Raw genomic sequence first — 244,829 nt, forward strand, 5'->3', positions numbered from 1 at the left:
ATGATCAGGGGGATTGATGGGTCTTGGCTCTTGGTGATTTCACTGGGTGGCCACCCACCTCCTTGCCCTCAACTATTCTTATGAGACAGTGAAGAAAGCTCATGCTCTCCTATTGCAGCCCTGAAATCCACTGCTGATGGTCCTGTCCATCGAGAGGCCCCATACCTGGACAGCTGTTGAGGCAGAGCAACTTATAAAGCACAGAAAGTAAACATTTAATAACTTGTTAAAAAACAAATTGCTCTAATGCCATAGGGTAGAATATTAACTAAAAGGGACAAGACAACATGAATAAACCCCAGGAGCCTTAGACTGGACAAAGCCACACACACACACACACACACACACACACACAGTATTTGTACAGGTGCTGTGCATGTGCACAAGCCAGAGGAGGACATTGGGTATCTTCTCTATCACTCTCTGTCCTACTCCCTTGAGACAGAGTCTGTTACTGAACCTGAGGCTAGCCATTTTCTAACCCCAGGGGTTCCATCATGGCTCCCCTCCCCAGGCTGAGGTTACAGGCACACATGGCCATATCCATTTTTAATTTTTTTAAACATTTCTATTTTAGTGTGTATATGTGTGTGTGCCCATGTGTATGTGTGGCAGGCAGAGGATAATTTGTGGGAGTCAGTTCTTTCCTTTCACTATGTGGATCCAAGGGATAAACTCAAGTCAACAGGCTTGCCAAGGGCACCTTCACCCACTGAATCCTCTCATTGGCCCGTGACCAGTTTTCACATGGGTCTGGAGAACCTGAACTCAAGCCTCACGCCTGCACAGCATGCATTCTTACCACTGCCATCTTTCCAGCCTGACCTTGATTTCTGAGCTAGGGTCTCTCGTTAGGACCTGGGTCTCACCAATTTGACTAGGCTGGCTGAGCGTCAGCCAGCTACCTGCCTCTGCCTCCGCAGCACTAGGAATACAAGCATGGTGCCACCACACCCTGGTTTTTCCATGGCTTCTGGGGACTGCGTTCAGGTCCTCATGATTGCTATACTGACTGGCCTTTTTTCAGGCCCCTGCTTGTATTATATGAAATCTTGAAAGACTAGCCTAGTATCTTGGTTTGTTAGTGAATGCCAAAAGCAAGTACCACAGTCCAGGTACCTTAAACGACAGAAATGTGCTTGCTCCCAATCCTGGAGGCTAAAGTCTGCCATCAGAGAGTTGGCTGACAGTTTTTGTTTTGTGTTTTGTTTTTTGTTTTTCCTGAGAGGGGAAAAAACCCATGACTTTACATGGTCTTCACTGTGCATAGCTGTGTCTTTATTTCTCTTTTAATAAAGACACAGTCACAGGGAATTAGGGCTTACCCTAAACTTCATTTTTATTGAATAGCCTGTCTTCAAGTACAACCATATTTTGAAGTCTTGGGGAGGCACTGAAGACTTCAAACATCTCAATTTGGTAAATTCTCATCTATGGTGAAAATAAGCATAGTAGTATTTGTCTCTGGGAGGGATGAGGATCCAGAATGCAGGAGGAGGGAGGCTGAGATGCTTTGTGGGTGGCTGATGGACTGATTATGAAGACAGTGTTGCATTGCACAGGTGTCTACAGCCGTCAAGCTCACTGAAACAGGGAACATAAAGCTTGTGCACTTCACTGTCTGTCAATTCCACCTCAAGGAAACCCAGAAATGGGCTGCTGAGATGGCCCAGTGGGCAAAGCGCTTGCTGTGTGAACCTGATGGTTTGAGTTTGGATCCCCTGAACCCACATCAAGCCAGACACAGCAGCACACATCTGTGATTCCAGTGTGTCCCTAAGGGGAGATGAGCAGCAGACAGAAGAATTGCTGGGAGTTTCTGGTGCATGCAGAAGTGAACAAGAGACTGTCACAAGCAAGGTGGAAGGCAAGGATCGACACTTGAGGATGTCCTCTGACCTCCACATGCTTGCCTTGGCACATGTACACTTGCATTCGCATACACACTCTCACACACACTTGCAGGCACACAGTAAAAGCCAGAAACAAGTGATATGCATGCATACTGTCAATAGCATAAAGTATGCTGATACCTACAACGTGCTTTGGAATTGTCAGAAACGCACAATCACCTCTCCACCATTGCACAGGTACCATGTACACACACTTGTTCTATGTACAAGTTGTTAAGATCTTTTTTGTAGTTTTGAACATTTTAATTATAAACTGTTGGGAAAAAAATTTAAATTAGAACTTCCATTTGGAAATGCTAGCCAGACATTTCTTTAAATTTTCTTTGGATTTATTTTATTTATATGTATGAATGTTTTGTCTGTCTGTCTGTGTGTGTGTGTGTGTGTGTGTGTGTGTGTGTGTGTGTATGTATGCATATGTATATGTATATAGACCACTTGTGTGCCTGGTATTCTCAGAGATCAGGTAAATGCATCATACCCTTGGAATGTGGGAGTTATGGATGGTTATGAGCTACCATGTAGGTGCTAGGAACCAAATCCAGGTTGTTTGCAGGAGCAGCCAGTGCTCTCAACCACTGAGCCGTCTCTCCAGCCCCTAGCTAGATGTTCTTTACTTGTTTCTTAATGTTTAGTTTTAAGACAGTCTCATCCAGTCTAGGCTGGCCTTGAACATATCAAGTAGCTGAGAATGACCTTGAACTTCTCATCCTCTGGCTTCCACCCCCACTGCCTCTCCCCAAAGGTGCACAGTGGTTTTATGTGCTGCTGGGGCCTCATGCATGCGAGTAAGCATCCTACTGATGCAGCTTCACCCTGAGTCCCAGTCAGATGTTTCTTACGGAGGTTCTTTATTGATAGATCAAAATCCTCTCAGAGCGTGCCACTTATGCCCAGGCCATTTGTGTCCCCACTAATGTGTCCAGGAAGGATGGGTAGGGAAAATGGTTTGAGAGTGGACTGAGGATGCCTGGAGTTCTATGGCTAAGGGTGACCAGGTTTGTAATCCTGGAGATTAATGTCCAGGGTGCTGCTGCTCAGAGTCAGGACAGAGGGCATCACACACACACCCTTCTGGATTCTGTGGGTACTGCATGCACATTGTACACAGATACACGTAACAATAATAAAGTAATAAAATAGTAATTCAGGCCCTCTCTTTTTCATCTTCCCCTCCTTCCCTCCCTTTCTTGGGTTTCACTGTGCTGCCCAGGATTATCCTCCCACCTCAGACTCTTGGAGTAGCTGGGAACACAGGTGCATGCCAGTATACCCAGGTTGATATTGTGTGTGTGTGTGCACGTGCACATGTGCACATGCTAGGTACATATGTGGAGGTAAGAGTACAACTTTCTGGAGTCATTTTTCTCCTTCCACCCTGACTGGAGTCAGGTCTCTGTTGTTTCTGCCATGTTGCACAGAAGACATGACGGCTTCTGGTGATTCTCACCATCCATCTACCATAAGAGCACTGGGATTACCAACTCACACCATCCATTCACCATAAGAGTACTAGGATTATGAATTCACACCATCCATCCACCATAAGAATATTAAGATTACCAATTCACACCACCCATCTACCATAAGGGCACTAGGATTACCAATTCACACCACTGTATCTGGCCTTTTAAATGTGGGTTCTGGGGATCAAACTCAGTCGGCAGGCTTGTGTGGCAAGAATGTTTACCTATGGAGCTGTCTCCTGGTCCCTGAAGCTTTGTGGAAAAAAGGCATAATGGAGAACCTAGATTTACTGGCAGGCAGTACTGGGGCTAGGCATGTGATTGATATGGAGATGGCAGCACATAATAGGTATGCAATTTTCTGGATAAATATTCAAATTAATTTGGAAAGGAAGCTTGCAAGGATGCAGCCAGTAGAAGCACTGTGTGGCAGGTGTGTGTGTGTGTGTGTGTGTGTGTGTGTGTGTGTGTGTGTTTGTGTGTGTGTGTGTGTGTGTGTGTATGTGTGCGTGTGTGTGTGTCTTTCTCTGTCTGTGCCCCAGCCTACCTCTGGCCCCTTACCTTGAGAAATAGACCCAGGAGAGGCCACTTGGTCCCTAGGTTCCTGGACAGCCAGGGGGAGGGCGCTGTGCCACATTCTTAGGAGCAAGCATATCCAAAACAATTTCTTTTTCTAAAAACTCAGTGCTAAAGGGTTCCAGATGTCCGTTTGTTATATAATGGGGTTTGTTTTAATAGCGTCAACTTCCAGATGTGCAGGCTGGAATCAAGAAGCCCATTGGCCCCCTGAGGACACTGCAGGCCAAGCTGAGTGCTGCCCAGGGGAGAAAGATGACTGTACATGCAGATCCAGGCATGGGGACAAGCCGGAGGTGCCTGTTCACTGCCCACTGGGCCACTCACTCGCCCAGCAACTGTCCCAGGACTGAAAGGTGGGGAGGGTGACACAGATTTCTATTTGTCAGTCTGACTCTGAGCAGGGACCCCAGGAGACAATCAGAATGTGGTGGTCAGCGAAGAGTCTGCTTGGACTCTAGGTCCTTGCTGGGTGCTCTTGGTAGTCACTTAGCTCACAGAGATTTTTTTTTTTGGGGGGGGGGCTTAGAATGTGAAATAGAGAAATACCATTCCACCTGAAGGAAGTCAATGTAAAAAGAGAAATGAGGTGAGAGCAATGAAGGGGGGGTGCAGGGGGAGGGGGAGGGAGAAGGGAGAGCTGGAAAGACTTAGTCTTCTCTCCTTGAGCAAAGTAAAAACACCAGGGTGCACATGTGTGTGCGTGCGTGTGCATCTCTCTCTCTCTCTCTCTCTCTCTCTCTCTCTCTGTGTGTGTGTGTGTGTGTGTGTGTGTGTGTGTGTGTGTGTGTTTCTGACCCAGCACCTTCCCCAAGTGCCTGTCACCAGCTAAGAAGCCTCTAGGCAGCGCAGACTCCATTTTTCCCCTGGAACACTGGGAAAGAGCCAGCTCTGGAGAGCTCAGAGCCTCCTCCAGAAGTTTGTTCCATGGCTGCACAGCGCCAACAGATAGAACATTCTTCTGCTTGCCGAGCCAAAGTGGCCCCTGGGTGACCCCCTGAGCTAGTCCAAGCTGTGCTCTGGAGCTCTGCTGAGTACCAACACCCTCTCCTACCTGCTGGCCATTGGGCCTCAAGCCTTCTCTTCCTCTCAGGTGGTTGTGACTGTCACATCAGGTACCTTAAGACTAAGATACTTTCAGGAGGATGCGGACGACCCATGAAAAAAGTTACAATGTCTGAACATAGTCACAGATGAGAGATACCAAAGGGGACATCCACTCCACAGATAAAATAATCTAATAATCTGTCAGAACAATTCAGTGCCAACAAAATTCCAGTCAGTGAGAAGGGGTGGGTAACATAAGGCTCCTGAGGAAAACAGCTATAGAATAGTCGTGCTGTTTCTGAAGCCAACAACAAGGCAAAGACTTGAGTGTTCAGGGGCTGAGCCGTGTGGTAAAATTCAGATATTTTCAAGTTTGTTACCGGCATGAAGATACAGTCCGCCACAGCAAACCCACGGTCCCAAAGTAGACCCTTCGCAGATGAAAGCACGGAATGGAAGAGAGACAGGCTCTTCAGACTAAAGTGAAGAGGGCATTTCAACTCTGGTTACCTTTGGGGAGAGGGCCTTGGCACAGGCAGGGCCAGTAGTGAGTGAAACAGAATGCTTGTTTTTCATTTCCCTCCTCTTTGTATATTTGTGTGTGTGTGTGTGTGTGTGTGTGTGTGTGTGTGTGTGTGTGTGCATGTAGAGGCCGTCTTCCTTGGTTGTTCTCTACCTTATTTTTTGAGGCAGAGTCTCTCCTGTGAACTGTGCAGACTCAGTTTTGCTGGCCAGCTTGCTTGGGGGAAGTCCTGCCTCCGTTTCCTGAGTGCTGGGATTACAGGTAGCCTCCTGCCACACCCAGCATTTACCAGGTGCTGGGACTGTGAACTCCAGTCTTCACAATTAAGTGGCAAGGGCTTCATTTACAGACCTACCTTCCCAGCCCTGCTTTCTTCCTTTTTATTCTTTTTAGACAGTCTTGCTATGTAGCCAACACTGGCCTTGAACTCCAGATCCTGTTGTCAGCTTCTGTTTCCAGAGTGCTGGGATTAGAAGAGTTCAACACCATGCTAACACTCTATTTCTTCTTTTGTATCTTTCAGGCTTGCTTGGCTTTTCCAACTTTATATGTGTACTGCTTCTTTTAAAAAATTAACTTTAAAATTTTACTTAAAAATTATGTTTGCATGTGTGTCTATGTAAAGGGAGGTGCACATGAGTGCAGGTACCTGAGGAGACCAGAAGATGGCATTAGATCCCTTGGAGCGAGAATTACAGTTGGTTGTAAGCTGCCTGTTGAGGGTACTGGGCCAGAAGGTGTTAGATCCGCCGGAACTGGAGTTAGACAGTTGTAAGCTACCATGTGAGTGTGGGGAACTGAACTTGGTCCTTTGGAAGAGCAGCCAGTGAACTGAACTTGGTCCTTTGGAAGAGCAGCCAATGTTCTTAACTGCTGAGCCATCTCCTCCCCATTTATGTATTTGTTAGTTTTGTCTATTTATTTATTTTTGTATGTGGGCATGCATGAGCAATGAATATGCATGGAGGTCACAGAATAACTTGCAGAAGTCAGTTCTCTTTTCCCATCATGTGGTTCATGAGGACTGAACTCAGGTCTTCAGGTTCAGTGGCCAAGCACCTTTATCCACTGAGACAACTCACCAGCCCAAGGTAATACATTTTTATGCTAATATATTACCTAGATATGATGATCCCTTTTAGATTTTTCTCCTCTCTATATATACTGAAGGGAAAACCAATTATGAGCTATAACATAATAAGTGGGCACATAATAAGCAATAAACAGCTGACATTTTCTTGGGGAGTTGGGAAGCCAGGCAGTGGTGGCACATGATTTTAATCACAGCACTCAGGAGGCAGAGGCAGACAGATCTCTGTGGATTCGAGGCCAGCCTGGTCTACAGAGCAAGATCCAGGACAGGTACCAAAACTATACAGAGAAACCCTGTATCAAAAAACCAACAAAACAAAAACCAAAACAAACAAACAAACAAAAACCAAAAACCAGTGTAGCTAAAGTTTTCCTGCCTGGCCCACAGTCAGGACAAATCTCTCTCACCTGCCAGTCCCACAGCCGCTCAGACCCAACCAAGTAAACACAGAGACTTATATTGGTTACAAACTGTATGGCCGTGGTAGGCTTCTTGCTAACTGTTCTTACAGCTTAAATTAATCCATTTCCATTAATCTATACCTTGCCACATGGCTCGTGGCTTACCGGCATCTTCACATGCTGTTTGTCATCGTGGCGGCTGGCAGTGTCTCTCTGACTCAGCCTTCCACTTCCCTGCTTTATTCTCCTCCTTGTCCTGCCTATACTTCCTGCCTGGCCACTGGCCAATCAGTGGTTTATTTATTGACTAATCAGCAACACATTTGCCATATAGACCATCCCACAGCAAACCAGTCTCTTGTGGAGGTGGGAAGAGAGGGCTCTCATTTTCCAAGACACACATTCCCATGGGAGTCCCACATTTCTTTTCTGAGTTTTTCTCATTCTTTTCTCTACATAGCAACTATACCTTTACAACTAAGCCAAAGTGGAATGACACTTTGGAAAAATATAAACAAACTATTGCAGAAATGATGGATTACTCACAAAATGGGACAGGAGAACTGGCTAAGAATTTGGAAAAAATAAAGTTAGATTCCTACCTTACACCAAAATAAACCACAGATGGCTTAAAGGTTTAAGTATTAGAAAAAATGAAATACAAAATATGATAAAAAACTCAGAAACTGCCGGGCAGTGGTGGCACATGCCTTTAATCCCAGCACTCAGGAGGCAGAGCCAGGCGGATCTCTGTGAGTTCGAGGCCAGCCTGGTCTACAAAGTGAGTTCCAGGAAAGGTGCAAAGCTACAGAGAAACCCTGTCTCAAAAAACCAAAATAACAACAACAACAACAACAACAACAACAAACTCACAAACTTACAGTGTAAGCAAAGAATATCTGAGCATGGTAATAGATTTATAAACTCACGGTGTGAAGGTTCTTCCCATTAAGATGTGTGTGTGTGAGAGAGAGAGAGAGGGGAGGGAGGGGGAGGAAAGGGGATGGAGGGAGGGAGAGAGAGGTTGATTTTAAACAGGCCCCAAGCCAAGGATCAAGGAGAGTCTGACCACAGTGGATCTGACCATGCAGCTTTCTAGGATGAACATAGGAGAGTGGATTGGAGTGCGGGCATGTTAAGTGGGGATGGCAGCTCCAGCCAGAGACAAGTGCCCTTCACGTGGCAGGGGTTCCCCAGTCTCCCTGGCAATCACACTCTCTGGTGCCAGTAGCTTCCCTGCTGAGCACAATACTCTCCACCTCCCTCTGCCCAGAACACCCCACACTTTGCCAGCCTGCCTCACACATCAGGCAGCAGGCACTTCCCTACTTCCTAGGGCTACTTCTGTTTGTGCTGGTCACTGCCTGGACAAACTCCAGCTCTCCCTCAAGGCTCAGCCCGTCTTGAAAAATCATCTTTGATCCACCTTGTCCCTCAACCCAAGGAACTCTCCAAGGGCTGTCACAGCACCAGCTTATCATCCTGTCCAGCACTTGCTGAGCCCATTGTCATTTTTTGCTCACCTGCATGGGGCCAGGACCATGCGGTAAAGACCCCACTGAAACTATGTGGAAGCATTTATAAGTCTTATGTTAATAGTATTTAGAGGTGGCTCCTATGGGAGGTAGTTAGGATCCTCATAAAAAGACTTGTGGCTTTATAGGAAGAGGACAGCAGCCCTGGGCTGACACATGCTTGCTCTGTCAGCACCATACTCTTGGCTTTCTTAGACTCCGGAACTATGAGCTAACTAAGCCTACCAAAGCCACCAGCTCCCTGCCTACCCTCCATCCTATCCCAGGTCTGACTTGACCTTCCTCCCTAGGGTGATGAACTGGCCTGGCACTTATCCTGGAAGAGGCTGCAGATGCTCCCACAGCCCTGTTCCCAGCAGACAAAACTGCTTTCTTTCCCAACACCAGGTCTTGAATGCGTGTTGTAACCCAGAATCCAAAAAACTATCGTGAAGGAAATGGTTTTCCTTGGTGTGCGTGTGCACATGTGCACACAGGTGCATATGTACATATACATACATGTGTGTCGGGTCCCATTGGGCTGGATAGACAGTAAGCTCCAGCCCTTTCTTAACCTCCTGGGTATGGCTTGGCATTATTATCTGCAGTGTGAACCTTTGTGCACATCTTTGGAGTGTTTGTGTCTGTATATAAAAGCACATTTGTGTGTGGCTCTGCAGATGCCTGGGTCATCCATGCCCCTCTCTATACATTAGCCATGCTAGTATATATTTGCAAAGTTTGTTACCTACAGTTTGTTACAGTGGGTGAGTTAATATATGTCACATGTGTGTCTACGGAGGGACACCTGGTCCTAGGCTTCATCTTTGCTACCTCTGCCCACATCTCCTCATCCTCTCCAATGGGTGGGCTGCTGCTGGGGACTCTGCAATAGGCAAGGCCTCTTTAAAGAGTCCTTTCCTTTCTTCCATCTTCTGCCTCCACCTCTGCATTTGTGAGCAATCTGGCCCTTATGGGCTCTCGGAGGAAGACAAGTTTGTATATCTTGGTCTAACCCATAGAGTTTTCAAAAGTTCCTTGGTCTCCAGACAAACTTTTTATCAAAAGCTTCCTGGAGAACAGACTAACAGAAAGGTAGGATCCTGCCTGGGAGACTTAGGACCCCTGCTCTAAGGCCCATAGATGGAATTGGAACATCAGTGCTGAACTCCATCCAGCCAGGAAAAAGGCCCTGAAACCTAAGGCCGAGCTCAGTCCAGAGACCTCCTGCCCCAACAAAGGGGGCACAGCACCCCATGGCTCTGTGAGGGGCAGCAAAGCTGGAGGGGCCTTGTTAATTGAACAGACATGGGAGAAGGGGCCCACAGAGGTTTCCCCCAGGCCATGTGGGATCCACACCCCATTCAAGCATCCTTCAGCCTCTGCAGAGGAAATCCCGGAGTTGCACTACTTGCAAGCAGCTGGTGGCCCTGCTGGCTTCCCATGGTTTCACTGTAGCAGGCTTTAGGGCCCAGCTGCCCCTTCCCCGGGCCTGAGAGGGGAAAAAGGCCTCCAGACTCCAAATAGCAAAGTCAGGGCTTTCTCAGCACTTACTTGACTTGGGTGCTGGGGGCCTTGGGCTCATTTCTCAGTCCCACTGAGGCACAGGAAGCGTTTGTCATGCTGCTGCCCACACTGTGATCAGGGTCTTCCTTGGTGTTTGTACAGGATTTTATTCTAGAGTCCCAAAAGGATAACTGTCTAGGGGGGTAGGAAAAGATCGTGAGTGGCAGTTCAGTCTGCAGTGGTAGCAAGGCCTCACTGGCCTGTTGATGGGAGCCAGTGTAAGAGTTACTGCAGCCATGTAAGAAGGTGGCTACTGGGTCCCAGGGAAGAACTGGGAAGTTGTCCTGGAGTAGGAGGGGATTCCTGGATGCTGGGACCTTGTGTTCAACCCCTGCTGCATCCCGCCGATCCCTTCTTCCCTCCCTCCTTGGCCAACCGGCTTTGCTGTCTGGAAAGTCTGGGTCAGAGAGGAGGTAGGTGTGGGGGAGGGCATGCTGGGAGTAGTGTCGAGGCAGCTATAGTTGTCTTGGCCTGTCACACCCTGGCCAGAGCCAGGAAGGAGGCGGCATGGTGGGGATCTCCCTCCATCTCACTCCAAGCACTCTGCTCCCTGCACTCAGCCATGCAGGGGACTATGGGAAGACCTTTCACTTTTTGGCAACCATAAGGATCCCGGAGGCCAGACACACTGGGAGAAAATAGAGGGTCCAGTGGTGATATGAAGGGCGCTGCCACGGTCATGCACTCCAACAGGGTCTCCTGAGTTGTGGGGTCTAATGGCAGGCTAGACCCAGGGGACTTTGTTAAGCTACTTGTCTGGCATGTGCTGCACGGAATCCTTCTGATCAGGGATATAGAGATAATGCCAGAGTTATTGTGGAGACCAAGGGCAAGCACTCGGAGTAAATCCTGGTAGTGTGTACTGAACAACCTTCCTGGCTCTACAGGGGTCTCCTCAGCCACCCAGAACACAGGTGAGGCAGAAAGCAACCTTTCTTGTGTGTGGGCCTTGGGGTTGGACCAGAAAGTGTGTTTCCTGCAGTGCTTTGAGTCCAATCCGAGGTCCCGAGCATATATGTATCGTAGGACCTGCAGCAAGTACTTCTTTGCTTTCCTTATGGTTTCTCTTCCCAGTGGAGCTGGCAATGCTCACTACTGGTCACAGAAAGAAGTAAACGACCCAGGACTTTGCTCCTTTCCATCAATCCTTCTATGGACCCTTCAGGATACAAATGATCACGGATGAGGATCCACCTTGGAGGGCAGGAGTGTAGCTCCTTCGTCTGCCAGGGACTCCACTCCTCCCTTCTCACCCAAGCGTCTGTCTTCCAGGGATCAGGCATGAAGGCTGTTTGGGTAAAACGGATCTGTCCCTGCCACTTCAGTTTCCAGTCCCATACTGACCTCACGAAATACTCTCCCATTTTATCCAGCAGATGCCTTGTGTGGGGACCACTAAAGCAGCTCCGAGTAGCATGTCCTGGGCTCTTGCTCTTCAACTCCTGAACTTCAGATGAATTTTTAGAGACGCTGGAAACACAATCAAACTCAAACCAAGTCCTTGGATTTGGTGATTCCCCATTTCTGACTCAAAGAAATTCTTTTGAGGTTTCCAGACCAAGCAAATGAACGAAGCCATGAGATTAGATGTAAAGGACTCAGGCATAAAGCTCGTCAGTGAGTGTGGCTTTGTGTCTGCCCTTTTCCCCGGTGCCAAGTTTTCAGTTGAGTTCTTCAGAGTTCTGCTCTCCAAGTTGAGAGGTCCCAGACTGGTACCACAGAAGTCAGGACTGGGGTGCTGTCTTCTGCCAGCGGGGCCATGAGCTCTAGTGTTATCTATGCCTCTTATGACTAAATCAGCTTGGCAGCTGGTTTTCATTGGGTAGGTTAGATGTAGTCTCTTCCTAACGGACACTCACAGCTTTCCAAGGACAAATGAGGTTGCTTATGAGAAATACAAAATACCATCGAAGTGTACTCAACTAACCCTTGTATTGGGGGGAGAGGTTATCTGGGACAGGGGCTGAGGCAAGGAACAAAACCAGGACCTTACTAGTGAGTTAGCTTTTCTCTATCCAGGAGAGCCCCTTAGTCTCCATTAGAGATTTAAAAGACCATTTACTGTGTGTATATGCACATGTGTGTGCAGGTGAGGGACAACTTTCAGGAGTCGGTTCTCTCCTTCCACCAGGTGGCTTCTGAAGATCAAATTTAGGTCATCATGCTTGGCAGCAGGCACCTTTACCCTCTGAGCTAATTGCTGGTCCTCCATTAGAGAGCTTAAACCGGTGATCATTCTTTCTCACTTGAAAAACAGTAGCAGAGGCCCCTGTGCCCTCAATCAGCATCCCATCCTTTCATGTACTGATGTGTAGGTGCTGGTTAGGGATTCCACCCACAGGTGAAGCTAGTTTAAGTGTCCTGCTTTGTCCTCACTGAGGCCCACTTCTTTTCCTCCAGCCTCACTGATAACCTTCTGGAGGCAAGTACTTTCCTATAGTCCAGGAAACTAGGTTCTCAAAGAGAGACCAGGTGTTCCTGTATCTCATGGATCACACAACCCACAGCAATCTATCTCTTAGAGATTTCACATTTGAGGTGAGACTTTCTGTATGGGTTTAAAGAAATCCCTTTAGGGAGAGCCTTTGGGCTGGGTCTGAAGGAGGGAGGCTATGCCGCTAACTTCTTTCCATGGCACAATTTAATCTGTGTACTGGTGGTAGGGAGGTGGGTCAGGTGAGCTCCCACGAATGATGTCCAGCAGGAATTGGGTACCTGGAAGGACTGTAGATTCCTGATACACATGATACACTCATAAAATGCCCAGATAGCCAGACATCCAAGTGCTAGTGAAATCCTCAATACAAATCTGAATTTTGAACTTTCCATTTTAAATCCAGGATCAAGACCACAGACAATTTATTATGTGAGACATGGTGAAGAATGACCAAGGGACGTTATGGCTGTGAGTGACATGGAATTAGATGAAGAGGCTCAAGTTTGCTGAAGAGAGTTTAAATTTGGCTTTTGCTCTCAGAAACGTCAAAATAATCATAAGAAGCACTTGTGCCTTACAGAGCAAATAATCCACAGTGTCAATTTCATTTTGCAAACAGTGTCACAACAGCAGTCAACAGAAGCCTAAGAACACCCGAGAGTTAACATACAGGTTTGGTAAGATAGAACAAGGGATTGTGCATGCTGGTGGTAAGTCGGGTCCACACTGAACCCGTGACCTACTTGGAGGTTGAAGTGGAAACTGGGGAGAGCAGCTTTCCACATAAAACACCACGAGACAACAGGACGAGCAGACTCTGCTGGGCGGCTGTAACGCTCATTTGCAGTAAGGCTTTCAAGATACAGGAGTTTTTATAGCATTTGTATTTTAAGGATTTAGGGCAAATACATTTTTTTTTCTACTTGATAAAAAGAAAATTAGTACTTAAAAGGTTCAAAAATATATTGATTGAGTGTTTCTTTTACATAAATAAATTATATTGATTTTTAAGATTTAACAGCTGAAAAACCCTTTCTGCTTCCACTGGAGGCAAAACTGAACAGAATGTTAGTTCAACAGCGAGCAGCATTTCTAAGAAATCTGTTGCCAGCATCACAGACCTTCTACACTACAAACACATCATTAAATAGCATTTATTCAGTTCTTGGATTCTTCCTTCTTATAGATCAGTTATAGAATTTCTAGTTTATATCTATGATTCATAAAACCGGGACTCTCCTTTTTGAAAATACACCTGATTGTTTTTTTTTCGGTCACAATTTAACAGACTTCTTTGAGATGCTCATTTTAACATTTACATAATTTATAACTCCAAATGTATAAAAGACAATGACAAAATCATCATAAATAAATAATGCAAACTGAAATAGCATGCCAAACTTTCAGACCTTCTGATAAATTAGCAAAACTGTAACAGAAACAGTTAAAAAAACAAAAAACCCACATCAATTGTGACAACGAAGTGAATCTGGTGGTTGGAACACCTGCCACCCATCCAGCCCCTGGGCCCTGGGCCGAGAACTGGGCTTGGCTGGTTCAAGTCTCAAGCATGAGCTGTCCATGAAGGAGACCATCAGGAGGGACATGATGTCAGGGGGTGGAGGGGGAAAGAAAATGGGAAGTGGAGTGCTGCTGGGTGGGCTCTTCCCTGCTCAGTTCTTCAACATGGAGACGCAGGAGAGAATGCTGCTGACTGAACAGAACCTTGCCTGACTGGCAATTTGGAATCTGGGCCCAAATCTAAGATACAGAGTAGAGAGACAATGGAGAGGGACAACTTCACAGCTGTAATGTAAAAGGTGGTATGCCTGCTTTGTCACACTACACTGATGGCGGAACCTAGCAAGTGCGGAGCGGTTACCTTCCACAGGCTCCCGAAAGCCTGGCTCTGGGAGAAAGAACACAAAGCAAAATCCAGCAGGTTTCTAACAGAGGGGAGGAGTGGCTAGAGGTCCCGGGGGATAAGGTGCCAGCAGTGCTAGTGGACAGGTGAGCAGTGCCTCCCACTCACTGCCGCGACTCAAGGTTTTGAAGCTTCTCTCTCTCATTCAGTGGGGAAGATGTGCACACTGCCTAGTCGGCCAGTATTGCCTCTTGCTGCAGGTGTCTGAACAACTATGCGGGAGAAACTGTATCACTATCAGGAAGGTTCCTGTTCTAAAGACACCATCAGTACGTGCATTTTCAACCGTTAGTTCATATACTGTAGACTACTCAGTGACCATGATCAAACAGGGACACCTGAACTAAGAAAGCCCGCACCAGCACTTCCTATCCTTGATCCGCTCGCTCTTCCTATTCAACTGCTCACAAGAGAGAGCTAGTGCTTGCTCATCTCTGCTCTTTGGCCCCACAGTGAATCCTTAGGCAGCTTTCTTCTGCCATTTTCTTCCTCAGGTAAGTGGGACTTGAAAGAGAGAGGGAAGAAGGTACGACATCAAGTACAGTATCAACTATGATTGCTGGAATGAACTGGATAAAAGAAAGAATTCTGTGCCTCCTAGACTAGGTAGATGACACTTATCTAATGAAGTGGCAAGACCCTGCAACTATTAATTAACATGTTCCCATAGTTCTCAGACAGGAGATTAGGTAGGGAATATTACTGATGGAAACACAGGTTCTTATGAAGGTGAAGTGAGGAAGTAACAAACCTTTATGGGATAAGAAACTTACAAGTCACAATAATTTCTTAAATGAAAAAGTTCTAATTGGTATCATCATTGGAGTCTTTGAGCCCCACTTCCCTGGCCTGTGCCATATGTTCTCTTTCTGGAGGCAAAGCGGTACTGGACTCAGTGCAGTTCTGATCACTGTCTGGCTCCTTCTCACACCCGGAAGCAGGCTCTGGGTTGGGGTTATCCCCCTTTGTTTTCTTCTTTTTCCTCTTCTGGCTCTCAAGGCCAACCATCTCTGAGTGTCTGCCCTGCTGCATGGCTGGCAGAGCCATGCCCATGCCAGGGGAAAGAAACATGGATGGGTAGATGAGTCCAGGAGACACTCCTGGGATGAGAAATGGGTTGAAAGCCACAGGACTACTAGTAGTTATTGTGGGTTCAGACTGATCAGAAAACGGACCAGGGCCAGGCTTATCTTCAACCAGAGTGTCTGCTTTTACATCACGGCCACTCAGCTTGTCCTCTGCAGTTTTTTCAGTGGCTGAGGTACCACTTTTTGTTGTGCTTGAGAGAGACGCTGATGCAGTGGTTGTGCAGGTGGTTGCCATGGGTGTGTTGAGGAGTCCACCAACACCAAACATTTGGGGCACTGCAGCCATGCCTGGCAGCATCATGGGTAGCATGCTCAGGGTGCTTTTAACCTCTTCACCAGTAGGCATGGTAGCAAAACCAGCTGGGAAGCCCACCAGCCCAGTGAGAGGAATGCCTGGAATATTTCTCACATTCTGCAATCCTACCAGGTCCATCCCTGCAATCAGCCCATTCATGAACAGTGGTCCCATTCCAGAGGGAGAGTCTGCCACAATGGCTGGAGCTTTTAGGAGTTCATTCCGAGGCCGCCTCCCCCTCCTGCGGGGGCCTGCATCTCGAAGCACAGGCTCCGGTAGGGTGTGATTGAATTTGCTTTCTGGGAGAAACCCCTGAAAAAGGACAAAGAAACATTGGATGCTGAATGTTACCAGATGGCAGGTGGTGGCTGCAGCTGCGTACTGGCATAGCTTATTCCCAGCTCCACACAGGGCTCTAGTGGAAAGAGTATCTCCTGTCCACAGGCCCAGAGGGGTTTGACTCTTAGAGGCTGAGAGCATTCAGTAGCAAGGAAGCAACCAGATGCCTGTGCCATCAGCCAGCGCTTTCAACACTGACTGGCAAGAGCAGTTCCTATTGTATGAAAAACCGGCAGAGCTGGGAACTGAGAGACCAGCACTGATGATGCCCCAGGTCTTGACTCTTAGGGCCATGATCCTTTCACTGGAACATAGCAGTCATCTTCCTCATCACACAAGATTGACTGAAGCAGCAAAGCAGAGTGTGCTGGGGGACGGGGAGCGGTTGGAGTCAGATGCAGTCAATTTTAAAGGCCGACTGGGCAATACTACAGCTGATGCTGTGACTCAGAATGGGTCAGCTTTGGTTAAAAAAGACAAAACAGTGACACTTAAAGTCACCAAAAGTGAAGCGTGTGACACATTGCCTCCCTCCTCCCCTGACCCAGGAAGGAGCACTTGCTGGGGACATGGTACACTAATGTTGCACGTGTCTCAATCTTTCCTGAGTCCCTGGAAGTTGTGACTTGGGATGAAAAGGGATGCATATACATAGGCTGTAGAAATGAAGGACCTTAAGCACTGCAGGGCGTGCACCACTAAGGCTCGGTTTCTCTTAAGGAAGAGCATGTATTTTTCTTCTTTCTGGGGTTCATGCCAAAAAACATTTTTTTTGAGATAGGGTCTCTCTCTATAACCCTGGCTGTTCTGGAACTTGCTAGGTAGGCCAGGCTGGCCTTAAACTCACTGAGATCCACTTGCCTCTACTTCCTGAGTGCTGGGGTTAAAGGCTCTCCAGGTTTTTAATCAGAAAAGAGCTCCACAGTTAGCACTTCTGCTCCTCAGACTCACAGTGTCATTGGGCACTATATACATGGACCACTCCCCACCAAGCCTTAGCAGGCAGGACCACACGGCCTTGATGGTGAAACTAGCAGGAGGTACAAGTGGCAAGGGAGGCAGAGGCTGCAGCAGAGCCCTGCTCCTGGGGCCCATGGTCTGCTTGTGGAGAGGAGTAACAGAAGCCTTGAAACTGTAACAGCTCCACCTCTGAATTTGTTTTGCAGGTGATGTGAATCCCTGTGAAAAGAGAAACGTGCATGTTTCCTCCACAGGAAAAGTGATCCCTCTCTCCATTTGCTGCTTGCAATCCCTGGGCCATGGACAACTGCACACACCTTTCTCTGTTCTCTACTATTCCCTGCTCTGCTGGTTTATCAAGCAATGCAGAGCCACAGGATTAAAACACCCTCGTGCTGTTGAGCATTTTTCTCATACAAAACGGTGATACAAAGAAAACTCCTTGTGTTGGTAGTTGCTCCCCACCTTCCCCGCACCTCCCCCGCAATCCCCAGGAGAGGCCCCATTGCCCTGTGTCTCCTCCTAGAGTAGTGTCACAAAGCTGGCACTCACATTACAATCTTCCTTCAAGTCTAGCAAGGATGGTCAGAGTGCTTGTGCTACTGGATGTGCACTGTGGACACAGCATCAAGGCAGTGTGGCAGAACCACTTGCACCTGTGCTGATCTGGTGCCTCATCCTGAGAATCTGGAGTGAGTGCACAGCAAGGGTCTGGCAGGGGAAGCAGGACTCCACAGCCCCCTATCTGAGAAGAGAGGCAGCCTCTGGCTGTACTCCTCAATAGAGCAGAAAAGGGTAAAAAAGAAGGCACAAGTCTTACTAACAGACATGAAAGGGCCAGGGGAATCCTATTCTTAGAGCCTGGGGCCTTAGAACATGGGCTTTGGAGCAGGTAAGGAATCTACTTACCACTTCCCAAGACTGGTGCAGGAACTCCACTCACAGCTCTGCCATGTCCTATTGCTTTCACTGCCTCTCTTCTCCCCAAACTACAAAACCTACAACCCTCACAATACTCAACAGAGCTCTGCTTAAAGGGCAGTGACGGCTGTTGGTGACACTGGTTTCAGGCTCTCAGGGAGCTGTGAGGACAGGCATAGAGGGCTGCAAGAGAAGCTCCTAGAATGCACCGATCTCCCTGCAGGGAGTGGTCAGCTCTGCAGATGGTGCCCAGAAAGAGCAGCAGAAATGCCACATGACAGTCCTCAACCCAAGGGCTCCATCATCTCATCTCAACTTACTGTCACACACTGAATCAGTATGACAGGGTCACATCCCAGAGATCTACAATTCGCAGACATGTGACTCAGATATTTCTGAATCCCCAGAGATAGATATTTTTGAAGTGCTATACCTGTCCTTCAATTTACCAAAGAATATTTCAGGGGAAACAAACAAACAAACAAACAAACAAACCAGCTATCATGGACAAAAAACTTTATGAAGGCAACTCCAAGAGAACTTTTCAAAAAGCTTTAGTTCAGTATCATAGAGCTGGAAGGAACCTCTTCAACAGCTACACCAGGAGTCTTTCCCTTTCAAAACTGAATGCCAAGGACTACTGTGGGCAGAGCTGGTAGGGACTGAGCAGGAGAAGCACTCAGGCTCTTTTCATACTACACCATGCCATGTGCCTTTATTCCCAACAGGACCAGCCACTGCAATATGCCAGGATGGTTTGTCATGGAGTGTGCTAGGCAAGTGCTCACTCTGATTTTGGGGTATTCACCAGAAATAAACTCCCGGCTATTTATTTCTAAAAAGAGACAATAAGGCCTGAAGGACGGGGCCCAGCTAAAAGGATGATTTTCTACCAGTTTGTCTTGAGCTCACCAATGCAAACCACTTTGCTCCGGGCCTCTGTCTATACCATGCCATCTTGGTCCCTTGCTGATCCATAACCTCTCTTGCTATACCTGAAGGTGTCTCTGAGGCCCTTTCTCTGCAGTCTGCCTATAGCTGAGAGCCAGGGAGAGGTCTCAGGGAGTCTTTTTCCTTTACATTATGCATACTCTCATTCTTCCCATAACTCTCTAATGTGAAGGGCACATTTCATTTCCAAGGTCTTTCTGTTGAGAAGACAGGCCCAAATAAAACCTTGTCCCATTTTCTTTCTCTCTTTCTTTCTTTCTTTCTTTCTTTTTTTCTTTCTTTATTTTTGGTTTTTTGAGACAGGGTTTCTCTGTGTAGCTTTGGAGACTGTCCTAGAACTTGCTCTGTAGACCAGGCTGGCCTCGAACTCACAGAGATCCACCTGCCTCTGCCTCCCAAGTGCTGGGATTAAAGGTGTATACCACCACCCGGCCCTTGTCCCATTTTCTAACAATCTGCTCTAAGAAAGACCTTTACCATAGTTTAAACCAGTGGTTCTCAGCCTTCCTAATGCTGTGACCCTTTAACACAGTTCCTCATGCTGTGGTGACCCCCAAGCATAAAATTATTTTTTGTTTAACTAGCTTTGCTACTGTTATGAATCATAATGTAAATCTCTGTTATTTGATCGCTGAGAAAGAGTTGTGACCCACAGGTTGAGAACCACTGATTTAAACTTAGTTCTTTGCTGGCGTCACTTATGTATGACTCTGGCCTCTCTGGTCCTGCCCTCTAGGTGCAGAGGGCTCCTCAGGCTCTAGGGCATCTAAAAACATTCTCTCCCGGCCCTTGTTGAGTCACAGATTCAGTAAAAGCACAGGGGCCTCTGAGAAATCAGAGCATGATGGGAAGGTGGAGGCTGCTCTTCGTTTCTCCTCAGGTTTGGAGAGCAAAAGAGCCCAGGGTGAAGAGAATGATTCATGTACAGTGTGGGATGCACTGATAGAGGAAGTCAACCCGGACCACTTCCTGTGGAAGAGAGCAGCTACTTCAGCCACCCAGATGCTGCCCACCACAGACAGGTGCCCCTCCCAGCAGCACTGCGACCACACACAGCAGCCAAATCGGGCTTTGGCAGTTCTCCATCCTGGTAATTGTACCCTGGGGAGCAAACCTGCTTCCTCTTCTCGAAGCAGCCTGGAGAGAACGCATGGAGAGCAAGAAGAATGCTTGTGTTCAAGCAAGAGTGGGGGCAAAGCTGCTTTCCAGATGACGGTATGGGATTCTGACCAGAGAACAGCCTCATCAGCATGTCATGGTATTTCTTCCAACAGACACTCAAACTCTTGGGTAGAAGCACTAGAAGGATGGTGACCAAATCATTCTCATCACTCTTACAAAGGCTTATCCAACAAACATTGAGTAAGAAGAGACCCAGTAACTAAATGTTTAGAAATCCCCAAAGCAAAGTAAAACAAAGCCAAAGAATGCCAGGTCTAAAGGACATTCTGGAATCACTGGTAAGATTTAAGTGTGTCTGACAGCACATTCTACCAATGCTCACAGGTGCGACAGGTGATAGGTAGGTAGTTATTTTGTATCTGTAACAAACAAATGAAGAGCTCTCTATACACTAAACATGTGTATAGAGGTAGCTGATAAGCAATCACTACCTGGGCATTATAAAGCCGAGTCTCATTGCCCTTGGTGTTATATGGACTTTACCCAGACAAACTTCAGCGCACATAGCAGGACGCTGAGCTCAAACCAAGTTCTTTATAGGTTTAAATCTATTTTTAGAAGGGGAAGGGTTTCTGCCTTGGGCTTTGTATGTTCAAATCCCAACCCCCAAAGCTGGGGGGGGGGCAGTGAGGGCTTTACAGTGATGAGATCATGGGAGCCAACTCCTTATGAATGGGATTAGTGCCCTCTAAGAGATCCCAGAAGAGCTTATTTGTCCCTCCTCCATGTGAGGGTGCAGCAAAACGGTTGTTAATATTGGGCCCTCACTAGATACTTGACTTTCAATTTCTCAGCCTTGAGAATGATGGGAAACAAGTTTCTGTTGTTTATAAGCTTTTGCTACACCCATTGAATGGTGTAAGAGATCCTTTGGGAGAGAAGAGGCAGTATGCTTTGGAAGAGCTGCGGAGAGCCACTGCCCACCTATGTGTTAGGAAGACTGAACAGCCCTGAGGGTTAGGAAGACAAAAGGCTCCTGTTCTTGCTCAGTGTAGAAAAGGGACCTCAGAGCAGGGTATGTGTTTATTTCATAAAGGAAAGAGATGCACCATAAAGAGGAGGTTGGTTTGCAAGATTAAAAATGGGTTTGCTGGCAAGAGGTCAGTGCTTGTAAAGGAGCAATGAGCATTAATTTCCAGGGAATATGAGGGAAACTGTCGGGCATGTGGAAAGAAACAAGGCCAATGGCATGTCTATAAACCAACAGCTCAGGGATTATAACAAGATAGGAACTGGAGGTCTTCCCCTGACCTTTCTCAGACACTATGTGCTGAGGTCCAAGGGGAAGACGGGGCAAGGGTAGATAGGACAGAAACAGAGGCTGGGTCAGTGGGTAACACAAGGTCCAAGAATAAGAACAACCTTCCTGAGAACAAAGCAAGGAAAGGAAAGGGGTAGGAGGGAGGACACCTTTCTAATGTGACAGGTCTGAGGGACTGACCGGGTATGCCCTGAAGTAGCTGTGGCAGCAGATACAGATGAATGAAGGCAGTTGTCTGTGGAGCTGCTGTGTGAGTGAGAAAACCAGTGACAACTGCTTTCTGCAAAGAGGACATGGCTAAGGTGGGCAGTGTTTGCAGCTAAAATAAGAAATCATACTCTGGCAATCCCACCAAAAAAGCTGATGCAGGAAATGCTGTAGCCGGCTAAAGAGCTGGAGCGTCCAGGAGAGCTTGAATTTATGGAAAAGCGGGGGAAGAGCAAATGCCTCCACAGAGATTTCCAGAAGCACCTCTCTGGGATGCACCGAGAGACAGGATGCTCCTAGTGTGCAGTAGGCCCACTGGCAAATGTTTAAGGGAAATGTCACTACCGCCCCCTAGAGGTTAGGACTTTTTTTTATCTCAAACTTGTATCCATCTGTAAACTATAATTAACTCAGATTCGTTAGACTCCAAGTATTCTGTGGATGTCTTTGAAGCTGGTTCCAGTCTTATGATTCTATAATAGGAAAAGGGTAGTGCTTAGAGTCAGCTGTTTTTCATTGCCAGCGCAGAAGCACTAGGAAGAAATGTCTTACTTAAATGGTCATTAAAAACTTAGGTAAGACATGCACGTTTCCATCATGGCATCTATTAAATTGGGAACAAAAGACTGATATCCAGGGCTAAGGTTTTATCTCTTGAATTGTACAAAAAGTAGAAAAGAATGAAAGACTTTGGAATGGTTCAACACACTGTTTAGGAGACGAAGGTGGAAAACATAAGCTCAGGAGACACGGCTGCTGGACAAGTGGCACTTCCTGTAGCTTAAGCTTTCTGCGCTGGCCTCTTGTCCTCCAGAAAAACGCCATCCAGCTACCCACTGCTCGGCAGGGCTTTCTCTCAAGTGTGCAGGGCAAGGCACAGTCAAGATGGTCCCCTTGCTCCCACACCCAGTTCCCTCTTCCTACCCTCAGTCCTGGCTCCTTGGGGACAGCAGGAACTCTCTCTTCTCCACTAAGAGAGGTGATGTCTAATTTTCCAGGTTCTTTGCAGCGTGGTCTCCTCTGCTTGGGTTTGTCTGAAAAACTCTAGGAGGTAAATGGGGAAAAAACGTTACAAACACTCTGCCACAGTCTGATATGGGTGGTTTTGTTCTTTTCCCCCTAATGGTGCTTTACACAGAACTCTACCACCAAGCCTCACCTAACCTCTCTCCTTGAGGTATTAGGACTCAGACAGCAGGCTGGAAAACAAGCTGTGGCCATGACTGACTGGGGCTGGAACTGACTCAGCAGCTTCCTGGAGCACCGCTGAAGCATAGTGTGCTTAGCCTTCTGAGTCTTTCCTCACGGTTACCTGACTAGCCAGTTCTGGGAGTCTTGTGTGTGCGCGAGTGCATCTATATTATGTGCTCCGGTCTGTGTGTGTCTTATGGATCAGATGGGGTTGGCATGAATCAAGACTGCACAGCAGTGCTTAGGAGCCCTCCTATAGGTTCCTAACTGGGAGGACACAAAGCAAAGGCATCAAGGTGACTACCAGAGCAACTGTAACAACAGAGCCTCTTGCAGAAGTACCAATAAATTAACTTGGAAAATTTTCATCAAGTGGTAAGTGTGGTGGTATTGTGTTCCCCAAAATATTGTGTACCCTAATAAACTTATCTGGGGTCAGAGACAGAACAGCCACTAGATACAAAGGCTAGAAAATGGTGGCACTCACACCTTTAATCTTAGCCTTCTGGAGGCATGGATCTCTGTGAGTTAAAGGCCACAAGGATACAGCCAAGCATGGTGACACACACCCTTAATCCCAGAAAGTGAGCCTTGAATCCCAGGGAGTGATGGCAGAAAGATACATAAGGCATGAGGACCAGAAACTAGAAGCATTTGGCTGGTTAAGCTTTTAGGCTTTTGAGCAGTAGCTCAGCTGAGAGCCATTCGGATGAGGACTCAGAAGCTTCCAGTCTGAGGAAACAGGATCAGCTGAGGAACTGGTGAGGTAAGGTAGCTGTGGCTTGTTCTGCTTCTCTGATCTTCCAGCATTCACCCCAATACCTAGCTTCAGGTCTGATTTTATTAATAAGACTCTTCAAGATTCATGCTATAGGTAACAGTTTATACAACCTAAGGCTTTGTCTGTGAACTGATGATGTGGTCACTTCTGGGGAGATACGGGGGAGAGGGTGAACTTAAGTCAAATTCTGTTCTTGTAAACCTGTTGGAATGCTCTTGCAATTTCTGTTATTGGAGAATCTAAATGTTAAAAACAAAAAGATAATCTTTAAAATGATGTTCTCAACAGGTGGTGATGGCACATGCCTTTAATCCCAGCACTCAGGAGGCAGAGGCAGGCAGTCTCTGAGTTTGAGGCCAGCCTAGTCTACACAGCAAGTTCCAGGACAGCCAAGGCTATAAAAAAGGTCTCAGTCAACACAGATTTCTTTCAAATAGTTCCCAACTTCTAGTTTCCTCCAGCAAAAAACTCCCCAAGTTTTCAGTGAGCAAACAGTAGTCTGGTGTAGTTAACAGCCAACACTTACTGCCCCAAAGCCAGGAACGTCCAAGGAGTAGTCAGCCTGCTGCCGCAGCCAGTCAAGCAGGCTCTTGCTGGGAACAGCTTTCTCAGTCTGATTGCTGGATGCTGCTGTTGGCTCAGGAGTTGAGGAAGCAGCTCCTGGTTCTTCAGGGTGTGTGGTGCTCAGGGTAGTCTGCCCTGCATCTTCATGGACTTCCTAGATTAAGAAACAAATGAGTGCATGTGGATAATCATGGCAGGATGAAATGAGTCCTGAAACACCAATCTCTACATTACCCATGCCAATCATGGCTCTACTGTAGAACATGTAGGTATTCTTTGACTTTTCCTTCTGCTCCCACCCCATCATCACCACTGGGTGCTTGAATTTTAACCAACCGAACCCCTGACTCCTCATCTTACACAGGCTAGGTGCTTACCACTGGAACGCCTTCCACCCTGTCTACTCAGCAGGCTTGACCTCCATCCTAATGTCCCATCATCATCACTCACTGTCCTAGACACTGCCTCCTTTGTCCAGTATTCTGTTCAGACTTCTTACATCTCAGAATATTCGATGCTGGGGTTTGCCCACCTTTTCCTCCTCTATGGTTTGAATGTTGAGTCTTATTCAGCTCTGAATCACCAACACCTATAATGGATCTGATAAAACCCTATAACAGTGCTAATAGTGCTTGTATCAACAAATTTAAAAACTATCCAGAGAAGAAAAAAATATTTTATTTTTTCTACCAGTCACTCCTTTAGAACACTATGAGCACTACAGGAAAATCACTTTGCATTTCTAGAAGAGAAGCACATGCCTTTAACAGTGGGAAGAGAACATACTCTCAGCATGTAGGTAGCTGGGAAGGTGGCTTTGTAAGTACAGAGCTTGGCTTATACACAAGGACCTGAGTTCAGTCCCAAGAGTCTGTGTTTTTTTTTTTTTTAAAAAAAAAAGGCCAGACTGAGCAGAAAGATGGCTCAGTGGTGAAGAGCACTGGCTATTCTTCTAGCAGCTACATGGCAGCTGACAATTATCTGTAGCTCCAGTTCCAGGAGATTCAATGTTCTGAACTCTGTGGACCAGGAATATGTGTGGTGCATATATAAACATTTAGGCAAAACACATAAAATAAGAATAAATAAACCTAAAGTCCCTCACCAAAACACAGGACTTAAAACAAACAACAAACAACAACAAATCCTAGGTGGCAGCACATGCTTTAATGCCAGAGCTGGGAAGGTGGAAATGGGTGGATCCCTGGGCCTCACTGCCCAGCCAGTCTGACCAAATTGACAAGTTTCCAGGTCAGTGAGAGACCAGTCTCAAAAAACCAAAAGGTGGATGTTGCCCGAAGAAGGACATTCAAGGCTGTCCTCTGGCCTCCACGTGTTCATGCTATTGTGCCTGCATGAGCGCGCACACACACACACACACACACACACACACACACACAAGCACGCACAAACACACACATATTCACTCACTCACATACACACAAAACAAAGAGTAAATAAAATTAGTGTGTAGAACTAGACAGGGAAAAAGATATGCCCCTTCCACCTCTCAAACTACACACAAAGCTGAGAGGAAGACACAACCCAAATGACACAGCTCACCCTTAACGTTCTCAGTATCTGGGAACAAGGACTCTGTCTGATTTCCTCCTATCATTTAGCAGCTGGACAATTGGGGGCCGTTTTCAAAAGCTTTTATGCTTCAGGCGGTATTTTTTTTTTTTTTTAAAACAGAGTTGTTGTGAGGCTCTAATTATGAAAAACCCTGAACACAGTAGGTACTCAGTAAATACTATTATTATTTAAAAAACTATGAAATAAGATACTTATTTTTAGGACTCAAGATTAAAAAAAAAAAATCAACCTCCTCATGGCTTACAGTGCTCTTCTTTGAGTTTAGAATGTACTGTCTCTCTTGTGATCTGTAGGAATCCCCACAGTGGCTGTCTACAGATGCTTTAGAGAGACCAGAATACAGCTTGGTGGTGTGCTCCACATCAGTGCAAAATTCCAAAGCCAGGATCAACCTTCCATCTCCACATTCCAATTCCTAGAGTGCCTCACTATGCCTGTCACCTGGCCTTGCTTATTCAACTGCCTGCCAGTGGCTCTATTTTGAAACACTGGAGGATTTAGGTTGCTTCTATTTGAAATAAAACCCTTTGGCTCACTTTTCCAAGCTGCATGCATATTAAGGGCCACCAATGGGTTAGTATTATCTATTCTAGAAAAGATGGAGGGCATTTCATAATGATAGAAAACAAGGACAACTTAAGTAGGTGTAAAGGTTCTGTAAATCAAATAGTTGGCGTCTGAGGAATCAATTTCTTTCTCTATGTAGAATGGTTTTTACCTAATGGACTCATATACCCACCAGAATTCCAGCCTGAAGTGTTTGCTCTTTCAAAAAGATGAGGTCCATCCCCCCGTCTATGTGTTTCCGCCTCCCCCTCCGCCTTCTCACGGCAGCATCATCTCTCCTGAGGCTTCCATTGACGATCTGTCCAGTTACTGGGTGGATTAGGCCAGCTTGCAGAATTCCAGACAAGTCCATACCGAGGGCTCCTTGAAGTGAACCGATAGCCCCAATCTTAGGGGTGCTGGTGCTCACTGGGAAAGGGGATGTGGCTCCTGGGGACCCCTCTGATGAGCAGGAGAGGTCTATAGCTGACTCCCCATGCCAGCCATTGAGGACAATGGGGGGACGCCCATGGGTGGCAGAGTATTGTTCTAGGCTCCGAGCTTTGGCATCCCTTTCCACCTCAAACTCATAGGGACGTCTGTGCTTTTGTTCATCTTTTGTGAATACTGGGGCTAAGAAGCTCTCCTGTGAACACACACGGCAAAAAGTTTGAATGTAACTTCTGTGGCCAAATACCAGCTCCTTCTCCAGGCCTCATTTCCTCAGACCCTATATTATTTCCAGTTATCTTCTCTGTGACCTCAAGGCTCCTCAAATATAGTGCTCAACCACCAGACGGCTTATTAAATCTGGAGTCTACTTTGGTGGATCTACACTTTTAACAGGCTTCAGACTATACTTGTAGTTAAAGATTAAACCCAGAGAATCTCAGCCTCAGATGCACGTCAGAATCATTTGGGAAGTTAAAACAAAAGCAACTCAATAGTCACGCTGCACCAGACCAAGTAAATTACAGCCAGCAGTTTTTTAAGGTCCATGGCCAAGTCTAACGTGCAGTCAAGTCAGACCCCGTGTGCTAACAAGCCCTAAATCACTCGCCTTCCTTCCAGACACAATTCCTTCTGTCCTGACTTCACCATGGTATCTGTTGCTGCCGTGCTCTGTCCTCGATGGGAAGGCACCTATCCTCCCTTCAAGTCATCGTTGCCAAATCTGTTCTGTTTTCTTTCTCTAACCTGTAGCCTAGAACTTTTTCTTTGCAGCATCCTTACTTGGCATGCTGCTCTTCCTTCTCTGCTCCCCCTAACAACCTGCAGGCTTTAGTTTAGTGTAAAGCCCTGCTTTTACTTCTTTCTTTCTTTCTTGTACCAAAACTCTGAACAGCTCTCCATGGTCTACAGAATGCGGTCCTGAGTTCCAATTAACACAAACTACCTGACTGAAAAACCAAACCCAAACCCCTAAATGCCTGTTGAGTAAATGACTCAATGGACAGTGGGGTGTGGCCACCATTCTTTGGCAGCCCCACCAGCTGTGATCTCACCTTCTGGATCTGGGCTGCCAATGCTGCACCATTGCTGAAGCCATGTTCTGCTGCTTCTGGCTCTGAGAGGCTGTTTCGGGAGCCTGCACTGCTGGTTAAAACTGGCGTGGGCAGTGCACCTGAGGGCTCATACTGTTGGCTGGAGGGCCACTTCCCCTTTAACACCACATGGCAAATATTATCTAGGCGGTTAATTATCACACGATCCTGGGGAAAAAATAGCAGCTCTGAGGAATAAGTTTCAAGTTACCCAAGTCTGCAAAGTCCCTGAGAGTGGGGCCAAGTTTTTCACAAGAACTGACGAGAAACGAGTGTTCAGACACACTCACTACATAAGCTATAAATGTCACGGTCTGGACAATAAAGAATAAATCTGAGGTGCTGTGACTGAGGACAACTTGACATTTTCCTCTTATGGTTTAATTAGTGTAGTGAATATCTTTTTCTTAGTGCATCATCTTCAATGTTCAAAAGTACATAGCTCAGCCTGTCTGCTGGAAGTATTTTATAAGGTTTAATGCAAAGGAATCAAAGCTGGGAATCCCTGAGTGGAGGATGAGAGGTCTGAGAGATACCTTTGGCCACTCTGAGAAGGAATAGAGGGTTTTCTCCTGCAGCAGCTGAGCAATGGTGGGAGCCCGGACTTCCTGTGCCTCTTCCCCAAGGTCTCCTGCAATGCCTGATGTTGAACTCTTACTCTCTTCCTCCGAGTACTTCCCTGGGTAGTCTGGAAAGATAGGTTAAAAAACAAACAAACGAACAAACAACTAGATATTTGGGAAATGCTAGTGATGTGAGGGTCTGGTCTTTTGAACTCGTCCTATTTTTAATTAGTTCATTCAGTGCTAATTTAATTTAAATTAACTATATATTGTCATGTCTTCTATTTCCAGGAGACCTAAATTAGTTAAATCATAGAGGCAAATCTTGCTTAGGGCCACTGAGTCATGTTGTCATCGAAGACGATCTAAACAACCCCTGCTGGTTTAGTGGACGAGATGACACTAAACACTGTAATATTTTGACAATTGAAAGGACAGTCTATAAGGTATGAAATGTGATAGACCAAGAGGATGACATCATGAACTTCCCAAAAAAGGTAAGAGTCATGATTCATTAAAAAAAAAAGCAAATGAGCCAGGAGCTTTACTATTAGTTTAAGTAAAGGGCAAAGATTTTTGTTATGGTTTTGAGACAGGGTCTCACTATGTAGCCCAGGTTGGCTCTGAACTCAAAGAGATCTGCCTGCCTCTGTCTCCCCAGTGTTTGGATTAAAAGTGTATGTCATCATGCCCAGGCAAGGTCAAAGTTAATTGTAAGTGTGGCCTGGAATCTCAAAGACCTACTAGTTAGTAATGACAGAGAATGAGCAGAGGGCAGTGAAATGTCCAAGATGGAAACTTGGACCTCTTTTCTTGTAAACTGACAAGGAATGTGTAAGTTTTACTTCTGACAGTGAAAAGAACCTCCCAGGGAGCTGCAGCAGCTCTTTCCTATGAGCAGTATGCTAGGACTGGCGGGACTTAAAAATAAACAAGACAGCCAGGGCCTGAGCCCTCAGGGTTCTCCCTATCTCACAGGGGAGACAGGAAACCACTAACTATAAAGGAACAGCCACAGACTGGCAGTGCTATACAGGGAACAACCATACAGAGTGTGGTGGCTCACAGGAGTAATCTCAATATTCCAGAGGCTGAGCAGGAAGACTGGGACTTTGAGGTCAGCCTGGGCTATACAATGAGACCCTAACCTAAGACTAAAACATCCGAAGAGAAGAAAACATGATATGATGATGGGTAACAGCAGGGAAGGCTTATCCTAAGTAGGTTAATACACAGGGAATAGCTGTGCAGGTAGGAAGCAGGAGGGGGAAGGGAAGGGCATGCTAGGTAACCAATACATCCAGGAGTAGGGATAAACATAAAGCTGGAGGCAGGAACCACCTAGGTTATTCTGAGTCCTACAAATTGTTGACATAAAACTGGATTTTGCTCTGAGTCAATGGAAGTAGCACTGAGAGGTTTGAAGCAAAGGGCAGGCCCTAGAGGTGCACCAGTACACTACTGCTCTTTCAGGACTGTGGGATTTCTAGTTTCCAGAGTGGCTAACTCCCCTGCACTACCTCTCCCACATCGCTTTGGGCAGTGCCCTCCACGGTCTGCACTGACACCAGTACTTATCCAATTATCACAAAGCTACCAGCCTCACTGCCCCTGCAGAAAGGAAGGCTGTCTCTGTTCTCTAACTCACATTTACCCTGTGCTCATCTGTCTGAATTTTCAGTACCTCATCTTTTTGGTGATCTATTTGTTTATTTACTACAACAAGGTCCAAAAAAGTGATGCAAGTCTTCTAATTTGAAACACAGCATGATCTTTGTTGGCCTGGGTGAAAAGGAAGCCTGGGGCATGGTCACAGACAGGTCCTCCTGGCCTAATTTGGCCACAAGTCCATCAAGTCATTTTCAGTTCAGTTTTAAAGTCCTTTTGTAGCTACTATGTACATTTTAACTTGGGTTCAGTACCATTAGTTACTAATCACAATCAATGATTAAAAACAAGGTGAGAGTTTGAGAAAAAACCAAACAAACAAATAAAAAACTAGCTACATGGATTGGGGAGATGGCTCAGTGGGCAAACTATGGTGCAAAGTTACTATGCAAGCATGAGGACCTGAATATGGATTCCCAGACCCCACATAAAAGCTGGGCATGGTGGCCTAACCCCAGTGGCTTACTGGGATCTAACTGAAAGGTGAGCTACAGATTCAGTGAGAGACCCTATCCCCAAAAAATAAAGTGGAAAGCAATCAACTCTGGCCTCCAAACATGAATGCACAGAAGAGTGCACCCACATACACACCTGCAGAAGCAGATATGGGGCACATATATGTAATACACATATACCAAACACACATACACAAATAAGAATTAAAAAACAAAAAGAAGCTACACAACCCAAGATGGTCAGGCTTTCTTCTTCCCCTTTAATAGAGGTCATGCATGTCTCACTCCTGGAGTACCACACTCAGACAATGGCAATAATAAATGACCTACTTCACTCACCCCTCTTATGCCCTCTTAAACCTAAGGAAGTAAGTAAAAACCACTGCTATTGTTCATCAGAGTCCCTTATCGCTATTATGTATGTTCCCACAAAGCATAAAGAATTTCAGAGTCACCCAGAATTTTTAACATTTTCAAATTCCTTTTTGAGACAGGGTCTCACTGTATTGCCTGGCTGGTTCTGAACTCAAGAGATCCACCTGCCTCTGTTTCCTGAGAGCTGAGATTTAAGGTGTATGTCACCATATCAGGCTTGAAACTGCTTCTAACTTGAGTCCCCATTTAAGATTTCCCTATTTAAAAAGATCAAACCTGTTTTCAGTTGTTTATAACTGTTATCTTTATTCGTGTTCAGTTCTAAAAGAAACCTAACACAAATGCCCTGACATAAAGCACAGGGTTTTGACGATGACACGAACAACTGCTTTCTATGCTCACCTCAACAAAGGCCAACTTGACTTGTATTTTTGGAGTTCCTGCAAATTAATGGCACCTGTATTAGTTGCAGGTCTCTGAGGTCCCAAAGCTGCTCTACTTTAGCTAGCTCAATACATCTAGTGCAGGAACAAAGCATTTCCCTGGGTGCCAGTTTACATCTTCTGCATACAAACACACAGTCCCTGCTGGGTCATACGGTTGACGCAGTAGAGGCACTGTGACTGTACAGAATCACCTCCAGTTCTCTGGGGTGACCAAGCTGAACTGCTCTGATGAATTTCCAGATCAAGACCTTGTACCTCTTGGGTTTACCCACATGGTGAGGGTGGATAGGTCCATTTTTGGAGTTAAAACTAGTGACCATGGCTCCCCCCAGAACCCCTCTGCCCATCCCATGAGTATATGGTTCTGCATACTATACCTTGACTGTGGCAGGTTCCATCTTTCTCATAATCATCTTTATTCTCAAAATCCATGTCTTCTGGTTTGGGCTCACTTCCCTCAGGAATATACATGGAGAAACTCTTGCCCCCCTCTGCACTTTCTTTCCATGGTTCTTTTAAAAGCTCATGCTTCAGTTTAAACGGCTCTGTTGGAAGAATAGCAGGCTCACCTTCCACTGCAGTATTATTGGCTTTGCTTCTGTACAGGTCTGGCTGATAAGCCTTGGGTTTCTCTACTTCAGACTCCTCACTTCCCAGGCCATGTGCCCACCTTTCCATGTGTTTGCAGTGACACTGACTGGCTGAGGGTGGAAAGGCCCTCTGTGGTCCAGGAGTCTGGCTTACCACCTCCAGGCTTCCTTTCTTGACTTCATCCTGGTGGAAGCAGAGGTTCTTCCCCCTTGGGATGTTTGCAGTGGGCTTAGTGGAGTGCAAGCCCTCCGGCTTTTCTGCGGTGCTTGCTACTCTGGCTAAAGTTTCATCTTCATTCTCTTCCTCTTCCTCATCACTCTGGTTCTGACTCAAAATCAACTTACTTTCTAAACTCCTGTTTTCTAGTAAATCAATTAATTGCTGATCTGATGAGAGTTTTCTTCTGGAGTCACAGACACTAAGGCTGCATAGGTCTACAAACCCACTTTCATGTCCGGTATCAAAGGTAGGGGAAGCTAAGCATTTGGCCTCTAGATGGCCCCTGCCTTCAGGTCTCCGTCCTGTCTCACTGCAGCAGGGTTCCCCTTCTTTTGAGATAGATATCAGCAAATGTTTTCCATTTTTAATGTTCATTTTAGCTACTCCTGCTTCTAAGCTGCTCATGAGAGAGGAGCTCGAAGTGATCTCTGCCTCAATGTCAGCAGGCTGGCAGCTCTCATCTCTGCTGGCTGAGATGGTGGCAGTATCTTTCCTGGACTGTGTGTTGGTACTTGGAGTTTCCGGAAAAGAGTGTGGCTCTCGGCTGAGTCCTGTCTTACCATACATTATGTTCTCCAAGGACTCAGGCAGCAAGCTTTCATCATTGTCGATAGAAATGACCTCTTGAACTTTGGAAATAAAATTTTCACATGTTATGTCAGATAAACTGCCCTCAGGCAGGCAGAGATGATCATCTCTGCTTTCTAATTTCACCAGATTTTCTGGCTCACTTTCCAGAGACTCTGAAGTCCTACTCATTTGGGTATAAGTAAGAGATTCATATAGTTTAGAATTGGTCTGGTAAAGGCAACAGAGACTTCCAGGTGCCTGCGTGTCAGTTCTTTTGTGTTGGGCATAGTTTCTATAGGCATCTAGGAAGGATAGCTGGGGGTCGTTCATGATATAATAGTCAGTGCGGTTGAGCCCATGTTTGGCAGTGCCGATGAGCAGGTCTCGATCATGTTTCCCACACTCCCACCAGACTGGGAGGTAGAGGCTGGGCCTGCAAAGCTGGAGGCGCTCATGCAGCTGTGGACATCTGAGCACCTGCTCACGGACTTTCCTCAATAGTTCAATGCGGTACAGAGTTTTTGCTGCCCGCTCCTCAGTGATGGGTTCAACATAGACGCTGGCATCAGGGAGACCTGGAGAGAAAGATACACAGAACTTAATACATAAGGCTGCTGAAAATACTCCCTGCACCCTCAGTACGGTGGCTTTAGATGTAAGCACCTACTAAACAGGAAGCTGAAAGACATATGGACACAGAATAAAAGGAGAAGAAAACATCAGTCCTGCAGACAAACAACAGTTCCCACTTAAGAAGCCAATGCTATGTGCTCTCACTAAGCTCGCAATGTGTTCTCTAGTTCTCAAAAAAAAAAAAAAAAAAAAAAAAAAAAGCAAAAACAAAACAAAACCCTGATCATTTGTTTTAAGGACAATGAAACAGGCTCAGAAAAGCCATTCTGCTTAAGGTAGCAAAGCAGAATTCAAATCCAGGTCTCATCAATATGACTCCAAGATCTAAATTAGCTCCTTGACTTGAATGAGCAACTTTAAACCAAGCCACACTTGGGGCAGAGGCTCAGTGCTCGTTTCTGCTTTCCTAACAGTGGCAACATGGTCCAGACACCCGAGACTAAGGGGAGGCTGGAGGGAAGCTGTGTTAAACTTCAACCAGGTGGAAACATCAGAAGGGTTGCCTATTGAATCAGATGTTTAAATGACAGCCATTTATTTTACTTGAGCCAATATACAAAAAATACTTAAGAGTTCCTAATGTCTCATTTAAAGATAGTAAAAAGGCCAGGCGGTGGTGGCGCACACCTTTAATCCCAGCATTCGGGAGGCAGAGCCAGGCGGATCTCTGTGAGTTCGAGGCCAGCCTGGGCTACTAAGTGAGTCCCAGGAAAGGCGCAAAGCTGCACAGAGAAACCCTGTCTCGAAAAACAAAAAAACAAAAACAAAAACAAAAAAATAAAGATAGTAAAAAGTGCAGAACAGAGCTTGATTTATTTTTTAAAAAGATTTATTTATTTTATGAATGTATGTAAGTATGTGCACACATGCATGCTTGGTGCCATCAGAGGTCTGAAGAAGGTGTCAGGTCTGCAACTGGAGCTACAGACAGTTGAGAGCTACTACACAGGTGCTGGGAACTGAACTCAGGTCCTCTGCAAGAGCAGTAAGTGCTCTTAATCGTTGAGCCATCATTCCAGCCCCTAGATCTTGATCTAAAAAACCTAACCCATTATTTTGGAAAGCATAGTTAATGTAAATCTCTTAGTATTTCAGTGAGGTTTTAATTGAATTTCAACTTTCACCTTTTGGGATTCGGAGATCTGAATTAGAAGCTCAGAGACCTCTGACAACCTACTCATCTTTATCTGAATTCTTCAGATAGACTCCAGTTTTGTAATTCTGCAATTTGAACCCTACCACAGTGACAAGAATTTTCTCACCGTCATCTTTCCACGTGGGAAGACGACACACATTCCGGCACATGGCTACAAAACTATAAAAATAGTGCTCCAGGCTCTCATCTGACTTCTTGTCCAATCGGGAAATGATGCGGAACTGTGTCCAGTCAAAGGCTTTCTTTTCTTGGTCATACACAACGCCAAAGGAAGACACTGCTCTATAGAAGTCGGCTTGCTCTCTTCTAGTCCACCTGAGAATTAATCAGAAGAAAAGTGAACTGTTTTTTCTACCTTTACAAACAGGGTCTTGCATTCAAGATCTGCCTGCTTCCTCTTTCTGAGTGCTGGGATTACAGGTCGGTATTACAATGCTTGGCTTATCCTTTTATTAAGAAAGCCAACAATTACTTAAAAACACTCTGTAGAAGCCTGTAAAATCCACAGTGCAGGTGAACTGGCTTGTGTATTTTACTATCTACTTTTAAGTCAAGTTGGGTAGAGAGCCTTACATCCTACTCCCAAAGAGGGAACTGCTTTCAAATCTTTAGCTCGCTCTTTTGGTATTGATCTCTCTATATCAAAGTCAAGTATGTCTTGCTATCTCTTGGGCATCAACTTTAGGAATTTTCTAGTTAAACTTTCTCTTGTAGGAGATAAAGACTAAAAATATTAATGTACTGTATTTTGTCTTTTACCCTTTCGCCCATGACAACACAGAACACAGACTCTTGGCTCTTTCTGCCCCATCACTAAGGAGACTGGAACTGAGAAGGAGAGTACTCGGACTCCCTGTTTCCCTTAGCTTTTTCCTACTATTATATGGGCAGGTGGCCTATGTCAATCACCATCTCTGGGACACAAAGGTCCTCAACAAGATTCTGACAGTGACTCAGAGGGCAGTTAAATTCCTGTCACCAGTTTTTGATAGGTTCTTGGATATGGTGCTCTAGCCTAGCTGGGAACAGAGGTCGGGACGAGAGATCAGTGAAGAATGAGAAAAAGGAAGGGTCTCTGCAGCTGTGCCAGACAGATTTCCAAATTTTATGACCTCAGAGGGAGTACAAAGAAGTAATTGAATTTGCTATCTTTTAATCTGCTGGGTGCTGCACCAGAAGAAAAACGATATAAAACTGAGAAATGCAGCTCTGCTGTGTTCATTCCTAGCCTGTACTGGCCTATGGCAGCCTTTTTAGCTTAATTCTCATGTGTCAAGTAACTCCAAGTAATAAACACTTTCTGGCTTTGTATTTTATATATATTTATTGATCTCACAATCTTGATAAAGATAAGATTATAGGAAGACAGCTTCAACAAATCTTTTGTTGTTATGAAAATCAGGGAATTTAAAATGGTTTGACTATATCAGTATGATGTTTTAAAGCCATGTTCTCAAGAATTGGGGTCTGATTTCGGGAAGAATATCAAGTTAGAAAGTTTTATGATTAGGCATTGTGCACAGAGGGTCTTAGGTCTATTATCCTCCCCACTTACCATTGGAGGTTGTGGTTAAGAAATTCTGAAGACAATCTAACTGTCACATGGGAACTAACCCACGTACCTTCAGCTATTGGCCTTTCCCCTGTCACCAATCAGTTTAACATGCTTTCTCGTCTTGGCTATTACCTTTTTTGGGCTTCCTTGTGGATGAGGTCCATTTCTGAAGTTCTCCTGAACACCTCCTCCTGAACCCAGTATCCTTGATGACCTGGGCCTAGGATTTCAGGTCGGCAGAGTTCCTTGCGATTGCAGCGCTGGTAGATAGTGACCAGACGCCGGAGTCGAGCAGTGAGAGCAGATGAAACTGGCCAGGGTGATTTGTCTGGGCTGGAGCCATCCTGGGCTTCAAACATCAGTGAGGATATTAGTATTTACAAATGCAAATACAACAAGAGGGACTGTGTTCGTTTAAATACAAAGACAACGGGCTTTAGTGACTTTAAAGCAGCTGCTTTAACATTAGCCAGGAGTGAGGCTCGTGGGAAACGCAGCAGTTTTGCTTTAGAGACAGCTTTACAGTGTGGTCAGTGCTGTTCCCGCTCAAATACATACCCCTTTCTGAATGGCAGAGCTGCTCTACAGAAAGGAAAGAGCAAAAAATTGTTGTCTTCTTCACAGAGTCATGGCTTCTATGTAGCTGACCCTTCCAACTACCAAAGCCCCACTCAAGTTGGAACTCAGATACGGAACACCCACATCAATGAAATTGGTCCTTCTTCACTATCCAGATTCCATCCTAAAAACATCACTTGTTTAACTTTTGCATTTTGATGTCAAGTAGAGGAAGTCACGAGACATGTGTCACTCTAGGGAAGCTTGATACAGGTCAACTTACTTGGAAGTCTCCTTAAAGATAACATTGACTTCATAGAAACTCCACAGTAACTATAAACTGAGACCTTACTTTTCTTTGCCTGCAGGACACAGTCTCACCTGCCTGGCTGTCATCCTTCTTTTCACCAAAAATGCCATCACTTCCATCACTGGGGCTCGCCTAGGGATAAATGAAGCCATTGCATCAGCAAAACTGCAGCCCGGAAGAAACTACCTGAGAAAGGCTCTGCTGTGAGAACTATGCATGCACAGGGGAGCCTGCGGACATCGGAAGACCCAGACAGGCCTCACACACAGCTTACTGCAGCAGTTTGTCTGCAGTGCCCTCCCCCAGGGCTTCTTCCCACAGAGAATCAGGTTAAGGGATAGCAAACTCAATTATGCTTTATAAGCACCATTTCTGTTTTAACTGTAAATATAAATATCAGCTTTACCACCATCACTCACAATTTAATGCTGCCATCTCACAAAGAACATGCCTGCATTTCTGTTTATCACTGTGAAAAAGTGTCAGGCTAACTAACATCCATTATGGAAATGGACACTATTTTTAGAAAACATGTTGCACTCCAGACATGGGCCTCGCAGTGCAACAGCCCAGGAACTTAAGATGAAGATCTGAAGCTCCAGGCCAATCTGGAGTAAGAACAGAGGCACCAATGTGTCAGGTCGGTGCGTTCATGAAGCTGCACGGACAGACTGTTTCACTAGCTCTGTCCTGTCTCAGGGGTGAAACGTCACAGAGCTTCTTCACAGATGATGAGTTGGGACTGGGAAAGGAGATGCCACTTTGGAAAATGCAGAAACGTTACTCTCTAACCACCATCTTTTGACCCAAACAATGATGCAGAATGAGCTCAGGAGTCAAGGCTGTCATGGACAACGGGGAAAAGAGAACAAGAGTGGGAAGACTGCAGCCTGCACTCATTTTTGTGCAGCCCAAGTTAAGAATGTTTTTAAAGAGGGTATGAAACAGGAAGAAGAGTGTGACAGTGAGGGAAGTGGCTTCTGGTCCGGGATGGTCACTATCTGGTGTTTATTGAAAGCACTTGCTGCCTCCTGAACAGGAGACAGGTGCTTGACACAGTGAAAGTGGATACACATACAGCTTCCAATAATTAAAACTCTTTTAGGCCCCTGAAACCATGTATGGATCTGAAAGAGAAAACTCTTGAGAAAACAAAGAGGAATAAGTCCATTTCCTGAATACATATTTCTCCTGTATAGAATAGTGGTAACAAAACCCTTTATATGGCTTGTCTGGTTATCCCAACTATCTTCACAGATAAAACTATTACTATCAGTGGGAAACAGCCCCAGGAGGCTCAAGTGAGTCGCTCAGGGTCTCAGGCTAACATACTGGTTTCAAACACAGGTAGCCTGATTTGAAGATCAAGCTATCTAAGAATGGGCACCAAAAGAGTTGCAGATAAAATCTGTTTTGGAGAGTGAAGACATTTAGAACTGGGGAGCACTAGCTAAGCTCCCTTCTAGGGTCCAGAATTGTTTCCTGCCATTTAACATGGAGTAGAAACCTGAGGGTGATCTAAGGTGCCATTCTGAATGGCATCTAACCGTGCCACCCCATATTTACTCTTTAGGCAGGTGAGCAAAACAAAAACCTCCCTACCTCATCTTGTTTATCTCCAGGCCAGAAAGAACCTTTCTAGATAATGCCCAGAAATTCTGTGAGGTACTTTGAATGCTGATATTTATAAGTAGACACTGGCAGGTGAAAAATATTCTACAGCTTATAAAACGTGGGTGGTAGGCACCAGAGGGACAGAGTTCCTTAACAAGGTATCATGACAGCCAATGAGGGCATGCCCAACAGGATCCCAGTGTGGTGTGAGGTAAGCACACAGCTTTCTCCTCCAGTCTGCCCACAGTTTTGGCTGGTAAAGTCAGTAAACACGAGTAATCCTCGAGCAAACGCTCAAGCAGTAAAGCTTTTGATATTAACAAGTGCCTTTTTCTGTAGCCTGTCTTCTCTTGTAAAGCATTTCTCCTTAACAGAATGACAGGACATGGCCAAGCAGCCACTGAATTCGAGTTTGATGCACAGGAAGCCAACAGGCCTCAGTACACAGCAGACATTACAGCTGAACTCACAGCCTAACACAGAACACTGGTTTCTGCTTACATGGGGAAAACATGTTCATCTTAGAAATATGAGTTGATTTCAGGTAAGGGGCCCCAGAGTGCTAACAACAGGGGACAGATAGAACACAATTTCTCCATCCAGAGAACAAAAGCGCTCTGTTCTTTGGCTTTGGGCAAGTTGCTTCCTTGTCTCCTTAGTGCTTTTCTTCTTTTGTATAATGGAGAAAGTAATGCTTAGCTTTTACAGGGTGCTAGGGAGTATAAATGAGTACAAGGATGTGACGTGTTTAATTACCTGCTGGCAAGAAGCCAATGCCTAGCAGTTGGTAGCTGGGAGAGAGAGTACTAACAAACAGTCTGACCACCAGACCACCACTTAGCATTTCTATCTTTTACCTAAAGTGCTCTTATGGAGACTCCAGAGAATAACCAACAGCAGTAACAGCACCACCGTTCTACTGAATCTAGGGAAACTCCCACAGACTGTAGTCAGCGCTGTATAAGCATTTTCTTTACTGTAACAACTAATTTAAACAGGAGAGAGTATGGCGTGGGGGAGCTGTGAACATTATCCAATTGCAAATAGTCATCAATGGTGATCAGAGGTGACTACTGAGGAGCTTTAATTGCTGTGCAGTCATGGTGTGGACAGATATACACTGTGATCCTCCAAAGCACTGCCAATAACTGAAAGCACACAACTACATACATGATACTTCCTCAGGAATTGGAGATGTTTCCTTACTCAAAACTAGAAGGCCTAGTCTCCTCTGCTTATGGCTGTCTCTCTAGGCCTGACTGCCTCCCAGATTTTGTCTTGGCAAGGCTGAGGTGACTGCGATGCAGACTTGGTGGGATCTGTAAACATAGGGGATTTCTTCTATTTCTTTCTTACCAAACCCCAGTATCAACAGAACAGTTAGCCAAACGACGAGTATCTTTTAACTGTCAGTAACTATGCTAGGCTCCAGGTCATAGTGAGAAAGAGAAACCGTATGCCCTAGAGCTCTGCCTGGTGGGTGTGAGGGACAAATTAAGCAGTGGTTATGCAGAACCATAGGCAATGCAGAACATTAACCAGGTGCTGCTGGTAGAGGTCCAAGAGGTGAGTCTTGAGCTAGACACTGAAGGGTATACAGGAGTCTGTAGAACACAAGGCTTCTCTATATACCGGCAATAAAAGGTCTGAAGATAGAGTCAGCAAGGCCCCACTGGGGTTTTCATTTTGCAAGAAAATCAAGCATCCTACTTTTGCATAAACTTGGTGCAAAAAGTAGATATTGAAATAAATGTCATAAAGTTGAAGTGTTTTGTTATGGAGACGGCAGGATTTAGAAAGAGGTGAGCAGGTGGGGACACTGCTCTTGTGTCCTTTGGTTGTGGACTTGTGCAGCTGAATGAGACTATGTGAGCTCTAACCCCCTACAATGGGGATAAGAATGATGCCTAACTGGAAGGGAGACATATTAGTAAGTATGAACAAAATTTATACACAAATAATACTGAGTTCAGAGTACCTTCAACTCCTTAACCACAAGAAATGGGTTCTTGTTTAGTTCCTAAAGTTTTCTCACAACAGGATTTGACCATTTAAGGCATAAAATTTTCTTACAAGTGTTTTTTTTTTTTTTTTTTTTTAGGGGGGGGCTTCTCCCTGACTTCCCATTGGCTGCCCCTTCATCCTATTACCGACTTCCTACTTTGGAAAGTCTAGGAGACCCAGCCCAGATACTTGCAGTTGGAACTGCAACACGGCACAAACACAGCAGACCTGTCACAAGGTACCGCGCTAACGAAAGCTGTGTAACAGAAATGTCACTTTACCAACACAGCATACAGGTTTGATAAAGCCTACTGAAAATTCTGGGCCTGAGACCATTCCAAACCCACATACACTTAAAACTGTGTGTGTAGGTTCATGGAACCTGGCTGCTGTAACCTTGCTGCTGGTTAAGTGTTTACTGATCACAAGTACCACAGACATTAAAACAGAGGACAGGAAGAGCATACCATATCACTCCCATAGTCCCTTCTACTCTTGCAAATCTCTGAATGGTACATTTTGAGAGAACAACTAGTGTGTGCTCTTGAGTTGTCACAGTAGCAAGGAGCTGGAGAAGATCTTTGATAAGAAATACAAAGGAACTAGGGTCTGGACACGACAGTTCTGCTGTGCCCATGAATTCAAAGCAGCTGTGGTTGCCTGAAAAGGATCAAGCCAGTCAGTGCTAACAGAGTGGGGAGGTGCTCATGCCCTACCCCTGAGGAGCAATGACAGAGGATGGTGGCGGGGGGGGGGGGGGGGGCAGTTTCCTTTAAAGGTGTGGTCTCCGGAAGGTTGATCATGCTCTAATGAGTGGCCTCACCCAGGAGTATATGTTCAGCACAAACTGGACTCATGGGTTATTTAAAAAAAAAAAAAAAAAAAAAAAAAGGACCTGAAGTTGGGAAAAGGTGGAAAGGTAGAAAGTAGATGTGTTAGGGGGAAGAATGGGGAAGCTGAATATGACCAAAATACATTGTATATTCCCAAAGAGTTAAAAAATACTATATTAAAAATATTTCCCCTGAAAAGAGACTTAAGATTAACAGAGTAGCCAATGTCAAGAATTCAAAATCTCATCAGAGAGGAAACAAAGTTTTCTGGTCTGTATAGGACAGAAAGAAACTAAATGGAATCCACAGAATCAAGTGGGAAAGACACACTGGTTCAGTGTGAGGCACTATCATCCAACAAGGAAGTGGATTTCCTTCCATAGCAGGTGGCACAGGCAGCGATCCGGCTCACTGAAAGACTGCTCGGCTATGTACTATGGCTCTCGTCAGTGTGGAGATTCTGTCATTCTTTCAGATGGCTCCCTTTATTCCCAGGTGTGCTAAACTGTCCTTGTCAACTGTCTTTTACATGACACTCTGGGCTTCTTAACTGCCAACCAGAAAGAAATGAATGCCCAGCCAGTATATTCAGGCAGAAGGTACAGGGTGAGAAGGAAGGAGAAGATGCCGGCCCTTCCCTTCTCTTCCCTGTGTAATGTCGGCATGTACACCACAAGTAAAGTCACATCTGTTTAGAATCTGTCCACCTCACAATCTCTGAGAAGTCACTGCTGGTTCTACCTGCTTTTGATTATATTGTACCACTAAGGTTTTGAGGATCTGAAAGATGAAGAAATAACATAACCACTAATTATGCAAATGAAGAGACAGGTAGTTTCAGGACGTAGTGGAACTGTAGTGGAAGGTAAGTTACTTCTCATGCCTGTGCCCCAATCTCTCCCTTCAGTGCCCTCCCTCTATCTGACAGCTATTCTGTGAACACAAGTGGACACTGTACAGAGCTAGGCCAGGCTGCAGTTGGTCAGTAGCTGTCTCCTATGAACTGCTGCTGAGAGGAAGGACTCAATGTGCGCATTTGCAATACTTTCCCTTTTCCCAATTATGAAAATTCTCAACTACTAGCTATTACAATTTGGCAGCCATTAACTCAGAGGCCAGAATTTTTTCTCAGCTGTCAAATAAAAATATAAAATTCTCCTTTACACTGCTGAGGTAGAGAAAGAGTACTTCAGACTGAGGGAAGTTCTGTATTAGATATTACTTTCCTTTCTTTGGTACTCAAATGGTTTCTGTGGGCTAACACATTCTAAATCTCAGACAAATAATTACTGGGAAAGTCAGGAACACAGAGCTAGGTTTTTGACTGTCTAGAGCAGAGCCTCAGCTTCCCTTCAGTTCAACAGTGTAAGGCACCATCCTGACTCACTTCAGTTCAGTGTCTCAAGCCTTGAAAAGTTTATTTCCCATTTGGGAAAGTGGTGTTATTACTATGAGCAGAGGAATAAAAAAGCTGATAGAAGATGTGTGCAAATGATAAAGAATAGAACAGAAATAACTGTAACTGTGTATCAGGAGAGCGGCGACGCTGGCAGTGGAATCACCTGAAGACAGTGCCTTGAAAACCTCTGCTATCAGAGTCCACGGCATTTACTAGACATATTTGCTCTACTGCTCAGAGAGTTTGCTCAAATGGTGCTGGGGCCCAGATGACGTTTCAGCCTGTTTATATGAAGTCCCAGAAATGCATTTTCAATGTAACAAAGCCTTCTGCTCCTGGGGCATGCACATGTACCTATTCACCACTCCAAGCACACTGAAACTCCTGAACACTCTGTAAAACTAACAGAAAACTGAATGGTGAAAAGTAGAATGCAGAGTAAAATACGAACAACATGGTTCTCAGTTCCCTGGGTTTCCTTTATAAATCCAAGATCTGGTAAAGAAAGAAACTATCCAAAAGTGATATAGAGTGTAGATAAAAAACAAAAAAACCAACAAAACTTGCTCTTTGTAGCAAAGGAACAAGAAAAAAGCAAGCTTGGAGCATAGAAATGTTAGGACAGTAACTGTTATGTCCATCCCAACAGAAAAAAACTGACTCACCTTATCTATGCCAGCAAAGGCTATGTGAAGGAAGAGCCTAGACAGCTACCTTCTTCAGGTGCTAATGGGTCACTCCATTTGCTTGGTGGGATGGTGCCAGAAAAAGCTAAGATGCTAAGGTTTCATCCTTAATATGCAGCAATGAGGTCTCTCACCCTTACCCATGGTATTAACAAGGACCAATGGGAAAACCTCCACTTTTGTGCAGTGATACCAAGGATACTCTCTGCCTACAGTATCAATGGGGGCAGGCCCAGAAAACGGAGGTCAGCTTCCATCTCAGAGAAACTAGGTGACCTTTAATTCCTGCTTCTTTGCCAATGATGTGTCAGAGGAAGTCAGCTACAACAAAGTTTAAATAAGATCTACAGTCTCCCCATGTAATACCCTAAAATATTCAGAATTCCCTTAAAATATGTATACCAAACATCAGGAAGATCTCAAACTTAGAGAAAAAGAAAATAAATGTCAGTATCAAGTTATCAGTGGTTTACATATCTGACATAAGAATTAAAAAAACATGAATAAACAATTTTAAACATATATATATGAAGCCAAGTTTTATCAGAGAAACAAAGAAAAAAAGGACCAAAGGGCAATTTTAAATCTGAAAAGTACAACATACAAGAGAAAAAAAATCACTCAGAAACAAACAAACAAACAAAAAGCCCTCAACAGCAGACTACAAGAAGAAAGAGACAATCAGTAAAACTAAAGATAGAATAAGAATAAGCTCATGTGAGCAAAGAAATAGATTACAATAATCAGGTCTCTGAGACCATAACCAATACTCACTTCACTTGTGTCTTGAAAAGGGAGAATTAGGGAAAGCAGAAATACACTTGAAGAAAAACACTCTCAACTTAGCAAAAGACTATCTTATAGATTCAAGAAAGCAAGTAAACTCTAAACATGATAAACTCAAAGAAACCCTGCCCAAACCATGTAGTTAAATTTCTGAAAAACTAAAAAAATAAAGGGAAAAAAGGTGTGTTGTAGTAGGACAGGCCCATAGGGTTGAGGAAATTGGCTTAAACCAGTTGCCAAGGCGTGGACGTAACATACTTCCTAATGAGTCAACCTGGGGTCTGCTTGAGGGCCTAGCAACAGGCAATGTCAAGAGTTCCTGATTGTGCCTAGCCAATGAGGGACGACCACACAATGCCACCAGATCAAGACACAGCCTGGGTGCTGGGAAGAGGGTATATAAGGCCCTCCCTGGTACTGAATAAATGGGTCTGCTGTTTGCCTTCACCTGACTCACAGTGTCTAGTGTCTGTGTCATTGACACTGTGCCTTCTCACCCCCTCCCCCGAGGGAGCCCTTAGGACCAAGCAACAGTGTGTGAAACAAAAGATACTTTATCTAGAAGGAAAAAACAAGCAAGTTGCCCGATTTCTCATGAAAAGCACAACATTCATACAAAAGAGGCACAGCATTTTTAGAGCTGAAGGAAAAGAGCCAGTAATACAAAATCTTAGATAAAGAAAAAAGAGGACTAAAGTCTGACCCTAAAGAACGACTAGAGGGATTTCTCTAAACAGAAAACAGAAGAAACATTCTAAAGCCAGGTAGAAAGAATGCTGAAACATAGAATGGCAGTAACTCCTCTACTTCAGTGTCAGACGTGGCCTTAACAGTGCGCAGAAGAAATACATAAGACAATGTAAATAGCCGGGCGGTGGTGGCGCACGCCTTTAATCCCAGCACTCGGGAGGCAGAGCCAGGCGGATCTCTGTGAGTTCGAGGCCAGCCTGGGCTACCAAGTGAGTTCCAGGAAAAGGCGCAAAGCTACACAGAGAAACCCTGTCTCGAAAAACCAAAAAAAAAAAAAAAAAAAAAAAAAAACAAAAAAAAAAAAAAAAAGACAATGTAAATAGGAAAGGGTGGGCTCCTGGGGCCCATAGGTTGGAGAGAACAGACTCCTACAAGCTGTCCTCTGACCTTTATAAGCACCCTAACACAATTATAATAAATAAGAAAGGGTAAAGGGACAAAAAGAGATCTTTATACTTCATTTGAGTTGGGAAAACTTGGTACTGCTGACTGTGATGTAACAAAATACCAACAAGGCTACAAAATCAACATGTAGTTTTAGGCTACATATGGATGTTGCAGTAAAAATGGCCTGTATCTTGGACAGTGTGCCAATAAAATTGTATTACTTATCAAAAACGTTGTTATGTGTAATGCTGTGTGATATGTGTACTCACTCAATGACACATTTCTCACAACACATCCCTGTTATTAAATGATGCTTCTTTAAAGATAAGTAAAAACTGGGATAATTAAAAAATGTTCAAGCCGGGCAGTAGTGGCACATGCCTTTAATCCCAGCAATAGGGAGGCAGAGCCAGGTGGATCTCTGTGAGTTTGAGGCCAGCCTGGGATACAGAGTGAGTTCCAGGATAGGCAACAAAACTACACAGAGAAACCCTGTCTTGAAAAACAAACCAAACCAAACAAAAAGAGGCGAAAAAATGTTCAAGAGGAAGTCAACAACAACAACAAAACAATAAAAAAAGACAAAACAAGTAATAATAGGCCCAAGATATATGTATAATCATACTATATAGAAATGGCACAAATATATCAACTAAAAGAGAAACATTGAGAAACAGTACATTAAAAACATTTAACATTAACAAAAGGTTATCCGTAGGACACTCATTTCAAGTATAAGGGCAAGTTGAAAGTAAAATAATGGTAACTTTATATCAACTTTAATCAAACATTGACCAAAATATTTATTTATGTTAATTTGTATATTTATTTATGTTAATTTATTTAGGTATTTATGTTAATATCAGATGATATACACCTAGGAACAAATAAAATTATGCAAGTCAAAGAGCAACATTACACAATAAACAAAGCCAAGTCACCAAGAACATATATTGCTAGGTATCCATGTACCAAACAACAGAACTGCAGTGTGTGGTCAGCAAAGTGGTAGGGAAACTGTGAAAGGCCATGAGTTGAATTCTAAGCACTACAGAAAACAAAACTAACAAAACCAAACCAAAAGAAACAAAAGAAGAGCAAAATGTGCAACAAAACTGACAAACCTGAAAGGAGAAATACATAAATCCACACTTTTTTTTTTTTTTTGGGTGGGGGTGTTTGAGGCAGGGTTTCTCTGTGTAACAGCCCTAGAAGACCTGATGAAATAACTAAACAGCAAATCAACAAATACATAGAAGACCTTTTGAACACTATTAATCTTCTTAATCAACATATATTCCACCAGAATAACATAGGTTCTTTTCAAGTGCCCATGGAACACATACTAAGATAAATCCTACCTTTATAAATTTAAAATAATTAAAACAACACATTATTTCCTCTTGGATCAGAGTGGAATCAAATTAGAAACAAATTAGCAAAAAGGTAATGCTCTTCCAGAAGACTCAGGGTTCAGGTTCCAGCACCCACAGAGTGGCTCACAACTATCTGTAACTTTAGTTTCAAGGGATCTGATGCCCTCTTTTGGCCTCTGTGGGCTCCAGGCATGCATGTATTACACATAAATACATGGAGGCACTCATATATACACACAACATCAACATGAATAAGTAAATCTTAAAAAAATAAAAAAGAACTGGTAATGATTCAAGACAATTGCTATTGGAAAACACAAGAAAGAAGGGAGGAAAACCCATTTCATAAAGCTTATGTGATCTGTTGGAAGACTAGACAAAGATCATCCATAAATGTTTCATGGGCACCTGTGTGAAAAGTTCTTACTAAAACACTGTTAAGAGACTGGAGAGATGGGTCAATGATTAAAGCATTTGCACAAGTGTGAAGAAACAGTGTGTATGTGGCTGCCTATTATTCCAGCCTCAAAAGAGGGGATCCCTAGAGCAAACTGGTTAGTGAGATTAGCCAGACTGGTGAGGTCTGACTTTGACTGAAGAGACCCTGAATACGGGAGAAGAGCAATTGAGAATAATTCTGGCTGGACGGTGGCAGCTCACACCTTTCATCCCAGCATTCAAGAGGTACAGGCAGGCGGATTGCTTGAGTTTGAGGCCAGCCTGGACGACAGAGTGAGTTCCAGGACAGCCAGGACTACACAGAGAAACCTTGTCTCAAAAAACCAAGAGAATGATTCTGGACATCAACCTCAGGCTCCACATACATACACACCCCTCCACACATGAAAAACATACACGCGTGCACACACAATGTAAAAAAGAAAAAATATTATCAAATAGAATTCAGTAATACATAAAAGAATTATACACTGTGATCGGAGCTCATGCTAGTGCTGCAAGGTTGGTTCAGTATTTGTCAACTAATCATGGTAATTCCCCTTATTGACAGGCCAAATAAGAAAAAACAACAACAACAACAACAACAACAAAAAAAAACCCCACCAAACATTTTTATCTATCAGTAAAAATAGCATATGACAAAATTAAACATCCATTTATGATAAAAACTCAGGAATCAGGATTATGGAAATGCCCTTTCTTTTTGATAATGAGATCTATAAAATAATCTACAATCAGTGTAGTTATTTTTTTTTAATTAGAATTAAAAATATTTACTTATGCCAGTTGGTGGTGGTGCATGCCTTTAATCCCAGTACTTGGGAGCAGAGGCAGGAGGATCTCTGAGTTTGAGACCAGTCGGGCCTACAAAGAGACTTTTGGGACAGCCAGGGCTACACAGTGAAACCCTGTTTCAACACACACACACACACACACACACACACATACACACACACACACACACATACACACACACACACACACACATACACACACACACACACACACACACACACACGCACAAAAGTAATTTGATAGAAGGAAAGAGTATTTCAAACACTTCTGGAACAATGGGATGTGAACAGGTTAAAGAAGAATCTTGACCTAATTCTCATCATTGAAATTAGAATTAACTGAAAATGGATCACAGACTTTTATGTAAAACTATAAAATGTGGGGGAGGGAAGGGGAAAAAGACTTTCTAGGCTGTCCAGTAGCAAGAGCTCTTAGACCTGGTACCATAAACACAACTCACAAAAACAAAAGTGAGAAACTCATTTCCTCAAATTAAAATTTCTTGCCATGTTAAAAATAACATAGAAAAAATAAAATGACAAAACTACCAGATGAGAGAAAATATCCGCAAACCACCTATCTGATAAAAGACTAGTATCTGGAATTTATCACCAACTCTAAAACAGAGCAATGAAAGTGGAACACAAGCAAAGGACATGAAAGAACATTTTACTGAACAAAGCACAAAGACGTAGTTAGCATCACTAGCCATTAGGTGTGGTGGTATTGTGTTCCCCAAAATATTGTACACCCTAATAAACTTATCTGGGGTCAGAGACAGAACAGCCACTAGATACAAAGGCTAGAAAATGGTGGCACTCACACCTTTAATCCTAGCACTCCAGAGGTAGAAATCTCTCTGGATCTCTGTGAGTTCAAGGCCACATTGGAAACGGCCAGGCATGGTGACACACACCTTTAATCCCAGAAAACGAGCCTTTAATCCCAGGGAGTGGTGGTAGAAAGCAGAAAGGTATATAAGATGTGAGGACCAGAAACTAGAAGCTTTTAGCTGGTTAAGCATTCAGGTTTATGAGCAGAAGTTCAGCTGAGACCTATTTTGGATGAAGACTCAGAGGCCTCCAGTCTGAGGAAACAAGACCAGCTGAGGATCCAGCGAAGTCAGGTAGTTGTGGCTTGTTCTGGTTCTCTGATCTTCCAGTTCACCCCAATACCTGGCTCAGGTTTGATTTTATTAATAAGACTCTTTAAGATTCCTGCTACAATTAGGGAAATGCACAAGGGCATTATTACTACACAAGCATCAGAATGGATCCATAAAAAAAAAAAAAAAAAAGACATCAGATGCAGGATGCAGAATGTAAAAACCAGATCACTTATTTACTGCCAGTAGGGGCAAAAAAATGGTACAGCTACTCTGAAAAAAAAAAAAACAAAAACAAAAACAACAAAACGTGGCAGCTTCTTAAACAAATATACATTCTATAAACAATGCCATATCCATGTTATAGAATAACATTCAGCAACCACCCCTGCCCCCAACCAAAAACAAAAACAAAAAAAGACTTAACTATGGTTGGAACAGACAATAAACTAGGTAAGTTTTCAGATTATAACAAATGATAAGAGCTAACTGTCAAAGGTTCATACTGCATGATTCCATTTATAGACCCTCCTTAAAATGATCAAGTTATGAAAATGATCAATAATGGTTGCCAGGGACTGAAATGTGGTGGAAGGGGAAGACAAATAATTATGAGATGGTGACAAGACTTCTGAAGTGACAGAAATGCTGTGTACCTTGGATCTATCAATGTCACCATCCTAAATATTAAAATAAACATGATCTTACAAGATATTACTATGGGGATACTGGATACAGGGCACACAGGGTTTCTCTGTACTGTATTTTACAACTGTATCTTAAATTTGCAGCTATCTGGAAAACATTTTAGAATACAATACAAATGCAGTCATGTCTGTGTGGCTGGGATTTCTGTAATCAAGCCCTGGGGTGATACAAGGCAAGTGCAGCAGTGCAATCCAACTCCCCAAACCATGAGGTACTCTCTCTCAGCATGAAAGAGCATGCAGTACCAGTACAGCAAATCTGACTCACCGTTTGCTTCTGGAGACCATCTAACTTGTCCTCAGCACTGTCTTCTTTATCTATGTTGCCTCTAAATAAAAGTAATTATATACCACTTAGGAGTTACGTTACTATCAGGATGCTTGTAAGAAAGCCCTCCAAATCACTGCTAAAGGGAAGGTTAGTAGATATCGTTCTCATAGGCACTCAAAATCTAAGATTTTTCCCTTTCTTTTCAGAGAACCTTAGAGACACTAAGAACAAGTAAGAAACAATTACCACCAAAGAATGTTATCATGTAGGTGAGCAAGGACTTCCATTCAAATGAGGGTGAAGCCTTGTGACCTACCAGGCACACTCTGAGGCTGACTGTTCAACAATGATACTATCACTGAAAAAGTAATTACAGCCCATCAAGAACTGTCTGCACATACATCTCTGAGAAAGAGAAGACTCTAGTCCAGCCCAACAGTTATGCCAAATGAGTGCCCACCCCTAAGCACAGTGGAGTGACCACTCCCACAAGGCATTTTCTGGGAAGACAACTCTCTGTACTGCTGAGAGGGAAGGGCAGTTGGTCTTCTCTGATGTCACACTTGTAACTCGGTCAGTGGCTTCATGTCTCTTGTGAGCCTCACTACTGCTGAAGTCTGCTTTCATGATCAAGGCTTGAACTGAAGAGCAGTCAGCTGCTCTGCTCCTCCTTAGGTGCTTCCCTAGGGTCACCAAATAGAACAGCTCTGAGCTACACACAGGTACCTCACCCACGGCATGCTTTTCCGGAACCAGTTATTGAATTAACGCCAGGACCAATTACACTAGGTCTTTGTCAACATCTCCCAGAATATGTTTTTATTATCCTGTCCACAGAAAATGCCTTTGGGGCAGAGAACCTCAGACAGCTAAAGTGTTCACTGGAGCTCCTGGCAGTGCTATACTCTCATGGCTAGGTCTAACCACAACTCTGGGTGATTCAAAGTATCTACACCTCATCCTTAGCAGAGGAGAGATCTGGCCAAAGCTGACAGCACACATCTAAGAGAGAAATGCTGCTTTCTAAAACTTTGTGTATCTATAAGTTTAAGCTGTTACTTTCATTTTCCTGAGAACTTACACATTTGGAGATTATGCCAACAATAAATAAGTCATCCAAAGAGAATGCTTCTATATTTTGTATACAACCCTTCACTATGTTGAATGGCCACAACCTCAAACAGTGGCTTCTGAGTCTGCCTAACCAGGGGTTATACAATCCTTGAATAATACCAGCAGTCAGCTGAGGAACTTTACAATCAGGAAGTCTGTACTTGCTGTGCCTGCATAGTTTTTGCCAGCTAGAAAAAAATATGAATTCTTCCCTGGAAGCCCTCTGGCCAGACAGGAGAAAACTGGTTAACAAGCCAGGCAGGATAATCAGCCTGGGGAATCCATGAAGGACGGGAATTGGAATTTGGTTCAAAGAGCAAGCATAAGGCATAGTAGGATGAACCAAAAGAAGCAATTTGAAGGACATGGTCACAGTACAACAAGGCTTAAGAGAGATGTCAGACAGGGAGGGAAACTTGTGGAGGTTTGAATGAGAAATGTGCCATACAAGCTCATGTCTCTGGACACTCGCTCCCCACTTTGGGAAGCTTAGGAAACTTAAGAGGTAGAGCCCTGCTGCGGAGGAAGTACATAATCGGGGATAAGCTCCATTTCCTGTACCCATGAAATGGGATCAACCAGCTTCCTGCTCCTGCTGCCGTGTCTTCCCCCTCATTACGAACTCTCTCTCTGGAATATTCAGATAAAATAAACTATTCTGTAATGCTCCTGGTCATGTATCTCATCACAGCAACAGAAAAGTAATGAATACATAAAGATACAGAGTCCTGGATATATGTGGAATAGGACACAAGCTGGTGACCGGGCATGTGACAATGGAGTAGTCTATGTGGCGTCTCACCTTTCAGGAATGTCTGAGGTTCCATCTGTAACACCCTGCTCTGCAGACAGGGACTTCTCATCAGGCATCCCAACTTTCTCTAGGAAGCAGAGTGCTGGATCAGCCCGCATGGCATTGTACCTCTCATAACCTGAGCAGGCAATGAGAAGTGTGAGCAGTTAGGTCCGAACCTACCAGCTCTGCCCCAGCCTAAGACATTCATTTTTGTCTCCTTTATTCAGTAAAAACCAAGACAAAAAAACTTAACAATGTTTATTTAGGATTAATGCTAGCTTATGAGATCTCCTAACTGGGGAAGATTCTGGAGCTACTGCAGACTTCTGAGCAGTTTCTTACTACAGCTGAAGCTTGTGTAAACATTGTGTCTGTACACAGATGTAGGGCAGGACTGTTCTCACTGGTTTGCTGCTCTGTATAGCAAAGGGAAGCAGTTGAGTTACTTTACAACCTCTTCCTCCTATTCCTCAACCCTGCCACCCTGTTATGTTCTACATGGTCTTATTTTCACATAGTCCAACTCTATCCCACAAGTTAGAAAAGGAAGTTGAACAAAATGATGGACGTAAGTGCTGAATTATGAACTGGACCATGATGACTGTTTAACTGTGTTAACAGACCTGGTCCAGTGTTACAAACCGAGTACAACAAAATCCAACACACTTGCCAGGGCTTTGAAATTGCTCCTCATCACATACTTAAAGTAAACAAAAGGAGTATTTTAACCCAGAAGATGGACTTTAATGGCAAAACAATGAAAGAAAATGCTTTATGTGTTTACAGGTGGAGGCTAGAAGTTGATGTCCAGTGTCTTTCTCTATTGTTCTCCCTGTCATTAGAGACAGGGTCTCACTGAACCCGGAGCTCACCAACTAGCTAGGGTGACCAGAGAGCTCAGGTCACTTTCCTCAACTCCCAGTGCCAAGGCTTCAGGTGCGTGCCACCATGCTGAGCTTTTCTGTGGGTGCTGGGGATCCAAATTTATGTCCCTGTGCTTGCATGCCAGGCACTTTATCCAATAAGCCACCTCTTCAGCCCCCCAAAATTGTACTTTTTGAGAAAACCCAAGCAGGAGGATGTGTGGTATTTTATTGAATCTAACAATCTTTTTGGGGGGGACAAGGGAGAGGGTTGTGGGGTTCTTCTGAAGGTGGTATATAATAAAATGTAATCTTCATAATAAGACAAGGCTTGTCCAAGTAAAAGACCTAAATCTATTGTCATATCAAACTATTTTGGGAGATACTCTTTCAGGAAAGGGAAAACTTAGACTGTTTCTCCTCACAGACGTCAGTCACTGGTTCTGTAGCATGTACTGAGACCCTGTGGTAGGTACTGGAAATGCTAATGAGAACCAGCTTAGTTGTTAAGAGGAGACTCAGCTTTGTCAGATGGGGCACTCTGCCCTGGTTTTGTGATGCACTGTATCCTTCACTAGCGTGCAACACCTAGTACTTCCCTATAAGGAACTATAGGAATTTGATCTTTTCTTCCTTTTTTTTCTTCATTTTGTAAAAATTTATCTTTTTACTTTTAATTTTGTGTCTGTATATCTGGAGCTGGAGTCACAGGCAATTGTGAGGTGTCCATACAATGTGGGTGCTGGGAGCTGAACTTAGGTCTTCTGGAAGGGCAGCCCACATTTTAACTGCTGAGCCACCTTTCCAGCCCCAAAGCACTTAATTGTTTGACATCTCAGACAGGAGCTGCTCTCATATTGTCACTGAAGCACACACCGGAAGAAACTGCACTGCTTTCTGCTTTTGGTTGTTTGTTTATTTTATCATTTATTCTTTACAATGGTGATCTGACCACTGCAAGTCTCTCTGAGGAGTCTTAGGGTTCTCTAGAAATAGAATCTTGGTCTTCCTCATCATTTTGAGTTTTGTATCTAGTACAGGGCCTGACACTATACTCACTCAATAAGCAACAAGACTAGATGAACTGGTTTTTTTTTTTTTTTTTTAGATCCTTTTTCTTCCAATTACTGGTGAAGGAAGAATAATTATTTTGCTCTATCTCTGTTGAAGCTTACATCAAAACTAAACTTTCCCCAATATGCCTGTCTTAAAGAGATTCCTGCCATGGTCTGATCCCATGAAGAGGTGATTTATCACACAGTGATATGGTGAGAACCTTCCTTTATTGTCGCATTACCATTGAGGGAGGTTAACTGTCCACAAGCATTCTGCCTCCCTGATCTCCGCATAACATGATGGCAATGAGACAGGCCAGGGTCTTCTGTGTGCCCGTCCACCTGGGTAAGTTTCTACACTGTGTATCTGGTCTTGTCATGTGTGAGTCTGACACCTAGAGCTGGGCTCTGTATTTCTTTCCTCATTAGCTACAAGGCTGAGAAGACTGATGCAGTTTCCTAGAAACCCTAACAGTGATCCTGGAAGAGAAACTGGAGTGGCAATGGCCAAAAAGACCTGCACAGCCACCTGACAGTTCATGAGAAGGTGGAGGCTGCCTACTGCATTGCCAGTAAGTTTCTAAGAATATGTTTGGAAACACCAAATCCTCATCTAGAGAAAGACTTCAGGTATCCAGGAGGTCTCAAAGGGGCAGTTATTATTTAGTGCCTATGAGAACTATCGGGAACATTATGCAGACAAGGCTTACCACAGGGAGTCCTGACTGCAGACTGGAGTCCAACTGAAGACTCAGCCTATTCTACTAGAGACGCTCTAAGACAGAATCTTCTCACCTAACTATGGCTACACAGCAGGTTGTCTGGAGACATACCCACAAAACCTTAGCAGATGAAAAATTACAGCACTACAATGCACACTCAACTAAGGCATGGAGGGAAGGTGTGCACATTTTGAGGTACATGATTTGGGGAAAGCAAACTATCTGTAATAATTACCAGTCAATGGAAAGTAAGAGCAGACTCTTAGGTGGTGTTTTACAAGTTAGGATGGGTTCTTGTTACCATTTTTCCAAGCTATTAAAAACACGTTAGTTCTCTTTAACTTCTTGGTTAATGGAAAGAATTAAAGATTGCTGAGCACATCTTTACACCAAGATGGTAGTTACACACTATGAATAGAGAGTTCTTCAAATCCCCTTAGCATTCTGCACAATGATGATCTAAAACACAGCACTTGTTCTCATTCCTTAATTCCTCTACTCATGTAACAGGGGCACCTACTATGTGCTACACACTAGGGCAGACACAGGATCATTAAGAATAAACGAGAGGAGTCTAGGAAGAAAACTCAGCTGGTGCTGTGATTTGAATATGAAACACTCTCCATGGGCTCCTGTTTGAACACTTGGGTCTCTAGCTGGTGGTACCGTTCCAGGTTACAGAACCTTTAGGAGGCAGAGCCTTGCTGAAGGAAGTATGTCATTAGGAGTGGGCTTTGACGTTTTATAGCCTAGGTCTCTACTTCCTGCTCTCTGTTTTTGCTTCCAATGTATGGATGAAATGTGATCGTTCTGCTTCCTGACTGCCAGTCCAGCCTCACACTCCAGCTGTCATGACCTACCTACCATGACGGACTGTATTCTCCAAAAAACTGTAAGCCTTTCTCCCAAGCTACTTTTTGTCAGGGTATTCTATTAGAGCAACAGAAAAGTAACTAATACAGTTGGAAAGAGTGCTTGTTGTAAGAGCACAAGGATATTGTTGTAAGAGCACAAGGATATGCATTTGGATCTCTGACATCCATGTGAAAAAACAAACATGGCTATATATGTATGCAACTATAACCTCAGTGCTGGGGTGGTGGGGAGAAAGGAAGGTTCCCCGGGGCTTGCTGGCTATCATCTAGATGAGATGTAAAAGCTGAGTGAGAGAAACTGTCTCAAGAGAATACGTATAGAGTGACAGAGAAGACACCCAACAACTTCCTCTGGCTTTGACATGTACCCAAGTGTGCATAACTGCACCCTCCACACTCGAATGAAAGGGATGGATGTAGTCCCACTTTAAGTACAAACAGCCAAGTGAAGAGGATAAAATTAAGTATATTCTTCGTGACTACAGCTACCCTTTAGAAGTTTCTCAGTAATATATTCACAATACTGTTATGAGTCACACATTCATTGGTGGGCAGCTGTGAGGTTCAGCTTTCTAAGAATTATAGGACAGAATTGTTACGAGTTTGTAGGAATACGTATAGCCTAGTCAAGATTGCTTGAATCAGCTTTCTGGGTAACTGATCTGGAAGGGGTCAATTTTCTAAAACATACCATGCTTGAACACGCCAATGAGAAGGGACTTATCAGCTTCAGCATCCCACCAATCCACTGGGATCTCCACATAGTCAATGTCGGGCAGAGGCACATCCAGCTCCCTGTGGAAAGAAAAGTGTGGTGTCAGTGTTCTTTCCACCTAGACACAACACAAAGCTACTGAACCAACCCTGGTATGAAGCCACATTCCTGACTGAATGCTTAAGTAACAATAAAGACAATCCAGAAGGCTGCAGCTCAGTATCTCTTATTGCTCACAAAGCTATTTAGGCAGAGGTTCTTGGTCCCAGACTCCACTTGAGACTCAGGAGAATCTACCATCAGCTGACTCTGGACTGTGTGTGTAAAGCAGTTCTGATAATGTATCTTTAGTTAGGAACCAGAGCAAAAAGTCTTGGATATTGTGGTCATGGAAAGGCAACATTTCCCCCAAATAATTGAATCCTTAATATTATCTAAACCATCTTGCCTCAGAGTTGACCTTGGTACAGTCTAAAGTATAAATAGGGCCTTTCAGAAAATAAGCGGTCTGTTAGGTCAAAACTGATCATGTATTGCACTGTTCTAGCCAAAAGGATGAGCATAATGTTCAGGTGCACATGCCAGGACTGGCAAGCCTGTTACCATCAGCTCCTCTGGGTTTCGGTCTATGTTCTGAGGAACACATGAACCCTGAGTTCACTGCCTTCATTCATCTGAAAAGTTTCCAGGGCTTGGATGGAGGAACATCTATCTACCTGGATAGCTCCTCCCTCCTCTTCCCACTGCCTGGGATGATTTCTCTGTAGAATTTGACAACAGTCCATTAGGATTTTTATTGTGACTGACATATAAGCCTGACTATGCCTTGACAGGCCCAACTCCCTCTATGAGGCTAGTGTTCTCTGGCCTCAGCTTCCCAGAAGCCCATAGGTCTACCTACACAGTGCCAAAGGAGGAACGACCATTCTAGGATGGGTGTTGTTTACACATTAAGCCTAAACAGGACCAATGACTGATTGAAAAGAAAGTGGAGCCCTTTCTTCTCTATCTACCTGTTTACTATCCGGGTAGCCATCTTGGGTAGGGTGGAAACATGGGTCTCCTGAAACAACCGGCTAGATCTGGCCAGTCTATAAGCAGGCAATTTACATATATTATTTAACTCTGAGAACTATGGATAATATATTACCTGGCAGGAGTTCCCTCAAATGCTTTATCAGCTGCTTCTCCCAGTATTTCAGCTTTTAGGTAGTACAGCATCCGCACTCTCAGAAGCACCCTATGAAAGATAAACACATGAATACAATTCTGAAACCTAAGACTGAGAACACATTACCAAACTAAGATAGAAAAATTAATAAGCATTTCTGAGTAGTATGAAGGGGTACACCAGAATACACAGAAGAACAAGACACCAGGCTATCAATGCCAGACGTTACTAGGATTACCCCTTTGCCATCCAAGAAGACAACCACTTTCCCAATTTCTTGCTAGACCATCCTATGAGCCATAAGTCAAGGCAGAGACAGTCAACGACACCTTCCTTATCTCCAATCTTTTGGCCACAAGGACCACAGAGGTAGAGCTGATTTACCAAGTTTACTAGTTACAAAAGAGTGAAATCTGTTTGAATGGTGGTAATTTCAGGCAATTTTACACATACACAGAGAGATAAATACTTAAAGGGCAAGTGTTTATTTTTCATGGCAGTTAAGTCTTTTCCTGAGGTCTTCATTCACTTTGACTCTGCAGAGGCTGCACTCAGGCTCCATGGCAATGTACCAGTTGTGTTTCAGACAAAGCAATTAAGTACATGTTAGTCAACTACCACTACCCTGTATCATGCTATATGTTGTAAGGTATATAGCAAGGTAAACAAGTCAATCATGCTCTACAGGCACCTAAAAGTCCACTGTGAAATGAGAACAATCACAAAGAGCCAGAAAGAGAAACTGAGGGCTGAGGCCCGGCTAATATGCACAAACACAGGATGGAAGTATGGGGAGTTGCAATGGAGAACACCACTGCTAAAGAAATGCTTCAGATTCAAGCTAAGCAGCAAAGAGGACTGCAGGGAACACTTGCACTTCACTCGTAATACCAGTCAAGAGTGAAGGTTAGCCACTGAGGGAAAAGCCTATACACAGAGGCAGTACTTAGAGAGGAACTGACTTCCAGACAACTTGTGTGACAAGAAGGATCACAAATATTGTGGACAATGTGCATCATTTTAAGGAAGAAAAAGCAGGTTATATATTTACATATGCTAGTATTACAGAGTGTCTCTGAAAAAGCAGGTTAACAGGCTGTCTCTGGGAAAGGAAATGGGGGAGCTAGAGATGGGAGGAAAAACGGTTTTTGACAAAAAAATTTTTATGTGCGTATGTGTGAACTATTCAAAAGAACGCAACTTAGAGGCTTCAAAATGAAGTATAATTCCTATTAGATCTGAGTAGAAAATGGCACTGTGGCCCAGCTCAGAAGCAGAGAGAGGATGCCCTGAGTGGTTCTTGAAAGTTGGGTTAGAAACCTCTGGGTACAGAATGTACTGTAGGAGTGAAGACTGCTGAAGGAAGTGGGGGAGGGGCATGAAGAGAATGCAGACACAGTTTATATCCCAAATTCTCTCTCCTCTTTCCAGACCTTGCATGGAGTGTGAAAGGATCTCTCCGTGGGTATCCCAGAAATCTGGGCTCTTTGAGCAGGGCTAACTTTGGGAAACAGGAGAGGCTAACTCACTTGTTGCAATGCTGTTTGAGGTGTTTCTTGTATCCATCATCATGTAAGACCACCTCAGGGTTGCAGGTGGCTAGCCAGTCTGCATTCTTCAGTTCTGGAAGCAAGAGCTGGTTTTTTGTCTTTTTTCCTTTCCTCCCTCTGGGGACTGGGGCAGACAACCCTGAAATGGAGAGATAATGACATAGGATGAGCCAAAAGGGCTTTACCATGGGCCTTAAATCTGGGCTGGGAGCAGAAAAAGCATGATGGGCCCATGGTGACAAACTCTTCCTCAAGGCCACAGAAAGTAAGGTGGTCAGGAAGATTTAATGAATGCCCTGTGAGACTCAGGGAGGAATAACCCAGCCTGTCCCTTTTGGGCTCTTGTGGTCTAGTAGGAAGAAGGAGGAGACTTGAAGGGAAGCTTTCGTTAAGGACAGAGAAATACAACACAAGACAAGTCATGCCAGACGTGACAAGTACAGAATGGTGAAATGAAAAAGGTGAGCCACAGAACGTGAGATGGGAGTTCCCAGTTCGGGGTGATACCTGATGGACTCAGGTAGGTGAGCAAGACCACATGTAGGAAATGGCAAGAGCCCAATTGCCCTTCTAACAGAACAACACAGGCAACAATAACCCAAGAGGAGAACTCACAACAGAGCTATTTCACCTCTTACCTGAGTGGTTCTGGAGGGTCTGAGCTTGTCCGTCTTTGGAAGGTGTGATTAGTTCCCAAATAAAACTCTTGATCTTTTCATCTCCTTTGTAATGCTTGACACAGTATACCAACAGGGCCCGGCAAATCATTTCCATGTCCTTCTCATTCAGGTGCCACTTGAATCGCCCATGAGTCAGGATGTCCTTCCACCGGCCCCAGCTGATGGTAAGAATACAGAAGGTGTTGGAGGAAGAGCCAGACACACCCTCCACACAGCATGAATTAAAGAGACAAGATGCTCCTCATCCTCTACCAGGTGTCATCAGTTATTTCAAAAGCTTTGTCCTGAAAGGCCTGTGACTTTGACTGCATGCCCCACTTGTCTCTAAGGTGTCCTACACAATGGATCATATGGCTGCTATTGTTAAGCTGTGATGGTCCAAATCACTGGAGGCAGAGAATAAGTTCGGAACGGAAAAAGTGCAGCTGTAGTAACCATTGCATAACCATGCCTTAACTGTAACATTTGTTGTACTGATTCCTTATAATACATTCCTGGACGGGAGAGGAAATCAGTACTTACTGGTATCAGAGATTTGCTGTGACATGTATTTGAGAGCATCACAGTATGTCTACACTATAGCAACACAGCACAGTGATGAGGGGAATTCTGGTACAAAGCACAGCTTTCTTTCGCTCCTGCAGATCTTATTAGCTGGTACCTAGAGGGAGCTAGAAGTTCACTGAACAAATCTTAGGGACTTTTTTAAAAAAAAAGAAAGTGGAGGAATAACAGCAACCCCTTCCCACTAAGTAGAGCCAGTACCTACCCAAAGATGAGCAGGTTCTTCTCTACCCGGAAGCACTCGGCACGGAGGTAGCGCCTGGCTTTGTCATTGAGGCGCCTGGATCTCGTGGGCCTTTCATCTGAGTCACTGTCTAACTCTGAGAACTCCATAAGCTCGTCCTCTTCAAACGAATTATAGTGTTTGGTCTGCTTCCTCACACGTGGCCGGTCAATCACTAGGCTTTCCTGGAAATGGAGATGACTGTGGGGAGGAGGTCCCTTTTCTCTTTACTCCTTACCATAGTGCACAGCGGCACCCTGATGCCATTCCTCAGGGCACATCTGAGGCAGAACCAGCCTATCAGCCCCTGGCAGGGAAAGGTCTTTGCAGCATACCTGCTGTCTCTAAGACCACAGACAGGACACGCATAGGGGATTCTCAGGGACTTCAAGCTGTTGCTGTCCAACACCATCTGTCATTTCTGCCAACATTCTAGCAAGCAAAGCCCCCAAGTGCCCAAAGCAGTAGTCTGCTATTTCCAAGAAAGACTGGAGTGGGGAGCCCCAGCTGTTCTGCCTGGCATGGAGAGAGCAGTCTAAGCTCTGGAGACAGGAGAGGTGAGAGGATTCCATCTGCTCAGCAACTTCCTGAAGAAAACACATCCTGCTGTTTTCATTATCCACCTCCTTTAGTGGTATCTACTAACCTTTTGCTAAAAGACAAAATTCCTCATTCAGGAATCTCATTTCAGTGGCTCCCCTGGCCATACTAATTGCTTCTTCTCTAGTCCCACTATTTTCTGTTTCTTATCCCTTCTTCCTACACTTCTTCCCAAGGCAGATGAAATCCCAACATTTCTCCACGCAGCCCAGACAGTGAATTTCTAGCAGCACCCTGCCTCAGTGACTTTGCTTCCTACTACGGAATGCTCCCATTGCTTTTGCTGCCCACAGGGTAGGAGTTTGTCCTCCCCTACCACTGTCCTGCCCACACAGCGGCTCCTTGATTAAGACACTCTTTATTGCACTTCAGTCAGGTAACTATAGGAACTTAGCATCTTCTTAAAGGAGGAAAAACAACATTTCTAGTTGAAGAAAAGAAGCCAGAATAAGCAATCACCAACAGTTATAATAACTACAAAAGAATAGTTATGCGGATTCTCATTGACTTAGCTAAATTATAAGAAACTGTCTTAGATTTGTGGGCCACAGAGGTCAACCTACACTTGAAGAAGACAGGAAGAAAGGCTATGTACTCATTGTGAAGTGAGCCAATGGGGTCAGGGACAGAGAAAGAGAAGCTAGCATTTTATGGGTATCTCACAGCTGGCCAGGCACCAGAGCCAGTCACAAAATGACTAGGACTCTGTCACTGGGCATCAACATTTCCTTTCCCACTTGTCTGGGGAAGGTCAAATGTGTTGCAGAAAGGCACAGTCTAGTTTTATTCTGGTGCCCATGGTCTCTCTCATGTACAAAATGGAAAAATCTGAGACGCTGAAAAAAAAAAAAAAACAAAAAACAAAAAACAAAAAACAAAAAACAAACAAACAAAAAAAAAAAACGGAGGTAAAGCCAGCAGGTATTCCCTTTCCTTCTTCCTTTTGATCACTAAGAGGTAAGGTTGCTTTTAGAGAGTATTGACCCTGGGATCGACCTATTTACAAGTTGCATCTCTAATTGCATTTATCTAACTTCTTGGGTGCCCAGCAGACTGTATTCCATTAGTCACTGTAAAGTTCTACCAGTTAACATTCATCAAGGGCTGTCTATGTGCCACCACTTTTTAAGTGTGTTACAACAGCATTTCCTTTAAGAATCAAGACTAAGGAGTAAATAATGACCTGAGCCATGTAGGCATGGCCCCATGCAATCCCAGTTAACTGTTCAGTGGAACAGAATAAGCAGTACCTTTTCATTATTTGCTTCAGTGTCTAATTCGGCTATTTTAGCCCATTTCTGCCAAAAATTAGGATCATCCAAGGAAATATCTGTTCTGTTTCCTGAAGCCACAAAACTAGCCTGTGAAGGAGACAAAAGTTAACAAACTGGATTTGAATAGAGTACAAACAAAACTAATTTCAAATATACCAGAAACACAAAAGCCATCCATATCAAAATTAAAAACCCTAACAGCACTTCCAAAATCTCAAAACAATTCATTTTTTCCCTCCTTTTAAAGACTGAGTAAGGAAATCAAAATTTCAATCTACAGGCTCATTTTCCTGAAACTTAAGAACTTCAAAGTAAGAAGACAACCCCTTTAGACAACAGCAATGTAGCAATGTATTACCTGGTGTCTAGTTGTCTACAGGAACAGTATTTATTTGCTCATTTAGTTTTTTGATACAAAGTATAACCAAGTACTAGACTGGCCTCAAACTTGCAATCCTCCTGCTTTATCAGCATATTGAAGGCTGGAATTACAGGTATGTACTTAAAACACACACATGCACACACTAATATATATATATATACTATATATATATACACACATATATTATATGTAAAAATATATTTAATACAGGATCTTACTATGTAGTCCAGGCTAGCCTAGAACCTATGATCCTTAGCCTTCCAAGTATTGGGATGACAGTCATGCACCATAATGCTTGACTAACAGGTTATCTTCTTTCTTTCTCCCCCGACTCCCTCCCTCCCTTTGAGACAGGACCTCATGCACCTTGGGCTGGCTTCGAACTCATTATATACCTAAGGATGACCTTGAACTTCTTACCCTCCTGCTTCTATCTCCCCCACCCCCAGTGCTGGACTGCAGATCTACCATGCTCAGTTTTATGTGATGCCAGAAATTGAACCCAGGGCTTCATCCATGCCAAGCAAGTACTCTACCAACTGAGTTACATTTCCATCCACTAGGTCTGAAAGGGTTTATTTTCAGATTTTTTTTCTTAACCTTCAGTTTTATAGTAAGCATCTACTTTAAAAATGGCACTGGTGTGTGTGTGGGTTGGGGGGGCGGGGTATAAGGGTTTGGGGGGTGGGCGGGGTATGAGGCGTAGTAGTGTACACCTTTAATCCCAGCACTTGGGAGGCAGAGTTCAAGGTCAGCTTAGTATACATAGCAAGTTCCAGACCAGCAAGGGCTATATAGAGACTATGTCTCAAAAACTTGAACACAAAACAGCAACAAAAACCCAAAGGAGGCACTGAGGCTGGGTAGAGGCTCAGTGGGTAAAGTGGTTGCTCTCTAAGTGTGGAGACTGGAATCTGCACCTGCATGTAAAAGCTGGGCAGGTGTGGCAGCCATCTATTATCCCAGCACTTGGGAGGCAAAGACAGGGCAAGACAACAGGATTAATTATCTGGAATCATCAAGTTCCAAGTTTAGGGAGAGATACAACCCCAACATAAATAAAGTAGAGAATGATCAAGGTAGACATCCATTACCAATTTTTGGTACAGAGACCTGCGCGCGCACACACACACACACTTTATGCCCCGCCCCATCTACAACCCTCCCTTTCCATTCCTCCTCCATCTCCATTCAGAAAGGGCAGGCCTCCCATGGGCTTGAGCAAAGCATGGCATATCACGTTGAGGCAGGACCAAGCTCCTCCCCTTGTGTCAAGGCTGGGCTAGGTAATCCAGCATGGGGGCTAGGTTCCCAAAGTCAGCTAAGTACCAGGGACAGGTGCTGATCTCACTGCTAGGAGCCTTACAAAGAGACCAAGGCACACAACTGTAACACACATGCAGAGGGCCTAGGTCGGTCCCATGGAGGCTCCCTAACTGTTGGTCCAGAGTCCATGAGCTCCAACGAGCTCAGGTCAGCTGTTTCTGTGGGTTCGCCCTGACATGACCCTCCTGTCTCATACAATCTCTCCTCCCTTTCTTCAGCAAGACTCCTGGAGCTCAGCCTGGTTTGGCTGCACACACACACTTTGAACATGCATGAACCATACATGTTAAAGAATGGTACTGGATTGATATGAGGTGTTGAATGAAATGCAGATTACCTATACTTCCCCTACTGTGCACAAAATGTTCTCCTGAACAAGTCTTGACGTGACATAGGAGACTGATCATAATAGGCCATAACGTTCCCATAGGAATTAGCAGAACCTGCAGCCAGAGCAACCTAAGAGTAATCTGCAGAGTTCTAAACCCAGTGACCTGAATAACAGAGGAAGGTGGTCCTGAGGTGAGAAGCTGGGAATCTTAAAAACAAAAACAAAAAACAAAAACAAAAAAACCCATTCCTGTGAAGTGAAAATACCTGCTTGAATTTGAGGAATGGAAATGCTTAAAGAAAACTTTACAAAAGCTTCAAGATGTTTTTGGGTTTTGGAGCAGATCTTGTAAAGAGCAGACACAACAAAGTACAGACTAGTGTCTCCATGCCTGTGACCACCTGCTCCTCTTTCTGACAGTCTGTGACTCTCTCTAACTGTCTACATCGTCAAGAGATTGCATTTGGAGGAACAGCAGCCTCATTGATGAGCTAAAAGAAAACACAGTGATCCCTTCCCTTCCACCCAAATGACTATGGGGAAGAGGTCATGTACCTTGGCGAAAGTGGACCCTTTCCCTTCCGACTGGATGGTGATGGTATGGGTTCTTCTTTGCAGAATCTGGTCTATGTCTTCTTCACAGAACTTAGAGCCTTCATCTTCCTCATCCATTAAAGCCCCATAAGCACCTTTCCGGAGCAAGTCCTCCACTTCCATTTTTGAGAGCTGCTGTACCTGAACAGGTCACCAAAGTGGAAAATGCACAGGAGAAAAACAGCCTCAAATGTGGCTCTCATGATTCAGGATATAGCTCGTCTACTAACTGCACACATCAAAAAGACAAACCAGAAATGACAGCTCCGATGAAGGTGCCCTGGCTACTTTGCAGGGGAGTCAGGCAGGCAACTGTCTACAAGGAGCTCTGCAGTAAATCCTAACATTCTTCAGGACACTGGTTATCATCAAATGTCATAAGCCATTAAAGCTATGCACCATTGAAGAGGATATTCTTGACATCTTATTTTAATATTTTAGTTTGAACTTATATCTTTAAAGCCTCCAGATGTACCACATAAGCTGAGAAAAAATGATTTATTCATTATTAAATAAATACATTTGTATTGGAAATGATGTCATCCCTTAACTAAAAAAAAAAAAGGATCCTGTGCCAAGTGTGATCTTTCAACCACTTGTTGAAAACAGGAAATGGAGTTCAAAACACCCTTTCCTGGTTCTAATTAACAATCTGGTTCTCTTTATTTCAATCACAAGAGGGAATTCCACAGCTCTCAGGAAGGGCAATTTGGAGTACGATGGTTAGCAACACACGCATAGCTAAGGATATAGAACATCTGGACTAAGGTTGTCACTCCATTTCTGATGCTCTAAGCCAGAGATGAAGGAGGTATGCTGCTTTGTACTTATGAAATTTAAGAATCTTAGCAGTAATTCTTAACTTTCTCAAATCCGAACTCAAAATCATGTTGCCACTGTTTTTTTTGAGACTGGGTCTTAATGTACCCAGGCTGGCCTTGAAAATTCCATGTATAGCAGAGGCTGGCCCTGATCTCCTAATCCTCTTGCCACCACTTCCCAAGTGCTGAGATTTTAAGAACGTGCTACTATGCCCAACTAGAAAAAAAGACTGTCATACTTCAAGCTAATTTGTTCATTTATCATTTACTGAGTATCACACATTGAACACTTTTAAAAAAGATATTGTGCACTGTTTGGGGTCATGGGAACACAGATAACACTGACTCCATTTCATCATCAAGAAGCTCAGTCAGTCTGGAGAGATGGCTCTGTGGTTAAAAGCACTTGCTGCTCTTACAGAGGCTTGGCTCCCTCCACCCACATGACAGCTCATAACTATTTGTAACTCCAGTTTTAGGAGATGGGACACCCTTTCCTGGACTCTGCAGCCACCAAGGTACACACATGGTATATATGCAGGCAAGTACTCATACACAGAAAATAAAAAATAAGTAAATTAAAAAAAAAAGGGCAGTGCAAAGTTAGGAGTGTGAGATAAGGTAGGATAACAAATATGTAATTAAAATGTTGGGTCTTTGGCTCATATAAATACAGTGAGAATCTTAAACCTACCAGTTCTGATGGATGTGGTTAAAATTTATTGCAATGTTATTGCATGTTGGACAGACCTACCTACCACACAACTGCTCCCAGATTGCCTTTATTCATTCAGAAAATACAGGGACTGCCTGTATTTCCCGCTATAAGAGTTACCTAACTATGCTGTGGAGGACTGAATTAAAAATGGTGAAAAGGACCCAGAAACAGCTCTCAGAGGAAAAAATGAATCCTGACAAGTGCTCCTTTTTTGTTTGTTTTTGAGACAGTCTCATTGTTCAGCCCTGACTGGTCTGGAACTCAGAGAGCCACCTGCCTGTTCTGGGACTAAAGGCACACGCTCCTCAATGCTCCAGGACAGGTACAATGTACTCACTCCATTGGTGCTGCCCTTTCTGTTGATGTCCTGAAGAATAGCCTTGTCCAGGCCTAGTTTCAGGCTGGCCTTGTCAAACATTTCCCGCTCATAGGAGTTTCGAGTGATCAGGCGATATACCTTCACAGCTTTGCTCTGGCCTATTCGATGACACCGGGCTTGAGCCTGGGAAAAAGGGTCATATACATTTTGTCACCATGTATACTCACATTCGCACACAAACACAATGACATTAGCCCATGTGTGGAGTTACTCATTTCTTTACCAGCTGACTACCATGTGATGATCCAAAGCAATGGGAAGGACACAGCTGTCCTCCCCCCGGCTTGTAGTCAGGATACAGGTGAAACTCACCCTCAGGAAATGCTACCTCTGGGAAATGCTTCAGAGGCAGCGGCACTTCCTCTATTTTAAATTTCACTACAAAAAATTTCAAACACAGACAAAACCACAGCGGACCTTTGTGGACAATCTTGCTTCTTTTCTATCACACACCTACTCTACATAATGGGCAGCAAATCTTAAGCAGAGTGCTCCTCATTTTTACATATTTTAATATGGAATTCAAAAGGTAAAACATATCACTTCACCACTGCTATACTAAACCCCCCCCCCCCCACACACACACAGCACTGGAGATTGAACAAAGGTCCAACAACACATGGCAGGCAGTGTTCTATCTCTAAGCTATATGTCTCCAAAAACAAAATAATCCCCACTATCAACCAGCCTTCTGGCCTTCCCACTCAGCTGTTAATGCAATGTGTCAATCCTCTGTTTTCCCATCTTGCTTACTCTATTTGTGCTGTGTCTCAGTGGGTGTTTTTGCCCCTGTATTTCCTCTAAACTGGAGTTCTACCTTATGATCTGATTAGGTTGTGATCTGATTAGGTTAAGATCTGAGTTTTGGCCAGGTATCTCACAGATGGGCTTTCAAATTCCGTCAAGAGGCACAGGTTTATCTGCCTGCCTCATATGGACTTAAAGACTGCTGTGTACATCCATTTCTTTATTGGGGTTACAGTCACCTTCATTAATATTTTGGTTACCCTAATATACTATTATTAAAGAAAAGTTAATCATTTGATTTTTTCTCTTCATTTAATCAATTTCCAAAACAACATCCTCTAAAGTGACTAATAAGGTTTTTATTATCAGCTCTTTAAGGAACACAATGAAGCCATATGCTTCAATACAGTTGTTAGGCTTTACTGCACTGTAGTCATATGGCCCACAGGAGCCTCTGCAGACTGATGGCTGGGCTTTTTCAACAGGGTCCAGTAGACTATGGAGATAAGACTCTACAGACTGACTCTGTGGTCTTAGAATGGAGGTGCATGTTTGTACACCTATGTTAAAAGAACACAAATAGCTGCATATTTATGCCTACACATTGTACCAAAGACCAGTGTCTTTAATAGTCCCCTTGCTTTTAACATGTTCCAGTCTTTTTAGTATTTCCTGTATAAAATTAGATTCACCTATTCTTTAAAAAGGAATCCTGTTGTTTTTTCTTCAACAAGGTTTGCTCACTCCTGCAATCAAGCAGAGAAGGGTGTCACTGACAGTGACCAGGAGGGATGGTCATGCCACGTGTAGGAAGCTAGCAGGCACCCCTGCAGACCCGAGTGCTTTTTCTGTTTTGACAGAGGTGAACTCGAGCAGTGAGGATGTGCCCTGGCTCTCAAATGAGTGAAGACAGTGGCAGAAGAAAACAGCAGCCTCAGAGTCCTGCTTCTGTCTCATGGTCTTACTGTGACCCCAGCATCTGGAACAGAATAGCAAGCAGGAGGACCGATGGCTCAAATGCCAGGCTGTTAAAGGAGGCTGTCTGGGGGAGAGGAAAAAGGGTCGAGTCTAAGTAGAGATTCTTGTTGTTTTGTTTTTGTTTTTTGAGACAGGGTCTCACTCCATAGCCCTGGATGTCCTGGAACTCACTCTGTAGACCAGGCTGGCCTCCAACTCACAGAGATCTGCCTGCCTCTGCCTCTCAAGTGCTGGGATTAAAGGTGTGTGACACAACCATCTGGCTAAGTAGAGATTCTTAAGTCTGCCTATCAGGGAATCACCCTGGTTAGAATCAGAACTTTCCCCTAATTCTATGGCTGAAAACGACACTAGAATCCTTTAGCAGTGTTCAAGTGGCAAGACAGCAGAAGCCCACCAAACACAAAGACCAGTTTCACACTGTGATGGCTAATACTGGTTGTCAATTTGATTACATCTAGAATTAACTAAAACTCAAGCTGCTAGGCATGCTTATAAAATGTTTTCTTAATTGGACCATTTGAGGTGAAAGATTCACCCTAAAACTGGGTATCCTATATAAAAGGACATGGAAGAAGAGAGCTTTTGCTCACCCCTGCTGCAAGTTAACTTCCCATGTTACTTAATACTGACTTTATTAATTCAGTTCCTTTAGAGAACACTGACTAATACGCCTGTCTATCTATTACAGTCCAGAAAAATACTACTATTACAACACACAGACAGCACTAACTATTGAAAAAGCGTGTGTTTTTAATGAGAATTTTTTTTTCAGTGGGGTGTGTGTGTGTGTGTGTGTGTGTGTGTGTGATAAATCCAAAACACACTGTGCTCCATGTAAGGAAAATAACACTTGAGCTGGGTAGTCACACATGGCTGTAATTTCAGCTACTGCAAGTTCAAGGCCAACATAGGCAACTTAGTAAGATCCTGACTTGAAATAAGAATTAAAAAGAGCTAGTGATGGATTCAGCCATAAAATGCATGCATAGCATGCATAAGGATAATATCATAGCACACACACATACACATATACACCTTGTAAGAGACTCCTACTGCGATTATAACATCATCTGAACATCAAAATGAAGATACTAATGAATTACAACCCACTGAATTAAAGAGGCCACAAGTGTATATTGACATAAATAAATCAAGAAAAAAAGGAAAAGCCTCTAGAGCAGTAAGTCAACTAACAAACATGCATAGAGTCACTGGTTCAGGTAAAGATAACTAACAGAAGCCAATACCACAAGTCAAACTTTGGCAGGAACAGGCACTGTCCCAGGGTATTTCTCTAAAATTATGTACAAATTTCAAAGAGAAAAATAGCTGCTTCTGAGTAGGGAAACCAAAGTGATCAAAGTGAACATGACCAGACAAATGAAGACCATGCTTTTGTGTTTCTGATATCTGAGAAGGATGCATCAATTCAGTAGGGGTACCAAATCTGAACTCATTCCTGGGCAGGCAGACAATCCAAATTAGAAGCAGTCTACAGACAGCTATCACACAGAAAAAACTTCAAAGAAAAAGAGAAACTTGAGGAGATAACCCAGATTAAAGGAGGCTAAAGAGTAAATGTAATTGTTGATCCTGGATTAGGAGACTGATAGTTACAGAAGAGCAGGAAAGAAATGAAATATCATTTCAATATGGACTAGATGATTAAAGAGCTCTTATTTTCTGATTCTGAGAATTACACTATGGTTATAAAACAGAAGGCCCTCGCACATATGGAATAGAGACTCAAAGTGTTAAGAAAGTAAAAGAGTCTCGGCCCCTAACTTACTATCAATTGAAATGTGTGTCTCAGAGAAAACTGAAAAACAGGCAAAAATGATAAAGTAAATGGGACAAAATGCAAACCTAGTTGTGAAATCTGAATAAAAGTCTATCAGAATTGAAAATAAAAAGTATATAAAATAAAAAATGAATAAACATATATACAGAGAATTTCTTATTGGGGGCTATGCTGTTTACCTAATACAGAGAGACCCAATTGCTCACTTTGTTTTTGAATTTTAAGAGTTGACTTTCCAGGGGCTGTGGCACCACATATATGTGAGCCAGCTCTTAAAAGGCAAAGACTGGAGGATTATGAATTCAAAGACAATCCTTGCTCCACAGAGAATCTGAAGCCAGACTGTGGTATAGGAGACTTTGTCCAACCAACTAACCAATCTGATGGGAAGGATAGAACTAAACTAAGAAACTCTGGAAAATAACATTTTTGTTTATATACTTTAACATTACAAATGAAATAACCTACTCTATATTAATAAATTTTTTGAGCAAACTTTTTTTTTTTTTTTATAAAATGTTGGTCAGTAATCCTGATACTATTTGAATTTTATGCTAGACATGAGTGAATAAATATGCTGCTGTGATGTGACCAAGATGTCTGTTTGCCGGAGAAAGAAGATAAGGCCACAAAGATCCTCACAATGGGCTGGAATCAGAAACCTCATTAAGGATGGATATCTATAGTATAAATAGTGTGTGTGGCATAAGTGCTTGTGTTTATGTATGTATCTACTTCCTAGTTCTGTCTGCCCAGAGGGTCTAGCATTGGCTATATCGAATAGCCAGATCTAGCTTTTTGTTTTTATTTATTTACATATTTGAGACAGATCTCATATAATCCAGGCTGGTGTCAAACCTGCTATGCAGTTCAAGCCCTGAACTCCCGATTTTCTGTCTCCAACTCCCAAGTGCCAAGATTATGGGTACACGGCACTATGTTTGACTTCAGATCTTGATCACTAAGCACTTTCCTCAAATAAAAAGAAAAGGGATCTGTGGAGAAATAGCCAATTCCAAAACCCTGTCAGGAAAAAATGTTAACATGAATCTGAATATCTTGTCCAAAAAAGAAAAAAGTGCTCAGATGATATGAGTGGGATAAAACAGTGAGACAAACAGTGAGAATAGCGTAGTATAAAATAAAATAGACAGGTGTATTAACACATGCCTGTAGCCCTAGCTACTCAGGAGGCTCAAACAAGATTCTCCGAGCCTAGGAGCTGTAGGTCACCTTGGCCAACGCAGCAAGACCCCAACATAAAACAAAACAAACCATCACCAACAAAATAAAAAACACAAATATCCATGAATCCTTAACTAAATAAATGGGACAAAAGTAACTATTATTCCCACTCAAAAAATACAGAAGAAATGATGGGTACAAAAATTATCATTAGTCAAAAATTATGGTAATACCGACAGAGGGTAAGTCTGTTGATGGATGTTAACATCAATGGGGAAAGTATGAGAATCAGTGTATTTGTAAGACTCCAAAATATCTACTGATGAGATAACCAACTAATCTAAGTAAGTAAAAATTATTTTATAATTGAGAGGCTTGGGAGACAGCATCTGAACCAAGTCAAAATCACAACATAAACAAAGGAACATATGACATTATGTGCTCCAACAGGATGCAGAGATAAGGACACTATCATGTCTACAATATTCTTGCCTGAAATGCATAATCTTACATCTAAGAAAAAAATGGGCAAATACAAACTGACAAACCAAGAGAAAAACTCTAAAAAGCTTGTCAGTACCTTTTAAAATGTTATGTTCATGGAAGTAAGGAAAGACAAAGGCGCTGTCATACACTGGAGGATGCTGAGTGGGCACGGCTTCTGATGGAATGTGATTCTGGACCAGAAAAAGTTTCTCTTTCATGGGAAACTGAAGGGATACAAACAGCCTGTGGATTCATTAGTAATACTGTATCTGTGTTAATCTCTTGGTTCTAATAATTCATTATACTATGGTTATGTAAGATGCTAACACCACAGGAGGTTAGGTGAAGAGTAAACTGAAACTCAGCATTTTGAGACTTTTTAAAAAGCTAAAAAATAAATCTGTACAATAATGATATAAAATATTTAAAGTGGTTCTAAAGTTATAAATTTAAGCCATGTTTGGGAAAACTGGCTTCTGACACATACATTGTTTCCTAGCTCCCTCTACAGGAACCCATTTAAAAAACTACACCGACTTGTTTTAGCTCTACCTTTCTTTGGTCAGGGAGAGGGAGAGGAAGATAGAACTAGCCCATTAAAAATAAATGCTACCATTTAAGACCAGCCTAATCTACATACTGAGTTCCAGGTCAGGCAAAGTGAACACAGTAAGATCCTGTTGTACTCCCCCAATAAATAAATAAATAAATAAATGCTAACATATACACATATATTTTCTCTTTTATTTTTTTATTCAACAATATATTGAGATAGATTCCACAGCAGTCTATACAGATATTTCCCTATTCTTTGTTCAAAGTTAAGTATACTACAATTTATTCAGTTTTCTAATGATAGATAACTGAATTGGTTGATTTTTGCTGTTCCATCCTTCAGTATATTTAGTGATAGCAAATCTTTGTTTTGCTAGACTGGGAGATTCGGTGGATAACTCTGGCAGATAAAGACAATGATCAATGGGCTGGCGAGATGGCTCAGTGGGCAAAGGCACCTGGCACCATGCCTAATGACTTTCAGGGTCCCACAGGAGAGAACCAACTCCCACAAGTGTCCTCTGACCTCCACTCTGGTGCACATCCCTGCTGTGGTGCACATCCCTCACCCCAATAAATAAAAAAATAAATAGAATGGAAGTTAATTTAAAAAATAAAGTGATTAAGGTAAATAATATGGCTTTTAGGACACAATGGTTCTCAACCCTCCTAATGCTGTGACTCTTTAATAAAAGTTCTCATGTTGTAGAGACCACCATAAAATTATTTTCAATGCTACTTCCTAACTGTAATTTTGTTACTGTTATGAATCGTAATGCAAATATCTGTGTTTTCTGATAGTCTTAGGTGATCTGTGACCAACAGCTTGAGAACTGCTGATCTAGAAGGTAAGTAACACCGCCTTTTAGTGGTAATTAAACACTGACACTATTTTTTTTTCTGGCTTATATGGGTTTGAAGGTAACTACAAAAGAAAATTAAGTATTCCAGACAAAGGTCTGCAAGAGAAATGTAACAGACATACTACATACTTTTGTAGTACACACATTCCCTTTCTTATTCATGCCTTGAATCCAACTTTTATACGGGGCAGGAATGTGCTCAACTAAAGGCACATGTGCTCATTCTCAGCAGTGGTGAGGCTGTCCAACCCAACTAGGATATGGAACAGTCTAAGAGTCATCTACAAGAGTTTTGCGAGCCTATGCAAACACATCACACTTGACTGCCTTCTTTTTCCTGCCTCAGGTTGAGACCAGGATAATATTAATCATAAACATAGAGGTTCGTACGACAAAAAGAAAGAAGGAACATGGGTCTCTGACCACAATAAAGATTGTTCTAGACTCCTCATTCTGGGCTTCTTGTTAACCAAGAAAACAAGCAGCTAAATGACATCAGCAAACAAACAATGCTCTCTCTCCCAAGACAATTTACCTGAAATGACAGCAGGGTAAGTAGCTCTTGTCACATTTAAGGGACTTGTCATTCATAGGCATACACACAGGTAAACACTCATAATAAAGTAAAAACAAATCTGAGAGACAGACAGACTGACTGACTGGTCATGATATGATCAAATCTTAAAGTATTTTCCTAATCAGAACTCACACGTACAAAAGAAAGGTAGAGAAACACTCAGAGCAGGACAGCAACCGAAGTAAGGCCCAAATGAGATGTATCAGCAAGGGTACAGAGTGGGAGCCTTAGGAGTGGGACACAGTTGGGCAGGGATGCTAAAATCTTTCACACCGGGGGGCGGGGGGGGGGGAATCACAGAGCTCTGATGCTCTGCATGATTTGTAGACTCACAATTTGTTCTTTCCTTTTTGATCCATCTGAGGTGGACAAAGGCCAGATGAAATGTTTTAAGAAAATAAAACAGCCACAGGTCACAGTGCTTTCAATGCAAACAACAGGGTACAGCTGTCACCTAGCAGTGACCGGTTATAAACTCACTCTGCCCTCAGTTTACTACTGCCAATCTCAAGTACAGAGGTCAGCGAAACCTTCCACTATGCCTTTTACAACTGTGTAAAAATGAAATGGATGGTACAGGAACAAAACAACAAACAAGAGCTCATACCTACAATCCCAGTACTCAGTTAGCTGAGGCAGAAGGATTGCGAGTTTGAGTAAGACCCTGTCTCAGAACGACTTAAAAATCTCCAATAAAAACCCAGACACAAAGCTGTTTTTTCCTTTTGCTCCCCCCCCTCTTCTGAGTCAGCAGTTCTATTACATTTTAAAAGCACATTTTCCTTAACACTTTAAATTATACTTGTTCTTTAATGAAAACTCACACAACCACAGGTTAAAAAACAACTCACAGTCCTAATTCACAACTCACAAACTTATAACTAATTCAACCACTTTTAGCACACTGTTGAATTTCCAGACCCATTTTCCAACCCTGGGTATTACACTGAGGCACTGTCATTTTCTCCTAAGGCTTTGGGAGTCTGTATTATCTACAGCTTGCTTACTTGTGAGAAGAAGCAATGAGGGTTATCTACACATTAGGGACCGGGAAGACTAGGAAGCTGCTCTTCCTCTGTCTTTGCAGGTCTACTGTTGAATCTGCATTTCCTAGATCAAGATTTATTCCTGGAGGTAAAACGTCAGTGGATCTTCCCATTGTATTTCTTGCATGACTTACTTCATCACTTTTGTGTTCCTGGGGCCTAGCAGTGTCTCCAGCTCAATAAACATGCCAGCTAAGTCTCGGAGTGCCAGCCGAGAATAGGAAGGAGTAATACATTTTTACAATAGGAAGAGTACTTTTGGGGCAGCATAAAGAGAATGAAAGAGAGGCAAGGAAACCTGACCAACTTTATTTGGAACTACAGTATGGGAACTTCCTGTCCCACTGGTATCATGTATGCTCATTCCTGCTCTACACGGTCATTCTATTGCTTTCTGTAACATGCTTCCTTAACATCTAGGCTCAAACAACACCATCTTAAAAGAATTTTTTAGACCATTCTACCTAAAGCAGGGCGCCCAACTTTCATCATATTTGTGCCCTCATCCTAATTTTCTTTATAATAAATGTTACCATATGTGATTATCTTATATTTCCTTATTTAACATTTCCCATCTCTCAGAATGAACCCTGTATGAGAAGGGCAACTAGTTTACTTCGTTGGTATCTCTAGCTCTTCAGCTAATGTCTGGCATATCCTCCAGTTGGACATCTGTTCACTGACCATTTACATAACAGCATTTAGAGGAACCAGTCTCCCCCTTCCCTGGAGTAGTGTGGAGGGCTCCTCAAGTTCTACTGATGGTGACAAAGGGGGCTGTCTTCCAAGTATGAATGTCCTTTTCTCCCTCCAAACTCCTACAGACACACACCAGCTGCATTAGTCAATGCTGTGCCCCTAGCCAGAACATCTGCTTCTATGGTTTCTCAACTATGCCTTCAGGGAAATTAAGACATGGGAAGGCCCTTGAACTGTGCTGTCCACCACTGCTAACCTGAACTCTCTTCAAAATGGGGAAGGTTGTTGAGGAGCAGCAACAAGGAAGGTATTTGTAGTATCTGTGAAGAGTGTGATACCGTACTGTTACTCCTAAGAGGTTCTTCTCCACCTCTGACAAGACTTGCTCCCCAAGAAGAAACCAAGTTTTCATTTCTCTGCTTCCTTCTTATGCTGTTGTTCCCACTGGCATTTCTTAAGCTTTTGTGTTACAGGGAACCTAGACAACGCTTGCTGCTGCTGTTGCTGCTTAAGTACTGGAGGCCCGTGCCTGTCTCTGAACACAGAAATAGTCTCTGCCACTAGCAGGCTTACCAGGGCACCTTCCACTCTACTGATGGCTGCCAACTGACTTGAGTGGGCAAGTTTAGCCAAGACATGAGGATGTGCACATGCAGGAGTTACTGAGCCTAATTCCGACTATACGTCTAGCTAGTATCTAAGTGCCTTCAAACTTTTTGAAACTAATGTTTTGATCCTCTATTGTTCACTTATATCTATTTTTGAACTGATTCCAATCAGGGAATGGGAGCAGGATATGATTTACTGGGCAAATCAGACCAACCTGATAAAGGAAATAACAGATGATATTCGGTAACAATGTCTTATGAAGATCTAATTAAAAACTATCCTTAGCCAGGCACAGTGGCACAGGACTTAAAAGGCAGAACAGGAAGATCCGAGTTCCATGGCAGCCTAGGCTATGTAGTGAGACTTGTCTCACAAACCAAAACCAAAACTAAAAACCACACCAACCAAATCACCTCTCCCTTTCTGGAAAACAATCAGAGGGTGGCAGAACGGACTCACAGTAACAATGAAAAGCCTAAAAGGAAACAGGACTATTTTCTGATGCTCAACTGATTTTCCAGAGAGTGGAGCTCTGTTCTTTAACCACAGAAGCTAATGTGTCCAGAGACTTGCCTTGAAAATGTGCTTAGCACTAGAGAAAATTATGAGAAATGGGTCCTAGCAGGAAAGGATTACATTGGGGTGGAGATGTCCTTGAAGGGGATATTGGGACCAGCTATTGATTCTCTGCTTCCCAGCTACTATGAGTTGAATAGGCTGCTCCACCAGGAGCCTGACACCATGATGTGTTGTCCTCCTGCAGGCCTGAAGACAACAGGGCTAACTGACCATGGGCTGTAATCTTTGGAACTGGGTCAAAATAAATTCTTTATGATGACCATCTTGTATTTGTTTCATTAGCAAAGCTCCCTAGTTCAGACTCAGGTGTACTTTGGCAGAGTTCAGTCTTCCTATAATCATGCTTGCTTTCAAGGCCCAACAGGGATTAGTTAAGAAATAGATTATCCCTGCAATGACAGCTTCCTGGTGTGTCCTGACTAGAAACAACTATGGATTGGTCCAGATAGTGCCATATTGATTGAGACCACAGTGAACTCACATTTCTTTCAAATGAACTGAGATCTCTGGAGCTCTGCTAAAATTTCACTATGATAGAGGTTAAAACCCGGTTCAAAGTGGGTTCTCATTTCCATGGTTTGATATTTGTATCAGGCAGTATAGACGGTATTACCTCAACCCATTCCTAGATAAATGCTTATGACTAAACCTATTTTCCAAAGGCAATAACCTTGAAGAATTGTTGATAATTCATTTATTAAAAATATTAGTGTGTGTGTGTATATATATAAACAAAATGTATGGAACAAAAATAGTACTTGGGAATGATCTAGTAGTTTTTCTTTAGTGTTAAGATCTCTCATTTTACCCATCTTCACAGGTGATTCAGCTATAGTCTTGGCAATTATAAGGTGGTTTGAAAGTCTGAGTCTTCAGATTGATTCTCCTCTGCTTTGCACTAAGCACCCGTGTGCAAGAGGAAACATTATAAGGAACCGAAGTGTATTTGTGCATATTTGGAGTGCACCATTCTGTAGGTAGACTCCAGTCCATCAAGCATGCAGGAGAACCTTGTTTCATCTCTAGACTCAGAGACTTAGTACTTGAACTGTCCCTGTACATATTATTATTGTCTTTACAAATCCATCAATCACTTCCCAATAATTATATATCCAATTCCTTGCCTTTGAATTACCCTATACCTTTTTGTTTGTTTGGTTTGGTTTCCTGAGACAGGGTTTTTTTGTGTAGTTTTTGGTGCCTGTCCTGGTTCTCGATCTATAGACCAGGCTGGCCTCGAACTCACAGAGATCTGCCTGGCTCTGCCTCCTGAGTGCTGGGATTAAAGGCGTGTGTCACCACCACCCAGCTCTTCTGTGTTTTGGTTTTTTTTTAAAGCTAGTTTCATGACACATCAAAAAGAGAAAAAAAATCTCACCAAATTATAAAACCTTTATAATAACCAATAAAACAGAAATAGGTGGACCAGAAACAGAGAAGCTAGTCTGGAGGACCAAGAGCCAAAAACTTAAAACTCTGACCCTGACCTGGGCTGTCATTATCAATGATTCCCTCACTCCTTATGTTTTGTGATGTTCTAGCCTGCAAACTGCCACCTTGGATCATCTGTAGTGTTGGTCTCTTCATTTAAGCTGAGTGTTCGAGGAAGCTCACAAACTGAAAGCACACTGAAAAACTTCAAACTCTCTCACTTCAGTGTGGACTTCACTAATATTCTTTATCTTCTAACTCCCCAGCAGTACATATTAAACACAGTCATTCCAAAGTGTCTCCTCTCTTCACAGATCTAATTCTGGACAGTTCAACCCACTTCCTTTGGTCGCTACACATATAAATCAATAATCTTAGATTATTTCACCTCTCCACTAGGTTTGGCATCCCACTTATTGCTTTTCTTGGTGTTTTACCTATTCAATTGTCAATGATTATACTCCATTAGGAGAAGTGAGATGATTCCAAAATTTTTGCCTCTGGCTTGATGCTTCCAATTTGCCTTGTGGAAATTCCTATAGGAATGTCCAAACTGACAACTCATTTTTGGTTTCTCATACTATTGTTCTCCTTGACATTTTGCCCTACAATCAATTTAATGTTGAATAAGCTTTGTAAAGGAGCCCAGAACTTCATGGCTGCCAAGGGCTCATGAAGCGATCTGTCTAGGGTTTGTGAACATTGGCAAAGTGCCTGATCCTAAATATTTTGTGGCTTTGGGGTTTCTGTTGCCAAGTTATTTATAGCCGCCACTGTAACATGAAGTTGACCAAAGATAATATACATGGGAATGCGCTGTATTCAAATAAAACTATAAAATAAATAGAAGGCAGGCATAAAGGTAATACTTTCCTAATTTTCTTATTTAAATCTTTATTTTTAGCTGCAGGGAACTAAACAGAGGGCTCTGCACATGCTAGGCAAGAGCTCTCCCATTGACCCACATCCCTAACTTCAAATTAGTTCTTGATAGATCAAATACTAGCTTTTGCCTCTTAACTTCAACGTTGAGTATGTTACTTCTTCAAAAACTATTTACCATATTTAGCAACCCATCTTTGATTCTAACATCCCTTTGCCAGGACAAAGAGCTGACAACAAATTACTTATAATCACCAGCTTTCTTTGAAGCCAGATATTGCAATAGTGCCACACAATTTACTTTGTGGTAATTTATCATGGTATTTCTCCTACATTTTAGCCAACTTTTATCAATTTAATATTTAAAGCATTGGCTTTCAACTGGTAGACTGTTTCTGTCACACACAAGATTACGAAGAGACTCATTAAATAAAAAGGACAAAGTAGAATGACTTTGTGGAAGTGGGTGGGTAGAAAAGAAGCCCTGCCCGAGTTTAATGCCCTCTCCCCTGAATCCCCTCCGTTGCTGCACTCTCCAGGGTCACTCTTAAGTTAAGGGAAACAGTAGCCTCCAACTTTGATCAACAACCTATTAGATTTTGAGCCATTTATTCACCCTTCCCACCCCTGCATACTAATAATCTTAGTATTAGGAAATGCTCCAAGATTTAGTACACATTAGGATGAGGTTAATCCTGAATAATAATGGATGTGAGTCTATTTTCTTATACTTTTTCTGGAGAAGTTGGGAGTGTTTTTGGCTGACTCACTGCATAATCTGGTAGCTGCCACTGAGTTTATTTTGAAACAGAACTGATGAACTCTAAACAGAGGCACTACTCTTTTCTTACTGCTCATTATGTTTGCTTTTATTAAGTATAGTGTGTGTGTGCCTGTGCATGCCAGTGTATGTGTACACACACGCATGCATGTATGCATAAAACACACATGTGGAGGTCAAAGGACAAACTGAGGCAGTTGGTTTTCCTCTTTTAACCATGTGGGTCCTAGGGATCAAACTCAGGTAGTCCGGCCTGGTGGCAAGCACCTTTACTTGTTGAGCTATTCACTGTTTCCTATGCTTAACATGTTTTTGCAGTAATCTTTGTAAAGTCACATGTGACTTAGTTTGGTTGCAATAGAAAAACAGACTCTACACAGCCACTAAACTGGATATATATATAATCTCCAACATCAATGGAGAGCAAACAGCCCAGTGAGAGTGCCTGTCCCTCTGCCATACTATGGAGCCTTCCCACCTTTCTGTTGTTGATTTTTTGTTAGTTCATTTACTGCAAATGACATGTGACATCTAACAAGCTGAAGGAAAAATGCCAGATACTCATGTTTGGTAATAGTTGTTCTATTCTGTGTTTGGAGGGTACCACTGGGAAACATCACTGGATTTCAACCAATGGGAGAAAACTACTCTGATTAATGGGAAGGGTCAACATCTACTTTTCAGTTAGTTTCTTCTCCTGGCCAAATCTCTAAACGCGATACCACAACACGAAGCACAGCAGACAATCTTTAACTAAGCCAGACTTTGTTATGACATTCTGGGAGTCAGGACGGCTAACATAAAGAGCAATCATCCTAATGGTTACCTGCAAGTCATTTTGTGGGTTCCAGTCTGAATCAAATATGATGCAGGTATCAGCAGCTGTGAGATTGATCCCCAGGCCTCCTGCTCTGGTGCACAGAAGAAAGACAAAGCGGTCTGAATCTGGCTTACAGAACCGGTCGATGGCTGCCTGGCGCAGGTTTCCCCGTACTCGCCCATCAATTCGCTCATAGGTGTATCTGAGGGACCCAAATGAATGAAAGCCCCGGTGTTAATCATGGTTCAAAGAACAAACAATCAGGAAGCTACTGTCCAATGGTCTCAAATCCTTCACTTCTCAATCTGGACCATATGACAATAGTCTTTAAGGAATCCCACCCCCTACAAAAGAAGCAAAGCAGATTAAAATTCATCAGAAAATGTCTTCCTTGTGAAACGATTAAAAAAACAAAATAAAAAGCCAGTCATAAATTAAGGATGACTACAAGACTTAAAATCACAAAGTACTGATCCCCAATAAGGTGTCCAAATTAACTTATTCTCACGAATTTCCCAGCTTCTACTTGCAGAGAATATCATTCTACAATTTTCCTGTCAGAAAAGCAGATGTAAGTCTCAACTATGGATGTCAGCAGTGCTCATAACTGAAGCTCAGAGTTCACTTCAGTTTCGAGGTGCTCAGGGTAACAGAAAGTGGTAAGGAGCCTGCACTACCAGACCTGGACTATGAAATGGCCATTTCCACTCTGTCAGTTTCTCAAAATGTTAGAGGCGCAAAGCAAACCTCCATGTGTACAGCCAATCTTAGAAAGGGTTTCTAAGATGTGCTAGGGATAGGAAGACAAAGAACAAGAAGAGGACAATGGAGTGAGGTGCAATGGCACCTGCTGACAGACAGGAAAGGTTTGGACAGCATGGTGGAGTAAAGAGGATAAAGAACAGGAAATGAAGACATTCAAGGGACATACTGCTACTGACCATTCAGAAAACAAAACACAGGTATATTTATGTTGGATGCTATGAAATAACAGAGCAGTAAGGCTTAATAGCAATCTTATTTCTACTGTATCCTTTTATATCCTTCCTATTTACTCCACTGACAATGGTTTCCAGTGACAAGAAGTGAATTTACAGGGACAAGTTACTCTGGCACCAAAGCTGACAAAAAATTGATAGTCAAGTAGAAAGAAGTACTAAGAACGTTCTGAGAAAAAGACCGTGCCTGGGGGCTCAGTGATTCGAGCACTAGCTGCTCATGCACATGACCCGGGTTTGATTCCTAGGACCTACATGGTGGTTCACAACCATCTGTAACTTTAGTTCTGGGGTGTCTGACATCATCTTCACACCTCCTTGGGCACCAGTCATGCAGATAGCACACAGACATGCTTGCAGGCAAAACATCCGTAGACTCTGAAGATCCAGAAAACATACCTAAGTATCAAAATGGTGTGATGAAGCAATGTTGCAATCTTTACTAGGCTATGTGTGATGGGGCAGAAGCAGCACAGGACTTAGAGTGAGAAGACAGGGTTGAGATTCTACTAAACAATAGCTTCCTTCCCTTCTATGTCAACGAGCAATGTTACAGGAACAGAGAATAGGGTCTTATGACAAGACACCCCTGAGCATCAAAGAGGAGCCAGGGGCCTGAGGAGCATAGTGAGGTTGGAATTGGCACAGCATTCGGGAAGGAAGCAATCAACAAATAGGGATGACAAAGCTTGGCCATCACCTGGGGAGGCATGGCAAGGGTGGGTCCTCTCCATAAAGTAGAAGGCATTTTGGCAGCTATAATGTAACAATAGTTTTAAGAATAGTTATGTGTGCAGAACAGCAGAGATAATGTTCTCACTCTGTCACTTGTTCAGTTCTGAGGGAGTGCTCTCAAAGAACAAACAACTAAGAATGGATTATCTGAACTCTGCTTTTTTGTTCTTTTTTGCTTTTGGTTTTTCGAGACAGGGTTTCTCTGTGTAGCTTTGGTTCCTGTCCTGGAACTCACTCTGTACACCAGGCTGGCCTCAAACTCACAGAGATACACCTGGCTCTGCCTCCTGGGTGCAGGGATTAAAGGTGTGTGCAACTGCCGCCCGGCTTATCTGAACTCTTAAATCACTCCCCATTCTCCCTTTCTTTCTGAGCCAGATCTTCTGGCTATGCCCCCACTTCTGTATGAGTCTGGCATGAAATTAAATAAAGGCAAAACCAAACCGAAGGCTGGAGCAGTGAAGACACACTCAAGAACAAAGAAAACCTTGAAGGCTAATAAGTTTGGATGAAGAAAGCAGATACCATAAAATTTTCCACACTAAACTTCAGCAATTAACCCTCTGGAACACCTGTATTTTGAATGAGATCCCTAGGAATTAATGTGGCTCATCATCAAGCTGTAATTCTAAGAAACTCATATGTCAACAAGAAGCAAGTGGCACTCTGGAAAAACCTCTAAGGCTAGGGGTGGGGATGGCATGTTTTTGGCACAAGAGTTGTTGATCTCAAAAAGCCTGAAGGGAAATGAAATGAACAATTTTCTTGTCTGCCAGCAATAAGCAGTTGGAACACACACACACACACACACACACACACACACACACACACACACACACACACAGATGAGAAAACAAAGAGTGAGAGTGCTCACATTTATAACCTCCATAAGCCCGTAACACTTTTAGTATAAAATTCAGTAAGAAATCATCAGGATTGGTCATGGGTCACTAGACTGCTGTTCTGTCCACCATGTATCTGTAACACAGGCCTCAACAAGAGGTTTAGGCCCATCAGCTTCCTCCAAGAGAATAGCAGTCTCCATAAGTCTTTCCTGTAAATTCGTACCATGGTGCTCAGAAGACTTTCCTTAGAATCATCTATGCAATATTAAATATTTTCCTTAGAGTCATCTATGCAATATTGAAAGTCAGCATGTCTACAGTTAAATCTGTCATTTCCTTTAGTATTTTTCTGTGAAGTGATATAATTTATAAGGACAAACAGAATCTTCAAAAATGGGAACATTTGCTAAGACAGCTGAGACCTACTCCGACTTAACTACTAGAGAAGATGTGTAGTGTTGATGCTACTAACTCCTATGATCTTTCGAAGTTTATCCTTACAAGTGCATTCTTAAAAATCTGTCATCATCTTCTGACCACTGGTATATCACAGCGACAGAGAATCTAAGATAGTGTGAGGGCAGCTCCTGCACAGAATCTAAATAATCCTCACAACACCAGACTTCTCACTTGCATAAGCATGGGAGTCATGCCAAGCAATCACAGGGCTAGGAATAAAGAGCTGAGTGCCAGAGTGAGTGTCACAAAGGCTTAGAGAGCCCCTGAGTGGACAAACAATTCTTTCAGAGCTGTTGGCTCAAGTACTTCAGATACTTAAGGACATGACGCCTTCAAGGATGCACGTCTATCGTATTAGACAACAAGAACGTCACTACATCATTTTCCTAGCCTTTCCCAATGCTATTGCAATTCTATTTCTTCCAACTAAAGCAAATATAAACAAGTGTGGGATTTTTCTTAAGTGAAACAGTAACTCCACATTATAAAAGTTATGAATTTACTCCAGACTACCTGGTAAACAATGGACTTCAGTCAATCTTTAAAAAGACATTCCTTTTCTCTAGTGGTGAATGTTTTGTTGTTGTTGCTACTAAAGAAATGCACTGCCTATAGTGCTGGGTGAGAGTGATGATGCAGGTCTCACCTCCTCTGAATGAGATAATCTTCGAGGATGTCGAGACAGCGCACCATCTGAGAGAAGATGAGCACTTTGTGGCCACCTGCAATTAGCTTGGGGAGCAGCTTGTCAATCAGCACCAGCTTCCCAGCCGCCTGGATCATAGCTTGCAGCTGGAAGTCAGAGGTGTCAGAGCTATGGGCTTTACGGAAATCTTCCAGAATCTTTTCCTCTGCTCCTGAAAAAGAATGAGCAAAACTTTGCTTGAATAAGATGTAATTAAAAGCTGTTCTTTGGCCGGGCGGTGGTGGCGCACGCCTTTAGTCCCAGCACTTGGGAGGCAGAGGCAGGCGGATCTCTGTGAGTTCGAGGCCAGCCTGGTCTCCAAAGCGAGTTCCAGGAAAGGCGCAAAACTACACAGAGAAACCCTGTCTCGGAAAACCAAAAAAAACAAAAAAAAAACAAAAAAAACAAAAAAAAAAAAACTGGATCAACAGTCATATTCTGGGTCTGTACCCTTAGCAGTTAGTTTGCTGACACAGGATGGCGGCTGCCTTGCTTTCCTAAGAACTTCCTCTAGGAAATTCAAAGTCTCAGATGTCATTCTAACCCAACTTACTCAGGTAAAGAAAATTATCCTGAGTTGGCAAAAGACTTCCATACCTTTTGTTATTGCAAGATTATCGAGAAAAGATAATCTTGTCTCACTACTACCAGAATTCCTTAAAAAGTTTCACTACCTCTAAAAAAAAAGACCCTGTCTCAAAAATAAGGTGCAGAGTGACTGAGGAAGATACCTATGTTGACCTCTGGCACACACAGACACACACAGAGACAGACAGACAGACAGACAGACACACACACACAAACACACCCCTTCTCCAATTAGCCAGAGTGACTAATATGACTGAACTTATATGTAAACTTTTCATCTCATTGCTGCATCATCATTGATTCAACTAAGTAACACATTTCTCTCTCCTCAGATGGGAAATCTGGGTTAAATTATGGGTTACAAGGGCAGCAAACTGATGGCTAATGCCCACTCTCTGCCAAGCAGGTCTACAGAAGCCCTGCAGAAGCAGAGCTGGCAAAAGTTACTATATTATTCAGGCAGATCCATCATTCTCTTTGATCCTGTTCTATACCGTGTAAAAAGACAAAAATATTAAGCTTTAGTGAAGTGGTTCTCAACCTGTGAGTCACAACTCTTTTGGGGTTGCATATCAGATATTCTGCACATTAGATATTTTCATAACAATTCACAATAGCATAATTAGTTATGAAGTAGCAACAAAATAATTTTATGGCTGGGGGGCACCACAACATGAGGAACTATAAAGGATCACAGCATTAGGAGGGTTGAGAACCACTGGGCTAGTGTATAAAGAGCACTTAGCACATAAGGCCTTTGCTGATCATTTGCTGTGGGATGTTCTGTATGGCAAATGTGTTGCTAATTAGTCAATAAATAAAACACTGGTTGGCCATTGGCTAGGCAGGAAGTGTAGGCAGGACAAGGAGGAGAATAAAGCTGGGAAGTGGAAGGCTGAGTCAGAGAGACACTGCCAGCTGCCACAATGACAAACAGCATGTGAAGATGCTGGTAAGCCACGAGCCATGTGGCAAGGTATAGATTAATAGATATGGATTAATTTAAGCTGTAAGAACAGTTAGCAAGAAGCCTGCCACGGCCATACAGTTTGTAAGCAATATAAGTCTCTGTGTTTACTTGGTCGGGTCTGAGTGGCTGTGGGACTGGCGGGTGACAGAGATTTGCCCTGACTGTGGGCCAGGCAGGAAAACTTTAGCTACAAATCACTGGCTTTCAGCAGAGACCCATGCCTGTCCTGAGTTACGGTTCCCTGTTGCCCTGACTCACCATTGATCAGGTAGGGGTGGTTACAGCACTTTCTCAGCTCCATCATAGTATTGATAAGATTGGGCATGTTGTGCTGATTTGCGCCTTTGGTCAGGAAAGAAAAGTTTTTCTCCAGGATGGCACGGTAGTACTTTTTCTGAATATTGGTCAGTTCTACTTCAATGATGGTCTCTTGCTTGGGAGCAAGGTTCTTTTCCACATCATCTTTCAGGCGCCGAAGCATCATTGGTTTTAGGATAGATTGCAATTTCTTTACCTGTTCAGGAAAAGGATAGCCATTTATTTGCCTCAGTCTACACTAAATGATCACTATGGAATCTCAACATTCACTATAACCTTTTCAATGTCATCATGGTATTGAGGTCATAAAAATGATATAAAATGGGGAGCTTATAATAATATCTGAAGGAAAAAGGGAGTTGGTTTCAATTCAACAATTATCAAGAACCTTTGCAGCAACCTCTTAAGATAAAAAGGGAGAGAAGGAAGACAGTACCTATTCTCTAGATGGAGGAAACAAAGCATTCTTGCTCTTTTTCTAACACACACACACAGACACACATGCACATAAGTTATATGAAGAATACTTTGTATTATTAGAAGGTACAAGTGATATGTTAAGAAAGAAGACTGAGATGCTGAAAAGGACAGAGGTAAGAACTAGAGGCAGTTTGAAATGATGTTATCCAATGCCTTTTAAGTAACAGTAGCAGTATTTGTATTTAGAAGCAGGAGTGTGTGAAGAATTAATGCTGTATAGTAACATCATGGGAGCTGTCCTATTTGGTCCATTTCAAGCCTGGCAGTGTTCTTTGATACAATCTGGCTATGTATCTAAGAGACCATACCTACACTAAGATCCCACTCACTAGACTGCACCAACAAAACCCATTCCCTCTTCCAGGAAGACAATGACAGTGTAGGTGATTCAAGGTCAAAGAACCTGAGTGTGTGATACCAGTAAGATCAACCCTGATGAGAAAATAAAATAAGGACATGAGAGCACAAAAGAAATTAAGTTCTAAAGTCAGAAAGGGCTGGCTGTTCAATGTTTCTGAAAGGGGCAGCATCTGCAGCATCACTGCTTCCTGAAGAAACATAGCACCACTTGTGGGGAGGTTAAGGAGAGATACTTACTGAAACAGGTTATAGACGATGATGAACATGCTTTATGTTGGAAATAGACACTTTTGAGAACCTATATGTATTGTGTTTTAAAATAAAACATTTCTTCTTTATAAAATAAGTAGAATGATGATTACCAGAGAGTGGCTTTGGTAGATGTTGGTCAAAGGTCATACAATTTTAGTTAGATAGAACAAAGTCAAGAGAACTATTGTACAACATGGCAACTATAATTAATAACAATGTATTCTTGAGGACTGTTGTGAGAGTGGATTTTGAGTGTTCTCACCACAAAAAAAAAAAAAGATGATCATGTACTACATAGATTAAGTAGCTTGATTCAACTATTCTACTATGTATACAGATTTCAATACTTATTGTATACAAAATACATATCCAATTTTTGTGTCAATTCGAAAGATATAATTAAAAAATACAAAATAAACCAGACAGCTAATGTATTTTTTTTTTTCTAATACCAATTTTAAACCTAACGTTTTTTAGACCTTATTTTACTATCCAAAGACATTTAGGAATGTTGTTCCCCCAATTGGGTAAAGAATTACTATGTAAGAGCCTACAGAGAAGAACAGTGGTAGCTAATTGTTAAAGGTAGGGACAAATGTCAATCTGCCACATGCTGAGTTCAGCTTTTGCCCTTCACTTGGTTCATACCTGAATCATTTAGAGTATACTATATGCCAGACACTTTGCTGGTCAATACAACAAACACAACTTTGAAGAAGATGTGGGCCTTGTCCTCAAGGAGATCATTGTCTAGGAAGAAGAAAAAATGCATACCACAAATTAAGTGCAATGGGAGAAGAGGATGCATTTCCAATGGACCAAAAATGGAGAGTGGGTTGGAGGTGGCTTTTGAAGGATCAACAGATATTGAAATGCAGAGGAGGAGAATTACATGTGATTTTTTTTCACTGTTTTCAAAGTCTGAATTGTATGACAAGTAAAAGCAACAGATTGGTACCAGAGTGTATTTACATCAGTGAGTGGTAGTCTTAAACCTTTTTGGTTCCCAAATTCTCCACACCAACACACTTTTGCACTGTTGCTAGATCAATTAGCAGAACTATGTCTTTCTTAAAATAAAAGCCTTGTAAGACTCCTCTGTTACGTCTTGCTCTTCAACCTCCATTTCAAGATCTTCCAACAACGTAACTGTAACTCTTCTGCTTTAACTGTGAACTCCAGCCATCCTGTTTCCGCCCAAGCAGATGACCTGTCACTACTGTGTGACTCTCATGGCTCTGAGTAGTCTGAGCCGCCTCCCAGGTAGTCACTCTTTTCTTCACCGTTGGAAACTCACCCTCAAAAATTCTTCAACTGTACCCTCTCCCTTGTCACTCCAGATTCTTAACAGGTATCATCTTTCCTTTTACATTCCCAACTCTATTATTTGTTCCTCTTACAGCATTTAAACTTGTCTATTTTTTTTAATTCCTAGTAGAGATTTCTATAAACAAAAGATGAATATTAATATTGTTTTAAATTGGGTCCAATAAACTAGACTGTACTAGATCTTCAAAAGCTGGAGAACTCTAGGTAATCAGGACAAAATTAGAATTATCAGTTACTCCACATATGTGACTGTCTTTTCCCCTCACATGTGTGAAGTGTAACCAAGAAGAGTGGCCCTGGAACCACGGGGCAGATTACGGAGCAGAAAGATGAAGGAATGAGGGAAGCAGAAGACAACACCATGCTCCCAAGGCCAGAGCTACAAATAATGTCACTGAATGTCAATGGCATTCAGTGACGCAGGAGGCTAGATAATTCTTATTGGCAATAAGAATTGCTAATTGTTAGCTGCCTTCCTCAACATAAACAAATATACAAAACAAAGGAGGCAATGCTCATTTTACAAGAGAGTAGAAACTTTAAAAGATCCTGTCCCCATAATGACTTGTTTTTTCCTTACTGGGAAGGGAAGCACCCTGTTGTCTCAATCCTTCAGGCCCCCAGTTACCTGTTCTTCTGTTTTGAGATCGCCAAACTCCTCTAAGAAAGCAGTCTCTGAAGGAAACTGAGAGGGCTCCAGAAAGTTGAGCAGACTGAAGAGCTCTTCCACAGAGTTCTGCAAGGGTGTTCCTGTGAGCAGCACTTTGTGTTCCTATGAAAATTAAAAACAGATTGTAAACCATGTTGGAGCCACAAAAATAGTGCATGTCTGTGGTGAAAAATTAGCCAGGGCATTTTGTGCTCAATTTGGAGGCAAATCTTTAATGAAAAGATAGAGTGCCAATGCTGCAAAGGAGTAGTCATTAACAGATCAACTCTCCTTTCACATCAACGACTCCAGCAGCAATTTCATGGTAACTAGAGCAGCCATTCGTTCACTCAGAATCATCAGGTGCCTGCCTACCCGTTCCGAGGCAGTTGTGTTAAGACTATCATCTCTAGTACCAGTTCATTCAGGAACCCAGAAACAAACTGCAAACACTTCCTATTTCCAAGTTACAAATTTCATGGAATTTTAGCACTTTCTAGGTCCTTCTGGGAATCAATCTGTGGCAAAAATGATGTGCAGAAGGCCATGGAATGCTCCCTCCACTTGGAATAGAAGGAATTCATGTTTATTTATGTAAAAAGCTAGCTAGTTCTCACCAGGGCCATGAGCTTTAGCCCCTCCAGAAGTTTGCAGTTCCTGTTCTTCAATCTGTGGGCCTCATCGATTATCACACAGCTCCAGTGAATCTTCTTCAGCTCTGGGCAATCTGCCAGGATCATCTCAAATGTTGTGATGACGACATGGAACTTGAAGACTCCTGAAAGGGGGTTTCCCTAAGGATGACAAAAACCAAAGCAGAGCTTTACACCATGGCTACTGAATTGTACCAGTAGACTTGAGAAACAGCACAGTTCAGTGACAGATGAGAAGCCAACATGCCCTGTTTTCCCTCATATGAGAAAAGTGAAAACGTAAGAATGAACCCACTATTTAGACAGGAGAACATCAGAACATCAAGGAAACAAATTTCAAGTCAGTGTCCTCATGAAGGGGAGAAAGATGAAAGGAAACAAGGGAACTTTTTGTTTCTAAATCATGATGCTAAGGAAAGCAGCCAAGACGATTCATGCATTATCTCTAGCCTGAGTCTACCTGAGCCATGCATACCTTGAACACTCAAGTAAACCCTCTGCTACTTTTCAGATTTCCATAATTTTACCCTATAACTCTGGTTCTAGCAAGACTCCAAGAGCAGTATGCATGCACTTGGTGCAAGTGCTGCTAGACAGCCTACACCTCCATCTGTTGTCTGTCTAGATGCCACCATCGCATCTCAAGAACAGAGCTGCCTAATGTTACAGCAATGTAAAATTTCTGCCAAAACATTTCTACATGATTTGAAAGCCTGGTTTTCCTCTATCGCTTGATTTTTAATTTAATTATGAAAACCAGTTACCTGGTGAAAGAACAGAACCATACTCAGTAAATTGATTACATAAACAAAAATATAGAAAATAAAGTTGCTGTGTTTTCAACATGAAACTAATTTTTATCTTTCCCTATCTAATCTGTTCTGTTCATTTCCTCTACAAACTTCCTGGGTTCAAATTCTGAACACCATATACTTTTTTTTTTTTTTTTTTTTTAAATAAAGTTTTTTTGAGACAGAGTCTCACTATATAGCCTTGGCTGGCTTAGAACTTGCTATGTAGACCAGGCCAGACTCATACTCTCTGCCTCCCAAATGATGGGATTAAAGGAGTGTTCCATCATGGCTGGCCCATGTACTTCTTGTTTTCTTTACTGAGTAGATAATAGTTAAGACAAAAATCTTCTGCACAAACAAGCAACTTCATAGGCGACCCAATAAACCAAGTTTTCAGTGTCCTAAAATAGACCTTATGTGTATCTCATAGGGATAAGAAAGCATCTCTTCAATCTGTGTTTTATCATAGTCTTACACAAAATACACACAGTAAGCAAGAAGTCAGTCTCAGCAACAGGAACCCCACAAACAAGCAAACAGCAGCTTGAGATGCAGGACTGAAACTCTTGAAGACAAGTGGCAGGAAGGCTGTTGTGAAGTCAGGAGTCTCTGGGTCTTTTGATTCAGGTGAGGCTCACCTGTGCATCTCTGTACACCATTTCATACTGCTGAATCATCTGCCTGCTGATCTGGCTGCCATGGTACACAATTGCATTCATCTCCGTCCATGTCCGGAATTCTCGCTCCCAGTTAGTGATGGTGGAAAGGGGGGCAATGATGAGAAAAGGGCCATGGATTCCCCGGACGAATATTTCTGAAAGGAATGTTATGGACTGGATGGTTTTCCCCAGGCCCATTTCATCCGCCAAAATACAGTTTTTTCTGCAGAGGGTAAGAAGTGTGAGTAATTCATTACCAATATAGGAAATTACAGAGGTTAGTTATAACTAAAACTCTGACCTTTGAGGTTAGTGAAGGCTTTATAATACTGCAGTGAAGAAACTAAGGCTAGTCTTATAATTATTCATATTTTGTCTATGCCAACTTATGAGAAAATTTATAAAGCAAAGTTATTAGAATAGAAACTACAAATAATATAAAACAATATTAAGACAGGGGGAAAATGTCTATAACCCCAGCTGGACTTTTTAAATTTTAATTTTTAAATTAATTTTTTAGGTTAGCATACACACATTTGTGTATTCTCTCATATAACAACATTACACTTGGTTCCTTCTTACCTCTGGCCCCATGCTGTTCTCCATTCTCCCTACAGAATCCTTCTGTTCTGTTCCCATGTCATACACATTCAATTGTCCTCTTATTCCTTCCTCCTTTCTCCCCTAAGACCCCATCTTACCTCTCACAGTTCCTTTTCTACATTCAGCTTACATACACACACACACACACACACACACACACACACACACGCACGTACACTCACGCACACTTGCGAGTGTAATCTTGAATCTGCCTGAGGGAAGATCTATGTTTGTCTAAGCCAGTTTTTAGAACATCAAACTTCCTAGAAATCGAGGTAAAGATGGGAGTCCCACTGTGTAGCCTTTGTATGTTATCAAAGGACAAGATTTTAACCTACATAATAAATTCCTTGTCATGAAAGAGTAAAGACATTGCTATCTGGTGATCAGAAGCAAAAGTGGTGGTCCTAGAAGAGGTGTGAGCACATCTGGTCTCACTCCCTCACTGTTCAGATGTGTGACCCAACACCCCATTCAGTTGAGTAAAGGTTACACTCTGGGTCACACAGTAAGTAGCAGAGGCTACACTACAACATTAGGACATCAGAATCCCTTCTAAAGGTGTTTTGCATTACAATTCATTGACTTAAATATATTGAATGTTATACAATGTCCAGTCTTATGAAAATCTCAATTTAGCTTTTGCAAATTTCATCTGGTTCCTCTACATTCTATTAAGAACTAGAATACAAATAATTCATAGCTGAGTGTTACTGCACAAATCCAGAACATCTAGTACACCAAATAGTGGGGTGAGTTGAGAATCTACATCTGTTCTCTTTCAAGGACTTTAAATTGAGGAGCGGCAGGTGTAAAGACTTAAGAGGCATGGTGACACATAACTATAATTCTAGTGCTTGGGAGGAAGAAGCAGGAGGTCATCAGTTCAAGGTTTTCTTAGTCTACAAACGAAATCTGGGGCCATTTGAGCCACCTAAGACCCTATATCAAAACACTAAAACCCAGACAGATAACACCCACCCTCCTAGGATCTTAGTTTTATTCCCCCTCTCCTTTGGATCAGACCATGGTTGTCTATCAACATACATTAATCGGATCGACTTACTTGTCCTTTGTTGGGGAAACGACTGATATAAAAATAAGTTTTAGAATGATTTCAAGCTGGGAGCCGCGCTGCTCTTGCCGTTCTTCTAAGTCTACTCAACATACCTCAGGTTACAGCAACAATATACCTGCAGTGTGAGCACAGGCTGGTTCAGGGTCCCTCACCTGTTGTACCAATTGAAAAGAAGCCAGTTCATCCCTTCCAGCTGGTATTCTCGCAGCCGGTTACTGTTCTTATACTCCCGAGACGTCTCCAGCTTCTGCCAGGCGTCAGAAGCAGGTCGCTCCTAGGAAGGAAACAGAGAGCAGACTATATAGAAAGGGGTTAGAAACATAACATGGAAAACCTCAGGCAAGCTAGCAAACCCCAATGCTGCTCTAAGGATGGATTCGAATTGCTGATATTTTTCTTAATGGTGCTACATTTTCTAAATTTTACCAGATTATGAATACTTCTGTAAAGTTTACAAACAATAACAGACCAACCTAGTATCTAGTGTCAGACATCTTTACTAGGCTCTTGGATGCCATTCTCATCTATACTTCAATTTCCTGACAAGCTAGTTAGTTGGGTTTCATGGTTTCTCTAACAGAATTTCATTTTTGCTTGTTTGTGTCTCCTACGTCAGCGCAGGAAAAAACAATGAGTAAAACACTGTGTTGAGTAGTCTCTGAAGTTAGCACAATAAGAAAAAAACTTTTTAAATCAAATTACAAATTCTTTAATTCCCCTTAAACAAAATACAGGCACTCCAGCGGCACCTCCCCCACCCCCACCCCCCGGGACAGGGTTTCTCTGTGTAGTCCTGGCTGTCCTGGAACTTGCTCTGAAGACCAGACTGGTTTTAAACTCACAGAGATCCATCTGCCTCTGCCTCCTGAGTGCTGGGATTAAAGACATGCACCACCATTTTCTGGTCAAGTGTTCTTACTCTTTTATTTTTCCATATGAAATACTAGTTTCTAAAACTCAGTAATCTTGTGAATATTAATGAAATGCCATATTATTATACATGAAGTTTAAAAAAAAAGATTGGTTATTTTAAAAAATGTATGTGTATATCTATCGGGTGTGGGTATGTGCCCATGGGTGTCCAGAAGGTGTCAGATCTCCTGGAGCTGGAGTTACAGGTGGCTGTGAGCTTCCAGACAAATGAACTTGAGTTCTCTAAGCAAGCAGTACATGTTCTCAACCCTTTATCCAGCCCCTTATACATTGTTTCAAGATAACCTTGCAGCTGTATCTAGACAGTTCATTCCTCTTCCATAGGCTGTTCGTCTAGTACTGCAATAAAACCACATTCTTTATAATCACTGGAGCTATGTATCTGATAGGGCATTATTTTTCACAATGGTCTTTGCCGAGGTTGTAGAATGGCTAAAGGTCGGAGTGCTTGCCATGTAAGCTTGCACATCCGAATTTGGATCTTTAGTACACCCACAAAAGCCAGGCATAGCCATGCAAAACTGTAACGCCAGTGCCTAGTGAGGAAGGGTGGGACAGAGATGGAAGGATCTTTGGAGAGAGACTGTTGGTCAGCCAGTTTAGCTAAGTAGTAAGCTCGCCCCGCTCCCATTACATGGATAAGTAAGCAAGTAAATAATGTGAAAAGCAATAGAGGAAGATACTGTGTGTTGCACATATACACATAAAATGGCTACCGGACTGTATCTTACTATTCTGTATAATTTAATATCAAGTTCTTTTAAATTACTATTAGAATTTCAATTGAAATGACTATTTGGGAGACTATTTAAATCTTTATGTATTGAACTTTTGTATCATCAAATTTTATTTATTTAGGCTTTATTTTTCTTATTTACACAACGGCACAACTTTTTAGCTTACAGACAAACTGAGTCTCTACAGTGGTATTTAAGATCTTAAAAAAATTCTTAGCTATCATTTAGAATACTGGATTTTTGCTTTTCTATTCAACAATTTATCTTTTGTAATTTTACTCTGAGTTACTACAATAAAGTTTACAGCTAAATATGTTGATAACTAATGCTAAGCCACTTGCATGTGGTATTTGAAAACTAACTTCCATTGTATCACTTAACTTGGAGTTAAGTATAAGCTATCCATGACCTTCCGGAAAAACAGATGCGACAACTCACCTAGAGATTACGTCAGCTGTGTTAGCACTTTGAAACGGGACTGTTGAACAGTGCAACATGTGTTTTTAGAAGTAAAAGAGGAAAGCTTATCATGCCAATATATCTTTCTTTTTATAGAAAAGGCTCGGAACAAAGCCATCCCTGTACCCATTAGCTGCTCTGTTCCTTTTACAGAAATCACTTCCTTAGCTTTCAGAACCATTCAGCCCAAATCCCTGAAGCCCAAGCCATCCAGCTCATTGGGTGTCCTTTACAAGGTAAGGTAAGGAGATTTTCTGGAAGCTTCTTCCCCTCTATTGATTCGATCACCTGGCTCTCAGCACTGCAGATGCCATTTGAGAGGATGTTACTGAAAACTACTTGGCTGCCATGAGAGCGCTCCAGTGTAGCAGCATCCCTCTCTGAACTACTCACCTCGCTGGATTTTCCCTTTCAGACACTGAATGTCCTATTCACCAAGACAGGTAAGGTCTAAACTTCAAAACTCAGAGCAAGAGTCCTTTAGCAGAAAGTACTATTTTTTAAGGTAATTTAACCCTCTGTTTATGTATAAAAAGACAGATTTAATTATATTTTTATTATATTTAATTATATTTCAGTTTAGAATTTTTGAGATAAAGTTTCAAACTGCACATTTTTAGTGCAAACAAATAAATTAGGAAAAAGGGACAAGTATAAAAGGATACTGTAGCTCTGAGAGAACTGTGATATAGCCTCACACATGCAAAGTAGTGAAGGAGAGCGAAATCACCTGACAACACCTGAGACTTCCTTTTCCTGCCAAAGACATAGTCAGGTTGGAGAAACTAAGCAGGAGCTGTGCTGAGAGAATGAGTTGGGATTCTGATGACTTGCAGATGGTAAATTAGCCTCAGAACGAACCTCTGTTCCCACAATGCTTTGTTTTTGTATCATGTGTCTCATCACAATTAGGGGGTGCCGTATTTCTCTATGTACATGTACTCTTTCCATTAGACTGGGCTCCTGTACATTGCTTTCTTTATGTTATCACACACACATGCTTAGTAAATGACTGGCAAATTGAAAGCAGAAAAGAGTACATATAGGAGAGAGCGGAAAGAGAGCTAATCAACCATTTAAACAACACACAGTGAGCTGTGTGAGTTTCTAATCACAAGTCTGCATCTTCAGATGTTTCTATATATTTTCATTTGCCATAACACTAAAAACAAACACTGCTCTTAAATGGACTCCGACAGGGAGCTACCCTTAATCTAGTCTTCCTAGTCCCACCAGTGACACAAAAATTAGATGCAAATTTAAGTAACTGGATATTTTTATATAAAGATTAAAACAAAACAAAACAGAAACAGATCACTAAAACCTATAGTCACCTTCTTTAATACCTTCTCCTTCAGGTTCCAGGATCTATTAAGGACCATCAAGGACTACTCTACTCACCTTAAGAATATTCTAGTGGGGGAGGTGGGGGGTGCTACAAACAAAGAAAAAAGGACCACTGAGGGAGCAAGAGATTCAAAATAGGGTATAGGAAAGACACTGTGCAGAGGTTCGACACCCATCTCTTCTGCATTCCATGTTACTGGTGCCAAAGGACAGGTGCACACCAAGAATTACAAACTCACACCCAAGCTTCTTACATGTTACACACATTAAAACAGAGTTCAGAGCAAATGCTGATCAGGATGCAGATGAAGTTTGTCAAGGGGAAGGAGCATCAAAAGTAAGATACTTCAGAAGCCAATCAAGAACCCAGTCAAACATGCATCATAGTTTCTAATTTCAAATTTACATATTACAAGAGATATCAGATACACAGATATATTACCACGTGCTTAACTTCAGGGAGAATTTGTAGAGACTCAAATTCTTTAACTTTTGCAGGATCTACATCTTCTTCTAGCTCCCATGTGCTTTCTTCATATGGCAGGGAGCACCATTTCACCAGGTAATGTGTTACCTCCTGGTAGGAAAATACAAGAAACTTGGTAAAGTAGTCAACCATTCTGTGCCAGCCCCTGAAAACTAACCCTGCATAAAAACAAATGAATGTCATTAAAACAAAGAACGTTTGTTGACAAGAAGAGACAGTGTTTTATGAAAGGCAAATGGGAACACACCTACCTCCCCTGTTTCTGCATCCTTGGTGTGAGCCACCTCTAAGATACGATCAATTTCTATATAGTCAGGGTTGAATAAATCTTCATCAGGCTGAGGCAAACAGAATACAGTTAAGATGTATAGCTTTCTCCCCTCAATTCTTAACAACCAGGTTTTTTTTTTAAGTGGCCCCTACTCTGGACTCTTATCAGAAAACACAGACAGAAGAGGAGTGCTTGAAAATAAGTCACTTCACAGACATTTCTGGAAGACTGTCCTCAAATCCTGCTTTGCATGACTAAGTTTAAAGGATCTAACCACCGGAGGGGTTGAACCACGGCCAAGTAAGTCCTTCTATAGCAATATGCAAAAGTCAGCTGAAGGGCTTTCTTTGTCTTATACCTCACTGCTCCCCTGGTGACTTGGAATGACAATTTCTTTTTCTTAACACCAATGAAGTTCTATTTCCCGATTTAGGTGGTAGTTATACATTTCATTTTATAAAAACCCACTGAGATGTATACTTTGAATTTATTTATTTACATTTATGCATATTATGCTTCCAAAAAGACTGAATTAGATCACATTTAAGACTAGTTAGTATGTCCCAAGTTCTGCAGAGTGCTTTCAGTTAATCCTTATAGAACAGGTGCTATAAGAATTTTATGCCTCCATGAGGGGAAAAGATGTTGGGCAAAGGCTATGTATGCATGTATGTATATTTGTATGTATGTAATGTATGTGTATATATTAATGTATATACTCATCAGCTACTTGTAATGAATCTTCTAGAGATGAAAGTACGAAAGAGCAGCAGCTAAAAGTACTGTTTTGGACACCATTTTAAATAGCTTAACTATATATATATATATATATATATATATATATATATATATATATATATATATACACACTCATGATCTGTACGCTCATCAAAACATTAAGTTGTACAACACCTAAAATTTCAAAAATATTGTTAATTATATCTCCATAGAGTTGAAAACCAACAACTGCTCTGTCAACTTTAAGTGTTCTTCAAGGCAGGTATTATTAAGAGTCCCTCTATGTACATATGAGCACACTGAATCAGCAGTGACTTAGGCAAGTTGTCCTAGGCTACCCTACCCTGTATGGTACACAGTCTGGGAAAAGCCCTAGCAGTTTGGCTTCAGAGTCCAAGCTCTGACTACTAGGCACTCCACTTTCAACCTTTGCACTGACTCAGCCATACTTCTGTCCCTGTATCAAAACCTCCAGGCCTCCTGCAGCAAAGCCCCTCACTAAGCACTCACATCCAAATGAACATCATCACATCACGCTGAAGAATGGAAACACCAGGCACAACAGCACTCCTCACAATGCAGCCCAGGCAGAATGACTTGGCATGCAGTAAATTTGTGGGTAATAAAACTGGCAGTCCAATCATTTTCTCTACTTGAAAATTGTAAAAATGCTGACACACTAATATAGGCCATTAGACTCACTTCTCTATTTTACTCACCCCAAAATGTCCAGACAAGCCTAAACTCTGACTTTCTCATTGCTCATCTAACACTAACGCCATAAGGAAGTTTGGTTTCCAAAGTGGATTTCAAGTCAGAAGGCACCAACCTACTTCTGTGGTATGTATCAACTCTAGAGCGGGGGGGTCTCTCTCGGCTATGCCTTGGATATCTCATAAAGCAGTTGGAAATAATGAGCATGAAAATGATCAACCCAAAATTCAGTCTCTATTCATATCACAAATTATTTATCATTTATCCAAGTTACTAATACAAATGCAAAATAGTTGAAGTCCTCTGCACTATTATTCATTCTTAATTCTTTGATGTACTCGAATCTTCTCAAAAGCCTATTCCTGGAACTAGAGATGGCTCCACATTTAAGAGCAGTGGCTGATCTTCTGGAGGTCCTAGGTTCAATTCCCAGTATCCACAACACAGTTTACAATTGTAACTCTAGTTCTGGGAGACCTGATGCCCTTTTCTGGCCTCTGAGGGAACTAGGCACACAAGCAGTGCAAACATACTCAGGCAAAACACCAATCTACAAAACAACAGCAAAAGCCTTTTCTTTTCTACCAGTACAAACTCCTGTTAATTATTCTGAGAAATACCCAACACACTTTCCTGTCTGTAACCAAGGAATAGTTACTCCCATGGGACTGTGTCAGAAAGACAGAGGACTGTGTAGGCTTCATCACTAAGTTTAGATTTTACTTTTTATTTATTGATCGACTGATTGATTAAAAAGAGTAGTTGCTGAAGGGTCTGAAGCAAGGAAGTGGTATAAAGAGCACTGACCCCATACCTAGCTCCAGTGACAAATGGACTGACTGTCTCACAGGGCTTAATATGGAAGAGCCAGACATGTAAACAAGTTACTACATTGCAAACCCTTGCTAAAATAGAAGTGTGAAAGAAATGTTCCAAGAAATACAAAGACTATCCAACGGGTTCACATGGTCCTTCTCATTTAGACAACACCTTCTTTTCCCCAACTCTCTACTCAGAGGAACAAGTTAAAATAGTTCTCAGGGGCTTTATATCCACCACAGAGAGGCTGGGCCAAACTGTAATTTTATTAGAGGGTATGTGTGTGTGATTGAACCCAGGGCACTGGGCACTGTACGAAAGTGTCATAGCACTGAGCTACATCTCCAGCACTAACTATGAGATTATATCAGAAGAACCCCAAACTGAGGTCATCCTGAAACAACTTATCAATAGCAGAAAGGACCACAATGTGAATCACAGTTGGGTAAATGGATGAGCAATTTACTATAATTGATGGCACTTGAGTGCACTCTTAGAATCTAGTTAGGTTACTTTTTTTTTTTTTTTGAGACAAGGTTCCTCTATATAGCCTTGGCTGTCCTGTAACTTGCTTTGTACACCAGACTGGACTCGAACTCAGACATTCACCTGCCTCTGTCTCCCAAGTGCTGGGGTTAAAGGCATGTGCCAGCATCACCTGGCTGTAAGACCACATTTTAAGAGTAATTTTATTGTCTCTTTCCTTCAAAAGTTATCTGTATAAAACTATACATTACACATTAAAAAGAAAGAAAGAAAGAAAGAAAGAAAGAAAGAAAGAAAGAAAGAAAGAAAGAAAGAAAGAAAGGAAAGTGTGGGGCAGGAGAGATGGCTCAGCAGTTAAGAGCATTGGCAGCTCTTTCAGAGGTTCTAAATTCAATCCCCAGCAACCACAAGATGGCTTACAGCCATCAATAATGGGATCTGATGTCCTCTTTGGGCATGCAGATAGAGCATTATATACATAAATAAATCTTTAAAAATTAAGTGTTAGAATTCCACCACCCAGAGGAAAACGGTAAGATATCCATGAATTTATTCAAGGCATTTTCTATATATTATGATGATGTTTATTTTCTCTTGCACTACAGTATGGAATTGTCCAATGTGCTGTTGGAGCCTGGCATTTTTTTTAAACTAACACCAGTTCATAACATTAAGTATATTTCCAAAGCACCAATAGTTTTCTTTAGTATTATTCTCATTAAATGTATAGTATCTTATTCTATAAAATATGTAACTTAGTAAATTACTATCTAACATTGTGTTTGCTTTTAATTAGCAGTATAAGCAACTTTTAAAATAGCTAATTCTTTGTACAAAGACTTGATGATTTCTTTAAAACACATGACAGAACTAGACTTTCTGGGGAAAACGACACACAAATTTGGGATATCTGATGAGTCAGATCTAGTCATGTTCATAGTAAGGACAAGAAAGCCAGTGTTCCTTCACTATGTTCTCATAATAGCTAGTACAGCCTTAAATGCCCTTAAAACCTTCAAATATCTGATAAGTAAAAACTGTAAGATTCTACTAGGCAGTGGTGGTGCATGCCTTTGATCCCAGAACCTGGGAGGTAGAGGCAGGTGTATCTCTGTGAGATTGAATTCAGCCTGGTCTACAAAGAGAGTTCCAGGACAGCCCAGGGCTGTTACACAGAGAAACCCTGTCTTGAAAAACCAAAAGCAAAGCAAAACAAAACAAAACAAAAGCTGTTAAGATTCCAATTTTATTTGTACTTCTTTTGGTTTCTAGTGAAGCTACACATTTTGGTATGTCTAATGACCAACATTTCCTTCTTCCAAAATTCTCTGCATATTTGTCTACTTCCATTTCAGGACTGGTACTTTCCTTGTTAAAGCTGTTTGGCATATGTCTGTGCAGACACATAACTTACGTGTATGTGTAAATACACAGTTCTCTGCTGAACAAGAATGTATGCCATGTAAGTATGCATATATGCATAATTAGGGAAGATGTATATATAAACTATACTCAATTTTCTATTTATGTGAGATGTCAGTTGTGTCTTCGGAGCCAAAGCCACCTTAGATTTAACGCTGAAACTCACTAGTCTTTTGTTTTGAAGTTCTCAAGCTCAATTATTTTCTAACATTTTTTACCTTTTCTGTTTACATTCAAACTTGAAGGGTTTTTTGGAATATCCACTGTTTGGAGGAGGGCCTAAAATTGTGTGTATAATGTTCTCACTCTATTTATTGTCCAGGGCTATGAGTGTCAGTTTACAGAGTTTAGTAAATGAGTGAATATGCTGTTCTCTTCATCAGCATCCATATCAGACTTGATCAACAGAGCTATAATAGGACTAAATAGGACTGTAGATTTAAAAACTTCAACCTAAATATTTAATGCAGAAAGAAAAATCAGCAGGAAAATGAGTCAATACACACTGCTTCACCTCAGTAAAAATGTGCTTCATCTGGGCTTGTTTGTTCCTAAATCGCTTGATCTTCTGTGCGATGCGGGGGTCCTTTTCCAGCTCTTCCATTGTGGCCCATTTACAATGTAAATAGGAACTATCCAAAGACATACAATAGTGAGAACAACAGAGCAAAATACTATTAAGGTTTCAATAAAAAGAATGGCTATCATACACAGAAGTAGCAAGTTGTGACACTGCTGGGCACCACGCTTAGAAAGACCTTTCCCTAAAGGACAATAATAGGGTTGATTTCAAACCACTAATTTCTCTGCAGGTTCCACCAGAATTGGCTCAAAGTAGACAACAGAGCAGACTTACGGGCAAATTTTATCAAGTACATATCTGTGAAAGTGGGCAGGTAGCAGAAAAAAAAGAAATGCAAAAGAAAAAAGAATATACACTACAGAATAGCCTTTCCACTTGGGTGCACAATAAGAAGAAATGTTCAGAGAGTTTTTTTTAAACACATCAGTCCTCAGGGCCCACTCTGACTATAAATCAAGTGGTCTTGGGTGGAGTAAGGGCTTTAGAAGTTTTTAAAAGCCTTCTGGGTGATTCTATGTGAAGCCCAAAATGAGTAATATTGCCTAAGGTGAACTTGAATCAGTCAAGATCATGCCTTAGGGGCCAGTTTCTGAAGTGTCATGGGAAAGGAAGTTTTATCCAAATAAAGTTCAAATAGACGTACAAATTTCTATACTTAACGTAGAACAGCTCTAGGTCAAACGGAGGTTCTCCTGGGTGAACCTGTAACCAACAGTAAACAGTTATCAGCCCATACCCCAAGAAGCTCACCCATATAAGCCAAAACAAAACAGGTGAACCAGTATCTCTGTCTCATTTTAGTAGGGATTTATGGAAAGTATTCTTACTATCCCAGGTCTTTTCTTCTAAGCTAATCCCAACTCTAAATTTTCCAAGAACCAGAGCACAGCTACTTTAGGATAGAGCAGAGGGTACCAAAAGGGACCTTTGCTGGCATCTTTCCAAGGTCCACATGGAAAAAGCTTTTAGTCCAGGCTAGCCCAGGATGCAGAAATGTGAGGACCACAGCCTGGTACAGAGGTAACTTAAGTTCATCTCTCGATGGCTTTCCCTGATTCTCTTGGCATGGAAATAACAATAAGGAAGCCTATACTGAAGTAAAGATAAGCTACATCTGCACTGGCACCAACATACTACCTCACTCATGGAACTGTTTCTCAGGAAGTCCTAAAACAGCCCAAGATGTGTAAAGAAAAGCCCCCACTGTTTCCCATTAGGATTCCTTATCCACCTCTTCTTGGCCCGGGATGACTTTTAATGGGCTACAGCAAAGGGATGAAAATACCTTTGTTAGAATCTTAATGGAGAAAACCATCAACTGAGCACTTAAGACATTTAAGAACTTAGTGTCCTAAAAACCTCCACAGGGACAATGTTCTTGACAAGCTCTCACACTAGTCAAGGATGAACAGCTGGTTCTCCAGGCAAATCCTTCTCCACAGAGGTAGTGTCTACTAGTGACAGAAAAACATGAAACAGGAGCCACCAACCTCCTGGACAGTCTTAGATGCCAGGATCTTCTCAATGATGTTTGCATCGTCTTCTGGAGGCTCCTAAAGACATCGAGATTAAAACAAAACAAAAAAAAAAAGGTTACCAAAAATAACATCTGAGAGTAACTCTAAGTGGAGGATGAGGTCACAAGTATCTCTGAGTTCAGGGATTTTTGGCTTTTGGAGTATCTGTATAGACTACCACCAGAATAGGCATAATTCAAAATCCTGAAATCGACAACTCATCTAACTTCATGTAGACACTCAAGGATTTTAGATTTGAAAACACATTGGATCAGTGACGCTGAACTTACACCACAGCTACTACTTCTTTCAAAGCTCATAGCATAGTGCTGGCAGGACAGCTCCTCTTACAACATAAGCCTAACCACCTGACTGGGATCCCCATGTCTCACAACAGAAGGAGAAGACTGACTTCTGAAAATGTGCTCTGACCTTGAGCACACCTTTAATCCAAATACCAATCATAGAGACCTGGAAGTCTGTATAGACAGGCAGTGACAAGGAAGTCATGTGCTTGGGTTTACAACCAATGAGAAGGCAGAACAGAAAGTCAATAAAAAATACAGACACACAGGAAGTCGGTCTCTTTCTCAGGGGAAGGACCACAGTGGCTGGTAGGCTAAAGGCTATTCGCTAGTGCTCTGACCTCTTGGGCTTTTAACTCTGCATTTGGCTCTGTTTCTTATTTAATAAGACTGTTCAGAATTACATCTACATTTGGCCCCCAACATAGCAAGAATTCATTAAAAATCACCTGGCTCCCTGGCTTACCAGCAGCCCAGCTCCCTGGCTTACAAGCAGCCCAGCTCCCTGCTTACCAGCAGCCCGGCTTCCTGGCTTGGCCTGGCTCGGGCCCTACTTGGCCAAAGTTTACAGGACCTAGGCCTGGAGGGAGCTACCGGTCTGGCTGCACTTGACTGTAGCTGTACTAGCTACAGCTGGAGCTGCTTATGGCCGAATCATCAACTCACGTGGTCTGAGCTTAAGGAAGCCGCAGCTCAGGCTTGAATCGGCTCAAGTGGGAGCATGTGGCTAGATTGCAGCTTTTAGCCAGGACACGTGGCTATTCTCTCTCTCTCTCTCTCTCTCTCTCTCTCCCTCCCTCCCTCCCTCCCTCCCCCTCTCTCTGTCTCTATCTATCTCTGTGGATTCCCATCTCAGACGCTAGGTAGCTGTTTTGAAATTCCCTCGGATTTCTACTGTTCTACACAGACTTGATAAGTCAATTAAGATATCAGATATTTTAAAGGGAAAAAATACTTAAAGGGGAAAATTTTTCCACATTAAAAAAAAAAAAGGGTATTATGTGTACATTAGAAGAAAATTGGTCTTTGTTTCATAAAAGTTTAGGTAGTCTGAAAATGGAACAATTGTATGAGAATATTAATGTTGACAGGATGTACAGTACATAATTACGCACATTATTACTTTCCTTATCCTTATTTTACTATTTAAAAAGATAGTCAATTTAAGTGCCAGGATAAAAGCTTTAGAAAAACATGTTTAAATGAATTATACAGAAATTCAGATTCAGACAGAAGAATTTAACGGTGAAATTATTTCAGGATTGGATTATAAGGTTACAGAAAGAAAGCCTGTTTTCACAAAATCACCCTTAATTTATCTGGTAACCATACAGCAGCTACCTGGTCAAATGAATGCACAAAATAATTGGACTCCAATTGAAATGTTAGATTTAAGAAGGTTTAAGGAGGCAATAGTATCTTATGGCATGCATTCCCCATTTGTAAAGCAAATGTTAAACTCCTGGTCAACTTGTAATAAGATTTTACCACAAAACTGAAAAGAGCAGGTAAATGCTGTCCTGGAACCCGGGACCCAACTGCAGTGGCATTTGTGGTTCAGAGATGAAGCTAAAAACATAGAAAGTCAGTGGAGGGCTAGAGGTGTGCAAATCTCCCAGGATCAGATTGTTGGAGAAGGCCAATGTGCTGAAATACAAAGACAATGTTTATATGATAACCAAACCCTAATTCTATGTCGAATGGCAGCATTGAATACATGGGACAGAATTGAGGAAGCAGGAAATAAAACTGAGTCATTTACAAAAGTTATACAGGGGCCAAAAGAATCCTTCATGGATTTCTTACAAAGACTGACTTCAGCAGTAAATAGTATGGTCCCGAATTCAGAAGCTAGCCAGATAATAATCAAATCTTTGGCCTTTGAGAATGCGAATACAGCATGCAAGAGAATAATCAGGCCGTTAAGGGCAAGATCTGCACCATTGGAAGATTGGATTAGAGACATGTTTAATGTTGAGTCTCATGGCCATGATGATATGTGGATAGGAGAAGCAATTTCAAGAGGTTTGAGGAATGTCAGATGTTTTGGATGTGAAAAGCAAGGACATTTGAAAAGGAACTGTAAACAGGGCATTCCCAGAAACAATGTTTCTTCAAGGAACAAAGGCAATGAAATGCCCCTTCCTTCTGGAGTATGCAGAAGGTGTGGTAAGGGTAAACACTGGACCAACGAATGCAAATCAACAAGGAACAGACAAGGTAATATTTTGCCTTGGTCTTTGGGAAACTCCCAGAGGAGCCTCAGGCAGGCCCCCACAGCAAATCCAGTTCAGACCTTTCCTGCAGTCGTAGAAGAAACCCCTACTCAGAGCAATTAAATAACCAAATGCCTATTGGAATAAACAAGGCTGCTCAGGATGATGAAAAGCTGAGACAGAGAGAACAGAAAATTCAGGAGAAACCATGAAGAAAATTTTTTGGCAAACTTCTATAAATGAACAAAGACCAAAATTAACAATAAGAATAAATGAAGCTCTGTTGACTGGTCTGGTAGACACAGGTGCTGACGTGATTATAATTGCATCAGAATTTTGGCATCCAACTTGTCCTCTTTAGGAGGTAAACATTCAACTGTTAGGAATTAGGACATTATCTCGAGTAAAACAGAGTGCAAGATGGCTTGAATGTATAGGTCCAGAAGGACAGACAGGAAAATTAAAACCATATGTGGCTAACACAGCTATGAACCTATGGGGTCGAGACCTGTTACAACAATGGAATTAACATCCTTCCAACCTCATAAACAAATCATAAACTAGCACATGGTTCTGAGAGAAATATTAGAAGGTATCATTTTAATGAGTGGTTACCAGCCATCCAGATTGTACAAGAACAGGGCACAGCAACTGATGATCTTCCAAAGACACCAACAGCTCTTTAAAATGGTTAGCAGACAAGCCTGTATGGGTTCAGCAATGGCCTTTAACAACAGAGAAACTCCAGGCTTTAGAAAAGCTGGTAGAAGAGCAGTTAAATGCTCAGCATATTGAAGAATCAGCTAGCCCTTGGAATTCTCCTGTACTTGTTATTAAAAAGAAATCTGGTAAATGGAGAATGGTAACAGACCTTAGAGCAATTAACAAAGTAATTCAGCCAATGGGCTCTCTACAATCTGGAATTCCTTTGCCTACTCTGTTACCTAAAGGATGGCCTCTTATAGTTATTGATTTAAAAGACTGTTTCTTTTCAATACCCTTACAAGAAAAAGACAGAGAAAGATTTGCCTTCACAGTGCTTACTTATAATAATTCTCAACCGGTTAAAAGATATCAATGGAGGGTCCTCCCACAGGGAATGTTAAATAGCCCAACCCTGAGCCAATATTTTGTACAGTAGCAAATTGGAAGTGATACGTAAAAAATTTCCTAAATCTATAATTTATCATTATATGGATGATATTTTACTAGCTGACTCAAATGCAGATACTTTAGAAAGAATGTTTAAAGAAATAAAACAATTTTTTTCTTGCTGGGGATTACAAATTGCTCCTGAAAAGATACAAAGAAGAGATTCTATTAATTATTTAGGTTATAAAATAGGTCTACAAAAAATTATTACCCAAAATGTGCAAATTAGTAGAGATCGATTACAGACTCTTAATGACTTTCAAAAATTATTTGGAGACATTTCTCATCTACGAACTATTGTTGGGGTAAAAAATGATGAACTGAATAATTTGTTCAAAACCTTAGAAGGTGACAAGGACTTAAATAGTTCGAGAGAATTATCACCTGAAGCTGAGAAAGAATTGGCACTGGTAGAAAAGAAAGCACATAAAGGACACATGGATTGTAGCGATCCAAAGCTGGATTGCATTTCGGTTATTTTACCCTCTAGGCATTCTCCTAAGGAATTTTAAAGCAGAGGGAAGATATTATATTTGAATGGATAATTTTTTAAAAAATAAACCGAATAAAAAATTAAAAACTTATCTGGAAAAAATCTCTGACTTGACTTTGAAAGGAAAACTGAGATTTCATCAATTAGCAGGAATAGAGCCAGCAGAAATTGTCGTACCTTTAACTAAGGAGGACATTGAAAAATTATGGGTAGAAAGAGAACCTTAGCAAAGAATGTGCAGTAATTTTTTTGGTAGAAATTAACAGCAAATATCCCAAAAGTGATAGAATTGATCTTATAATGAGAGCTGATTGGATTTTGCCTCAAATTGTATAGGAAACACCCATATCAGGAATTCGTACATTTTATACAGATGCAAACAAACAAGGAAAGGCAGGTTACAAATCAGAAAATTAAAGTGGTTCAACGTCCTTATAAGTCAGTTCAAAAATCGGAATTGTATGCTATTCTGTTGGTATTAATGGATTTTTCAGAACCTCTCAACATAGTAACTGACTCTCAGTATGCTGAAAGAGTGGTATTACATATTGAGACTGCAGAATGATCCCTGAGGAGTCAGAATTAACTTCACTGTTTATTCAGTTACAAGATATAATCAGGAATAAAAGTCATCCTTTATATATAACTCACATCTGATCCCAAACAGGTCTGCCAGACCCTCTAGCACAAGGTAATGATGAGATTGATAAATTATTGATAGGAAATGTGCTGGAGGCCTCAGAATTTCATAAAAAACATCATGTCAATAGTAAAGGTTTAAAAAAGGACTTTTCCATAACCTGGCAACAAACCAAGGAAATTGTTCCTTTTACAATCAGACGCCATTAACAGGAGGGTGTAACCCAAAGGGTACTCAGAGGAATGAAATCTGGTAGATGATGTGTTTCACTTTGCAGAATTTGGAAAATTGAAGTATGTACGCCACAACATTGATACTTATTCAGGATTTCAATGGGCAACTGCTTTGAGTTCTGAAAAAGCTAATTCTGTAATCACTCATTTGCTAGAAGTTATGGCCATCATGGGTATAACTGCACAAATTAAACCTGCCAATGCTCCAGCATAAGTCTCTGTTAAAATTTTTGTTAAAAAAATGAAACAGTTTTTTTGCTTATTACAATATAAAGCATATTACAGGTATACTACATAATCCTACAGGCCAAGCAGTTATAGAATGATCAAACAGAACTCTAAAGGATATGCTAAATAAACAGAAAGGGGTAACAAAAACCCCCAGAAATAGACTGCATAATGCTCTATTAACTTTGAATTTTCTCAATGCTAGTAAGAAAGAAACAACAGCTGCAGAGAGACATTGGATAATAGAAAAAAAACTACAGAATTAAATCAGCCTATATATTTTAAGGATGTGCTGACCTCAGAATGGAAACCAGGATATGTGTTATGTTAGGGATGTGGTTTTGCTTTTGTTTCTACAGGAGAAGATAAGCTGTGGATACCATCAAAATTGATAAAGGTTCGATTTGAACAAGAGAGACCTCTTAATTAGAAGAGGTGATAGTTCATCAATCTGCATCCAATTTAAACTAACTTATACCATTAACAGATGCCTTTTCATTTATTCAGATATAGCTTGCCAAAAGGGAACCTCTCCAAAGTTAGCCGTGTAGAAAGGTTTTTGATTTTGTCTTTTAGGAGAATGAAGGCTAAGGAATTGAAGAACACTGGACAAATGAGACAACTGAAGAAAAAGGACAAATCGTCTAAAAAAAAAAGTCCCAAGGAAAAGAGTAAAATGGCCTACTGGTATATCATCTATAAAATTTCATAAGTCTTCCTAAATGTTCGTTTCTGCTCTTCTCTAAAGACATTTAACACTATTGGTTTTCTTGTAGTCCCAGTTCAATTAAAATTTAAAGCTGGCTTTGGAGTTGGAGAATGGCTCTCTCCTTCTTTAAACCCAGGCATGTTGTTAAAAGGAAAATGCAAACTCCCTGTATCATGCCGGAAGAAAGAGCCATCTTCTGATATGGGACAGGAGAAAAACCAAATTAATTAAGGGACTATTCTATTACTACTAATCTCAATTCTTTGATTCTATTCTGATTCTTTAAACTTTTCTTTTCTTTATTTTTATTTTTATTTTTTTTTTGGTTTTTCGAGACAGGGTTTCTCTGTGTAGCTTTGCGCTTTTCCTGGAACTCACTTGATAGCCCAGGCTGGCCTCGAACTCACAGAGATCCGCCTGTCTCTGCCTCCCGAGTGCTGGGATTAAAGGCGTGCGCTACCACCGCCTGGCCCAAACTTTTCTTAAAGTATGACTTTATATCAAAATTCACAAGATTTATATATATATATTTTAAACTTTGTTAAGATATTAATGGTCATATAAACTACTAACTAATTCTAGCAAAGAGGCTTCAATTAGCTGCCTATACATGTCTTTGTGTTCGAGTCTTTATCAGTTTTCTGCAGAAAATCATGGCCAGGCCTAACATGAAATTTGAAGTCTCCAGGAAGAAGATGGGGCCCGACAACAACAATTCCACATGGACAATAATAATATCACTAAGCTGACAAACATCATCTACAGATCAACTATGAACTACAAACTGCTCCGAGTATTTTCGAGATGGCTGGCTGAGATGATCCAGTTTCAAAGACTACTTGAATAAGGACTTGAAATAAGCCCTGAACTTTGGCATTATGCACAGACTGGGCAACAAGGGATATAGCTACCTTTCCTAGAATTTGACAATTAACCCAAAATTTTTCTTTTCAGAATAAAGATGCCTTCGCCCATATCCAGCAGGAAGCAATTTTAAGAATACGACGCCCACATTCCCAAAAAGGTGGTGTGGGGCAGGTGGTTTTTGGTCTTTTAATGGGTTTTGGGTCTGGGATCATTTTCATTGTTTAGGAGGGTTGGTTACAAGTTGTTGTTAAGGGTTAGGAAAAGGGCTAAGCAAAGGAGATTAGATTCAAGGTTCTTGGGTTGTTTTTTCTTTTTAAAATATATATAGAAATGATAGAATAGAGGTTAGATTATTGAATCTACTCGAAAATATAGAGAAGATATAGATACAATATAGATAAAAAGATAGATTACTGAATCTACTTTTAAAAGACAATTACTAGTTTTAAATACTTTACATTGGATTGGCTTTTTGTATACTGTATACAAATTATATATATTGAGATTGATATTGTTAGAAAATGCCACACATATATTTCTAATCTTGTTCAAGATATTGTACTTATACAGTTAATTTAACAATGTAATGCAATTTGCTAATCCTTGAATGTTATTATTACCAACTATTAGGATATAAAGAAATGAAAGTTAGTAGTTAGACATTATAATCGAACTTGTAGTCATATTAGGTATGTTTTCAAGATCGAGCAGATATATATTAGATAGACAGGTCATCTTCAAACCCTTCAGAGATCTACAGAATACGGCATTTAAAATGTCTTAATAATTTAGAAATTTTTTTCTTTTTCTTTTTCTTTTTCTATGACTACGAGACATGTCGGCCCCTGGAAGTACCAATCTACTTCAGAGAAAATATGGGCATTGAAAAAACTGCATATGGAGTTAACTTTCATTGTGGCAAAAGTTAGCCCCTGGACAACAAAGTATCCTTGAATCGACTGCTGACAAACAGGACAAAATGGACAGACAGGACACGAAACAAAGGACTACCGATTCTTGCCAAGACAAGTGTGGTTGTGGCTTTAGCAACAGGCATCCTCTGAGGCCAGGACAATATGGCACCATCCCTGAAGTGGGCTTTGCAATCCGGAAAAGGCACAGTGCTCTTTTCTTCGAAGGCAGCCAAACAGGCAGTGGACTGATGGCTTATGATGTGCAGTGGAACAGTAGCTGAAACAGTTATTCTTGAAAGAGTAACTAAGCTGATGGAGTCTAACCTCTCAATGGTAGACTGGCATTTAATATAAGAGTTGAAGCCACCCACAAGCTAGGAAGAAAGGGATGCAGAGAAAAACGGGATGCCGAGATGAAGCCACACACACAAGCCAAGACGAATGGACAGCGGAATTAAAAAAAAAAATCAACAATTTCCAGAATTTAAAATCCTGACAGGACACTAGTGGAATTCAGGTGTTTCTGGTACATGGATGACTTTCACCAACTGTGAGGTCGAACTGTTGGCCTTGTGTACATCCTACTTCACAAATGTGTCTGTCAGATATACTAACCCTATAGGCTAAAGATGATGCCCCAACACTGTGGAGTAACTTCGGGTGACTGTACAGGCAGCTGGCTGTTTCTGTCAACTCACATTTTTTTGGAAGCTGCTTGTGTACACTTCCTGTTTTTATTTTTTATTTTTAGGTAATATATAAGAAATAATAATAATTATTTCCTTCTTGGGTCTCTGAGGGAGTTGAAGATTAGATAGTTATAGTTAGTTAAAGATTAGATAGTTATAGTTTTCTTTGTTACGAATTTCAGAAAAGAAACTCACTAAAGAGGTGTAAGTGTATAAATTTGAAAGACATTATAAGATAGTTCTGTCAGTAATATAAATTAGGACAGAAAGTGAATCAGGTACATTTTGGACTTACAAAATAGGATAGATAATGGAATTATTTTCTCTGAATTTGTCAAATGCAAATGGACTACACATTGTTTAAGTATTTATTGCTTGTATATATTGTATATAGTTATTGTACTTTTTGTATATAGTTTTTCTTATATTAGGTATAACTTTTTTCCTTTTTTCTTTTTATTAGAATAGAAAGGGGAAATATGGTGATATTTTATTTGTGCTGAAATGTGATTTTATTTGTATATTAATAAATAAAGTTGCCTGGGGGTCAGAGCTAATAGCAAGCCATTTAGCAGAAATCTGGCAGTGGTAGCACATGCCCTTAATCCCAATCACATGACAGGCAGATCTCTGTGTGTTCAAGGATACAGCAAGCATGGAGAAATATGCCTTTAATCTCAATACCAACCATAGAGACCTGGAGGTCTGTATAGACAGGCATTGACAAGGAAGTCATGTGCTTGGGTTTACAACCAATGAGAAGGCAGAACAGAAAGTCAATAAAAAATACAGACACACAGGAAGTAGGTCTCTTTTCTCAGGGGAAGGACGGCAGCGGCTGGTAAGTTAAAGCTATTTGCTAGTGCTCTGACCTCTTGGGCTTTTAACTCTGCATTTGGCTCTGTGTTTCTTATTTAATAAGACCGTTCAGAATTACATCTACAACCCCTAAATTAATTAATTAATTAAAAAAAGCCAAAGTCTATAAACTCTGAGTACCAAAGCCTCCCTAAGAAGTTCACAAATATTTTTCAAAGCTAAAATTCAATTAGTAGGGTTCTAAGTTCTGGGCACAGCCCTTATCGTACATGCAGAAGACGACTCTGGGCTGTAAGACTAAAGAGCCAATAAAATTGCTCTGAAGACTTCCAATTTTTGTAAAACTTACACATTTTGATGTATAAATTTTCTATAACAGAGCCCGGGGTGGTGGCACACACCTTTAATCCCAGCACTTGGGAGGCAGAGGCAGGCAAATCTCTGTGAGTTTGAGGCCAGCCTGGTCTACAGAGAGAGTTCCAGGATAGGCTCCAAAACTACAGAGAAATCCTGTCTTGAAAAAAATAAAACAGACAAAAATTCTATAATAGAAGAGAATCTCAGGGTGGGGGTGGGTACGGTGGCTAAAGCCACCTGTTACAAAACTTAATCAGAGTTTAGTACCAGGACACAGTATCAGAGAAAACTAAATTTCACAAGTTGTCCTCTGACCTCCATCCATGTACCACAACATGTGTATGCACAATACAAATAAGTAAATAATTGTGATAAAATTTAAAAAAAAAAGAAACTTAGAGCCTTACAATCCAATCAAAAGGTCCCAATTCTAATACCAGCAACTACTGACTTCAGCAAAGTTAATTACTATTTCTTGGTTTTTGAATAATAGTTGTAGAAGTGGTAGAACCAGTTTACTAGGATAAAACAGCACATGAAAATAATGTTTAAAATTGTAAAACCAAGGTGTAAATAGTTTCTATTAAAGTTCTGTTTCACTGACAATCCCAAGTGAAAATCAATTCCTTCTTTCCTACCCTAGTCACACACCAAAATTGTCAGGCGCCCAATCTCCATGAGATCTTAAAAGTATTCCTTATATAAAAACATCGGCATGAAAGCTGACAGTCTTGGGAAGGATGCCCTGAATCAGAGCTCCCTTAGGTTCAGCTTCTTTCTGGACTTTGTACAGTCTCCTTTCAGTGAATCCATGTGTTCTATGACCTTTCCAGACCTACTTCAATCTAAGACTTGAAGCTTTATCCGACCTTGGTCTCAACAATTCTCGCTCATATAAACCCTCCTCATTCTCGCTAATTGGACTCCCAGAGATCCACCCGGGGCCTAGTCATGGATCTCTGCATCCAGATCCCTCAGTAGTTGGATGAGGTTTCTAGCACGACAATTAGGGTGTTTGGCCATCCCATCACCAGAGTAGGTCAGTTCAGACTGTCTCTCGACCATTGCCAGCAGTCTGTTGTGGGGGTATCTTTGTGGATTTCTGTGGGCCTCTCTAGCACTTTGTTTCTTCCTATTCTCATGTGGTCTTCATTTACCATGGTCTCCTATTCCTTGTTCTCCCTCTCTGTTGTTGATCCAGCTGGGATCTCCCACTCACCCAAGCTCTCTTTCCCTCGACCCTCGCCCTTCACTACCCCCACACATGTCCAGGCTGTTCATGTAGATCTCATTCCATTTCTCTGTCATTGGGCGATCCCTGTGTCTTTCTAACGAACGGAAACACATGAAATATGAACCAATGGCTGAGGGGTCACCAACTGGATCAGGCCCTCTGAGTGGGTGAGACAGTTGATTGGCCTGTTCTGCTTGGGAGGCATCCAGGCAGTGGCACCGGGTCCTGTGCTCATTGCATGAGTTAGCTGTTTGAAACCTGGGGCCTATGCAGGGTCCCTTGGCTCGGCCTGGGAGGAGGGGACTGGACCTACCTGGACTGAGTCCACCAGGTTGATCTCAGTCTGTGGGGAAGGCTTTGCCCTGGAGGAGATTGGAATGGGGGGCGGGCTGGGGGGAAGGTGAGGGGGGTGGGAGGGGGGAGAACAAGGGTATCTGTGGCTGATATGTAGAACTGAGTTGTATTGCAAAATAAAAATTGAAAAAAAAAAAAAAAGAAAAAAAAAAAGACTTGAAGCAGGACAGAAAAAAATGCTCACCACAACAATCTACTTGGAACATTCCAGAAGGATGATTGTGCTGCATATCAACTTCATATTCAATTATCCCAAAGACCATACCACTATGGAAAACATATTTTTAAAACAATCTTAAATCAAGCTTTTCCTAGAAGAAATGAGTGATGGTATGGCAGTGTATTATGGAGTCCATCAAGCAGGCAGGCAAAAACTCCCAGAATCTGAGTATTTCCTTTGTGGGAGTCTTTCCCTGAACCTCAGCCTTGAGCCTTGGCTGTGCTAGATGCCAGCAAGCCCCAATCATCTGCCTGTCTCCTGTGGAGCTGAGGTTAGAGGTATTTGTGAGAGGTTCCTGGCTTATTATGCAAGTGCGGGGACCTGAACATGGGTCCTCATGATTACAGGGCAGGTTCCCTTAACTGTAGAGCCCCCTCTCCAGCCTCCAAGTAGTGTATTTTATTTAACCTCCCAAATATTTAAAGTATTACAATTTAAACATGCTGACTGAATCAATACAAAAATTAAGGAAACTTTTTTTTAATGTTCTTTTCCTCATGTTTTCAAATACAGTGTGTCCTTTATACTTCCAGCATACTTCAATCCAGTCTAGTCACATTTCCAACGCTCAATAGGCACACATGGCTGGCAATGTCCATACTGGGCAATATAGGTAATGTCTGTACCTATCTGCCTATCCTCACAGCAAAACTACTATCTTTATTCTGGTAACTTAATTACTAAGTTTTCATTGTTTTTCCTTTTTTACATTTGATAACATATTTATATACAAGGGCATTGTCTTTTCCTTACAGCAGATAAGTATGTAAAATGAAAGCAAATGGAAACAGAAATGCAGAAGAGGGATCTATGAAAAAAAGGGAGGTGGGATTATATGTTGGTTTAATGCTTATTACACTAGGAATAATAGAAAAAGAAAGTGGGGATGGGAAGGAACAGAATAACAACTTAGTGTGTGGGCTGTAGATGGGATGGTCAGGGAAGGTTTCTTGGAGAGGTGGAAGCTTCTAGGGAGTGCAGGCTCCCACACTAGTTCTTGCTGCAGGCTGACAGCAGAGTGAGCCCAGTTTGTGTGGCAGGGCTTCTGAAACTGGCTGTCCCCACTGTGGTTCTCCTGGGACACGTTTTCCACTTGAGCCTCAGCACTGGGCTCTGGTCTCTTGCTGTCCTCCTTCCACATCTTCCCAGAGACCATCCATTTTTTAGTTTTCTTCAAAAGCACATGTACTTGGTGTATTAAAACCCCAAATCTCAGGTTTCCATTCCGGGGTAGAGCATTGGCTTCTCATTACTGCCAAATGCAAGACTGTTACTTCTGATGACAGAGAGCCCCTTGGGTACAAGGGCCTGAAGTATGACATGGGACATTGAGCATGCTTAAGATCAGGAGCAGGTGAAAAACGGCCTGGCTGGCTGAGCAGGAAGAATACTGCAGTTGCACAGCTTCTGCAATAATGGAGTTTCTAAAGTTTCTACAGCATTGATAAAAACACCTTTGGAAGCCAAATGGTGATATTTCTGGAAGAGTCATCAAAGTAGTAAGTAGAAAGGCCTGGCCAAGGACCAAGGAGCTGAAATTGTCAGAACATTCCCATGTACATCTAGTGTACACCCAAGATATCTCTTGGTTATGTGTCAGCTTATCACTGGGAATGTCCATCATCATTTTAACCAGATACTGCCAGATTACATGCTTAAATATTAGAGACTTCATCCGGTTACACAATCTTCTTTAGAACAAGCCTTCAACGTAGGTCTTGCTTTTCAAGATTATTTCAGGCTATTCTAGTCTTAGTATTTCCATACAAACATCCATTCATAGGAAGTGCTGTGCTTGGATTTCCTTTTATTTAAAAAATTGTGAGGCTGGTTGTTCACTTTTTGAAAAAAACTTACTTTTACTTGCATGAGTGCTTTGCCTGCATGTGTATCTGTGTGCCATGTGCATGCCCTATATCTGGATTCTAACTAGGATTGAATCACTGTCACCTTAAATACTGAATTCGTGGATATGGTGTACTTCTACATTTGTTTAGGTTATTAGCAATTAAACTTTATTTACTTATTATGTGTATGTGTATGAACCCATGTGTGGAGGTCAGAGAAAAACCTTAAGGATTCACTTCTCCCCTTCTGATTTCATGTTACTAGTAAATCACATAAAACAGATTTTTAGATAATGCCTTGATGTTACTAAATATAGCATTTAATCAAATCCACATTTATTAATTCTTTTTTTGTTTTGTTTTTTTTCAAGACAGGATTTCTCAGTGTAGCCTTGGCTGAACCTGGATCTCTGTAGATCAGGCTGGCCTCGAACTCAGATATATGCCTGCCTCTGCCTCCCAAGTGCTGGGATTAAAGGTGAGTGCCACCACTGCCTGGTGTATTTATTAATTCTAATAGTTTCTAGATTCTTTTGAATTTTCTACAGTCATTCATCTATAACTAATATCAGTTTTATATATTCCTTTGTAATCTCTCAACTGTTTATTTATTTGGGGTATTGTGTGTCTTAGTATGTGTTTGTGTGTTTGTGTATGTATGCAAGCACATGGAGGTCAGATTGATGCTCTCGGTCTTATTTTTTTGAGACTGTCTCTTGCTGAACCTAGAGTCCACATACTAGCTAGACTGGCTAGTCAGTGCTTCCAGGATATGCTTGTCTCTGTCCCTTCCCTAGGGTTACACACCAAAAGCCACCAGCCTTTTATTTGGTTGCTGGGGATCCAAACTGAGCCTTCATGCTTGTAAGGCAAGCACTTGCCAACTAAGCTACCTCCACAGCCCCAACATTTTATTTCTTCTCTGCCTTCTGATGATGACCAGGTCCTCCAGTGTATTTGAGAATATAAATGACTATATAGAGAATCATTATCTTACTTCCAAATTCTGAGGGAATATATTAAATATTGCATAAATGTTAAATATGATATTAGCTATAAATTTTTCCCTAATAGCTCTTGAAATGTCATCTTTTGATTCCAGTGTGCAAGATAAAATCTTTTAGGTAAAATATTTCTTCATATACTTTTCCTGCTTAAGGTTCACCAGACTGTGAGTTTATTGGTTAATATTTTCATCAGTTTATTGAACTCTTAGTCATTAATTCTATCTTCAAATAATGCACTGCTCCAGTTTCTTCTCTGCCTAGGAATACAGTCAGAAATACTTCTCTCTCATGCTTTGCTCTGTTGAAGCTGTGCTGCATTTAGAAAATTCCCATTGATTCCTTCATATTCACTAATCTTATCTTCTACTGTATCTAAACTGCTTTTAAATCTGTCCACTGTATTCTGAATCTTATAGATTTTTTCCATAATTCTAGATGATTGACTTGATTGTCATTAACAGACCCATTTCTCTACTGGAAATTCATTTTGCCCATCTTTCCTATAATGTATCATCCATAGTAATTTTCAAGTTCTGTTTTGGTTACCTCAGCATCTGTGCCAAGTTTGTTTTCTAGGAACATCTAGTTATTTTTATTCTATGTTGGACACTGAGGATAAAGAATATAATAGTTCCAAATAATGGCGTCTACCACAATGTTTCCTCTTAGACAACGGAGGAAAGTAGACAGATGATCCCATCTAACCAGCTGAGTTGGGTCAGGACTGGGGACTGTTAAAATTTATTTCAAAGGAAGAAGGCAAGAGAGTAAAACAAAACAAAACAAAACCCCCAAACCTCCCCAAACTATTCAAACAGTTTTAACTGTTCCTGGGGCACAAACGTCCACGGTCATACTGAGAAAGGCTGGCAGGTCTCAAGCCCTGACACACACGCCCCACATAGAGTTTCAGTTGAGCCTTGTATTCTATAACCCTAAAGAGGTTAAAATCTAACAAATAGCTCAAGGGAAAGTCGGACACAGGTAGGCTATTCATCATTAAGACAAGAGTCTTGCTACGTAGACTAGGCTGCCCTCAGAGTTACAATCCTCCTGCTTCAGCCTCCTGAGTGCTAAGGTTAAATATACAAATGCAGGACTGGTAAAATGAAACTGAAAATGTCTATAGCAAGAGGATTTCAACCAAGTATCTTGGTGAATCTGTAGGCAGCAAAGGAAGCTGGGTACTTTGCCAGAAGACAAACTCAAATTTTACAGTTTTACAGTACTCAAGTTTCCCAAAATTTCACTAAGGTAGGGTGGCCCTTACTTTGGGACTTCCTTTAGGCCACAATTTTACTGGCTCTGTATACTCAAATCACTGTTGGCTCTGAGTACTTATCTTCAACCTAGAATACAGTCTCTCTCTGGGCCAATCCTGACCCTCAGGTCTCAGAACTAAGTGCCTTCAGAGAAGACAGTCAACAACTGTCAGCTTGCCTAAGAATTAGCTCATCGAATTCCTATGTCCACAGACATTAGATGTCTTTAAAAATATGCTTTTACAACATATCCTTTTCTACCTTACAGGTGAATGCTGGTCTGCCACAACCTATTGCACCTTACCTGGCAGGGGAAATCTTCTGATATTAACTTACATTAATAAGGTCCAGGAAGCTTCATTTTAAGGTTTCTTTCTTTCCTTTCCTCCTCCTTTTTTTTTTTGGGGGGGGGGGTCCTACACTAATTTGAAAGTGATCTCATCTAGTCTCATGATTTTAAATACTAACTGTATTGTGATGCCTGCCAAATTCACACATTCAGATCAAAACTTCTTTCCAGACTGCAGACTCACATTCTGATTATTTCTTGCATCTCTACTTAGTTATCTTAAGGTATTTTAAATTAAAATTTCTAAAAACTAACTCTTGGTCTGATACATTAACAAGTCTCCAGCTCCCAAGTCCTAATCCCTCAATCTTTAGTTCTTTCCCATCTGAGTTAAAGGAAACTCTACCTTCTCAGGTGCTCAACCCCAAAATCCTGATGTAATCTTTAACTGTTTTCTCTCCACATACCCATGTGTAATGGTTTGACCGAGAATGGCCCTCATAGGCTCATATATACACATGCTTAGTCCCTAGTTTGGATTATTTGGAAGGATTAGGAAGTGGGGTCTTGGAATAGGTATGACCTTGTTGGAGGAAGTGTCCTACTGTCTGAGGTTTCAAAAACCCATGCCAGGCTGTATCTCCCTCTCTCTGCCTGTCTGCTGCAGATCGAGATGTAAAGCTCTCAGCTACTGCTCCAGTGCCACATGTGCCATCATAGAAGTAATGGTCTAACCCTCTAAAACCGTAAACTGTTCAAGTTCTGTTTAGCCCAGATTAGTAGAAAGCATTCACTGATGTACATACATGCTGAGAAATTTTTTTTTTCTTTTTCTACTATCAACTGCATTAAATATCTTTTTTGTAACCTAACAAAAAGAAGAGGTAATGGGTTTTCTAACAAGATTATTATTATTATTATTATTATTATTATTTTGGTTTTTCAAGACAGGGTTTCTCCATGTGTAGTTTTGGTGCCTGTCCTGAATCTCACTCTGTAGACCAGGCTGGCCTCGAACTCACAGAGATCCGCCTGGTTCTGCCTCCTGAGTGCTGGGATTAAAGGTATGCACCACCACTGCCCGGCTTGACAAGATTCTTAGCAGAGTATTTTACTAAGATCAAAACTAAGGACATATTAATACATGGAGGAGGAAAGCACAGCACTTTACTCTTATGAGGCTTAAGAGGCTTAAAGTATTCATTACACAAAACTTTCAAGTTCAAAGGAGTTAGAAATTCAATTTCAATATAATTTCTTACCATTTAGGGGATCAGCACCAGAGGAATTTATGTTGTCTTTTAAAAAACACAATCATAACAAACATTTAAGACAAAACCAACATCAAGTAACAAAACAGAAGTCCTCTGGCTATGCCTTCTCTCAAGTTTCTGGCCCACCAGAATAAAATAATTACAAACTTCTCCTTTATCTAAATTTCTTCAGAATTTTGCTATCCATAAGCACCCCTAAATGACAAACTTTAAAAAAAAGTTATATAAATGGACTCGAATTGTAAAATATTAAAAAATTTTAAAAAAGAATCGTTTAATGATTATGAAAACACTAAGAACCAAGCCAAGTATGGAAGTACACACCTATAATTCCAGCCTCCTCGGGGAGGCCTGTGTTATGCAGAGACGTGTTGCAGGATAGTCTGTCACACTGTGAACCCCGAGTATGTGTTTGTGTTAATTAAATAAAATCAACCTTGAGTCAGAATGTGGAGCCAGCTGACAGAAAGTAATCAGAGAGAGTCAGAGGGAATCTGGAAGACGGACAGAGAGATGAACAGTTATTAGTAGGGAGGGATTTTGAGTGAGACGGTCTTTTTTTGTTTTTGCAGAAAGGAAGGACTCACTCTTTCTGAGACACTGGCAAAGAGGGAAGGTCAGCTAGTTCCTCCTCAACCTCTCTGAGCTAGCAGGTTTTCACCCCAGCCTCTGGCTCACGAGCTTTATTGGTAAATAGAACGATAGAGATTTAGTTAAAGACTACAATTGGCAGCAGCAGCAGGAGGCAGATCCGGTGGGACTTTTATGTCTCGCAGGTCTGCTTCCTGAGAAGCGGGACAGTAACTGTGGAGCCACAATTACTAGCTGAAACAGCAGTAGATTCAGGTGCAGCCGCTGTGCCGGCAGAAAAACAACAGAGACACTACAAGATAATAAAGAACAGGGTTTTTCTTTTTTCTTTTCTTGCACATTTTAATAAAAGGAAGAGGAATTTAAAAATGTGCATTTCTAAAATACTTATCAAAGAAAGAAGGAAACAGAATATTAGGATTTTTCCCTAAACTTAAGTTTGTGTATAAGCAAGATCACGTGTGTATAAACATTCTGTTTACACAGATACACAGATATAAACTAAATCTGCCTGCCAAACATGCCCATAAAAAACCATCTGCTCTTAAATACTTTGTTTTCTCAAACCATTCTTTTAACTCATACCCTTGTGTATTAGAGACTCATATCATTTAAAAATTTTATTCTCAAAGAAAATCTCCCATATTTAAAATCTCATTTACTCCCACCACAACTAATCATACCATGTAATTCTCTTCAGTTACCAATAAAGATCAGTCTAGCAAGAAGTAAAACTCATTTCAAATCATCGAGTCTTCACTGAATGTCACAGAGAAGGAAAAGTGGTTCTGAGCTTGGTCCCAGCTCTCCAGCAATCTCATCAAAGGAAGACATGATGAACACACTTGTCTTAGAATGTCTCAGAGCAAATGCTTACTATGCCAGTAACTATAAGACCAGTAAGAGTTTACAAAGTGAGAACAGTTTGGATTCTAGAATAGGTGAGAAAGTCAGGGCAGGAACTCAAACTGGGTAAGATCCTGGAGGCAGTTGCTGATGTAGAGACCATGGAAGGGTGCTGCTTACTGGCTTCCTCAGCCTGCTTTGTTATAGGCCCCAGGACCACCAGCCCAGAGGTAGCCCCATCCACAGTGGGTTGGGCTCTCCCCTATCTATCACTAGTTAAGAAAATGTCCTGCAGGCTTACCTACAGCCTGATCTACCGAGGCATTCTAAATTGAGACTCCCTCTTCTCTGATGACTCTAGCTTGTGTCAAGTTGGCATAAAACTAGCCAGCACACTGGCTAAGAGTGGAAAGCAGCCCAACAGTAAAGAGATCAAACCGAGGCCATGGTATGGAACCAGGTACACAGACAGGCACACCACCACCAAACAGCAAGGGACCTGACAGAAGGAGGCTGTCTGAAGGCCCAAGTAACTGTGTTATAGTAAGAAGCATAAGCACCACTAGGAAAAATAATATATCAGGAAAAGAAGAAAACACGAGCCTGGCAAACCAATATAATCTTTGTCTTTTAATGTCGGAGTCAAACAAAAACAAAAAGAAAATATAGCTGTTTACCTAATGAGTTTAAATATATTCATTCATAACATACATATATACATAAAATGAAGTTCAAGGATATATTAACTACTAACACAAAGCTGTACCTAAGTGAAAATTATAAAAAATTAAAAGCTGATTCTGTTTTGCAAAAATTTTTAATCCGATTAACAGGCCAAACAAGAGTGATACTAAAAACAGTATAGCAAAGGCAATGAAAACCCATCACAAGCTGTGAGTGGTTCAAGGGTTCCAGCTGACTCAACACTATAAATAAACAACACAATAGTAACATTACAAAATAGAAGACAGAAAGTGCTGTGAGAGGTTTCATCTAAAGAAAGCTCCTGGGGCTTCATTTAAAGATACAAACCTGTCTCTGAAGTAGCTCATGGTTTAGCGGGGGAAAAAAGTTGGCAGATATTCAAAGGACAGTGACAGGGCTACTTATACCAAAGTGTTTCTGTAGCAGAGAGCAGAGCAAGTCTCTAGTTGATGGAGAACAGGGACATCCTCAAAAGGGAAAGCAAATCCAGTCTGTCATGCACAAGAAAGGCCAGTGAAGGAGACCCCAGCCTGTCATGCATGCGGAAAGGCCAGAGAAGGAGTCTCCAGCCCACCACAAATGGCAAAGGTCAGAGGAGAGCACAGGGAGTGACATGGGCTGATGCCTTATTCAAATTAAAGCCTGTCTGCTCCAAAGTATAAAAATCACATAAACTACACAAATAGTTGGGAGGCCAAAACTGAGATAGTCTTGTAAAAATCTGCACACAGTAAGATCAAGCAAGCAGCTAGACAGATGTCATGGAATGAGAATTTTTTTTTTTTTTCCTTTTTAAAAATGTAGCCCCAGCTATTCTAAAGACCAGGCTGGCTTTTCAAGTGCTATGAGTAAAGGGGAGTACCACCAAGCCCAGCACTCAAAGGGTCTTACTGGAAGGACAGAAGAAAAGTCCCACCTTTCTTAAAATCCCACAATGACTTGTTGTGCCTTGAGAAATACCTAGAATCCTAGAGAATCCATGCATTGATGCTTTTGTTAGCTTGAGAAATTAGTTCAACTCTCACCAAGAATTCACATGTAAAAACAATGCAGAAGAAGCTGGTTTGGTTGCACAGCAGCTAGGGCTCTGATTTTGATAACCTCTCAATAAGCTGCCCTCTCAAGACCTGGGGCATGCTAGCCTTGGCCTTAACGCTTTAGATTACATATTCACAGGATTGCCACTCTGAACAGCAAAATGCATAAGAAAATACACATCAGGTTCTTTCTTGTTTAAATCTGGTGAAGTTTTGGGACATAATTAATTAATTTAAATAAGGTTAAATTCTATCTCTGTTTCTCCATATAAAACTCTTTTTACTAATATACTTCACAGGAAAAGACAGTAAATTTTGAGATCATCTGTCAGATTAGTAACTGCTACCTTCAGGTAGCTGAGAAGTCATAACTATACCTAAAGTATGATAAATGGTTTAGGATAAATTACTTCTAGTAGGAAATAAATCCCTTGTGGTTAACTACCAATTAAACCATAAAATGTCCAAGGAAAGCCCAAATAAAGCAACACATTCCTATGCCTCCAAGCAATCTTGCAAGAACTGTTTGTAACTGTTTATTTGAAAAGTACTGCAATGACAAATACATCAACGTATTATTCCTAATGATCATCATGTTCACTGGTTGGATAACCTTAGAAAAGGAATGAAATCAACTGAGTTGTCAGTCTCTACCTAACTGTGACCTGGACCATTCTGTGCCTCATTTCTTAATGGTTAAATTTGGACAATACTTTACTCATAAAGACTGAAGAAAAGGTGGCTGAAGGCTAGGCATCACTAGCCTCTGTAATCATATGAGCATCTGGGAAGGATGGGTGCCTGCCTTGCTGCTACTCTGTGTGCTCAGTAGATTCTGCCAGTCAGCACCAGAGTCTCCAGAACGATAGACAGTCTGTGTCCCAGAATGTGTTACTGGCAATGACTTCCCTCCTACACCCACAGCATGATTCTGCACTTCCCTTTCTTTTCATCTGTAAACCAGATACTTGGCACAGACCTCCTCGATTAACCCCCTTTTATTTATATGTCTGCATCAAGTCCCAGTGCCATCATTCTCCTCAACAAATGCTCCCAAAAGGAAGAGAATACAACTGAAATGCAAATAAGGTCATTTGCTCTCTGCTTTAATCCACTGATGCCTTCCATCTCTAATTCAATCCACAGTACAAAGGCCACACATGCTAGATGACCTGCAAGGCTCTGCACAGTGTGGCTCCTTCTACCTTTCAGCCCTACGTCTTATCAGTCCACAAATCACACCCAGCAGTCAGCCATGCTTATCTCCATGGTCATATCATAACCTATGGCTGACTGTTAGGAAACGTCTCTCAGGCCTTCAACTTGTGAATGAACTCTAATCTAGTCCAACTTCTGTGTGGTCACTATGCCTAGTACATACTTATAGGCTGCACTAATTGCAATGTTAGTAAAGCCATATGTCCTTCTACTAGACATAGCTCTGTAGTATGAAGAATCATCTGGATACTTAAACCTACATCCCAGACTCTGGCCTTGTAGCAGGCTCACAATATGCATCTGTCAAACCACAGTTCCAACTATAATTACGAGTTCATTTGATTCTATTATCTAGACAAGAATTTACTATGTATAAGACTTTGCTCTAAAATTTTCTATTATTATTTTATGTGTGTAAGCATTTGTCTGCATGCATGTCCGTGTACTACGTGCATGCCTGTTACCCTAGGAAGCTAGAAGAAGGTGTCAGATCCTGTGGAAGTGGAGTTACAGATGGTTGTGAACTATCATCTGGGTGCTGGGACTCAAACCCAGGTCCTCTAGGAGAGTAACCAGTGATCTTAACTATTGAGCTATCTTCCAGCCCAAGACTCTTACTTGTTAAGGAATTACAATGTATGTTAGATGACACCTGTGTGGAGGTCAGAAGGCAGCTTGTGAAAGTTTGTTCTTCCACTATGTGTGTTCTGGGGACTGAACTTAGGTTGCCAGACTCTTACCTGCTAAGTCTTTTTGGGATTGTTTTGGAGACAAGGTCTCACTCTACAGTCCAGGCTGGCCCAGAACTCACTATGTAGTCCAGGCCAGCCTCAAACTGATGATGATACTCATTCTTCAGTCTACAGAATGCCAGAGTATAGATGTGATTTACCATATCCAGCAAGAATCTTACATTCTAATGATTAAAAAAAAAATCTTAGAGGACACACATTGCAATAAAATTTTAAAGTGTGGTTATGTCATGAAGGAAATAAGCAAGAAACAATCGCTGGGATGAGAAACAGGGATCTACTTTTGATAAAAGAGGCAGGAAAGACCTTTCTACAGAGATCGCATTTTATGTGAAACTTAACTGAGGGTGGTCCACTTGTGCAAAGTGTTGGGAGAGAGCATGAAAGCAGGACAGCACAGGCCAAGGCCGTAGATGGGTAGATGAGGTGGCTAGCTTTTCGGCTGGAGAGCAACAAGAAGGAAAAATCATTTCTCCCGAATGGCTATCTGGTGAAACAGGGAGAGTGTGAACACGTGGGCACCAGTGAGAAAGAGGAGTCTGAATTTGATTCCAAGTGCGCTAAGATCATGCACAGGCTGTACCTCTGCCTGCCAGGCCAGCGTAGAAGCTGAGAGTGCAGATGTCCGGCCAGCTCCCAGAACCGCAATCGTTTCCCCATCATCATCTACCACTTTGAAATCAAGGTCTTCATTGTATTTTCTGCGCTTCACTTGCCGCCCTGAGCGCCGTTTCTGCAAAATAAACACACTTATCAGAGCAGCTGTGAGTCAAAAGTAAAATCTTTCACACAAATATCATCATCTACACTTAGTGACAGGCCAAGCACGGTATTTTCACCTTCCAAAAGGAATCTTGTACTGTTTTAAGAACTAAATTCATACAGCCTGGGATCTAGCTAAGTGAGGGAGAAGGTGATGGTATAATCTCTTAACTGCCTGATCCACTAAGAGTGCAGCCTCAGCGCCCAGGGAGATGCATTTTAGGCATCAATAGTAGTGATGTTTTTCTTCATTTCTGGGGCTTCTAGTCCCAAGCAACAGGAATGGGAGGTGACCTCTGAATTCTGTCTTTGAGGTCCACTCAGATTTTCTAGTTTTTATTTACTTTTTTCAAATTCACTTAGCCACCAACTCCTAAAAATGTAGTATGAAACATTAATACAAATTTTATTGGGACTAAGACTGAGAATCTCATACACTTAAAACAGGGAGATATCTTAAGTGTGACAAATAATAAGTCTTACGTGAGGCACCTCTAACCAAGCACTTAGAATTGCTGGGCAGTGCAATGATGCCCATCTCCACCTATCACTGGTTCCAAGCAGCAGGAACACTTTAGGGAACTACTCACAGGCAGCATGTTCCCATATACTTAAACCTTAAATACCACAAGCCAAGCAAAACAAGTAAAACCTCAGTTCCTTTTTCTTCTACAAGACATTTTGTAAGCATCTCTCCATGTTGCTATCACTTCTTCTCTATATCATGTCTATGACATCTAATGTCATTTGAGGGATTCTTTAAAAAAACAAACAACAACAAAAAAAAAAAACCTTACCCTTTTCTATTTGGAAATCATAATCCTGCAAACCTTTAACTCACAAAATGTTATCAACTCAATATGGTTGCTTTTCTGTCAGCATGGTTGCCTAACAGCCACCAGTTCTAGCTTACAGGCCATGAGATGACTTTTGTTCTGACAGTAGACACTCTTACTTACGAAGACCAGGATGTTACTAGCCAATGCCTGCCTAGAGTGAACGTCATTGAGAAACTCAAGGGGGCCCACCAGCATGGCCTCATTCTGAATGATGTCTCAGTTCAGATACACTGTTGTGGATATCAAAGAAAAAGGAACTTTAGAGAAGGTACCTCAACTTAGAAGAGAACATCCCCACCAGTGTCAAGGGCACTCTGCATTAAGAACTGAGTTAGATGGGCAGCTCCGTATTTCCATGTTTGGGAACTTCCCTTATTATTCTGGCATATACTACACCTCTGGCTTTGCCAGCACCAGGAACGAGGCTAACACTCTGAGCACCACATGCCAAAACAAGTCTTTGAACCTTACCTAGCCTGTCTCATAACTTAATTTTCCACATTAATTGCCCTTGAAGATTGATACACTACTTTATGAGACAGCAAACACATTAAACTTCAGAAAACTTATTAATGTAAATATCAGACTTAGGAAATAGCCTGTGTGTGGTCTATGTGCTCACCCACCAAGACAGTGCAAGTGCTGCTTGGGTTTGTGGATAAGGGCAGTACGCTGAGGACAGACACAGAAGAGCATGGAGTCAATGTCAAGACTGGTCCAGCAGGTCCCCAGTCACAGCTGTACCTGGCTATCTGCAGACTCGGCAGGCTCCTCAGGACTCCGCAGGGATGGGTTTAGCAGACTCTGATCCAGCTCCAAACTCTCCACAGTGGTTTCATTTTTCCTTTTTCCTTTCTTCTTTCTCTCCACTGGGGTTGGTCCTTGCTCCTTGCTACAAGACATTCAGAATTAAAACTGTTGAGCAATTTTGAAAACTCATGATTAAAGCTATGAAACCATACTGTGGAATTCTATGACCAACGTGGACTTTAGTGGAGAATCTGTACTTATTGTGCCAGAAATATGGGAAGAAACACCTGCCAGGGTTGAAGCAGAATTCACTTTATTCACCTGATGTGAGCTGTCTTTTGGTACACTGTGACTATGTGTTGTTCCCACTGGTTACTAAATAAAGCTGCTTTGGCCTATGGGCAAGGCAGGACAGAGCCAGGAGGCAAACGCAAGCAGAGATACAGAAGAAGAAGGGCAGAGTCTGGGAGATGCCATCCAGCCACTCAAGGAACAACATGCCAGCAGACCAGTAACGCCACAGCCACGGGGCAATACTTAAGATTATTAGACATAGGTTAATTTAAATTTAAGAGCTAACTAGTAACAGCCGAGTCATTGGCCAATCATTTATAATTAATATTAAGCCTCTGAATGGTTATTTGGGAACTGCCAGGCGGGAAAAAAACTTCCAATTACACTCACTCCCATGACGGCCATAGCTATGATTAACGTTATAGGACAGAATAAGAATTTGTCTAAAACTTCACTTTGAATTTAAGCCAATATCATTAACTAGTAAGTTTGATTGCTTTATAGACATTAAGAGTCCTCAAATTACAATATCCCTTTAAGGTACATGGGAAGAGCAACCTCCTTAAGCTGTCATTTTCTTCTCTTTCTTTTTTTTTTCAAGATAGAGTTTCTCTTTGTAGCCTTGGCTATCCTGGAACTCACTCTGCAGACAAGGCTGGCCTCAAATTCACAGAGATCCACCTGCCCCTACCTCACGAGTGCTGGGACTAAAGGCATGTGACACCACCGCCTGGCTCCTGTCATCCTCTTCTTTAGAGCATGTTTTCTGTTTACAGAAATGAACCAAAATGAACACTGGTTTACAGAATGGCCCAGAATGAACACTGCCCTTGCCTTTTTGGGTGCTGTAGAGTTCCCCTATACCCACAGTGTGGTTGTTTGAAAGGAAATGCTCCCCATAAGGAGTGGCACTACTAAGAGGTGTGGCTTTGTTGGAGTAGGTATAGCCTTGTTGGAGGAAGTGTGTCACTGTGTGGGTGGGCTTTGAGGTTTCCTATGCTCAAGCTACATCCAGTGTCAGAGTTTACTTCCTGTTGCCTGCTGATCAAAATGTAGAACTCTTAGCTCCTTCTACAGCACCATTTCTGCCTGCATACTGCATGTCCCACCATGATGACAGTGGACTAAATCTCTGAACTGTAAGTCACTCCAATTAAATGTTTACCTTTGTAAGAGCTGCCATGGTCATAGTGTCTCTTCACAGCAATAGGAACCCTAAGACACATAGCCCAGGGTGTTATATGGAGGATTCCTAAGAGACAGGCAGGATATCCTGCAAGGACCCACCAAGACCCTGACCTGCCTGTATGGTAAATTCTTTCTTACATTTGACAAACACGTTGGCAATGCTTTAAGTACTGAAACTCTGTTATCTCACCAAAGTCAGTCATTAATTATGACACCATGCTTAGAACTCATATACCTCATATGATGCCCAGATCCTTTGCAAATGGCTCAATAAACATTTGCTAAATAGACATTTTATACATCTCTGATCTCTCTTATCCTTCCTAGAGGATGTGATTAGGTTCTGTATTCCTCTGAGTAGTCTTATGCCTTATACAAAACAGAAAGTGTTCAATTAATATTTAAGCAAGTCTTCATTAATGAATGGATTATTTGTGGGGGCTGAAGAGATGGCTCAGCAGTTAAGAGCACTTAGGGGCTCTTCTAGAGGACCCAGGCATGGTTCCCACATGTAGGTTTCACAACCTTCTGTAACTCCAGTTGCAGGGGATCTGACACCCTCTGCTGGCCTCCAAAGGCACTGCATGAATGTGGTGCACAGACAGTACAGGTGAAACACTCTTACACATAAATGTTTTCAAAAAGATTATTTGTAATTGGGGAGATTTGGGTAAGTTTCCTTGAACAAAGACATATACAGAATTCTGAAAGATATTCGAAAGAAAAACAGTAAGAGTAACTAACAATGACTGTAGCTATACACATATAACAGTACTGAAGGCACAACTCTAAGTCCTCTATATGGATTATCTCCTTTATACCCCATAAACTATCAGGCAGATAACAGTTTATTCTCATTTTATTGTGCAGGATATGAAGTATACTGAGGCTAAGTGAAATTTCCAGAGTTTTAAGGCTAGAAAGCAGTGAAGACAGAATTTGAAGCCAGGAAAAATCTGTATATTCTTGGAGAGTCACCATGGCATTCTTGGGTAACAAACAGCTGTGCGGCTGGATGACAGTGCAAATGCACAGAAACACTACATTAAGAGAGTTGAAAGGAAAAAATTTAAAGAGCACTAGGTCAGAGAGTTTAGACTTGACCCTGTAGGAAAAGGGCCATAATGGCAAGTGCAGGCAAGAGGACAGAAACCTATGCTAGATACAGCCAATGAGGGCTTGAGGCTAAGAATGATTTGAAAGACCCAGAAGTAGTAGCAGCAGTAAGTCTCAGCAAATAAGAGGATGTGGAGGTCAAGGAAAAGAGTTAACATTACTGGTGTTTTCCATTAGGAGAACTAGTTGACACTGGGAGAGATAAGTGGGTGGAGTTTTGAGACAGGACAGAACTAAGGTGCCTGTTAATGAAGGGTAGGCCCAGAATGCTGGCCAACACAGTCTTGAATACTCTTCACTCCTCACAGACCCTGTAACCAGGCCAGTGTGAAGTCAGTCCATTTTTGAAGTCTCAATGCTGAAGACTGGTTTATCTACTGGGAAAGTTTACAACAAAAACTATTCCAATCCAAACCAAGGATGTGAATGAAACTCAATTCTTTTAGAGGATAATAGACTTTAATAAGGGATTTGTACCTTCAAATAGTAAAACAAAACACAAACAAAAGGTTCTACTTCTAAATTTTTAAGATTCTAAATTTTCATAGAACTCTTATTTCAGTTACAAGGTTTCTCATTAAAAAGTCGCACAATAATTATCTTCGCTGGTGAAAATACTCATACACTGTTCAACTCAATGAAGAGAGCCACAGCACACAATCCTCATATTCCAGACTGACCTATAAACAGAAAAGGTCCTACAGTCAGCCGTAGGACAAGGACTGACACTCAGGTCACATGAGCCAAGGTTACTGCTTTTTCAAATGATATAATATTTACTGACTCTATTTTATTCCTTCAGAAAAATATAAAAAATTTCAACTCTACTTCAACGTTACTTGAATCTTAATGACTAAAAGAATCAACAAAAACATTTTAATAAATACATAAAAATAAATCAAACCTATAGTTATTAGTGATTTTACTGCTATCTTAAAAATTTTATGCTTAATTGTTTGACACAAATTTAAAGAAAGCTGATATTCCGAAAGTCACCATTACAAGCACATACTCAGAGACCTGTTCAATATTATGTAAAATCTTTGCTCCTAACACCTGAAGTTAATTTCATTTATTAAATGCAACTTCACTAATTTAAATTTTGTCCAGATGTTTACTCTTCATTTTAAACGTGTATTTATAAAGCAATTGTGTATATACATATGTACTGGAATCTTTTTACTGTGCAAAATTATACTAAAAGCTAACAGGCTCAAATCATAATTAAAGAATAGAACCTCTTCAAAATAGAGTATCTTACCATGAGAAATGAATGCATTCGTGGAAGTCCATTGAGTGATGAAAATAGGAGAATGAGGGCATAACACTTCCAAAGTTAAGCCTGGGCACCTCTAGATTTTTTTAGCTAGAGGCTGGAGGAGGTGAAGCTGGAAGAATATCTCAGCAAACAGCAAAATGTCTCCTGACTCTGTGTGTTTACTTGGGGATTAATAAGATACTCCATCGAGAGAATATTCAACATGACTTTCCAGGTTACTTTTTGTAGCTTGAGTTTTCCTGCCTGGCCCACGGTCAGGGCAAATCTCTCTCACCTGCCAGTCCCGCAGCCGCTCAGATCCAACCAAGTAAACACAGAGACTTACATTGCTTACAAACTGTATGGCCATACCAGGCTTCTTGCTAACTGTTCTTATAGCTTAAATTAATCCATTTCCATTAATCTATACCTTGCCACATGGCTCGTGGCTTACCGGCATCTTCACATGCTGTTTGTCATCATGACAGCTGGCAGTGTCTCTCTGACTCAGCCTTCCACTTCCCAGCTTTATTCTCCTCCTTGTCCCACCTATACTTCCTGCCTGGCCACTGGCCAATCAGTGATTTATTTATTGACAAATCAGCAACACACTTGACATACAGACCATCCCACAGCAAAAAAATAATCAATTTTAAATTGTAAAAATTCTTCTTGGAGCTCTTCTGATAAAGACAAATATGAGGAAGAAAGCCCTTGTAAGCCTGAAAATGTGATTTTTTAAAAATAGGATATCAAGAAAATATCCCCTGAATTCATCTTCTAGGATGATTCTAGACAAAATGCATTTCCCCCTTTGTAGTAAGTTTTAAAAACCCAAGGCTTGGAAGTTTATTAGCAGAAACATTTTATTAATAATTCCTACTATATATAGTATATATATTATTAATTAAATAATTAAATTATATAATAATTTAATAATTATATAATTAAATTATATAATAATTTCTATTATTTCTAGATAGATTTGGTCCATGAATACTTGTTTACTCAACGGTCAGGTTCCTTAAAAACAGTGACTGATTATAGCTAATAGAATCACACAGTGTTTACTTCTGTAGCATGTATAGAAAATTAGAATGATAAAGATTAGCACAGTTCCCGTGCAAGGATGATGCACAGATTAGTGAAACACTCCATACTTTACAAAGCTAGAAAAAGATCGGTAATATTCAGCTATACCATTTCTGGGCATGTCCCCAAAGAATTCTATATTCTACCACCGAGATACTTAATTCTTCCATGTTCACTGCTGCTCTATTCACAATAGCTAAGTAATGGAAGCAGCCTAGATGACCATCTACTGAAGAATGGATAATGAAATGAGAGGAGGGGTTCACACTGAGTGAAGTCATCTAAGCCCAGAAAAACAAATACCACATATTCCATTTCATATGTGGAGCCTAGCTTTAAATTTTGTTTTGTTCATGTAGAAGTCAGGAAGCTAAAAAAGAGTCATGAGGTGGGCAACTGTGGGGAGGGGGATAGTAGAACACAAATGGTATGAATGGAAAATAATAGGGAGGCTAAATTGGGGAGAAGGATGAGAGAGGACAAAGGAGGTGAGAGATGAACAGTTAATATTAAAGATGTTTTTAAAAGGCATATGAAAACTTACACACAGTCTTTCTCTTTGTACACACACATATACACATTTTTTAAAATAAGTTTAATTGATAGGGTACCCTAATAGGAGGATAATATTCTTCCCAAAAGCAATAGATTATCAAACAAAAGGTTCAGTGCTAGCTGTGGGACAGGGTCCTTCTTGCTGTTGGTCAAGAGGAATCTCAGAGACCCCCCACTCTCCAAACAATACAGACTACTACCACTGCTCTTGGTTGCCCATCAGAACTTGATGGTAAGACTCTATTGCTGAAGACTTCACCTACTTTGGTCACAAGATATGGAAAAATCAAGCTGGTACCACCCTGAAAGCTTTTTCCCTGCTAGCTAGCTTTCACAGTTTTGGAAGGTACTATGCAGGATGCTGGGAGAGAAAAGTTATTAGCAGTCTTACCCAGCTGTAAACTCTGTGAGCTATATAATAATGACCAGCCTGGCAAGACACACCCACTTGTGCAACAGTGGCATGGATGGTATGGGGATAACCAATGACTTTCCAACTCGATTTAAGGCCTGCTTGCCAGGAGGGAATTCACGCCTGTTTCTGAAAATGGCCAAGAACCAATGGTTGGTGAGGTCATAAGCCTCAAGGGAGAACCTGCTATTATTATTTGCTAAGTGGATATAGTATCAAACTGTTTTCTAAATACCTATCCTTCTATTTATACATGAGTGTAGCTCTTACCCCTCAAAAAGAGAAGCTTCTTTTTGCAGCAGATGGCAATTAATGTAGAGATTCACCCTGGTCAAAGGGTAGAGAGCAAGTGACTGTGGTGTGCTTGGCTCTAAATGAAACATCTACATCATAGCCTCTCCCTTACTAAGGCTCAAGGAACATTGTATAAGAGGCAGGTCAAGAGGAATAATACTGTAAAATAGTGTCTTCTGGAGACCACAGGGCTGTGGCACTCATCAACTCACAAAAGCTGTGGTTGTCTGCTCTTCTGGTTAGCTTAACTGTCAACTTGATAAAGCCTAGAGTCACCTGAGAGGAGGACCTCAACTGAGTAAGTGCCTAGATCAGACCAGCTTGTAGGCTTGTCTGTGCCAGACTGTCTTAACTATGAAGTGATATAGGAGGGCTCAGGCCAATGTAGGTAGTTCTATTCCTAGGCAGATAGTCCTAAAACTGTGTAGAGTATAAGCCATCTTGTAAACCAGCTTTCAAGCTGTGTTACCCATTGCTCCTGCTGCATATCTTTGGCTGTAGGTGAGCTCCTTGGTCAGAGGCAAGGCTGTGAGGAATAGCAAGCAAGCCAATCTTCAAGTTATTACCTTGAGTTCCTACCTTGACTTCCACAAATAATGACACTTTCCTTCTCTAAGTATTTGTCAAAGTAACAGCAATGAAAATAGAACACCTTTATAAGACCTATCCAAGACCAAGCCAGAAATCATTCCAGCATGGATGGGGAGGGGCTCATCTCTACTCAAGAGCTACTAGCAGCTGATGGCGGCTGGGAGAGGAAGAGTTTGTTTTCTTCAAGGTGTAGCCCATAGTAAGGTGCTCATGCTCCAGTGGATGGCCCCACACCCATGTACATAAGGCTAACACTAATTAGGTTCTGGCTAAAAATAAAAGGATATGAACTTGAGAGGGGAGTGTAGGATGGGGATTGGAAAGAGTTGGAGGAGAAAAATGGAAGATGAATATGATCTAAAGAATACATAGAAATAAAACTATATACATATGTATGTACTCTTTGATTCAGTAGTCTACTTACAGAAATTTACTTAATGATACCTGCAACAATATAGAAACATGCATGAGGTTATTCACTGCAAGATTTGATAACTGCAAAAAAAAATGAGTATCACTTAAAACTGACAATCATCTAAATGTCTACATAAAAGAGATTGACTAAATCAGAATACACAAACTGGAATGCTATGTAGCTATAAAAACAAGTATTCTATAAACTGATAATGGAATGATTTCTATACATTAAATAGAAAATACAAAGTGTAAAATAGCATCCTTTGGTGTTAAGGGTAAAATGAAAACACATGTATATATCTAGTATCATAAGAAGCTCAAACCATAATCAGTAATTATCTATACTGGATGGGAGAGGGATAATGGAAGGAGAGAGGGTTACTGGAAAAAAGTGGCACTTTTCTTTTTTATATAGATTTGACATTCTGAGATATATTAAAATTGCACTGCTAAGAAATAAAAACCCAAAGATTTAAAAACAAGCTCAAATGAATGAATTCAAGTAATGCAACAAGTAATGTAACACCACCATATGAAAAAAACAAACAAACAACAACAACAAACCCACCTCAACCCCATGAATTAATGGGTACAGTACCTGATCATACCCCAAGGCTGGTATGCTGAATGCTTGGTCCCTGATAAGAGGCAGTCAGAAGTCAGGCTTTCAGGAAGTGACCCAATCATGAGAATTCTAACATCATCAAGGGATTCTTCCATGGCAGTTTTTTTCACCTAGCACTTTGATCTTACTGTCTCCCCCAAAGAAATGGCAGACCCCCAGGATAAAACAGAGCAGACAGAAGGAGAGCCTGAAGCATCTCACCATCAGAAAATAAAAGATGAAGATGCTAAGGTTGAAGGTGGAATGTCAAGAAATCACTGGAGACATCCTAAGGAAACCTTACTGCCCTAAACCAAGACCACATGACCACCAAAGTAACCGGGGACAGTGAAGAAATGCGTAATTGAAAATAGTGGGACTCTGTACTGACAGCAGCCAAATATAATGACTAAATAAGGGATAGGAGAGCCGCGGTTCACTACAGCTCTACGGTGAATGAAGAGGAAGTAGACTAAGAAAATCATGTTGTAACCACCACAGGAAAGAGAGGTCCAGTCTAAAATCACCAAGGGGTGATTAAGGCCAGGGGGTACAATACAAGAAGGAATGAGACTTCTGTACAATTTTCATAAGACTGCTTATTTGTTACAAAGGAATGAAAGAGTAACTAGAGGAAAGATATGTAAGAATACAACCTTACTCTTAGCAACTACACCCTGGAGTTTTTAGTAACAAAAAGGCATAGTGCATGCAATTTATCCTCAAATAGTTCAGGGGTGAAAAAAAAAAAAAGACATGTAATAGGCATTTATTGGAGTAAGCTATTTTATATAAATATGTTTATAAATTTTAAATGGCTCCTGTGTATGGTACACTTTGTGTATGTGCATGTACCCAGAGGCCAGAGCAGGACTCAGCTGTGTCTTCCTCTATTATTCTCTGCCTTATTCCCTTAAGACACTGTTACTGATCATGATGCCCACCATGTTTTTGTTTTGCTTTCTGCTAGGCTGGCTGTTCAGTAAGCTCCCAGAATCCACCTGTCTCTGTCCCCTCCCCTAACAGTGAGATAACAAGCACAAGAAGCCACGCCCAGTGCTTCACATGCATGTTAGGCATCTGAATTCAAGTCTTCATTCCTGCACAGCAAGTATCCACTAGGACCTCTTACCAGGCCCAAAATAACTTCTAAAAATTTAGTAATTCGTGTGTGTGTGTGTGTGTGTGTGTGTGTGTGTGTGTGTTGCTTGGTTTGAGTATACAGGTCAGAGAACAACTTGTGAGAGTTGGTTCTCTCCTTCCACCATATGAGCCAGGAATCTAAATCATGTTATCAAGTGTGTAGCAAGTGCCTTTACCTGCTAAGCCATCTTGTCAGGCCTCCAAACAACTTAAAATAGATACCTATTGCATTGATGAAATGGATACTATATTTCTTCTTTTTTGTGTGAAGGAGATTAGGGGATTGTATACTCAATACTGGTCCCCAGATAGGAAGAAAAAAAATATAGCTAAGGCTGTGCTATGATATTCTATTCCTTTTATAACTGACTGGTCCATAGATGACAGCTATGACAACTTGGGAGTTCTTCCTTGAAAAAGAAATAATTTGGGACTGTGGGCACCTAAACACACCACACACACACATACAGTAAAATAAATCTTAAAAATAATTTTGGAGAGGAGTAGGTAAGAAAGTTAATGTCTTTTCCTCTACAACATAAAGTTGTGGTAGTCATAACTCTAACCAGGGACATGTAGACAGCAACTAGAAACAAAAAGCCTTGGAACTCTCAATTAAACTTCTGATTCTGTTAACTGGCACATCCCCAATTATTAGTTTTTAACTTAAGCTAATTTAAATCGGATCTTCATTGCTTGTGACCAATAGTTCTGAATAATATAAAGTCCTAACATTCTCCGTTTAACAGCTTTGGAGGCTGAGCAAAACAACCTTACTTCTATAATCTTCTCTTTTTTAGCTTCCAGTTAAGAAAAAAATCTTAACTTGTATGACAGGGAGGGGAAAAGTGAGACATAAGATTTTTGTTTTTAATGTCAAAATACCTATTTTGGGCAACAAAATCCAACGATTTTATAATAAAACATGTATCTACAGATAAGAACTCATACACTATGCACTTAAAATACATAAGGAACTACCAACATACAAACTATACCAAGTTCTAAAGCTGTCTCTCTTGTATTCTACATGGCTTCACGAACTAAGATTTCTGGGAATCTTTACTTACTGTAGTTTATATTACATGGCTTTCTAAACAGAAACAAACCACAGTATCAAGCAATGGACGGACAAGATTTCTAATACTTCTCCCCCAACCCAATCTCAGCTCCCAAGTCTTTTTGAGAAGTATGTGTTTGAAATCTAGTGCTACATCTGGAGATGAGAAGATACATGATATGTCTCGGCACCATACAATTACAGGTCTTCCAACACTGTGCCCATGGATCTCAGGCACTGAAAGAGTATACCTATCAAAGCACATTATTTCAAAGTAGTTCCTCATCCCATTTTAAGAATTAAAACCTTATGGAGTGAGAATTATAGTCTTAGCAGGCAAGAATGAGTTACAATCATGACATTGAGAACAGTCATAGCATCCATTGACAAGCGGAGGCTGAGGACTCCAGTGTAGGACCACTATAATACTGGAGAAACAGTTTCTAAGAGAAGAGTTTCAGCCCAGCATCCACAGGCTTTGATATTCCCAGCAAAACGCTCCTAAAACACAGATAATACCATGAAAAGGCTCATTTGCACATTTCATTCAACTTTCATAGTACCCAATTTAATTCCTTCTATAAATAGAGAACAGATTTGGCACAAAAAATAAGGACACTGGTTAAAAGGCACTTGTTTTGGTACAGATGCAATCTGCTGTAGACAAAATGGAGCCAGATCTATGCTGCCTTGGAGGCTTTCACTGCTAAATCTGCAGCACCAAAACAAAGACCTACATACGTTGGTGACAATAAAAACTGAAAAAGAACCACAACTTCCAAGATGAAGATGTAGTGTTTTACCAATTAAAAGCAACTGAAGATACAAATTCAGACAGTTTAGGAAGGTTTCAAATGCTCAGTGCAAGCAGTTCCATGCACCACATTCTACTCCCCAAACAGGTTTTGACAACAACCTAACTAGTTGTTAACCTAGTTAACCTAACTAGAAGTCCACACTTCTCGCCAAACATTCTTGAACGTTTAAGCAATGGCTACTGAAACCCTGGTAAGAAAGTCACTGAATTCCGATTTTTATATAACTCTATTATTCCTGTCTGTACTCAACTTTTTTTTTTTTAATTTTGAGGTTTTTTTGTTTTTTAATGCTATGTCTTACTATGCAAAGCAGGCTAGCCTGGAACTGGTAATCCTCCTACTGTAGCCTCCCAAGTGGTGGGATTATAGGCATAAAAGCCACAATGCCTAGATTTAGGTGATGTTGTTATAAATTTTTCATTAATTGTTTTCTGACCATTTTTTATTTATAAACTATTCAGAGTTGGCTTTCGTTGTTTGGGGTTGTTATATGTTGTCATGTTGTGAGACATGTGGTGAGAAGTCAACATTGGGTGTATTCCACTATTGCTTTCCAACTTGTATTCTGAGACTGGGTGGTCTCTCACTGAACCTGAGGCTCACTGATTAGGTTAGGAGGGCTGCTCAATAAGTTCCAGGGATCCTTCTATGCTCACCCCTCCATGCTGGGGTTACAGACGTGTGCCATCACACTCAACTCTTTATGTAGGTACTGAAGCTCTGATGGGTCCTCAGGCCTATACAGCAGGCACCTCACTGACAAAGCTGTCTCCCAGCCCCAACCATTCTTGTCTTTTAGACAACACACCTCTTCTTGATCTGAGAGTACTAATTTACAACTAATATACAACTTCTTGATGACACATCAATACAACCTCAGACCTCCACACCTACAAGCAGGGCCTTTGAAGTGACCATCCCTTTCCTCACTTTTAGAGTACAAGCAGGAAAAGGTAGAGAAGCTATGGCTCCTCTGCTCCATTTTCCATGTCAGTAATGTGAACTCTTTCCTCCATTTCTGGATGCCTCCAGTCCTCCCAAGAGCTGCCAGCTCCACCATGAGGGAGAGGTACTTCCACTTCAGCTGCAAATGCAGTCCTAGCATGTGATCTAAGCTGGGACTTCCCCTACAGCCATTTGTGCACTAGAAAAAACAGTGCTGGTTTTTCTTGTTGAGAAAGGTAGGAACAGCTCTCACTTGTGAAGAATGTATTCCCCACTGTTCTCCTAACTGTTTGAATGGGCCATGAGAAGGGAAACTAAAGTGTTTTTGGTCTACCATCTTAACAAAGCCCCCAAAGAACAATTGTTTAAATGTCTTGGTCTTTTTACTTAAATCTCTCATCTACTAATTCCTTTAATACCTGGTTCAATACTCACCTCTTCCAAGGGACTTCCCAGGCCAGAACTTAAACACTCCTAATCTTCTAAATCTTTCCAGCTATTTTGTATACAACCGTATCAGGTGCTTTCATTTACTGATACTTCTGTCTGAATAGTAAGGCTGTCTCTGGATCACAGAGCTTTTCAGCGACAAAGTCACACAATACTTCTGTGACACCTTCTTTTCCTTTACTCATTATAATAATACTCTCAATAAAAATGCCTTTAAACACAGAAAGATGCAGCAGGCACTAAAAATACAGTAGAATAGTACATAAGTGGGCATTTATGAAGCAACACATTTAGTATTTGTTTTCTTATAGATCTGATGAACGTCTTTAAATACCAGACCCTACCTTAGATGGCTGATGGTGAGTAAGCACTACAGGTGATCTTGAAAAGAACAAACAAATAAAAAATCAGCAATGGGCCTGGTGTGGGGACCCACAACTTGGATCCCAGCACTCGGGAGGCAGAGGAAGGCAGATCTCTGAGTTCTAGGTGTTAGTTTTTCGGCTGCGTTGTGTTCTTACCCTGCAAGTAAATGCCACGAAACACGACAGAATCCGCTAACAAAGAGTTTTATTAAAGGTAAAGGGACAGAGAGTGAACAGGCCTGCGGGAAACACGTGTGTGGAGAAGAAGAAACCAGGAACATGGCGCCTGATTTTAAAGGCTGGGCGTGGACAGATCAGCGTCACTACTACACGCAAGCGCGTAGATCACATAGCCACATTGCGCGCTTACGTGGCTAGTGGGACGTCACGGATTTTGGTCACGCGAGATGCCCTGACCCGGAAATGGCTATCCTGACCTGGGCCTGGCTAGGCGGAAGTGTCCGCCAGGCATATGCGAACACGCCTGACCGTGGGGGCGTGTTGTAAACCTTTCACTAGGCAGCCTGGTTTACAAAGCTAGTTCTAGTACAACCAGAGCTATGCAGAGAAACCCTGTCTCAAAAAATAAAAACCATCGATGGAAACTGTCCAAAGCTCCAGAAGCCATTAGATTCCTTCTCTACTAACCATAAAGCCCAGTGGGTTACAAAGTCCCTACTCAGAATTCACATCATCTTTACCCATCTTTGTATTTATCTTCTATATTCTAATACACAACTGAAACTTTTAAAAACAGAAACAGGGGGATGGCTCAGTTGGTAGAACATTTGCTTTGCCAGTATGAGGATCTGAGTTTGAATCTCTAGAACTCATGTAAAGACAGGAGCAGAGTAGCACCTATAATCCCAGTGCTCCTACAGTGAGTGGAAGGAGACAGGAAAATCCTTTGAAGCTCATGAAGCAGTTAAGTTTAGCAATTACAACAACTGACTACAACAAGACTCTGCCTCAAACAAGATGGAAGGTAAGGACCAACACCACAGCTGTCCTTGGTGGGTCCCTAACACACACCATATGTGCTATGTCATTCGTGTACCCAACACACACTTCTCAACAGAAACAACTTTACTAATAGAATCTATTGAGCCTAAAACTGGCTTCAATAAGCAGGTATTTACTCTAAACAAAGAAAAAAGGCTGGCCTTCATACAGTGTCAGCTGTCCATTCTTCCTGCTCCACACTGGCAACTGATACACTAGTACTCAAGGTATCTCCAATGTCTCTATAGTCACAAGGTCTGGGGTTTAGAACTTTCTAGAAGCAACCGACACAGATGAGAAGAAGGCAGCAAAACTTTTCTTCTACAATGCTACTAAGCTTACTGGATTTGAGAGAAAAATCTGTTCCATATTGACAAAGCAAAACAAATTGGGGAGAAAGGATGAAGCAGAGAACAGGGCTGATCAAACCAACTACATTTCCTCTTTTTTGGCTTTTTATATTTAGCAGATGTTAAATACATTAACTTTAAATATGCTCCACCCCACTCCCACCCACCCTGACAAAATTTCACCTGGGACTACATTTCTCAAAGGATAGTGAAGAACCTGCTGCACTTTCACTACCAGGAGACTTCAGGACTGTAATTTTCTCAGGGCTCCACCTAAGAAATTGTCTCTGGGATGTGATCAGAGAACCTACATTTCTTACAAGCTGTCCCAGTTTTCCCTAGACACAGCAAAGTCTGAGAACAGGAGAACCAGGTAGACAGTCCTCCACTTAGGCCAGGATACTGATTAATTTCTTCCTTTTCAAAGAATATAGAGAGGCTGGAGAAGCAGCTCAGAGGGTAAGAGCACTTGTTTTCCAAGCATGAGGAATACACATAAGAGGCCAGACATGGCTGTGTATACCTTTAACTCCAGCATTTGAGGGCAGACAAAGATGGCTAGCCAAAGAGCCAGTGAGGGTTCAGTGAGAGATCCTACTTCAAAGCAATAAGGCAGAGGGTGACAGAGGAAGGCATCTGTCATTCCACTGTAGTCTTCTACATATGTGTGCACAGATATGTGTACCTATACACTCAAAGGCATACACAACATGTATACACACACACACACACACACACACACACACACAGAGAGAGAGAGAGAGAGAGAGAGAGAGAGAGAGAGAGAGAGAGAGAGAGAGAGAGAAGCTACTCTGACAGGTAGAAATTTCTAAGCTAGGCTCTCCCCTTAACCAACAACAGAGCTCCACACCCAAGTTTCTAATAGAAACCTCTAGCTCAGTCGTAATGCCTGGCCTCCTGTTCAGGAGCAGACACTCAAAAACTGCACATAAATTCCTCAGGTACTCACTTCCTCCATACTGAGTAGTAATGCCAGAAAACCACATATACAGAACACTGGCCAGGCTGTGTTTTACAGAAAGAAGCAGACTTCTGCAAAAGAAAGGCTTTTAGGAAAAAGAAAGTTCTTGGTACATGGAAATGTAAGATGAAAAAGCTGCCACTGAGAACAGCAACTATTATACCACGTACTGTTCTCTAGAGAAACTTTTCTTAATTGCTAAAATCTGGCTTCCCCAAGGAACTAGGGATCTCTTAGCAATTTCATGACTCCACAGGATACAACAGCTATTGCCATTATGTGTACATATATGTATAGCACTGTATGAAAACTTGTACACACACACCTGTATATGTTTTCTTACAAAAGTGATCCTAATCCCCTTTGGAATAAAAGTACCATAATAATAATACATCTAAGTTATATTAAGTGAAACTAAAATTTCAGAGCCAAGGAAATAATAAGGCCTAACTCAACTTTCTGGAAGTGTTTTCTTGCTTAAGCTTTATATACTTAAGGCATCAACAAGCCACTCAAAACTAATCTGGAGAAAAGAAGAAAATAATTGTTTAAATAAAGAAAGCTTTTCCTACTTTGAAGTTTTAGATTTGTATCCTGAGAGTCCTAAACACTAATCACTATTAATATCGAACTTAAAAAGGAAAATGTGCTAGATACTACAATTATTGTTTAGGTCCAGGACGTGCTCAACTTTCTGCTTGATGTGGCTCAAAGCAAATGAAATTATTTAAAAAAAGGAAAGAAAGAAAAAAAAGTTGGAGCCAGTTCAGTCCTTCCATGAATACCACTGAGTATGCGCAGTGAGAATCTGAAGGAGCCAATCCCTACAAACCTGTCTGACAAGGGATCTTCCGCTTTCATTCTTGACCTTAGTCATGCAAACCAGAAGAGTTGACAATGAAGCTCATCAGTCTGTCCTGGACAAGTCACTTATCTTTTATTATTATTTCTTAAATATTTTTACTTTTTAAATTATGTGTATGTGTGCCTGTGCACTTGAGCACAGATGCCCAAAGATGAAAGAAGAGGGAGTCAGATCCCCTGGCTGGAGTTACAAACAGGAGCTGTCTCACATGGATGCTAAGAACTGAAGTAAGGTCCTCTGCAAGAGGAGTGTGGGCTTTTAACCTCTGAGCCATCTCTTTATTTTAGAATTCCTATCTTTAATTAGAAAACAGAAACACCACCAAATATTAACGAGTTCATAAGGTATCTAACAAAAATCTTATTTTCAGGGAGAAGTATTCCTAAATGCAATCAAATTAAATATGTAGAATATTGTGCTTGTATCTGACAAATTTCTTTGGTGAACAGCCCCTGGGGAAACAAGGGACAGAGGGGGTGGTGGTCCTGATCTCAGGTACTTAACTTTTACTGAGGAAACAAGCCATACATACACCAAAACCAAAGTTACCATTGTGAGGGCCCGCTGCAGAGACAATATGTAAGACAAAGAATCAGGAGACCTGAGTTTACAATGTCTATTGGGAATGAGTTTCTCTGTAGGTCTCTTCTTCCCAGAATGCAGTATGGCAGAGTTGAACTAGATCCTTTTCAGTCTGCTGAGATCTAAAGCCCATAATTTACATTGTAATGGAGGCTCCAAGGGCTACAGAAGTTCAGAAGGGACACATTAGCACATTAATTTGGGGGAAGCTTCATGGAAGAGCTGGGTTTTGCATTCAGACTTGAAGAATGGAAAAGACTTGGGATACTAGGAGGAAAAAGGACATTATGGCTGGGAGAAACACAGTAAGAGCAATATACAAGAAAATTGAGTACCTTCAAGGGTTTATGAGAGCAATCTAGCTAGGGAGGTTGTTGCTAGAATTAAAGGTAGGAGTTAGACCTCCAAATTCTTGAGTAATCGAGAAAGGAGTAGGGTTTGCTCTGAAGGCAACTGTAACAACCAGAAGTTTCTATGCAAATATAAACTGAAGAAGAAATTCCCTTTTCTTGTTCCTGTATTTTCGTGAGGAAAAAGACGCTTTACTCATCAAAGGAGTACAATACTGGAAACATTTATCTAACTGGGGACCTACCTGCCCGGCAAGCCTCAGGACTGGGAGTATTCCTGGCTCAGTGCTACCATCCTTCTCTGCCTACAGTTATAGGAGTGTATCTAACTGAAGTACCCAACAAGAAGCCCAATTCCAGCCACACAGTGATGTGAGTTCATAATAAAGCTGACCACTGCATCTCCTGCTTTGTTGGCTATTTCTCAGCTGATTTAGAATCAAGACAGAGGGAAAAGGGTTTGATTTAACACTGACATGACTGACAACATAAATAAGACAAGGGTAATGCTTCAGAAAGACTGGGTGGTTATAGTAAGAACTGAAGGAGGAGAGGGCCAAAAGTCTATAAACCAGGGGCCATGCTCCTACAGTAATCCAGGCAACCAGTGAATCATTTATAACCATCAAGTATTACCCGGGTTTGAAATCAATAACTGCTCAAGTAAAAACAAGTACTTGAGTCAATTTACAAGAGTAAATTACACACACACACACACACACACACACACACACACACACACGAGAATTAGAACATATTTTTTAAAAGATCAATTAATACCCTTCCATATCTAAAAACTGGTTATGCTGACTGGTGGAATCATTAATTACAGGAATTGAAACAATTTTTACAAAGATGCAAAGGAAAAGAAATCAAAGGCTAAACAGTTCAAAACCCTATCTCTGGGCTACAGAGAACAGTATTACTCCAAGTTAGAGTATACAGCCCTAAAACACAGACAAAGCCTGTATAACGTGCCCACATTTCTAAAGAGATGGCCATCCTTACCTACCTATCAATCTCCAAACGATGCCTCTTGGATTTCTAAAGCTCAAGAGCTCACTGTCATTTAACAGCCTGCAAAAGGACAAGTACTTCCCCAACTCATTCATTTATTTGGTTTAATTAGATCAAAATCACACTCCTCTAATCTAATGCTGTAAGGTCTTCATCAGTCAGAATCTTGATTTTGCCTCCACATTTGATATTCAACTTTATTTCATCAAACAATTTTCTATTTTCCTGAAATGGAATCTATAACAATGTCTACATATTATTAACTTGTTCTAAATCTTATATAATGTCAGTATGAATTTCTTTGAGAAGTCAAAAACCTGTGAACATGAGAGTTTAGAACATGGGTGAGTCCAGAAACATAATCTTTCCACTGTCCTCCAAAGCATAGAGGACAGCTCCTCTGGTTACCCCAATTCTCAGGCACTTACAATTCAGTACAGTTTTCAGTAACTCCACTAGTCTGACTTTCCTTCTTCAAACATTCTTTTACCCTAAAAAACATGGAAGCATATCCTTCCTATGTTCAATGAGAAATAAAGCCTCTATAGTTTCCATTAGTCTGAATACCAACTTTACCTGGCCCTCTTGGCCTTCCAAGGTAGACATTATTTTATAGCTTTTCTCTGCCAGCTACATCCCTAGGACCCATCGACCTTCAAGCCTCTTTGATAGATAAAGATGGAATCCTCATGGGAGTGAATATTATGAAGCAACATTTAAACTTGGATTAGGAATTATCTATCTGGTCCTGACATACCATAAAGTAAACTTTAAGTTGCAGTACTCAGCACTTGAAACACTTTCTAACCACATCTTTCCTTGGGCTCTGCCCCAACATAGGTGTTTGGTGGCCTCATTATGTTATGTTCTCAACATTCACAGCAACCTCTAAGATTTCATGGTCTGATAGGACAGAAAGACAGACAAACACCTTGCCTCTGTATTTAGACTTCAGAAACTTAGTTCTTTGAGTTAAGGAGTATACTTTTTTTTGTTTTGTATTTTCTCAAAAAGTCTAAATACAATGCTATGCAGAAATAATTTGAAAAAGACATTACATTTGTATGCAGACAGCAAATACTGATTTCTCTGTGTGAAAAGTGCTGCATGTTCTCTCCCGTTACACACTATTATAATGAATCTGTACCTAGGCCTGTGATCTATACAGGTTTGTCTCTGGTTTCATTTATTCAGCATTGTCTGAGCAGCTATGGAAGGGTCAGGAACAGTGCCAGACTAAGGAACTAGATCAGAAATGATCCTGCAATAGAGCATGGAGCCTGGGGAAGAAAGTTAGTTCTCTTGTACACAGAGTTCTGTCTGCCCATGGCCCTGCCAGACTACCACTGACTCCTGCAGCTGTGCACCCTCTGCCTCTATACCACTGCTGTCTAAATATCCGTTATCAGACCCAGGATGTCCTATGCAGTATGCTTTAGATAAGTTAACATTTAAATTATTTTTTGTTTGGTTTGTTGGTTTGGTTTTTGGTTTTTTTGAGACAGGGTTTTTCTGTGTAGCCCTGGCTATCCTGGAACTTGCTCTGTAGACCAGGCTGGCCTCAAACTCAGAGATCCACCTATCTCTGCCTCCCAAGAGCTGGGACTAATGGTGTACACCACCAACCCCCAGCTTAAATTCTTTTTTAATACAAATGAATACCAAGAAATTACATGATTAGGAGGTAAGAGGAGGTTCATTTTTGGTTGAAAGCTAATAGGACATAAAGAGCACATCTACACCTGAAGTAGGACACCAGCCACCATGTAAAGAATGCTAAAAATTAGGTACAGATTAAAAGGATGGTTGGACTCTGAAGAAGGTTAGCAATTCTTAAAGTTTCCTAAAAGCAAAATGTTTTAAGTATAATTTCAGATATTAAACATCTTCCATTAATGCCAGGAGTTATCCCCCTCACTGTCTCACGTATGTGAGGTAAAAGCTTGGACCAGCAGAGGTAGAGTCAAGTCAGGCCCAGGAGCTTGGGCTAACAGCAAAGAGAAAGAGCCCCATGAAGGCAAGGGCAAGGAGGAAAGTACACACCTGGCCTTCTTGGACTTCGTCCTGGACACATAGTCAGTGCAGCTCCTCTTCTCTTTAGCCTCCTTGCTACCCAAGGCCTCCCGGGGCTTCCGGGGCTTCTTCACACCATCTTTCTGCTTTGCTTCCTTGGGCTCCTTGGCCCTCTTGGGCTCCTTGGCCCTCCTGGATTCTTTTGGCTCCTTAGGTTCTCGTTTCCTCTTTGGCTTGGGCTCCCTGTCCTTGCTTCCTTTTGTTCCCTCTTGCTCTCCTGGATCCTTTTTCTTCCGTTTCTTCTTCACTCCAGTACCTCTGCCTCCACTATCCTCAATCCCATTATGGGATATCAATTTCCTAGAGAAAAGGCTATCAGCTTCCTCTTCAGTAGTATAAAGGTCCTTCTGGGGCAGACAGTGATTGGCAACATCTTCGATTTTCTCTTCCTGATCAGTGCTGCAGTCAAATGGTGACGGTGATTTGTAGTCAAAATTAACAGAGGCATCCGACATTGGGGAGTGATTTAAAGCCTTCAACTTGGACAACTGTGAGAAAAGAAAACAAGCATATTAGTCCTTCACGGTTCCATACAAAGGCTACTATTAGGTTTGAATACATGGATTTAGTCAATATGTAGTGAGTATCTGAGTTCCTACTATGTGTTAGTCCCAGTATACTAGGCCTTGAGATACAGTAGCAAGCAGGACACAGCCGCCCGTGCCTTATGCAGCAGTGGCATGGTGTTGATATGTCACAAGTCAGTATGTGAGCCACTGAGATGGCTCAGTAGGTAAAGGTGCTTGTGTTCAAGTTGGGACCCATGTTCAAGTCCCAGAACCTTTGTAAAAGTGAAAAAAAAAGAACCAATTACCCTTTTACCTCCGTATGTGCACCATGCCATGTGCACCCACACAAACATATCACATAAATTCTTAATTTAGTATATAATTAGCATATAAAAATTATAAGGACTTTGCTCTATGAGGAAATCTAAGATTATTTTTAGCATTTTATCTAAAACAAGCATGTCAATAATACTTTTCCACAAAAACCTTCAGTGCCACCAAATTCTAGGCAAACTGCAGAGACCTGCAATGGGATTTATGCTACTCACAAACAATGCTACTATTCAAGTATGTTGAGACCTGCTGGCCATGAACTAAGGTGAGTTCCTGGAGTGAGGAGGCAAGATTCATGCACTTCTCTACCTCTCAAAACCCATTCTTATTAGTCACCAAGAAGCATCAACACTAAACTGGGCTGACTCTGAACAAGAAAAATGGGATCATTCCAAGTTTTCTTTTTTTAATGTTTACTTATTTGTGTGTGCATGCACATGTGCACACAGGTCAGAATGCAACCTGTGGGAATTGGTTCTCTTCTTTCATTATATGGGTCTTGGTAATTGAACTCAGACAGTCACAGTTGGTGGCAAATGCCTTTATCTGCTGAGGCATCTTGTTGGCCCACCAGTTTTACTTTTGGTAGTAACTAAAACTAGGCTTGTTCTGCATTTCACCGAACTTAGCCACTAGACTCAATCCCAAATACCTTTGCCCACTTGCAAAAATCAAACTACCCAAATAGAAGGAAGTTTTATTGTGACAAATGCCAGAAATATGTCACAGGTGCTAAGATAGCACTAAAAAGGAAATTTCAAAGCCACTTTTGAGTACCATTAAGTAAAAGCATTGTCCCACACCGTGAACAATTATAAGGAAATAATACTTTGGAAGTGGAAGTTTCATCTCATACTTTCAGGTCTGGTATTCTAAAAAGTACTTGCTATTCATAACCAAGGTAAGGTTGGCAATGGTCCAATAATAATGAGTGCTCGCTTCAGGGATAGCATTCTTTCCTTGACCTAGAACAAAGAAATGACTTAGGGAGAGCCCAGGAGGGGCCAGCTTTCCAGAAGATGGTAAAATTGCATTCTGGTAATAGTTTAGAAACAGCACCATTTGTGAGTGCCTGCTCTCCTATAAGAGGCCTGGCATGTTATATACCACAAACACTTGCCCAGGTAGTATGGCTTTCCTTCAGTATGTTGGTTCCCCAAAGTATATCTGTGGTGATATTTTATTTGTGTTCTAATAAATAAAGCTTGCATGGAGATCAGAGGAAAAAGCCAGCCACTATATTAAACATAGAGGCAGGCAGTGCACCTAGCATTTGGGAGGCAGGAATTCATCTGGATCTCTGTGAGTTCAAGGTCACACTGGGAACAGAACCAGGCGTGGTGGCACATGCCTTTAATTCCCAGCACTAGTTAACCATAGAGGTCTGGAGGGTCTGTACAGACAGACAGGAGGTGATAGAGCTGGGAAGAAAGAGGAAGTGATGTAGCTGGGTGGAGAGAGAGTTAATAAGATGGCAGAGACAGAAAGGATACAGGCATGAGTACACAGAAGTAGCTCTCTCTTTGGCTGAGGATTTCCTAGCAGTAAGAATGTAGCTGGCTTTTTTCTGCTTCACTAATCTCTCAGTTTTCACCCCAATATCTAGCTCCGGGTTTTTTAATTAATAAGACCTTTAAAAATTTGTCTTACATGTACCTATACTTCCTGGCCCACAGTAGGAATAAAAGCATTGCAAATTCAGCTGCATGTTACCCTGTCTCCTTTTCTAGTGCTCTTTCGGAGTCTGAGGCTCACAACACAGCACTGACATTACTGGGAGAAAAACACTGAAGAAAAGAAAGGTCTTCTTTTGGATCTTTACAGTAAGTAAAGTCCTGCTAATAATGTAGCCTAAATCATATGGGTAACAGCTGTTCTTTCAAGACTCAGCACTTTAAGAAAAAAAGGGAAGTTGCTATGTGCTCATCCTGGGAACAATAGTGAATTCTGTGCCAGGGACACCTGACACTTAGAGATCAAGTTTTCTTAGAGTGCAGGAGTGGGCAAACTGAAAGTGTTTAGTACTCAGCTCTAAACAGGACATCTATATCACCTCCTGCAAGGCTCAGGGAAGAGCTCAGAAGAAGGGCTAGAAACCATTTAAGAGTTGGAGGATGGGAAAGAATACTACAAAACACTACCTTCTGGACAGGACATGGTTGCTGCAGCCACGACTCACAGCAGTGGTGGCTACCAGCCTGCATAAGCCCTACCCTACCTCAGGACCTGTAGCGAAGAACAGTTAATGCTTGCTAGAGGGAAGCCGAGTCATACTGCTGAGTGGTACAGTCACTAGTGCACTGTCTGATCAAAGTAAGTCAACTCCTACCCATACTCATGCAGGCAATTCTAACTTAAAAAAAAAAAAAAAAAAAGACGAACACAGGAGGACTTCGGAGGAAGAAAAGACATGATGGAAGGGGGAAAGGATAAGGGAGAATAATGAAGGCGATTTTGATCAAGGAGCATTATGTATGTATGAATTAAAAACAAATTTTTAAAAAGTGAGGGGACAAATTGAAACAGTTAATTGCTTACTAAAGAGGCTTTCAAAGCCTAAAGACTGAATTCCACCAAGATAGTCTGCTCTAGGTCAGAGTGACACTGTCTCTTCCTCTGCCTCATGACAAGGTCTCATGACAAGAGTATATGTACTACTGAAGAGGAAGCTGATAACCTTGTTCCTAGGAAACTGATATCCCATAATGGAAAGGAGGACAGTGGATGTAGAGGTACTGGAGTGAAGAAGAACTAGAAGAAAAAGAAGCCAGGGGAGTAAGAGGGAAAAACAGAAAGCAAAGACCTTGGCCCCATTCTTGTCCACGGGTCCATCAACCTATACACTTCACTTGCTCTCTTGAGAGGACCATAAGTCTTCAGGGAATAGAGTGCCTTCTTCCTTCATGTACTTCACAGGCAATGAGTCCTCCTTGTCTTAGCATTCTGGCCTCAAGTGTATGTTTCAGAATACGAAACCAATCAGAATGATTGGGGGGGGGGCTGTCCTATGAAATATATGAACAGACAGGAAGAATTCAATGCTCATGTTTCTCTCTCTCTCTCTCTCTCTCTCTCTCTCTCTCTCTCTCTCTCAGGAATTGGAAAAAGTCCGTTTTAAATCCTTTTGACTAATGAAGACAATGTTTTAAACTCTTTTTTAAAAAAAAAAAGGGCAATTTAGCATCACTCTTAAATATGCTGAAAGGGGCTTCCAATGGCAAACAAACTGAAGGTCTGATTAGTGCTAGCCTGCTCTCTGTCCAGTGATGCTGAAAAGTCTCAAAATCAATTGTTTACTCATCCACATTATTATCAATGTTCTTATTCTTCGTCACTCACTATTTTCAACCAAGGCTGTGACTCTGCAATTGTTTTTGTGGTAAACACCTTCCTAGAGATCAGAGCTCTCTTTTTCCCACTACAAGACACAGATAAACTGCACTAGGAACATGGCAGCTGGCTAAATCCACCAAGCTTACTCTAGTTCGCCTTTTGCCACCACCAAAATGGAGCACTCCACCATAGGCTTTCCCTTTCTCCCTTACTACCATGTACTTCCTGAATCTACCTATAATTACTCTCTTCCTTCCTCGTTCAGTTCTTTGAAGCACACTGACTGACCTCACTCTTCCTAAAATATTACCTGTGTCCCTAACTATATTCCAATACCAGACCACACCCTTCCACCCATAATGTAAAACCCTGGTTCTTCTGGGGCATGTATCATACCCTACTTTAACTGCCTTTCTATAATCAGACTATATGCCATTTCTTCAGAAAACATTTAAGTCACTGCTGAACCTGGCCTGAGGTAGAACTTAAATATTTCTTGCATAAATAAATGTGGAAAACTCAGCAATATTTGCTTAGTGAATAATTCAGGTTCATATTCACTCCAAGGAAGAAAGTATAGTCTAACTGTCTCATCAAGGTCTGAGATTCCCACTGCTCATCTGAATTACTCTTCCCAATTCACCAGCTTTGTGTTTTCTCGAGGACCTAAAAATGAAAGCTATGTCTGCTCAACTCTTGTTCATGGAAGCAAGGGCTCCCAAAGTCACCAGGTCTATATTACCTCCTGGCTATAGCTCCAAGTTTTAATATTACCTTTTTTAAAACTGGATTCCTTGATCTAGATTACTACAGTAAACCTTTACCCTTACTATTGTATATCACATCTCATACCTGTCATATTTATAAAATAGTAGCAAACAATGAGCTGAGGTTTAAAAAAAAAAAAAAGAATCAGGATGGGTCTGTTTTCACTAAGGTAAGGTTGTGTCCACTTAAGAAGTACACTCCGTTGTAAAAGTCAGGCTTTCAACATTACAAGTCACATCTCATTTCTCTAGCTAACTTTTCCCTGCCTAGTATTGTTTGGTAATCTCACTAATTAAACTCCATACACTTCTTAGAGGAAGTTTAGTTATTTTTGTCAACACAGATAAAAAGACTGCAAGAGATTCGTTTTTCACAGTTCTGGGTTTTTTTTGCAACATTTCCTTTGGCAATACAAAGTCAAAGTCAATCTCTAAAGCCTTTGTTCTTGGCATGCCACCTGTTATGCCCCTTCTAGTTAATAAGAAGCATGATTATTTATTGCTGAATTTTGATTAACTTGTAAAAACCTGTCATCTCATTTTAATTTTTCCCGATAAAATTTTGAACAAGGAAATGAGAATTTTTAAAGATCAGAATACATTTACATGCCATTTTTCTTCAAAGAAGTGGAAAAACAAACTAGAAGAAATGAGGATTTTTTTTTTTTTTAAAGAATGGATGTTTTTAAAACAGACTTTCCCATTCCCCCTGCTTCTTTCTCCAGTGTCAACATTCTCCCCAGGACCTTGTTCATGCTGGGCAAGTGCTCCACTACTGGGCTAGAGCCTAAGCCTTTTAGTGTTGCTTCTAACATCTCAGAATTAGGGTAAAGTGAGCTTGATTGCTATCCACATTGTTACACACTAAAGATTTGCTTGCTACTGACATAACAAATACTAAGTACTTGACTGTCTCATTTAACCACTTTCCACACGTTAAAAAATGAGACTGAACTTGTTCCAAGAGCGTAAGTGATACAGCGAGAATTTCAATCCCACTCTATGAAGACTGAAGCTCTTTCTATCCAGCTCGAAACTGTGTGATACACACTCAGTCCTAGAGCCTACAGCTCTAGCATTCCACTTTCATGTACTGAATTTCTTGCAGTTCAATAGTCCATGTGACCCAGTGTCAAACACTGACAGAAGGCACAGGATCAGTTCCTCCTGTTTATTTACCCTGACCTCAACACAGCTAACAGTGATTTTCAAGTGAAATTCTCACTCTGAAGCAGGGCACAGTAGGGTAACTCTATAGTCCCAGCACTCACGAGGCTGATGCACATAGATCTCAAGCTCAACACTAGCCTTAACTACACATAAACCTCTACTTCTTTATCAAGACGATCTCAAATACAAACACAGAAACCAACAAACCAACCCAAAACAGAAAACACCACCTCAAACAACATTCTGCTCACTAACCATTACTATTAAGTTTAAAATAAAAATTCCTCTAAGGATACATAATAACTCACCTTAAAAAAATGTCTAAAAATTAAACGTGAAAATTGCCTTAAGAACTATAAGCCTGCCTGCATATCATAATTAACAACAATTTTGAGGGTTTGGGGTATATTCTACAATACATTTAAATGGTCCTTTTTTGATGAATATGTGGTCCTTTCCCATCTTCTTGATCATAAACTCAGCAGTAATTGAAGAACTTGTACACAGCTTCAGATACCTGTCAGAGTGCACCCTAGGATAAATTCCTTTTCTGTGGTGCTGACCTACAACTGCCAGTTCACTGTAGCACCAGGAAAGAGAAACTCAATGTGTAGATACAAGTACTGCTTTTCCTGTGAGTAACTCACACTGAGAAGAATAACTTCTCCAAATCAAGCTCCCCAACAAGGGCCATCCAGAGGATAATCTTGTGATACCCCACATGCCCCTGTCTCTAACTAGAGTTCCAAAGGAGGAGACTGGAAAGGAAAAGGTGGCTAGTCCCACCCAACCACCTCTCATGGGGTCTCAGTTCAAGACAGGGATTCAGACGACACCACCACCACCACCACCACCACCACCACCCCCACCATCCCCATTGCTAGATTATCATCCAATTCCATAAAAAGAAAGGCCACCCATCCGACAGACTGTCTAAGAGTCAGAGGCATAGTTCCACATCTCACTTCTCTAAGTCACACAAACTGGTATTCTCTAGGGTCCTTCCAATAAAGCCATCAGAGAAACAGAAGTAACTGAGGAGAAGAGTTATTTATACACTATATTAATGAGTCACACTGGCCACTGTTCTAAGTATTGTACAAATAAAATAGTGCTTCCGGGCAATGAGGTGTCTCTGTGGGTAAAGGCACCTGTAGAGTAAACCTGTCAACCGGAGCTCGAGTCGGAAGCCCAGACCGCTCCAGAAAGGTGGAAGAAGAGAAATGACTCTGCAAACTTGTCCTCTGACCTCCACACATAAGCTATTACATACATGCCTACATATAAACTTCATGTACATACACACACACATAAAATGTGGAGAAAATGCTTTTAGCAAACTAAATATCCAAAAATGATTAATATGTAAAAACTACAGAGAATTGGTCACATCACTCAGGAAAATCTGAAAAGCTGTTCCAAGAGAGGACGCATTTCTACAAGGCGAATTTTTAACACTCTCATTCAGTTTCACTACATTGCTCCTATATGGACATGACTGAAGCAAAAAGGAAAATTCACACATTAGTCACCCAGAGTATGGGTTACCCAGGGTCCGGGTCAGATGCTACATCCGGCGTGGGATATCTGAGGGGAAAAAAATCTACGTACACTATGCTCTTATGTCTGTTAATTTTATTCCACTAAGACAAAATTCCATCTACTCAGCTACAGCTCTGTCAGGCATTCAGGACAAGAATAAATGTAGATACACCAAATTCTTTATTTCTACTTTATTTCTCTGGGATGAAATCCTATCTCCATAGCTTCAGTTCTGTCCTGACACTCAGTTCTTTGTTCCCTCATTTACTGTCCTCTCATAGTCCTGCTAATGACTAAGCTCTTATGCTTCCAGCCTCATCTTCGTCCTCTGTTTCTTCACCCTCCATGTCTACTTGCTCTCTACTCCTGGCTCTGATGAACTCTACAAGAGTTCTGCCTTACCATCTACAAAACCTCTGTCTTCTTCCCTTCTCCCTGGCCATGCCATTCTGTCCTACAGAAAACACCTGTCCCTTCCTCCCCTGGCCACTAGGTCCTCTGCCTCCTCAGGAATCTTGCTCCACCTGACCTTCCACCTTGATATGTAAAAACCTCTTTTCTTCTCAGTCAATTGCTCTGGAGAGCCACTAGGCCTCAAGGCAAGGGGATGGTCTAAGCTTCAATAGCACAAAAAACAAAGCTATGGTTTCCGCCAGCGTGACCTTATCCAAGTACTGGCTGGAACGGTGAAGTTCACACACACTTTCTATGGGAATTGTGAGCACAAGAAATTCATAACAAGGCACAGCTGAATATTAAGCTGTGTAACACCAAATAGTTCATGCTAGATGGCTTGCCACTTGACTGACCCTTGGCCTGGTCACGATATAGCTTTGATGTACAGCTGGACTCCTTATAACATATTCTTGTGGCTCACCACACCAGAGCTCTATTACTCTGCAGAGAATGGAAAGCAGAGGCAACAGGGACTAGCAGAGGTTAAAATGTGAGCCCACACAGCTAACCTATCCTCTTCAGTAGGTGTAAGGTACAATGAACAAATAAAACACCTAAAAGAAATGGGACCACTTACCTGCTTCTCTTTCTTCTGTATTTTCATTTTCATCAATTAAGGGAAGATTTTATTTCTATAAAACACACAAAAAAAATAAAGATTATGATAAATCTCACACAAAACATTTAAAATTGCCTCCAAATAACTGTCCAACAATGCCCAGACCTCTAAGTCTACATCTAACTCTCACCAGACCCACTTTATTGTTCTAGATGGGATGAAGCAAAAGAAATACTGTTTTTGTAGATCAGGGAATTTATAAAAGATGCTGGCATATCAAAGCTACCAGGTAACTAAAAGCAGAAACAAAAATAAATGGTATAACTTTATTGATGGGAATGAAGAGGAAAGGGTACAAACAGGTAAGCTTCATTCTTTGGGGGAAATAAAAGTTCAATATATAATGTTTACCACAGAAAAATCATTCTAATAACAGAAATATAGACAATAGAAAAAGAGACCTCAATGGTTTAAAGTAACTTTGTCTAAGAGTGGGACAGGGGTTGACACAGGGTAGAGGATAGCACTCTTTCATCTCATTGTAAGTGTTCCTATGATATTGGATGATTTAAAACCATGTAAATATATTACTTGGTAAACTGCATTACAATCATTCATTGTTTAAAGGACTGTTTTCATTCTACTCATGTCTTAAGCCATCATTCTCACTCCAAGCACAATGGCCTTTGTGTTACAATTCTTCAATATGACTTGTGAGCTCCTCAAGAGTCCAGCAACTGGTTTTCTCGGACAGGAAAGATCCCTGGTCCTGCTTGCATCACTACCTACAAGTACCACCTATGGGTCTCACACACAAACTGTAGAGGGATCATAGAATCCTGGCTACTGGCTCTAGGCTAGATTTAGAGACTGCCTAACACTTTACCAGAGGCATACAATCACATCAGAATTAATCACATCCATATGAATGTGATGTGTAGGCATTAGTAGACCTTTGAAATTAATGTGAAGTAAGTATTTGAGGTGGTAGATATGTGTTTCCTAGTTCAATTTAATTATTCCATATTATACTCATAAATCCTAACACCACTTCATAGTTCATAAGTATATATAACCACAGTTGGTCAATATACCACAAAAATAATTTTTTAAAGTTAAAAGTACAACTTCTTAAGCTGTGGGCTATGATGACATAGAGAGTTACATAACTGAATGTAGTGGTCACAAAAATTTGGCAACAGTAAAAGGTTTCTGAATTGCAATTACCAGAAATTAGTCAAAATCAAATGTATAATGAAGCTAGATTTCCTAGCAGTATTTCCCTACTTCACTGCAGCCTTGGTTTGGCACACATTTGTTCTTTGCACTGTTGGGGAATATTATTTTAAGGTGTGTTACTTTTGTTTATGTTGCGTTTGTTTAACTTGGTGAAGCTGTGTTACTGTGCCTCTAAAACACCTGGTGGTCTAATAATGAATGGCCGGCCAAAAGGGAGGCAGGAAAAAGGATAGGCGGGGCTGGCAGGCAGAGAGAATATATAGAAGAAATCTGGGAGAGGAAGGAAGCAGGAGGGAGAGAAGGAGGACGACATTAGAGGCCAGCTACCCAGCTACACAACTTGCAATGGAGTAAGAAAGAAAGGTATACAGAAATAGAGAAAGGTAAAGGCCAGAGGCAAAAGACAGAGGGGTTAATATAAGTTAAGAAAGGCTGGCAAGAAACAAGCCAAGCTAAGGCCAGGCATTTATAATTAAGAATAAGCCTCTGTGTGTGATTTATTTGGGAGCTGGGTGGCAGGCCCCTCAAAAGAGTAAAAAACAAACAACATTGCACTGCACACACCATCACATTGCATGGCACTAATGAACACAACTATGATGTTATGCAGTGCAGTGCTTTCCAACTGTACAGAGTTTTATTATTATAACAAAACACAATGGCTTTATTATAGAAAACTAAAACTTCAGTATTTTTCCTATTAACCATTTTCCAGCATATAAACATCAAATTAATATATCTCTGAATTGTGTTATTATAGAATGAGTTTTTAAAATGCTGCTTGAGTTGCTGACTTGAGTTTCATAAAAAAGTGATTTAGCAAATTTTGGCTTGTGATTAGGGCAAAATTTCCAATTTCTGCAATGGCCCTAAACATTTCTGTCATGTTCTATGTACTATGTGCTTATGTGAAGCAGCATTCTCCACAATGACCCTTATAAGATCAAACTATTGCTCAAGGGGTAGGGTGATGGCTTAGTGGATGTGATGCATGTGTGCAAACTCTAGGATCTGAGTCTGAACCCCGAACTTGTGAAAGCTGGGTGCAGTAGCATGTGTTGTAACTCCAGTGCTCTTACGAAAAGATTCGAGGGAGAGAAAGGGGAATCCTCAGAAGCTCATACACAGCTAGCGTGTAGAATGCAGCACAGCAGCTAACAACAACAACAAAAAGAGACCCTGCATAGACACACAGAACCAACAAAAAGAAACCTTGTCTCAAACAAGAAAGGTGAGGACTGACATCTAAATTTGTCCTCTGACCTTGACACATGCTACGGCATGCATGTGTCCGCACACATACATACATGCATACACAGAAACATACATACAGATAAAGACGAATCACCTCTGAAAAAACACTGAAGATGCTCTATGTCTTTTAGTGCCATATATTCAGCTAGGATTTAATTCTTTATGTAAAAATAAACAAGTACAACCATCTCATTAGTACATAATCTTTTTAAGAGGTAAAATCACATGCATGACAAAAATAGTTTTAAAGTATATTCCTTGTAATATATTATCAAGTATTTATTATCAAATTTTGTGTACCTTTTTTATACACCTACATTCTGGAGTCATGCGTGGACAAAGCTAAAGATAATCTGCTCTAGTGGCTGACCTACCAGGGTGCTGCTATTTGCCAAGAGCACCAGGGACAAGGAGGTAACAAGCTGGAAAGCAGGCAAGGCAGGGAGGAAGACTGTTGGCTTAGTCGGGAAAGTGGAAGTCCCACGAGTACATGATGCTTCTAAGTAAGTCAGAGTCAGCGCTGAGGCAACAATTAGTCACCGTAAGACAACCATCAATCAAAGAGAAAGTAACAGTTCTGAATCACAGCAGGTAAAACTTAAAAGAATACTCTTTCTTATATTTCATCATAATTCTAGGTAAATCATGTTAACAGTTTTTTTCCCTTTAATTTCAACTTCAAATTATTAAACTCAGGAAAATCATCATTCTTAGCCACCACTACCATGTATTTCTTGATCATTACAGAAAAACCAATATTCTCAACCTATCTTACAAACTACCACAAATTCTGAAATTAAGTTTAGAAAGTAATTCCAGCTAATAAAAATGGTATTATCATAACTAGACATATATACTAAAACTTCTGCCCAATAAAATGGAATCATTAAAAATACAGAAAAATTCTACCAGCACCAATAAAGCCCACAAAAGAACAATTGTTACTAACATAACTGTTTACTAGACACTTCAAAACGTGTTCCTAAGCATCTCACAATTAACAGACGTCCTCTCTTAGACTACCTCACTTTTTAAAGTGTGGTATTGTATTTCCCCAAATATTGTGCATTCTAATAAACTTATCTGGGGTCAGAGACAGAGCAGCCACAATATTAAACATAAAGGATAGGCAGTGGTAGCACACACCTTTAATCCTAGCATTCCAGAGGCAGAAATCCATGTGTTCAAGGAAACGGCCAGGCATGGTGACACACGCCTTTAATCCCAGAAAGCAAGCCTTTAATCCCAGGGAGTGGTGGTAGAAAGCAGAAAGGTATATAAGGTGTGAGGACCAGAAACTAGAAGCATTTGGCTGGTTAAGCATTCAGGCTTTCGAGCAGTAGTTCAGCTGAGACCCATTCTGGATGAGGACTCAGAGGCCTCCAGTCTGAGGAAACAAGACCAGTCTGAGGAATTGGCAAGGTGAGATAGCTGTGGCTTGTTCTGTCTCTCTGATCTACCAGCATTGACCCCAATAACTGGCCTCAGGTTTGATTTTATTAATAAGAACTTTTACGATTCCTGCTACATTAAAGGCTTTCTGATGACACACATTACAACACAATCGAACACAAACAAACAAACCCCACAACTAATCTCCTGTAACGCTGAATGCCATCACTAGGAATGGTTTGTGTTTCTGCACACATTAGAAATGGCTTTTATGGCCTATGTTGCTGTGTCACCATCATTTAGATGTTGTGATTAGATCGTGACTCAATAAAGAGCAAATCAAATAGCAAATTCAGAATCTCAACACTTAATTAAAAAGCATAATATAATACATTTCTGAAGGCCCTGGGTGTGTAAACCAGGAAATCTGTCTCAGGGGAAAAACTAACTTCTAAATCACATGAAAACTGAAGGACTCTCAGGCCCTCCTCACTGTATCCCAATACTTCTAAGTACAGCATGTAATTACCTTCTCTGAACTATATATTGCTAATAACATAAAAGGCAAACAATATAAAAGTTCCCATTCCTTCCTATGCTCACCATGAAATATGCTTCTATTAAGAAAAAAAAAATGAGTGTCAGGTTCCAGTAAGAACTTTTTACATTACTCTCTCTAGTTCATGAATTCTTTTCAGTAGTGTATCTGCCATTTTCCAATTCTTCAATGTTGTACTATGCACACTTAAAAATAGAAAAACACCAGGTTCACACTATTCAACAATTAATATATAGGTATCATTTAAATATTTTAAATTTAAAAATAAATTAAGTTTTTATTTTTAAAGATAAATTTTTAAAATAAATTTATTTTGTTTTTAAAGATAGGGTCTTACCACCCCTGACACTGCCTGGACGGCCAGGACACAGAGGTGGGATGGCCTAGAAACCTAGGATAGAATCAAACACAACTGGCCAAAAAAAAAAAAAAAAAACCAGTGAAATGATTCTTAATGATATTCTACTATATTCATAGATTGGTGCCTAGCCCAATGGTCATCAGAGAGGCTTCACCCAGCAACTGATGGAAACAGATGCAGAGACCCACAGCCAAATATTAGGTGGAGCTCTAGAAATCCTGAAGAGGGGGAGGAAGAATTGTAGGAACCAAAGGGGTCAAAGATACCACAAAAAAAAACCCATAGAATCAACTAACCTGAGCTCATAGGGATTCAGAAACTAAAGCAACAACAAAACAAGGGAGCTGCACAGGACTGACCTAGGCCCTCTACACACACGTTACAGTTGTGTAGCTTGGTCTTCTTGAGGGACTCCTAACAGTGGGAGCAGGGGCTGTCTCTGACTCTGTTGACTACTTTTAAGTCCCTTTCCTCCTCCTGCATTGCCTGGTCCAGCCTTAATAGAAGAGGAGGTGCCTAGTCTCACTGCATCTTGATAGACCATGGGTGGTTGATATCCACGGGAGGCCTGCCCTTTCCTGAAGAGAAAGGGAGGAGGAAGAGTCTCTCTATACTCCATGTTGTCTATGCCCTCATTAACACCATTTTATTACTACTAAGAGTATTTTTCCCTGAAATGCTGACACATAATTCTCAATCTTAAGACTTCAACCCTTTAATACAGTTCCTCATGTTGTGATGACCAACCATAAAATCATTTTCACTGCTACTTCATAACTGTAATTTTGCTACTGTTATGAATTGTAATGTAAATATCTGATATGCAACCCCTGTGAAAGGGTCATCTGACGCAAAGGGGTTGCAACCCACAGGTTGAGAACCACTGTGCTAACAAAAGTAGATGCTCTTTGGTAGGTACTGTGATTTAAAAAAAAAAAAAAAAAAAAAAAAACCACAATACCCTTAAATGGAGAGCAGAGTCTGCATAAGCAATATGTCCCCTAGTCCATGTCTACTGATCTGGCATTATTTATTTTCCAGCATAATCCAGCAATACTGAACACCTACCTACAGGTCCTAACACTTGCCCTGGTCACTCAGGTCCTGCTCAGGCCATCTCTACCTGGAAAACTCTTCCAACACCCATCCTTATATGGTATCTTAGCCTTCAAACTTGACTCTAGGCTATGTTCTCTGACTCCTCCACATCCCATCATTTTCCCAGTAACCCCCTGGGAAACACCTGACTAGTGGTAAGTTTCTAAGACATCATGTCCTCTTGCTGTTTCACTTATTAGTGAACAACAGGCAGGAGGGCATTTTCCTTGGGCTTCAAGAGGACTGCTGCAATGTCCTTCCACCACTTCTGGTGAGAGCTAAGCCTTTCTCATTCCTGCTCATTTACAGGGGGCATTATCTTCCCTCTTGAAAGCCTGCAGAAACATTTTTTTCACAATAATATGCCTTGGAACTATTTTTCCCACAATGTTGGTACATTCTTTCACAATTTAGAAATGTAGGTCCTTTCAAATAGAAAGATCTTGTATTATTTCTTCCTAATTCCCTCCCTACTGTGTTCTTTGAATGGAATGCCTGCTCTGTATATGAATGGTGGGCCTTCAACTCAAAGGCACACTTTTAATTTATTCTCATTTATATTCATTCTTACATTTTCCTCCCTTTGTCCTGCTCCATCTCTTGCTCTACTTTCTGGGAAACCTCTTCAACTTTATTTTATAACTCTTCTTTGTTTTAAATGGCTAATTTTTAAACATTCAATAATATATTTTTGTGCTCTGGTGTTTTTATTATCTTCTAAGCTTACTGCCAGCTTAACTAACAACGGAAGGGTGTTTGTTCAAATGACAAGTAGCCATTCTTGCCTTTCAAAGACAACCACATGATCTAGTGGGCATGTTTTTGTGCAACAATAATATATATCTGGAGTGAGGAAAGGCTTTTCTGCTTTAAAGGTTTCCTTGTACTTGATCTGTGGGTGAGAAGTTGTATTTTGTATTAAAGGTAGGCCAGTTCCAAATATACTTAAGGGCTTAAACAATCCGTGAATATGCAGTGCTGGGGGATTAACTGTCTTGTACATGTTATGCAAGTATTCCACCACTGAATGACATCCCAAACCCTTGGGTTTTGATATAGAATCTCTCTATGCAGCCTAGGCTGGACCATTGCTCTCCATCCTCCTGCATCTGCATCTTGAATGCTAAGATTCTAGACCCTGTCCCACCACATTGGGCTTTCCCCTTCCGTTGATGATGGGAATGGACAATGGGTATGCTATAAGCTACATCAAGTAGCCCCACCTATTAGGATGTACAGTTCATATATTAGACCTCCTTGAGTATAACTCAGGCAGATATTTGATCTTCACTATCTGACAGAGATAAGATAAACTCATGACTACAGTCAACAATTGTTTGCATCTGTAGGACTAAAGGAGGACCAACAGGGCAAACACATCTGTTCTCACTGCTTCTGCATGTATTTAGTAAATCAATAGAACATTAACATCATACATGGATTTGTCACAAATGGATTAAAGGGAAGCTATCACTGAATGAGAAACTTTTGAAGCTTAGATTAAAAATCTACCTCTTTTACTGGATTAGTGCCTAATTAGGAACACTTGCTAAAGGTCTCAAGTGAGGAACCACTAACGCTATCCCCATTTCCAAACTTTGACAATCCTTGCAGGAAAGAATACATTATTACCAATATTAACTTAAAACTACACTCGGGGGCTGGAGAGATGGCGAAGCAATTAAGAGTACTCAGTGCTCTTGAAAAGGATCCAGTTCAGTTCCCAAGCACCTCACTGGGTGATGAAGTTGCCTGTAACTCTAGCTCCAGGGGGATCCTCTGAGGCACCTACACTCATGTGCACACACCCAAACACAGACACATACACACACAAATAATAATCTTTAAAAAAATAAATCTTTAAAAAACTACTCTTCAAAAGAAAAGTGTTCAAAACATTCCATGTTTTAAAAAAAAGCTTTGATCTCCTGAAGGTAGATAGCGTAAACACAAAGAGTCATGATTTTAATCCTTGTCTTTAAGAAGAAATAACCAGCAGTAAAGGCAATAACAGGAACCTTCCAAGGATACCTAGAAACTCTTGTTACTGGACTAAAGTACTATATAAGAGGTTTGCTGTAGACTGTGAATTGCAAGGTTTTTCTAACTGGATCAATGTCCTCAGGCTATTTAATCACTACTGACTTCCAGTGTCTTCTGTTGCTAGAATTCTTTTCTATAATCTTGACATAAGTGTATAGAAACATTTCAGTAATATCAGACATGACACATTGTATAGAGACTTCAGTAATGTCATGTGCACAGAATCAGAACTGACTGTGGCATAACTGTGCACACAGTCAAATTTTTCTTTTTTATTATGTGTGTGTACGTGCGTGTTGAGTGCAGGTACCCACAAAAGTCAGAAGAGAGTTTCAGATCCCCTAGAGCTGGAGTTACAGATTCTGACACACCAGATGTAGGTGCTGAAAACTAAACTCGGGCACAGTATGCACTTTTAATCACTAAGCCAAATCTCCAGCTCCACAGCCAATGTTTTAACGAGACCATTTGCATAATATGTGGATAAATCTCAATCTCAAATACCAGCCCATCTCTTCCATTTGAGAAAATAATTTCTTACTACTAATCTGGTGATAAAAATCCACATGCTTGGTAGATCACTACTATAGACAGCATCAGAAATGACCAGGCCCTTACAGAGCTATCAAAATCACATCAGGGCATTTAAAACCTGCCTTTGCTTCCTTCCTATATTTAGACTGTATATCATAATGCCAACAGGTGACAGCCAGGAATGAACGCATTTGTACACAGAACTGAAGAAAACAGTCCACTGACAGCCAAGCCCACTCAAGATTCAGAGTTCTGAAAATTCAAGTGATAATCCCATGTGAGGAGACAAAGGGTTTTTACCAATGACATCTACAGTCAGCCTCTGAAGGACCCACCAATTAACATGCTACCTTTGTCTCCTAACATTTTAATGCCTTCAGCAGAACAGTAACATGTATAGATTTGGAAATGAAGTTATCTAAGTTCTAAATACAAGCATACTTTGGTCAATTATCAAATCTTCCTGGGTCTGTTTCAATTACAGAACATGTATAAAAAGTACATGAATTTTAAAAAAGTTATTCTATTACATCAAAGTCAGTCACCTACACAAAGTAACTTAAACATGCCAGGGCATCAAAAATGATTTAAGATATTTTCTGTTTACCAAGAAAGCATATACAAATACAAAAGTTTCTCAACTCCAAATATAAATTCTAGAAAGCTACTGGTGACCCAAGATGACTCAGAGGGCAAAGGCATCTGTTGCCAAGCCCAATGACCTGTGTACTTGACCCCTGGATCCTCATGATGGCTAGAAAGAGAGAACCAATTCACACAAATTGTACCCTGACCTTCACTTACATGCCATATATGCACACACATTACAAAAATTATTTTAACTATTAGACATATTTTTAGAATATAGTTATAAAATAGAACTACTGATACACAGATGAACCTCAAGTGTACTATGCTGACTGAAAGAAGCAACTAAAGAGTGTATATTCAGTGATTTCATTTATATGACATCCTGAGACACAAACTGAAAGCCATGACTACCTAACTAGAAATTAAAAATACTCCTAAAAATACTCCAAGGAGTATTTTTAAATAGAAAATTGTATTTTTTTAAATTTAATATTTAAATAGTAAATAGAAAATTGCAGTTGGGACATGTGCAAAAGGTAGAACTGTGGCAGAGGATAATTTCACTCCTGACTACAAGAAACAGGAAGCAATTAAGACAGCTCGAAATAACTATCGTTCAGGAGGACACTAGAACATACCTCAGACAATATGGATGGATCTTTCCAATAACATTACACAAAAAAGAAACTTTTATATAAATTCATATAATACCTAAGCATGGATAAAGATTTAAGGGATGCAACTATAATTCTGTTCATTTAAATTCATAAAGTCTTCCATTATATCATAATTTTGAATTTTAAACCACTGTTATAGAGCAATTTATGGTAAGAAAATCTAACTGGTACTGATCCAAGACACCCAGAAACAAAGCAAATGAGTTAGCAGCAATCCTAACTAACCTGTAGACTTCTCAGCAGTAGACTGGTTTTCCCCCTAGTTCTACAACTCTGCTACATTGAAGTACAACTTCTAAAAGCTCAAGGTTTTCCCATGCTGTCTTTGTTTAAAGGAAATAGACTGTGAATCTGACACAAACTTTCTCAGTTTTACAGGTGAAATCCTGAGACCTAAATATTTTCCTATCTTTATCAAACCACCTATGCAAATCAAGGGAGATGCTTCACCCTGATGGATTTGGACATTGCAGTCTCCCATAAGCTGTTCAACCTTGGGCCTTGAGAACTGCTGTTTAACAGATAACAAGAACAATAAACTCTAAATTTTTAAAGATGAGAAACAGTTCTCAAACCTCTCTCATTCCCAATTCCTCCTTTCCTGAAACCTATAAAGAGCGTTCTGAGGTCAAGGGGCAAACATGACACAAGATGCTGCATGATGTGACGCTCTTACAAAATCAAGCAGGGTGGTGCATGACTATGATCTCAGAAAAAGCAGAAGGGGTGCCACAGATTCCAGGACAGTCTGAACTATACAGTGAGACGCCCCCACCCCCCAAAAAAAGTTATGGCAGAAGCAAATAAAGTCAGCTTTGGGAGCAAGGTGAGGGAGCAGGTAAACAGAAAACCCCCTGCTCAGTAGAAAGTTTGAAAAACAAAACATTTGTTTCTCCAAATCTAAAAGCAGAAGCTATAGGCAATAGGATACTACTTCGGATGACATTGCCTCTTTAGGTGTTACTAAGCCAAGCCACTAAAATCTCCTAATTCTACCCCTACATTATACATAATTCACTTAATTTGCATCCGTATTGGTCTAGATTGGTCACTCATTTTAATTTCATAGTATACTCGCAAATAAAATATTATTAAAACTACTGACTTCCAACACCTAAATAATTACTTACTTAGACATAGCAATCAACAAGGTTTCAGACTGACACAAAACACTATCTTTTGGGACAACTGGTCTGAGAAACAATAGAATTCATGCCAGGAGAGTCATAAAGAAAATACCAGTTACATTCTTGGCAAACTCTCAAATCAAAGGGCAGTTTAAAATATAAACTTAACTACAGTACCCTCAGCAGAAGCCCCACATTTCTGGCATCTCCAACACCCTGGGATTCCCCACTGCAATTCAGGCCTCACTTCCACAGCTTCACACATGTCTTGTCAGGGACTCCCCATGGGAATCTGACCCAGCTATACACTGCCTGGCCTCCTAGACTTTCCTTAACTATCTTGGTGTAAGCCTCTAAGACTCAGTAAGTCTTAAATTCTACATGCCTACAAACTGACCACCACATAGATGATACCAAGTCCTGACACCAGCTTGAGTGAAGTTCAGCCACTTTGGACCATGGCTGTAATAGCCTCTGATTGCCTAGACAGCTGAACCTGGGAAAACATTTCCCGAGGCTACCCTCGTGAGAACACTGACTTTTTAAAGTAAAATCTTTCAAATGAATTTGCGGTTTTCCATCCTGGGAGTCTAGATGAGTGAGGCCATACCCTATTCCTGAGGGTTTCAAAGCACCCTTCCTGCAGTCCCAGGACAGAGTGTGTGGCTTCTCTTTAAAGCCACTAATCTCTTTAGCAACTACTGTAGTCAGCAACTTTAAAGGTGCTGCTTTTCTGGCCAACTAGGCATTTTCACATCTTTCTGCATCAGTTTTCTTCCAATTCTCACTGTAAGCCTGGCTAAAAGCAGCCAATAACAACCACAACAATACCATGCTATTCTGAAATTTCTACTACCACATTAATCCTTGAATCATCCTCACTGAACATATTTCAGGGCAGGGGCAACAAAAAAAAAAAAAAATGACTAGAACTTAGCAAGAATGAACTCTAGTCCAATTCCCACCAGAATCTTTAAGAGCTAGGCCTTCACTGTCCACAGTTCTATCAGAATTCTGATTTTCTGAACTCACCAGAATCTCCCATTAAGCTCTACTGATAGCATTCTAGAACTTTTCTAGTTTGTATTTCCAAACTTTTTAAAATTCCTCTCAAAAAAACAAAAACAAAAACAAACAAACAAAAAAAAACAGTTCTGCAGGCTAAAGAACCGTATGGTCAGGTCTAGTCACAATGACCATTCCACTTTTCTGGTACCACTCTTATGTCAATCACTTTGCATCCATGTAACCACAACCTGACAGAACAACTTAAGGAATGACTTATTTGGGCTCCTGGCTTCCATCTCTGTAAGTCTCCTGAGGTTCCCATGCCAGGGAAGGCAGGTAGAGTAGAACAAAGGAGGTGGAAGTTGTGACAGAATCTTTTACAACATAGAACAGGAAGTGGAAAGAGGGAGAAATCACGGAAACATTCAAAAGCTTGCCCCATTTACTTACTTTTGCTGGCTGTTCTATCACTTCCTAAAAGTTCCACTGCTTCTCCAAGCAGCACCAAGAGCTGAGAACCAAACATTTAAAACATAAGTGTGCTGGGAACATCTGATTCAGACTGTAACAATAGCATAACTGGGTGGCTCAAAAAAAAAAAAAAAAAAAAAAAAAGACGACAGAAACAAACCCCCTCAGAAGGTGCTATTCAAGAGTTGACAGGTACAACAGTAGGGGTTGGGGAAAAGGCTCTGAGGACTTGCTGTGCAAACGTGAGGATCTGACTTCAGATGCCCAGTCTGTGCCTTGAAAATTACCTCTTAGGCAGTCATAACCAGTGAAGAGTTGGTTTCACTGGATATGTGTGATGAAAACCAAGGAGGTGCATATATGAAGAAAACCTAATTATTTTTTCATAGTTTTCAGTTTTTATAGACACACATAAACATCTTCCGTCTTTCTGAGATGTGGGTCTTGCTATACGCCTTGGTTGACTCTGAACTTGAAATCTTCCTGCCTCAGCCTCCCAAGTATGAGAATTACAGGTGTGCAATGATGCTGTCCAGATAAATATATGATTTTACTGATCATCTTTTAAAGTCTCATAGCTCTCTTAAGAGCTCACAAAATAAGTAGTCAAATCATGTAAATATTTTGGGGTCACTCTTTCCAATTTGCTGTCTCATATCTTCCTTTATACTCTCTAAAATGCCCAAAGCAACAGTGAACTGACATGAAGAACTCTGCTTCCTCAACTGTGAAATAAGGTTTAAAACTTTCTCAGGTTCCTTTCCTGAAGAGTCTACACTCTTCTAAGCCCTATAATTCTATAGCCTCAATCCTTAAAATGTATATAGAAAAAACCCTTGTAAACAAATCCTCCATGGACACAGAAACATGTTCCCTATTTAACTAAGTTCTTTCTCTGGGTAAGTAAGAAAGCTTTGATTGGTTGATCAAATGACTCATAGGTAGACAGGTAGGTAGATAAATGGATAGAGAAAGAAAAAAATAAATGGAGTGTTTTCTCCAACCAAGATTTACTAAGAAGGGAAGACTGCACGGAATTTGAAGGATGACTCAGGAAATCCACTTGTCAGAAGTAAAAACATCTTCAGCATAACATGTTAAGTACTTAAGGGCATTCTCCATATTGAGGGAAAATTAACTGAAATAATTATTATCAAAATTACAGTTTAAGTAAATTAAGAAATATATTTTAAGCCCACCCCCATGCAGCATAGCTGCAGAATCAATCCCACAAAGCCTTTCTCTTGTTAAGTGTTCCCATGCACACATGCTGTGTGGAACAGTACACAAGCCCATCTCCTTCACCATCAGACCTGAGGAGGCTTTCTCATCTTTTTTCTGTAGTTCGTATTCCTATCAATGTCTACTGTTCAAATCAACAGATTAATGTGACAGTTCCGATTTTGGGTGATCTAGCAATTTTCTTATCCACAGAGCATAACCTTTTATCAAATCAATGCAAAGCAAGCATAATTCAAACAAACTATAAAGCTTTAAAAGGCAGTAACTATTCTATAATAGAATACACCCATCCAAATTATTCACTATTCACACCCAAATTAACATTTCATAGCAATAGAGTAAAAACAGAATCACATCTAACAAAAGAGGGGAAAAGGATTACTTAAGTTTGTTAAAATATGAGAACATTACTTCAACAACAACACACACAGATAAAAACAAATCAAACAACCACTAAGTCAGGGCCAGCAAGATGTCTCAGTGGGTAGGGGTACTTCCTGTCAAGCCTGTTGACTTAAGGTAGATCCTTGGGACCCACATAAAAAAGAAAACAGACACCCACAGTTGTCCTCACCCCCATACACACATCATGACACACATGCCTGTTGGGGAATATCTGTTTACACTGTGAAGATATGTCACTGTGATTGGTTTAATAAAGAGCTGAATGGCCAATAACTAGGCAGGAGAGAACAGGCGGGACTTCCAGGGAGAGAGAGCCCTGGAAAGAAGAGAGGCAGGGATGGCAGGGACAGCAGTGAGACTCTGAAAAAGTTGGACATATGGTACAAAGCAGAGGTAACTGAGCCATGGTGACAGAATGTAGATTAATACAGACAGGTTAGTTTAAGTTTTAAGAGCTAATTGGGAAAAAGCCTAAGCTAATGCCATGCTTTCATAATTAATATTAAGTCTCCATGTCGTTATTTGGGAGCTGGCAATCCAAAGATAGTCTGACAAGAAAGCTTACTACACATGCCCACATATGCATGTGCTATGTCTGTAGCTATTAAGATACAAGGTATAGACAGTTCAGGATGGTAGCACATTGTATAATCCCAGCCCTTGGGAAACCGAGGCAACACTGGCTACATAAGCAGAGTTCCAGGCTGCTGTGGCTACTTACAGGGATTCTGTCTTGAAAAATTAAAACAAAAATAACAAGACACTAGCTGCTAAGCTGGAGAGAGGCTCATTGGTACTTAAGAGTATGTACTATTCTTCCAGAGGGCTCACAGCCACTTGTAACTCCAGATCTGGGGCATCCAAGACCTCTGGCTTCTGTGGGCATCTGCACTCCTGTGCACATACTCCCACATAAACATATATAATTAAAAGTAATAAAAAATAATAAAGATACTATCTGTGGGCCTTCTGCTACAAAGGTATGTCCTAAGATCTACTTCTGCAGTTGTATGCAGAGCAATTACTTTATGAAGATAAACAGGGTTCATTGGCCGTAGGATGTGGTGGTATTGTGTCTCCCAATATATTGTGCACCTTAATAAACTTATCTGGGGTCAGAGAACAGAACAGCCACTAAATAGACATAGAGGCCAGAAAATGGTGGCACACACACCTTTAATCTTAGCATTCTAGAGGCAGAGATCCATCTGGATCTCTGAGAGTTTAAAGCCACACTGGAAACAGCCAGGCATGGTGACACACATCTTTAATCCCAGGAAGTGATGGCAGGAAGCAGAAAGGTATATAAGGCGTGAGGACCAGGAACCAGAACCTGGTTAAGCTTTTAGGTTTTTAGCAGCAGTTCAACTGAGATTCATTCTGGATGAGGACTCAGAGGCTTCCAGTCTGAGGAAACAGGATCAGCTGAGGAATTGGCAAGGTGAGGTGGCTGTGGCTTGTTCTGCTTCTCTGATCTTCCAGCATTCACCCCAGTAACTGGCACCGGGTTTGTTTTTATTAATAAGACCACTTAAGATTCGTGCTACAGTAGGGTACAGACTCAAGCCATCTGCCAGGGTTCTCATGGCCTTTCCACATTTGAATTTTAAAAATAATGAATATAAAAATAACCCTACCTCCAAATCATCCTGTATATCAGTAATGCAGGAAAAAGTAACACTGTATAATACCAGCATACACAAGCAAAACCCACAATGTGGAGAGAAGCGGCCAGTCTCTACAACAAATAAAGTGCATTAACATCTAAATGGGGGAGGCTATCATCAATTTAAAAACAAAACAAAAAAACTAAAGAGATGTGCCAATCAATCAAATGCTTTCTGTGAACTTTATTTTGACTCAAATAATTAGCTGTAAAAAGTCACATTTAAAAAATAATAATAAAGAAAAAGATTTCGTTTTAGATAATAAGAGATTAGGGTTAATTTTGTAGGGTATGACAGTACGGTTTTCTAAAAAGTCCATACCTGACAGATGTGCACACTAAACAATTAATAGGTGAAATGACAGGTTGATGGACCCTATCATTTGAGAAGGGACAGATAAAAATAAATGGCAAGATTCATTGTACTATTCTACTTCTGTGTTGTTTAACTTTTTCTTAAAAATGTTCTTAAGGACTAAAGAAAGGACAAGAACCTAAAACCCTAAATTTGGTCACCATCCAACAGGCATGTAAAACTGTGGAGAGCCTCAGTATATAAATCAACAGGAGGCTGATGCTAATGGTCTCCATCAACTACAGGAGAGGATCTGGGCAAGCTTCTTTGTCAACAGAGAATTCATTCCAGCATGTGCCAGGAGAAGAATGCAGCCACTGAGTTTGAAGTGGAAGCCAGAAGTATTAACAACTTCCAAACTTTCCCAATCTCTATCTACCCAGAGAAATCATTCAAGGAAACTGAAATAAGACAAGACAGTTTTAAACACATCATATGTAAGTTTATTTCCAGGTCTTTAGGAGTTATCTCTGTACTGTTCAAGATTCTCCAATATTCATATAAATAAATATAATTGTATAAGTTGAAGGAATCACCTCTTGTACAGTAAAAATATCACTATGGTTAAAAAAAAAAAAAAAAAAAAGCAAACTTAAACTAATTACTACTGCTCCATGTCCATTACTCTCCACTTAGCAGAGGCTATTCAGTATGACCTCATCCTGGGTGTTGGAGGAGCTGAAGCATTAATTGACTGACTGTATTACAAACTTGCAAGTTAAATATATCACCTATTTTTCATTCAAAACTTCACATAATAGTAGTCTGCTGCACTTACATAATATTAGAGGGCACTACTCAAATGCTTTAACCACTAATAAAATACAGATTCGTTTAATAATTCAGGTACCAAAGAATCTCTCATCAGGCAAGGAAAATAATGAATCCAAAATACTTCACCTTGCAAGATTTCTGTCTGCCAAGTACTTAGAATATCTTTTATCAATTTATCCTCCCCTATTTATGGCTCTTCTCTGCTGTTTGTACCTGAACACAATTTGGTTAGTGATGGAGGTAAAAAGAGAACCTATAAAATCAAACAACACATGATGCTTAAAGTAAAGAATGACTATAGCATTAACATGTAATGGAAAATAAACTATACACTAACACGTTTGATTGTAGGGAAAGTCATCTGGGGATCAATTTCTCTTGGATATCTGTTTTGTTGTTGTTTGAGATCTTAGTCTTTTGGGAACAGGACAGATTATTCTACCCCAGAAAACAGAAAGGAACATTACCACCAGCAAGGTAGAATTAATTAGCTCAGTTCCCTCTCTGCCTTTAATATTCCAAGCAAAGGTGTTACTTCCTTAATTAATACTGAAGTAGCTATATTTACCCACACTAAGACTTAGATGGTGTTCGGTTATTAAAAGCCCTCTACTTAAAGAACTTGGCTTCTAAGAATCTGAGGTTGGATTTGCCTTTCTAACATTCACTGTTAACAGTTAAGATGCCAGAAGGCAGCAAACTTCACTGTACATAATAATCTCACAAAATAGGAACTATTAGAAGCTCAATGAGAACCAAAGAATGGAAGGACTGGAAGATCAAGCACTCCCCAACCCCCCATCAAAGATAGCTAGTCAGGGTGGCACATATCTCTAATTTCAGCACTAAGGTGTCAGAAGCAGAAGGTTCAGGAGTTCAAGGCTATCGGCTACATGGAGACTCTGGCTCAACACACACACACACTCACACACACCAAACAAATAGCTGTGATGGTTAATTTTGGTTGTGAAGTTGACTATATCTGGAATCAACTGAGATCCAAGTAGCTAGGCATACTTGTGAGGGATTTTCTTGATTAGATCATATGTGGCAGAAAGACTCACCCGAAATCTGGGGTACACCTTTAAATGGGAGCACACATAAAAAATCATGGAAGAAGGAAGCTTTTACTTTGTGTCTGCTTGATCCCACTCTTGGTGGCAAGTTCATCTATCCTGCTGCTAAAGCATTCCTTCGCTGGTGCTATATCCAGGACTTTAGCACCAGATTGGGACTGCTGAAACGTCCACAGTTGGTACAACTACAAGATCCTTGGCCTTTCTGTCAGGAGACAGCCACTGGACTACCTGGACCACATCCTATAAGCCATTCTAATAAACTGATTCATTTCTGTTCCTTTAAAGAACCCTGACTAATTCAGTACCTTAGCTAGGATATAAATAGAGGTAGTATGGCTCAAAGTCCATACTGTAACATAAGCATGTGCCTTCCATAACAGAATGTTATTATCATCACCACTAGAAGTTTTAAGAAGAAAACTGAAAAAAGTAAAACCTTTAGTAACTTACTGTATATACTAGCAAGGAAGACTCCATAAATGTTTTTAAAGTACCACTTATTACTGTACCCAAAACATACCTAAATACTTAAATAATTTTAATCATTGCCTTAAAATTGTTATAAGCGCCGGGCGGTGGTGGCGCACGCCTTTAATCCCAGCACTCGGGAGGCAGAGCCAGGTGGATCTCTGTGAGTTCGGGGCCAGCCTGGGCTACCAAGTGAGTTCCAGGAAAAGGCGCAAAGCTACACAGAGAAACCCTGTCTCGAAAAACCAAAAAAAAAAAATTAAAAAAAAAAATTGTTATAAGCAAATTTTAAGCTGTCCAGGTTCATCTATAAACTGTCACAATAAGCTGACCTGTTTTTTCCCAATTCTTTGTTTTGGGGACAAATACAGAACGTTAAGGATGAGTCAGGTTTTCTTTTTTCTAGAGGTCTCTTCTCTCAGACTTTCCTATGAAAGAGGCAGGGACTTCTTGCTAAAAGGCTGGGATTTTTGAAGAAGGAAACAACAATGGAATGCAGCCCTGAAAATTAAAAGCATGTAAAAGTAATGCTAAATAAAAGTGCTCAGCCTGGAACCTGACAAGTTTTAATGCCCAGTGTGTAGGGCACATAAAGCACTTAATGTAGAAAAGACTGTACTACCAAGCCTTCTCCATATGCATACCCTCTATATTATTGAGGGAACCACTCACAGGCACTCAAGACATCTCTCTTCTTCCAGCACACCTCTTGCTGTATCTAGTTGGACAATCACAGCAGCCAATGCCTAAACATGCTAACAACAAGAACATGACATCATTAGAGAAAGGTACCTGCTGGACAAAATATTCTCTTACATTTGAAACAGAATGTACAGAGAGAACAAAACATTAACAAGTATGAGTAGGAAGAAGAGATGTTATAAAGCTGATTTAAGCCTGGAGAAGCTATGCAGGGCCTTGTGTGCAGCATGGATAAGTAAGTTAAAAATATACAGATAAGACCAATAGATAGGATGAGGTAGCCAGTGAGTGAGAAAAGGAGGGTGGAGCCAAATCTCAGGAATCTTTGCAAATGTCAAAAGCCATCTAAGAAAATCTGCTTACTAAAGCTCTTGGATCTGTCCTGAACCCTACAGGATGATGGTATTAATTATCTATAATCAGCCGTAATAATGCTGGAAAACAGACCACAATATTTCAGTTGCATACAAGTAAAGCTTGATATTCACTTAGGTTCACTCAACTGAGTTAGATTAGTGCAGCTGAAAGCTGTCTGCCACAGTCTGTGTTCCATGGTCTCACAATGAGACCCAGGCTGAAGGAGCTGTAGCTACTGTCTTTTCATGGTAACTTCCAAGTCACGGAAGAACAAACCTATTGGACAAACACACCACACACCTCTGCCCTATCCTATCCACCAACATAGCACTGGGCCACAGTAAATCAAATGCCCAAGCCCAAAATTAAGGGACAGAATTCAATGTAGGAAACAACCCCAAAAGAATGAAGAAGAATGTGATCTACTATTTCACCCCATACCACTTTTCAAAGCTATCCAGGTTTAAGCATGTTCCTTGAAATCAAAAGAATCAAACTACATTGCAATGATTAAACACCCTGAACTAACTCCTACTTCCTGATATGACACTATCAATGGACCCTCATCTATCTTTCTCCCCTGAAAATGCAGGATACAAACTATATATACATTATCAATTTAAACAACAACAAACCAAACAAATAACAAAAACACAAAAAACATCTCATTGAAATGGTGTGGGGGTAGTGATAAACCAAGCAAGGATTTCAACCAGAAAGCTGTTCTAAACATTCTGCCAAAGAAGTCAATCCATCTCCTGTGGTGTAAAGAGTCACAGGACCCCTAAATCCAAGGCTTTTTGAGAACTCTCAGCACCTTTATGGTAAAAACAAACAAGAAGAAAGTCATGAACACCTCCCCACCCACATACACCCCCCCCAAAAAAAAAGAAGATAAAGTCAGTGAGGTGAAGGGTAGAACAAAATGGTTGAAAACGAAATAGTACAATTCAGAAAGCTAAGATAATTTTCCAGGAAGACAAGGAATGTTTACTGTCTTAAACAGAGAGACTTTTGAGAAAGACGTTTTGTTTCTTCAAAGAGAAACTATTCTGAATACATTTTGAAGTATGATCTATTCCAAACAACGAGCTTACTCCCTTCTAAAATAATTAGCAAAGACTCACTAGTGTCTGCTAAAGGAATCTTATTCCTCAATAAACTGCAAAGCAAGTTAATTAACAACACAAATATGCACATTAACACACACAGAAATTAGACCTACCTTGGACTGTTTGTTTAAGGACTTTAAAATACATCTAAACCCAGACTTGTCCAGGCAAAAATCGAACTCAGATTTAAAATTAGGCTACAATTAAGAGAACACAAAGGCAATAATAGAACAGCTTTAGCATAGGAAGGATGCAGTACTAGAACATCCACGTGCCACCATTTCCCAAGAGTACCCAATGTGAGCCAACATATCACAAAAACTCTCACAGGTTCTCTTCATCTAGAAGCTGTAAAATTCTAATTCCAGGAAGTTTTCTACCAGCACCACTAGTATAAACACATGAGAACAACTGTACAGGAAAACGAAGATTGCTTGTGACTGGGCACCTAAAGTGTCTTACCTGCTACTGGGGAACTCCATGAGTTATAAACAACTGCAACTTCTCCAAATTTACCTCATCTATGAGATTCCCTTTATCTCCAACAACTTAAGAAGTAACTACATAAAAAGCACTTTGCATACTCTTTTCTTTCTCTTCTTTTACTAAAAAAGAACTGCCTCAGAGGTGGCAGAAACCCATAAACCCTCTCACTCCTAAACCTTTCTTTGTGGCAACTAAAATCAAAATACCTTACAATCCTACAGAAAATGTGTTCTTGCCCCAAGGAGTATGCAGGCTGAGATGATCTGCTTTAAAAGCTGTGTACTCAACTGTTTTGATAAAGAGAATGCTATTAATTGTGTAACACTGCCCAAAGAAAGGGGTTTCAGTGGTGAAAGAAAGGGATTCGGTGTGCTGGCTCAAACAGACCGTTAGTTAAGTTAGGAAATTACCTCACTTACAGTACCCACCCAGCCTGATTCAGCCTTCATGGTTTTTTTTTTTTTTCTTCTCAGGGTATTGAGGGTTTGTGAGTATAGTCCTGAGCCACTAGGAACTTAACCACAAACTCAAGAGATGATGCTTAAGAGTGGGACCAACAGCCAGCCATGGTGGCTCATGCCTTTAATCCCCTCACTGGGGAGGCAGAGGCAGAAGGATCTATCTCTACAAAGCAAGTTCCAGGACAGCCAGAACTCTGTTACACAGAAAAACCCTGACTTGAAAAACCAGAAAAAAAAAAAAAAAAAAAAAAAGTGGGACCAGCACCAAAGGGGTACACAGACTGCTCTTCACAACACAGCTATCTTCCTGCCTCTCCATTAGGCTCCAACAGTCCAACTCTCCTCATGGCAGGATGGCAGGTTCTGAAAGACAGATGGTATAGGGCTAATACACTATCTTCCCCCAAATGCCTAGGTAAAAATACTAGGCCTCAGGACTTCAGTGTGACTGCATAACAATGACAGAGACATTGTTAAAGAGTGGATTATGTTAAAATGGGTCAGTAGGCCCATCCAATCTAACTGGTGTTCTTATACAAAAGAGGAGGGACAGACCATGAGAAGACAAGCAAGAAACAGCTCACTCAAGCCAAGGAGAGACTTTCTAAGAAAACAACCCTGCCAACAGACACCTTGATCTCAGACTTCAGAAACATCAGAGCTGTGAACCACCCAGCCTGTGGTATTTTGTTATGGCAACCCTGGCAAAGTGATGCAATGGAGAACATATTTTGCTACAAAATCCATGAATGAGAGAAGAAATGCTACACACAAACCCAATCTTAGAGGATTTTTAATGCCTTATGGAACATCAAGGCATGTCAGTTAGTGGAGGGGACAATGTCCTCCACAGCAGAACGGCTAGAACTTTGTCCTATGCCCCAGTGACCACCATATTCACTTCTAGTCTTTCTTTTTCCACTATGATATTTCAGGGCATATTTGAAGCTGCCTATGGCTCCAATATGGGTGAAAGACAAAGTTAAATAATGACGCTTTCTTCAAAATATCTTCCTAACGTGACATTTCTGGCATTCTTATAATTCTAGTCACTTACTACAGGTCTCTGAAGACACCGTGCTGCTCCACACATCCTACTTGAGCATGAGTGATCATCCTTGGGTGGCCTGGAAAACTCCTCATGACTCTGTGACAAGAGAAACTTCTACTTCAGAAAGTCTTCAGAAAACCACTTTTATGCCTAAAAGTTGATCGACATTTCATTATTGTAATTGTTTGTGGAAGGGTATGTCTCCTTGGTTAACACCTGCATATGGTATTAAATGGGTACTGAATACATGCCAACCCTCACCAGCATGAATGAATGTTACTACTTTGGTTCTCTTCCTAGCAGTGTGACTGGTGAGTAATCAGTGTGCCCCAATACCTCACAGACAAACCTCTGAGTAACAGAAGCAGGGTATGTAACACAGAGAACTGATCTTTGGTGAAAGACGTTAGAAATGTACAGGGGGAGTAGGGTGAGAATCTTTTTTAGGGGAGGGGCACAAGAGATCCTTATAAAGCACTGGTATGTTCTCTACTGATCCCAGGGTGGTAGTTAAACAGTGTATGTATATATATATACACTCACTCTCTCTCACTCTCTCTCTCTCTCTCTCTCTCTCTCTCTCTCTCTCTCTCTCTCTCTCTCTCTTTCATGCATGCACACACACACGCACTCTCACACATATGCATACATGCACACTCTCACACACACGCATGCATATACACTCATGCATGCACACGCACACACATGCACACACACATACTCAGCTGAAATCTTTTCCTCTGCTTCAGCTACACCTGTGGTGACATATTGTGTACCCTAATAAAATTTGCCTGATGATCAGAGAACAGAACACGCCACTAGATTAAACATAGAGCCAGGCAGTGGTGGCACACACCTTTAATCCTAGCACTGGGAGACAGAGACCCATCTGGATCTCTGTGAGTTCAAAGCCACCCTGGACTACATGAGATTGACTCAGTCTAGGAGAGAAACAGAGCCAGGCAGTGGTGGCACACACCTTTAATCCCAGTACTTGGGAATCATATGCCTTTAATCCCAGCAAGAAAAGTACGTAAGACATGAGGAGACAAGAATGAAAAGCTTTTTCAGCTGGAGCCTTTCGGGTGAGGGCTCAGAGGATTTCAGTCAGAGGATTCGTGGAATTGGTGAGATGAGATGTGGCAATTGCTTATTTGTCTCTCTGATCTCTCAGCATTTACCCCAACATTCTGGCTCGAGTTTTTATTAAAAGACCATTTAGCAATTCGTGTTACATACATCAATCTCAAAGTGTATGTCTAAGTATTCTTTACAGGAATGCATGTTATGCTATGAAATACAAGTTCTGATGCATTGTCTTCACCTAGCTTGTTCCCCACCCAAGGAATCGGTACTCAACAAACATCTGTGATTGACTATTTAAATGCCAGATGTGGTTCCAGTGAGGTAACAGCACTTGCCCTGTGGCCTGAGGACCTGAGCTCTATCTTCAGGACCCACACGGTAGAAGGTCAAAACTTACTTCCACAAGTTGTTTTCTAAGCTCCTCATATATGCTGTAGCACACATGCATATGCACACATGTGCACACAAACACACATACAAAAACTTAATTTTTCAAAGCTAGTTATGGAGGTGCACTTTGAAGACAACACAGTGAGTTCAAAGCCAGCATGGGTTACACAGTCTCATGTAAGAAAAGAAAACTCTAGTCCAGCGATATAATCAAAGACAGGCTAGATCTAAACTCCAGGGAATATCACAACCCACCACTCAAAAAAGAAACTTGCTTCACAAAGATATATTGTGGCATGGCCATTTCCTTCTCCAAACTACTTAGAAACATAATACCTAGGTATTTTAGCTCTACTACTGAGACATCGGGGTGGTATGGAACTTTAACAAATGTAAGCACTAACCATGCCAAGTATAGAGGCACACACCTATAATCCCAGCGAGTGGAAAAGTAAGACAGTGAATTAAAGGCCTGCCTGGTGACCTTGGAAAAAGGCTGTCTCAAAACACACAGCGACAACAAAATGGTCTACACATATTAGCAATAATACCAAAAGAAAGCCTCTGCCTATGATTTTGGGAATTCTCATTTTTCTGTGAATACCTGTTAAGTTCCTATCCATCCTTTAAAACTCGTGAGATGTGAGTTCTTTGGGGACGTTCTTTGTAACCTCTCTCTGTATTCCTCTACGTTCCTTTTACTCTCCTATGTATCGTTTCATCGCAATCTAAATATTAGTCATGTCCCTGTGGCGTTTGTCACCCTAGCACCAAGCACATGGCAGGAGTCTCACAGATCATGAACTGTGAGAACTGACTTGAAACATGACACCAATGGACATGCCATACCATTCAAATGTCTAGCTGGAGATTCTCAAAATAAGTGCTATTTCCCATATGAAGCAAAGTCTGCACTAAAGAAGAGCTAGTGGAAAACTTTATTTTCTAGGACGTTGTTTTGAGTGTTGTAGTCACAGTGAACTTCAGGGTGGCATCTTGAACACTAAATGACTTAAATGGTGATTATAGGATCAGTCCCAAAGGTATGGCACAGCAGACATAGCCTCTGAAGCAGCGGCTCTCTCACCTCAACAAGGTGCTCAGAACGTGGTCCTATAGAGTGTGCAGGCACGGGTCTCAACATGCAGTGAGACTGAAGGCAGAGAAATAAGCAGACTTACAGTCGTACAGAGCACGACTTTTGCTGGAGACTTACTGACAGAATTGTTGTCCTAGGTGGCATCAAGACCAGGTGGATACCCAGTTTGTGCCAAAAAGAGGGTTTGGAACAGAAGTGATTCCATTTTGGCTAGAATATACCTCAATCATCTTAAGGGAATACTGAAAAGGGCATCCATGGAGTCAGCAGCCAGCTGCAAATTTTATCTATGTATGGTACTCTGAAAAAATGCGAGAAAAACCAGTGAGGGTTACTCAGGGGCATCTGTGTCAGTCAAGGCTCAAGATGGCTGCCTTTATGGTAACTGCAACCAAAAGTAAACTATGAAACCTCCTGGTGCCTAAGCTCCTTCACGGAGAAAATGGAGGTAATAACTGAGCCTATAATCTCAGTGAGATTAACCAAGGACTAAATAAGATAGTACGTAATTAATGCTGGTATCCCCCACACACTTGAAAGTGTTTGCTCTTTATTTCACAGCTCTGGGATGGGACACGAATGCCTTGGTTTTATCTGGTTCTATGCCTGCCTTTCTGGTACAGGGACCAGACCTAGCCCCTGGCCTTTCTACTTCTGGCCTCCTTGCTATACATCTGAGTCCTCCTGGCATGCTCTAGGGAGGGTGTTTTCAATAAAACACCTCTTCTCTGGACCCACTTTTCTTCCATTCTCTTATGTGAAAACATTATTTTCCCTGTATCAGTTCCTTACTGGCCTCTCTCTTGTCAACAGACCAATGACAACAAAATCAACCTACTACACAAGTCTGTGATGGCAAATCTTGATTGTCAGCTTGACAGGTGATTGGTGCAGCACACTCTAGGTGTCTGTGAGGAGTCTCCTGAGAAGAGGAGACTCCACGAGGGCTCTGCTATACCAACTGGATTAACTCCTTGGTGGATCTGTAAAATGATGACATTACTAACAGGTGGTGGAAGGTGGAAGGTGGGAGGCAGTGGAAAGGAAGCCAGTCACTAGGAGTGTGTCCCTGCACACCCCAACCTCTCAAACTGTGAGCTAAAATAAATCCCTCCGCTTTCGCTTCTCTCGCGAATTTGTCATAGCAACAAAACACTAACTCAAACATATCTGAGAGGGCCAGGAGGTCCCTCTCGAATATTTTTATAGATAGCACTAGCTAAATAATGACAAGTTAAATATTTTAAGCTTCAATATCAAATGTGAGATTAAACTTTCCTCTCTCAATCATCTCCTCCCTTTACTGACATACCCCAACCCACTTCGTTTTCTTTTAGGGAGGAAAGGGTGTGCTGCTGGCACCAAAGTCACAGAACAAAAGCCCCCTTTTACCCTTCTGTAAGGCCAGCTCTAGTGCCTGCTAACTGGAGGAGCTTTACAAGGGGTCTTTAAAAAAACTCTCTATAGGCCTATGGAAATGGCTCAGTAAAGGACCTCCAATACCCATGTAAAAAGTTGGACATGGCAGTGTGTGCTTATAATCCCAGAACTGGGGAGCAGAAACAGAAAAATCCACGGGGCATCCTGGCCAGTCAGTCTAGCTGAGTCAGAGTATCAAGTTCTGTAAGAGACCTGTCTCAAAAATAAGGCAGAGTTATCGAGACAAACATGCAGCATTGATCTCTGGTCTCCACATGCATGTAGAAACATATGCACGCATACACACATAAACACATACACTCAACATTGATCCCTGGCCTCCACATGCAAGTGCACACACAAACACATGAGTTTCCATTCTACGCACCACATAAAAAGTGAAGCTGCCAGTTTACTCAAACTGAAGGTGTGCTGAACACCTCAGTCCACTGACAACAGTAAGCACAGTGGTTCACGGTTGGGATCTTCCCTCCCTTCTGGCAGAAAAAGGTGGTCCCTAGAGCAACTATGTCCTGACACTATTCTTGCTGGTGGTTGTCAGTTTCTGCATGAGCCACAATTAGCATTCCCACTATTTTCTTGGGGATCACTGATTATCATGGCCTATTTTATTATACATAGTTCATGAGCTTTTAGTGTTTTTGTTATTTTTAAATTATTAGGTCTCTTTTATCCCCCTTTAAATATTCCTTTGTATTACATATTTTTGTACTTGTGAGACTATTTTTTTTCTGGTTGTTTCAAAACTAATCTTAATGCTGTCTGCATTTCACTCCCAGTTTCCTCTGTGATACAAACTTAACTCCAACCACACACTGAGCAGCGTCACCCTCCTGTCCCATAAGCACAACTGAGCTGTATGCAGTTTTGAAAGTATTTTACACTGTAGAAAACTTTTATTCATTTTACATACCAACCACAGATCTCCCTCTCATCCCTCCTCCTGCTCCCCCCCTCCACCTCCCCACCCGCTCATCCCCATCTCCAAAAGGGTAAGTTCTCTCATGGGGGGACAGTTAAGACTGATACATTCAGTTGAGGCAGGACCAAGCCCCTCCCACCTGCATCAAGGGTGAACAAGTTGTCTGACCATAGGTAATAGGATCCAGAAAGCTGGCTCATGCACCAGGGATAGACCCTGATCACACTGCCAGGGCCCCTCAAACAGACCCAGCTACACAACTGTCTCCCATATGCAGAGGGTCTAGTCCAGTCCCACGCAGGTTCCACAGCTGTCAGTCTAAAGTTCGTGAGTTCCTATGAGCTTGGTTCAGTTGTCTATGTAGACTTCCCCATCATGATCTTGACCCCACCCCACCCCCTTGCTCATAGAATCCCTCTTCCCTCTCTTCAACTGTGCTCCCAGAGCTTGGCCTGGTGCTTAGTTGTGGATCTCTGCATTTGTTTCCATCAGTTACTGGATAAAGGCTCTATGATGACAGTTGGGTATTCACCAATCTGATTACCAGGGTAGGCCAGTTCAGACACCCTCTCCACTGTTGCTAGTAGTCTAATCTGGGGTCATCCTTATGGGTTCCTGAGAATTTCCCTAGCACCAGGTTTCTCCCTTACCCTATAATGTTTCCCTCTACCAAGATATCTCTTTCATTGCTTTCCCACTCCCTCTCTCCCCCGGCTCGACAATCCTGTTCCCTCATGTTCTCATCCCCCATCCCCTCCCCTCTATTGGCTCCCCTCATCCCCAGTTTACTCATGGACATCTCCTCTGTTTCCCCTTCCCAAGGTGATCCATATGTCCCTCTTAGGGTCCCCCTTGCTTCCTACCTTCTTTGAAGTTATAAGTTCTAGTCTGATTATCCTTTGCTTTACATCTAGTATCCACTTATGAGTGAGTACATACCATGTTTGTCTTTCTGAGTCTGGGTTACCTCACTCAGAATGATATTTTCTAGTTCCATCCATTTGCCTGCAAATTTCATGATGTCATTGTTTTTTACAGCTGAGTAATACTCCGTTGTGTATATGTACCACATTTTCTTTATCCATTCTTCGGTTGAGGGGCATCTAGGTTGCTTCCAGGTTCTGGCTATTACGAATAATGCTGCTATGAACATAGTTGAGCAAGTGTCTTTGTGGTATGACTGAGCATCCTTTGGGTATATGGCCAAGAGTGGTATCACTGGGTCTTGAGGTAGACTGATTCCCAATTTTCTGAGAAACCACCATTCTGATTTCCAAAGTGGCTGTACAAGGTTGCACTTCTACCAACAGTGGAAGAGTGCTCCATATCCTCTCCAACATAAGCTGTCATCAGTGTACAAAATGTATTTCAATAAGACTACTTTCCAGAGCTAGAGAGCATATAGACTAGAATGTATAGCCCAAGTAGGAGGAATAAAGAGTATAAATTTTTGCATTGGGCAGTGAGATACTCAAAATTTAAACACTTGCCACACAAGTCTGACAACCTGAGCCTGACTTCTAGAACCCATGTAAGGTGGAGGAGAGAAGTAGCCACACAGCTGTCCTCCAATCTCTACATGAGAGCCACAGCACATGTTCTTCCCTCCACAATACTAGTAAGTTTTAAAAGAAACATGGTGGCTCTAACAGTGTATTTATTACTGTAAGTATAATCAAAAGGTTACAAGCCCTAGCCTCAGTGGCCAGATGTGAAGAGCTTCTTAGTGGTGAAGACAGCAAACTCCAAGCCTGTTCAATCTCCAGCTAGTCATGGGACTCTAGCTGAAGTTTAAGCAGACATTCTCACTGAGGCAACAGCACCTCATGGAGGGAAATACCAGTTCTTAGAGGGTGAAAATATATCATCCATATGGATCAGGAAAAAGTACACACAGACACAGTATATCTACGGCATTAAATTTCAAGAGGTCACTAATGCCAAAAACATGGTCTAAAAAAGTACCTTGGGGAAGCAAATGAAGAGGAAAAGCTTTTCCAGAAACATTAAAAGAATTTTATTCCATAAAGCCTAAGGTCCACAAGGTGGGAATGGCACTGCTGTTAAGGCTGTGCCTCTTAAAGTGTGTGTGTCTATGTGCTGTGTGTGTGTGTAGGTAGGCTAAGGGGTGAGGGATGGGGAGAGCAAGGTCTTCAGGTACAGAACAGGATCCTAATGTTCCTCTTCTGGTCAAACACCATCATCTCACTTGACCTCAAGACTCACAGCCCAGCCAGCTTCTGGTTCTCATGGAAAGATGCTGACCTCAGTTGTGCTTATGGGACAGGAGGGTGAAGCTGCTCAGTGTGTGGTTGGAATTAAGTTTGTATCACAGAGGAAACTGGGAGTGAAATGCAGACAGCATTAAGATTAGTTCTGAAACAACCAGAAAAAAATAGTCTCACAAGTACAAAAATATGTAATACAAAGGAATATTTAAAGGGGGATAAAAGAGACCTAATAATTTAAAAATAACAAAAACAGTAAAAGCTCATGAATTACATATAAAAAAACAGCCATGATAATCAGTAATCCACAAGAAAATAGTAAAAAATTGGGCTGGAGAGATGGCTCAGCAGTTAAGAGCATTTGCTATTCTTGCAAAGGACTCAGGTTCAGTTCCAAACACCCACATGGTTGCTCACAATCATCTGTAACTCCAGTTTCAGGGGATCCAATGTCCTGTTCTGACCTCTGCAAGCACCAGGCACACAAGGTATACACACACATACACACACACACACACACACACACACACACACACACAGAGAGAGAGAGAGAGAGAGAGAGAGAGAGAGAGCATAAAAATAAATCTAAAAGAAAAAAAAAAGGTGGAAAACTTCTCATTCCTAATGATGACCGAATCAGCTGTGAAAATCTTTTCCCAAAATCTTGACAATACTGCATTTTTAAAGCTAAGCACACAGATAATTCAAGTTTTAATCCTAAATTGGAAAGTAACTGTTAAAACAAAGGCTCTCCCTGTCTCAGGAAGACATGAACAAACAAGTGTTATGAGATCTAAGTTTCCATTGAGAATTTTGCCTCTATCTTCCAAAGCCAATTCTTGGCCTGCAGCGGGTAGTGTGGAAGGATAAAAGCAAGGAAAGAGAAGTCTCAACCACACCATTTTCCATGACAAGTTTTTATTTCCACTTCTGAAACTCTAGGATACCAGATCAAACTAAATCCCTACTGAATGTTAAAGACACACGTTACCTCAACCAATGCAGGATACCTGACTAGATCCTAATGGGGAGTAGAAGGAGACATCATAAAAAAATACCACTATATGAAAAGTTTCAATAGGGGCTACCTATTTCCTGTCATGTTTCCTGAGTACTTACATTACAACTCTACAGGAGAAAGAGTTCTAAGACAGACATAAAACCTTTCAGTGTGAACTGTCACAGTGTATGCAAGTAACTCTCACATGGCAGAACAAAAGAAAGGCAGAAAGTTAAAAGGCAATTTAGCAAAATGTTAAAATAACTAGTGATCTAGGTACACAGAAGAGGGGTGTCTTGGATCAGGGTTCTCTAAAGGAACAGAACTGATAGAAAACACACGCACGCACACACACACACACACACACACACACACACACACACACGGGATTAGAATAGCTTACAGGCTATGTGGTCTAGATAGTCCAACAATGCCTGTCTATCAACAGAAAATCCAAGAATCCAGTAGTTTGCAAGGCTGGATGTCTCAGGTAGTTATCAGTATATACTGAAATCCCCAAGAAGTAGGCTCTAATGCCAGTGAAGGAATGAACTCACTGGCCAGAGCAAGAGTAAGCAGGCGGGGCGGGGAGCGAGCAAACTTCCTTCTTCCATGTCCTTTACAGAGGCTGCCAGCAGAAAGTATGGCCCAAATTAAAGATGGATCTCTCATCTCAAAAAAAAATTAGATTAAAAGTGGGTCTTCAAATTATTTGATTAAGGAAAAAAAATCCCTCACAGGTGTACCCAGAGGCTTGGGATTTAGTTAATTCCAGATGTAGTCAAGTTGACAACCAAGAATACTCATCACAGGTACTATTTTGTATATTTTGTATCTTTCACGACACAAATGGGGTACATAAATGCCTTCGAGTATAAACATGTTTTTAATTCTCCATGCTCCAATTCTCCATCTGAATGGACAAGACCGACTTGACCCAAATTGCTTCATTTAAATACTATCCACATCACAATTTATTTGGCAAAGAGGATATTTCACATGTAAAAACCAAGTCAACCTCTATTCTACATTTGTAAAAAAAAAAAAAAAAAAACCCAGGTACAAGATAAATTACAACTGAGGCTGTTTGGAAACTATACTTGCTACGTGTTGGATACTTATCTGGATCCTGTATTTTAGAGTGACAAGCGTGTGAGTTTTACACAAGTGCCAGGACTTCAAGGAAGACTTTCCTATCTGTGCTAACACAAAGCTAAGACAGATAAAACCTAACCATTTGAGACCATAGTTGTGGATAACCTTGAACTTCTGACCCTTCCACTTTAACCTTCCAAGTGCTAAAATTAAAAGTTTATGCCACCATATACAGTTAACTGTACATTTTAACTTTATCCAGAACTACAAGACAATAAAACTGACCAAGAAGTTTCATTTCCACCTACTCTCACCCTACAATCCTACTTAACAATAAAAAGAAGAGAAATAAGTTAAAAAAGTTCTATTCAAACAGGAGTACTTGAACAAAGGAAAATTTGCTACAAACCTACTATGTAGGCATCTCTATGAAGAATGAACTTTGTGCCCACGAGGGCCCCAATTTTGTTAGAGAAGTCAAGCACACAGGAAAATAAAGAATAGTGGCTGGCTCTGTCTCCTCCTGTGCGGCTCCTGGCTAGGCCAATCCTGATTCATTATTTATTGGCAGGACATTGGAAATCAGTATTTTCAAACTTGGGTGCACACTGTCATTGCCCAGGTAGTTACAAAAAAAAAAAAATGTAAAAGCTGGGTCCCTCTACCACCAATGTGATTTGATTCTGTGCAGTTTGTGCACCTGCATTTTTAAAAGCTCTTCAAGTGATCCTAAAGTGTACAAGGTTTGAGCACCACTGTTCTAAACCAGCCTCTACTACCCAAGCATGGAAAAAAATGCCACTGGTTAAAGCCTCTGTCACATCTCCCTGAGAGCACAAGATGAAAAGTCCTCACCATGATCTTTTAGCATCTCAACTTCCTACACCTCCCACCTACATACTCCACAACTCCCTTACCAATGTTCTAGCCACAACTCACCATGCACTTTTGATACAGGCTTTTCCCCAAGTGAAAGGTTCTTCAAACTCACAGACACTAATCCTGGGTACTAATTATCAAACTCCAAATCAACTTCCAAGAACCTATTTAAAAATGTCTGCCTTGCAAAAGCCTTAACTAACTCTAGGTTAAGCCCCACATTGATGGTTACTCTCTCCTGTTCTAACCAAACCTTGAACATAGCACTCTTTCAATTTAGTGCTTGCAACAGCTTACCTTTCTGTTTCTTCTAACATACTATGCTTCCCACAAGGACAGGAAGACCATGTGCATTTATCTTCAAATCCTCAGGGCTCAGAAATGGATGAAAACCAAAAAATTCAATAATTGTTTACTAAATAAATGAGTAGCAATATGAGAAAAGACAGGCAAGTCAATGGAAAACTCAAACTGGTTAACTAGGCAAAATACTTCTCTGTGCTTGATGAAAGAGGCTGCTTTCCAGGCAGATACAGAAAGGGAAATACAGAAAGGAAACACTGAGATTTTTTCTCAAGTCTCAAAAGAAGGAAAATACCTAGAGAAGCTGAAAAAGCAAGGGACAGAGAACTACAAATGTGGGAAACTCTATGCCTTGACCCAGGAAAAGACTATGCCTTGACCCAGGAAAAGGCTACTCAAGGATGCTGTGGGTCCCTTTAAGGTTTAAAAAAGAATTTTGAAAAATTCATTATGCTTTTTCAGTCGAATAAATCTATTCTGCTTCATTAACTTGTTTCATTTTACATTTCTATGTGTTTAGATATCACTAGGACATAGGCTCTTGAAGAGCAGAATCGTTGCTTTGTCTACTGCTACACTCCAGGTCTGCACACCACGCATTCAGATATTCAGCATACATTTACTAAATGGGTGATTGATACATTTACTACGGTTTAAGGTCCTCTAATCCCAATCTTCCTTCTGTGGCAGACAAGCAAGGACTAGAAACATCAAGATTAATGTAAGAAACAACCCAGGGGGCAGAAAAAGACTAGAATTCCTTTTCCATCTAGGCCATACACAACAAAAAGAGCATGATCATGAAAAGCCCATAATAAAGGATGATGAGGCTTGGGGCCAAGTTTTTGTTTGTAAACATGATTTTTTCTCAGCTTACTAGCACACTCCTGTTCTCAGGAGTGTTTCCATTCTGGTTTTTTGTTTTTGTTTTTGTTTTTTTGTTTGGTTTTGGTTTTGGTTTTTCAAGACAAGGTTTCTCTGTGTAGCTCTGGATACCCTGGAACTCTGCTCCGGTAAACCGGGCTGGCCTCGAACTCACAGAAATCCTCTTATCTCTGCCTCCCCAGGGCTGAAATTAAAGGCATGAGCCACCACTGCCCAGTGTTTCCCCATTCTTAATATACTTGTCTGTATTTATATTCTTAACTGTATGTCCCCAGTCCAGTTTATTGTCTTGGGACACAGAGCAGGTCTTGGGAAACTTCATCAGGTGCCCTAGGACTCAGATCTATACCTCTAACACTTCTACCTCCCTAACAGTCTGTATACACCCAATCCTGCCTGCCCAACCAGTCCCACTCAATGTCCTCATATAACTTCTCCTTTTTTTTTGAGCTCCCACAGCCCCTGTCTTATGATACTTTCCACAAGCTATACTGTAACAGCACAATGATCTATATACAGGTGTTTATATCTTGTATCTTCTTTACCCTATGAATTCTTGAAAACAAGTTCTAGGATCCTCCCACCCAGCATAAATGCCTTGTAGAATATCACCAGAAATTCCTGCGGGGGGGGGGGGGGGGGAGAGAGGGAAATTAAATAAAAAGTAACATTAAACCTTTAACTAGAAAGCTTACCAATGATTTCCCCCTGAATCTTTATAATATCCAACACACACCATGACTGCAATGCCAGGTACTGCTCCCAGGCTCTTCATATAAATTAACTAACATAATCTTCAAGCCCACCATAGGACATAGATATTACTTCCACTTTAGATGGGAAAACTGAAGCAAAGGTTCACACACAGGAAGTAAGAAGCAGAGCTTAAAAGCCAAGGTTATGGCTATAGACTCCACACCCTTAACCACCATTCAGTAATCTTTCTGACTACGGAGCAGCTATCCTATCCATAAAGTCCATCAAGGTGTTCTAAAACTCCCAAGACACAAGAAAAAAAAAAAAAGTTGAGTGGTGGTGGCACATGCCTTTAATCCCAGCACTCGGGAGGGAAAAGCAAGCAGATCTCTGTGAGTTCCAGGCCAGCCTGGGCTACAAAGTGAGTTCCAGGAAAGGCACAAAGCTACACAGAAAAACCCTGTCTCAAACAAACAAACAAACAAACAAACAAATAAATAAATAAATATAAAAATGAAACTCCCAAAATACTAGAGATTGAAGGATATAGAATTATAGCAAGGGGCTATCTTTATCATGTTAGGAAAGGCAAAGTTTCAGAAGGCAACAAAGAAGGATAACACTACAAAAAGAAAGGAGTGGAAGGTTTTGCAGCACAACACTGAATCTAGTAAGAGGTAGCCCTGGACTCAACTTTAGTCAAGGCAGGGCTCACATTCCATATGTCATAGTGGACACCAAGACCCTACAGCACAGAAAAGGGTATCACACTGCAGTACCTAAAAATGGGAGGGTTTGAAAGTTAAATCATTGGGTGCCCTGGTTTCTAGAAGAGAAAACAGAGTAAAAACCTATAAAAATAGCTCCCAGTCTCAGTGATAACATCTTCAACATTTTATTTTAAAGAGTATTTTTAACTACTTACCCCAGTCAAGATGGCTATCATCAAGAAATCTGACAAATGCTGGAGGGTATAGAGAAAGAGGAATCGTTATACACTGCTGGTGGGAGTGCAAATTAATACAGCCAGTATGGAAATCAGCAGTTTCTCAAACTATTAAAAATAGAACTATAATATGATCCAGCTATACCACTCCTAAACATTTACCCAAAGGAGTCCATAACCTACCACAGAGACATTTGTACATCCATGTTTATTGCTGCTGTGTTCACAACAGCAAGGAAATGGAACCAGCCTAGATGTCTATCAACAGATGAATGAATAATGAAAATATGGTACATATATACACAATAAACTACTCATCTGTAAAGAAAAATGAAATCATGAAACTTGCATGAAAATTGGTAGATCTGGAAAGTATAATATTTAGTGAGGCGACCTGAATTGAGAAACACAAAAATGCATGCTGCTGTGGGATATCTTTTTGTACGCTGTGAATATATGCTGTTCCCATTGGTTAGTAAATAAAGCTGTTTTGGCCTATGGCAAGAAAGCTTACAGCCAGGTGGGAAATCCAAGTAGAGATACTGAGAGAAGAAGGGCCGGGTGAGGGAGACACCAACTGCTGCTCAAGGAGCAGCAAGAGGCCAGCAGACCTGTAACGCCACAGCCACATGTCAACTTATAGATTAACAGAAATGGGTTAAGTTATAAGAGCTAGCTAGCAAGAAGCTTGAGCCATAGGCCATGCAATTAGTAATTAATATAAGCCTCTGAATAATTATTTTATAAGCAGCTGCGGGCGGAACAGGAGAAACACGGGATTGCAGGACCAGATGGGACTAGAGAAACTTCTAGCTACATTTGGCACCCAACATGGAGCAAGAATTTCTACCCAAAGCTTGAGAAAGCTTAAAAAAAAAAAAAAAAAAAAAAGATTCTAAAACGGAGCTAAAAACAACTTCCTAGTTATTGTCTCTCAGGCAAGCCATGATACAGAGATGCCATGGCATGCCAGCTTGACAGCATGGCGGATTCCTGCTGCGGTACACAAAGGTGTCTCCAAGCCTAACAGCGCACTGCATGGTGGATTTAGCTTTTGCTAATTAAAAAAAAAAAAATGGTTTCTGGGCTACACGCTGCTTGATGGAAGCATAGACCCACTGCCCAGAGCTGTTGATAAAGATACCTCCACCATGTTGGGAAGCTGAGATGGGTGGAGTCAGCAACCAAAGCCCCCACTTCAGTCCTAACCACACTGCAGTTTAAAACAATGATCAAAAAAAGGATTATAGATACACAAAAGTCAGATTCAGATGGAATAAACCTCTAAATGATTTAAAATATATGTAAAAGGTATGTAGGCTTGAGAGAGAAAAGAAAAAAGATATAGACAGTCATAAAAATAAAATATAATCTTAAAAAAATAAAATAATAAATATAAAAAAGTCATATAAAGATGGATATTATACAGAGTGTCTGGATTATGTTGTTTTTAGGGTTTTTGACTGTAAAAAGACATTTGATTGTAAAGGCTGCAAAGTTAAACCAATATATATATATATTTATATATTTTAAAGGTATCTTGACTTCAAAACTTGGATCTAAGGTTATGTTGCTTTGGAAAAGAAACTCTGCTTTTGTTTCCATAGAAAGCAAGAGGCTATAGATTTGTTCCAGGTTAAGATGGATCAGATTTGATAAAGAGAAAACTCCTAAACCTTAACAGATGGTACCTATCAACAAAGGTTATAGCCAGTCTTCCCAGGACTTAACCATTATCTCAAATTTTCTTAGGATTCCCCATAAGACTACCAGCGCCCCTATCAGCAGGAAGTAGTATGAAAAGCTACGCCCAAATTCCCAAAATATTGTTTATAAATGTTTATTTTTATTTAAAGAGAGTTGATTATAAATGCAATATCTTTCTAAAGAAAAAAAGGAGATGTAGATATGATGGGATAAAAGGGTAAATTACTGAATCTACTTTTTTTTTTTTGGTTTTTTGAGACAGAGTTTCTCTGTGTAGCTTTGGAGCCTATCCTGGATCTCACTCTGTAGACCAGGCTGGCCTCAAACTCACAGAGTTTGGCCTGCCTCTGCCTCCTGAGTGCTGGGATTAAAGGCGTGAGCCACCACTGCCTGGCTTAAGTCTACTTTTAAAAAGCAACAACTTGTTTAAAAATGTTTTACATTGCTATGGATTTTGATTTATTAATACAAATTTAAAGTTAGTTTTGTTATACTATATATATGTATGTATTTCTACTCTCGTTTAAGGTATTATGTTTATGCAACTCATCTAAATTGCAATGTATAATTAAGAAATACAGCTTAATAATTAAGTCTTCTATGATAGTCAAATTTATAGTCATGTTAGTTATGTTTTTTAGATATACAAAGATGTATTTCAATTAGGTAGGTAATCTCCAAACACTTCAAAGACCTACAGAATATGGCATCTAAAATGTTCTAAGAACTTAAGACTTTTCCAGACAATGAGACACATCTGCTCCTGGCAGCACCGATTACTTCAAAGAAGCTGATGGGCATCAGAGAAACTCATGGAGTTTGCTTTCTTTGTGGCAAAAGTTAGCCACTGGGCAAAAAAAATGTCCTTGTCTGGACTGCTTGACAAGATGTTATATAAAGTGGACATGCTGAACCCATAGGAGAATGACCACTGAATTCTGCTAAAACAAGGCGAGATTGTCCTTCAAGTTCCTGCTTTGCAGAGGAGACTGCCAGACATTCTGCAGGACACAGGGAAAAGTGACTGAGAAACTCTAGGCCTATAGGCTGAAGATGGATGCCCCAACACTGCAGAGGAACTTTGGATGACTGTCCAGGCAGCTGTCTCTGTCATTCTAGATTTTTGGAAGTTGCTTACAATGAACTTCCTATTTCCTTAGGTAATAATATATCCCTCTGGGGTCTTTGATGGAGTTGAAGACTAGATAGTTATAATTATAGCTTTCCTTAGTCATGATACAAAATAAATTAGATATAAAACTTTATAGACTCACAAAATAGGATAGAGGATAGAATATTTTCTAATTTTGCCAAATATAAATAGACTAAATATTATAACTCATTCTTGCTTGATAACTGCTTTGTTATATATAATTTTACTATGCTAAAGTTAAAACCTTCCTTTTTGATTAGACAAAAACGAGGAAGTGCTGTGGGATATCTTTCTGTACACTGTGAATATATGCTGTTCCCATTGGTTAGTAAATAAAGCTGTTTTGGCCTATGGCAAGAAAGCTTACAGCCAGGTGGGAAATCCAAGTAGAGATACAGAGAGAAGAAAGGTGGGATGAAAGAGACACCAGCCACTGCCCAAGGAGCAGCAAGATGCCAGCAGATCTGTAACGCCACAGCCACATGGCAACTTACAGATTAATAAAAATGGGTTAAGTTATAACAGCTAGCTAGCAAGAAGTTTGAGCCATAGGCCATTCCATTCATAATTAATATAAGCCTCTGAATGATTACTTTATAAGCAGCTGTGGTACTGTGGGGGCCAGATGGGACTGGAGAAACTTCTGGCTACAACATGCTATCTCTCATACGTAGATCCTAGCCTATAATGTGTGTGTATGTACACACACACACACACACACACACACACACACACACACGTAAATAGGTGTACATGTAGATAAAGTCTAGAAAAATCTAAGGAGACCAAGGAAGAGTACTATTAGGTGGTAAGGAAAGGCAGGAGCAAAAGGACACATGGTACATGAAAGAGGAAAATAATTGGGGTGGTATCTCTCAGGGTAAATGGGGAGATGAAGAAAGAAGAATCACATTTGTTTAAAAATCAGAATGGTATCTAATACATATTCTAATTAAAATTTTAATGTAAATATTATATAGTTTATAGATTTATTCATTTCAAAGCACTCCTTTCTCCCACATTCTTTCTTTTTAATCAATTTATTTTATGAATATGGGTGTTCAGCCTGCATTTATGTCTGTGCACCAAATGCACATCTGGTGCCAACACAGGCCAGAAAATAGTGTCAGATCTGCTAGGTCTGGAGTTACAGAAGATTATGAGCCACCTAGGAGCTGAGACTAGAACCCAGGTCCTCAGGAAGAGCAGCAAGTGTTCTTAACTGCTAAACCACCTCTCCAGCCCCAATTCCCCCAATTTTTTTTTTCATTTCCTATGTGAGTTTTCAGGACCCTAACCTGTTGAGATTAAGGAGGTAGTCCTATACTGTAAAAAGAGAATTAAGAACCGCCACAGACCAGTTCTACAGACTCACAAAATCCTAACACAACTAGGACCCCATTTCATTATTCATAAGACGATAAGGTTAGACCACATGTCCTCAGAAGTACATTCCAACTCTTCCACATGCTGAAAACTGAGAAACCGCTTTCTTTACTTTCTGAGAAATCTAGTTCTAATGCCAATATTTGCAATATCCGATCCTCTTAAATCACAAGTTAGAAATAACTGCCATAACCACACTAATGATGGCAGCAACAAAGCTCAGTTCAAAAGGAAACACACAGCCATGAATATCCAGGGAAGAACCCTGCTGGCATGAAACTCTACAAATAGATAGAGAGCAGGTAAGAGTAGAAAGAATAAGTATTATGGGTAAATCAGAAGACTGATATTTGTGTACAGCTTATGTAATCAGTCAGTAGCACCATCTTAACATGGGAACATACTTAAAGCAAGAAAAATTACAAATGTTTTAAGCATAGGATCTTGCAGACTATTAGATTTCAATTCTATCAATGGGCTTCCCAATTCAAGACCTCATAGTGAGCTAGGGACATAGCTCAGTTGGTAGAGTGCTTGCCTAACCTGCAAGAAAGCCTTGGGTTCAATCCCCATCATTGCATGAAAGCAAGCATGTTTGCATACGCCTGTAATTTCAGCACTCAGAAAATAGAAGAGGGGTTCAAAGTTCAAGGTCATACTCTGCACAACTAGATAAGTTTAAGGCTAATATGGGATCTCAGAGACTTTGCCAGAAGGTGGAGAGGAGAGAGAGAGAACTCCAATACATGCACAGATACCTAGAATTTCAATCCTTTTGGAAGAAAAACTACACAAAAGCCAGCCAGACATAGTGGTGCACACTTGATATAGATCAGAGAGAGAATGGCAGGGATATACAAGGAGACTGTCTTTTAAAAATGCAAATAAACAAAAAGAAAACTGAAGCAGCTTATTTCAAAATGACAAGTACCCAAATCAGTACTACTCAGGTATTCATGTCATTGTCAGTTAAACAGAAAACACATCATAACCCATTGGGCCTCAAGAGTATAAGACCCATCACTCAAAAGAATTTACACATGGGAAAAGTGACTGGATATAGCATTAACTGGTGCCATAACCACAACAGACAGTGCTGTGTTACAGTGCTCTCTATGCACAGCTCTACCCATGCTCTTGAAGGATCCTTCTGACCAGCATTCTAAGCCTAAAAACCACACAGGGCAAGGCCTTGCTGTCTCTTTCTGTAAGAATCATTACCCAAATGACCAATAATTTCCCACTTGTGAACTAAAATTTAGAAAATATGTTTAATAAAGCTGTTGTTTGATTAGACCCATTCATTATGACTAGACAGCACTTTTAAAAGATGATTTGACATGTGGATCTTCAGTCAAATTTGACTTCTATACAATCAAACTTCTATCCACTTGCCAATCACAAAATAATTTGCAACTCTGCCAGGGATACTGATCAATATACTAAAATCAATGTTATCCTTAGGTTTCCAAAGTTTAAAATTTGAAGTACAAGCACACAGGGCAGGGAGAGGTATATATATTCCTGAATAGTAAAAAGAAATTTCTTTTACCAAATTACTTTTTAAAACATGCTGCAAAGGGGACAGAGAAAAACAGTCTTTCAAAGGAGACTTGGGGAATATGATCAAAAATGGTTTCCTCTACAAACTGCAAAACCATCCTTGTACTTAGCTTATAAATAGACCAGAAATAGAAACCCTATGACCTAACAAGATGGAAACCATCATCACCAGCACTATTTCTACTAAGAACTGGAGAACTACAATACTACATTTAAAACGCTGCTTGCCTTAAATCTTATTAAGAAAACACATCAGAAGCCATGCTGAAGGGGGGCATGCATAGTAGTGACAGGCAGAAAGGTTAAGAGGTTTTGCTGGCAAATCTACTAGCCACCTTGTTGTTTCTCAAGTCTCATGAAACACATCCTATTCTCTATACTTTCAAATCAACTTTCACATAAAAACAGAAAATATAAATGGGTAAATTATGTCAATTTTAATTATATAACTTGCTTACCCTCATTAAGGATAGTCTTATCTCTTATTTGCGTTTCCAGCAAAAAGAAAAGTGCATGTATTTTTGCTACAATGGTGTGTGTGTGTGTGTGTGTGTGTGTGTGTGTGTGTGTCTAGAGACAAAGGGTGTAAAGCTGTGCTATTCTGTATCAGTGGTATTAGCCACTTAAAATTTCAATTAATATTAAATAAAATTACCGGGAGGTGGTGGTACACACCTTTAATCCCAGCACTTGGGAAGCAGAGGCAAGTGGATCTCAGTGAGTTCAAGGCCAGCCTGGTCTACAGAGCAAGTTCCAGGACAGCCAGGACTGTTGCACAGAGAAACCTTGTCTCAAAAAACCAAATAAATAAATAAATCTCTTCAGCCACATTTGAGGAATTTAAAAGTACACATGGCTAATAACTCATTTGGTATTTCCATCATAGCACAAAGTTCTAATGGGCAATGCTGTTTTAGAATAATTTCTCAAATGTCAATCTTCATAAAAATCTGCAATAAACTCCTGGTTCTCCAATACCTACTTCACTAACAAGCTTCACAGCAGTGAAGTAACTCAACATTGGCACAACTGCTCTCTACCAGTAAAGGGCTAGTTTTCATTTTTATTCTTTCCCAATTAACCATAGGCTAATACGTCTATAAAATATCAAAAAAATGGCCTTGGGGGAGGAATCACATCAAGCAGAACAATGTAAGTTAATACTTTTATTATTAGATTTAAGAGGAAAAATATATTTTCTAAGGAACTACATAAAAGTGTCTATATGATTATTACAAGTACTGTACACAACTCAACAAAAAGACGCAACAGTTCAGGCCTACACAAATCTAGGTCCTATTTTATATTTTTACAATCATCTTTGCCATTAATTTTTCATAACCTCTGTAAGTTCTTCAATGTATTTTTACAATTCAAGGCAAAACGGTTAATTTCATTAAGTAGAAAACCCTTAAATCCTTAACATGGTATCTTACCAAACTTGCTTTTAAAGGCAATCTAGAGATGGCAGGGTCAGGATGTGGACTGTCCCCATTGACCACTTGTGTAGAAAAGTTGAGTCCCAGATGGTGGCATTGCTTTGGGAGGATGAGGCACCTTTAGGGAGTGGAAACTAGCTGGAGGTGGCAGGCTGCTGTCTTGTGAGCTACTGGGTTCTGCAGAAAGATGTCTCTCTGCTTCCTAACTAACACCAACATAAATCACCTCTCACATGCCTGCTGACACAACCACAACTTGGCCACCAAGCTTCGTCAACATGCCTTCCCCTAGGTGCTGAGCCAGAATCAATCCCCCTCCCTTATTTCTGTCAGGTTTTCTGTCACAGCAACGTCAACAGAACCAACAGATGTCATCACTTACAATGTGAGCTAATTCTGTCATGTGACCAGCAAAGATGACAGCCTAATGCTTTCATGGAATTTAACAGTTGAATTTGAACTACTAACACTGCAAGAACTGTTAAGCCAAACTACACAACAAGCAATAATAAAGTGTCTGTTAAATTATGCAAAATTTCTTTCAGTAAACAAAACCTATGATCTGGACTTAGCTTATTAGGCATTATCTTTCAAAGAACTTCTGAGAACACTGACTCTATTTTCTTGAACTCAAAGCAAACAGCCCAGGAACACTTCTTCACTATGTTCACCCAGAAAGAACAAGCCCTGAGAGCAGTGGTTCTCAGCCTCCTTAATGCTGCAACCCTTTAACACAGTTCCTCATGTTGTGGTGACCCCCAAGCATAAAATTATTTTTGTTGCTATCTCATAACTAATTTTGATACTGTTATGAATAGTAATGTAAATATCAGTGATTTTCAATGGTCTTACGTGACCCCTGTGAAAGGATCCTTCGAACCCAAGAGGGTTCTCAATCTGTAACTCACAGATTGAGAACCACTGCCTGACAGGAATCAGTGACCTTTACCAAACCATCTAATCTACATATCAAGAAAAATCAACTAATTCTTCTCTTGTGTTCCAGTCCAATAAATTGATTCTATAAAAAGAAAATCCGGCCGGGCGGTGGTGGCGCATGCCTTTAATCCCAGCACTTGGGAGGCAGAGCCAGGCGGATCTCTGTGAGTTCAAGGCCAGCCTGGGCTACCAAGTGAGTTCCAGGAAAGGCGCAAAGCTACAGAGAAACCCTGTCTCGAAAAACCAAAAAAGAAAAAAAAAAAAGAAAATCCATGAAAATCCCAAATCCCAAGTTCAATGACCTGCCAGAGGTACTCTTCTGAGTCTCTTACTGCTCTAGACCTGTTTTATCAATGTTTTTAAATAAATCACACAGTAAGACCCAAGAACCTTAAAAATAAGACACTTTTCTACAGTAATAGCTGGTTTTACGGAGTCTGATATACATGCATGATCAACTAGACACATTTTCAGAGAACGCCACTTAATGTTCATAGAAGTTGTACAACACTACATAGAAGTCTTGAGATACGAAAAAGAGTATTTTGTTTAATTATAACAAGAACCTGTTTGGCTTGTTTCTTCCTTAAGTGTATGTGTATAAAGACAAGTGCCTTGGCTGTTTACTTTGGGTTCAGGAAAAAGAAAATCCGCATATATAGACTGAAGCGTTATCAAAATGACTTAAGGAATAAAGAAAAGGACAGAGTAAGAAAGTGCCATGCAGAGCCAGGCGGTGGTGGCGCACGCCTTTAATCCCAGCACTCGGGAGGCAGAGCCAGGCAGATTTCTGTGAGTTCAAGGCCAGCCTGGACTACCAAGTGAGTCCCAGAAAAGGCGCAAAGCTACACAGAGAAACCCTGTCTTGAAAAACAAAAAAACAAAAAAAAAAAAAAAAAGAAAGAAAGTGCCATGCGCTTTTTCCACAACCATCCTGCTAACCTTACTGTCTGTAGAAGCAGATGGCTGACACCAAGAAGTCCAGAACCCTCTAAGGCTGTCTTACAACTGCCCCCTTACTCCCACAACCTTAGACCCTAGGAAGGGGAACGGGCATGGAAATCTTCCAGAAGAGCACAGAGAGGGAAGAAGTGTAGGGATGACCCCTGGGAATGCTGTACAAGTACCTCCCCAGTCCAAATGGTGGAGGCCAAGGCTACACATGCAAGACAATTATTTTGGAATGACTTAAATCAATGAGTCTTAATTTAACTTTTGGTATGTGGGTAGAAAAAGTGGGGGGATAATATGAGAACCACAAATGACAATAGATCTCCATACTATTCTTTGGCCTTCAATGACAAACCAATGACTGATGAAAAAGTTACTACCAAACTAGAAAGGCCTTTTCTCCACCTGAAGACAGGTGGAGAAACAAACAATCTTACATAAACAATCTTGGGATTCAAAAAATTTATGTTTCCAGCTAGGCATGGTAGTGTGTATCTTTAATCCCAGCAATTGGGAGGCAGAGGAAGATAGATCTCTATAAGTCTGAGTCTAGCCTGGTCTACATAGTGAGTTCCAGGCCAGCCAGGGTTACATAGTGAGACCCTATCTCAAAAATAAATACATAAAAATAAAAGGAAAACCAAACAAATGTACACACACACACACACACACACACACACACTCTCACACATACATTTCCAAAAAAAAAAAAAAAGTGGTCACATAGCATATAAAAAAATCCAAAATATATTAAAAATGTAACTGTTTGATAAAAAATTTTACCTATAAAACTAGATGGATGAATGAATACTCCTTATAAAAAAAAACCTTAAAGAACACACAAGAAAAAGAAATATCCTTCCTGATTCTTTATAAAACTCAAGTACATATTCATCACTTTCCATTTGTTTGGAAACGCACCCTGAAAAGATTCTAATACTCTACTTCCTAATGCTCCCACAATTTTCAAATATCGTCTTAAGTTCTAAAGTAATGGATAACAGCACCGTGTAATTCTGCTGAAAGACCAGGGCTTTTTCCTCGTTAAAAAGCTTTAAGTCAGGAGCTGGAGAGATCGCTCAGCTGTTAAGAGTACTTGTAACTCTTGGGACAGGACCTGGATTCAATTCCCAAAGGACCTACATGTGGCTCAAAACGATCTGTAACTCCCAGGTACTCACATGGTACACACTCATACACATAAAGATTTAAAAAAAAATTAAGACATTCATGATTACAGAGGGAAAAGAAGTTCAAAGTTTTAAAAACTTCCAAAAGTAGCTTAATCATGTTACACATGCCTTACATATTCTAAAGTTCCCAGGACAGAGTAGGAACAGTAAAGGACATAAAGAATACTGAGGACACACAGACTTTACCACAAGCTATAGAAACTGACCAACATAGGTACTACAGACAAAATGTTTTTCTCTGGATTTTATCCAAACAATTTAGTTCAGGATAGGAACAGCAATGGGTATTTTAAAATAACTCTATTTTACTACCTTCAGGACTTTTATGGAAGTAGCAGAATTTCTCATGAGGGTATCAACGCCTCCACAACACAAACGAAAGGAAAGAACGTTCTGGCATGGAAAAGTGACTGCATTCTCCCTCTACACGTCATGATTACTGTGCACCAGACTATTCTTAAACTCCTAAGTGTATTACAGAGAGAAGGGCGACTGGGTCTTCACTGTGTCCCTCTCATCCCCTTTCAGTGATAAAGTTTTGAAACAGCAAAGTAAAATTGGATGTACACTTAGGAAAAGTATGTTCATTGACCTAGCACCACACGACTAAAACAAGAGGATACATTCAAGCTCCTAAAGCAATCTTTGGAGTTGCTTTGGATCTAAAGGATCTGGGTTTGAATTCTGCCTCTATCCTTTCCTAGTTTAATGGCCTTGAACATGTTACTTCGTTCTGCTGAGCTGCAGCCCAGCTTCATGAAGTGGCTATAGAGCAAGGGACCCTAACATCCTACGGCTCCAGCACCCACTAGTATTCAATCAGTCAGTGCTGGTTCTCTGTTGCTTGTCTCACAACTATGCCACATTCTATTGCAATAAATGATCTTTAAGGAGCAGATACCTTAGCCCTAGCTATTACTCTATGTATTTTGGAGTTTGTGGTATTATAATCTGGCAAAGAAGAATGCAGGCAACCCTATGAAATCTACTGTAGCTTTTTATTTGAACTAAATCACAGCTCTTAGGAGGAATGGAGGTAGAAGAAACTCACTAAATATTTATTAAGAACAAAACTATCGCAGGCTTTGCAAAAAACAATGTAACCCTTGGGGAAAGTGGAATAGAGAAAGCAATTTCTTCAGGGGATGTGAATATCGTCACTGTCCTGTACTAAAGGTATTTTTGCTGAGAGACTCTGAATCCTCTAACCTGTTCAAAGGGCACATGTGAGACCCACTGGTCCTTACCAACAGACTTCCCATGAAAGTTGGAGAGCACAGGCAATGGCAGAAGGAAGTCTGAGTTTAGAAAGCCTCATGGTTTAACACAAGAGAGCATAACCTCAAGCTAGGCTTGGGATTAAGCCATGCTTCCAAGAAAACCAAAAATGTTTTTGATATTTAAATAAACCAAAGAAATCTCCAAGATACAGTGGCCTCAGGGCATATTGTTTCTGATAAATCTTCTGCAATATCTAGCTGGCAAAATCATAAATTGGATGTATTTCCTAAAGAGATATAATCCTGCTACATATTCTCTTTGCTATTTGAGACAATTATAAGGAAAGTATACCAGTAAATACCAAAAAACCTCTAGTGGATCTTCCTGAAATGGAAGGCCTAACTGTGGTTCTCTCACTCCACTTCTAACTGGTTTTTCAACCTCTAGCCTGAAGTTACATACTGAGGAGGGACTCCTACTATGCTACTATAAAAATAATTATAAAGATATTTGAAAGTTGGGGTAAAATCATATCCAGTTTACAGTGCTATAATGAAGAAGCTAAATGGGAAAATAAAGAAAAATAAAAACTCTGACTCCAGGGAAACTGTAACATCACAGACACACAAAAGTAACTTCACTACACCAAGACAGACTACACGCACCAGGAACAGCACCTCAAACTACTTAACCATAAGTGGAGATTCCAACAACAGGGTGAGGAGAGGGATGTATGCCAGTTAGTAGCTTTCTGTGTGTGTTTGTGTATGTGTGCCTATGCAAATGGAGGCCAAAAGCCAAAGTTTCTTCCTCAATCTCACCACCTTATTTTTCCAGACAAAGTCTCTCTGGATCTTACCAGTTCAGCTAGGCTGGACAGCAAGCCCCAGAGATTACGGCCGCTAGCCACCATGCCTAACTTTTTTATGTGGATGCTGGAGATTCAAACTTAGGTCCTAATGCTAGCATCCACTCATCAAGAAAAGTTTCAATATAGAAAGACTACTAACCCATCTATGAAGGAACTCCAAATTCAGTCATACCACTCCACATTTTCCCAGGCCTTTGTGAAACCACCTGCTCTGGTTGGCATAAATCACTGCTACATGACAACTCATGCCTAATCATTTTATCATACACAGATCTGAAATCTTTCTGTTGCCAGAGAACCACAAAGTTCACAAAAACTCTCTCGGAGACTGCCAACCTGATCTTCCAACTTGGCTTCCAGCTAAACTACTGTGCCACGCACAGCCAATCGGACAGACCCACTCACCCCATCACAGTAAGTTGAGCATTCAAAGCTCTGGGAACAGAGTGGTATCTGTCCAGACTTTTCCAAAAACACCATAAGCAGATCCCCATGAAGTATGCCAATATGGGGGCCTACTGGCATGATATTCTTATATACCATTTGGGAAATAATCAAATCCTAGGCAAAATATTTCAAACACTCTGAAAACTGTCAATATTTAAAATATCTATTTTCTCTGTTCCTGAATCTGTTACAGCAGAAATGAACAGTTTTTTAAGGGGTGGAGAATAAGGAACACACAGCCCTAGAGAAAGATGCTCAGAGATGCCAGGGATTCACTAGAAACCTTGGCCAGATTACTAATGGTCTATAAAGCCTAATTTGGAGAACACGGGCCTACGAGCTCAAAATTGAATTATACTGCCTTATTAGATCCCACACTCGTGAAACCACAGTCATATTAGTCATAACTGAAACTAGGAATACTCTATGTACACAAATATAAAGTGCTTGCTTATGCATTTTTAATTGGATCAAATAAAACTGAAGCTGCAAACAAACTCACATTTCAATTATCTCTCACTAGTGAGGGGATTTCCTAATAACCTCGTTTTAAAACCCAAGGAGCTGCCAACCCCTCTGCACATCTGACAGGCATAGTCCTCAGAAATTTTAGGAAGGACATTCTCCGTTACTTCTCAACAGAGAAGAAAAATAAATACCTGAAGGCGACAGATTCTTTTTTTTTCTTTTTCTTCCCCCCCCCACCCCCTTTTCTTTGCAAGCTCTAACATGCAATCTAATAACGCACCAAACTTGGCAGCGGGGTGGCTTGGTGGCTTGGAGTCTTCAGGGCTCCAATTTTCGGGGCGAGTGCGCGCTGGTGCGTGAGGAGCCGGCGGGAGGGGCGCGCGACCCGGGGACGCGCTGGGGCCCCCGCCCCCTCCCGGAGCAGCAGCCTGGCACCGGCCCACCCTCCTTCACCCCTGCAGACAGACGCAGGACGCGGAACGGAGCAACTTCTCCGCGGGGGCGGCAGCGGCTGGCGGGCGCGGGGGCGGCCCTCACGCGCCGCGGGCCGCCGGGGTCCCCCGGGAAGCCTTGGCAGGCCCCGCCCCACCGCAAAGGCCCGCGCTCGGGGTCAGAAGCGGGACCCCGAACCTGGGCGCGCGGCCCGCAGCAGCGCTCTCCCAAGGACGGCGGGCGGCCGGAGCGCGCGGCAGCCTGGCAGGGCGGACGCCAAGCCCCTCGCCTCAGGCCTCAGGGCCCTCGGCCTGGCCGCGCGCCCGCCGGCCGCGCTCGGACCCCTGCCCGGCCGGGCCTCGCGCCGCCGCGGCCCCTCAGCCCCGGTCCATTCATAGGGCAGCCCCATCCCTGCCAGCGGGGCGGAGACAGGGTCCCCGCGGGCAAGACCAGCCCGGCGGGGCCAGGCAGGAAAATAAAAAGTTAAGAGAAGAACTTACCTAAAATGGCTCCTGCAGCAGCCAAAATACAAACAGCTATTATTTGGTGAAGTTTAGCTCAGACACCCTGCAAGGACACCCTAACCCAGCTCAGGCCCGCCTTCCCCGCCGCGCCATTGGGCTTTGCTGGCCCAAAACACAGAGTCATTGGTCATCTGGGCTGCCGCTCAGACTGAAGCCCGTTTCAAGCTTGCTTGCAGGAGCGAGTGATGGGCTCGCTCCATTGTGCTCGTATTTGCATGGATGTGATCGCGGCGCTGATTGGCCGATGCCGGGGCCGCCCCGCCTCCCAGCCTGGCTCTCCCCGCCTTGCAGACAGAGCAGCTCGCGGCCCCGCCCCCCGGAACGAAGCGGTCGGGCCGCGGGGGCGGGGCGGGGTTGGGGTCCCGCGGGCGGAGGGGGCGGGGCGGGTTGCTGCACTCCTCAGCTTGCAAGCAGGGGGCGGGGACCCGGGCGCTGGCTAGCGGGCAAGCAGCCAAGGCTCAACCTGCAGGTGGAGGTCTCGCAGGTAGTGGACAAGCTAGCTAGAAAACCCGGGGCTGGCTCTCCTGGGATGGGAGAGGATGTACTGGGGTCCCACGACGGGAGGATCCCGCTGGTGCCCAGATCCTGTACACTCACGCGAGGAGAGCAAAGGATCCCAGCGGACAGGAAAAGAAGATGCTGAGAGGCCGAGAGAAGCGACGAGCCGGATCGTCTGTCTCCAGCTGCTTCTCCTGCAGCTCTGCCTGGCTCCCTATCACACAAGGAGCTTCTTCCCAGGGCCCTGCACACCCCGGGAGTTTTCCAGCCCTGAGGATCCTGCAGCGCGCATTGGATATGCTTCAGTAAAATCAGGAGTTGAGCCCGAGTTTATTTTCGGGCCTATCTCCGTTACCATCCTTGTAGCATCCTCAAGGACAGGGCCTAGCATATGGCAGAGATTCAACCAATTGTTATCTTCGGTAATTCGTTTTTTTAGCAGCTAATTTTTAAGTGCCCACTAAATACCCGACATTGATCTGAGAGTAGGATATAGCGGTCAATAGGACAAAGCCCGTGCTCTCACTGAACAGGCAAAAGAAAGGCAATAAATAAAATAAATAAATGAATACAGGGGAAGGTAGTGATGAATGCTGTAAGAAAACAGATGGAGAGAGAAAGGAAATCAGACCAGAGATGGGGGAGGAGCAATTAGGGCAGTAGGGATCTGGAGCCTACCCTGCCTAGTTGAATAGTCCTCATAGCATCCTTCCCACCCTGGGACCCAGTGATCACTTTTCCTCTTCACTCCTGCCTGCCTCATCTGGAGTGTTTCCCCAGTGCATACTTAAAGAAGAAGGGGGGGGGGGGGGAGTGGTTGGACTCTGACTTTAGAAGTTCATTTTACCTTAATTAAAGCAGGAATGAGCTAAGTCTGATGACTCCAAGGGCAGTTTGTCAGAAGTGTTTAAGATGAGTATGGTTTGAGTGTGTCAAGGGTAATCACACCGTTATCACAGCCTTCCTGTACCCCGAGAGAGAATATTTTTAGCTTCTTAGAGATCCCAGTTTTCCTGTGTCTTTCATCTGTGGCCCTAATCCTCTTCTGAGTCTTACTTCTTGTATTGGCTAGTTTTATGTCAACTTGACACAAGCTAGAGTCATCAGAGGAGGGAGCCTCTGCTGAGAAAATGTCTCCATAAGATCGGGTTGTAGGCAAGCCTGAAGGGCAATTTCTTAGCTAGTGATTGATGCCTGAGGGCCCAGCCCATTGTGGGTGGTGCCAACCCTGGGCTGATGGTCCTGGGTTCTGAGCAAGCCATGGGAAACAAGCCAGGAAGCAGCACCCCTGCATAGCAACTGCTTCAGCTCCTGCCTCCAGGTTCCTGCCCCGTGTGAGTTCCTGCCCTCACTGCTTTTGGTGATGGACTGTTATATGGAACTGTGAGGAAATAAACCCTTTTCTCCTCAAGTTGCTTTTGGTCTGGTGTTTAATCACAGCAATAGTAATCCTAGCTAAGACACTTCTTCATTTCTTGTTTGATCCCAGAGATTTGTCCAGTTTGAAAATGCACAAGGAGCAGCCCCACATCACATAGCCATCTCACCTGGCACCTTCTTTCATTTGTTTCAAGGATGGTCAAAATGTCTCACAGCCCCTGCTTCCTCCTCTTTTCACTTAGATATTTAGTACTAGCTCTGTCATAGGTATTGTTTTGTATACAAAGACAAGGTATTAAGGCAGACAACATCCCTGTCTCATAGGAATGTGTAGTCTAATTTGGGACAAGGCAGAGAGACATAGATCTCAAGGATCTCCAACCCTGCCAAAGTGGTGAGTGAGTATACTGGTAGCTAACCGTCCTCTTTGCTCTGGCCTCTTTAAGGATAGCTTACTTACCTTCTAAGGCAGCTGCTGCAACAACTGAAGGACCAGGAAGCTGGTGGTCAGACCCCTTCAGCTCAAATACCAGGACCAAGGGGTCTGGAGCTCTCAACAGTCCTCAAGGGGCTGGCATCTATGAACTGATCATTCCTGGGACAAGACTGAGAGGAACAAAAATTGGACAGAGGGAGCAGCACTTATATAACAAGGCACAAAGGCAAGAGAGAACCCGGGAAGGGCAGGAGCTGGACAGAGAGGAAAGGTAGACTTGATAGTAATTGCCATTCTCAAACTTTGAGGAAAGTCAATAGCATAAAACACAAAGACACAATGTTGAGTGGTAAGACAAGGAATCAATAGGTGTCCATGATGGATTCACAACCTAGTAGAATGCGTAGGAGCAAAGGAAGTGCCTGAGGCTACATTCAGAAGACAAGATATTGCAGGCTTAGCCTTGAAAGACTAGGTCTGCAGAACTGAGTAGGGTTAGTGGAATCTAGCTCTTAAGCACTTTCAGAGCAGCTGAGGTCCTGTGAGGCAGCAGTGAGCTACTCTTTGCTGAGTTCTACCCAGAAGTAGAAGTTGGTTCTGTACTACAGGGGTGAGAAATAAGTGTAAGATATGGACGAGAAGTAAATTCCAAAATGACTGCTAGTTTGGCCTGCTCTAATTGTGGCTGGTGGCTTCCGCTCAGGAATAATTCTCTCAGAAGCCATATAACATGAGTCTCAGTATTACCTATGGGGCAGGAAAAGGAAGGAAGTTGACTCACAGCTCATCATTCCTTGGGCAGGGATTAACATCAGTTATTCATGGCTAGATGCCAAACAAGCTTCTGTGGTGTCCCCAAACACAATGTCAACAGGGACACTGGGAGGAAGGCCATGAGCCAAAGCATTATCAGGATCCACTTTTGTGAAGTCAAAATGGACCTCACTCAGCGCTGCTTGCCACAGCAGCTGTAAGAAGAGTCAGTTGACACCATGAGGCTACAAAGGCCTAATCAAAGATGAGACCAGAGATAGAAGAATTCTGTACCATATGGCAATGTCCCTGCTTCCAGAATGTTCCAGGAGGAAAAACATATATTTCAACTTGTAGCATGAATCTTGGAAGGTCTTATTAATAAAATCAAACCTGGTGCCAGTTATTGGGGTGAATGCTGGAAGATCAGAGAAGCAGAACAAGCCACAGCTACCTCACCTTGCCAATTCCTCAGCTGATCCTGTTTCCTCAGACTGGATGCTTCTGAGTCCTCATCCAGAATGAATCTCAGCTGAACTGCTGCTAGAAGCCTAAAAGCTTAACCAGCCAAAAGCTTCTAGTTTCTGGTCTTCACGCCTTATATACCTTTCTGCTTTCTGACATCACTTCCTGGGATTAAAGGCTCACTTCCTAGGATTAAAGGCTCACTTCCTGGGATTAAAGGCATGAGTCACCATGCTTGGCTGTTTCCAGTGTGGCCTTAAACTCACAGAGATCCAGATGGATCTCTGCCTCCCAAGTGATAGGATTAAAGGCGTGTGTGCCACCATTTTCTGGCCTCTATGTCTATCTAGTGGCTGTTCTGTCCTCTGACCCCAGATAAGTTTATTAGGGTGCACAATATTTTGGGGAACACAATACCACCACAACAACTCAAAAGGGTAACCTCAGAAAGGTGTGCTGCACTTCTAGAACTTTCTGATAGTAACTCTACAAGCATGAGACAGAAGCTATCTGGCTGTATTCTCTCAGTCTCCTGCCTCTACTCACTCTCTGCTTCCTCAGTTACACCATGAGCTTTGCCATTGTTCTCTAAATCTATGGAAGGAAGAAGAGGCTATTTTCACCAGTCCATTTCATTCTCCGCTCAGTGATCAAGTAGGCCCATCTGACTGACCCCTAGAAAAGTAAATCGTGTTAGAAATAAGATTTCTGTCCTTTCTGGGCATCCCCTAAACACTCCTGTTGATCTGCCAAGCTTGCTCTGTTCCCTCATCTGCTGGTCATAAGCACGATTACCCAGAGAACCAGGAAATGGCAATAGTGTGAGCCTGGGTTCCTGACTGCACTGGATGATTCTGTGAGCAAGAAATAAACAGTGTCAAGTGGCTTAGATGTGCAGGTTGATTGTTGCATCCAGTTGCACACCCTGACGAACACAGGACTTGTCTGATGTCATTGAATTCCCTGTCCTTCCAGGACAGAGACTATGTTTGTAACTCAAGCACAAGTATAGCATCTGGCACATAGTAGGCATTGCTCAACGTATGAATGAATGTGTTGAGCTAATATCTGAGCCTGGTCTGAAAGGCAAAGAAATCAAATAGGAGGCAAGGTAGCAGGTAGAAAGTGCTCCAGGAAGGGTGAGTGGCATGTGCAGAGATGGAGAGATTTAGGGAAAATATGGTTCAGTCTCAGTGCTGACAAGGCCCATGATATTGAGGGAGATCGCCAGAGTAAGGCTAGTGAGAGGGCAAAGACCAGATCCTAGAAAGGAATCCTGGTGAGGGGTGGATATGATAAAAAAAAAATCATATACATGTATGAAATTATCAAAGAATAAATTAAAATACATATTTAAAGGGAAAAAAGTAGGTCCCCGTGATAAGACACCATGGCCAAAAGCAACTTGGGGAGTAAAGGGTTTCTGTGAGCTTATAGTTTATAGTCCATCATGGGGCGGAAGTCAGGGTAGAAACTCAAGGCAGGAATCTAGAAGCAGGAACTGAAGCAACAACCACAAAAGACCACTGGTTACTGGCTTGCTCCTCCTGGCTTGCTCAGGGATGGCATTGCCCGGAGTGGACTGGGCACTTCCACATCAATCATCAATCAAGAAAATGCCCCAGGCTGGAGGGATGGCTCAGCTGTTAAAGGCTAGGTTCACAACCAAAAATATAAGAAAATGACCCACAGGCTTGTCCACAGATCAATCTAACTGGGTCATTTCCTCACTTAAGGGTCCCTCTTCCTCCATGATCCTGGCTTGTGACAAGTTGAGAAAAACAAAAACAAAAACAAACAAACAAAAAAACAATCAAATGCACTCAAGGTCAACTGCACCAAGTTACAAAGGAAGTATTTGAGCTATTGTAGCCTCACCTGGAACTGGGCTTTTCCAGGAACCCATCCTGTGGAGTGAACCTTGATCAGTGTGCCCCAAGATGGGATGGCACAGTGGTAGAACATGCGAATGCTTGAAGTACTGGCCTGACTTGTAAGCACGGAGGGTAGGGGGGACCATATTCTTAGCAAATGTTCTCAGAGTTTCACATTCTGCAGAACTTTTGATTTGTATGCATTTAATTTTAGTGGAATCTGTGTCCTTATGTCGTAGTAAATGGAAATAAACTTTTGAAGCATGAAAAAGGGAAGTTTGATTTGTCCTATAGGAATCCTTCAAGCATTTCAAGTTAAGATGTCCTTTCGTCACACTTATGTTTAAGGGTGATCTCGCTAGCTGTCTAGAAAAAGGAAGGATTAGAAAAGAAGAGCCAAAAATACAATTTTTTTTAAAGCAACACTTTCCATTTTTCCAAATCATTCATCGCATGAGATGCTCAACCAAGTGCTTTGGGATGAGTATTTTTCAGGAGCTGTGTGTACTGTAGCCTTTTTCGGGTGTTCTTGGGAACTACTTATTAGCATACACCCAAACTCTCAACTGACCTTGCGTTATTAAAGTCTGTAAAACTTTAATAGTTCTTAGAATTATTTGACCACAGAACTCTTTTCTCATCTCACAACCACTACAACTGATATTACTTAGGATTAAATTTGGCTACATATAATAAAAATGGCTGCAAAAAGATGCTGAAGAGATGGCTTAGTGGTTAAGAGCTCTTAATGTTCTTTCCGAAGACCTGAGTTCAGTTCCCAGCACTCACTTTAAGAAGCTCACAACCACCTGTAACTCCAGCTCCAGGAAAATCTAATGTTTCTGGCCACTGAGGTACTTGGACTCAAACACATAATTAAAAGTGTTTAAAAATAACTCTAAAATTAAAGGAAATGATTGCAGAGGAATACTAGTGTTGAAATTTATTTTCTTCTTGTATAAGAACTACAAGAGGGAAGCAGTCTGATAGTGGCATCGTACATTCATTGAAAACCAGGCTTCAATATTTTTGCCTCATCTTTTTTAGCGTTAAGTCTTCACTTCATGTTCCAAGATGACAGTTGATGTCCATGGAAGGAAAAAAAGAGATGGTTAAAAAATGAAAAGCATGGGGCTGTCTTCAATAGTCTCTCTGAAAATACTGCCCATCACTTTTGTTTACATCTTGTGGGCTAGAATTTGCTTGCATAGATTTTCCAAGGCACAAAGGAGGCTGGGAAATATGGTATTTTCTATGTGTCAAGTTAAAAATCAGATCTATCACTAAAGAGCTGATAGACTCAACTAGCGGAACTAGGTCGATGTCCCACAAAGGTAATGTTCCACAGAGCATACACTTGGATAAAATGTCTAAGTAAGGAGATTGATTTTCTAAAACCGTTTTAGCCACTTTATTGTGGTACAAAATTCAATACTGTATAATTTGTCTACTGAAAAAGTGAACAGTTTGATGATGTTTAGTAAATCTATACAGTCAAGCAACCATCCCATAATTCAACTTTAGAGTATTTCCATCACCCACCAAATTCCCATTCACAGTTGCTCCTCATTGCCACACACAGCCATTGATTTACTTCCCTCCTATATGTAGTATTTCATGTCTGACATATTTCATATAACATGAAATATTATGGCTCATCTATACTGTAGGGTGTTTTGTTAATTCATTGTTTCTTTACTGGTAGGCAATGTTCCATTGTATGGGCGTCGTAGTTTCTTTTGGGGTTGCTGCGTTAAAATACTCTATCAGAAACAACTTAGTGGAGAGAGAGTTTGTTTTAGGCCACAGTTCCAGGTTATAGTCATTATAACAGGGCTGTCCCAGTGGTAGGAACCTGAAGGAGTTGGTCCGTGTTACAGCCGTAATCAAAAACAGAACAATGAATGTATGAGTGCTTGTACTCAGCTCATTTCCCACACTCTTAAGTTCCCCCTGCCTAGGGAATGGTGTCACCCACAGCAGGCAGGTCTTCCAATATTGATTTACATACTCAAGATGATCCCCTAAAACCAAGCCTAGAAAACCCTCATTTACATTCTCTTCCCAAGTGATTTTTAGATAGTGTCAGCTGACCATGGAGATGAGCCATCTTAATGGATATGTTACTTTTTATTTATTCATTCACTAAATGGTGGGTGTTTATTGACTTATTTATTTAGCAGCATGGAGGATCAATCCCAGGGTTATGTACACATTAGGCAAGTGTTCTACTATGGAGAACAAGGTAGAATGATGGTGTTCTACCATACACCCCCAGTCCTCTTTATCTGTTTTTGGTTTGGAAAATTAATTCACTAAGTTGCCCAGGCTGGTCTTCAGCGAATTCAGTAATGCAGACTGGAACTGATCTTTGCATCTTCCTGCTTACACTTTACAAGTAGCTAGGATTACAGGGCTGTACTACTAAGCCTGATTATGACACTTTTGTGTAATGATTTCATTTTAGAGGAAGGAGGGAAGCTCATAAGACTCACAAATTAATGGAAACTCACAAGTCTCAGACTCCTGAAACCTATAAGATCTACAAGACCCCTACCTAAGATTATACAAGCAGTAAACAATTGCTGGGGAGAAGAGATTCTCCAGCCTATCCAGCAAGGGATGCATATTTCATGGTTTTTTAAAGTATGCTGGAGTGGGCTTTTCATTGATACAGCTACCTTCAAGTTGTTCATGCTCCTGTAAGAAACCCCAATAATTTACTGGTTCACTAAGCTGGACTTAGACAGAATCTTTGTTTTCTCATTGTTAACGTATCTGTAGTTGTTTTTTGTTTTGTTTTGTTTTGTTTTGTTTTACATCTTCCCAGGAAAAGTCACACAATATGATGGGCATTTAAATTGTTTCTACTTTGTGGCTATTATGAATAGTACTTCTATGGACTTTCATATTCAATCTTTGTATGTTTTTATTTCTTAGAGAGAGTCTAAAGAGGTTGGTGTTCAAAAATTGAATACATACCTTGAAAGTTCTTGATTTTTTTTTTAAATGCCCACTACTGACAAACACTGTTCTAGCTGCTGGAGGTGCAACAGTGAATAAAATTTGGGATATGCTCTGCCCTTATGGAGCCTGAAGTCTATGCAAGGATGGGAATTAGTTCAACAAACACAGAAACAATTTTAACATCTTGAAAGTCAAATATCACAAAGGGGTGCTACATGGTGGTGAGATTGTGCTAGAAGGATCTTCTTTGGTCAAGGAAACCAGAAAAGAACTGTCCTTGAGCTGAGTGAGATCTGAAGCACGGTAGAGCTGCCACCCTAATTGTCCTCCAAAGAAATAGCGTTTGTGACCACAAGGGTATTTCCACTCATGCTGCCCCTTGCCAGAAACTTACAGGTGTGCTGGTTTCAAGTCTGTCTGTCTTTGGACAAAGTTCCTATGTTTTAACCCCTCAGAGTTTGGGGAAAACTCTAAAGCAAACACAACCAAATATTAATAAAATTTAGTCTTGGCTGAACTCTTCCTACCCCTAATTTCCAACATTGTGCATTGAAATAGGAGCATTATGTATATGAGGCAAGTGCTCTATTACCTTTTTAAAGGGTGCTGTCACCCTCCCCTTTTAAAAAGTGTATGTATGTATGTGTTCATGCATGTGTGGGTACATGTATATGTGAAAACAACTTTGGGTATCATATTCAAGAACTCAGTCCACCTCCTTTGAGACATGAACTCTTATTTGGCTTGGAGATCACTAATTACACTAGACAGGATGGCCAGTGAGCCCTCTTATTGTCTTTGCCTTCCCAGTGCTGGGATTACAAACACATGCCACCACGGCCAGGTTTTTAAAGTGGGTTCTGCAGATCGAACTCAAGTCCTCACATTTACAAGTCACCTCCTTTACCCATTGATCTACCACTTTGTGTTTGTTTGTTTGTTTGTATTTGTCAAACAGGATCCCATGTAGCCCTGGCTGGATTTGAAATGGCTATGTTGCTGAGCTGGCCTTGAATACCTGATCTCCTTTCCTCTACCTCCCAAATGTCAGGATTATACACACATGCCACCACACTCAGCCTGGGCAATCTTGTATATTATTCTCTGTATGTTTGAAATATTTTATGATTCTGCATTTAACACATATATTTATAAATTCCCTTGGAAATTGTTCCTGTTGTGTAAGCTATCCTATCTGATCCTATGTTAACCTTGTTTTCTCTCTATGGAGAGAGGAGTTGGAATTGAAAGGTGACTTCTGGAATCTGGACCCTAAAGCCAAGGAAATGATGCTAATAGCTGGTGTGTATTGTGGATCAGCATGGGGAGGAATCAGCCACCTTGGGGTCCTCCTGCCAGAACTACCACTCCCTAGGACAGAACTAGAAAAGGATAGTTAACCCTACAGGCTCTGTAATGCTCCATATTTCATGGACATCCAAGCTCTGGTACCTTAAGAAATTCACTTACTTTACAAAGTTTGTTGCAACTATTAGAATTGTGTGGATTAAATGATTCACACACAGGATTTAGCACATGGTATCTGCTCACTATTTATTGCTACATTACAGTTACATTCTGTCCTCTGCTCCATTTCCCTAAGCACCCTCTTCACTGACTTGGTCTTTTTGAAACATTTGAGTTACATTGATTAGAGTGATGTCACTGATCTTGCTCTGGGCCTGGGAGACCTCCCGTCTCTTCTGGTACCTTCTGTAGACTCACAGCCGCCATTCCTCATGTAGCAATCCGATTGGTTTAACTCTTAAGGAGCCTCAGAGTTCATACTCATCTCTGAATAACCCTGCTAGCATTTTTATTCTATTCATTTTATTCATTATATATTTACACGTATAATGACTATAGGCACTTTCAGTAACTGAGATTTATGGAAAGTCACACCTCAAATGTTCCTGGGCAGGAATTTTTAAAAACGCTGGTCACCCCACCCTGAAACAGCCTCATAAATCCTTGATCCTCACTCAGTGGCATACATTCCTGCAACAATAGCTAGACCGTTTTTGCCATAAAAGCTTGCTTAAGCTGAAACTTTGTAGCTAAGCCTCGAGCTGCGGTGGAGTCTTTTCCCTTATGTGTGCGGTTCTACCTCCGGCACTGCTGACCAGTTTAGAGAGGCCACCATCTGCAAATGGACAATAAAAGAAGCAACACCATTTTACGTCTTAGGGAAAACACACTGCAGTTTCTCTGAAAAATAATGAGTTTGCTTTCATGCTTTTGCTGAAGCGTGGTTGTCATTCTCCAAGATGCCTCCCAAGTATCTAACTACTGCCATTTGACTCTCTGTATTGTCTTGTGGAGGAATATTACTTTAAAGTGGCAGAGATGTGTTACATTTGTTTACGTTGCAGAATATTACTTGAACTGTGTAAAGGTGTTGCATTTGTTTATGCTACATTTGTTTAAAATGTAAAGATGTGTTACAATTGTTTATGATGCATTTGTTTAATTATATAAAGATACATTGCTGTTTCACCTGGCCTGCCTAAGGCACCTGATTGGTCTAATAAAAAGCTGATTGGTCAATATCGAGGCAGAGGAGGGATAGGCAAGGCTGGTGGGCAGAGAGAGTAAGTAGGAGAAGGAATCTAGGTTCATAAAAGAAGAGAAGAGAGAATGAGGGAGAAAGAGAGGAAGATGCCCAAGGACAGACAGACAGACACAGAGGAAGCAAGAAAGTAGGACATACAGAATGAAAGAAAGGTAAAAAGTCCTGAGGCAAAATGTAGATGAAGAGAAACAGGTTAATTTAAGTTATAAGAGCTAGTGGGACAAGCATAAGATAAGGCTGAGCATTCATAACTAATAAGTCTCCATGTCATGATTTGGGAACTGGTTGGTGGCCCAATAGAAAGCCCGCTATTGTCTTTTCATGAGTATAGTTGGACTGGCAAACAGTAGGATATTGCTGAAATGACAGTGTGACTTCTAAGGCTAACTCAGAAATGATATTGTAGCACCTTACTTCTTGGGATCCTTTGCAATGGAAGTAGCCATGCCATGAGATCCATGAGACAAAGACCTGAGACCTCTTGACAATGGGCATGTGAGCAAGCTGGCTTGGAAACATACCCTCCACACTGAGTCAAACCTTCAGATGAGATAGTACACCCCTAAGCAATATCATCACCATAACGACATGAGAGATTGCTTAGGTGCCCAACTGAGTCATTTTCAAATTTCTGACCTACAGAAACTGGGTGAGAAAATAAATGTTTGTTGCTGTTTTAGACAACCAAGCTTTGAGGCAATTTACTATGCAACAGGTAATAACTTTATTTAGTATTTGATGATATGAGTGATAACAATAATTTACTTATTTTAATGTAAATCAAACTCATATAAGCTTGCCCAAAATTGTGTTGTCTAACCATGAGGCCTGAATCCAGATACTTTAAGTTGTTGCATATTTCAGGCCCACTCAGCAAACCTAGTAATAACAGAAAAATCTAGACCAACCATCAATTTGAATCAGATTGGTGGCAGAAAAGTTGTATTTCTCTATCCAATTCAATTTTTAAATGATTCTTATGTTTCTCTCTTCGCAAAAATGTTTGTGTATATGTATGTATGTCATGTGTTTGCAGGTACCCTCAGAGGCCAAAGAGGATGTTAAATCTCCTGAAGCTTGAGTTACAGGAGGTTGTGAGCCACTTGACTACTGGGAATCCAACTCAAGTCCTCTGGAAGAGTAGCAATTCCTGAGCCAACTCTTTAGCCCTGAGTCTTATGTTTTCATTACTGTAGGCAAAATTCTGAGTTCATGAGAGTTTATCTCCATTTCTTTTGTATCTTCCAGAGGTACACCCTAGAAGAGAGGAAAGTTGGAAGGATGCTCCTGTGATAATAAAACATGGGCTGTCATGTTGACAACTGTAGTGTTTATTGAGCATTTAATATGCACCAGACACCATTCTAGCTGATTTACATGTATTAACATATTTAATTCTTACAAAAGAAAAAATCATTAACTTCATTTTTATAGTAGGTAAAACTGAGGCACATCACTGCAAGGAGGAATCTAGAGCTTTCCCTATCCCAGACTACCAGCCATTGGCCCAGTGTTGAAATGAGGCTGTAGCTGCCACATCCACAGCAGTTCAATCTAGGGTTCTAGGCTCCCCTGAATTCCTGTTGAAGGTATCATAGCAAAATTAAGGCCAAGATTTCACAGAAGGATAAGAAAAAGGAACACATACACTAGGAAAGAAAAAGAATAAAATGAAGACTGTCTGTAGAACTCAGGAGTGATGACCAATTTTTGTTTGTTTTCTTGACTGGGCCCAGGGATGGCTCAACAGTCAACGTAAAAGATTATTTCTGTGGATCAGTGGATAAAATGCTTCCTACACAAGCACGAAGATGTGAGTTTGGATCCCTAGCACTCACAAAGAAAGTCGGGTGTGGCTATAGACCCAGTACTGGAAGACAGAAACAGGAAAGTGCTGGGGGCTCACTGGCCAGCAGGTCTAGCCAATCGATGATCTCCATGCTTGAGGTTCAGTGGCCAGCAGGTCTAGCCTATTGATGATCTTGGTGCTGGGGGCTCACTGGCCAGCCGGTTTAGCCAATCAATGATCTCCAGATTCACTGGGAGAATCTATCTTAAGGTAAGGTAGAAAGTGATAGCAGAAAATATCAGTTGTTAACCTCTGACCTCCATATGGGAATGCACAGATGTATGCACAAAACTCTTCTGAACATACCCCAAAACATCTGCACATGCACGTCCACTCACATGCATACCCCGCAACAAATACATACCCCACAAATATTATTGCTAAGTGTGTCTGTTGCAAGTGTGTTGAGAAGACATTAGTGTTTGAATAAGAAGACTGTAGGAGAGAAATGTCTTTTGCCAATGTTTGGTAAGCATTCTGTTGGTTCCATCCATTGGAGGGCCCATCCAAGTAAAGCAAGAGGATGGAGGAGGTACAAATCCTCTCTGTGGATGAGGTAGGACACCCATAGTCTCCTGCTCTCAGACTGTGCTGGCTGGTTTTCTGTCAACTTGATACCAGCTAGAGTCATCCAGCAAGAGAGAACCTTAATTGAGAAAATGCATCCATCAGATTGGTCTAGAGGCAAGTTTGTGGGGGCATTTTCTTCATTAGTGATTGGGCCATGGAAACCAAACCAGTAAGTGGTGTTTCAGTTTCTGCCTCCAGGTTCCTGCCTTGGTTTCCCTCAATGGTAGGCTGTAACCTGTGAGCCTAGTAAACCTTTCCTCCCTCAAGGTTCCTTTGGCCAGTGTCTCATCACAGCAACAGGAGGCAAACTAGGACAAGGACGCAAAACCACACCCTCTTCTACCTCCACCTTGATTTTCAGCTTTCAGGCTTGGCTTAGGAGTCACCTCCACAGCTCCCTGGTTCTCAGGCCTTTGAACTCATTGAATTTCAACATCGGATTTTCCAGTTTTCTATCTTTTCAATCTTACAGATAGTAGGTAATGGAACTTGTAGGCCACCAAAATCAAGTAAGCCAAACCCTATTCTCTCTCTGTCTCTCTGTCTCTCTGTCTGTCTGTGTGTGTGTGTGTGTGTGTGTGTGTGTGTGTGTGTGTACTCATGTGCATCCTATTTGTTTATCTGAAGAACTGATTAATGCAGATATATAATACTAATTTAGAAATAGGAACAGCCACAACTTAACTAAGTTGAAAGAAATAGTCCTCGAATTCAGTATACTTGACTTAGACTCAGTGGATATGAGCGTTTATTGAACAAGCATGAGGGCCTGAGTTTAAATCCCCAGGACCCATATAAAAAGCCAGGCAAGGGCAGGGAATAGAACCCCAACACTGTGGGGAGGGGTTGTGGAAACAGGATGATTGCTGGGGCTTCCTGGCTACCAGCCCAGCTCTAGGTTCATTGAGAGATCCTGTCTCAAGGGAATAAAGTAGAAAGTCACAGAGCAAGACACTTGACCATCTCCTCCAGCCTTCACCCATGCACACACACACACACACACACACACACACACACACGTATGCTTTAGAGTTACTAAATTAGGAGACTCAGCTGAGGCTAACCCTGGGCAGGCAGTGTGACTCTAGAATCCTTGACAACTTTGGGTAGTCATTACAGTGCCAATTTTGAAGTCTGATAGCAGCCATGAAAGATATCCTTATAGCCCCTAAAGAAATATGAATGGGGGACACAATGTTATGAGGAATCAAACTGAGAATCTCCTGTGTGCATGTCCAAATAATTTCTTGCTAGGGTGAACTTGTGCCCATGATAGCTTAATGGCCATAAACACACAGGAATCTAGCAACCATTTAGCCACATTTCTCATTGATCATGTCTTGACATGGTCAGTCATATAGCATATGCCCAGTAATTTGTTGTTAACCAATTAATAAATACCACAGTCTGAATTATTTACATGTTTGTGTGTGTGTGTGCTCTGTATGTGTGTATACATATGCTGTGGGATGGTCTGTATGTCAAATGTGTTGTTGATTGGTCAATAAATAAATCACTGATTGGTCAGTGGCCAGGCAGGAAGTATAGGCGGGACTAACAGAGAGGAGAATTGAGAGAACAGGAAGCTGGGTGAGAGAGACACTGCCAGCCGCCGTCAGGACAAGGAAGATGTAAAGTACCGGTAAGCCACAAGCCACGTGGCAATGTATAGATTAATGGAAATGGATTAATTTAAGCTGTAAGAACAGTTAGCAAGAAGCCTGCCACGGCCATACAGTTTGTAACCAATATAAGTCTCTGTGTTTACTTGATCGGGTCTGAGTGGCTGTGGGACTGGCAGGTGAGAGAGATTTGTCCTGACCGTGGGCCAGGCAGGAAAACTCAAGCTACATACATATGTGTGCATGCAGGTTTCCATGCATTATGGAGCATATGTGTGTGCACATGTGCTTGAGGGTTCATGTATGTGTTGTATGTGACAGTCAGAGGTTGATGTTGGATGTCTTATTTAGTCTTTCTCTACATCATCATCATCATCATCATCATCATCATCATCATCATCATCATGCGAGACCAGGTCTTTCACCTATTTGTCTAGACTATCTGGTCAGTGAGCATCATAGATCCTCTTGACTCGATCTTCCCAACTCTGGGATTACAGATGTACTGTGCTCAGCTTTTTCCATGGATGCTTGGGATCCAATTTCAATTACTTATACTTTACTCAATCTGTAAAGTACTTGCTTTATAGATTGAGCCATAACCCCAGTCCCTGTTTTACCTTAAAAAAAAATAAAGAGGAGCAGTTATCTTTAAAATAATGTTATTACCATTAATTTGAATTCTGATGTGCTCTCCTGAGCAGCAGAGAAGGGGGTGGCATCTTAGTTGAGTGCTGGGACTTTGTGTAACCACAGCCCACCTCATCTATGTCCCAGCCTGCGGTGAGACCATTAGCAGTCCTGACAACTGTGAATTACAATTGTATTGTGCTTGGGAGTTGTGGTTTTATAGTTACTGCCACTGTTTATGCTTTTACATCAGTAGTGCACGCTTTTTTCCTTATTATAGCACCTTGGGGGGAATGTCTGAGGGAGAACAAAACTTGTTGTTAAAAATAAAATTAGCCATATTTATTTTGTTTTTCCTTATGTAGTGGCAACTTTTGAGATCTTTAAATGCCACATTTCATTATTCAACTATTTACAAAATGCTTTTTTAACCATCAAATCACAAATATTTTTACAGTACCATTTGTCTTCTTGGGGGAAAAAACAACAATAACATAAATTGTGAGGCGTATAGGTTTTATGGAAAAGCCTTTTCATGGAATCAGTGGCAGGGAGTCATAGATAAACTGTTCAGACACACAGCTCTAATCCAAGACATCCCTACACAAATTCTCACATACTGTAGGGTTATTTATTGCTTGAATTTTTTCCAGGGTATGAGTAGGATCAACTCAAAGTTAACAACATCAAGACTCTGTGAACTAAGTAAGATCCAGGGAAGGCACATTGCAACCAATCAGTACAAAGTACTTGCAGGCAAAATGGAGTCGGGGGTAGGAACCAGGGTTAGGCACTAGGAATTTCAATTCATTTGGAGATAGGATCAGAAAAGAAGATGGTTGAGGACAAACAGCAAAGATACAGATAGACTGACTTATTTTGGTAAGTATGTCCAAACTGTGTTGTGTGTGTGTGTGTTGTGTGTGTGTGTGTTGTGTGTGTGTCTGTGTGTGTGTGTGCCTGTGAGAGTGTGTTCATGTGTGTGTGCATATGTATATGTGTGTGAATGGATCTTGAAATATTACAGTTTGATTAATTAAATGGTTAGGGGCAAGGCATACAAAGATAGCTTTCTAATCAGATGAGAGGTTGAATATATGGATATATTGATACATGAATGACTGGTAGATGAATGGGTTATTGAGCAGATAAATCAAATTAGGATCAATGGCTGTTATGGGTGATAAATGAAAACCGGGGAAGTGAATGAGGAGTTTAATGAATACATATCCAAGTAGACACTTGGATAAATGTACAAAGATGCTGCTATATATATATAATCAAGTTGAAAACCAAAGAGTGAGATTGGTGGATGACCAGCAAGATAGATTAATGAATGAATGGACCGATGATGTGAGAAGCAGAACAATAACCCAAAGATGTTCACATCTGAATTCCTGGAATTTTTTTTTAGATTTAAAAAAACATGCATGTATGTATGTCTGTGTGTGGGTATGTGTATGTGAGTTACAAGTACCCTTGGAAGCCAGAGGCATTTAATGTTTTTGGCGCTGGAGTTACAGGTGGTTGTGAGCTGCCTAACATGGGTCCCCTGTAAGAGTAGTATGTACTCTTAACTGCTGAGCCATCTTTCCAGGCCCTGGAATTTTTTTTTTTTAATATTATATGGCTGAGTAAAAAGGAATTAAAGTCGTTAATAAGCTGTGTTTGAAATGGAGTGATTATTCTGGTTTATATGAGCAGTCCCAAAACAATTACAAGCTACTTTATAAATGTAAGAGAAAGACAGACGGTGACCAGCCAGATGGCTCCGTAGTAAAGGTGCTTGCTGCCAAGCCTAACAACCTGAGCTTGATTCCTAAGCCTACGTGGTAGGAGAGAACTGACTCTCAGAAGTTGTCCTCCGACCTTCTCATAAGCACTCTCACATGCATACTGACACGCAAACACACCCATAACCACACCCCACACGTGGAGGTGTGGGGGGGTAAAAATTAAAAACAGATAAGTCCATTAAAAACAGATAGAGATTTGAAGATGTTCTGTAACTGGTTTTGAAGTTGGAGAAAGCTGGCCTTGAGACCAGACGTACAGGAAAAGTCACGGACTTCTGTTCATCCTTCAGTATAGCACAAGTGAAGCTTTCCCATGGAAGCCTTACTTGACATGCTCTCATTTATACATTGCTTCTGCAGCACTTATTTAAACTCTAGTTCAGATTCATTTGCATGATCACATGACTCAGATCACTGTCTCCCATTAGGCTACGAACTTTGAAGGAACAGTGACAGAGATTTTTGCAGGCCATTTTACCTTTATCACTATGTCACATTTAGTACATAAAAAACAGTAAGTACCTCACTGAAATCATGAAACGTGATCTTAGTTTTAATTAATTAGTTAACTGATTACTCTTTGACCGTTATATACATGTATATAACATATTTCAGCCATTTTTACCAACCCCATTACTTTCTCTCAGTCCCTTCCAACTTCTGCTGAACACCCATTTCTTCTCAGCAAGACCCTGCCCCTTCCTATTTTCACGGCTTTGTTGTTGCCTGTTCCGGCCCTGTTCTAGATAAGAGCTCAGAAGCCACACCTCTTACAACAGTGTGCACAGTTCCTTCGATCTCTCTGTCAGGCTCCTCTTCCCTCACTGCTGACTATTTTCACTTTATCTTTCCCGTTCTCTGCTAGGCTTCAGTTTGAGTTTTGGAATCAATTCATCTTTTCTGTACCCTCCCCGCCCACCCCCCCACATACACACTAAGAGTCTGAGAGGACGCCATTCAACTCCCAGCACAGCATGAACTAGTTTTGTGCCCTTAAGCACGATGTTTAAACTCTCTGAGCCTCAGTTTCCTAATCCATGAAGTGCAATAAATCTATGCCTCGGGGTGGATGTGGAGATTAAAGAAGAGAATCTAAAGGACAGGTCTAGTACAGTAGCTGGCAAAAGCAAGCGATAATTACAGCCCACCTCCTTCCTCCCCATGTGTTCTTTCTCGTGCTCCTTCTGTGCAGCACAGTGCAGCCTCCCTTCCTCTTTCCCATGTTCTGGCCTACATAAAAATAGCAACACATAAAATGAAATTGCACGGTGTATTTTTACATCCCCCAAATAACTCAATTCAATTATAGACTGGTCAATTTTAGGTATTCGAGCATTACCAAAGCCTCTGAAGCTGGTAAATAAAGTTCCGAATTTCTGCTCAGAAACTAAAAATCTGAATCAATACTTTGGAAAAAAAAAAATGGTGAGGGAAGGACGTTTTCCTTGAGGCCCCAAACCTTACATGGACTGTGTCAGCAGTTGCTAGCTCTGCTGGCTGGAAGACAGCGCACAAGGGACCCTTTATACTTTAAATCTGACGCAGCCCCTGAGAACCTAGCGGAAGGATTGAAGGCCACGTTTCCTGGCAAGGGAGATTTGGCAGGAGATCCCTGAATGCACCCAAAGAGTGCTCATGTGACTCATTTGTGTGCAGGGGATCCAGAGAAATCCGGAAGAAATGGAAGAACAAATGGGAAGTACTGACCCACTCACTGTTGCCACTGTTAGTGGGAAAACAGTGACTCCCCCTGAGCTAAAGGGTGAGTCAAGACAGGGTCATAAATATTCTTATAAACAAAACAAAGGAACAAGGATGGTCCAGGTTCAAATACTGGCAGTGCCACTTTTTATTGTTGTGGGGATAGATCCCTGCGTGTATGTAGATGCATGTGTGTGTATGGTCACACTTGCACAGGTGTGCACATGGGTGTTAAGGACCTAGGACAACCTTGGATATTTTCCCCCAGGTTTAGAATTTGCTGATAGGCTAGAATGGCTGGCCAGCAAACCCCGGGGATCTGCATGTCTCTGCCTTCCAGCATTGAAATGACAAGCATGCTGCTGTATCTGGCTTTTAAAAATGGGTTAAATGGGGATCGAACTCAGGTCCTCATGCTTGCCTGGCACATGCATTATCAAATAAGCCAGCTCCCCAGGACCCAGTACTACTCTCTTGGTTCTTTAACTTTAGTCAAATAACTCTGAGCCATTTCTCTGAGCCTCAACTTTATCTGTAAATAAGAGACTAATACTGTTTACATCGTGTGCTAGAATAGTCCTGGGCACCTAGAAAGTATTTAATTGCAGTGTAGGTGTGATTGTGAGTTATTATGATTATGTGATTTCTTGCACTTTCTCCTTGGTACTTTTGTTCATTTTTGTTTCAGAATATTTATTTTATGTGTATGAGTATTTTGCCTCGTGTATGTATGTGTACCGTGTGCATGCCTGGTCCCCATAGAGGTCAGAAAGGGCATCAGATCCCCTAGAGTTGGTGTTATGGATGTTTGTGAGCACTTATGTGGGTGCTGGGTACTGAACCCTGGTCCTCTGCCAAAGCAGCAAGTGCTCTTACTTCTGAGCCATCGCTCCAGCCATCATTTCCTTGGTACTTGTCCTAGGTAAGGTTACTATTACTATGATGAAATGCCACGACCAAAAGCAACTGGGGGAGGAAAGGGTTTACTCACTGACCGTTCCATCTAACAGTCCATCAAAAGCAGTGAGGATAGGAACTCACACAGGGCAGGAACCTGGAAGCAGGAGCTGATGCAGGTACCATGCAGGAGTACTGCTTACTGGCTTGCTCCTCACGGCTTGCTCAGCCTGCTTTCTTATAGAACCCAGGACTACCAGCCTAGGGATGCCCCCCTACCCACCCACAATGGACTGGGCCCTCCCACATGTATCACTAATTAAGAAAATGCCCTGCAGGCTTGCCTGCAGCTGGCCAACTGTTTCTCTGTGGGATGCTCTCTGCCATGTTATTAAGTAGCAGGAAGTCCTCTCCAGACGCTGAACGGACATCAACACTGTGCTCTTGAGTTCCTAGCCTATAAAACTGTAAGCCGCCGGGCGGTGGTGGCGCACGCCTTTAATCCTAGCACTCGGGAGGCAGAGCCAGGCGGATCTCTGTGAGTTCGAGGCCAGCCTGGACTACCAAGTGAGTTCCAGTAAAGGCGCAAAGCTACACAGAGAAACCCTGTCTTGAAAAACCAAAAAAAAAAACCAAAAAACTGTAAGCCAAAAAGTCATACAGTACCCACTCTTAGATGTCTTATTATAGCAACATAACATGGACTAACATATATTCACATAATATTTAAGCTTCTGTATAACCAAAATACCAGAAATAAAGTCCAAATACAAATGAAAAACTAGAAAAAAAATTGCAACAAGTATGGCTATTAAAAAGTTAAAATAATATACATAGTGAGCTCATATTCACCAATTAGAAAAAGCCAAATTTTATGAGAAAGATGATCTAGAAGAATGAGTAGATAGTACACACACACACACACACACACACACACACACACACACACACAAAGAATACAAAAGTTTTGTAAATTGAAAGAAAGCACACTGCTTTATTCCTTATGAGAATTATATTTTATGGTTATAATTCACCACTTTGTTAATGAAATACAGATATATAGCTGTATATTTGCATATATACAGTGTTTTATGTGCTTAATAGTTATCAACATGCATTCTGGTAGTTACATCTATCTTTTGTAAATTTTTCTTTTTTTCCTCTCTTTTTCTCTTGTTTTTGAGACAGTGTCTCACTCTGTCAACCAGGCTGGCCAAGAACTTAATTAAAATCTTCCTGTCTTTGTCTCACAAGTACTGAGATTACAGGCAATTAATATGTTCTTTCTCTTATTGATTTGAAAGTGCTCTTTATATATGTGATATATATGTATGTAAAATGTATGTAAGTATACACATACTTATATACCCATATCATCTCCTAATTCTTATTCTTTTCCATTTAGGTCTTTTCCCAGCTGCAGGTCTAGCTCCTTCTCTTTCCTGAATCAGCTGGGCAGGAATAATCAATATGCCAAAGCTGGTCACACTGCCCTTACTCTGGAATCCTGTATGGTTTAGGATGAGTCTTGGACTCACAAGGACCTACCAAGTTCAGTCTCCCCTTATCTCTTGCGTCAGATGTCTTTCCTCCTTTGTCAGGCTAAGTCAGCATCCTACATTTATAAGAAGAAAACAACAACAGAGGCTAGCTGTCACCATCTCCTCTCCTTAAGAGGAAGTGTCATTTGGCTGGAGCAGATGCTAAGGCTGTGGAGCGACAACCTGTATTTTCTTCTGGGTAAGATCAAGAGCATCACAGTCAGGAGTACATCCTCTCTCTGCCTCTCATCAGTGTCTGCAGCATTGACTGCATAAGCTCATCAGCAACCAGGCCCATGCAATGATCCACAGTGCCCCAAACAGGCTTCTCTGCCTCCATGGCTACAGCTCCCCACTTTACCTCTACTACAAAGGATAGACTTTCCTTCACAAAAGGCAGAGTTAGAGCCTCACTTTCACACTCCACAGGCCCCATGTTTATCGTGCCATAGCTTTAACCATGTTTGATTGTAGTCCCTGTTTATATATATATATATATATATATATATATATAGCTGCCCATCAAAGTCAAATATGGATTTCCTCCAGGGCCAAGACTGATCTGTGTATCTTCAGTGCCCAGCATCAAGTGATGAATGAATGAAGGTGTTTCTGAGTCTCTCCTTTTCACCTTAGGCTCTGACTCATGGGGCTGCTTCTTGCTTTGGATCTGGTTTGTTTGATTGAGGGATTTGCTGTTTCCTCGACTTTCTATGAAGGCTGCTTCTTGTCCCAGTCTTGCTATGAGGACATCGTATATCTCTTGATTTGTATCACCTGCCAGCTGGACTCCTCATCACTAATTCTGGCTGCCTGGTGGGAGAAGAGTCTTGAAGGCTAGGCTGCAGTAAAAACTCTGCAAGCCTCTTAAATCCTTTCTGAGCAGGCAGGATGCCCATTATCTCTGCTACACTCCTAGGGTAAATCCAGGCCCAGACCCTAACTCTTCTGGCTCTCTACAGGGTTCGATAGGCGAGAAGCCAGGCCTCCTTATGACTAGAGGACTAAACCTTGCTTCCAAAGTGATTCCATACCATTCCGCCTCTGCTACACTGCTTCAGGCATGTTAGAAGGCAAATCAGCTGAGTCACTGCTGGCTGAGTCCTTCAGCATCACAGACACTAGCAGAGCAAGAGACAAAGAGCTCATTTCACAGACTAGCAGTAAAAATAGCTAGGCAGTCCAAGGCCCTGGGGACACCAGGCAAAGAAGTGCCTAGGTCACAACTGTGACCTCTAGCTATTGTAACCTTTTGAAGAAAAGTGCTCTTAGAACCTAATCTTGCAAAGGCATTTGTCCCTGAGCAGCCTTCATAATAGGGAAGGGACAGTGGGACCCCACTAGAATGTCTCTAGACCACTCCATTTAGCTGTCCTATATCAGTTTCCTCTGGCTTGGACATGACCACTGCCATCATCAGTCAGAGCAGTTGTAATCATCCACAGAAGACACTCACCAGATCTGGGATATTAATACTCTCTACTGGAAGGAAGGGCAAGAGTCGGAGGCTCATGAGGCTTACAAGCTGTCACCAGATCCTCATGAAATCTCTTCCTTCCCAGATATATATTAGAGATAAACAGTTGACTAGGGTGTGACTCTTCCATAATGTAGCTATCTGTTAATTGCTCGTGGGATTTACCGGTGGTGTAGGTGTCTTGGAGTCAGTCACCCATGCTCTTACAAGTATCCCCAAGAAATTCATTGGTTCACCAAGTTGGACTTAGATGAACTCCTTTCTTTGGTCTGTCAGGGCCCTATCTCTGTTCCCCAGGAAAAGTCATGTGACTTTTGGCACAGCTCCCAAAATTGAGCTGTGAGACTCAGGGCTAGGAAACTAACAAGAGACCGTGTGTTCTAGGCTCTAGGGCAGGATGTTTGAGGGTCAGCCCTTTAGGTACTTTCTGACTCACTAGCCAGCCAAAAAAGTTTCTGAAATGTCATTCTTGCCCCAGCTTGTTCCCTCAAGTGGGAGATGTATACCTAGGCAGCTGGCTGTGAGGAATTTCCCCCAAAGAACCTCTACTCTGGTGCGGCCAGATTTTTACCCCACTGGAAAGAATTTGAAGATGAGTTTGTCTTAGGGTTTCTATTGCTGTGAAGGGACACCATGACCATTGGCAATTCTTAAAAAGGAAAACATTTAATTGGGACTGGCTTAAAGCTTCAGAGGTTTTGTCTATTACTGAATAGATTAGTCACAAATAGAAGCATGGTGGAGCACAGGCAGACATGGTATGTGGAGAAGGAGCTATGGTTCTACATCTGAATCAGCAGGTAACAGGGAGAGAGAGAGAGAGAGAGAGAGAGAGAGAGAGAGAGAGAGAGAGAGAGAGAGAAGAGAGAGAGATTAGGCCTGGCTTGAGCATTTGAAACTTCAAAGCCCAACCCTAGTGACACACTTCCTCTAACAAGGGCATACCTATTCCAACAAGGCCACACCTAATAGTGCCACTTCATATGAGCCTATTGGGGCCGTTTTCATTTAAACCACCACAGTCAATATAGAACAATTTGATATTTATTCAGAAAGAGACGGCACATGCTTTAAATTGAAACATGCCCACTAAAAGAAAAAGAAAGATGTGTTTAGTGTCTTAACAATAGCTATGCACATGATTTTGTGGCTTTTGAAGCTATGCTGATCAATGGATGTAACCTACAAGCAGGTTCAAAGATGAAGCAAAATTTAATAAGTGTTAGAAAAATGAGTTGGTTTACTATGTTTAATTTTATGTGCATGAGTGTTTGCCTGAACATGTGTGTATACAGTGTGTGCTGTGCCCATGGAGGTCAGAAGAGGATGACAGATCTGTCAGAACTGAAGCTGCCATGTGGGTACTGGAAACCAAACCAAGATCCTCAGCAAGAACAGAAAGTGCTCTTGAATATTGAGCCCTCTCTCCAGCCCCTACTATTTCTCTTAGCCTAAAGAATTTTTTATGTAAAATGACATTGCAAAGTTGTTTATGAGGTGCATTGTTCAGGTTTGGGAGTGAGAGGGGAACATCAATAAGGGTAAACTCAAAGGTCTAATGCATTTTGGTTTTAAGTATAGTTCATTACTGATTGTTTGAAACTCTTGTTTGAGATACCCCTCAGAAAAGTGAATATTGTCAGTTGTGTTGAAACTCTTGACTCTCAACCAGCAAGAAACATAAAATAGCCGGGCGGTGGTGGCTCACGCCTTTAATCCCAGCACTCGGGAGGCAGGGCCAGGCGGATCTCTGTGAGTTCGAGGCCAGCCTGGGCTACCAAGTGAGTTCCAGGAAAGGCGCAAAGCTACACAGAGAAACCCTGTCTCGAAAAACCAAAAAAAAAAAAAAAAAAGAAAAGAAACATAAAATAGATCCCAGTGTGTAGTGTTCCTTGACACCGCCACACCCTCACATTCCATATCTATCTTTGTCTCAAGAAGCTTCAAGTTCAACAAGGTAGAGAAGTAAAAACATTCCAGGCTGGGCTACTGTAGAAGAAATAAACTATAGATAGAGACAGCGAAATACAAAGAAACTCATGTGTGCAGAAGATGGAGGAGAAAACATGTTGAACAGAGAGTTGGGACAGCTGGTTTCATTTTTAAAGTTGTGTGTGGAGAAGTTTAGATGATAGGGTGAACAGCAGGAGATGAACTAGAGTAGTAGGTCCCAAAAGGGGCTTCATGTTGAAGACTCAGCCTCTAGAGCAGTGCAGGAGAACAGCCACTGAGTTAAGGAAGGCAGAAAGAAGAACAGACCCATGATGGTGTGCTTAACCTTGTACAAGATGCATATGAATCACTGGGTGAAAGCAGAGCGCATTAGTCCTGTGTTTGCTACACTATTAGCCTTTCTGAGCAAAGAAGCCATAGACAAGAGACCTGTGGAGGACTCTGGATGTGTAGTGGTCAGCAGATCTTACCACATCAACCTTTGAGAAGCTTAGATCTAAGGGATACATTGCAAAAGCCGAATGGCTTGGATGTGGAGAGCACAGAGAAATGCATCAAGCAGAAGTGGAGAGGCAGCAGAGCCATCCATCAGAAGGCAGCTGGCAAGAAGCTAAGACCTGCTGGGAGTTAAAGTCTGAGGTGAGAGAAGTCAACACAACGAGCAGAGGGAGAAGCACAGACCCAGAAGTGCAGGCAGAGAATATCTAACTCATGAGCATGGTGGAGGGATAAAGGAGCAAGGAGGTCCAGTTAGCAAGGGACCTAGTGCTACCCACACCACACAGTGCCCTGGGAACACAACAAACATTTCCTGTTCACTCACAACAGCTGGGCTGTAGGAAGAGGTCCAGCTCCTGTCTCCCTGGCTGTACCTCCAAGCTGTTGACATGCCAATGTGGATGGGCAGAGGGCCAGGATGCTAACCAGAGGGATGGGTGAATCTCCTTCTTAGAGCACATTAGTTTTAAAAGTCTCATTTTCCCATGTGGCTGAGAAGGGAAATGGTCTTGGTGGTTCAGCTGTCAGTCCATCAAGGGAAGCCAAAGGTGGGTGGTAAAGTCAAAATCTGGAAAGGAACCCAGAATCTCTGTTCTGCTCAGTCCATTTTCTCTTGCTTTTGCCATTTTGCACTACTGGAGTGAGTTGTGGGAATGAGTTCCCTAGCAGAGTCTAGGAAGCAGAAGGAATATAGTATATATTTAAAAAATCAAAATGGAACTAGGAGTAGTGATGCCCATATGTGGCACTGGAGAGGTAGATGCAAGAAGATAAGTCATTTAAGGCCAGCCCTAGTTACATAGCAAGTTCAAGGCCAATCTGTGCTATATTAGATCTACCTCCAAACAATGAAATAATAAAGTAAAATTAAAACAAAAGTACCCCATCTGTGACCCTTTCCACCAACCTCGAATATACCAGGCAGCATCCTACCAGGAAAACAGCACTATTTGAATCATTTAAGAAAGAAGGGTTTAATGAAGAGCATTGATTATACAGGTCATAAGTCTGGCCAGCCCAACAGAGGAGAGTGAAACAACTCAGAGATTAGCAGCATCCAGAAGCCACTGTCACCAAAAGCTGGAGAGACAGGAGATGGTATTACTGGAACTCAAGTTTCAGAGTCACTGGGGAATCTAGGACTGTGATAATCATGTCTAATGGGAGTTGGGGTCATGTAACCTCTACTGAAGATGTCACCAGTGGTCTAGATATATCCAGATCAACTGGAAGAGTGATTACTTAGCACACAATTCCTAGGCTCAGTCCCCCGTGCCACATAAACTGGGTGTATTGGCATGCACCTGTCATCTCAGCGTTTGTGAGGTAGAAGCAGGAGGATTTAGGTAATCCTCAGCTACCTAGCGAGTTTGAGGCCAGCCTGGGATGCAGGAGACCAGCAGTGGCAGAGAGAAAGAACCACTCAGTTTATTTCCCCATCTCCTGCCAGCCTTACCATGCTTCACTTCACCACAGTCTAGCTGATGGGAAAGCCTGCAAAAGGAGTCTACAAGGTCAGCCCAATTGTCTCACTGAGTAACAGGGGAAGGAAGGAAGGAATGTGTGCATTCAGACTTTGAAGATCACATGCTCTGTCACTTAAGTTGTTTCCTTGAGCATTAGTTTTCAGAATGAAATGAATTTACTATTTCAATAACTAACGCTACATGTGCATAAAGTTCAACATATGCAGCCGGGCGGTGGTGGCGCACGCCTTTAATCCCAGCACTCGGGAGGCAGAGCCAGGCGGATCTCTGTGAGTTCGAGGCCAGCCTGGGCTACCAAGTGAGTTCCAGGAAAGGCGCAAAGCTACACAGAGAAACCTTGTCTCGAAAAACCAAAAAAAAAAAAACCAAAAAAAAAAAAAAAAAAAAAAAAGTTCAACATATGCATTCCTTCAGTTCCTTATTAAACACAGATACTATCACACAAGAAAGTCTTCTCTGCCAGCAAAAAAAATTCTAAATATTGGCCATGTTCTGCACAAAAAACAACGAATCATTTCTTTGCTGTGTCTGTCAGTACCACTTTCTTGGAATCAAATCTGTAGAGAAAAAGGGTGCGGTGGCCCAGCCCCTCAACAGCAATGTCAATAACAGAAACAGCATCTAGTATCCCCACACATCCTGGCCTCAGAAAAGAGAAAAAACAAACAAAAACCAGGGAGGTTCTGTGTTCCTCCTACTACTGAGTTCCTGCTGAGACTCCTGCTTTCTCTGCATCATGTCTCCACTGCAGATGACTGTTAGCCTGATCTCACATCAGATGCTATGCAGTGGGAGTGTCACAGAGACATGATAACAGCAGCCCAAGGATAAATAAACCAGGCTTCTTTCCCTAACACAAGGTGTGCATACATAGAGTTTGCTGCACAGCTGCCTTTGATTTAGTTTTGCTTTTTCCACTGCACATGTGATACAAAGATCACGGGAGCACCCCTTTGTGTAAGTGGTGCTGCCTTAAACCTGGATTCCAGCATTCTGCTCTGGCTTATGTAATTCTGAGGAATCAGTTCTGGTGCAGCAGCCAGGCTCAGTCCCCCAGCAGTGCTAAGCATCCTGTGTTAAGCACAATGAAGTGGAAACCCTAGAAAGAAGGGCACAGAGGCACAGAGTAGGCCCTTGATATAGTCTATTGCATAAGTGTCCAAAGGCAAAACCCCACTACAGGCAGTGTCTAAACTGACAGTCAAGGACACTGTCAGCAGCCAGCATGCTGGGCTCAAGCCTCCCCACTGACACAGACCCTGGCTTCCCTCTCAGAAGGTAGGCCAGATCTCTACCTGCTATCCACTTGGGTTTAGGTCAGCTTCCCTGGTACTAGTGATGAGGCAATAACAAAACAAAAGACCTTGCCCATCTCATTCCCAAAGCACAGATACCGTCACGGCTATTCCCAGTTTAAGATATGTCGGTGGCATCCCATTGCCCAAACTCCCTAGCATGCTCATTCCACTCCACTCTTCCCTCTGCTTACCTCCATAGCCACAGGGAATCAGTTTCAGTGACTCAAATGGGCTGAACATATATCCCATAAATCAGAACTTTCTAAGCACTCCTACTTCTTTGACTAACAGTTACTCACCCATCAGGCCTCACATGGTGTTATTCTGGAAAGTGCTGCCAACTAAGAGGAGTTAAGTTAACCTGACAGAAACTTGGAGAATACCCAGGATTCCCCAGACCTGCAACCTGCCCGTCACAGTCATCTTGTCCTTTCCAACTGCCTGGTATTGGATGGGAATATGTGAAGATGAGAATGGGTGGTCTTACTTTCCCGGCACTTCTGGCCTTTTGTTGTACTAGATGGAGCAATGTGGGGGGCTTCTTCGGCCTGGGCTGAAGGGAGACATAGCTTACCTTAGAAGAGGGCATTTGCCAGTCAGGGGTCCTGTACATTTGAGCACCAGTTCCATTTGGAGGAAGCAAGTGCCAAGCATGAAGGAGGGCAACATCCAGTATCATGGTGCTGATAGAAATGACCTGCCTGTGCTAAAATCTTATCTGGATTCTCTGAGGCCAGCTTGCCAGCCTTCTAACCACTTCTTTGAGCTACTTAATGCTCTTCCAAAGAATTCCTCTCACTTTAGAATCACAGTTGGAAGCCAGAAGCCTGACTAGTACAATATCCTTTCTTCTTCTCCAACCTCTGCCATGGGACCCATTCCCACTCCTCACTCCAGTAGTGCAAAATGGCAAAAGCAAGAGAAAATGGACTGAGCAGAATAGAGATTCTGGGTTCCTTTCCAGATTTTGACTTTACCACCCACCTTTGGCTTCCCTTGATGGACTGACAGCTGAACCACCAAGGCCATTTCCCTTCTCAGCCACATGGGAAAATGAGACTTTCAAAACTAATGTGCTCTAAGAAGGAGATTCACCCATCTCTCTGGTTAGCATCCTGGCCCTCTGCCCATCCACATTGGCATGTCAACAGCTTGGAGGTACAGCCAGGGAGACAGGAGCTGGACCTCTTCCTACAGCCCAGCTGTTGTGAGTGAACAGGAAATGTTTGTTGTGTTCCCAGGGCACTGTGTGGTGTGGGTAGCACTAGGTCCCTTGCTAACTGGACCTCCTTGCTCCTTTATCCCTCCACCATGCTCATGAGTTAGATATTCTCTGCCTGCACTTCTGGGTCTGTGCTTCTCCCTCTGCTCGTTGTGTTGACTTCTCTCACCTCAGACTTTAACTCCCAGCAGGTCTTAGCTTCTTGCCAGCTGCCTTCTGTTGCCTCTCCACTTCTGCTTGATGTATTTCTCTGTGCTTCTCTCCATGTTCAAGTCATTCTCCTGTCTCTCTGATGCAATCTTTCACACTTCTCAAAGGATGATGCTCACTTTCTGAACAAAGACAACAAGGAGTCAGAAATTGAAGTTTGTCTGGGAATTATGGGGGAAAGGCCTGTAGCCATTTTGAAGAGGCTTAGCCACCAGACCTAAGAGACAGGTATGATAGGGTGAGAGTCATCCCTACTGAATTAGGTAGGAGTCTTTGGTGGTGAATAACAGGTACAGACTCTTGGTAACCTAAACATAACAAGAGGGAGTTATTGAAAGACTATAGGAAAGTCCACAGAATTTCAAAGAATGACGAATAGTAGACCACTGGAAAAAACAGCAACAGGGGCCAGTCTGGGGCGGCAGCATGGGGGTGGGGTGTCTAGAGCTTAGATTTAGCAGTTCTTTTAGGAAGTTTGGTTAGAAGACCTCTATTATCAAGTCATAGATTTTGTTCTTAGACCATTCTGCCCAAGGCTTCAAAATCCAGATATGGATAAGTTAAACCTTCACACTGCCCTCCCAAAGAGAGAACAAGTGGAAAGCTTTGTATTTGAATCTTGGGCCCACAGTAAGAATCAGGAATAGAGAATGAAGAAGTGATCCTCAAGGAAGCAGAAATGTCCTCCTCTTCACCCACAACCAGCATGGAAATCAACCTGAAGATGAAGTTGCTGTCACTGAAGTAATATGCAGGGACTCAGATAATCCATAAAGACTTGTTTCCAACTTGGTGCTAAAGACAGCTGACTGCTTCCATGTCACTCAAGAGCAGACAGGTTAATCCTTAACCTGCCAACTCTGGAGCTGGATAAGATATGGTAAACCCCCAGACATGTGGCCTAAGCACAGGACATGATTAGAACCCATTGACTTTGTTCCCAGGGTGAGTTAGTGACTAGCCATTTGCTTGTACTCCAAGATCTTTAGTCAACTGTTATTTAGCATTGTTATTCCTAAAAGCTTCACTCTGAAGAGGTACCCAGTGGATCCTGGTCCCTCAGTATATCCTATTCTCCAAAGAAGAATCTTATTTTCACTTTCTATGGAATATGGAGGTCTAAACAGACTGTTGAAAGCCAATAACAAAATCTCTCCTGAAATCAAGAGATATCATCTATGCTGGGTGTTGGTGGCACATGCCTAAAGTGTGTGTTAAAGTGCTGTTAAAATCCCAGCACTCGGGAGGCAGAGGCAGGCAGATCTCTGTGAGTTCAAGGCCAGTCTGGTCTACAAAGCAAGTTCCAGGACAGCCAGGGCTGTTACACAGAGAAATCCTGTCTTGAAAAAACAAAAAACAAAAAACAAAACAAAACAAAACAAAAGAGCTATAATCTACCAGCTTGATTTACTCTATACCTGTATATGGAGTGTAGACAGGTTTGGGGTGGTTTCTGTAGAGTCATTGGTATCGTTTTGTAATAGGGAATGTATAAGGGGCTTCCATGGAGAAAACTCACCCCATGCAAAGAAGAAACCATAACTTAGTGAACAAAGCCCAAGTTGAAAGAGGTGGTTTCCACTCCTTGATATCTATCTAATGGAGACATAGACACGGAGATAAACAAAGGGGAGTGATCTCTTACTTCTGGGAAATGAAAACATGCTGTAAATGGGACAACTGGAAAAGTCCTCATACAAGGCATCTTAGAAATCCTTGATGCTCAAGCAGTGTAGCTATGGCTGTTCTGTTGGTGTATGAGTTACAACACCTTACCACCTCTGTATGTCTCTGCAGCCATGGCAGGAAGAAAGTAGTATCTAGCAAAAATTAGATACCTAGCTGTACCCACTGCCAGAGCCAAAGGAGAATATATCTGTAAATCTCTCAGGGTAATCCCAGTAAGGCACATCCAGGCCCTTGCTTGGTAAGAAGCTCTTACCTGGAATCAGGGAATTGGGAATTGAGGGTGGAGGTGAGATCAATCAAAATACAGGTTATTAAAAGGAGAACTGTCCAAGAAGAGGCTGATTGTCTTAGTCAGGTTTCTATTGCTGAGATAAGCATCATGAAAACATTTTGGATTTATCTCATCTTACCCTTCCAGGTAACCATCCATCACTGCAGGAGGTCAAAGCAGGAACAGGAACCTGGAGGCAGGAACTGAAGCAGAAGCCATGGAGGAGTTTGCCAATCTGATGGGAGCATTGTCTCAATTGAGGTTTCCTCTTCTCAGAAGACTCTAGCATGTGCCAAGTTGAAAAGAACTAACCAACACAGTGGTAGATCATGGAGCCATTAATAGCCTGTGGTGGTTTGAATGAAAACCTGTAGGCTCATAGGGAGTGGCGCTATTAAGGAGGATGGCCTTGTTGGAGGAAGCGTGTCATTGGGGGTGGGCCTTGAGGTTTCAAATACTCAATCCAGGCCCAGTATCTCTCTCTCTCTCTTCCTGCTGCATGCCAATCCAGATTTAGTCCTCTTAGCTCCTTCTCCAGCACCATGTCTACCTGTATTTTACCATGCTTCTGCCATGACGATAATGGACTAAACCTCTGAACTTGTAATCCAGTCCCAATTAAATGTTCTTCTTTATAAGAATTGCTGTGGTCATGGTGTCTCGTCACAGTAATAAAAACCCCAACAAAGACATAGTCTAAATAACTCCATCTTCTAAGATTGGCCAGGTTGCTGTTTTTTTAAAAGATGTCTATACCTGGCACATACCTGTGATCCCAGTACTAGGAAGGCTGAGGGTGAGGCAGGAGGATTGAGAGCTTGGGGTGTCTAGTGAGACCCTACCTCCAAAACAAAAACCAAAACCCAAGTCTAGTCATTTTCAGCCCTGTAGGTCATCCATCATAGAAATACATTGGCCAGCATTTGCACTAACACTAAAGAAGTCTAGTTTGTTAGAAGTGGGGGCTGGAGCTGGCTGGCCTTTCTTTGCATTGATGGGCTTCCCTTTCTCCCTCTGTCAGGAGAAAGTTCACAAATTGTGTTTTTTTTTTTTTTTTTAAACTGAACAGCAGGTTCTGGATTGCAAAACCTGCAGGTTTGCTGCCTGCTTAGCATGATCAGAGAGCAGAGGGAAGACATGAAAGCCAAGCTAACCAGAAAAAAAGAGCACCACCAGGAAGCTTATTTAAAAGGGTAGGGGAGACTTTGCTTAGGGTACTTGGGGTCAGAGTGGGGTCACTTCCCAGTGCATAGGTCATTTGCCCTACAAAACAAGGGACAAGCACATGACTTTGGTGCTCAGAAGTAGCTATGTGGATAAGTCATTTGGGCAATGATGCTAGCACCCATTATGCTTATGAGAGTCAACCGTATTTGAAAGCAACTGCCCGGCCTCACTGGCCCTCACATCATTTGAATAGTCTATTTACACTGTTACCAGCTGTGTTTGTACAACCAGAACGTCCACCTGTTTGATAATTTACTTAGGTGCATAACATATTTACATGGTATAGACCTGAGTAGGGAAACTGGTTATTCCAGTGTGAGGCCAGAAAGAGTAGAAATTAAACTGCTGTGCTCCTCTTGGTTTTCCCAAACCCGGCCCTTGCCACAGATGTTGGCACATGGTAAATACTAAATAAGCATGGTCATGTATCCTAGGAGTTCAGATAGTCATATGAAATATTTGCCATTGTTATCTCCATTTTATAGATGGGGAAACTGAGACACAGAGAGTTTCTGAAATTTGTCTATTTGCTATAATGTGGATATATAGTTTGCCACATCTGAATCTTATGTTTAAATATAATCCCTCTTATGAGATATTAAAAGGTGGAACTTTTAAGAAGTCATCAAAGCTCTTGTTTCATGAACAAATTAATGGGTTAATGGACTGTTTCAAGAATGGGTTGACTATGGGTTTGGCTAGATCTCTTATATGTTCCCTGTATCTCATGTTGATGCCCTGGATTGCATTGGGACTCTGATGGAAAAAAAGGCTATCACCAAATGTAGCCACTCAACCCTGAACCAAATCCAAAAGGCAAAATAAACCTTTTTTCTTTATAAGGCCACCAGTCTGTGGCATTGTGTTAAGCAATAGACAATGACTGAACAGCTACACATGACAGCCAGGATGCTAGAGCTAGCACTGGTGTTTAGTGAGTCTGGATGTTTTAGTACAGTTTGCTTTTCAACATAAAGACTAATACTGTCTGCCAAGATCCTACCAAGTACAGACCTTTTGAAAGTTTAAATATATAAAGGCCAAGAGGGTGGAGAAGACAATACTTGAAAGCATCAACACAAATTTAAAAACTGGAGAGAGAGCAGAGATTCTTCAGTGGAACTGCCTATAAGCTGCTCAGGGAGCCCCAGGGATGCAGCTTTCATGAGTTGTGACCCATACTGGGGTAGACTTTCTGGTGACATGGCTAATTTTTTTTGTTTTGTTTTGTTTTCGAGACAGGGTTTCTCCGTGTAGCTTTGCGCCTTTCCTGAAACTCACTTGGTAGCCCAGGCTGGCCTCGAACTCACAGAGATCCGCCTGCCTCTGCCTCCCGAGTGCTGGGATTAAAGGCGTGCGCCACCACCGCCCGGCCGACATGGCTAATTTTGAGCTACCTATGATTCTGTGAGTAGCCCCCATAAACTCACTGGTTGAGAAAACTAACACACACACACACACACACACACACACACACACACACACACACACACACGAAATAAACCTAGAAAGCAGATAAATGAATGACAGCTGACTTAACAGAGACTAGAATCCTACTGTGGCAATGGGAGAGCCAAGAAACAGCAAACTGATGTTATTGGCAAAACAACAACAACAACAAAAAACCTCAAAGGCTCAGGTATTGGTATGACTGGATGAGGTTAAAATAGAAAGATTGATTCAAAGCCCAACACACAGACTCACAGGGCTCCTTCTTTAACTCCTGCAGAAGATTCCAGATTTATTTTTCTGGAGGAGGTAAAAGAAGACTTCTGGATTTGGTGGAGTAGGTTACAATTGAGGCAGGAATGCTTATTGCCAATATAAAACATTGAATATGCAACTCATACGTTTTTCTTCTTTCGCAAGTACTCAATGCTGGTAGCCAGGACAGTATTGCCCCGGGAGGGGAGCAGGGGGCTCTCCTCACTGGAGAATCTGGCAAATCTAAGAACTTCACAATGGATCAGGAGACTCACCTTAGAATAAAGATCAGCCCCATATGCCCAAAGCAAGATCAAAGAGCTTCTGATCAGTTTTTCCATGCTCCACTTTTGAGTCTGATGAGGCAACTAAGATCAACAGCTGACCCTAACTCAAACATCAAAATATCCAACAGCTGTGAAGTGTCCCTGAGTGTGATGGTTTTAATTGTCTATACAATATAGACTGCCCTGAGAGGAGAATCTCAATGAGGGATCCTCTAGATCAGGTTGGCCTTGGGGCATGTCTGTGGGAATTGTCTAGATTGTATTAATTGATGTATGAAGAGCCAGCCCTCTGTGGGCAGCATCATTCCCTGGGTTTGGTTTCAAGTTGTATGAAAGTAGAGAAAGCACGTTGAACAGTAAACCTGCATTCTGTTTCTGCTTTTGAATGTGGATGTGACAAGTTGTTTCAAGTACCTGCCTTTCACTTCCTTGCAACGGTGAACTCTAACTTGGATTTGTAATCAAGATAAATCCTTTCTCCCTTAGGCTGCTTTTTTGTCAGGGTATTTTTTTTCTTTTTAGTCACAACAAAAGAAATAAAACTAGAACACTGAGTCTTTTGAAAAACCCTCTTATAGGAAAGACAGAACCCAGACCCACAAGTATAATTGGGAGAAATTCAAGACCACATAGGAAAAAGGTAAGATTAGACAGTGATCCTGTGACAAAAAAGGCAAGGTATTGTAAGGGGGACCAATTGGATCAAGAGAATAAAAACATCTTTAGAAATGAAGAAAAGCTGTAATTTAAAAGATGAGCAGATGAAACCATTTTCCTGGGAGTATTTAGAGACTATGTCCACACAGGTTGAGGCATTTTATGCTGTTATGACTTTTGGCATTTTCTACTAAAATTGTTACTAATCTCTGGAAGGTTTTGGGATCTTCTCATGGTTATCAGAGCTCTGATACTTTCTGAGGTGTGACTAAGGATAGAAATATGTCTAATGTTTGTATTGGCTGCTCTTTGGAATCGTGAAACTAGTCATTTCTTTCTGGGATGTTCCAATTATTTTCTACATGCTTTGTTAATTCTACGATCATTTTGGCCCATCTATTTCTCTGTTCCATATTTTTCAAATTTGTATCATTCATTTCACTTTTGTAATTCCTCACTAGTGTGCAAAATCTTTTATATTTTCTCCCCAATTGCCTATCCATTTATCTTTCCCCCCTCATTTTCTACTTTTTTTTCCTGAGTCTAATTCTGTATAGAGATCTATAGGAAATGTGGATTTGAAGACCCAGGGAACTGAGCCCTCGACTGCTTGTAGCATCCTTGATATGACATCTATTCTTTGTTAGTATTTGAGCTGCAGGAGTGTGGAGGTGGAATTGGGGGCTGTCTGGCTTTTTTTTTTTTTTTTTTTTTGTCCTTAGACCCTGGTATAATTCTCTATAATTCTCATACAAAGGACAAATGCTCTTACCCTACAATTCTGGGTAAAGGGAGGGGAAAATGCATATATGAAATTGCTTCAGAATCTGACCTATTAATATATTCCTATAAAGCCAATTACTAACCACCCCAAAGGAACTGACTCCACGAGTGCCCAACAAATGACCAGTACTTCTCCACGTTAGGCTTTCTCTTCTAAAAGAAAGTACCTGGGGGAAAACACAAGATCCATCTGATAGTTAACTGCACCTATATCAGACTTAGGGAATCAAAGGTCATGAGAACCTGGGACAACAGGATTTTTGTTAGGCTTCAGATAATACACCACTGCCTAGGCCTTGCTGCAACATAGGATGCCAGAGGACTTGTTTCCGTAGCAACCACAACCACATGACAGGAACATACAGAGAGCTGGAGATGTTGCTTAGCAACCATTCTGCACCTGCTGAGGTGCTGGGCCAGCAGCTTGGGGCAGGGAGCCTGGCTTTGAACTTGGAAACTCCCATTACACCTGGCAAAAAGAGGCAGGCCTAATTTTGGGAAGCCCAGTTTGGGCCTTGAGCATTTGCGAGGACAGCAGCTAGAGAGGAGATTGGCTTTCCAGTAGAAATGACAGAGGGATGGATGGTGAGAAGAGCATGGCTAATGCAGGAAAGGAGGACTGTTGGTTTGGTGTGGGTGGCAGTTCTCTGCCTGGCCTGCCCTAGAGGAAACCCCAACATCTCAGAGAATGGGTGTCCACAACACCAAGGAGCATGTGCCTGATTCAGAAAATCTCAGGGACTTGTATCAAGCCTGAGCATTGGGTTTTTGAGATGGGTTTTTAAGAGTCGGTCTAAGGGGACTCACCCCAGGGAGACAGGGCTCTTCACAGTGAGTGGACATGGGTAGCAATAGAAGGTGCAATAGCCTGGCGGTGGTGGCGCACGCCTTTAATCCCAGCACTCGGGAGGCAGAGGCCGGCAGATCTCTGTGAGTTCGAGGCCAGCCTGGGCTACCAAGTGAGTTCCAGGAAAGACGCAAAGCTACACAGAGAAACCCTGTCTCGAAAAACAAAAAAACAAAAAACAAAACAAAACAAACAAACAAAAAAAGAAGAAGGTGCAATAAATCCACCCAGGAACCTACGCAAACAGCCATGGAGGAGATGTCCATGGTTTTGGGTGGTCTCCTTAGCACTCTCCTTCCCTATCCTCAGCTTCCCTCCTCTTGCCAGGGCCTTGTTGACTTAGAAGGATGTTTTTGAGTCAAACTGCCTAGGTTTGGATTCAGCTTCCTCAATCAAGAGGAAAGGAACTACATTTTGTGTTTGAGTTCACCTGTCTGTACAGTAGGAGTGGGAAACTTTTGGATCATTGCCTGGTTAAGTGAAAGAGTACAATGTTAAAGTGATTAGCATATATCTACATGCTCAATGAAATCATCATCACCCTAGTCATTTTCCCACAGCAACTGACCCTAGAAATGAAGTTTATTGTCAGGTCTACTCCCTGGAGCACATTGCAGAAGGGAGTAGCAAAAGTTTTAGATCTTTATGTGCAGATGGAAGGAGCATTCTCCTGCCCCAGAGGAGCTTGCTGGGGATGAATACTCTTGACCAGCTATCTTTGTTTCAGTGAACCAAGTGCCTCTCCACCCCTTGTGATGCCAAATATTCCTAACTACCTCTGAAAATTGTGTGCGTAGTGTGGCACTTTAGGAGGCAGTGAGAACAAGGGGTTAGAAGTTGAGCTCAAAACCCAGTTTCTGCCATATCCTGACC

The 244,829-nt window shown here is 41.6% G+C and overlaps 1 protein-coding gene and 1 pseudogene across 2 annotated transcripts; one reads left to right on the forward strand and one right to left on the reverse strand.

Annotated features, from left to right (window-relative positions):
• Positions 1 to 12,941: 12,941 nt before the first annotated feature.
• On the reverse strand, positions 12,942 to 206,858 carry Chd6 (chromodomain helicase DNA binding protein 6). 2 transcript variants are annotated; one of them, XM_059261841.1, is made up of 37 exons: positions 206,772 to 206,858; positions 157,039 to 157,093; positions 148,322 to 148,839; positions 128,523 to 128,670; positions 126,761 to 126,910; positions 103,893 to 103,955; positions 103,046 to 103,104; positions 102,334 to 102,451; positions 97,621 to 97,707; positions 97,325 to 97,459; positions 93,559 to 93,680; positions 91,705 to 91,948; positions 90,237 to 90,413; positions 89,599 to 89,742; positions 86,490 to 86,745; positions 84,635 to 84,845; positions 80,958 to 81,153; positions 66,868 to 67,032; positions 64,953 to 65,132; positions 62,335 to 62,445; positions 60,467 to 60,669; positions 59,656 to 59,855; positions 58,997 to 59,156; positions 57,447 to 57,536; positions 56,273 to 56,376; positions 52,073 to 52,202; positions 50,155 to 50,215; positions 37,057 to 37,117; positions 36,250 to 36,466; positions 34,669 to 34,877; positions 31,771 to 33,348; positions 28,423 to 28,574; positions 27,848 to 28,054; positions 26,536 to 26,988; positions 24,163 to 24,354; positions 22,589 to 22,708; positions 12,942 to 16,155 (listed from the first exon to the last, which is right to left on the reverse strand). In XM_059261841.1, the coding sequence occupies exons 2-37, from the start codon at positions 157,069 to 157,071 to the stop codon at positions 15,265 to 15,267; spliced, it is 8,145 nt and encodes a 2,714-aa protein (XP_059117824.1). In that variant the 5' UTR covers positions 157,072 to 157,093; positions 206,772 to 206,858; the 3' UTR covers positions 12,942 to 15,264. The 2 variants fall into 2 exon arrangements, with proteins under 2 accessions (XP_059117824.1, XP_059117825.1); XM_059261842.1 differs by lacking the exon at positions 206,772 to 206,858 and adding an exon at positions 169,354 to 169,416.
• On the forward strand, positions 133,448 to 133,548 carry LOC131910137 (U6 spliceosomal RNA; annotated as a pseudogene).
• Positions 206,859 to 244,829: the final 37,971 nt, after the last annotated feature.

The sequence above is a fragment of the Peromyscus eremicus genome, chromosome 4, assembly GCF_949786415.1.
Source record: "Peromyscus eremicus chromosome 4, PerEre_H2_v1, whole genome shotgun sequence".
Classification (NCBI taxonomy): domain Eukaryota; kingdom Metazoa; phylum Chordata; class Mammalia; order Rodentia; family Cricetidae; genus Peromyscus; species Peromyscus eremicus.

Bases quoted from the DNA above. Each gene is read 5' to 3' on its own strand.
- Chd6 (XM_059261841.1), bottom strand. From the start codon at position 157,071: ATGAAAATGAAAATACAGAAGAAAGAGAAGCAG. The intron at 50,216-52,072 runs GTGAGACGCCAC...ACTTTTATTTAG, and splicing joins ACCTCAGACATTCCTGAAAG to AGGCAACATAGATAAAGAAG. The intron at 26,989-27,847 runs GTGAGATCACAG...GTGTGTTCACAG, and splicing joins TGGCAGCCCAGATCCAGAAG to GAGAGCTTCTTAGCCCCAGT.